The sequence below is a fragment of the Leucoraja erinacea genome, chromosome 13 (assembly GCF_028641065.1).
Source record: "Leucoraja erinacea ecotype New England chromosome 13, Leri_hhj_1, whole genome shotgun sequence".
NCBI lineage: Eukaryota > Metazoa > Chordata > Chondrichthyes > Rajiformes > Rajidae > Leucoraja > Leucoraja erinaceus.
In genome coordinates this window covers 45,349,140-45,620,403 of record NC_073389.1, presented here as the reverse complement: position 1 = coordinate 45,620,403, position 271,264 = coordinate 45,349,140, and the positions used below count along the sequence as shown (strand labels likewise).

General features: G+C 45.3%; 4 protein-coding genes across 4 annotated transcripts; 3 read left to right on the top strand and 1 right to left on the bottom strand.

Moving 5' to 3' along the window:
• Positions 1-3,128: 3,128 nt before the first annotated feature.
• On the top strand, positions 3,129-23,685 carry LOC129702990 (interferon-induced GTP-binding protein Mx3-like). Its single transcript, XM_055645126.1, has 8 exons — positions 3,129-3,352; positions 4,103-4,181; positions 9,263-9,385; positions 10,533-10,677; positions 12,407-12,565; positions 13,523-13,599; positions 19,201-19,401; positions 21,413-23,685. The coding sequence occupies exons 1-8, from the start codon at positions 3,213-3,215 to the stop codon at positions 21,638-21,640; spliced, it is 1,152 nt and encodes a 383-aa protein (XP_055501101.1). The 5' UTR covers positions 3,129-3,212; the 3' UTR covers positions 21,641-23,685.
• A 19,192-nt stretch (positions 23,686-42,877) lies between these two features.
• On the top strand, positions 42,878-151,182 carry LOC129702988 (interferon-induced GTP-binding protein Mx3-like). Its single transcript, XM_055645121.1, has 16 exons — positions 42,878-42,904; positions 61,427-61,513; positions 73,459-73,555; positions 75,728-75,888; positions 80,287-80,479; positions 85,213-85,350; positions 92,005-92,159; positions 96,133-96,271; positions 99,901-100,099; positions 100,811-100,889; positions 101,816-101,938; positions 106,710-106,854; positions 121,351-121,509; positions 122,265-122,341; positions 123,869-124,069; positions 145,623-151,182. Exons 2-16 carry the CDS (start codon positions 61,439-61,441, stop codon positions 145,848-145,850), a joined length of 2,169 nt encoding a protein of 722 aa, XP_055501096.1. The 5' UTR covers positions 42,878-42,904; positions 61,427-61,438; the 3' UTR covers positions 145,851-151,182.
• Positions 151,183-163,745: 12,563 nt separating this feature from the next.
• Positions 163,746-199,474, top strand: LOC129702986 (interferon-induced GTP-binding protein Mx3-like). Its single transcript, XM_055645117.1, has 16 exons — positions 163,746-164,004; positions 168,452-168,550; positions 174,687-174,839; positions 177,132-177,324; positions 178,185-178,322; positions 179,474-179,628; positions 180,780-180,918; positions 183,561-183,759; positions 184,513-184,591; positions 186,047-186,169; positions 187,573-187,717; positions 189,278-189,279; positions 189,434-189,593; positions 190,518-190,594; positions 191,237-191,437; positions 198,052-199,474. The coding sequence occupies exons 2-16, from the start codon at positions 168,464-168,466 to the stop codon at positions 198,277-198,279; spliced, it is 2,079 nt and encodes a 692-aa protein (XP_055501092.1). The 5' UTR covers positions 163,746-164,004; positions 168,452-168,463; the 3' UTR covers positions 198,280-199,474.
• A 3,968-nt stretch (positions 199,475-203,442) lies between these two features.
• LOC129702493 (transmembrane protease serine 2-like) lies at positions 203,443-248,698 on the bottom strand. Its single transcript, XM_055644220.1, has 14 exons — positions 248,249-248,698; positions 246,419-246,507; positions 245,498-245,657; positions 241,522-241,608; positions 238,738-238,845; positions 235,341-235,467; positions 231,839-231,952; positions 230,805-230,848; positions 229,678-229,887; positions 222,961-223,140; positions 216,101-216,196; positions 211,031-211,167; positions 208,553-208,705; positions 203,443-205,178 (listed from the first exon to the last, which is right to left on the bottom strand). Exons 2-14 carry the CDS (start codon positions 246,437-246,439, stop codon positions 205,167-205,169), a joined length of 1,449 nt encoding a protein of 482 aa, XP_055500195.1. The 5' UTR covers positions 246,440-246,507; positions 248,249-248,698; the 3' UTR covers positions 203,443-205,166.
• Positions 248,699-271,264: the final 22,566 nt, after the last annotated feature.

Sequence of the window (271,264 nt, the reverse complement as noted above, 5' to 3'; positions counted from 1 at the left end):
TCTATCTCTGCTTTTAAAAAATCCCTTGCATTTGCTATAAGCCGTTGTATAATTCAAGGATTAAATAAAATAAAGGCTTCTACTTCTTTCTCTTGTGTATTCATCTAACTTCTCCTTCAACTTGTATGTCAACCACAAACCACCTTGTGATAGTTGCTTCAAACGTTTTCTCTCCATTCCTGCTCTCCTCAAAGTTAATCTTTGGACCCTGTTGCAGCAGGGAATTTTGTGTTGTTCCCGTACCCTGAATCTGGCTTTACTTGGGGCCCAGCTGAGAAATATGAGGTGCTGTTCCTCCAATTTGTGCTGGGTAGTCTTTTCAAATGAGGCAGAGGTTCACTTCCACTGCCTCCAACCTCATCTACTGTATCTGCTGTTCCAGGTGTGGACTCCTATATATCGGTGAGACCAAGCACAGGCTTGGCATTTGCTTCCTGAACACATCCGCTAAGTTTGCCTAAACCTACCTGATCTCCCGGTTGCTAACACTTTTACTCCCCCTCCCATTCCCAATCCGACCTTTCTGTCCTGGGCCTCCTCATTGTCGGAGTGAGGCCCAGCACAAATTGGGGGATCAAAGCCTCATATTTCACTTGGGCAGCTTTCACCCCAGCAGTATGAATTTTGACTTCACTAACTTTAAGTCACCCTTCCTTTCCCTCTCTATCCTTCCCTCCCCCTTCCCAGTTCTCTGACCAGTCTGACGGTCCCTCTGAATACTTTGTGTCTCTATTTGTTTTGTTGTCACCTTCACGTAGGTAACAACGATCTTTCAACATTTCCCTTGATCTGCATCTCTTTTGATCTTTTACACTTCCTTATCTCTGTAACTCCCACTCCCCTGACTCTGAAGAAGGGTCTCGAGCTGAAACGTCATTCCTTCTCTCCAGAGATGCTGCCTGTCCTGCTGAGTTACTCAAGTATTTGTGTCTATCTTCGGTGTAAACCAGCATCTGCAGTTCTCCTACACAACCCTATTTCCTGAGCAATTTTATTGCCCTCAACTTAGCGTACAACCCCCCCAATGTTTATTTTAACTAAACTAGCTATGTTGTGGAACCTAAACACCATGATGAATCTATTTACTGCCTCACTAACATCCTTGGGTACCATGCGTTGGCCATTTTTACCATCATACTTCCTCCGTCTGTAAGCTCGATGGTTCAACACATTACAAACTATTCATTTTCTCCGATAATGTCTCAGTGTACTACAGCTATATACTTGTACCCGATATGCTCATCTAAAATGTATCTTTTAAGATTAGAGATACAGCGCAGAAACAGACCCTTCGGCCCACCAAGCCCACGCCGAACAGCGATCCCCGCGCGTTAACACTATTCACGCACATTAACACGGCATGTTTGTGATCTGGAACCAGTTAAAGACTGCGCTAGAAAATGCAGCATAGTCTGAAAAAGGGTTCCGATCCGAAACGTCACCCATCCATTTTCTCCAGAGATAGAAACATAGAAACGAAGAAAATAGGTGCAGGAGTAGGCCATTCGGCCCTTCGAGCCTGCACCGCCATTCAATATGATCTTGGCTGATCATCCAACTCAGTATCCCGTACCTGCCTTCTCTCCATACCCCCTGATCCCTTTAGCCACAAGGGCCACATCTAACTTCCTCTTAAATATAGCCAATGAACTGGCCTCAACTACCTTCTGTGGCAGAGAGTTCCAGAGATTCACAACTCTCTGTGTGAAAAATCTTTTCCCATCTCGGTCCTAAAGGATTTCCCCTCTATCCTTAAGCTGTGACCCCTTGTCCTGGACTTCCCCAACATCGGGAACAATCTTCCTGCATCTAGCCTGTCCAACCCCTTAAGAATTTTGTAAGTTTCTATAAATTCCCCCCTCAATATCCTAAATTCTAGCGAATACAAGCCGAGTCTATCCAGTCTTTCTTGTGAAAGTCCTGACATCCTCAGATTTGGAGACCAAACCTGTACGCAATACTCCAGGTGTTCTCACCAAGACCCTGTACAACTGCAGTAGAACCTCGCTGCTCCTATACTCAAATCCTTTTGCTATGAATGATAACATACCATTAGCTTTCTGACCCACTGCCTAACCCATTGAGTTACTTGATCCCACCACTTGCCACATCTTCCCATCTCCTCCCCTGTCTGCTTTCCGCAGAGACTGCTCCCTCCGTAACTCCCTAGTCAATTCGTCCCTTTCCACCCGAACCACCCCCTCTCCTGGCACTTCATCTTGCAACCGCAGGAAATGCTACACTTGTCGCTTTACCTTCTCCCTCAAGGACCCAAGCAGTCTTTCCAGGTGCGGCAGAGGTTCACCTGCACCTCCTCCAACCTCATCTATTGCATCCTCTGCTCTAGATGTCAGCTGCTCTACATCGGTGAGATCAAGCGTAGGCTTGGCGATAGCTACGCCCACCACTTCCGCTCAGTTTGCAATAACAACCTGATCTCCCGGTGGCTCAGAACTTCAACTCCCCCTCCCATTCCGAATCCGACCTTTCTGTTCTCGGCCTCCTCCATGGCCAGATTGAGGACCGCTATAAATTGGAGAAGCAGCACCTCATATTTCGCTTGGGAAGTTTGCGCCCCAGCAGTATGAACATTGACTTCTATAATTTTAGGTAGTCCCTACTTTCTCCTCCCCTGCGCAGCTCTCCCAGCCCACTGTCTCCACCTCTTCCTTTCTTCTTCCTGCCGCCCCCACCCTCACATCAGTCTGAAAAGGGTCTCGACCCGAAACATTGCCCATTTCCTTTGCTCCATAGATGCATTTCGTTGTCTCTGTACTGTACACTGACAATGACAATTAAAATTGAATCTAAAAAAAAGAAACTAAAATGCTGCCTCACCCGCTGAGTTACTCCAGCATTTTTTGTCTACCACTGTGTTACCCCACACTTTGTGCCTATGTCTGGTAGTCACTATCAAACCCAGATCTCTGGTGCTGTAAGACAGCAACTCTACCCCTGTGCCACCATGACATCCTATTAAAGTGCTTATGTTGTACTGAACTGGATACAAAAAAATGAATTTCACTGTACTTCGGTACATGTGACAAATATAGTTCCATACCATCATCCTTCAAAATTTCCGGCACCACCACCACTAATCACTGGCAGCAAATTAATCCCATCATCTTTCCCTTTTTTCTTTTAAATTTGAAGGTATTTTGACCAAACCTGACCTGGTGGACAAAGGAACAGAGAAAGACGTAGTTGACATTATGAAGAACCTGACAGTAGAGCTGACGAAGGGATACATGATCGTTAAGTGTCGTGGCCAGCACGACATTGATGAAAAGATACCACTGGTGGATGCAATCGCCAAGGAAAAAGCATTTTTTGAAGACCACGAACAATTTGGGTAAATGGTGAAGACTTGCTTTCCATTAAGCGAAGTGTAGATGGCAGATCGTGTAGACGGTAGACACCTGACATACTTAGCACCTCCCAGTTACATGTGCAAACAACCTTCACATCAAGCTGCACCAAATAGTCACCTTGCCGACCCAGGACAACATGCACCATTGAGTCAAACTTCACACCCAAGTTTGGTTTAGTGAGGGATACAGCGAGGAAAAAGGCCCTTCGGCCCACCGTGTCAGCACTGACCAGCAATCCCTGCAAATTAACACTGCCCTGCACACGAGGGACAATCTACATTTATATCAAGCCAATTAACCTGCAAACCTGTATGTCTTTGGAGTGTGGGAGGAAACCCATGCCGGTCACGGGGAGAACGTACAAACTCCGTACAGAAAAGCACCTGTAGTCGGGGTTGAACCTGGGTCTCATAAGGTCATAAGTGATCGGAGCAGAAATGGGCCATTCGGCCCATCAAGTCTACTCCGCCATTCAATCATGGCTGATCTATCTCTCTCCTAACCTGATTCTCCTGCTTTTTCTCCATAATCCCTGACACCCGGCGGGTCTCTGGCGCTGCAAGGCAACAACTCTATCGCTGCACCACAGTGCCGTCCTCGGAAGTTCGCTTTGCATCAACTTTGCATCACATTGTTTTCCGTGTAAAATTGTTTGATTGTTATTTTGTCAATATCATGTAATGTTTCAGCCTTGACCAAGGTATTCTCTTTTTCACTATTTCAATAACTAGGCCACTTTTGGAGGAAGGAAAGGCAGGCATCCCAAATTTGGCTGTTCGGCTTACAAAGGAACTGGTCAACCACATTAATGTAAGTTTTACTTTAAAAAAACAACCTCCATTTTCATTGATGTCAGGGTTGTGCTGATCAGCTGCATTTTAAAGTAATTCAGCAATGTTCGTCTTGAGGCCTCTCAGTAACATTTGGATATATACAAATACAAGGTGTGGTTATGGGAGCGCGCATGCAGGGCTCTCGCGTAACTTTTTTTCTCTGTTGCCAGCCGGGCAACCTTGGCAGCTTTTTAGGTTGCCAAAAGACAGTTTAGGTGGTCATTTAAGACGGCTTGCGTGACTCGTGCGATAATGTGCTCGGACGAAGTGCGTAGTTACCAGTCGGAATTATACTCAATGAAGCATTCACATATTATTTCTGCTTCAAATAAAGTCACAAACTAAACATTCACCAATCAAGACATGATATATCCCACAATGACATGCAGCAAAATTATAAGATAGTATCTCAACTCTTTTTACACATTGCAGTTAATGCAATTTCTATTAGTTCTTTCCACTTCCAAACAAAAATGTGGTTGGATTATTCAGCGTATGATCAACCTGTATCAATAAATTCTGGACCATGGTAACATATATGCATACGTACAGTTGTGATTGTTGCTCATTGAATAACAGTACTGATACTCTATATTAAGAGCATTGATTTGCCGTTAAAATGGATTCTGTAATACCGTGTCAACGGTAGCAGTGACAATTAAACACTGCGGTTTTAATGTTTCACGTGTTCACAATATAATGAATCCATCTTTATGGATTAAAACAAATAATAACATTGGGAATTAAAACACATTTGATTGCATTCCGTTATCAAACATAGTCAATGTTCGCTCTGAAGACATTTCCAGGACAATAGGGTCAGGGAGGGGTGTGTGTGTGAATCAGTGCGGGGTGGATAGATGGCGGGGGGTGGGGGGGGGGATTAGAAGGCAGTCGGTGTAGAATGGATGGATTGAGGAAGGTGAATTAGTACGTGTTGGTTGAGTAGGTAAAATTGTGAGGGGAGAGCACGGGGGATGTCAGTGGTGTTGAATGGGGGGGGGGGGTTCAGTACGGGATGGATGGGGGTAGACAAAAATGCTGGAGAAACCTAGCGGGTGAGGCAGCATCTATTAGCAATGTCACAAAATTTTGAGATTTTAAAAATCAAGTCTGCAATTTATCCTATCAGATAAAGCATAAAAATACGTTTAATTTGACACCTAATTCACTTTCATATCTCAAGTATTTAAAAAGTTATGGCCATTTTCATACTTGGAAATTAGCATCTTGTTCCCTATTGATTTTCTATGGAGATAACAAAAAAGCTGTGATCGTGGACAGTCAAAAGCCCATAACCTTCTTAAAAATTAAGAGAACTGAATGAAATTTTCAGTTATCATAGATTGAAGCATGCTGAAACAAATATAAAATAATCTTACTTGGATGACCTGAAATTAAAGCATATAATTAGTTAGTTACCTAATTGTAACTAATTACAAACTTCAATTACTAGATCTAAACATCTATCCATTTCTTAATAAATGATTAACATTTTTAAATAGCCTAAGTGTCCAAATAATATTCACAAATAATTCACAATAAAACATGATTTTTAAATCTCATTTACATTAATTTATAGGCCAAATGGAAGGAATTTAGTGTTCAATTGCTGTAAATTAATGTCCATTTAAATCAGCTTTCTAGTGGGTTCCTGTGAACGAGCTGGTTTAGAACGTTCACATTGCGGTAGATTTGTGACCTCAAATGCCCAGAAAAATACTGCGGGATATAATGGGGCTAATAACACAGTGGTAGACAAAACTAATAATAGCTCAAGCGAGGGAATCTTCCAGCGATTTTTCGTTAATAATTAACTAGGCTGAAAAACCACGATTTGAACAGCCTAGGGAAAATCGCGTTTTAAACCCGCCCCCCTCTAAACGGCACCAAAATTGCGCACACGGGCTGGGACAGATTTTCAGCGACGCTTCAGGTAGGCCTTGCAACATACCTACATCTATGGAGCGAAGGAAATAGGCAACTTCTTCAGACTATTCCCCCCATTCTTCTTGAATGGGAGGATCAGTACAGGATGGGGGGGGGGGGGGGGGGTATCAGCGCAGGATGAATGGGAGGGGGTCAGTACAGTGTGGATCGGAGGGTCTGTGCAGGATGAATGGGGGATCACTACAGGATGAATGAGGGGAAGGTGCAGGGTAAATGGAGGGTGGGTCAGTACGGGATGAATGCATGGATTAGTACAGGATGGATGGGGGAATCAGTGTAGGATGGATGGAAGAAGTGCAGGATGGATGGGAAAGGGGTAAGTACAGGATGAATTGGGGAACCAGTGTAGGATGGATGGTGGGGGGGCGGGGTAGCAAGAGAATTAATGCGAGGTGGATAGGGTGATCAGCGCAGGATGAATAGATTGGGGCGGGGGGGGGGGGGGAAGATGGGGAGGGGAGCAAGGGATGTCAGTGAGGACTGAATAGAGGCGGGAATGGGGATCAGTGTGGGATGGAGAGGAGGGGTCCCAGGATAAGGGGGGGGGTGGAGGGGTAGGGAAAGATACTAGGTTGCGACCCTTCCTCACCCCGCACCTAGTATCTTTCCCATGCAATACAGCCATCACCGCCGACACAAAACATCGCGTTCCTTTTCTCCAGAGATGCTGCCTGACCTGCAGAGTTACTCCAGTTTTTTGTGTCTATCTTCGGTACAAACCAGTATCTGGTTGCCAAGCCGGGCAAAATGGCTCGGTGTTTAGGTTGCCCGGCGGCGCTTTGAGTAGTCTGTATGGCACCCCCGGGCAACCATTAATTTCGAGCCCTGGCATGGGCCCTAGCTATGCATGCCTCTTTGTAGGGTACGTCGAAGAATCCTTGTTCGAGATGTACCGTGTCCCTATCCCCGAACTCTACCTCCGCTACATTGACTGCATTAGTGCTACCTCCTGCACCCACACACAACTCACTGACTTCATCCATTTCACCACTAACTTCCATTCAGCACTCAAATACACCTGGACCATTTCCAACATTTCCCTACCATTTCTTGACCTCAGTCTCTCCATCGTAGGTGATAGACTCCTGACCGACATCCACTATAAACCCACTGACTCCCTTGGCTATCTGGACTACACTTGCACCCTGCTTCCTGTAAGGACCATCCCCTACTCCCAATTCGTCCGTCTAGGCCGCATCTGCACCCAGGAGGAGGTGTTCCACACCAGGGCATCGGAGATGACCTCATTCTTCAGGGAACGGAGGTTCCCCTCTTCTACCATAGATGAGGTTCTCACCAGGGGTCTCTTCTATACTCCGTGACTCTACTCTCACTCTCCATTGCCCCCACTCGTAGCAAGGGCAGAGTCCCCCTTATTTACACCTCTAATTTCAGGTAGTCCTTAAGGGCCTGTCCCACTTACGTGTCCTTGGCACGCAATTTAGCGACCTTGTGGTTGCGTTGAGGTATATGGGCATCGTATGGCTTCGTGGTGTCGGTCCCACTGAGAAGCGGGGAGGGGTATGGAGTTGTGCGCGACATCGCGCGGGACTCCAAAATTTTTGTATTGAAGGAAATCTTCGCCCGCCAACGGCCTGTCGCGTAACTGACGGCCAAATTGGGACAGGACCCTGTCGCGATACAACGTTTCACCTTCAACAGAGGCAGAAGCAGGCAAACGATTGCCGAGCTGACGGGACTCACGGCTGTTGCAGTCCGGATCCGCCCCCAATTCTACTCCCAGGGCGAGGCTAAGAAAATTGAAGATAGACACAATATGCTGGAGTAACTCAGCGGGACTGGCAGCATCTCTGGATGGAAGCAATGGGTGACGTTTCGGGTCAAGACCCTTCTTTCAGACTGAAGAAGTCTCGACACGAAACGTCACCCATTACTTCTCTCCAGAGATGCTGCCGGTCCCGCTGAGTTACTCCAGCATTTTCCGTCCATCTTCAAATGACGTCAAGCGCTCCAGATGGCTGTGCGGTCGAATGAAGTCCCGCGCGACCTTCGCTGGACCGTCACGCCTCAACATGACCACGACGTCCGTAATTAGCATGCCAAGGGCACATAAATGGGACAGGTCCTTCACTTTCTCATCCTCTTCTCAGCTCTCCCTCAGCTCCTCCTCTTCCTTTATTCTTAAAGTCCCCGTCCCAGTTCTTAAAGTCCCCGTCCCAGTACTCCAGTTTCATCCCACATCCCAAAGACGGGCATGTTTATAGATTAATCAGTCTCAGGAAATTGCCCCCAGTGTGGGGAGTGGATGAGAAAGTGAGATAACGTGGAAGTAGTGTGGACGGGCGGTCGATGGTCGGCATAGACTCGGTGGGCCAAAGGGCCTGTTGCCATGCTGTATCGCTAAACTCAACTAAACATAGTTCCTTAGCACTGAGATATTGTTGCAGTCCAAAGATGCCATCTTTCAAATGAGATCTTAAAACAAGTGGACAGGTTCATAGGTGAGTTACAGTAAGTATTACTCTCCAAAGTTGAGTTTCATTTCATGATACAGCACGGAAACCGGCCCCTTGGCCCACTGAGTCTGCACCAACCAGCGATCCCCCCAAATTTACACTCATACACATACACTGGGAAAATGTTTAATTTATACCAAGCAAATTAACCTACAAACCTTCACGTCTTTGGAGTGTGGGAGGAAACCGAAGATGTGGGAGAAAAACCCACGCAGATCGTAGGGAGAATGTACAAACTCCGTACAGACAGCACCCACAGTCAGGTTCGACCCTGGGCCTCTGGTGCTGTAAGGCAGCAACTCTACCGCTACGCCACCGTGGTGCCCTAAGTTCTAGACAGCATTTATCCCTCAGTTCCAATAGATTGCTGACGTGCGATAATTGTTGTTTTGTTTCTTCTGAATTTTTGTTTTGTTTTGAATCTTTGTTCAAATGTACTGCATTGACATTTAAAACTTTCTGGGTTAGCTCTTGACCGTGGAAGGCTCTGTAATAGATACGTAGGTATTGGTCTTCCTTCAGAGGAAAGGAATGGTGGTATAAGCTGCGAAGTAAATTGCAGTGTTGAGCACCGGAATCGGCAGACATTCAAAATAGTGACCCTGATGATGACTTAATCTGTCTTTTCAAGAAATCGTTGCCTCACTTGCGAAATGAAATAGAAACCAAGTTGAACCAGTCGTTGCAATCCCTCAAGAAGTACAGCCACGCAGTCCCCGCTTCTTACTCAGAGCAAATAACATTCTTAATCGAGGTAAGGCCCTCTCTGTGTTTAGTCTGTTTTGTTCCACAGCAACAGGGGGTAAGCAAGGCTGGAACCGTGTACAGCCTGCCATTTCATTCCCCTGCATCGAAGGGCAGGTTCGCTGCCAAAAGTTACATTTCAGGTCTAATTTCAAATCACTGGAATGACCAAAGGATGGGAATGAACAGAATTCAAAGTGGGTTTCAATGAGATTTCCCCCACCTTCCCTCCCTCAGACATCTAAACTCCAGCGAGTACAGGCCCAGAGCCATCAAACGCTAACATTTGGTTACACATCGAAAGTATGTCAAAACGGTGTCACGTTGAAAGTGGCCCCGTTTCTGGTGATTTTCCCCCCTGGGTGTAGTTCAACATTCTGCCCCTGCATGTGGTCCAAGCTGTTATTGAAAATACTGAAAATACAGCCCTGCGCCTTCCCGTCTTGATCTCCCTCAGATTCCGGGAGTGGAAATACTGACCACCATCACCTACTCCAGCACAATGTTCCAGGTTCATAAGCTATCAAGAGTGCTTTATTGCCACATGTCCCAGATAGGACAATGAAATTCTTACTTGCAGCAGCACAACAGAAAATGTGAACATAATAATAAATGAGAAGAAAAATGTTCAGTGCGTGTATACACACATATAAAAAAACAAATAAATAATAATGGTAATAGTTATAGCAGCAAAATTAGGCCATTCGGCCCATCAAGTCTACTCCAACATTCAATCATGGCTCATCTCTCTCTTCTAACTAATCCCATTCTCCTGCCCTCTCCCCATAACCCCCTCATCCTTCTTAACTCCAGTGCATACAGACCCAGTGCCTGGAAAACATGGATAGGTGATGTTTTTGGGTCGGGACCCAGGGGAAGACACAAAATGCTGGAGTAACTCAACGGGTCGGACAGCATCCCTGGAGAACGTGGATAAATGATGTTCCAGGTTGAGACGAAAGGGTCCCAACCCGAAGATTCACCTATCCACGTTCTCCACAGATGCTGACTGACCTGCTGAGTTAGTCCAGCACTTTGTGTCTTTCCTCGGTAAAACAGCATCTGCAGTTCCTTGTTTCTTCATTGGTTTTTATTGGTTAATGTTTTTCTACATGCATGTGCTGATAACTTCACAAAACCTGTGATTTAATTGCCAGAAAATTAACAGCTTCTGCAGCCACATAAAAAATCTGACCATGGGGGAGGAACCTCAGGACATGGTAGATGGCGTGCGGTACATCACCGTAGTACGAAATGAGTTTGATGAATGGAACACATTCCTGAACAAATGTGTGTCAAAATGTGAGCATAAATATATATTGATTGACTAATGCTTTATTGTCACATGTACTTGGTACAGTGAGATTCTTCGTTTACGTACGGTGGAAGTATGCAAGAGTCGCCACGTAAAGGGGGCGCCAACAATGTTGCAGAAGTATTCAATATGTCCCTCTTCCATGTCCCCCCTTCCCCCCCACCCAGTCCCTCTGTTCTCAGCGGTACTGACCCACTCCGGGTCCCTCTTTGTTCTTGCCCCCCCTCCCCCACACTAGTTCCTCTTCGATTTGGCAGCCTTCCCCCCATGCCGTGTCCCTCGTTGTTTTTTGGTGCCCCCCCCCCCCCCAAGCTGGGTCCCTCTTTGTTTAGTTCAGAGATACAGCGCAGAAACAGGCCCCACCGAGTCGGCGAGGCCCAGTGATTCTCGGGCATCAACGCTGTCCTACGCATACACTAGGTACAATTTACACCTGTGCCAAGCCAATTAACCTCCAAACCTGCACGCCTTTGGAGTGTGGGAGGAAACCGGAGGTCTCGGAGAAAATCCACGCAGGTCATGGGGAGAACATACAAAACCCGGTACAGACAACACCCATAGTCGCGATTCATCCCGGGTCTCCGATGCTGCGTCCGCTAAAAGGCAGCAACTCTACAATTGCGCCAATATGCTGCCCGAGAACCGTTATTTCTCTGCAGCCCCCCCCCCCCCCCCCCCCCACCCACCCACCCGCCAGGTCCCTCTTTGTTCTCAGCAGCATATCTTCCACCGACAGGTGGCACTCGTACGGGCAACGGCTTTCTGACGGACCCTCACTCTCTCCAACGCCCCTCTCACTCGTCAACATCACTCCTCGATCTGCTGGCAGTTGGGCCCGTCTTAATAACCATTTCTAGCGACACCTGGTGGTGGATCCATGTAATCGAACCCTCGCGATTGGCTGGAGAAGTCACATGAGCGCGATAATTTTATTTGCGGGCTTTTTGCTGCAACGAGCATTCTAGCGCCACGCGTGTGGAATCAACATCGTGTATTTGGCTGTCTTTAGCGACTCGGGTAACTTCGTTATTTTCGTTCTCAAAATAAAACTTTTATTTACCCACCGTCTTGACTCGCCAAACCATCTTATGTATTGTTGTTCCTTCCAGGCTTGGCATGTCTCATTGTGCTCTTGAGGTCTGTGTTAACCAGTACAGCTTGTTCCATGCGTGGAAAGGATCGGTAGATGCTGGTTTCCACCAGACATGGGCACAAAGTGCTGGAGTAACTCATTGGGTCAGGCAGTATCTCTGGAGAAAATGGATGGGTGTCGTTTCGGATCGGAACACTTCTTCAGACTATGCTGCATTATCTAGCGCAGTCTTTAACTGATCCCAGATCACAAACATGCTGTGGTGAATGGTAGGGTTTTGGGGAGTGTTGTGGAACAGTGGGAGCTAGGAGTGCACGTGTGTAGTTCCCTGAAAGTGGCAACACTGGTAGATAGGATTTTCAAGAAGGCTTTCGGTACATTGGCCTTTATCAGTCAGGGTATTAAGCATAGAAATTGGGATATTATGTTGCAGTGGTATGATGTCTGGGTGAGGGTGCAGTTGTAGTATTGGATTCAGTCTCGGTCACCTTACCATAAGAAGGATTTTGTTCAGCTGGAAAGAGTGCAGAGAGTGCCTGACTATGGCATTGCCATCAAATGCATGATTGGAAAAGAATAGATTTTATTAAGTTATACTTTTTTCTTTTCTTTTGCTCTATCAGTTAAAAATCACATGAAACTTGTAGTTCTCCAATATGAAAGCTCATACCGTGGAAGAGAGCTGCCGGGGTTTGTCAACTACAATACCTTTGAATCCTTCATTAAGGAAGAGGTCTCTACACTGGAAGAACCAGCAATTACGAAACTGAAGACAATCACAGGTATGTGGCTGCTATGCGTAAGGTGTACTTCTTTGAATTGCAAGAACTCTGGGCACCCAAGCAGGAACATTCATTCAAGGTAATGGATACTTCAGGCTTAAGCCTGTGACAATGAGTGTATTGTAATTCATCACCATATCCACAGCAAAAAGCCTAAATGATTGTCTTGTTAAACTAAAGATAGACATAAATGTTGGAGTAACTCAGTGAGACAGGTAGCATCTCTGGATAGAAGGAATGCATAGGACAGGTTTGGAGGGATATGGACCAAGAGCAGGGAGGTGTGACTAGTGTAGCTGGGACACGTTCAATGGTGTGGGCAAGTTGGTCTGAAGGGCCTGTTTCCACACTGTAACATTCTATGACTATGAATAGGTGACATTTCAGGTCGTTAAACTATCCTTGTATGAAACATTCGCAAAAAAGTGAAAAGCTTTTTTTGTTCCGTGTTATCCAGTCATTAAAAAGACAACGCATGATTACAATCATGCCATCCACAGTGTGTAGATAGAGGGTAAAGGGTATAACGATGAGTGCAAGGTAAAGTCCAGTAAAGTACAATTAAAGATATTTTTACGGTCTGTATCGGGGATAGATGGGAGCACAGGACCACTCTATTTGGTGGGAGATTGGTTCGATAGCTTGATAACAGCTGGGAACAAACTGCCCCTGAATCTGGAGGTGTGCGTTTTCAAACTTCTGTACATCTTGCTCGATGGGAAAGGGGAGAAGAGGGAGTGACTGTGGTTGGATACTTTGTCACTTGTGTAGGAAAGAATTGCAGATGCTGGATTAGACCGAAGATAGAATTTGTTCTCACCGCACCCTAATTCCCCCCCCCCCCCCCCCCCCCCCCCCCCCCCCCCCCCCCCCATTTCCCCACCCTCACTGTGGTTCCCCACATTGTCTTAACTTGGTTCTAGTTGCATGTGCGATATCGTCTTTTTACTATTGCAGATATCACAAGGGATATTTTTATGGTCGTTGCCGAGCAACATTTCAGTGCCTTTAGTAACCTGTTCAAAGCTGCCAAGGTACAGTACACGAACCTTCTGCCTTTCGGTAATGGTGTTTTGGGGTTTATAGACAATAGGTGCAGGAGTAGGCCATTCAGCCCTTCGAGTCAGCACTGCCATTCAATGTGTTTATGGCTGATCATCCACAATCAGTACCCCGTTCCTGCATTCTCCCCATATCCTGTGACTACGCTATCTTTAAGAGCTCTATCTAACACTCTCTTGAAAGCATCCAGAGAACCAGCCTCCACTGCCTTCTGAGGTTCACAACTCTCTGTGTGAAAACGTTTTTCCTTATCTCGTTTGTAATGGCTTACCCCTTATTCTAAAAATGTGGACCCAACATCGGGATCATGTTTCATGGCTCCAAACACTTAATAATCTTTTATGTTTCAAAAAGATATCCTCTCGTCCTAAATTCCAGAGTACACAAGCCCAGCCACTCCATTCTATCAACATATAACAGTCCTGCCATCCCGGAAATTAACCTGGTGAACCTACGCTGCACTCCCTCAATAGCAAGATTGTTCTTCCTCAAATTTGGAGACCAAAACTGCACACAATACTCCAGCTGTGGTCTCACGGGGGCCATGTACAACTGCAGAAGGTCCTCTTTGCTCCTATACTCGACTCCTCGTGTTATAAAGACCAACATGCCATTAGTATTCTTCACTGCCTGCTGTACCTGCATGCTTACTTTCAGAGACAGATTAACAAGGACCCCCAGATCCCGTTGTACTTCCCTTTTTCCCAATTTAACACCATTTCAACATTAATCTGCCTTCCTGTTTTTGCCAACAAAGTGGATAACCTCACATTTATCCACATTGAACTGCATCTGCCGACTCACCCAACCTATCCAAGTCCAAGTCGCCCTGCATCATCATAGCATCCTCTTCACAGTTCATACTGCCACCCAATTTTTTGTCATCTGCAAATTGGCTAATGTTACTTTTGATCCCTTCATCTAGATCATTAATGTATATGGTAAATAGCTGTGGTCCTTGTGGTACCCCACTAGTCACTGCCTGCCATTCTGAAAGGGACCCGTTAATTCCTATGCTTTGTTTCCTGTCTGCCAACCAATTTTCTATCCATGTCAGCACTCTACTCCCAATACCATGTGCTCTAATTTTGCCCACTAATCTCCTATGTGGGACCTTATCAAATGCTTTTTGAAAGTCCAGGTACACTACATCCACCGGCTCTCCCTTGTCCATTTTCTTAGTTGCATCCTCAAAAAATTCCAAAAGATTAGTTAAGCATGATATCCCCTTTGTAAATCCATGCTGACTCGGACCGATCGCACGACTGCTATCCAAATGTGCTGCTATTTCATCTTTTATAATTGACTCCAGCATCTTCCCCACCACTGATGCCATGCTAACTGGTCTATAATTCCCTGTTTTTCTCCTCTGCCTTACTTAAAAAGTGGGATAACATTAGCTACCCTCCAATCCATAGGAACTGATCCAAAATCTATAGAACATTGGAAAATGATCACGAATGCGTCCACAATTTCCAGCGCCATCTCCTTAAGTACCCTTAGGTTTAATATTGTCAGGTGAAAGATGTAACCTTTGGCTTGCAAGTTATCCAAACAGATCTGATATACATAAATACAATCAAGTCTCATTCAAGTAAGACTTCAGGAAGGTGAATCCACACCACCAAGTCAGGATGGTGTGTGACACTAATATAAAATCTGCAGGCAAGGATGAACTCCTATACCTATTGGTCATGTCCTTTTTAGTTTAGTTTAGAGTGGAAAAAGGCATTTTGACCCACCGAGTCCGCACCGACAAACAATCCCCGCACATTAACACTACCCTACACACACTAGGGACAATTTTACATGTATACCAAAGCAATTAACCTACAAACCTGTACGCCTTTGGATTGTGGGAGGAAACCGAAGATCTCGGAGAAAACCACACAGTTTTCTCGGGGAGAACATACAAACTCCGTACAGACAGCGCCCATAGTCAGGATCGAACCCAGGTCTCTGGCGCTGTAAGGCAGTAGCTCTACTGCTATGCCACCGTGCCACTTTAAACCTAAGGTTTTTGTGGCAGGTTGTGGGATTGGGAGGTGCTGTTAGAATTGCCTGGGCAAGTAACTAGCACATTTTGTAGGTGGTAGTTTGGTAGTTTCATGGAGCCCAAAGCCATTTTGGACTCTAAACTTGCCCACCAGAATAAGAGTATAGATGTTATAGCTGTAGAAGATGCTGATGAAGCCAAAGTTGGAGTACTGTGTTCTGTGTTGTTAAGCCGGAAACAGTGCAGAACAGTATGAGGATGGTGCCAGGACTTGAGGGCCTGAACTGTAGGGAGAGTTTGGACGGGCTAGGGCTGTATTCCTTGGGAGTGTAGGTCAATGCGAGGTGATCTTAAAGAGGTGTATGGGATCATTGGGGGAATACAGCTACTACTCAACTTATGTTGGGGGTTACGTTCCGATGAACTCAGAGTAAATCAAAAATAACGGATGTCGAAAACGCATTTAGTACAATTTGACCACGTGACTAGAAGTGAGGTTCGGCTCGCTGCCGTTGGCAGCGTTTACACCATCGTAAAGTTGAAATATCGTAAGTCGAAGCCTCGTAAATCAGGCAGCATCTGTAGATGGAGCACATGCACAGAGCCTTTTACACTGAGTGGGGAAAGAAAAAGCAGGACATAGGTTTAAGGTGCTGGGGGGAAGATTTAATGGGAATATGAAGGGCAACTTCAGCCACCACCATGCAATTGTGCAGTGAGTAATTCCTAACCATACTTATTTCTCAGACACTCATAGATGTTTTTCTGACACAAAGGGTGGTGGGTAATTGACGTGAGCTGCCAGAAGACTTAGTTGATGTAGAAACATAGAAAATAAGTGCAGGAGGAGGCCATTCGGCCCTTAGAGCCTGCACCGCCATTTAATATGGCTGAACAACCATCTCAGTATCCTGTACCTGCCTTCTCTCCATACCCCCTGATCCCTTTAGCCACAAGGGCCACATCAAACTCCTTCTTAAATATAGCCAATGAACTGGCCTTAACTACAATTCTGTGGCAGAAAAATCCACAGATTCACCACTCTCTGTGTGAAAACATTTTTCTCATCTCTGTACTAAAAGACTTCCCCCTTATCCTTAAACTGTGACCCCTTGTTCTGGACTTCCCCAACATCGGAAACAATCTTCCTAAATCTAGACTGTCTAACCCTTTAAGAATTTGGTAAGTTTCTATAAGATCCCCCCTCAATCTTCTAAATTCTAGCGAGTACAAGCAGAGTCTATCCAGTCTTTCTTCATATGAAAGTCCTGCCATCACAGGAATCAGTCTGGTCAACCTTCTCTGTACTTCCTCTATGACAATAATGTCTTTCCTCAAATTAGGAGACCAAAACTGTACACATTACTCCAGGTGTGGTCTCACCAAGACCCTGTACAACTGCAGTAGAACCTCCCTGCTCCTATACTCAAATCTTTTTGCTATGAATGCTAACTAACCATTCGCCTTCTTCACTGCCTGCTGCACCTGCATGCCTACTTTTAATGACTGGTGTACCATGACACCCAGGTCACGTTGCATCTCCCCTTTTCCTAATCGGCCATCTCAGATAATAGTCAACTTTCCTGTTCTTGCCACCAAAGTGGATAACCTCACATTTGTCCTCATTATATTGCATCTGCCATGCATTTGCCCACTCACCCAGCCTATTCAAGACACTTTGCAGCCTCCTGGCATCCTCCTCACAGCTAACTGCCCCCCAGCTTCGTGTCATCCACAAACGTGGAGATGTTGCATACAATTCCCTTGTCCAAATTATTAATATATATTGTAAATAGTTGGGGTCCCAGCACTGAGCCTTGCGGTACCCCACTAGTCACTGCCTGCCATTCTGAAAAGGACCCGTTTACACCTACTCTTTGCTTCCTGTCTGCCAGCCAGTTCTCCATCCACATCAATACTGAACCCCCAATACCATGTGCTTTAAGTTTTCATACCATCTTATGTGGGACCTTGTCGAAAGCCTTCTGAAAGTCCAGATATAACACATCCACTGGTTCTCCCTTATCCACTCTACTAGTTCCATCCTCGAAAAATTCTATAAGATTCGTCGGACATGATTTACCTTTCGTAAATCCATGCTGACTTTGTCCAATGATTTCACCACTTTCCAAATGTGCTGCTATCCCATCTTTAATAATTGACTTAGCATTTCCCCCATTACCAATGTTAAACTAACTGGTCTGTAATTCCCATTTTATCTCTCCCTCCCTTTTTAAAAAGTGGGGTTACATTAGCTACCCTCCAATCCTCAGGAACTGCTCCAGAATCTAAAGAGTTTTGAAAAAATGATCACTAATGCATCAACTATTTCTGGGGCTACTTCCTTAAGTACTCCGGGATGCAGCTATATAACCCTGGGGATTTATCGGCCTTTAATCCATTCAATTCACCTAACACCACTTCCCGACTAACCTGGATTTCACTCAGCTTCTCCATCTCATTTGACCCCCGGTCCCCTGCTATTTCCGGCAAATTATTTGTGTCTTCCTTAGTGAAGACAGAACCAAAGTAGTTATTCAATTGGTCTGCCATGTCCTTGTTCCCCATGATCACCTGTTTCTGACTGCAAGGGACCTACATTTGTTTTAACTATTTTTTTTCTCTTCACATATCTATAAAAGATTTTGCAGTCAGTTTTAATGTTCCCTGCCAGTTTTCTTTCATAATCTATTTTCCCTTTCCTAGTTAAGCCCTTTGTCCTCCTCAGCTGGACTCTGAATTTTTCCCAGTACTCTGGTAGGCTGCTTTTTTCTGGCTAATTTTTATGCTTCATCTTTTGTTTTGATACTATCCCTGATTTTCCTTGTTATCCACAGATGCACTACCTTCCCTGATTTGTTATTTTGCTAAACTGGGATGAACAATTGTTGTAGTTCATCCATGTGGTCTTTAATGCCTTCCATTGCATATCCACCGTCAACCCTTTAAGAATCAATTGCCAGTCTATGTTGGCCAATTCACGTCTCATACCCTCAAAGTTACCTTTCTTTAAGTTCAGAGCCCTTGTTTCTGAATTAACTATGTCACTCTCCATCCTAATGAAGAACTCAACCATATTATGGTCACTCTTGCCCAAGGGGCCACGCACAACAAGACTGCTAACTAACCCTTCCTCATTACTGAATACCAAGTCTAGAAAAGCCTGCTCTCTCGTTGGTTCCTCTACTTGTTGGTTTAGAAAACTATCCCGCATACATTCCAAGAAATCCTCTTCCTCAGCACCCTGCCATTTGATTTACCCAATCTATATGTAGATTGAAGTCACCCATTATAACTGTTTTACCTTTGTTGCACAAATTTCTAATTTCCTGTTTGATGCCATCCTCAACTCCACTGCTACTGTTAGGTGGCCTGTACACAACTCCCACTAGCATGTTCTGCCCCATAGGAATCAGGTAGAAACTATAACAACATTTAAGACGTTTGGACAGGTACATGGATAGGAAAATTTTAGAGGGATATGGGCCAAGCTCGGGCAGATGGTGTTGGTGTAGATGGGGCACCTTGGTTGGAATGCTCCATGACATATTTGCTCATTTTGTCTTTGTGTGTGCAGGTCAAAATCGGAATTATGAGCAACATGCAAGAAACGGAAGCAGAAAAGTTTCTGCAGGCCCAGATTAAGGTTGAGAGTGTAGTGTATTCTCAAGACCGTCTGTACAGTGACAGCCTTTCTAAAGCAAAAAGCAATTTACCACAAGCTTTTGCAAATGGCAGCATCCAAGAAATGTCGTATCATCTCGAAGCATATTACAAGGTAAATATACTGTGTGTGACACAGCAGCGTATTAATTAGCCACTGCGTGCCGATCATTGGTGGACTGTTCCCTCCTTCCTCCTACTGGGATGATTGATGGAAGAGCGAGAACCAACATGAAGAAACATTGAGCAAAAAGCACAAAGTGACGGAAGAACTCTGTGGATCAGGCAGAATCTGTGGAGGACATGGATAGGTAACGATTCAGGTCAGCGCCTTATTTCAGACTCGAATGAGGAAACATTTGCAGGGGTACGTGGGAAAAGATGGACATGGCGTTCACTCGGAGTGCCCCCCAAAAAAGAGTGGGGCACCAGCAAAGGCTGGATTTGCTTTCTCTGGGATGGAAGTGGCTGAGGAGGGATCTGATAGAGGTATTCAAAATTGTGTAGAAAGTAGGAAACGTTTCTCCATAGCAGAGGTGTCTGCAACTGGAGAACGTGGAGGATGGTCAGATCAAGGAGACCTGCGTTGATATTTTGGGGCATGGTGATATCAGGAGATGTTGGTGTTGGATCTTTTGAATAAGGTGGATAAGTCCCCAGGGTCAGCTGGGACCCAGTCTAGATTATCAAAGGAGGCAAGAGAGGAAATTGCTGGGACCTTCACAGAGAACTTTGTATAACAATAGCTACAGTCAAGGGCCCAGAGGACGGAAGAATAGCCAATGTTGTTCCTTGGTTTAAGATGATCAATATGGGTGATCTAGGGAAAATATAGCCCCGTGCACCTTGCATCAGTGGTAAGGAACTCGTAGGTGAAAATTTGTTGGGATAAGATTTACTCACATTTGTAAAAGCACAAACTTATTGGGAATAGTTAGCATAGCTTTGTGTAGGATAGGTCATGTCTTACAAACCTGATTTGAGCCTTTTGAGGACATGATGAAAATGACTGAGGGCTGGGAGATTGGCATGGATAAAGCATTTGACATGGTCCCTTACAGTAGGAGATTAAGGCTGAGTGGATCCACAGAAATATGGTGGATTCGATCCGATGTTGGCTTGGCTGGAGATGGCATGAGGGTAAACATAGAAAATAGGTGCAGGAGGAGGCCATTCGGCCCTTGGAGCCAGCACTGCCATTCATTGTGATTATGGCTGATCGACCTCTATCAATAACCCGTGCCTGCCTTCCCCTCATATCCCTTGACTCCACTAGCCCCTAGAGTTCTATCTAACTCTCTCGTAAATCCATCCAGTGACTTGGCCTCCACTGCCCTCTGTGGCAGGGAATTCCATAAATACACAATTCTCCAGGTGAAAACGTTTTTTCTCACCTCAGTCTTAAATTTATTCCCCTTTATTCTAAGACTGTGGCCCCTGGTTCTGGACTCGCCCCACATTGGGAAAATGTTTCCTGCTTGTCCAGTCCTTATTTAATTTTATATGTTTCTATAAGAATTCCCCCTCATCCTTCTAAACTCCAGTGAATACAAGCCTAGTCTTTTAAATCTTTCCTCATATGACAGTCCCGCCATCCCAGTAGTGGTGGAGGGATATTATTCTGACTGGAGGTCGATCGCCAGTGGTGTTCCACAGGGGTCGGTACTGTGATCTCTGCGGTGGCGGGCTGATTAATAAGTTTGCAGTTGACACGAAAGTTGGGGGTGCCGCAGATGGAGAGAAGTTGTCAAGGATTGCAGCCGGATATGGATCAGCTGAAAATATGGGCGGGGAAATGAGAGATGGAGTTTAATCCAGGCAGGTGTGATGTGTTGCTCTTTGGGAGATGGAATTTAAGACGAGTGTTCAGTAACAATAAAAGGCAGAACCCTTAGGAGCAATGATGGATTTGACGGCACCAGGCCTGTAAACGCTGGAGTTTAGAAGGATGAATAGTGAAAGGCTTGGATTGAGTGGATGTGGAGAGGATGTTTCCACTAGTGGGAATTAAAGGAGGTTCCTTTAGGAGATGAGGAAGAATGTCTTTAAACAGAGTGTGGTGAATCTGGAATTAATTTTGCTTCCCGTTTCATTATCTTCCTTAATTTTCTGTTCTCAACTCCTAGATTGTCTCTAATCGACTGGCTGACCAGATCCCCATGGTCATACGCTGCTACATTTTAAACGAATTTGCTGACAAACTACGGATAGAGATGCTTCAACTCATCCAAGACAAGGATCACGTCAACGTTTATCTAATGGAAGATGAAGCCACAAAGAGGAAGAGAGATGACCTCAAAAGCAAAATAGACCGATTGAGACAAGCCCAGAGGAAATTGCTTGAATTTGGTTAAATGAGCGTTGAACGAAGGTCACTGAAAACTGTAAAGATATGTTTATATTTTGTTTGCTAATTTTCATATTTCTTGCTAACTTCCGCTCTTGAAGGGATTGAATCCTTACTACAGTTTAGTCTCGGAGTTCACAATCAAATACCAGCGGCCTTTATTCCTGTCTAATTGCGGAATGACAACCTATCCATGGACAGGTACATGGATAGGATAGACTTAGAAGAATATGGACCAAACACAGGCAGGTGGAACTGGTGCAGATGGGACTTGCGGGTCAGCATGGGCAAGTTGGGCCTTTTTCCACATTCTTTGACTATATATTTGCGTTAGAGGAACTTAGGGTATCTCCTCACCCAATTTCCATATTTGTGATCTTCCTCCTGGCTCATGTCCTCTTTCCAGTCAAGGGAATACTTGTTCCCATCCCATCCTGACTGAGATTGGCTAACTCTGGAAAACATGGATTGATTTTAAATTGAAGGAAGGCACAAAATGCTGGAGTAACTCATAGATTCATAGATAATAGGTGCAGGAGTAGGCCATTCGGCCCTTCGAGCCTGCACAGCCATTCAATATGATCATGGCTGATCATCCAACTCAGTATCCTGTACATGCCTTCTCTCCATACCCCATGATCCCTTTAGCCACAAGGGCCACATCTAACTCCCTCTTAAATATAGCCCATGAACTGGCGTCAACTACCTTCTGTGGCAGAGTTCCAGAGATTCACCGGCTAGGCAGCGGCTAGGAAGCATCTCTGGAGTGAAGGAACAGGTGACGAGACCCTCCACCTGAGTGACTGAGTTACTCCAGCATTTTGTGTCCTATTTTTGGTGTAAAACAGTATTTGCAATTCCTTCCTAGATATATTGATCTTAAATTGTCTGGATATTGAGCAGCCTGGTGTGAACTAGTTGAAGCTGCCAAGGAACCTTTAATTGTTTTTTGGTGTATCTTATGTGGAATCTCTTTGCTTAATGGACACACAAGAGATTGATTTTGCACAAAGCTCCTGGCCCGAAACATCTTCTGCTCTTTTCCACAGATGCTGCCTGACCCGCTGGTTTTATTTTTACACTTAGCTAATGTACCCCGGGAATTACATTCCGTATAATTTTTTGAATGTGAGAATGGAATTTAAAGTGTGATTAAATTTAAATTAATTCTAATCACACTATAAAAATGTAATCAAGTTTTAAAACAAATTTGGATTTGACTTGGAAGGAAGTAGATAATTATCAGGTATAGCATTCACAAGGATGCAGAATGGTGGAATTTAGTGTTTGATATGTTTTCTTTGTTACACTGGTAGTTTTTCCTCTGGTGTTGGTTGTTCACATTGCTGAGAGAATGTTTGTTTAAAATATTATTCAACGTAGCTCATAAGGCATTGTAATCTTGCTAAGTTATTTCTAATATATATTGGTTCAGTCGTAGGATAATTGGTAATACATCCATTAGTCCGGTATCAAAAAGAAGCAAACATATTGCTATTATGATTTATTTTGTTTTAAATCCTGCATGGGGGGGAGGGGGGATGCCTTTAACCATGTAGATCTGCTCCACTTGTATGTTAACCAATACTAACGCACAAATGTTACACACCACTATTGTCTATAAACCTGTCCGGGTTTTCATCACACAGACACCTTTAAACTAACGGCACCTGACACAAGCTGCCAGTTGTGATGCAGACACAGTGATGCCGACTTGCTGTGTATCTTTATTATATACCAATAAACCTGTTGGATCTTTACTTTGAGTATGTGCCAGTTGATCTACAAACCACTAGTTGTAAATGCCTAGAGAAAGCTGACCAAGTGATAATAATCCATTTTTAATTATGGGCCTTTGACTCTCAAGGACACCTTACAGATTAAAACAAGCAAATTACAAACATATAAACAAAATGAAACAAAAACAAGAAGTAGTAGGGACAGCAACAACACACAATTCGAAGAGAGAGCAGCGGCAGCTAGTCGCGCCAGTGTTCACTCTCACGTCGGGCAGCCATCTTAGAAACAGAACAATCAAAAACACATTTTAACATGGACATCCACCACAGTGACTCCTACACACTCCTCACTGTGGTGGAAGGCAAAATAAAGTTCAAGTCTTTCCCCTAGCTTTTTCTCGGTCATGAGCCTCGAGACCCCGTTGACGAGACGATCTTGACTCCCGTAGCCGGCGGCGTTCGGGCCCTCCGCGTTGGGGCTGGTCAGGCCCCCCGCATCGGGGGGGATGTCAGCTCCCCTGCACCGGGCGATCAAACCTCGCATCGGGGCTGGTCGAACGCAACGTTGGAGCTCCCGACTCGGCCTCACCCGAAGATTGCGAGCCCCTGGTGTTGGTTCCGCGGTGGGAGCGATCCCAGGCAATGAATCAGCTCCGATGTTAAGTCCACACCCAGCGGTGGGGCTCACGACAGTCCGAGAAGGCCACCAGCTCCATCGATGGTAGGCCGCAGAGCCTGGAGAATGTGATCCGAAAAATAATCACATCTCCAGCAAGGTAGGAACTTGAAAAAAGTTTCCCCCGATCCCCTTCCCCCTCCCCCCACATAAAACAAACCGAAGAACATTAAAACAAAACTTCTAACAAATTTAAAATGCCAAAAATAGTGAAGACAAACAGATTGCTGGCAGGGCTGCTATCTCCCCGCGGCCATGCTTACTCGCTTTTGTTTACTGTAGGCATACAGCATTGAACCAGGCCCTTCGGCCCACGGAGTCCACTCCAACCAGCGACCATCCTATTGTGTCCTGGAATCACCACTAGAGGGCTCTGCCTCGAGATGAATGTTTCCTCCGGGAGGTGTCCCTGGGTGATCTGCAGAGGTTTTGCAGCAGCCATGTTTGGCTTGTAATAAACACACTTCGGGTCCTGTACACCAAGTGCAGATTGTAAATTATTTAGCCCTCAAACTCAACATCTGGCGACAAGGATGGCTGCTTTAACCCTCGCTGCCCCATCTCCATTCTTGGAAACTCCAGGATAGCCTCCGGAACTGTGGATATCCTGATATGAAAGTTTCAAGACTTACCTGATCGCAAGTGACCTGGACGGCGCTGCCATTTCGGACTTTTGCCGCCAAGTGATTCTGCTGCATTGCTTCGGAACGGAGGGACAGCGAAAGGACAGGGCTGACCAGAATGTTCGGTCAACAGGGACTTTCAAAGACTACATGGTAGAGATCGCTGGGACCTCGGTATCGCTTCTAAAAGATGTGGGGGCGAAGGTTTCAATTTTGAGTGTCGACCTCTACAAAAGGTACTTTTCGAACTACCCGCTTGCTCCCCCGAGGGACACTCTTCACGCTTATGATGGTTCAACCATACCCACAAGAGGGCTAATGACCGTTCCTGTCTGCTACAAAGGAGTTAAGCTCGATAGCTTCACATTCTACGTCGCAGAAGGAAAGAGTCTGATGGGAGTCAATTTGTTTGATCAACTAGGGTTCAAGATTCAGGACTCAAACGGCATGAACATCAATGTGATTAGAGACGCGGACTATAGGCATGAGTACTCCTCCCTTTTCTCAGGTTTTGGGATAGTTAAAGGGTATTGCCACGCACCTCGTGTAGACACATCAGTCTGGCGGTTTTACAACGCCTACGGCGTCTACCATTTTCCATTCACGTGGAAGTCTCAACGGAACTGAAATGACTCAAAAAGGGTGGTATTATTGAGCGCTTCGATTCATCCCCTTAGATATCGAATCTGGTATATTGGGCGACGCAAGAATGGTGAACTCAGGCTGTGCATCGATCTCTAAGTGGTCGCCAAAGCCATCATTCCGGACAAATACCCTCTGCCAACAATACAAGAGCTAGCTGCGTCATTCCACGGTTCAACGGTGTTCACAAAACTGGACATGCGCCGAAGCTACCTTCAGGTACCACTAGCAGAACACAGTCGGCATTTGTCAGCATTCATCACACATGAAGGATTACTGTATGATGCCATATGGACTGTGCTCAGCACCCAGCGCTTTTCAAAAAATCGTGGCGTCGATTCTGACAGGCATTGACGGAGCACTCAATCTCCTCGATGATGTTGTGGTCCATGGAAGGGACAAGGAGGAACACGATCGACAACTGCACGCAGTGTTAGCTTGTCTCGCACAACACAACTTGACGTTCATCGCAGCAAAGTGCACATTTACAGCATCCGAGATTAACTTTCTCGGGTACAGAGTGACAGCGTCTGGAGTTGAGCCTACTCAGGACAATGTACAAGCCATCAACGCGATCCCAGCCCCAACTAACGTGAAAGAGCTAGCGTCATTTCTGGGCACCACCAACTACTACCGCAAGTTTGTGTGGCAGTACGTGCAGATCGCAGAACCGCTACAGAAGCTGCTACGGAAAGACACACAGTGGGAATGGACGGATGAGCAGGACTTTGCGTTCAACACGCTGAAAGACAAAATAGCATCTCCGCCTGTTCTCGCACACTTCGATCCAAGCGCGGAAATGTACGTCACAACAGATGCTTCCGGTATAGCGATCGGAGCAGTGTTCTCGCAGAGTATCGATGAAAGCGAACGACCGATCGCATTCACGTCCTGTCCCTTGACTGGCACAAAACGCAAGTATTCCACCGTTAAACACGAAGCATTAGCATGCATCTACGCGTGTGAACACTGGCACTTATACCTATACGGGAGACCATTCACTCTCCGTACAGATCACCAAGCGCTAACTATGTTGTTGGACACGTCAGGCTCAGGACACCGTCCGCTCAGGATCTACAGATGGTCCGATCGCCTTCATCAGTACAACTTCAAAGTAGAATACCTCGCAGGTTCATGCAATCGCATCTCAAACATGCTCAGTCACGTCCCAACGGTGGCACACCACACGCGATAGTGACGTTTCAAGCGACATCGACAAATACATTCTCGCGGTAATTTTGCAAGCGATGGCGAATCTTGTGACGCGGGAAGAGCTGAAAGCAGAGTCAACAGCTGACGGCACACTGCAAACTGTCTGGCAGTATCTCAGGACAGACTGGCCCAAGGAGATAACAGACGACTTGGTTCCATACCACCGGGTATGCCACAAACTGGCTGTGGTTGACGATACATGTGTAATGCGCGGAACTCGAGTGGTTATACCCAAATCACTGCAACACCGCGCGTTACAAATGGCACACGAAGGACAGCCGGGCATTGTTAAGATGAAACAACGGTGTCGCGAAGCAGTGTGGTGGCCAGCAATAGTTCGTCTGGTAGAAGATTTTGTTAAAAATTGTATAACAATTAGTGAGAATGCAACACAACCATGTCCTACCCCTCTTCAGCCAATCCCATGGCCGGACAAATCATGGAGGCACTTGCAACATCTTCGACATCTTCGGAGAGGTGCAAGCTGCGCCAAGAAGCCAGCGGTGTCTACCTGTAGTACACGATCTCCACAGCAAGTGGCCTGAGATCGCAACTACTTTCTCAGTCACGACAAGCTCAATCATCACGATTCTCAACAAGCTGTTCACTAAGTGTGGACTTCCGGAGGTCATAACGACGGACAATGGCCCTCGGTTCATATCTGAACAGTTCTCCACTTTCCTCGCGAGTTATGACATTCAACATCAGCGGACGTCGAGATACAACCCCCAATCGAACGGCAGGGTTGAACGATTCAATCGCTTGATCAAGGAAAGCACAAAAGCGAACATATCGGAGGGGAAAACGTTCAAACAGTCAATCCATATTCTCCTCCTATCCTGCAGATCCACACCACACACGTTGACTGGGAAAACGCCAGCAGAGCTGATGATAGGGTGAAACCTGCGAACAAAATTGAATGCTCTTCAACCATCATCGCACCCAAATCCAGACACAAGAGCGAGGGCGGAAATAATAGCACACAGACAAGCAAAGGGGAAAGCATACTGTGATGCTAAACACAGAGTACAAGGTTGGCGACTGGGTATGAATCAGCCGCCCAAAAAGACAGCATAAGCTTGCAAGCGCACTCTCCAAGCCGATACAGATTAACGGAGATTCGGCAAGAACGCGCACCTCCTCCAAGATGACACCAGATGGAACATGAGGCGTCTAATTGCAAGTAGACAGAGACAAGAAGAAGATGAATTGGACACTTTTCCTTTCCCAATATCCAATCAAGACAGTGATTGTGGTCAGCATACAGCAGAGCAGCCTATTCCCGCTCGACACTCTCAGCAACAGAAGAGGAGACCTCAGTATCTGCAGGATTATCAGCTGTGAAGCCTAAAACGTTATGTTCACCGAGCTGTTATGTTGGACTGATTGCATATGGACATATTTGGGTGGATAATGGGGCTGCTTAAATGTATGGCAGCAGCACCTTTGGAAGAGCTGCATAATGTCTCCCTCATGGAAGAGGTGAGTTTACGGGGCATTTCTGACCCTGAAGTGTGGGCCTGTTGGACAGGACGCACCAGCAGCGCCTTGTAGTAGGGCTGCTTAATGTCTCCCTTATGGAAGAGGAGAACATGCTGCATCAGTGTAAATCTGATGCCGAGGCTGAAAGTATAGCATGGAGCATACCTCAAGGGATGAAGGGCACATGTCAGAGGTACGATTTCTGGCAGCAAGGTTGTCGTCCCAACACAATGCAGTGAACACCGCTATCAGGGGATGTTAGAGCTACCCGCCGAATCTTCTATTCAGGTAAGACCTATTCCACAGGCAAAACCTGAAGGACGAAGCATAAGCTGTTGGCCAACGACGAGCAAGGATTCATAGTTTAGGGGACAATGCACCCCACGGCTTCATCGGCAGGAAGCGGTTCACTGAAGCTGGTAGCAGCATTAAAGCTGACCAGAGTTACTCTACAACTAAGTGACCATCAATTGGTTGTACAATACACAAATGGTTGAGACATTGTCATCTACTCAGAGGCATTTTAACTAGGTAAACTGGACATTACTAGTATTCCAAGAAGGTTGGAATTTGGCCAGAAGAGTGTTGAGCCAAGTCCAGTATTTTAGCCAGGATTGCCTTCGAGACAGGCTCGGAGATATGGGGAATTGTCTTTCAAGGCAAGGTCAGAATTATGGCAAGAGTTGTCTTGGGACATGTGAGAATTATCGGAACCGGGCCAGAGTTGCCGTTCAGGACAGACACGAAATGATGGCAGGCATGGCCTGTTCATTATGAAAGAAGGGTGATCAAACTGATTTCATAAGGTTTCCATGTACAATGATCATCAGAGATATTTGAAGGCATTGCTATGATGAGGCAATTTAACAGTATGATGACAATAAATCATTCAAAGGACTACTCAGAGTTCAAAAACACTTGTGATGGATTGTTTGGATTATATTTTGACGCTGTATTTGGCTAAAATCCAATGTTTCAGTCTCAAGCTACTTGAGAAATTGTTCTCCCCTATCCAGTTAAATTAAGTTGTTATCAAATGGATAGTTGGCCTGTGACTCCGCCCTGGGCAACAGATTGGAGTCAATAGAAACCTGGAACAGCCTTGTTGTTATAAAGCAGTTTCTATTCATTGGACTAACTGGCAATGTAATAGATGTGATGCAGCTGTGCAAGTGGGAGAACTGACAGCATGCTTAATGGCAAACTATAGGGCCATGAAGGTTGTTGATAAACACTGAAGCTACTAAAGTCCCTTTGCTATTACCAGCTGAAGATCTACTATGTCATTAAAGTCATTAAGATGGGAAAACAAACAGTATTCAGCATTGCTTCAGTGGCATTTTGTGGGTTAAAGAGTGATTGAGCGAATATGTATTAGCGTGTGTAAAGATGTGTAAAGAGTGATTGAGCGAACATGCTCAACTTCATGTGGATACACTATGATGTGGCATATGATAAGCACGAATGTGCAGTCAAGTAAAAGATCCTGTAATAGGTACATAATCTAATTTGCCACTGGAGTATCATTAAGTACAGATCAATGACAACACAGAATGGGTGTTGGACCACACAGTATTTATGAAATTCTGATTCAATGCAACACTGAATATAGATATGTTGTTTCATGCTAATTCAAAGGTTGCAAAAATGTGTGGCATAACAGTGGCATACATTCTCGCTACAAGCATGAGGAATGGTCTTTTATGTCTTCCTCCATTTTGCTTTATGAGTCAGGTCTTGAAATAAAGTCATCAAGATCCCGTTTTAGGTTCCAGCTGTGGAATTGGCCTATGCAGTTTGATTCCCAATTTGTCGGGAATAATAATAATGCAACCTTATATGGTTATTTTAAACGTAACTTGCTGGTTCAGCCTGTGGCTCGGGAAATCAGCCGTTGCATGATAAAATCAATTTATGTTCTACAGATTCTCAATAGACTGCTTATGGCTTGGGTTGTCACACCTATTTTCGTATGTATTCACAGTGCTGGAATGGTACCAAAAAGCAGTACTTTGCTGCTTCAGGAGATGGGAAGCGTTTGTTAAATGCTCATGTTACATTTAAAATGGTACAGATTCTGAGCTATTGCAGTTCATTTAAATGGTTTTTGACAATATTGAGTTATAGGGTCATTAACTGTGCCAAGGGGCTTTCCATCAGACTTACTGCAGATAACGAGGTCCACTTTGTTGGGTTCACCTCGGATATCGAGTTAATAAAGGATATCTGTTACACAAGTTTTCCCAGGACAAGTACAATGCAGTAGGGGAGGTTGACATTGTGTTAACACTATTTCACCAGGGGATTTCAGCTACATTATTAGCTTTGATCGGACCTCATTAGGTAGTTATCCTCCTGGCACTGGTTAGCGCCACAGGTCACTCGCTACATTATTGTGACAGGAGAGGATGATTACATTGCAAATATATGCATAATATTTTATGCTATAATTAATTTAAGCAGAGCAGTAGGGATGTCAGGTCTCAAAATAGTTCAAGACATACCCAGGGACCTTTCGTTATGTGGGGACATATACAACAATACGTCATGGTCACCAAGAGCCTTTGAGACTCTGAGCTAACTATGTTTGTTAGTTACAAAAAAACGTTATAAAACGTATCTGCTCAGATCTTGCCAGGTGTTAAAACGGAGTTGAGTTATGCAGGTGTAGATACTGAACCGGATCTCAATCGACCAGGGCTGCTGTAGCAGCATCAGCAAGGGTTAATGACGTTCCGCTGGGCCACATCCTAATAGCTGTAGCATGGTCAAATGAATGAGTTTCAAACATGGTATAATAACCTGTTGCCAGACCAGGGTTATTTCTCAACTTTATTTATGTTCTGTTATAGGTTCCATCCGGATAAGAGATGTGACTATCATTATTACTTATTTAATAGCATCAGCGTGTTTAAATCTATGTCATCATTGTATGCATTATGAATGTTTTTCATGATTTGTCAATGGGGCAGTTGTGCTTGTGTAGACTTGTTTCTCACGGCATGAAATCACAGAGCTTTCAAATCTTCACGAAGTCACTCGCGTGACTCCGAAGGAAAATAGTAAGATTAAACGAAAACTTACCAGTTTGAAGTTTGATCGTTATTTTATGATGAGTTACAATGAGGGATTACGTGCCCTCCACTCCCAACCCTCGATTATACAGGTCAACTGGGAGTCTTAGTTCTCCTTGTCATCTTACTACGTTTACTTAAAATACTGATTATCTGTGATTTCACACCGCTGCTTTGAAGAATGACACGCATGCGTCCTGGCGGGCTTCTTCACGTAATCCCTCATCGCAACTCCTCATAAAATAAAGATCAAACTTCAAACTGGTAAGTTCTCGTTTAATCTTACTATTTTGCTTAATTTAGTTTAGAGATGCAGCACAGAAAAACAAGACCTTTGGCCACCTAGTCTGCTCTGACCAGCGATCCCAGACATGAACACTATCAAAACATCCTAGGGACAATCTTTTGTAATTTTAATACCAAACCAATTAACCTACCAACCTGTACATCTTTGGAGTGCGGGAGGTAACCAGAACACCTGAAGAAAACCCACGCAGATCACGGGGAGAACATACAATCTCAGTACAGACAGCACCCGTAGTCAGGATTGAACCCGAGTCTCTGATGCTCAGGGCAGCAAACTCTGGCCGTGCCATTGTGCCACAGCTGAAATGTTCCTAAGAACGGAACATGTTGATTGCAAACCATTTGAGTGAATTTCGTGATGTGGTGACAAGGTTGTGGCAATTTTGTTTTCCTCTTAAATTACAGTTCAATTGGCGAGATCGGATTTTGTACTTTACGGCTGGAGACCAGTGTGCCTTGAGGGCACCAACGATGCAAAACAAGCTGTAGGAAGATGGGGGACGCTAACCAAAATGGGTGTGTTTCTGGTGCATTTCCTCAAAGGGAATAATTTACTGATGACCTTTCTCAATTAATGTAGGGTCGAGGGCCTGAGCTATAGGGGGTGAGCAAGCGAACACTTGATGGAATGTAGGTGGATGAGGGGTGAATTATCTGTGAGCTGTTAAATTGTTGCAAGATGATGGTGTCATGACAACTGGTTCAAAGCATTCAGTGAAGATAGCAACAACTAAAGTAGGGCAGTGCGAAACATCGGCAGCGACAACCCAAAAACCAAAGATGATATTTGCCAGGAACTGTCATCACAAGTGGGAGGGACCTGAATTCTAAACTCAGAGAAGACCACAGAATGAACCTGGCCAATTCATTCATACGGGTAATATCTGAGTCCAAGTCATGAGTTTTGTGTTTTTGTTTAAGAAATGATAAGTTGGAACAGTAAAGCAAATGAAAAGTTATTAGAAGTTAATGGGTTGCATTCATGCTTAAGTAACTCAGTTCAGTTTAGTTTATTGTCGCGTGTACCGAGATACAGTGAAAAGCTTTTTGTCGCGTGCTATCCAGTCATCAGAAAGAAAAACATGATTACAATCAATTAACAGTGTATAGATACATGATAAGGGAATAACGTTTAGTGCAAGGTAAAACCAGCAAAGTCCAGTCAAGGATAATCCGAGGGTCATCAAAGAGGTAGATAGTAGTTCAGGACTGCTCTCTGGTTGTGGTAGGTTGATGCAGTTGTCTGATATCAACTGGGAAGAAACTGTTCCTGAATCTGGAGGTGTGCGTTTGCACATTTCTATACCTTTTGCCTGATGGCAGAGGGGAGAAGAGGGAGTGGCCAGGGTGTGAATCGTCCTTGATTATGCTGCTGGCCTTGCCGAGACAGCGTGAGGTATGAATGGAATCAATAGAAACTCGAGCATTAATAAAGATAAAGTTGTACGAGATCGTGGTTCAGATTCTTTTGTTGATTGACATGTCAGTTGATACCTTGTACAAGTAATAGTTTCAACAATCCTTTAAGACGCTCCTCACAATTTACCTCGTTGATCAAGTTTATGGTCATCTACTCTAGAATCTTCTTCTGATCTTATTATAATTTTGTGTTTTCGCATACTCTGATGCACTCCCATAAATATTACTTCACCTCCAACAAACCTAGAACTGAAACAATGTCTTACTGACTAACTAATTTTCTCCACAACAATGCTTATTTTATTTCATGAGGTCATAAGTGATAGGAACAGAATTAGGCCATTCGGCCCATCATGGCTGATCTGTCTCTTCCTCCGAACCCCATTCCCCTGTCTTTCCCCCATAACCCGACACCCATACTAATCAAGATATTATCTATGCTTTAAAAATATCCATTGTCTTAGCCTCCACAGCCTTCTGCGGCAAAGAATTCCACAGATTCACCACCCTCTGACTGAAGAAATTCCTCCTCGTCTCCTTCCTCAAGGAATATCCTTTAATTCTGAGGCTATGACCTCTAGCGTAGACTCTCCCACTAGTGGAAACATCCTCTCCACATCCACTCTATCTAAGCCTTTCACTATTTGGTACGTTTCAATGAAGTCCCCCCTCATTCTTCTAAACTCCAGCGAGTACAGGCCCAGTGCCATCAAACGCGCATCATATGTTAACCCACTCATTTCTTGTTTTGCTCCTATGATTATCTCACATTAATCAAATTTATTTTTGACTAATTCATGTACAAGCACTTCCGTGTTCTTAATGTCTGACTTTTACGCAAAATTATGCTGCAAAGAAAAGTGTAAGAAAAATACAGATCCTGGACAGTTAATCATCTCAAATCTCCAGTGATAGGTTCCATTGTTTACTGGGTTTGTTGTTAATATGTTTAACATATTACCTTATTTATACATATTAAATTTGATTTGCTTTGGCAACGCTCTATGCAAATACTCCCACTCCCTCCTATTGTGCGGTTTAACCTGGGCAGGTCGGACCAGTTTAACATGCAGGGCCAACTTCTCTTTCCCTTTAAACCAATCGTAAATGGTCTTGTGTACAATCTCTAACCTTCATCGATGTATTGTCACATCTATTGTGAGCAATTTTGAATTGAATAATTTAATTTAACTGAATACATTTTATTAGCCAAATATGTATACATGCAAGGAATTTGCCTTGGTACTTTGCTGGCAAGTAAGAACACGATACAGCAGACAATTAAAAATAAAACATAATTTAAACATGAAGAATGACATAAAATACTAGAGCACAAGGAGGCTACAGACTTTTACTTTTGAATAGAGCTACTGCTCGTGGGGAAAAAAAGCTGTTTTTATGTCTGGCGGTGGCGGCTTTGACAGTTCGGAACCGCCTTCCAGAGGGAAGTGTTTCAAAGAGTTTGTGGCCAGGGTGAGAGGGATCAGAGATGTTCTTACCCATCTCTTCCTGGCCCTTGCAGTGTACAGTTTATCGATGGGGGGGGGGGAAGGTTGCAGGCAACAATCTTCTCGGCTGATCGAATGATGCTGTGGATGTAATGCTTGCTGGCTGGGCCAAACTAGACCATGATGGAGAAGGTGAGGACAGACGCTGTCGTTGCAGTATAAAACTGGACCATCATTGCCTGTGGCAGATTGTGTTCTCTCAGCTGCTGCAGAAAGTACATCTTCCGTTGGGCCTTTTTGACTGTGGAGTCGATGGTGGCCTCCCATTTAAGGTTCCTGGAGGCGATGGCTCCAAGGAACTTAAATGATTCCACAGATGTGACTGTGGTGTTGTTGATGGTTAGTGTGGTGAGGGGAGGGAGAGCTCTCTTACCGTCTCCAATCAATTCTACCATTTTAAGAGCATTGAGCTCCAGGTTGGAGTGATAGAACCAGGACGCCAGCTGTGTCGATTCCTGTCTGTAGGCTGATTCCTCCCCAACCTGGCGCAGTCTGATCAGGGTTCTGTCATCCGCAAACTTGAGAAGCTTGACAGAGGAGTCCGTGGAATGCGGTCATTGGAGTAGAGAGAATAAAGGAGAGAGGAGAATACGCAACCTTGCGGTACTCCTTGTTAGTTTGAACAAAATTAAATATCTTGCAGTCACAACAGAGAATAAAGTAACAGAACACACAATGAACACAGTTTAACATCCACCACAGTGAGTCTACCAGGCACCTCCTCACTGTGATGGAAGGCAAAAGTCTTAAAGTCCTTGTCTCTTCCTTCCATGTTCTCCCTCTGCGTTGAGGCCATCCAGGCTTTCGATGTTGGGGCCCCCCGCCCAGTGGCTGTTCCACTGGGTCTTCCCCATTCCCCACAAACCATGTGACCCCAGCTCTTCCCTGCCCACACTACAGTCCTTATACCCCCCCCCCTACCCCTTGACCACACACCACCCCCCCCCCCCACCAGGCATCGCCTCGGCCTCAGTCCACTCACCTGCCTTCCTCCGACCCCAACCCCCATCCCTGCCGTGTGTTCACCATCCCCCCCTGACCTCCCCTTCCCAGATACCTTCTGTCCCCCTTTTTCCCCCTCCGTCCCCACCTCAATGAGTTCCGCGCCCGCCGCAATTTGGAGCTCTTCTTCCGTCACCTCCGCCTCACACCATTCTTCCATGGGAAGGAGCACTCTCTGTCTCATATCATATTTGATCTTTATCAAATAATATACAAGGAAACAATTCAGATGGCCTTCCCGAATGTGGAAGCAATCTTGCGGCTGTTTCTTAGCTTAATGGTCACCAACTGCTCGGGAGAGGTCTTTTTCAAGACTCAAAAGAATTAAAAATGAATTAAGGTCCACAATGTCTCAAGAGAGGTTGTCTGCACTGAGCATTCTGTGCATTGAGAGTGACAAACTTGGTGAAGTTGGTGATGATCTTAGTGAACTTCTGGATGATTTTGCTATGAAGAAGGCGAGAAAAAATAAGTTTTGCTCTTAGTGTATTTGTAGTTTCTTTATTTCTTAATATTCAATATTCAATTCAAGAGACACTTATTGTCACATGCACCAATTGGTGAAATGAAATTTGGGGTTCACCATCCGGCGGCTTTGACTTCCGAATCGGCCACTTCCTACCGGGGTCTGCGGCTCCCGAAGTCCACAGGCTGAGCTGGGCGGAGATTCATGCTGGCGGACCTCGGCAAAGTGATGTTGAAATCAGCGCCGCCCAAGGCTGGGAGCTCCGCAAACGACAGCTCCATGATGTTGAAGCAGCAGGCCAAACACTCCGGAGCTTCAAACGACGATCCAGTAAGGCATCGCCCGCTCCGCGGTGAATCCAATATGTATTTTAAAACCAACTGTTTAATGACAACATACAGTAGGATCTAAAAGTGTCACACTGTCACTGTCGGGTAGTCATGTTCCTCTAGTCATGGGGGGTGGGGGATTGGAAGGTGGGGGGGGGGCCTCACAAGTGAAATAGCTTAGGGCCTCTCTTCATCTAAATCCGGCCCTGGACAATACCGTGGTATCGCTGAACCAGCCCTGGTTGGTATTTGAAACATATTCCACCGCCTCTTGATACCCCCGCTGCCTCCGTTTCCGGCACCATATCTGAGGAAGGATGTTGTGCTGGCTCGAGGGGGTGCAGAGGAGGTTTGCAAGAATGATCCCAGGAATTAGTAGGTTAACCTATGATGAGCATTAGTCAGCACAGGGCCTGTACTCGCTGGAGTTCAGAAGAATGAGGGGGGACCTCATTGAAACATACAGAATAGTGAAAGGCTTGGATAGACTGGATGTGGAGAGGATGTTTCCACTAGTGGGAGAGTCTAGGACTAGAGGTCATAGCCTCAGAATTAAAGTACGTTATTTTAGGAGGGAGGTGAGGATAAATTTATTTGGTCAGTGGAAGGTGAATCTGTGGATTTCTTTGCCAAAAAAAGGCTGTGGAGGCCAAGTCAGTGGATATTTTTAAGGCAGAGATAGATTCTTGATTAGTACAGGTGTCAGTTCATGGGGAGAATGCAGGGAAAAGGGGTTAGGAGGGTGAGAGAGACCAGCCATGATTGAATGGAATAGATTTGTTGGGCCAAATGGCCTAATTCTACTCCAATCACATTACCTCATATCCATATGACATACTATTTTGGTTCTGAGTGAGGTCCTCATGCGTTGAACAAGTTGCCACTGCTTCTAAAGATTAGCTCAACTCCTGGCGGAGGTTTGTTGGAGGTGAAGTTCAGCATCATGGAAAAGAAGATATGAATAAGTACAGACAGCACACTTGTGCCTTACAGCGCCAGAGACTCGGGCTCAATTCTGACCACGGGTGGTTCTTCTTGGTTCTTGGTCCTCCAAAATATTCCAAATGGAATTCAAACTGGAGGTGGTGAAGGGAGGGCTTAAGCCAGAAAGGGTTATTGGGAAGAAAGAGCTACTTTAAATTTAGTTGCATCTGGTTGGGTAACTATAGTTGGGTGGAGATTATTCCATGCTTCTATAGTTACCCAACCAGGTGCTGACTGTATGCAGTGTATGCAATGCTGACTGTATGCAGTGTGTACATTCCACCCGTGACCTGCGTGGGTTTATTCCGGGTGCTCCAGTTTCCTCTCACATTCCAAAGACGCCCAGGTGCGTAGATTATTTGGCTTCTCTGAATTGCAAACGAGTGTATAGGATGCAAAACTCGGATAACAGAACTAGTGTATGAGTGATCACTAGTCAGCACAGAATCGTTGTGCCAAAGGGCCTGTTTCCACGTTTTATCTCCAGACTAAACGACACTAAAAGAGATTGATATAAATATTGAGGCAAGGCCTAGCGAGTAATGGATTTAGATGCCACATCTTCAGCAGGAGAATGATCACATTGACTATATCTCCATGAGGAAAGATGCATTGTGGAAAGCAGGAGGAAGCTTAAAGATAAAAGTGAATGATTCACACATGTTCAGCATTACTTCTCCAAGTTATGTTACCATATATTGGAAAGTAAAAATGTTTGTTTTTTAATTACTCTGGTTAAAAACCAGTGGCTGAATTTCATGCCCTTATTCTAATTGCATTGCTCCATTATAAAGCATGGAGTTAAGAAGCCAATTTTTGTTTCATCAGCTAATGACACTCTTTATTAAATTAAATAGGGGCGCGACACGAAACGTCACCCATTCCTTCTCTCCAGAGATGCTGCCTGTCCCGCTGAGTTACTCCAGCTTTTTATGTCTAACTTTAGTTTAAACCAGCATCTGCAGTTCCTTCCTACACTTTCTTTATTAATGTAGCCATAAATTTGCCCTTTGAACCTCATTACAGGTTTAAAATTGATTTGGTTGTGGCTTATTTTGCATTTTAGGGGGGGGGGGGGGGGGGGGGGGGGGGGGGGGGGGGGGGGGGGGGGGGGCATGTCCTCTCCGTGTTTTTCAGAGGGTGGGGGACGATCCTCCCATGTTTTGTGAAACATGTATTTCGCAATCAGTTCCCATCCAACCGTGCGTTTTAGAATCGCGGCCGCATGCATGGTCAGCTAGCTCAGACTTTGAAAAGAATTAGACACTGAAAAGAAAAGACTCTGAAAAATGTCTTCCTGTGTTAATGATAAACGCTCATCCATTCCATGTTCATTACAAGCTTTCTAAAGTGTTTAAGAAGGAACTACAGATACTGGGAAAATCGAAGGTAGACAAAAATGCTGGAGAAAGTCAGCAGGCATGGCCATCCGAAGGGTATGGCGAACGGACCCCCCCCTTTTTTTCCCCTAGAGTAATAAAAAAAATCGCGCCGCCACCCTCCACCGCCGTTCAGGCCGGCCCGCACCCCCCCCCCCCCCCCCCCCCCCGCTCAGCTCCGCCGTTCAGCAATAAGTTATTGATTGGCAGCTGCAATCTTGTAAGCGGGTCGGCGATCATCCTCGCAAGGGCTGATCCATTAGTGGAGTTCACCTGATACAGACCCACAAACTCTTCCTTAACGTCAAATACATGAACAATAACACCGTGGAATGTTGATTGAATGTCTTTACAAATGCTTCTGAGTATATGATAAGTTGAAGAATCTTATTTTGGCATGCTCCTGAAATATAGTTTGTTTTCTGCTGCAGCCATGTCGTAAGGTCCATGTCACGAGATGAGAAGAGTTGAAGCAATGTTGTAATGTTGCCATCACAGTCATCTTTCCCACATAACGACCTTGCTGGGTCAGATACTGCAGCGTTTCAATTATCTGCAGTAGGGATCTCTGGGCCAGTACCTGTCCTTGGCATCATTGTTTGCTCAGCTGGGCATTAATATCACAAGCCTTTTTGCAGTTAAGCAAGTTTGCACTGGCAATTTTGTGGCATTCAGTCTTTTGATGAACTTGGAATTTTTCAATGCCTCTTTTCCAGTTCTTAAAACCACTTGAGATAAAAGTTTGCTCCTTGAATTTTGAAATTTTCATCAAGTCTTGTACTATGCCACTGCACAGGTTTGGCACAATACATCATCCACATTTGGTTCAATATGGAACCATAGAAACTCTTTAAATCAATTTGCCTGAAACTTAAGAGATCTACATTTCAAATTCTTTATTGGCAACCATAGAAACATAGAAAATAGGTGCAGGAGTAGGCCATTCGGCCCTTCGAGCCTGCACCACCATTCAATATGATCATGGCTGATCATCCAACTCAGTATCCTGTACCTGCCTTCTCTCCATACCCCACTGATCCCTTTAGCCATAAGGGCCATATCTAACTCCCTCTTAAATATAGCCAATTAACTGGCCTCAACTTCCTTCTGTGGCAGAGAATTCCAGAGATCCAAAGAAGAAATGTCTCTAGGGTGGTTGGGTTTCTTTGGCAACAAAAGTGGCAGTGGAGCTCCTGCAGAGGAAGATGTCAAAGAAGTCCGTATATATATGGAACAAGGTGGTTCATCATTCCTGTATGACGAGGACAAAGAATTATCAGCTGGGGAAACTGCATTTCCACATGGACTACCACTGGTTAACACTGGAGTGTCTGGTCTGGTAACTGATGGTCTGGTAGATGAAGATGACAAAATGGGACTACTTGGTGGTGCAGTAGCCGAAGATGTCATGGCTGGATTTCCTGGTCTGGTAGTTGTCATGAATGGACTTTCTCGTCTCGGTGGCGATGACATGCCTGGACTTCCTGATCTGATTGGAGATGTCTTGACTGGACTAGTAGCAGATGTAGTAACCGGACTTTCTGGTCTGTTTGTAGTTGTCATGACTGCACTGGTAGCATAGGATGACAAGTCCGTACTGTCTGGACTGTGAGTGGAAGGAGATAAACAATAATTGATATAAAAAATTCAGTCATTCAAGATAATAAACCACTCTCATCAAAGGTGATTTAAACTGCAGTTTGGCATGAATATCACTGACCTTGTTGTAGTAAATCAATTTGCACGAACTTTGGTCTTTCATACTTCTGATAGCCTTAAGATGTTTATATCACCTTCTTCCAATAGAGTATTTCATTAAGTTCAGATAAACATTAGATACTGCAAAATCTTGCTATGACAATATGATGTCGGATCTCGTGATTAGCTAGCTAGATCTAGAATGAGGTGAAATTGATGAAAATGTGACTGAATCTTACTGAATCTAACCTAAACAAGTACAAGTCCCAGGTAAAGTATATGATTAAGTAACATTATTTCATGATATCACTGAATAAGAACGGGCTGCTTGGTAGATTTTCTGCAGTTTCTCCCATGCAATAATATTCATACAAAATATAAAAAAGTGAAATGAGAAAAGATAGGTAGTTGATCAGCACTTAAAATATACATTTTGGAAAGTGGCATCCGCCCGAAAAATTTAATGTAGTGTTCTTCATTTCTCCTTTTGAAATGAAGTATTGTCTGGATGCTTTCTCTTCAAACATCTCCGCATTGCACCGTCATATATTTCGAAGTTCACAAAGGGTTTGAAGAAGGGTCTCGACCCGAAACGTCGGCTATTCCTTCTCTACGTAAATCCCGCCTCACGCGCTGAGTTCCTCCAGCATTTTTGTCTATCTCCATGAACTTTACTTCTTCAGGAAACAGTTCCCATGGTCAACTATTGAGGAGTAGAGGCAGCTTTTCAAAGGGGTGTCTCCAGAAATACGACAGAAGTTTCCTCAAGTTGAGACATTATTAAGACTTATTCTGACATCTCCCGCCAGTTAATGCGAGGCAAAACAATAGTTCAGTGCACTACGCCGCATTAAAACATGGCTTTGCAACATCATGACAGAAGAGGTTGAACAATCTCATGATCTGCAACGTGCACAAGGAGAGGCGATCAAAATTGGATTCCCGCATCATAGCTGAGGAATTTGTAAACAATAATTCAGATTCCAGACGTAATCCTTCCAGTATTTGGAAGGTTTCACTTGGCATTAATATAACAATGTTGTCAGTGAATGGAGTAATTAAGGGTTACATAATGGGTGGAACTAAACATCAGCTAAATACCAATTCTTGTGAATCAAACTTTCATTGCAACCCTTTTAACAAATATCTAACATTTTATGAGGGCAATGAAACCCTAGAATTTGAATTCGTAAGAACTACTTATCTAATTTTTTTATTAAAGAAATCTATACATTTTATTTTTTTACCTGTCTCATTTATCTTAATGAATGGTATAATCAGATAAAGGCGTTACATGAAGGAACTGACAAAAACAGTACAATATGAATTCAGTTTGTGTCTTGAAGTTATGAATGTATGATTTCCATCATGAATCATTTCCAAATAGAGGGAGGGAATCTCCACTTATAGATTAAATTGAATTGAATTTCCTTTATTGTTATTCAAACAAGTTTGAACAAATTTTGTGCATGATACTAACAAAAGCAACAAAACACACAATGAACACTATTTAACACAAACATCCATCACAGTGAATCTTCTCCAGACACCTCCTCACTGTGATGGATGTTTGTGTTAAATCGTGTTAATTGTGTGTTTTGTTGCTTTTGTTAGTATCATGCACTGTGATGGTCTCATCTCTTCACTGCTTCTTTTCCCACTTTCAGGCAGTCAAACTGTTGCGTCAAGGCGATCGAGGCTCTTGATGTTGAAGCCCCCGCCAAGCGATGGTAGATGTTGCCTCTCCCTTCATATTACAGAGGCCAAATGCTTTCTTCAGATTATAAAGACATTTTATTAACCAATTCACACCCTCTATTTTCACAGCTGGCAATTGGGGAAAAAATGTTTAATACACCCAAGAATGTAAAGTTTTAGGTTGCATATAATGCAGATCATTTATATATTGCTTGGTTTCCATACTACAGCTTGAAAGTGCCCTGTCCTATATTATGTTGTCCAGCATGGTGTCCAGTTTTTTAAAATCCGTGGTACAGACCTGCACTAGTTAACTCATTCTAACGGCCCCATAGTAGAAGCGTCGATGTCACGAGGCTGGAAACTGGAAGAATCCTGAGCGAATTACCGTCCAAGGGCCCACGGCTGAAGCGCGGCCGCCAAGAAATCGTGTCCCCCGGTACCCCCCATGTTTTGATAACGATTTCCGTGCCTCGTGGAAGTCAATGCTTTCACAGCCGCTTCACTCCGAGGGTCATTGGAAACAAAGCTGATACTCCAGCTTGGAGACAAAACTGGAAATCAGCAGGTGGAAAAGTATTAAAGTGCTGGAGTAACTTGTGGGCATTGCAGGTGATAGAGTGCCTCTTCGACAGGAATAGTCATGTTTTTACTTTTTCTAAATACTCTGCTGGAAAGTGTTTTCTCATTGCATTTGTGGAACTAAGCCTCTTTATTTTTACAAAACAAAAGGCAGTTTCTTCCTGAAGCAAAAACAAAGGAACAAAATGCTAGATGAACTCGGGGTGGGCCAAGCAGGTGTTGTCCAGCTTCTGTCTTTCGTTTCCTGAAACCAGAAAACCCTGGTTAACTTTCGTTTTCCTTAAAATCGCAAACATGTCTAGGCAAATTTAGTTTCGCATCCAGAGTTGATCTCCGTTGCTCATTGGCTCATTCTTGTTTTGAAAGCGACCAGCAAGAGTATTTAAAAACCTGTTGTGTTCCGAACGCTTTAAAAAAATGTAAAGGTGTCCGTTCGGCTTGATCACATACAGGTAAGTGCTTGTAACAACTGCGCAGATTCTTTTTTTTTTTTTTTTTTTTTGTTTATTTTATTAGAAGTTAATACAGCACAAAACAGTACAGTGGCAACTAATTTTAGGTGCCAACTATGTAATACCGTAATCCATTCTATGTACAACCTCTAGTTTTATGTTATAAGAAGGAAGTAAGCAGGACAAGAAAAAGAAAACAATAGAAAGGGGAAAAAGTGGAAAAATAGATGGTAGAGAGTAGAAAAACGTGAAGTGTGTATATAAAAAATAAAAAAAGGAAGAGAGAAAGTGGAAAGTAGAAATAGAAGAGAAGGCCCCTTAAAAGAGAATTTTTCAAATCTGTATTCGGAGATGTAGCTCTATCCGCGTCATGAACTGAAATCAGCAATCCTTACGGTACCGCTGCATCACATGATTCCAAAAAGTCGATGAAAGGAGACCAACTCCTTAAGAATTGGTCATATTTATCTATTAGTCGGAGTCTCATTTCTTCAAGGCGTGCTATGTCCATCATATTCCTAATCCACATTTTAACAGTTGGTGTGGTTGTATTTTTCCAAAATTTAAGTATCAATTTCTTTCCAATTATTAACCCATAATTAAAAAAAAACATTTTGATCTTTATTTAAATTGGTATCTTCTCCTATTATTCCAAATATAATCCATTCCGTTTTGGGTTCTATTCTTGACTTGAAAATCTTTGTAAATATATCAAATATATCACTCCAAAATTTATTCAACTTTGTACATCCAACAAATGAGTGTGTTATATTAGCGTTTTGAAACAAACATTTATCGCATCTGGGAGAGACGTTTGGATAAAATTTATTCAACCTCGTTTTTGAATAATATAGTCTATGTAATAATTTGAATTGAATTAAATTATGTCTTGCATTAATAGAACAGTTATGTGTATTCATCAAATACTTTTCCCATCGCAGATTCTACAGGATATATATATATGTACAGCAAATTCATAATCTTTTGTCATAACCTTTGCCATCTCGCTATATATATATATTTAATTGTGATTTATTAATACATATTATATAATATATATTAATAAATTACTATTAATTTAATTGTATTTATAAATATATATATATGTAAATATTCTTCTTCTTCCCATTCCTTCCCTCCAGAGATGCTGCCTGTACCACTGAGTTACTCCAGCATTTTGTGTTTACCTTCAATTTAAACCAGCATCGGCAGTTCTTTCCTACCAACATATGAATATATTTATATGTCTTTTTATTGTTATATATTTGGGAAGGGGTGGGCGTCTTGGGGTCGCGGAGATTGTAACACAGAAATGTTTTTACAAACCATTCTCTGATCTCTCTGATAACCACTTGGAGTTCAAGCTGGAGATGCTGCCTGTCATGTCCCGCTGAGTTACTAAGTCTGATGTAAAGCAAGTGAGTGTTGCCTGCTAAAAGTTAACATGGATAACCCTCTCTGCTTGCTGTTATTTCATAACAGAAGGGCTGAAACTTTCATGACGCCATGAAATTGTTGACCTCTGGTACTAAAATCAATTGTCGCGATATCTTCTTCCTCTTTTTGGAAATTATTATTGCATATTTCTATCATTCCATGTGTGAAGTGTTTTTGTTAACATCCTTCCTGCATGACTTGGAAACCTTTTTAAGATGTGTCTCCTTGTACTCATTTGCCAAGATAAGAAAAAAGTTCTTAAATGAAGATCACTCTCCACCTTTCTTTACATGGGTTTATTTTAGTTTAGTTACCTGAAGAAGGGTCTCAACCTAAAATGTCATCCATTAGTTCTCTCCAGAAATGCTTCCTGACCCGCAGAGTTTCTCCAGCATTTTGTGTCTATCTTCAGTGTAACCCAGTAGGTATGTTACAAAACTTACCTTCAGCGGCGCTGCAATTCTGCCACTGGCTGTGTGCGCGACTCTGGCACCTTTGAGAGGGGGGCGGGATTAAAATGCTGTTTTCTCCTGCCAGTCGAAGTCGATTTTCTCAAGCTGTTTAGCTGCTGAAGAATAATCCATCTGACGTGTTCTATCAAGTTTTTTTAAAAACATGGCTAGATTATTTGATTGCTGGAGTAAAATTAAAATCTTGTAACACCGTCAATGGGACAGATCTCCCGTACGGGACAGATAAAGGCAAGCCGTTTAATTTACATAAAAACGTGTTTAGGATTACTTTAATCCAAATTTTACATTGCGAAAAGGTGATTTAGGTCCCATACGATCCGACAGTATTTTTCCTGCCGATATGGGGTTTAAATTCACTGTAAACTAGCAATGTTATAAAATAATGCCTTAGTTTTGATGAAATGCAGTGAGCAAACGCGATAATTCCCGATATTTTCGATCTCTATATCTGCACGGCCAACAACTGTTGTTTTCCCTTCAGCGCTCTCTTCTATTTACCTTCGTTTTTCTTTATCTTCTGGACTCTAAAGTAAGATAACTGTGCCTCGCGGTCACCCCGACTGGCACAGTAATTTACAGCTCAAAAAGGGGCCGTTTTCGCGGTTTTCAACAGGTTTGAAAGTGTGCGTTTTCAGCATCAATAACATGTACTGGAAGTGACGTTTGTACCCCAGTTGGATTTTGCGGTCACGTGGGTGAGGATCTATGATCCAGTGACCTTTCGTGAAATCACCCTATTGATTTTCTATGGACATAACAAAAAAGCTGTGATCGTGGACAGTCAAAAGCACATAACTTTCTTAACATTTAAGAGAACTGAATGAAATTTTCAGTTATCATAGATTGAAGCATTCTGAAACAAATATAAAATAATCTTACTTGGATGACCTGAAATTAAAGCATATAATTAGTTACTTACCCAATGATAGCTAATTTCAAACTTCAATTACTAGATCTAAACATCTATCCATTTCTTAATAAACGATTAACATTTTTAAATAGCCTAAGTGTCCAAATAATATTCACAAAGAATTCACAATGAAACAGGATTTTGAAATCTCATTTACATTAATTTATAGGCCAAATGGAAGGAATTTAGTGTTCAATTGCTGTAAATTAAAGTCCATTTAAATCTGCTTTCTAGTGGGATCCTGTGAACGCGCTGGTTTAGAATGTTCACATTGCGGTAGATTCGTGCCCTCAAATGCCCAGAAAAATACTGCGGGATATAATGGGGCCCAAATTAGCTACTCGCAACATTAAACTTTGTATAAAGGGATCTTAAGAAACCCTTTTTAACGTAAAAGTAAACAGCCTACCTTCCGTTTTCCCCGGTATGAGATCCGACCCGTTGTCGGCGGTCGCGGGTTTAGAGGTTAATTTTTAACCTACTATAACAAGTAAATAAAGACCTTAAAACTAAAAATAGCTCCAGCTACGGAATCTTCCAGCGATTTTCGTTAATAATGAACTAGGCTGAAAAACCTCGATTTGATCAGCCTAGGGAAAATCGTGTTTTAAACCCGCCCCCCTCTAATCGGCGCCAAAATCGCGCACACGGGCTGGGACAGATCTTCAGGTAGGCTTTGCAACATACCTATGTAAACCGCAACGTTCCAATTGATCCCATTCCACAAAATCCCACTCGCAAGATGATTAAATGGCCATTAATTTACAGGAATTAAACACTAAATTCCTTCCATTTGGCCTATAAATTCATGACAATGAGATTTTAAAATCATGTTATATTGTGAATTCTTGTGTGAATGTTATTTGGACACTTAGGCTATTTAAAAATGTTAACCTTTTCTTAAGAAACGGATAGATGTTTAGATCTAGTAATTGAATTTTGTAATTAGGTAACTAACTAATTATATGCTTTAACTTCAGGTCATCCAAGTTAGATTGTTTCATATTTGTTTCAGAATACTTCAATCTATAATTACTGAAAATGTCATTCAGTTCTAAATTTTATTTTTAAAGTTATGGGCTTTTAACTGTCCTTGATCACAGCTTTTGAATTAAGTCAATGGAAAAACAATAGGAAACAAGATGCTAATTTCCGAGTATGAAAATTGTCATAACTTTTTTAATACTGAAGATATGAAAGCGAATTAGGTGTCAAATTAAACTTCTTTTTATGCGTTATCTGATGGGGAAAAATGCAGACTTGATTTTTATAATCTCTAAATTTTGTAACATTGCTAAAACCAGCATCTGCAGTTCCTGCCGACACACCAAGTAGGTATGTTACAAAACCTACCTGAATCGTGGCTGAGCATTTGCCCTACCCCGTGTGTGTGATTTTGGCGCTGTTTAGAGGGGGCGGGTTTAAAACGCGATTTTTACTAGGCTGTTCCAATCGAAAATGTTCAGCCTAGTAAATCATTAACGGAAAATCGCTGAAAGACCCCGTCGCAAAAGGTATTATTAGTTTTTATGGCCTTGTATAATATTTATAGTAGTTTAAAAATCACTCTCTCACTCCGCAACCTCTCGCAGCCCCAGGGTTTTATAAAGCAAACAATTAAAGGTATGTACCTTATTTTTACATTAAATGGGGCTTGTATATAACCCTGTGTATAAAGTTTTCTATAGCCAGTAGTTCATTTTGGGCTCTTTATATCCCGCAGTATTTTTCTGGGCACTTGAGGGCACAAATCCAGCGCAATATGAACGTTCTAAACCAGCGCGTTCACAGGAACCCACTAGAAAGCCGATTTAAATTGACTTTAATTTACAGCAAATGAACACTAAATTCCTTCCATTTGGCCTATAAATTGATGTAAATGAGATTTAAAAATCATGTTTTATTGTGAATTATTTGTGAATATTATTTGGACACTTGGGCTATTTAAAAATGTTAATCATTTATTAAGAAATGGATAAATGTTTAGATCTAGTAATTGAAGTTCGAAATTAGCTACAATTGGGTAACTAACTAATTATATGCTTTAATTTCAGGTCATCCAAGTAAGATTATTTTATATTTGTTTCATAATGCTTCAATCTATGATAACTGAAAATTTCATTCAGTTCTCTTAATTTTTAAGACGGTTATGGGCTTTTGACTGTCCACGATCACAGCTTTTTTGTTATGTCCATAGAAAATCAATAGGGAACAAGATGCTAATTTCCGAGTAGGAAAATGGCCATAACTTTTTTATTACTTGAGATATGAAAGTGAATTAGGTGTCAAATTAAACTTATTGTTATGCTTTATCTGATGGGATAAATTGCAGACTTGATTTTTTAAATCTCAAAATTTTGTAACATTGCTACACCAAGCACCCCATCCTTTGTTTTTGCCTCAGGAAGAAACTGCCTTTTGTTTTGTAAAAACAAAAGAGGTTTAGTTCCACATATGCAATGAGAAAACAATTTTCAGCACAGTAGTTAGAGAAGAGTATTTAGCACTCCGTCACCTGCACTGCCCACTGGTCCTAGCCCAGGGGGTCAAACTACCGGGCCGTACCCGGCCCGCGAAGTGTCCAATCCGACCAGCGGGATGTTATTGGGGGGGGGGGGGGGTAAAAAGTATATGCATGACCATATATTATGTATCTGTACACCGAAGATAATCGCAAAATTTCTGGAGCAGCTCAGCGGGACAGGTGGCATATGGACATTTAACTATGAATTAAACCGTTCACTTACTTGATGCGGGCGGCGGCGCCTCGAGCGGTCCCCGGGTCGCGCTCCCGCGGGCGACAACCGCTGCGCGTGCGCGACGGCAGGCGAGGACTACTGCGCGTGCGCGCGGCTGGAGGGGGGAGCGTCGCAGCCGCCGTTTGAATCGCGCTGGCGGTGGGTGCCCCCCACACCCCCGAGATCAGACACCCCTTCCCCCCCAGACCAGACACCCCTTCCCCAGATCAGACACTCTTCCCCTCAGACCAGACACCCCCCTCCCTCGACCAGACACCTCCTCCCCCAGACTAGATACCCCCCCCCCCCCCAGACCAGACACCCCTTCCCCCCCAGACCAGACACCCCTTCCCCCCCCCCAGACCAGACACCCCCTCCCCCCAGACCAGATGCTGCTCTCCGACCAAACACACTCCCCCAGACCAGCCACCCCTTTCCCTAGACCAGACACCCCCTCAGACCAGACATCCCCCAGACCAGACACCATCGCCGTCGGCAGCTGCCTCATATCAGTGTTAATGGTGCCGCACCCGACCATCAAGGCGGAGGGCAGTGGCACTCTGGGCACCGCCTGCTGGCAGGTGAGGACCTCCGGACACCGCCTGGGTTTGGTGACCACCCAACGCGTCCCCAGACCAGACACCACCTCCCGCCAGGCACCCCCTCTCTCGACCAGACACCCTCCCCCAGACCAGAACACCACCACCCCCCCAGACCAGGTACCCCCTCCCCCCAGACCAGAAACCCCTCCCTCCAGACTAGACACCCTCCCCACAGACCAGACCCCCCCCCCCCCCCACACACCCAGACCAGACACTCTCCTCCCCCCAGACCATATACCTCAGACTAGACATTCCCCTCCCCCCCAGACCAGGCACCCGCCAGACCACACACCCCCTTCCCCCCAGACCAGACACCCCCTCCCCCCAGACCACACCCACCACATTCTGCCCAGGCCAGGTACAACCCCCCAGACCAGACCCCTCCCCACCAGACCAGACACCCCCTCCCCCCAGACCGGTCACCCCCGACCAGACACCCCCTGCCCCCCCCCAGATCAGCCACCCCCTTCCCGCCAGACCAGGCAACCCCCCCAGAGCAGACACCCCCCCAGACCAGACACCCCCTCCCCCCAGACCAGCCAACACATTCCCCCAGATACCCCCCTCCCCCCCCCAAACCAACCACCGTTTTCCCCCAGACCAGACACCCCCTCCCCTCCAGATCAGACATCCCCTCCCCCAGATCAGACATCCCCCAGACCAGGCACCCCCCACAGACCAGGCACCCGCCAGATCAGGCACCCCCCCAGAGCAGACAACCCCCCAGACCTAGACACCCATATCCCCAGACCAGACCAGACACCCCCGCTCTCTCCCCAGACCAGACACACCCTCTCCCCAGACCAGAGACCCCCCCCTCCCCCCAGACCAGATACCCCATTCCCCACAGGCCAGGTACACCCCCCAGACCAAACACCCCCCTCTCCCCAGACCAGACACACCCTCTCCCCAGACCAGGACACCCCCTGCCCCCAGACATCACCTCCCCAGACCAGACACCCCTCCCCCCCCAAACCAATTACCCTTTTCCCCCAGGCCAGACACCCCCTTCCCCAGACCAGGCACCCCCTCCACCCGACCAGACACCCCCCCAGATCAGCCACCAACCCCAGTCCAGCCACCCTCCCCAGTCCAGACACCCTCCCCAGACCAGACACCACCCAGACCAGACACCGCCGAGACCAGACACCACCCAGACCAGACACCCATCCCCCAGATTAGACACCCTTTCCCCCCAGAGAGAGAGACACCCCCTTCCCCGACACCCCCCCAGACCAGCCACCCCCTCCCCCAGACCAGACACCACCTCCCCCAGACCAGATGCTGTCCCCAGCCAAACCCCCCCCAGATCAGTAACCCCCCCAAGACCAAACACCCCTTTCCCCCAGACGAAACACCCCCACCCCATCCACCCCAGACCAGACACCCCCTCCCCTACATTCAGACCAGCCGCCCCCAGACCAGACACCTCCCCAGACCAGCCACCCCTTTCCCTAGACCAGACACCCCCTCAGACCAGACACCATCGCCGTCGGCAGCTGCCTCATATCAGCGTTAATGGTGCCGCACCCGACCATCAAGGCGGAGGGCAGTGGCACTCTGGGCACCGCCTGCTGGCAGGTAAGGACCTCCGGACACCGCCTGGGTTTTGGTGACCACCCAACGCGTCCCCAGACCAGACACCACCTCCCGCCAGGCACCCCCTCTCTCGACCAGACACCCTCCCCCAGACCAGACACCACCTCCCCCAAACCAGGTACCCCCCCCTCCCCCAGACCAGACACCCCTCCTTCCAGACTAGACACCCTCCCCACAGACCAGACCCCCCACCCCCCCCCCCCCCCCCCCCCCCCCCACCACCCAGACCAGAACACTCTCCTCCCCCCCAGACCAGATACCTCAGACTAGACATCCCCCCTCCCCCCAGACCAGGCACCCCCCTTCCCCCCAGACCAGACACCCCCTCCCCCCAGACCACCCCCACCACATTCTGCCCAGGCCGGGTACAACCCCCCAGACCAGACCCCTCCCCACCAGACCAGACACCCCCTCCCCCCAGACCGGTCACCCCCGACCAGACACCCCCCCCCCCCCCCCCCCCAGATCCAGCCACCCCCTTCCCGCCAGACCAGGCACCCCCCCAGAGCAGACAACCCCCAGACCAGACACCCCCTCCCCCCAGACCAGCCAACACATTCCCCCAGATACCCCCCCTCCCCCCCCAAACCAATCACCGTTTTCCCCCAGACCAGACACCCCCTCCCCTCCAGATCAGAGATCCCCTCCCCCAGATCAGACATCCCCCAGGCCAGGCACCCCCCCACAGACCAGGCACCCGCCAGATTAGGCACCCCCCAGAGCAGACAACCCCCCAGACCTAGACACCCATATCCCCAGACCAGACAGACACCCCCGCTCTCCCCAGACCAGACACACCCTCTCCCCAGACCAGAGACCCCCCTCCCCCCAGACCAGATACCCCATTCCCCACAGGCCAGGTACACCACCCCCCAGACCAGACACCCCCCCTTCTCCCCAGACCAGACACACCCCTCTCCCCAGACCAGACACCCCCCTGCCCCCAGACATCACCTCGCCAGACCAGACACCCCCTCCCCCCCAAACCAATCACCCTTTTATTTTTTTACCTGAGTCTCATTTATCTTAATGAATGTTATAATCAGATAAAGGCATTACATGAAAGAACTGACAAAAACTGAGTACAATGTGAATTCAATTTGTGTCTTGAAGTTATGAATGTATGCTTTCCATTATGAATCATTTCCAAATAGAGGGAGGGAATCTCCACTTGTAGATTGAATTGAATTTCCTTTATTGTTATTCAAACAAGTTTGAACAAAATTTTGTGCATGATACTAACAAAAGCAACAAAACACACAATTAACACGATTTAACACAAACATCCATCACAGTGAATCTTCTCCAGACACCTCCTCACTGTGATGGATGTTTGCGTTAAATAGTGTTAATTGTGTGTTTTGTTGCTTTTGTTAGTATCGTGCACTGTGCTGGTCTCATCTCTTCACTGCTTCTTTTCCCGCGGTCAGGCAGTCAAACTGTTGTGCCGAGGCGATCGAGGCTCTTGATGTTGATGCCCCCGCCAAGCGATGGTAGATGTTGCCTCTCCCTTCATATTACAGAGGCCAAATGCTTTCTTCAGATTATAAAGACATTTATTAACCAATTCACACCCTCTATTTTTACAGCCGGCAATTGGGGAAAAAATGTTTAATACACCCAAGAATGTAAAGTTTTAGGTTGCATATAATGCAGATAATTTACTGTATACATTGCTTGGGTTCCATACTACAGCTTGAGAGTGCCCTGTCCTATATTATGTTGTCCAGCATGGTGTCCAGTTTTTTAAAATCTGTGGTACAGACATGCACTAGTTAACTAATTCTAACGACCCCATAAGGGTTGGTGGCTGAAGCACGCGCGGCCGCCAAGAAATCGTGTCCCCTGGTACGTTTTGATAGCCATTTCCGTGCCTGGTGAAAGTCAATGCTTTCACAGCTGCTTCACTCCGAGGGTCATTGGAAACCAAGCTGATACTCCAGCTTGGAGACAAAACTGGAAATCAGCAGGTGGAAAAGTATTAAAGTGCTGGAGTAACTTGTGGGCATTGCAGGTGATAGAGTGCCTCTTCGACAGGAATAGTCATGTTTTTACTTTTTCTAAATACTCTGCTGGAAAGTGTTTTCTCATTGCATTTGTGGAACTAAGCCTCTTTATTTTTACAAAACAAAAGGCAGTTTCTTCCTGAAGCAAAAACAAAGGAACAAAATGCTAGATGAACTCAGGGTGGGCCAAGCAGGTGTTGTCCAGCTCCTGTCTTTCGTTTCCTGAAACTCTGGTTAACTTTCGATTTCCTTAAAATCGCGAACAGTGCAAACATGTCTAGGCAAATTTAGTTTCGCATCCAGTTGATCTCCGTTGCTCATTGGCTCATTCTTGTTTCGAAAGCGACCAGCAAGAGTATTTAAAAACGTGTTGTGTTCCGAACGCTTTAAAAAAATGTAAAGGTGTCCGTTTGACTTGATCACATACAGGTACGTACAAACACCCCTTTCCCCCAGACCAAACATCCCCACCCCATCCACCCCAGACCAGACACCCCCTCCCCTACATTCAGACCAGCCGCCCCTAGACCAGACACCTCCCCAGACCAGACATGCCCTCCCTCCAGACCAGACACCCCCTTCCCCCAAGACCAGATACTCCTCCCCCCAGACCAGACACCTCCCCCCCAGACAAGACGCAGTTACAGACCAGGCACCCCTCCCCCCAGACCAGACACCCTCCCCCCCATACCAGACACCCTCCCCCCCATACCAGACACCCCCTTCTCTCCAGACCAGAAACCCCGTTCCCCCCAGACCAGACACTCCTCCCCCCAGGCCAGACACCCCCCAGACCAGACACCCCCCCCCCCCACACCAGATACCCCACCAGACCAGACAACTCCTCAGACTAGATACCGCCCTCCCTCCAAACTAGACACCTCCCCCCCCAGACCTGACATCCCCCCACACCCAGACCAGACACCCCCTCCCCCAAACTGGAAATCGCCTTCCCCCCTAGACCAGGCACCTCCCCAGACCAGACATTCCCCTCCCCCACAGACTAGACAACCCCAGACCAGACATCTGACACCCCCCCCAGGCCAAGCACCCCCTTCACCCCAGACCAGCCACCCCTCCTCCCAGACCAGGCACCCCCCAGACCAGACACCCCTCCCCCCAGATCAGACATCCCTTCCCCCAGACCAGACACCCACCACAGACCAGACACCCCTCCCCCCAGACCAGACACCGCTCCCCCCAGACCATACACCCCTCCCCCCCAGACCAGACACCCCTCCCCAGACCAGACACACCCCCCCCAGACCAGACACCCCTCCCCCTCAGACCAGACACCCCTTCCCCCCAGACCAGACACCCCCTTCCCCCCAGACCAGACACCCCTTCCCCCCCAGACCAGACACCCCTTCCCCCCAGACCAGACACCCCTCCCCTAGACCAGACACCCCTCCCCCCAGACCAGACATCCCCTCCCCCACACCAGACACCCCCCCCCCCCCAGACCCAGACACACTCCCAGACCAGGCATCCCTTCCCAATGACCAGACACACCCCCACCAGACCAGACACCCCTCCTCCCCCAGACCAGACACACTCCCAGACCAGGCATCCCTTCCCATGACCAGACACCCCCACCAGACCAGACACCCCTCCTCCCCCAGACCAGACACCCCTTCCCCACTTAGACCAGAACCCCTCCCCCCCAGACCAGACACCCCTTCCCTCCAGACCAGACACCCCTTTTCCCACAGACCAGACATCTCCTCCCCTAGACCAGACGCCCACCAGACCAGACATCCCCCTCCCACCAATCTAGACATCCCCACCCCCCACAGACTAGACAACCCCAGCCTCCTCATAGGCTCCAAAGCCACACTCAGCAAAATCAATAACCCCGCTCTCACCATCGACGGCACCACTGTCTCCTCATCTCCCCAGGCCCGCAACCTTGGCGTGATCTTTGATTCCACCCTCTCCCTTGAGCCTCACATCCGCCATGTCTTTAAAACCTCCTTCTTTCATCTCCGCAACATCGCCAAACTCAGACCCTCTCTCACACCTCACGCTGCTGAAAGACTCATCCATGCCTTCATCTCCTCCCGATTGGACTATTGCAACTCACTTCTCCTTGGCATCAGCTCCACCTACATTAACCAACTACAACTGGTCCAGAACGCAGCCACCCGACTCATCACCCACACCAAATCCTGGCATCACATCACTCCAGTCCTCAAACAACTTCACTGGCTTCCCAGCTCCCACCGGATCACCTACAAAATCCTGATCCTCACCTACAAAGCCCTCCACCATCTGCCCCCCCCCATATCTCACTGACCTCCTCTCCCCCTACCAACCCTCACGGTCCCTCAGATCCACATCAGCCGGTCTCCTCTCCATCCACAAGTCCAACCTCCGCAGTTTTGGGGACAGAGCCTTCTCCAGGGCAGCCTCCCCAAACTGATTAGATTAGATTAGATTAGATTCGTTTATTGTCATTCAGACCTTTCGGTCTGAACGAAATTTCGTTTCCCTGCAGTCATACATATAATAAAAAATGAAAAAAACACACAATCAACACAAATTTAACATCCACCACAGTGAGTTCACCAAATACCTCCTCACTGTGGTGGAAGGCAAAATCTTAAAGTCTCTGTCTCTTCCCTCTTTGTTTCTCCCTCTGCGCCGAGGTGATCCAGGCTCCAGATGTTGTGACCCCCACCGGGTGATGGTAAACCCCGCGGGTCAACCGTGCTCCGTGAACGGGCCGGTTCAAACTCAGCGGGTGGTCGCTGCCGCCGCCACAACTCCGGGGCCAGTCGGGTCTCCGCTGCCGCTGCTGCCGCCGCCACGGTTCCGGGGCCGAGTCGGGTCTCCGCTGCCACCGCCGCCGCCACAGCTCCGGGGCCAGTCGGGTCTCTGCTGCCGCCGCCACGGTTCCGGGGCCGAGTCGGGTCTCCGTTGCCACTGCTACAGCTCCGTGGCCGAGTCGGGTCTCCGCTGCCGCTGCTACAGCTCCGGGGCTGAGTCGGGTCTCCGCTACTGCTGCCACTGCTACAGCTCCGAGGCCGCCAACTCCGCCATTAGGCCTCGGCGAAGAGGGAGATGGGGACGGGGAATACGACAGAAAAAAAAGTCACATCCCCCGAAGGAAGAGACCAAAACATGTTTCTCCCACCCCACCCACCCACATACACAACTTAATAAAACAAAATTGACTAAAACATGACAAAGGAACAAAAAGAAAGAAAAAAAACAGAACGGACTGCAGGTGGGCCGCAGCTGTTAAGCCAGCGCCGCCAAATTCCGTGTCCCTCACCATCTTGCAGTCCCGCCTCAAGACCCATCTCTTCACCTCTACCTATCCTTAGCCCCACGTCCCCCTCCATTTTCATCTGTGCATTAATTGACTCATATTGTGTTTTGAATTGAATTCTGTCTTTACTTTGTGTACTAGTCATGTCTCTACTATTTATTTCATTCCCCTTACATGTTTTTCCTCTACCTGCTAAATTTTTGTAAGGTGTCCTTGAGACTCTTGAAAGGCGCCAATAAATAAAATGTATTATTATTATTATTATTATAAAACACCTCACCCCCCTCACCAGGCCAGGCACCCCCTTCCCCCCTGACTAGACACTCCCTCCCCCAGACCAGACACCAGCTCCCTCAGACCAGATGCTGTCTCCGGCCAAACACGCCCCCCCCCAGATCAGTAGCCCCCCCCCCCCCAGGCCAGACACCCCTTTCCCCCAGACCAAACACTCCCACCCCCATCCAGACCAGACACCACCCTCCCTCCAACCTAGACAACCACCCCCCCCCAAACGGGCCACCCTCCACCCCCAGTCCAGACACCCATCCCCCCAGACCAGACACACTCCCAGACCAGGCACCCCTCCCCCAGAATAGGCACCCCCACCAGACCAGACACCCCTGCCCCACATACCAGACACCCTTCCCTCCTGACCAGAAACCTCTTTCCTCCCAGACCAGACACTCCTCTCCCCAGGCCAGACATCCCCCAGACCAGCCACCCCCCTCCCCCCACACCAGACACCCCCCAGACCAGACAACTCCCCAGACCAGATACCCCCCTCCCTCCAGACTAGACACCTCCTCCCCCCAGACCTGACATCCCCCCCACACCCAGACCAGATGATCTCCATCCCCGACCAGACACCCCCTCCCCCAAACTAGAAATAGACTTCCCCCCCTAGACCAGGCACCTCCCCAGACCAGACATCCCCCTCCCACCACGCTAGACATCCCCTACCGCACTAACTAGACAACCCCAGACCAGACGCCTGATTCCCCCCTCCTCAGGCCAGACACCCCCTTCCCCAGACCAGACACCCCCCTCACCCCTCCCAGACCAGGCACTCTCCTCCAAACTGGACACACCCTCTCCCCAGATCAGACACCCCCACCCCCAGACCAGACACCCCTCCCCCAGACCAGACACCGCTCCCCCCCAGACCAGACACCCCTCCCCCCCCAGACCAGACACTCCTCCCCCCCAGACCAGACACACCCTCCCCCCCCAAAACTAGACACCTCCCCAGATCAGACACCCCCTCCCCCAAACCAGACACCTCCCCAGACCAGACATCCCCTCCCCCAAACCAGACACCACCTCCCCCCATTGCAACAAATCACGTGTGTTTGGGCGTGCACAAATAATGAGGCCCACATGGTCGTTCAGTATTCCAAAAAACACAAGGAATCATGAGATTTGTCAATGGTCACTCACTATAAAGAAAAGGCTAACAAAGCTGGCTGCACAAACTGTATAAAAACTTTTCTTTATTCATGATTATATTTAACCTGAGGAACGGAGGTGCGAGTCAGCGGGAGAGCGGGATGTAACCGCGAGAGAGGGGTCAGATGCGAATGGGAGACGGAGGGAAATTGGGCCGGCGTAGAGACATTCTTGGTAGCTGCAAGCACGCAGACCCTCGCTTCATCTGCAGCCAAGATCAAACCAGTTGCTGAACCACCACTGGACCATCCCTGTCCCCACTCCCGTGTCTCCCCTACCCCCCGAATGTCCCATCCCTGCCCAGGGGGCGGCCGGGAAAAAGTGCCAACCCGTTCAAATCAACCTACCCCGCCCGGCTTACCGACAGCACCGGATTTACGGGACGGCGGCCCGGAGCAACGGCGGCCCACAGTCAGCGCGGAGAAGAAACGCCAACTCCAACTCCAACCCAACCTTGCTCCAACTTCTGAGGAACCCCCTCCCCGATCGGCTGGGGACCACCAGCTGCACTCCCTGCCCCACCCAGCCGGCCAACCCCCCAAGCACCGGCGCAAGCCAAGCACCAGCCATCAACGGACACATACACAAAACGCTGCAGCAACAGTGGGACATGCAGCACCCCCGGAGAAAAGGAATGGGTGACGTTTCGGGTCGAGACCTATCTCCAGAGATGTTGCCTGACCCTCCGAGCCACCGCAGCACGTCATGTGCATTCCTGCTGATGACCGGCGCTCAGCCCCCGCCGGCACAAAGAGAGCCAACCGACAGCCAATAGACATGGTGACAGGCAAAGATCCTCTGCTCTAAGATCTTTGGTGACAGGCGCAACCGCCTGCACACAACGCAGCCCCACAGTTGCTGAGAATGTTTACAATTGAGTGATCTGGGCATGGGCAGTCGGAATACCGAACTCGCTTGTCGGGCTCGTGATCTAAAATGAGTTTGACACCCCCGTCCTAGATGGCCTGAAAAAGGGTCTCGACCCAAAGCATCACACATTCATCACCAGAGATGCTGCCTGTCCCGCTGAGTTACTCCAGCATTTTGTGCCTACCTTTGGTGTAAATCAGCATCTGCAGTTCCTTCCTACACATTTAGTTTAGTTTATTGTCACTTGTACCAGGGTACAGTGAAAAGATTTATTGTTACTTGCTATCCAGCCAGTGGAAAGACAATCCAGGTTAAATACCGATTTTCCGGTACTCCAGACCAAAGATCTTAGAGCTCTGCTATAAGATCTTTGCTCCAGACAAAATAAAGAGAGCTCAGTTGAAATTCCCTGGGCGGCCACAGGTGCCGTTGCCTGTGGTGAGCGTTCTATCCTGTTGTGTCCCTCCATCAGGAAAGTTATTTATCTACATCTAAACATTAAATCCTTGACCTTGTCTAATTCTATTTCTGCTGGCTCAATGTTTAAAGTTTTTCATGTTTGCGCAACTCTGCCTGACCTTTGCGCACCATCCCTAACCCTTCCTCCCACCATTCAGTTCAATTTTCCCTCTTACCCTCGAATTTGTTTAATTTACTGCGCTCCTTTTAAAAGGCTGCTCCCCAAAACCCCTTGTCAACTGTGTTCTTGATCCTCACTCCGAACTGTTTCGCAAAGGCAATATAGTAAACCCTCATTTTAACGCACCCACATATAACTAATTTCGGATATGACGGATTTGCATTCGGTTTCATATTTGTTTTATTTAAGTTACTGGCACTCCATGGTGCTTTGGAGACGACGGGAGCGGTGTTGTTAGTGGGCCAGAGGTGTATTTTTGTTTGTTATCTTGAAAGCGTGATCGGGGAAAAAATGGATAATCCAAACTGAAACGAAGGTTGCCGGAAAATCAGTGGTAAACCTATACAAGATTACAATCGAGGTGTCCACAGTATACAGATGCAAGATAAAGGGGATAAAGGGAATAACCTATAATGCAATGTTAATTCCAGTAAAGTCTGATGAAAGATAGTCCAAGGGTCTCATAGAATCATTGAAGACTAGGTGCAGGTGTAGGCTCGGCCCCTCGATCCAGCGCTGCCGTTCAATATGATTGTTGCTGATCCTCTAAAATCAATACCCCGTTACTGCTTTTTCCCCATATCTCTTGATTCTGTTAGCCGTAAGAGCTAAATCTAACTCTTGAATGAATTGACCTCCACTGCCTTCTGTGGCAGAGAATGTTTGAAATGGTGAAAATGCTTTTTCTCATACTCTGCGTTTAAAAACCATCTTAATATCGGGAACACTTTTCCTGCATCTACCCTGTCCAATCCTTTCAAATGTTTATATGTTACTACAAGATCCCCTCTCATCCATTCACTAAATTCCAGTAAATTACTCAGTTGACCCCCCTCCCCCGGGGCTTAAACCTACGTTGCTCTCCCTCAAAAGCAATAATATCCTTCCTCAAATAAGGGACCACAAGGAGTAGGACCTCCGTGCTCTTAAACTCAAATCCTCTCACAAGGAAGGCCAACATGCCATCAGCTTTCTTCACGGCCTGCTATACCTGCATGCTTATTTTCTGTGACTGATGTACAAGTACACAAGTTCTCGTTGCATCTCCCCTTTTCCTAATCTGACACCATTCAGATAATAATCTGCATTCCTGTTCTTGTCACCAGTGGATAACCTCACATTTATCCACATTATACTGCATGTGCCATCATCTGGCCACTAACCCAACCTACCCTGCAGGCTCATAGCATCCTGGTCGCAGCTCACACTGCCACCCAGCTTAGTGTCATCTGCAAATTTGGAGATGTCACATTAAATTCCCTCGTCTAAATCATTAATATATATTGTAAATAACTGGTTCCAGCACCAGGCCTTGCGGCACCCCACTAGTCACTGCTTGCCATTCTGAAAAGGACCCGTTAATTCCTACTCTTTGCTTCCTGTCTGCCAACCAGATCTCTATCCATGTCAATACCCTAGCCCCAATACAATGTGCTCTAATTTCTTTCTATAATCTCTTGTGTAGTCAAGCATGATTTCCCCTTCATAAATCCATGCTGACTTTGACTGATCCTATCATTGCTTTCCAAATGCGCTGAAATAATATATTTAACAATCGACTCAAGCATCTTCCCCACTACCGATGCACCGCACCCGTCTGACTCTCGACCTCTCTGGCCACCCGTGGCGGGGGGGGGGGGGCAGCGCCAGAGAGCCGGGATAGATCCTGGCTGCGGATGAGGCAAAGGTCTGTGCCATGTCTCCCTCCTCCAATGATCGCGCTGAATCATCATGTCCCGCCCCCATTGCCTGCTGACCGACGTCTCTCTCGTCCAATCGGCGCCGTCGATCAGTAGTCTCACCTCTGTCTCGTGGAAAGCGGAGATTTCACCGGTTTTAAAATCTGGATTACAAAATCTTGGGGATGTCTGCCTTCTCTCAAATCAGAGGGGGGACGTGTACCCCCTATCCCCCTCCCGGGATTTCCACCCCTGAGTCGGTATAAGGTAAACGATGTACCTAACACCGTTTCCTGACTAATGTGGATTCCCTTCCATTCCTCCCTCCCACAAGATGACCGGTCCCCTAATATTTCTGGGAGATTGTTTGTGTCTTCCTTAGTGAAGACAGAACCAAAGTACTTGTTTATCTGCTCTACCATTTGTTTCCCATTATAAATTCACTTGTCTGATTTGCCTTTTTACACAAGCTTTGAGTCAGTTTTTATATTCCCTCGCAAGCTTTCTTTCATGCTCTTTTTTCACCCTCATAATTAACCCCTTTGTCCTCCTCTGTTGAGTTATAAAATCCTCCCAGTCCATCGGTTTGCAGCTTCCTCTGGCCAATTTATATGCCTTTTCTGGATTTAACATTAACCTTGATTTGCCTTATTCGCCACGTTTGGAGTTCATCCATGCGGTCTTTAAATGAGGTAGGTGGTTGCTCTGGACTGCTCTCTAGTTGTGGATGGGATGGTTCAGTTGCCTGATAACAGCTGGGAAGAAACTCCCTGAATCTGGAGGTGTGCGTTTGTTAACAAAAATGCGTTGTTGACAAAAATAAAACAAAAAACTAATAATTTCCACAGATTAACTGCAAAATGACTACAAAGAAAGGACAGCATCACGGATCAGGAAATCCCTATTCATCCAGAGGAAATCGTGCAGAGTTCCAGGTAGCTACATGTCCAATATACTCAAAGTACATCACATTTTGCACCTCTTCTCTCCTTCTCCTGCAGCTTTTTGTCTGCTGTTCCTCTCTGGCCTTTGTCCAATCTTGTGCCAATCAAAACTCCCCTCATCTCACCTCTAGCCATCTATCACTTGTCTGAAGAAGTGCCTTGATGCAAAATGTCACTTATTCCTTCCATCCTCAGTTGCTGCCAGTCCCACTGAGCTGCTCCAACATTTTGTCCTCTCTTCCTGCAGTTACACCGCTACTACTACAATCCATCTGTAGAAGGGTCCCAACCCGAAACATGGCCCAATTGTGCTCCCCCAGAGATGCAGCCTGACCCACTGAGTTACTCCAGCACTTAGCATCTGTCTTTTGCAGAGTAATGTCACTTTGTGTCCTTCACCCAAGTTCCCTTGCACAATCTTTAATCAATCCAAGCCTATCCCTAAGAATTCCCTTCAATAACCTTCCAACCACTGACATCAGGCCCTTCCCCAGATTGTCCTCTTAAATAACATGCTATGTTAGGCATCCTTCAATCTTCAGGAATTTAACTGTGGCTAAAGATGTATCTCTGCAAGGGCCTCTGCAAAGTCTTCCCGAGCATCCCACAAGTTCTGAGGATGCTTTCTCTACCAGTTAACGCCTTGGATACCTTTCCACCAGTTGTAAAGTCTCCAGGGATGGTCTGGAATACTCTTCACTTGCCTGGATAAGCACTGATCCAACAACACTTAACATAGAAAATAGGTGCAGGAGTAGGCCATTTGGCCCTTCATGCCAGCTGATCGTCCAGAATTAGTATTTGCTTTCTCCCCATATCCCTCGATTCCGTTAGCCCTAAAAGCTATATCAATTGAATGTATTGAATACATCAAGAAGCTCAACATCATTGTTGTAGGTTAATAGGCCTCAATAAACTGTCCCTGGTGTGTAGGGAGTGGATGCGAAAGTTGGGAAACGTAGAACAAGTGCGAATGGGTGATTGATGATTAGCATGGGCTTGGAAGGGCGAAGGGTCTGTTTCCATGTTATATCTTTCAATCAATGACAATCTCAATCAGCCTCAATCGATCATACAGAACAAGGAACACAATTGATAATTTTCTTACTCCATACATCAAAATATATTGTTCCACCATTTTCATATTGTGCCATCTACAAAATACACTGTTGTAATTTTTGTATTTATTTGATTTATTTAATTCTTTATTTCGAACAGAATAAAATAATAAAAAGCAAGTGTGAAACAGCATACAAAAAACAAAAAACAAAACAAGAATATTTATTAAGTGTCATAAACAATATCTATAAATAAATGAAATTGTATGTGTTTGAAAAGGAGCAGGAAGAAGCCAAACCTTATTAATTCCCACCCCTTAGTCAACTGCTTATAATTATCTTATACAAATTCAGCAGCTATATATATGTACACCATACGTACACCAACAGCTATATGTACACCAAATTATTTATATTTATACACTAATTAAATATTTACAAAGCCTTACACAAAAGAGAGAAAAAAAGAAAAAAGAAAAGAAAAAACCCTCATATACTATACCGTATATCTTAGTCATACATACAACCCATCACTCTATAATCACAATTCATTCTAGCTATGCAAAAAGCACCTCATAAACTCTGCCACCAAGAATGTCAATGACAAAAAGTGCACCACCATTTTGAAGGTTCCCCTCCAAACCATCACGATCCTGACTTGCAAATGCTTCACCACTCCTTCACCAAATTCTGCTTTCAAATCCTAAAGAACTCCCGTGTCAACCTCATTGTGGCTGGACATTCCCCATGTCCAAGGAAGTGTACATACTGCACAGATCCAAGGATTTGGCTCCCAATCAACTGCAAGGGTATTGGGGTGGCACACTGTTCGAAAACGCTGCTTTACAGCTCCAGAGACCTGGGTTTGTTCCTGACCACGGGTGCCGTTTGTACGTTCTGTGTAACTGCGTGAGTTTTCTCCAGGTTCTCTGATTTCATCCCGCACTCCAAAGACACACAGGTTTGTAGGTTAATTGGCTTTGGTAAAAATTGTAAATTGTGTATCGGATAGTATTGGTATTATGGGACAGTACCTGGGGAATTCACTTGGACCATCTCCGATGTCTCCCTACCGTTTCTAGATCTCACCGTATTCATCACAGGAGACAGACTATTGACTGACAGCTCTTACAAACTCTCCTTGTCCTCACCCTCCACCCCGTCAGCCGTCGCATATAGCGTATAATCCTGTGATATTTTCACCACAAAATCCAACATGATCCCACTACTGGCCACGTCTACCTATCCAGCCCTTTCTGCTTTCTGCAGAAACCATTCCCTCCGAAACTCCCTGGTCAACTCGTCCTTTCCCACCCAAACCATCCCCTCCCCAGGTACTTTCCTGTGCAACCGCAAGAGATGCTACATCTGTCCCTTTACCTCCCTGTTCGACTCCATCGAACGACTCGACAGTCTTTTCAGGTGAGGTAGAGGTTCATCTGCACCTCCTCCAACCTCATCTATTCTATCTGCTGTTCCAGGTGTCAATTCCTATATATCGGCGAGACCAAACACTGGCTCGGCAATTGTTTCACTGAGCACCTCTGCTCAGTCCGCATGCTCAGCATTTTATCTCCCATCCCATTCCCAATCTATCTTTTCTGTCCTGGGCCTTCTCCATTATTAAAGTGAGGCCAAGCGCAAATTGCAGGAACAGCTCCTCATATTTCGCTTGGGCAGCTCACACCCAAGTGGTATAAACATTGACTTCTCTAACTTCAAATAGCCCTTGCTTTCCCTCTCTCTACATCCCCTTCCCCTTCCCAGCTCTGCCACCAGTCTTACTGTCTCAGAAGACATTCTATCGCTGTCTGGCCCATTCCCCTGACATCAGTCTGAAGAAAGGTCACGACTTGAAACGTCACCCATTCCTTGTCTCCAGAGATGCAGTCTGTCCTGCTGAGTTAATCCATCATTTTGTGTCACTCTCCAAATGTCTGCAGTTAGTTTGGTATGGGCATTTAATGCTGGTTTTGCCAGAGATAGAATAGAATAGTTTCTTTATTGTCATTGTAACATGAACCATGTACAACAAAATTTAAAATGTCAGCCAGTCAGTGCAGCATTTAAACATTTCTAAAAGCTAACGATACATACAAGGTAAAATATTAAAGATAAACAACTAAATAAATATCACAGACAAAGCACGCATACACACCCAACCCTCCATCCTTCTGTCGATTCCACAGTTACCACAGTCCCTTAGTCTGTATCGCCCCTGCGTTCCTTGGCGGCTACATTTAGTGCTTTTATAGCAGTGGGGTAAAAACTGTTTTTTAGTCTATTTGTCCTTGTCCTTGTAGATCTGTACCGTCTGCCTGACGGCAACAGTTCAAACAGGGAGTGTCCGGGGTGGGAAATGTCCTTTATGATATTCTGGGATTTTTTGGTGCAGCGGGAACTGTGTAAGTCCTCCAAGGTAAGGAGAGGGCAGCCGACAATCCTCTGAGCGTTGTTAATGGCCCTCTGGAGCGCTTTCCTCTGAGCCACTGTGCAGCTGGTGTACCACACGCATACACAGTATGTTAGTATGCTCTCAATGGAGCACCGATAAAAGGACAGCAGCAGTCTCTGAGTGATGTTATTCTTCCTGAGCACCCTCAGGAAGTGCAGGAATGGCTTCATCATTACAAATGGGGGAATGAAATGTGGACTAGACTGTTGCTTGAAGGTCGGTCAACATCAGCGACTATGGATGCAGAGCTATGAATTTGCTTTTTTTATCTTAGGGAATGGGAATTCCACATGAGGCACAGGCAAATCATCTTCCCAAGGGGAATTTTGCCAATGGTCCTCGCGAAGTTCCGGCCTTTCATGGAGGCTTTTCTAACCTCTCAAGGTCAGTCTTTCAGGATGGCCTGTTGCCTTCGTACTCTCTGCGCAGGAGCAAAAATAATACTTTTGGCGAAGGTAAGTGACTTTATTTTCAGAAAATTACAATGAGATCAAGTTTCAGTTGAGTTTATTGTCACGTGCACTGAGGTACAGTGAAAATCTTTTCGTTGCATGCTAACCAATCAACACAAAGACAATGCATAATTGCAATTGAGTCAAGGGTATTGGGGTGGTGCACTGTTAGAATAGCTGCTTTCCAGCGCCGGAGACCCGGGTTCGATCCCGACCATGGTGCTGTTTGTACATTCTCCCTGTGCTGCGTGGGTTTTCTCCGGGAGCTCCAGTTTCCTCCCACACTCCAAATAAACACAGGTCAGTACATTAATTGGCTTTGGAGAAAATTGTAAATTGTGTGTCAGGTAGTGTTGATGTGTGGGACAGTAATGGGAATACACTTGAACCGACTGTCTCCATCACAGGAGACTGACTATTGACTGACATTTATTACAAACCCACTAACTCCCATAGATATCTAGACCACACTTCTTCCCACCCTGCTTCCTGTAACGAGTCTATCCCCTACACCCATTCCTCCGTCTATGCCGCATCTCACTGGGGTCTCCTCGATATCCCACAGCTCCGCTCTTGCTCTGCTTCCTCCCCCATTCATAACAAGGACAGAGTCCCCCTAGTCCACACCTTCTACCCCATCAGCCATCGCATACAGCGTATAATCCTCCAACATTTTTGCTGTAAAATCCAACGGGATCCCACAACTGGCCACATCTACCCATCTCCACCCCTTCCTGCTTTCCGCAGAGACCGTTTCCTCCACATCTCCCTGGTCAACCCGTCCCTTCCCACCCAAACCACCCCCTCTCCAGGAACATTCCTCTGTAACCACAGGAGATGCAACACCTGTCCCTTTACCTCCCCGCCCGACTCCAACCAAGGATCCCCACAGTCTTTTCAGGTGAGGCAGAGGTTCACTTGATCCTCCAACCTCATCTGCTGTTCCTCGTGTCAATTGTATATCAGCGAGACCAAGCACAAGCTCGGCGATCGTTTCGCTGAACACCTCCGCTCAGTCCGCTTGCTCAACACTTTAACTCACCCTCCCATTCCCAATCAGTCCTTTCTGGTCAGGGCTTCCTCCATTGTCAAAGTGACGCCCAGTGCAAATTGGAGGAACAGAACCTCATATTTCACTTGGGTAGCAACACCTCAGTGGTATGAACATGACTTTTCTGACTTCAAATAGCCCTTGCTTTCCTTCTCTCTCCATTCTCCCCCCCCCCCCTTCTCAGTTCTCCCACCAGTCTTACTGTCTCCAACTACATATCTCTCCCGCCCACTCACCTGACATCAGTCTGAAGAAGAGTCTTGTCCCAAAACATCAGAGATGCTGCCTGTCCCACTGAGTTACTCCAGCATCTTGTGTCTATCTTCGAAAGTCTGCAGGTAGTTAGGGATGGGCATTGAAAGCTGGTCTTGCCAGAGATAGAAACATAGAAACATAGAAAATAGGTGCAGGATTAGGCCATTCGGCCCTTCCAGCCTGCTCCGCCATTCAATATGATCATGGCTGATCATCCAACTCAGTATCCTGTTCCTGCCTTCTCTCCATACCCCCTGATCCCTTTAGCCACAAGGGCCACATCTAACTCCCTCTTAAATATAGCCAATGAACTGGCCTCAACTACCTTCTGCGGCAGAGAATTCCAGAGATTCACCACTCTCTGTGTGAAAAAAGTTTTCCTCATCTCGGTCCTAAAAGATTTTCCCCTTATCCTTAAACTGTGACCCCTTGTTCTGGACTTCCCCAACATCGGGAACAATCTTTCTGCATCTAGCCTGTCCAACCCCTTAATAATTTTGTAAGTTTCTATAAGATCCCCCCTCAATCTTCTAAATTCTAACGAGTACAAACCAAGTCTATCCAGTCTTTCTTCATATGAAAGTCCTGACATCCCAGGAATCAGTCTGGTCAACCTTCTCTGTACTCCCTCTATGGCAAGAATTTCTTTCATCATTGTAAAATGGGGGAATGATATGTGGATTAGACAGTTGCTTGATGGTCGGTCAACATCAGCGACTGGATGTAGAGCTATGAAGTTGCTTTTTAAAATATTTTTAATCCATATTTGGCACAGGCACATCACCTTCACCAGCGAAAGTAGCCAATGACCCGCGCAAATTTCCGACCGATAAAGGAAACTCTGCTAACTCTACAGTGACTGGCATTGAGAAGCATTTCTGGACACCTGCATTTGGCATGCCAGCAGCACAACAAGCACAGAAAGAACAAGTGAAGGCAAGTGACTTTATTTTCTGAAAACTACAATGAGATCATGTATCCAATTCAGTTTCAGTTCTGTTTATTGTCACGTGCATGGAGCTACAGTGAAGAGCTTTTTGTTTCATGCTAACCAATCAGCACAAAGACAATGCGTGATTGCAATCGAGTCATGCAGTGTATAGATACATGGTAAGTGCATTTAGTGCAAGGTAAAGCCAGCCAAGTCCAATCAAGGATTGTCCGAGGGTCACCAATGAGTTGGATGGTAGATTTGCTCAGAAGCCTCCACAAAATTGTAAGCCCATGTTTTAGTCTTTTTGCTGAGCCACATTAGGTTCATTGGTAGGTACACAAAAATGCTGGAGAAACTCAGCGGGCGCAGCAACATCTAAGGAGTGAAGGAAATAGGCAACGTTTCAGGTCGAAACCCTTCTTCAGAAGAAGCCGTCTGAAGAAGGGTTTTGGCCCGAAACGTTGCATATTTTCTTCCATTACAGAAGGTAGTTGAGGCCAGTACAGAAGGTAGCTGAGGCCAGTTCGAAGGGCCAAATGGCCTACTCCTGCACCTATTTTCTATGTTTCTAAATTTGTGTGCTGCCCTCCTAGTCATAGAGTACTACAGTGTCGGCCCAACTCGCCCACACCGACCAAAAATGTCCCAGCTACCCTCATCCCACTTGCCTGTGCATGGTCTATAATCCTCTTAACCTGTCCTATCCATGTACCTGTGCAACTGTTTCTTACATGATGGAATAGTCCCAGTCTCAACTACCTCCTCTGGCAGCTTGTTCCATACACCCAGCACCCTCTGTGTGAAAAAGATACCCCTATGATTCCTATTAAATCTTTTCCACTTCACCTTGAAACTCTGTCATCTGGTCCTCGATTCCCCTACTCTGGGTAAAAGACTCTGTGCATCTACCCAATCTATTCCTCTCATGATTTTGTATACTTCTATAAGATCTCCCCTTGTTCTCCTATGCTCCATTCAGCTATGTCTCCATGGGTCCCATCAACAAAAAGGTTGATGAAGGCTGTAGATGTGTTCATGGACTTTAGTATGGCATTCGACAAGGTGCCACATGGTAGGTTGCTCTGGAAAGTTAGAAACATAGACATAGAAAATAGGTGCAGGAGCAGGCCATTCGGCCCTTCGAGCCTGCACCACCATTCATAATGATCATGGCTGATCATCCAACTCAGTTTCCTGTACCTGCCTTCTTTCCATACCCCCTGATTCCTGTGGCCCTCGTGTCAACTGCTTATCATTATCTTATACAAATTTAGCAGCTATATGTACACCATATGTACACCAGCATTTTGTAGATGGCACAATATGAAAATGGTGGAACAGTATATTTTGATGTATGGAGTAAGAAAATTATCAATTGTGTTCCTTGTTCTGTATGATCGATTGGGGCTGATTGAGATTGTCATTGATTGAAAGATATAACATGGAAACAGACCCTTCGCCCTTCCAAGCCCATGCTAATCATCAATCACCCATTCGCACTTGTTCTACGTTTCCCAACTTTCGCATCCACTCCCTACAGACCAGGGACAGTTTATTGAGGCCTATTAACCTACAACAATGATGTTGAGCTTCTTGATGTATTCAATACATTCAATTGATATAGCTTTTAGGGCTAACGGAATCGAGGGATATGGGGAGAAGCAAATACTAATTCTGGACGATCAGCTGGTATGAAGGGCCAAATGGCCTACTCCTGCACCTAATTTCTATGTTAAGTGTTGTTGGATCAGTGCTTATCCAGGCAAGTGAAGAGTATTCCAGACCATCCCTGGAGACTTTACAACTGGTGGAAAGGTATCCAAGGTGTTAACTGGTAGAGAAAGCATTCTCAGAACTTGTGGGATGCTCGGGAAGACTTTGCAGAGGCCCTTGCAGAGACAGTGTTCAAGAAGGAACTGCAGATGCTGGAAGATCGAAGGTACGCAAAAATGCTAAAGAAACTCAGCGGGTGCAGCAGCATCTATGGAGCGAAGGAAATAGGCGACGTTTCGGGCCGAAACCCTTCTTCAGTCTGAAGAAGGGTTTCGGCCCAAAACGTGGCCTATTTCCTTCGCTCCATAGATGCTGCTGCACTCCAGCATTTTTGTATACACTTGCAGAGATAAATCTTTAGCCACAGGTAAAATTCCTGAAGATTGAAGGATGCCTAACATAGCATGTTATTTAAGAGGACAATCTGGGGAAGGGCCTGATGTCTGTGGTTGGATGGTTATTGAAGGGAATTCTTACGGATATGCTTGGATTGATTAAAGATTGTGCAAGGCAATTTGGGTGAAGGACACAAAGTGACATTACTCTGCAAAGAAAGATGCTAAGTGCTGGAGTAACTCAGTGGGTCAGGCTGCATCTCTGGGGGAGCACAATTGGGCCATGTTTCTGGTTGAGAACCTTCTACAGATGGATTGTAGTTGCGGTGTAACAGCAGGAAGAGAGGACAAAGTTAGGCAAGTAACATAGGAAGGAGCTGCAGATGCTGGTTTAAACCAAAGACACACAAAATGTTGGAGCAGCTCAGTGGGACTGGCAGCAACTCAGGATGGAAGGAATAAGTGATGTTTTGCGTCAAGGCACTTCTTCATAGAAACATAGAAATTAGGTGCAGGAGTAGGCCATTCGGCCCTTCGAGCCTGCACCGCCATTCAATATGATCATGGCTGATCATCCAACTCAGTATCCCGTACCTGCCTTCTCTCTATACCCTCTGATCCCCTTAGCCACAAGGGCCACATCTAACTCCCTCTTAAATATAGCCAATGACCTGGCCTCGACTACCCTCTGTGGCAGAGAGTTCCAGAGATTCACCACTCAGACAAGTGATAGATGGCTAGAGGTGAGATGAGGAGAGTTTTGATTGGCACAAGATTGGACAAAGGCCAGAGATGAACAGCAGACAAAAAGCTGCAGAAGAAGGAGAGAAGAGGTGCAAAATGTGATGTACTTTGAGTATATTGGACATGTAGCTACCTGGAACTCTGCACGATTTCCTCTGGATGAATAGGGATTTCCTGATCCGTGATGCTTTCCTTTCTTTGTGGTCATTTTGCAGTTAATCTGTGGAAATTATTAGTTTTTTTGTTTTATTTTTGTTAACAACGCATTTTTGTTAACAAACGCACACCTCCAGGTTCAGGGAGTTTCTTCCCAGCTGTTATCAGGCAACTGAACCATCCCATCCACAACTAGAGAGGAGTCCAGAGCAACCACCTACCTCATTTAAGGACCGCATGGATGAACTCCAAACGTGGCGAATAAGGCAAATCAAGGTTAATGTTAAATCCAGAAAAGGCATATAAATTGGCCAGAGGAAGCAGCAAACCGGTGGACTGGGAGGATTTTATAACTCAACAGAGGAGGACAAAGGGGTTAATTATGAATAATAAACAAGTACTTTGGTTCTGTCTTCACTAAGGAAGACACAAACAATCTCCCAGAAATATTAGGGGACCGATCATCTTGTGGGAGGGAGGAATGGAAGGGAATCCACATTAGTCAGGAAACGGTGTTAGGTACATCGTTTACCTTACACCGACTCAGGGGTGGAAATCCCGGGAGGGGGATAGGGGGGACACGTCCCCCCTCTGATTTTAGAGAAGGGGGACTTCCCCAAGATTTTGTAATCCAGATTTTAAAACCGGTGAAATCTCCGCTTTCCACGAGACAGTGAGGTGAGACTACTGATCGACGGCGCCGATTGGATGAGAGAGACGTCGGTCAGCAGGCAATGGGGGCGGGACATGATGATTCAGCGCGATCATTGGAGGAGGGAGACATGGCACAGACCTTTGCCTCATCCGCAGCCAGGATTTATCCCGGCTCTCTGGCGCTGCCCCCCCCCCCCCTGCCCCCCCCCCCCCCCCCCCCCCCCCCCCCCCCCCCCACGGGTGGCCAGAGAGGTCGAGAGTCAGACGGGTGCGGTGCCCACAGCCAGCGCAGAGAAGCAGCGCAAAACCCAGCTCAACTCTGCCTGTCCTGCCAGGTTAACCTACTTGCGGGGACTATGGCCAGCGTGGAGAAGCAGCACTGGTGTCCCGTCAGTCCAGGCAGAGCTGTAGGTTAACCCGGCGAGACTGGCAGACTTGAGCTGCGTTTAGCGCTGGATTGAGCCTCCGAAGCCTTACGCGTGCATGTGTGAGTGTGAGCATACGCGCGCGGCCGCCAAAAAATTGTGTCCCTCCCTGTTGCCTCCATATTTTGATAGCGATTTCTGTGCCTGGAACTGTTGGGACTGAATGCGGCTAAATCCCCAGGGCCTGATGGTCTGCATCCTAGAGTACTCACGGAGGTGGCTGTAGAAATTGTGGATGCATTGGTGATCATTTTCCAATATTCTCTCGACTATGGTTCAGTTCCGGTGGACTGGAGGGTAGACAATGTAATCCCATTTTTTAAGAAAGGAGGGATGGTGATAAAATGGTATTATAGACCAGTTCGCCTTACATCGGTAGTGGGGAAGATGCTTGAGTCGATTGCTAAATATATTATTTCAGTGTATTTGGAAAGCAATGATAGGATCAGTCAAAGTCAGCATGGATTTATGAAGGGGAAATTATGCTTGACTACACAAGAGATTATAGAAAGAAATTAGAGCACATTGTATTGGGGCTAGGGTATTGACATGGATAGAGATCTGGTTGGCAAACAGGAAGCAAAGAGTAGGAATTAACGGGTCCTTTTCAGAATGGCAAGCAGTGACTAGTGGGGTGCCGCAAGGCTTGGTGCTGGAACCTGTTATTTACAATATATATTAATGATTTAGACGAGGGAATTAAATGTGACATCTCCAAGTTTGCAGATGACATTAAGCTGGGTGGCAGTGTGAGCTGCGACCAGGATGCTATGAGCCTGCAGGGTAGGTTGGGTGAGTGGCCAGATGATGGCACGTGCAGTATAAGGTGGATAAACTCCCTGGTCAACTCGTCCCTTCCCACCCAAACCATCCCCTCCCCAGGTACTTTCCTGTGCAACCGCAAGAGATGCTACATCTGTCCCTTTACCTACCTGCTTGACTCCATCGAAGGACTCGACAGTCTTTTCAGGTGAAGTAGAGGTTCATCTGCACCTCCTCCAACCTAATCTATTCTATCTGCTGTTCCAGGTGTCAACACCTATATATCAGCGAGACCAAACACTGGCTCGGCAATTGTTTCACTGAGCACCTCTGCTCAGTCCGCATGCTCAGCATTTTAACTCCCATCCCATTCCCAATCTATCTTTTCTGTCCTGGGCCTTCTCCGTTATCAGAGTGAGGCCAAGCGCAAATTGCAGGAACAGCTCCTCATATTTCGCTTGGGCAGCTCACACCCAAGTGGTATAAACATTGACTTCTCTAACTTCAAATAGCCCTTGCTTTCCCTCTCTCTACATCCCCTTCCCCTTCCCAGCTCTGCCACCAGTCTTACTGTCTCAGACGACATTCTATCGCTGCCTGGCCCACTCCCCTGACATCAGTCTGAAGAAGAGTCTCGACTTGAAACGTCACCCATTCTTTGTCCCCAGAGATGCAGTCTGGCCTGCTGAGTTACTCCATCATTTTGTGTCACTCTCCAAATGCCTGCAGTTAGTTTGGGATGGGCATTTAATGCTGGTTTTGCCAGAGATGGCTTCATCATTACAAATGGGGGAATGAAATGTGGACTAGACTGTTGCTTGAAGGTCGGTCAACATCAGCGACTATGGATGCAGAGCTATGAAGTTGCTTTTTTTATCTTAGGGAACGGGAATTCCACATGAGGCACAGGCAAATCATCTTCCCATGGACTTCCCGTCGTACTCTCTGGGCAGGAGCAAAAATAATTCTTTTGGCGAAGGTAAGTGACTTTATTTTCTGAAAATTACAATGAGATCAAGCTTCAGTTGAGTTTATTGTCACGTGCACTGAGGTACAGTGAAAATCTTTTTGTTGCATGTTAACCAGTCAGCACAAAGACAATGCATAATTGCAATTGAGTCAAGGGTATTGGGGTGGTGCACTGTTAGAATAGCTGCTTTACTAGCCTGAGGCCCGGGGTTCGATCCCGACCATGGTACTGTTTCTCCCTGTGCTGTGTGGGTTTTCTCCGGGAGCTCCAGTTTCCTCCCACACTCCAAATAAACACAGGTTAGTACATTAATTGGCTTTGGAGAAAATTGTACATTGTGTGTCGGGTAGTGTTGATGTATGGGACAGTAATGGGAATACACTTGAACCGACTGTCTCCATCACAGGAAACAGACTATTGACTGACATTTATTACAAACCCACTAACTCCCATAGCTATCTAGACTACACTTCTTCCCACCCTGCTTCCTGTAAAGACTCTCTCCCTTACTCCCATTCCTCCGTCTACGCTGCATCTGTGCCCAGGATGAGATTTCCCATACCAGGTCATCGGAGATGTCCTCCTTATTTAGAGAATGGGGATTCCCCCCTTCCATTATAGATGAGGCTCGCACTGGGGTCTCCTCGATATCGCACAGCCCCGCTCTTGCTCTGCTTCCTCCCCCATTCATAACAAGGACAGTCCCCCTAGTCCACACCTTCTACCCCATCAGCCGTCGCATACAGCATATAATCCTCCAACATTTTTGCCGTAAAATGCAACGGGATCCCACAACTGGCCACATCTACCCATCTCCACCCCTTCCTGCTGTCCGCAGAGACCATTCCCTCCACATCTCCCTGGTCAACCCGTCCCTTCCCACCCAAACCACCCCCTCTCCAGGAACGATCCTCTGTAACCACAGGAGATACAACACCTGTCCCTTTACCTCCCCGCCCGACTCCAACCAAGGACCCCCACAGTCTTTTCAGGTGAGGCAGAGGTTCACTTGATCCTCCAACCTCATCTGCTGTTCCTCGTGTCAATTGTATATCAGCGAGACCAAGCACAAGCTCGGCGATCGTTTCGCTGAACACCTCCGCTCAGTCCGCATGCTCAACACTTTAACTCACCCTCCCATTCCCAATCAGTCCTTTCTGGTCAGGGCTTCATCCATTGTCAAAGTGAGGCCCAGCGCAAATTGAAGGAACAGCACCTCATATTTCACTTGGGTAGCAACACCTCAGTGGTATGAACATGACTTCTCTGACTTCAAATAGCCCTTGCTTTCCTTCTCTCTCCATCCCCTCCCCCTTCTCAGTTCTCCCACCAGTCTTACTGTCTCCGACTACATATCTCTCCCGCCCACTCCCCTGACATCAGTCTGAAGAGAGTCTTGTCCCAAAACATCAGGCATTCCTTCTCTCCAGAGATGCTGCCTGTCCCACTGAGTTACTCCAGCATCTTGTGTCTATCTTCGAAAGTCTGCAGGTAGTTGGGGATGGGCATTGAAAGCTGGTCTTGCCAGAGATAGAAACATAAAAACATAGAAAATAAGTGCAGGATTAGGCCATTTGGCCCTTCGAGCCTGCACCGCCATGCAATATGATCATGGCTGATCATCCAACTCAGTATCCTGTTCCTGCCTTCCCTCCATACCCCCTGATCCCTTTAGCCACAAGGGCCACATCTAACTCCCTCTTAAATATAGCCAATGAACTGGCCTCAACTACCTTCTGCGACAGAGAATTCCAGAGATTCACCACTCTCTGTGTGAAAAAGTTTTCCTCATCTCGGTCCTAAAAGATTTCCCCCTTATCCTTAAACTGTGACCCCTTGTTCTGGACTTCCCCAACATCGGGAACAATCTTTCTGCATCTAGCCTGTCCAACCCCTTAATAATTTTGTAAGTTTCTATAAGATCCCCCTCAATCTTCTAAATTCTAACGAGTACAAACCGAGTCTATCCAGTCTTTCTTCATATGAAAGTCCTGACATCCCAGGAATCAGTCTGGTGAACCTTCTCTGTACTCCCTCTATGGCAAGAATGTCTTTCATCATTGTAAAATGGGGGAATGATATGTGGATTAGACAGTTGCTTGATGGTCGGTCAACATCAGCGACTGGATGTAGAGCTATGAAGTTGCTTTTTAAAATATTTTTAATCCATATTTGGCACAGGCACATCACCTTCACCAGCGGTAGTAGCCAATGACCCGCGCAAATTTCCGACCGATAAAGGAAACTCTGCTAACTCTACAGTGACTGGCATTGAGAAGGATTTCTGGACACCTGCATTTGGCATGCCAGGAGCACAACAAGCACAGAAAGAACAAGTGAAGGCAAGTGACTTTATTTTCTGAAAACTACAATGAGATCATGTATCCAATTCAGTTCCAGTTCTGTTTATTGTCACGTGCATGGAGCTACAGTGAAGAGCTTTTTGTTTCATGCTAACCAATCAGCACAAAGACAATGCATGATTGCAATCGAGTCATTCAGTGTATAGATACATGGTAAGTGCATTTAGTGCAAGGTAAAGCCAGCCAAGTCCAATCAAGGATTGTCCGAGGGTCACCAATGAGTTGGATGGTAGATTTGCTCAGAAGCCTCCACAAAATTGTAAGCCCATGTTTTAGTCTTTTTGCTGAGCCACATTAGGTTCATTGGTAGGTACACAAAAATGCTGGAGAAACTCAGCGGGCGCAGCAACATCTAAGGAGTGAAGGAAATAGGCAACGTTTCAGGCCGAAACCCTTCTTCAGAAGAAGCCGTCTGAAGAAGGGTTTTGGCCCGAAACATTGCATATTTTCTTCCATTACAGAAGGTAGTTGAGACCAGTACAGAAGGTAGTTGAGGCCAGTTTGTTGGCTATATTTAAGAGGGAGTTAGATGTTGCCCTTGTGGCTAAAGGGGTCAGGGGGTATGGAGAGAAGGCAGGTACAGGATACTGTTGGATGATCAGCCATGATCATATTGAATGGTGGTGCAGGCTCGAAGGGCCGAATAGCCTACTCCTGCACCTTTTTTCTATGTTTCTATGTTTCTAAATTTGTGTGCTGCCCTCCTAGTCATAGAGTAATACAGTGTCGGCCCAACTCGCCCACACCGGCCAAAAATGTCCCAGCTACCCTCATCCCACTTGCCTGCGCATGGTCTATAATCCTCTTAACCTGTCCCATCCATGTACCTGTGCAACTGTTTCTTAAATGATGGAATAGTCCCAGTCTCAACTACCTCCTCTGGCAGCTTGTTCCATACACCCAGCACCCTCTGTGTGAAAAAGATACCCCTATGATTCCTATTAAATCTTTTCCACTTCACCTTGAAACTCTGTCGTCTGGTCCTCGATTCCCCTACTCTGGGTAAAAGACTCTGTGCATCTACTCAATCTATTCCTCTCATGATTTTGTATACTTCTATAAGATCTCCCCTTGTTCTCCTATGCTCCATGGAATAGAGACCCAGCCTACTCAACATAGCAGAATGCTGAGAGGTGCCTGGGTTTGAGACAAAAAGCAAAAGGTTGTCAGCATATAGTGAGACCTTATGCTGTGTACTGCCCCTCCAAATACCGGCCTTGTCCTCACAGCTGCGAAAGGCCATGGCAAGTGGTTTGATGGCCAAGTCAAAAAGCATGGGGCTCAGAGGACACCCCTGGCGGGTTCCACGATGCAAGTCGAACGGCTTGAACAACTGGGAATTAGTCCGAACTGAGGCTGTGGGATGAGAGTATAGTAACCTGATCCATGAAATAAAGTTTGTTCCAAAACCAAATTTGTCCAGAACAGCCCATAGATAGACCCACTCAACGCGATCAAATGCTTTTTCTGCATCAATAGATACGACACACTCATGGACATCCTCAGAAGCAGATTAGACAATATCTAATAATCAATGTATGTTAAAGAAAGAATGTCTGCTCTTAATAAAGCCGGTTTGGCCCTCAGATATAACCGTAGAGAGGGCATTCTCTAGTCTACGTGCTAGAACCTTACCTAAAATTTTAGCATCCGTGTTTAGAAGGGAGATGGGTCTGTAGGAGGCGCATTCAGTTGGATCTTTAGCTTTTTTGGCGATAAGAGTAATACAGGCTTCGGCAAAGGATGGAGGAAGAGAGCCTTGTCTGTAGGATTCAGATAGAACGGAACACAACCGTGGGGAAAGGAGTAGAGAGAACTTTTTTTAAAAACTCTGCCGGGAAGCCATCAGGATCCCGACATTTGCCTGATTGCAATGAGGAAATGGCTGAAGCTATTTCTGCCTGTGATATAGGCTCATCCAATCTTTCCCTAAAAACTATTGAGAGTTTGGGAATATTTAGACTGCTCAGGAAGTCATGCATTACCTTATGATCCGGTTGAGATTCTGAAGTATAAAGCTGGGAATAAAAGTCTCTGAAAGCGTCATTAATTTGCAAGTGATCCGAAGTGGACTGCCCATTAGGCATGCGAATTTTAGAAATATTCTGTCTCGCTTTAGCACCTTTAAGTTGATTTGCAAGTAATTTGTCAGTTTATCTCCATATGTATAAAACATGGCTTTATTTTTTTAAAGTATGTGTTCAATTGAGTGAGTAGTGAGTAGGTCAAATTTGGTTTTGAGTTCCAATCGTCTTTTATAAAGAGTTGGATTTTGAGTTTGCGCATATTGCTTGTCAATTTCTCCAATTTGATGAGCCAGATCTTTATTGGATATTCCTTATCTTGTGGATGTAAAGAGCGCCACACCTCGCAGACACCGTACTAGGAGAGAAAGGCTTGGATGAAACAAGCTGATTTACTTACTGTACTGGGGTTAGTAGAGGAACGGTCTAAAAGATGATCTAAACAACAATTGAAATCACCACCGAATTTATGTGTTCAGCTCTGGAAGCAATGAAAATAGCTGCGTGAAAAAACCTACATCGTCTACATTAGGGGCATACACGTTGACATATACTACTAGTGTATTATATAATTTTCCAGTCACAATTACATACCAACCAAACTTGTCAGAGATCACATTAATGGACTCTGAGTAAGAAGGCCAAAACTCAAAAGATATATTCTGGCTGATAAGGATTGAAACTCCTCTGGCTTTAGCCTGAAAGGACGAGTGGAACCCCTGCTCCATCCAACCTGACAAGAGACGGCCATTGTCTGAGCAACGGATACGAGTTTCTTGAACGAAGGCTATTTCTGTTTTGAGTTGTTTAAGATGCGAAAAAAACTTTCTTCTTTTAACTGGATGGTTTAAACCTTTGACATTCCAGCTTACTAGCTTTATGTGACTATCCATGTATAATAAAGAAAAAAATTGTTATAATGTAAATACAATGAACCAAATGATCGGCTGAATACAAAGCAATGAGTCAGTGCAGGTTGAAAATGACTAGTGTGTAATGATGTGTTTATATGAATTGCTAAAATGTTACTGACAGTGACATAACCCCCCTCCCCCCACAAGAAAGCTGCTAAAGAAAGAAGCAGTAAGCTCTTCCAAACAAACATTTTACAAATAGAATCTTCCTGTCTAATGTCAAACTATTTCTCCAGTATAGTGGACTAGAAAATACATTCAAGCACCTCTATAATAACATTTTGGCTTATCTAAATAGCCCGAAAAAGAATATGGCTATGAAGACTGAATATCAACTTTGGAATAACTGAACAGTGCAAACCCACAACTGTGTCAACAGTAAACTAAACGGTTAAATGTAACCGAAAATTCACATGGGTTAACATGTCCTTGAAAATATGATTGCAGCTTGAAAGTTACTTACTGGCCAGTTAAACAGTAATAATTCTTTTATTTTTCATCGATGGGAAAAATCCTCGTAACCTAATGAGCAGAGGGGGACTCTGAGTAAGAAGGCCAAAAATCACAGCCGTACGTGGTAGCATTTTTTCTAAAATCAATATAATACGCAAACAGGAAGTGGTCAAAATTAGACTTTTAATTATATAGATGGCAAGTCAGATCTAATTAGGCAAGGCAGCTCTAATTGGGCATGGCAGCTTTAATTGGGCAAGGCAGCTTTAATTGGGCAAGGCAGCTTTAATTGGGCAAGGCAGCTTTAATTGGGCAAGGAAGCTTTAATTGGGCAAGGCAGCATTAATTGGTCAAGGCAGGTCACTTTAGCACTTTCAAAACCAAAGGCAACGCAGCTTGCTTTAGCACTTTCAAAACCAAAGGCAACGCTGCTTGCTTTAGCACTTTCAAAACCAAAGACAACACAGCTTGCTTTAGCACTTTCAAACCAAAACACACTAAGGGCATTGACAGGTCAGTAAAACCACTCACAGTATAGAAGACATGTGTTCGGTGTTATTCACAACTCAGACTGAAAATTGCGACCTCTTGCTCACACATCTTGCAGAGAACTGAGGGACACTTCCTGATTTTATAGTCACCTCCGGAAGGGGCGTGGCCTTCAGTAGAGTGCATCTCAACATTTTTTTAACACTAATAACTCTTATTTTTCATCGATGGGAAAAATCCTCTTGTCCTGCGCAGCGGAGGGGGACTCTGAGTAAGATAGCCAAAAATCACAGCCGTAAGTGGCAGCGTTTTTACTAAAATCAATATACAGACCAACAGGAAGTGGTCAAGATCAGACTTTTAGAATATAGATTTCTCTCTTGTTAAAACAAATTCCTGTCTTGTTAAAAGAAAGCAAAATGCATGCTTATATTTTAATTTTGGGAATAGTTCTGAAGATGTCCTATCTCTCTCTCTCTCTCTCGTTCTCTCTCCAGGCAATGGATGCCCCATTGTCCATTCATTACGAGCACGAGGTACGACCATACATTGATCTCATTGATTCTCTGAGAGGATTTGGTGTGGATAAGGATCTCGGACTTCCAGCCATTGCAGTGATTGGTGACCAGAGCTCTGGGAAGAGCTCAGTGTTGGAGGCGCTCTCAGGAGTGGCCTTTCCCAGAGGGAGTGGTAAGATACTGTTGGAGTCAATAATAAATTGTTTTGGAATTTATATCCCTTTGTGTTCAAAGGTAACACTGCAAAGGCACACAGAAAGTCTCTCATCAAAACAGGCTTGGGCACCACAAGGTGGGAACGGTTATAAGCCATCTTAATTAAATTAGACATCCAACAGGCCTACAATTTTGATGCAACCCAAATCACCTGGCTTTTTACTATCATTTTGTTATCTTTCCAAATATGTATGGTGATTTTCTTACACTACAAGCTAAACCCATCCAATATGTTTTTAAAATTTCCTTTAATATACTGTGGAAGTGTCTTAATCACTTAATCAAGATATTGGAGACCAGATTTAGTTTAGCTTAGGGATACAGCACGGAAACTGGTCCTTTGGCCTACTGAGTCCTGACCGACCAATGATCCCCGAACGTTAACACTATCCTACACACACTAAGAAAAAGTTTACGTTCATACCAAGTCAAGTAAGATTCAAACCTGTATATCTTTGGAAACCAAAGATCTCTGAGAAAACCCACACAGGTCATGGGGAGAACATGTAAACTCCGTCTAGACATACACCTGTAGTCAGTTCGAACTCGGGTCTGTGGCACTGTAAGGCAGTAGCTCTACTGCTACGCCACCGTGCCACCCTTAATTAAATGGAAACTAAATCTTATTTCTATCTGATGGTTTGAACACTGTTTATAGGAAAAAACTCCCTGAAAAAAATCACCCATTGTTTTCTGTGGAATCTTGTATCCAAATTATTTGCTGAATTTCCTCCACTACAAGTCAAATCTCTAGAACAATTATTTTTAATTGCCTCTGAAGAACATGACCAGTTCCACAGTTCACAATGGTGTATCCCTGTTGGGATCACATCGACTCTAGCCAACAATTAGTCTATTGGGGAAACTCCCTCACTGAGATGATCTGTTTTGTTGGCACTGATTTGTCCTGGTCTTTCCTTGCTTCCAATTCTCTCTCCCTCCCCCCAACAATCAGTCTGAAAAAGAGTCCCAGCCCAAAACATCACCTTCCCATTTTCTCCAGAGATACTGCCTTTCCTGCTGAGATACTCCAGCATTTTGTAATAGGCCAGCTTCTTATCATTATTTTCACCATCTAACAGGGGTCAAGAATATTTAATTGTCATATATACTGGCAAGAGAACAATGAAATTGTTGAGTCTGAAGAAGGGTATCGACCCAAAACATCACCCATTCCTTCTATCCAGAGATGTGGCCTGTCCTGGAGTTACTCCAACACATTATCTGCGGTGTAAACTAGCATCTACAGCTCTTTCCTACACAATTAAATTCTTACCTTGCTGCAGCTTAATAGGCCCATTATTTCAGTAGCACACAAATAAATATACAATAAATCATATTACAATTGTACAAGTACCACTATTTCCTATCATCCCAATTAACTTATTGTTAAGATGGTCTTTTAACGCAGAGAGTATGAGGAAAAACCTTTTCACACAGAGTTATGTCTCAATGCAAGGAGCATTCGTAACAAGGTGGATGAGTTGAATGTGCAGATAGTTATTAATGAACATGATATAGTTGAGATCACAGAGATCACAGAGACATGGCTCCAGGGTGACCAAGGCTGGGAGCTGAACATCCAGGGATATTCAATATTCAGGAGGGATAGACAGAAAGAAAAAGGAGGTGGGGTAGCGTTGCTGGTTAGAGAGGAGATTAACGTAATAGAAAGAAAGGACATTAGCTTGGAGGATGTGGAATCGATATGGGTAAAACTGCGAAACACTAAGGGGCAGAAAACGCTAGTGGGAGTTGTGTACAGGCCACCTAACAGAAGTAGTGGATTTCGGGATGGCATCAAACAGGAAATTAGAAATGCGTGCAACAAAGGTTAAACAGTTATAATGGGTGACTTCAATCTACATATAGATTGGGTGAATCAAATGGGCAGGGGTGCTGAGGAAGAGGATTTCCTGGAATGTATGCGGGATAGTTTTCTAAACCAACGTAGAGGAACTAACGAGAGAGCAGGCTATTCTAGACTGGGTATTGAGTAATGAGGAAGGGGTAGTTAGCAGTCTTTTTGTGCGTGGGCCCTTGGGCAAGAATGACCATAATATGGTTGAGTTCTTCATTAGGGTGGAGAGTGACATAATTAATTCAGAAACAAGAGTTCTGAACTTAAAGAAAGGTAACTTTGAGGGTATGAGATGTGAATTGGCCAAGATTGACTGGCAATTGATTCTTAAAGGGTTCACGGTGGATAGGTAATGAAAGGCTTTAAAAGACTGCATGGATGAATTACAACAATTGTTCATCCCAGTTTGGCAAAAGAATAAATCAGGGAAGGTAGCGCATCCGTGGATAACAAGGGAAATCAGGGATAGTATCAAAACAAAAAATGAACCATACAAATTAGCCAGAAAAAGCAGCTTACCAGAGGACTGAGAGAAATTTAGTTCAGCAGAGGAGGACAAAGAGCTTAATTAGGAAAGGGAAAATAGATTATGAAAGAAAACTGGCAGGGAACATAAAATCTGACTGCAAAAGTTTTTATAGATATGTGAAGAGAAAAAGATTAGTTAAAACAAATGTAGGTCCCTTGCAGTCAGAAACAGGTGAATTGATCATGGGGAACAAAGACATGGTAGACCAATTGAATAACTACTTTGATTTTGTCTTCACTAAGGAAGACATAAATAATCTGCTGGAAATAGCAGGGGACTGGGGGGTCAAATGAGAATGAGGAACTGAGTGAAATCCAGGTTAGCCGGGAAGAGGTGTTAGGTAAATTGAATGGATTAATGGCCGATAAATCCCCAGGGTTATATAGGCTGCATCCCAGAGTACTTAAGGAAGTAGCCCCAGAAATAGTGGATGCATTAGTGATCATTTTTCAAAACTCTTTAGATTCTGGAGTAGTTCCTGAGAATTGGAGGGTAGCTAATGTAACCCCACTTTTTTAAAAAGGGAGGAAGAGAGAAAACGGGGAATTACAGACCAGTTAGTCTAACTTCGGTAGTGGGGAAACTGCTAGAATCAGTTATTAAAGATGGGATAGCAGCACATTTGGAAAGTGGTGAATTCATTGGACAAAGTCAGCATGGATTTATGAAAGGTAAATCATGTCTGACAAATCTTATAGAATTTTTCGAGGATGTAACTAGTAGAGTGGATAAGGGAGAACCAGTGGATGTGTTATATCTGGACTTTCAGAAGACTTTCGACAAGGCTAGACTTAGCAAGACTTTCCCATATAAGAGATTAGTATGCAAACTTAAAGCACACGGTATTGGAGGTTCAGTATTGATGTGGATAGAGAACTGGCTGACAGACAGGAAGCAAAGAGTAGGAGTAAACGGGTCCTTTTCAGGATGGCAGGCAGTGACTAGTGGGGTACCGCAAGGCTCGGTGCTGGGACCCCAGCTATTTACAATATATGTTAATGATTTGGACGAGGGAATTGATTGCAACATCTCCAAGTTTGCGGATGACATAAAGCTGGGGAGCAGTGTTAGCTGTGAAGAGGATGCTAGGAGGCTGCAAGGTGACTTGGATAGGTTGGGTGAGTGGGCAAATGCATGGCAGATGCAGTATAATGTGGATAAATGTGAGGTTATCCACTTTGGTGGCAAAAACAGAGAATTATCTGAATGGTGGCCGATTAGGAAAAGGGGAGATGCAACGAGACCTGGGTGTCATGGTACACCAGTCATTGAAAGTAGGCATGCAGATGCAGCAGGCTGTAAAGAAAGTGAATGGTATGTTAGCATTTATAGCAAAAGGATTTGAGTATAGGAGCAGGGAGGTTCTACTGCAGTTGTACAGAGTCTTGGTGAGACCACATCTGGAGTATTGCGTACGGTTTTGGTCTCCTAATCTGAGGAAAGACATTATTGCCATAGAGGGAGTACAGAGAAGGTTCATCAGACTGATTCCTGGGATATCAGGACTTTCATATGAAGAAAGACTGGATAGACTCGGCTTGTACTCGCTAGAATTTAGAAGATTGAGGGGGGATCTTATAGAAACTTACAAAATTCTTAAGGGGTTGGACAGGCTAGATGCAGGAAGAATGTTCCCGATGTTGGGGAAGTCCAGAACAAGGGGTCACAGTTTATGGATAAGAGGGAAGTCTTTTAGGACCTAGATGAGAAAAACATTTTTCACACAGAGAGTGGTGAATCTCTGGAATTCTCTGCCACAGAAGGTAGTTGAGGCCAGTTCTTTGGCTATATTTAAGAGGGAGTTAGATGTGGTCCTTGTGGCTAAGGGGATCAAGGGGTCTGGAGAGAAGGCAGGTACGGGATACTGAGTTAGATGATCAGGCATGATCATATTGAATACTCCTGCACCTATTTTCTATGTTATCAACCTGTGGAGTTCTCTGCCACAGAAGGCAGTGGAGTACAATTCACTGGATGTTTTCAAGAGAGAGTTAAATATAGCTCTTAGGGCTAATGGAATCAAGGAATATGGGGAGAAAGCGTACTGATTGTGGATGATCAGCCATGATCATATTGAATGGCGGTGCTGGCTCGAAGGGCCGAATGGCCTATTCCTGCACCTATTTTCTATGTTTCTATGAATAGGTTGAATTCTGATTATTATTATTATTATTATTATTATTATTATTATTATTATTATTATTATTATTATTATTAGCTGCACTGTTTCTTCTGACAACATCTCTCAAAAACATTCTCTTCTATAATGACATATCTGGTATCGTTTTTATTGCGACAGGAATTGTAACAAGATGCCCACTTGAATTGAAGTTAAAAAATGTCAAAAAAGCAAATGTTTGGCAGGGGAAAATCAGCTACAGGGGTTATTCGAACTACCTCAGTAGTGCAGCTGAGGTGGAACAAGAAATTCTCAAAGGTATGTTCCAAAGCATTGCTGTGTAAGACAGGTTGTGGATTGATGATGAATGATGAATTGTGATTCAAATATGACACTGCAAACATTAGTTTTGAAAGATTGCTGACAATTTCATGCATTAAATGTAATCGCAACCGACTACTAACCATACATCAAAGTTGCTTTTTTTAATACTCATTTATCTAAATTAAGAAAATGTAAGCATTCAACAATTTGAACAATCATAATTTTGTTTTGGTTTATTAAAATAATCAGGAAGAATAAGAGTTGGGGCCTTGATGAGCCCCTTGGGGATGCAAGTCATTCCATCAAATGCATCTTCTTGCGACCAATTTACACTTCGATTGTACTTGTAATCAAATAGTTAATATTAAACAACGGTTACAAAGAGCATATTTGACGCACCTTATTGTGATTTTGATCCTACACTCAGCCCAATAAGTTTGGTTTAAATAAAACACCCAACCTAACACAATTAGGCTTATCACTAGAAGTGTACAGAAACATTTGATTTTGCCGTACTGTCCTGCAGCTTATCACTGGCGCTCTCTGCCTGTTGAAGGTCACATTGTGAGCAATTTTGGGCACCATATCTGAGCAAGGATGTGCTGGCCTTAGAGAGGGTCCAGATGAGGTTTACAAGAATGATCCCAGGAATGAGTGGGTTAACTTCTTATGATGAACGTTTGATGGCACTGCGCCTGTACTCGCAGGATTTTAGACGAATAAGGGGGCACACTTCACTGAAACGGACCGATTAGTGAAAGACTTGGGTTGAGTGGATGTGGAGAGGATGTTTCCACTAGTGGGAGAGTCTAGGACTAGATGGAATAGCATCAGAATTAAAGGACGTTCCTTGAGGAAGGAGATGAGCAGGAATTTAATTAGGCAAAGGGTGGTGAATCTGGAATTCTTTGCCACAGAAGGCTTTGGAGACCAAATCAATGGATATTTATAAAGCAGAGATAGATAAGCTTCTTGATTAGAACAGGTGTTGGTTTATGGGGAGAAGGCAAGAGAAATGGAGAGATAGATCAGCCATGATTGAATGGTGGAGTAGACTTGATGGCCGAATGGCATAATTCTGCTCCTATCACTTATGACCTTATGATCCTGTCGGGCTGTTTACATCGATAAACCTGTATGAATTCATTCACACAAAAGAACTGGAACACAGTATCCCAGTAGAAGTCAATCACCCCCTTCAAGCTGGTTACCAAACTCTCAGAATTGGGTCTCTGCGCATCCCTCTGCAATTGGATCCTCAACATCCTCATTCACAGACCACAGTCTGTCCGTATTGGTGGAAATGTGTCAGCCTTGGTAACAATCAGCATGGGAGCACCTCAAAGCGTGCTCAGCCCCCTGCTGCACTCACTCTATACTCATGATTGCGTAGCCGGTCATAGTGCGAACTCCATCATCAAGTTCGCTGATGACACCACTGTTGTGGGACGTATCACTGATGAAGACGAGTCAGAGTATATAAGTGAGATCGACTGTTCGACCAAATGGTGCCGGCACAATAACCTGGCTCTCAACACCAGCAAAACCAAGGAACTGATTGCGGACTTTGGAAGGGGTAGTATGTGGACTCATAGTCCCGTTTATATCAATGGGTAGATGGTGGAAAGAGTCAAGAGCTTCAAAATCCTGGGCATGCATATCTCTGAAGATCTCTCCTGGTCCGAGAACACGGATGCAATTATAAAGAAAGCACATCAGCGCCTCTACTTCCTGAGAAGATTACGGAGAGTCAGTATGTCAAGGAGGTCTCTCTCAAACTTCTACAGGTGCACAGTAGAGAGCATGCTGACTGGTTGCATCGTGGCTTGGTTCGGCAACTTGAGCGCCCAGGAGCGTAAAAGACTACAAAAATTGTAAACACTGCCCAGTCCATCATCGGTTCTGACCTCCCTACCATCGAGGGGATCTATCGCAGTCGTTGCCACAGAAAGGCTGCCATCATCAAAGACCCATACCATCCTGGCCACTCACTCATCTCCCCACTGCTTTCAGGTAGAAGGTGTAAAGGAAACTAGATGTTGTCCATAGTCCTTTAACTAAGTCTTTATTCAAACACTAATAACACACGTTCCAGTACTAACCACAACTGGTCTACACACGTACTGGAACCTAACAGGGAGGGAACATGCAGACACTACAGTTATACTATAGAATGTGGGAGGGACGATATGCTAATGAGGTAGTTACATATATGGTTGCATGCATAACCATCTACATGCCTTCCCGTAAGATAAGCAGCAGCAGCAGGCAATTATACAGACCTGCACATAATAACAATAATGGTCAGTGAACATCTCAAACTAAGCATAATCACCATACCGATCAGGGGCCCGCACAACTCTGCCAGAGCGGGTCCGTACACCACCCTCACTCCCCTCTCCCAAAGGCAAAGGCAGCGAAGATCGGGGGGACGGAACAGGCAGTAACGCAGGTCGGGGACTAGAAACCGGCGAGGCAAAAGACGAACTAGAAGGGGAGGACGAAGAAGGAGAACTGACAGGAGAGAACCGTGGGGAAAGAACAGGAGAGCCGAAATCAGGTTTCACAGGAGCAGGGGCACATGGGATAGCCCGAGGGGGAGAAACAGGTAAAGGAGTGGATGTGGACGGTAAAGGGATCGGTGGAGGAGGCTCACGGACAGCACGCAAATGCTGGCGACTGCGACGATATACAGTGCCCTCGTAATCCACCAAATAGGAGCGAGGGGAGTCAGCCAGCCCTATAACAGTAGCAAGCTTGGAAAAACCGGTAGGAGTCTGCATGCGAACCACCTGGCCCGCGGAGAGGGAAGGCAGAGGACGACAAGACTTGTCATGAGACCGACGCTGGATCTCATGGCGATGAGAGATGCGGCGGTGGACCGCCTCAGGGGAACGAACCACAGGAGTCAGCAATTGTTGAGAAATAGGCATAGGAGGACGGAGGACGCGAGACATGAGCCGTTGGGCAGGAGAACCCAAAACCCCATCGCGAGAAACATTACGCAAATTCAAAAGTCCTTGGTAAAAATCACAATTTGATAAACGAGACTGCTCCAACAAAGTCTTAGCACTGCGCACAGCACGTTCTGCCAGCCCGTTGCTCTGAGGGAATTCCGGGCTGCTAGTGTAATGGGCAAAGTTCCACTTAGTCGCAAAGGCAGCGAATTCAGCACTAGTGAACTGCCGGCCGTTGTCAGTTTGAAGCTTCACTGGAGAGCCAAAAGTGGCAAAGTGACGTCGCAGCTTACTGATGACCATCTCCGAGGTGATGGTGGGAAGAAGGTCTACATCAAACCAAGATGAATATGAGTCAACAAGTACCAGATAATTCTTCCCACGCCATTCAAAGATATCGGCGGCCAGCGAAGACCAGGGCATTTCAGGTGCCGGCTGTTGTAGCAGGGGCTGTCGTTGATGGTGAGGGGCCGTGGAGTTGCAAGCAGCACACGCAGCAACCCGAGCCTTGATGTACTTGGCCATAGCAGGCCAATAGTATTGCCCTTGGGCATGGGCCACGGTGGCGTCTGCACCCGGGTGCCCGGAGTGTGCAGCAGTATAGTAGGCGTCATACAACGAGGCAGGAATAACCACTTTGTGACCCTTAATGACAATACCATCCCGAAGTACAAGCTTGTCCCGAACAAGGAAGAACGGCCTCACGGCAGCAGGCAGGGAGTGTGGCTTGCAGGGCCAACCACGCAGAATAACAGCAGACAGCTGCTGCAAATCAGAGTCCGCAGCGGTGTGCTCAATCAGTGTCTGTAACTGCTTCGACGGGACGAAATTCACGTTGAGGACATGCAGATCAGATTGTTCATATGGATGCTGTACACAGGAGGACAAAGGCGCCCGCGACAGGGCATCAGCAACATGCATTTCCGTGCCCTTCTTGTACACTATGTCAAACTCAAAACGTTGCAGCTGTAACATCATCCGCTGCAAACGGGCCGGGGCAGCATGAATGGGCTTATTAAGTATGGTAACCAGCGGCTGGTGGTCCGTTTCGAATGTGAACTGCACACCGTAAAGAAAATCCCTAAACTTCGAACAGGCAAACACCACAGCCAGGAGCTCCTTCTCGATTTGAGCATACCTCTGCTCCGTGTCAGTCATGGTGCGAGAAGCAAACGAAACAGGCAGCAGCGAATCACCTTCGCAGAGCTGCATGCAGGCAGCACCGAGGCCAAAACGGGAAGCATCACAGGTCACGACAATCGGCAGCTTGAGGTCAAAGAATCGCAGTACTGGAATGTCAATCAGCTGCTTTTTTAAAGCGTCAAAAGACAGTTGGTGCTGTGGGCTCCAAGACCAGGCAACGTCCTTCTTGGTCAGAAGGCGCAGCGGCGCACTTAGTTCACTGAGGCGCGGGATAAACTTGCCCAAATGATTCACCATCCCGAGAAACCTTTGCAGACCTGCAACATCAACAGGGGCAGGAAACTCTGAAATAGCCATAGTCTTAGCAGGGTCGGGCTTCAGACCCCGAGAGGTGAAAATGTGTCCGACGTAAGAGACCTCAGACAGCCGGAACCGGCACTTGGAGGGATTCAGCTTGAGGTTTATCTGACGAGCACGGTCGAGGACCCGGCGGAGATTACGGTCATGCTCCTCGACATCCCGGCCGTACACAAGGATGTCATCTACAATGATGGCACATGGGAGCCCGGCAAACAACTGCTCCATGGAGCGCTGGAAAACCTCGCTGGCGGAGCTAATCCCGAAAGGCATTCTGAGGAACTTGTACCTCCCAAAAGGCGTGGCGAAAGTAGTGAGGTCGGACGACTTGCTGTGCAGAGGAATCTGCCAGAAGGAGCTTCTGGCATCAAGAACAGAAAACACGGTGGCTTGGCCCACCTGGGCAGCTACATCCTCGACAGTCCGCATAGGGTAGTGTGGTCTCTTGATGGCAGTATTCAAGTCCTTCGGGTTGATGCAGACCCGAATCTCGTTCTTGCCCTTCTTCATGGTTGCGACCATGGTGGACACCCAGCTTGTGGGCTCGCTGACAGCTTCCAGGACCCCCAGGTTCACCATTTTGTCTAGCATAGCTTTAACCTTGTCCTTCATTGCAAACGAAACCCTATGAGACGGACGGCACACTGGGGTGACAGATGAGTCAATGGCAATCTTGTATACGAGAGGTAGCTTCCCCAACTTGTCATCAAAAAGATCGGGGTATTCGGACACGGGGTCTAACTTTACCCTCACCTCATGGACAGTACTGTCAAATGCGACCAGGCCCAGATACTGGCAAGCCTGATTACTTAGCAGGCACACAATCACAGTCCAAAACAAAAAACGATAAATCACGAGATGTCTTCTGTAGCTTGCAGTGGAAAGTTACCCTCCCCACAGGAGTCAGCTCCTCCCCACCGTAGGCTCTCAGCACCGATCGATCAGCAGACAGTTGACCGGAGTAACGACCTCAGCTAGCCGGCAGGCATGCACAGCTTCATATAACGTGAGGTCAGGTTTCCGCATTAAATCAGTTCGCAGCTTTTGATCAAGCATTCCATTAACCAGTATGTCCCGCGTGAGCTCGTCACGTAACTCACCAAAACGACAGCGCTGCGACAGGTGGCGGAGGTCAGCAATGAAACACTCCACCGGCTCCCCAGGCTGCTGCTTGCGGGAGAACAAACGTGTTCGCTCCAAGATTCGATTTGAAGGCAGGTCACAGATCTCCGTAAACTTTCTCAGTAGACAGGCAGGGTCGTTAGGAGATTCAGCAGGCTCAACAACCTGGTCAGCCGCATCCATGACTGCTGGACGGTATTCAAACGAGTTAGCTCTCCTCATGGCATCCGGACCAGCGAGATTCAGCAGCAAGGATGCTCTGAGCGCAGGAGAGTCATTGTGGTGTGCGATGTTCACATAATGATTGTAGTCCATTACAAACGTCTCCCATCGCTCCGCGATGTCAGCATCAAAAACTAACGGGGAAGGCTTGCGACACGACGAAGCCATCCTTGCACACACTTACACGATAAATGAATTTAAAAAAACCCGATAAACAGAGGCGCAGATTTACAGGGTCTGACACCATGTAAAGGAAACTAGACGTTGTCCATAGTCCTTTAACTAAGTCTTTATTCAAACACTAATAACACACATTCCAGTACTAACCACAACTGGTCTACACACGTACTGGAACCTAACAGGGAGGGAACATGCAGACACTACAGTTATACTATAGAATGTGGGAGGGACGATATGCTAATGAGGTAGTTACATATATGGTTGCATGCATAACCATCTACAGATGGTACAGGAGCCTGAAATCTGCAACATCCATAGCTCTTCCCCACAGCCATCAGGCTAATAAACTCAACTGAAACAAACTCTGATCATTAAATAGCCCATTGCACTTTATCTGTTATTTATGTGTGTATATATGTATTCAATGATATATGGTCACACTGATCTGTTCTGTTCTGTATTTATTTATGCCAACGATATTCTGTTGTGCTGAAGCAAAGCAAGAATTTCATTGTCCTATCTGGGACACATGACAATAAATTCTCTTGAATCTTGAAGACTTCACCAGGGACCCTGGAACAAGCGAGTCTTCTGCTTGACCCTGCTGTGAACTCGAGGACGACAGAACATCTGACTTCATATGTTTTCACTTATTTCCTGTTTCCAGCCCAGGACAGTATTGCAGGTAAGGGAGTGGGAATCAGCCATGAACTAATCAGCCTCGAAGTTGAATCCACCAATGTCCCTGACCTGACTCTGATAGACCTGCCGGGTATCGCACGAGTCGCCGTTGGTAACCAGCCCCAAGATATCGGAGACCAGGTAAGGGGATCGTATTTCTATATGATGGCTTGAATTCACAATTTCTTGGGAAAACATCCCTGGGAGAATTACCCCATTGTTGTTTGTGGAATCTTCAATCCAAAATATATGCTAAATCTCCTACGCGACACGTCTAATATCTTCAGAATTTTTTTATTGAAAGGTATTTTCGAAGTGTCTTAAGGTTATGCAATATTGGACCTCCTCTCTTCTCTTTACATTTTGCGCACTCGCTGATCAACTTATCACACTGATTTTGTTATTCCTAATCAATTTACTAATATATTGACATTAGTTTTTTTAAGTTTTAGAGATAGAGTGGAAACAGACCCTTCGCCCCACCGTGTCCGCACCAAGCAGCGATCCCCGCACATTAACATCTATGCAGGGCCGTATAAGCTAGACAAGCTTAAGTTTAGCGCCTCGAGATTTAGGGGGGCCTCGTCCCGCTCCACAAAGGTGTATAAAACTTTTGACATAGTGGCATTGTTACAAACCCTACCATCAGTGGCGCTGTGCGATAGTGGCATTGTTACAAAATGTACCATCGGTTGCGCTGTACTTGCGATTCCGGAAGCTTTGGTGGTGTGGGGGGGAGTGAGGGGGTGGGGGATTAAAGTGCAAGTGAGGTTTATATTCTTTGTGGAGTGGACCTCCTACTCTTTGCCCGCCGACCCTGGCCACTACACTGCCCTCCAGCAGCCCGCAGCCGTCGCCTTACCTGCAGCTTGGACTCAGCACCGGGCCTGAAGTTGCCATGCTGCAGACTCTAACTCCCCTGAGTTTGACTGCGCTGAGTCCTAGTGCTAGTCCCCCTAACCCTGGTAACCTCAATGGCTGTTCCGCTCGGTCTTCCCCATTCCCCTCAAACCATGTGACCTCAGCTCTTCCCCACCCACACGACAGTCCTCATACCCCCTGACCACCCACCACCCCACCACCAAACATCGCCTCGGCCTCAGTCCACTCACCTGCCTTCCTCTGGCCCCAACCCCCATCTCTGCCATGTGTTCACCATCCCCCCTGACCGCCCCCTCTCAGATACCGAATGGTCGGTCCTCTGCAGAAGCCTCACCTTTGTCCCCCTCCGTCCCCACCTCAATGAGTTCCACTCCCGCCGCGATTTGGAGCTCTTCTTCCGTCGCCTTCGCCTCACACCGTTCTTCCATGCGAAGTAGTCATCGCTCCCATTGATGATCCCTTTTCCCGTCTCCAACGGACCCCCTCCGGTTGGACCCCCCCTCATGGTCATTGGTACAATGAAATTTGGGGGTCACCATCCGACGTCGGAACGGGAGAACATTCTCCGCGGCTTGGACTTCTGAATCGGTCACTTCCTACCGGAGATCGCGGCTCCCGAAGTCCAGACTGAGCTAGGCAGAAATTCACGCTGGCGGCCCTCGGCAAAGGGATCCCAGGGCTCCACAATACTGAAATCAGCGCGGCCCGAGACTGGGAGCTCTGCAAACCACAGCTCCATGATATTGAAGCAGCAGGCCCAACACTCCAGAGCTTCAAACAGCAATCCAGGTTAGGCATCGCCCGCTCCGCGATGAATCCAATATGTATTTTAGACCAACTGTTTAATTACAACATACAGTAGGATCTAAAAGTGTCACACTGTCACTGTCGGGTAGTCATGGTCCACAGATAGAGCAGCAGGACACCAGATACCTGTGGCAGGGGCTACGGACTGTAACCACCTACCAGAGCAGCCCCCTCCCCCCTCAACCCGAAGTGCTGGCACCTCTCTAGCTGATGACCTGAACTCCTTCTACGCTCGTTTCGAGACGGGCAACATCACCCCAGGTTTGCCGGCTAACGAAAATACCACCAGCGTGCTGGCTAACGAAGCTGAAGGGAGGTCCATCGCTGGGGATGTGCACACATTCTCATTGTCCGATCATGACGTGAGGAGGGCCCTGACACGGGTGAACACGAGGAAAACTGTAGGCCCAGATGGCATCCCGGGGCGAGTCTTGTGCTACGCCGCTAGCTCCGGTGCTCACGACAATATTCAACCTCTCCCTGGCCTAGTCCAGAGACCCTGCCTGCTTCAAAAGATCCATCATTGTACCTGTACCAAAAAATGCCTCCCCAGCTTGTCTGAATGACTACCGTCCAGTGGCCCTCACCTCGGTAGTCATGAAATGCTTTGAGAGGCTGGTCAAGAAACACATCTGTGCCTTCCTCCCTCACAACATGGACCCACTACAATTCGCATACCGTCCAAACAGATCCATGGATGATGCGGTCTCCAAGGTTCTGCACACCGCTCTCTCTCACCTTGAGAGCCAGAAGGGGGGCTATGTGAGGATGCTGTTCATAGACTTCAGTTCAGCCTTCAACACGATAGTCCCCACCAGACTTGCTGAGAAGCTGCTGGAATTGGGGCTCAACACCCCCCTGTGTGCCTGGGCCCTGGACTTTCTCACCGCCAGGCCCCAGGTAGTCAAGATGGGAGGGAATCCATCACCCTCACCCTTAGCACAGAATCCCCCCAGGGTTGCGTCCTCAGCCCCCTATTGTACTCCATGTACACACATTACTGTGTGGCTAGGTTCAGCTCCAACTCTATAATCAAGTTTTCTGATGACACTGTGGTGGTGGGCCTGATCTCCGATAACAATGAGAAGGAGGAGGTGGCTGATCTGGCACTCTGGTAGCAGGACAACAGCCTCCTCTTGAATGTCAAAGAAACTAAGGAGCTGATCGTGAACTTTAGGAGGGCACAACACCCGAGGACGTACACACCATTGAAGATAAATGGGGATACTGTGGATAGGGTGAGCTGTTTTAAATATTTGGGAGTCCACATCTCAGAGGATATGACATGGACATCACACTCTGCTGCAGTGGTGAGTAAGGCAAAGCAGCGCCTTTACCACCTCAGGCAATTGAGGAAATTCAGGGTGTCTCTGAGGATCCTCCAGTGCTTCTACTCAGCGGCTGTGGAAAGCATCTTGTCCGTAAACATCATAATTTGGTTTGGGAACGGCTCCAACCAGGACAAGAAGGTTCTGCAGAGAGTAGTGCATTCGGCCGAACGCATTATGGGAACTTCACTCACCGCTGCACGAACCATACATCAGAAGGTACAAATCCAGGGCCAACAAAGATCATGGGGGACCCCTTCCACCCCAGCAACAGACTGTTCCAGCTGCTACGGTCAGGCAAACTCCTCCTTTGCCATGCTGTGAAAATGGAGAGGATGAGAAGGAGCTTCTTCCCACAGGCCATTAGGACTGTAAACGCCTATCTCACCAGGGACTAACTTACTGTACCAATTTACTGTTGTGCGGTGTCGTTTTAAAATTGCTGTTGTTTTCTCTTTTTTCCTCCCACAAATATGTAATATGTGAATATGTGATTCTGTTCCAGTGTAGGGGGTTTTTTTTGCACAATCCGCAAGCATTACCACTTTTCATTTCATTGCACATCTCGTATGCGTATGTGATGAATAAACTTGACTTGTCTAGTCGTGGAGGTAGGGGATTGGGAGGGGGGTGGGGGGGGGCTCACAAGTGAAATAGCTTAGGGCCTCACTTCATCTAAATCCAGCCCTGCATCTATGCTACACACACTAGGAACAACTTACACATTAACCAAGCCAATTAATCTACATTTCTGTACGTCTTTGGAGTGTGGGAGGAAATCGAGGATCTCGGAGAAAACCCACATGGTCACTGGGAGAACGTACAAACAGCACCCGTAGTCTGGATCAAACCCGGGTCTCTGGTGCTGTAAGTCAGCATTTCTACCGCAGCGCCACCATGCCGCTTGTTCTAGCTGTTATCATTGGGCAGGAGGTACAAATAGTGCACTACTAAGTTCAGGAAATGTAATTCTCTGGAAATGCAAAATGACAATTATTTTGTTGTCCATTGCCCTTGTGCCTGAAGTAGTTGTGCCTTTACAATATGTAGATGTCAACCTCTTCATGGTTCTATAACTGTGGTCTGCTTTATTCTAGACTAAGAGACTCATTACATCGTTTATTATGAAACAAGAGACAATTAACCTTGTGGTCGTGCCTTGTAACGTCGACATAGCAACCACAGAAGCACTGAAAATGGCCCAGGAAGTGGACCCTTCTGGAGACAGAACTTTGGGTAATTGCATACACTTCCTCACTCCACTCCCCCTTTACCCAGGTACCCAACACAGGCACAATGGCCTGGAGTAGGCTTCGTATTTTGAGTAGGCCTCAGCGGCATCTCCCTTGCACTGCCTGTAAAGTGCCATGGAATGTCACATAAGGTCATAAGTGATACATAGAAAATAGGTGCAGGATTAGGCCAGCTACACCAGTCAATATAATCCCCCTCCTTTGTCAGAGTGAGACCCAGTGCAAATTTCGCTTGGCCAGCTTACACCCCAGTGGTATGAATTATGTCTTCTCTATGTAACCCTTGCTGTCCCTCTCTCTTCCCTCCCCCTTCCCATTCACTGACCAGTCTGACTGTCCCTCTGATTAGGTTTTGTCCCTAGTTACTTCGGAACTAGCTAACAATGGTGTATTCTACATTTTACTTAGAAACATAGAAAATAGGTGCAGGAGGAGGCAATTCGGCCCTTCGAGCCAGCACCGCCATTCATTGTGATCATGGTTGATCGTCCCCTATCAATAACCCATGCTTGCCTTCTCCCCATATCCCTTGACTCCACTAGCCCCTAGAGCGCTATCTAACTCTATTTAAGAGAAATCCATTCAGAGACCTGGCCTCCACTGCCCTCAGTGGTAGGGAATTCCATAAATTCACAACTCTCTGGGTGAAAAAGTGTTTTCTCACCTCAGTCTTAAATGACCTCCCCTTTATTCTAAGACGGTGGCCCCTGGTTCTGGACTCACCCAACATTGGGAACATTTTTCCTGCATCTAGCTTGTCCAGTCCTTTTCTAATTTTATATGTTTCTATAAGAAACCCCCTCATCCTTCTAAACTCTAGTGAATACAAGCTTAGTCTTTTCAATCTTACCTCATATGACAGTCCCAGGGATCAACCTCGTGAACCTACGCTGCACTGCCTCAATCACAAGGATGTCCTTCCTCAAATTAGGAGACCAAAACTGTACACAATACTCCAGATGCTCCACTTGATCTGCCTCTTTTGATCTCTTACACTCGCTTATTTCTGTAACTCTCTCTCCCTAACAAAGGGTCTTGTGCCGAAACGTCATTCCTTCTCTCCAGAGATGCTGCCTGTCCCACTGAGTTACTCCAATATTTGTGTCTATCTTCGGTATAATCCAGCATCTGCAGTTCTCCAACACAACTCTATTTCCTGAGCAGTTTTATTGCCCACAACTTGCTGTACAACACCCAATGTTTATTTTAATTAAACTAGCTGTACTGTGGAAACTAAACTAACATCCTTGGGTATCGTACATTGGCCATTTTTACCATCATACTTACACGTCTGTATGCTCTAGGGGAAAACACGTTACAAACTATTCATTTTCTACGATACTGTCTCAGTGTACTACAGTTTTACACTTGTATGGTATCTGATATGCTTATCTAAAATGTATCTTTCAAGTTTAGAGATTTATTTAACGAATGCAAAGTCCTTTAGCCAAGCAGTTGCCTCTTGATCTGCTGTATGAAGGGTGACAAATCCTCCTTTGAGTCTTTGTTGAGGGCATGCTTCAATGAAGTGTTGCATTGTTTGCTGCTCTCCACAAGCACACCGTGGGGTTGGACTGCTGCCCCATTTGTGAAGGCTGGCCAAGCAGGGGCCATGTCCAGTCCTGAATCTATTCAGCGTCGTCCACTGCTTCCTTGGGAGATTGGTGCCAGGGACCGGTAGGGTGGGGTCTGACACCAGATGTTTATTTGGGACATCCTTGGACTCCCATTCCTTTTTCCAAGCTGATTGAATGGTGAAATTAGCTGGTGGTGGGTTCTTCCAAATTGGTCGTCTAGATGGAAGTCGAGCAGTGGGTGGGTTGAAGATGTCCATGTGAATTGCAGGTGAGGAGAGTTTTGGTCTTTTGGAGCATCCTTTGAGTGGGCCTGAGGATAGAGTGCAGTGATTGGAGGAGGGAGACGTGGCACAAACCTGCGCTTTAACCGCAGCCAGGATCGATCCCGGCTGGCTCCCCGGCGCTGTCACGAGTGCCCCCCCCCCCCCACGGGTGGCCAGAGAGGTCGGGAGTCAGACATGAGCGGTACCCAGCCCCAGGCCCACAGTCAGCGCAGAGAAGCAGCGCTAAACCAGGTCAACCCTGCCTGTCCCGCCAGGTGAGCCTATAGCCCTTCCTGGACTTGTGGGAAATATGGCCAGCGCGGAGAAGCAGCGCTGGTGTCCCGTCAGTCCAGGCAGGGCTGTAATTAACCCGGTGAGACAGGCAGAGTTGAGATGCATTTAGCGCTGGATTGAGCCTCTGAAGCCTCATGCGCGCGTGGCCTCCAAAAAGTTGTGTCCCTCGTCTCTTCCATGTTTTGATAGCGAGTACCGCTCTTGCCATGCATTAACACTACCCTACACACACTAGGGACAATTTACATTTATACAAAGCCAATTAATCTACAAACCTGTACATCCTTGGGGTGTGGGAGGATACCGAAGATCTCGGAGAAAACCCACGTGGTCACAGTGAGAACGTACAAACTCCATACTGACAGCATCTGAAAGCGAATGGTATGTTGGCCTTCATAACAAGAGGAGTTGAGCAAAGAGGTCCTTCTGCAGTTGTATGGGGCCCTAGTGAGACCATACCTGGAGTATTGTGTGCAGTTTTGGTCTCCTAATTTGAGGAAGGACATTCTTGCTATTGAGGGAGTGCAACATTGGTTTACAAGGTTAATTCCCGGGATGACGGGACTGTCATATGCTGAGAGAATGGAGCGACTGGGCTTGTATAGTCGAGTTTAGAAGGATGAGAGGGTATCTTATTGAAACATATAAGATTACTAAGGGTTTTGACACGCTAGAGGTAGGAAACATGTTCCCGATGTTGGGGGAGTCCAGAAACAGGGGCCACAGTTTAAGAATAAGGGGTAAGCCATTTAGAAACATAGAAAATAGGTTCAGGAGGAGGCCATTCGGCCCTTCGAGTCAGCACCACCATTCATTGTGATCATGGCTGATCGTCCCCTATCAATAACCCGTGCCTGCCTTCTCCCCATATCCCTTAACTCCACTAGTCCCTAGCGCTTTATCTAACTCTCTCTTAATGCCATCCAGTGATTTGGCCTCTATTGCCCTCTGTGGCAGGGAATTCCATAAATTCACAAGTCTGGGTGAAAACGTTTTTTCTCACCTCAGTCCTAAATTTAGAATGGGGAGGAGGAAACAGTACTTCACACAGAGAGTTGTGAGTCCGTGGAATTCTCTGCCTCAGAGAGTGGTGGAGGCCTGTCCTCTGGATACTTCCAAGAGAGAGCTAGATAGGGCTCTTAAAGATAGCAGAGTCAGGCGATATGGGGAGAAGGCAGCAAAGGAGTTCTGATTAGGAATGATCAGCCATGATCACATTGAATGTGCTGGCTCGAAGGGCCGAATGGCCTACTCCTGCGCCCATTGTCTATTGTCTATCAAATCCAGATCTCTGGTGCTGTAAGGCAGCAACTCAACCGCTGTGCCACCGTGCCGCCATTTCACTGTACCTCGGTACAGGTGACAAATATAGTTCCATATCATCTTATTATTTTCAAAATATCCGGCACCACCACCACTAATTAGTAGCAGCAAATTAATTCCATCATCTTTCCCTTTATTTTCTTTTAAATTTGAAGGTATTTTGACCAAACCTGACCTGGTGGACAAAGGAACAGAGAATAACGTAGTTGACATTGTGTACAACCTGACAGTAGAGCTGGCGAAGGGGTACATGATCGTTAAGTGTCGTGGCCAGAACGACATCAATGAAAATATATCACTGGTGGATGCAATCGCCAAGGAAAAAGCATTTTTTGAAAACCACGAACAATTTGGGTAAATGGTGAAGACTTGTTTTCCATTAAGTGAAGTGTAGATGGCAGATTGTGTTGACGGTAGACACCTAACATGCTTAGCACTTCCCAGTTACATGTGCAAACGGCCTTCACATCAACCTGCACCAAATAGTCACCTTGCAGTCCCAGGACAACATGCGCCATTGAGTCAAATTTCACATTGTTTAGTTAAGAGATACAGCGAGGAAAAAGGCCCTTCGGCCCACTGTGTCTGCACTGACCAGCGATCCCTGCATGTTAACGCTATCCTACACACACTAGGGATGATCTTTGGAGTGTGGGAGAAAACCAATGAAGGTCACTGGGAGAACGTACAAACCCCATACAGAAACGCACCCATAGTCGGGGTCAAGCCTGGATCTCATAAGGACATAAATGATAGGAGCAGAATTGGGCCATTCTCCCATCAAGTCTACTCCGCCATTCAATCATGGCTGATCTAGCTCTTTCTTCTATCCTGATTCTTCTGCTTTTTTCCCATAATCCCTGATACCCAGCGGGTCTCTGGCGCTGCAAGGCAGCAACTTTAACGCTGCGCCATAGTGCCGTCCTTCGAAGTTTGCTTTGTATCAACTGAGTTTTGTTTTCCATCTGCAAGCAATGTAAAATTGTTTGATTGTTAGTTTGCCATTATCCCGCAATGTTTCAACCTTGACCAAGGTATTCTTTTTTCCCCAATTTTAATAACTAGGCCACTTTTGGACGACGGAAAGGCAGGCATCAAAAATTTGGCCGTGCGACTTACAAAGGAACTTGTCAACCACATTATTGTAAGTTTTACTTTGTAAAAACAATCAGGGTTGTGCTGATCAGCTGCATTTTAAAGTAATTCAGCAATGTTCGTCTTGAAGCCTGTCAGTAACTTTGGGATATATAAAATTGGTTTTATTTAACTCCAGCGCTCTTGGAAAATTCTGCGGGATAAACAACGGTCTTATTTTTGGTGTTGTGATGTGGAAACCTGATATCCCAACCTCAGGTGCTGACTGAATGGAGTTAACATCTTCCTGTGACCTTGTGGGTTTCCTCCGGCTACTCCAGTTTCCTCCCACATCCCAAAAACAGGCACGTTTATTGGTCAATTGGTCTAAGGAAGTTGCCCCCAGTGTGTGGGGAGTGGATGAGAAAGTGAGATAACGTGGTAGTGTGGACGGGTGGTCGATGGTTGGCATAGACTCGGTGGGCCAAAGGGCCTGTTGCCGTGCTGTATCTCTAAACTCAAATAAACATTGTTCCTTGGTCAGCATTGAGATATTGTTGCAGTCCAAATATGCTATCTTTCAAATGAGATATTAAAACAAGTGGACAGGTTCACAGGTGAGTTACAGTAACTCTTACTCTCCAAAGTTTAGTTTCATTTAGAGGTACAGCACGGATCGACGCTGTAAGGCAGCAACTCTACCACTGTGCCGCCCTGAATTCTAGACAGCATTTATCCCTCAGTTCCAACAGATTGCTGATGTGCGATAATGGTTGTATTGTTTCTTCTGAATTTTTGTTTTGTTTTCAATCTTTGCTCAAAAGTACTGCATTGACATTTAAAACTCTCTGGGTTTCCTTGTGACCGTGGAAGGCTCTGTAAAAGGTACGTAGGCACATGTGATCGTGGAATAAGCTGGGAAGTAAACTGCAGGGGTGATCACAAGAATAGACAGACTTTCAAAATAGTGACCCTTGCTTAATCTGTCTTTTCAAGAAATCATTGCCTCAGTTGCGAAATGAAATAGAAACGAAGCTGAACCAGTCGTTGCAATCCCTCAAGAAGTACGGCATCGCAGCCCCCACTTCTTCCTCCGAGCAAATAACATTCTTAATCGAGGTAAGGCCCTCTCTGTTTCATGGCTGTGTTTAGTCTGCTTTGTTCCACAGCAGCATACTGAGTAAGCAAGGCTGGAACCTAGCAATTATAGACCTGTTAGTTTGACGTCAGTGGTGGGCAAATTAGTGGAAAGAGATAATATATATAATCATCTGGATAAACTGGGTCTGATTAGGAACAGTCTACATGGATTTGTGCCTGGAAGGTCATGTTTGACTAATCTTCTTGAATTTTTTGAAGAGGTTACTAGGGAAATTGATGAGGGTAAAGCAGTGGATGTTGTCTATATGGACTTCAGTAAGGCCTTTGACAAGGTTCCACATGGAGGGTTGGTTAAGAAGGTTCAATTGTTGGGTATTAATGGTGGAGTAGCAAGATGGATTCAACAGTGGCTGAATGGGAGGCACCAGAGAGTTATGCTGGATAACTGTTTGTCAGGTTGGAGGCCGGTGACTAGTGGGGTGCCTCAGGGATCTGTTGGGTCCACTATTGTTTGTCATATACATCAATGATCTGGATGATGATATGATAAATTGGATTATTAAGTAAGCAGATGATACTAAGATAGGCGGTGTTGTGGTTAATGAGGTAGATTTTCAAAGTCTAGAGAGAGATTTAGGCCATTTGGAAGAGTGGGCATAAGTGTGAGGTGCTACATTTTGGCAGGACAAATCAAAATAGGACTTACATGGTAAATGGTTGCGAATTTGCAGTTGAACAGAGGGATCTAGGAATAACTGTGCATAGTTCCCTGAAGGTGGAATCTCATGTAGGTAGGGTGGTAAAGAAAGCTTTTGGCGTGCTGGCCTTTATAAATCAGAGCATTGAGTATAGAAGTTGGGATGTAATGTTAAAATTGTACAATGCATTGGTGAGGCCAATTCTGGAATATAGTGTACAATTTTGGTCGCCAAATTATTGGAACGATGTCAACAAAATAGAGAGTACAGAGGAGATTTACTAGAATGTTGCCTGGGTTTCAGCACCTAAGTTACAGAGAAAGGTAGAACAAGATAGGTCTTTAGTCTTTGGCGTGCGGAAGGTTAAGGGGGGACTTGATAGAGGTCTTTAAAATGATGAGGGGGATAGACGGAGTTGATGTGGATAAGCTTTTATAAGATCCATTGAGAGTAAAATAGAAACATAGAAATTAGGTGTAGGAGGCCATTCGGCCCTTCAAGCCAGCATCGCCATTCATTGTGATCATGGCCGATCGTCCCCTATCAATAACCCGTGCTTGCCTTCTCCCCAAATCCCTTGACTCCACTAGCCCCTAGAGCTCTATCTAGCTCTATTTAAGAGAAATCCATTCAGAGACCTGGCCTCCATTGCCCTCAGTGGCAGGGAATTCTATAAATTCACAACTCTCTGGGTGAAAATGGTTTTTCTCACCTCAGTCTTAAATGACCTCCCCTTTATTCTAAGACTGCGGCCCCTGGTTCTGGACTCGCCCAACATTGGGACTATTTTTCCTGCATCTAGCTTGTCCAGTCCTTTTATAATTTTATATGTTTCTATAAAAGACCTCCTCATCCTTCTAAACTCCAGTGAATATAAGCCTAGTCTTTTCAATCTTTCCTCATACGACAGTCTCGCCATCCCAGGGATCAATCTCGTGAACCTACGCTGCACTGCTTCAATCACAAGGGTGTCCTTCCTCAAATTAGGAGACCAAAACTGTACACAATACTCCAGATGTGGTCTCACCAGAGCCCTATACAACTGAAGAACCTCTTTACTCCTATACTGTAATCCTCTTGTTATGAAGGCCATTAGCTTTCTTCACTGTTATACCTGTAAGCCAACTTTCAGTGACCGATGTACAAGGACGCCCAGGTCTCGCTGCACCTCCCCCTTACCTAACCTAACCCCATTGAGATAATAATCTGCCCCCTTGTTTTTGCCGCCAAAGTGGATAACCTCACATTTATCTATATTATACTGCATCTGCCAGGCCTCTGCCCACTCATTCAACCTGTCCAGGTGAAGGTGGTGGAGGCAGGTTCGTTTTTATCATTTAAAAATAAATTGGATAGTTATATGGACGGGAAGGGAATGGAGGGTTATGGTCTGAGCGCAGGTATATGGGACTAGAGGAGATTATGTGTTCGGCACGGACTGGAAGGATCGAGATGGCCTGTTTCCGTGCTGTAATTGTTATATGGTTATATGGTTATATGGTCAACCTGCGACCTCCTAACATCCTCTTCACAGCTCACACTGCCACCCAGCTTTGTGTCATCTGCAAACTTGCTAGTGTTGCTCCTAATTCCCTCTTCCAAATTATTAATATATATGGTAAACAGTTGCGGCCCCAACACTGAGCCTTGCGGCACTCCGCTCGCCACTGCCTGCTATTCTGAAAAGGACCCGTTCACTCCTACTCTTTGCTTCCAGTCTGCCAACCAATTTTCTATCCATGTCAACACTCTACCCCCAATACCATGTGCTCTAATTTTAGTCACCAGTCTCCCGTGCGGGACCTTATCAAAGGCTTTCTGAAAGTCTAGATACACTACATCCACTAGCACCCCTTCATTTTACTTGTCACATCCTTAAAAAATTCCAGAAGATTAGTCAAGCATGATTTCCCTTTCATAAATCCATGTTGACTTGGACTAATCATTTTACTGCTATCCAAATGTCCCATTATTACCTCTTTAATTATTGACTCCAGCATCTTTCCCACCACCGAAATCAGGCTAACTGGTCTGTAATTCCCTGTTTTCTCTCTCGCTCTTTTCTTGAAATGTGGGATAACATTAACTATCCTCCAATCCACAGGAACTGATCCTGAACCTATTGAACATTGGAAAATGATCACCAATGCGTCCCCTATTTCCAGAGCCACCTCCCTGAGGACCCTGGGATGCAGACCATCAGGTCCAGGGGATTTATCATCCTTCAGTCCCATTAGCCTACCCAATACTACTTCTCGCCTAATGAAAATTCCTTTAGATCCTCTGTCCCATTAGAGCCTCTGTCCTCCAGTATATCTGGGAGATTGTTTGTGTCTTCCTTAGTGAAGACAGATCCGAAGAGTCTATTCAACTCTTCTGCCATTTCCTTGTTGCCCATAATAATTTCACCCGTGTCTGCCTTCAATGGACCCACATTTGACTTTGCTACTCTTTTTCCCTTAACATATCTAAAGAAGCTTTTACTGTCCTTCTTTATATTCCTGTCCAGCTTCCCTTCGTACTTCAACTTTTCAGCCCGTATTGCCCGTTTTGTTTCCTTTTGTTGTCCTATGTAAGTTTCCCACTCCTCTGGCTTCCGGCTACTCTTTGCTGTGTTATACATCTTTTATTTTAGTTTTATTCTATGCCTAACTTCTCTTGTCAGCCACAGTTGCCTCCTACTCCCCTTAGAATCTTTCTTCCTTTTTGGAATGAAATGATCCTGCGTCTTCCAATTATGCCCAGAAATTCCTGCCATTGCTGTTCCATCGCCATTCCTGCTAGGATTCCTTTCCAGTCTACCTTGGCCAGCTCCCCTCTCATGCCTTCATAGTCCCCATTGTTCAACTGCATCACTGACATTTCCGATTTAACGTTCTCCTTCTCAAATTGCAGATTAAAACAAATCATATTATGATCACTACCTCCAAGCGGTTCCTTTACCTTGAGCTCTTATCATATCTGGTTCATTGGACAACACTAAATCCAGAAATGCCTTTTATCTGGTCTGCTCCATTACAAGCTGCTCTAAGAATCCATCTCGGAGGCATTCTACAAACTCTCTTTCTTCGGGTCCTGAACCAACCTGATTTTACCAGTTTACTTGCATATTGAAATCCCACATCACCACAGTGGCATTACCTTTGTTACATGCCAGTCTTAACTCCTGCTGCAACTTACACCCTACATCCGGGCTACTATTTGGGGGTCTGTAGATAACACCAATTAGTGTCTTCTTGCCTTTACAATTTCTCAACTCAATCCACAGTGACTCTACCTCTTCAGTCCCTATGTCTTCCCTTTGCAAGGGACTGAATTCCATCCCTCACCAGCAGAGCTACCCCCCTCCTCTGCCCACCTGCCTGTCCTTTCAAGATTCAAACGAGAGGACATGATTTGAGAATTAAGGGGCAAAAGTTTAGGGGTAACATGAGGGGGAACTTCTTTACTCATAGAGTGATAGCTGTGTGGAATGAACTTACAGTGGAAGTGGTGGAGGCAGGTTCGATTTTATAATTTATAGATAAATTGGATAGGTATATGGATGGGAAAGGAATGGAGGGTTATGGTCTGAGTGCAGGTAGATGGGACTAGACTGAAAGTGGCACCCTGTTTCTGGGCATTCCCGTCCCAAGACTCTCCCACCAGTGGAAGCATCCTTTCCATATCCACTCTATCCAAGCCTTTCACTATTCGGTAAGTTTCAATGAGGTGGCCCCTCATCCTTCTAAACTCCAGCAAGTACAGGCCCAGTGCCTGGAAAACATGGATAGGTGATGTTTTGGATCAGAACCCAAGGGGAGAAAGTGCTGAGTAACTCACTCACTGGTCAGACAGCATCCCTGGAGAACGTGGATAAATGATGTTTTGTGTTGAGTCCCAAGGGTCCTAATCCAAAGCGTCACCTGTCCACATTCTCCACAGGTGCTGCCTGACCCGCTGAGTTACTCCATCACTTTGTGTCTTTCCATGGTAAAACAGCATCTGCAGTTCCTTGTTTCTGCAAAAGGGTTTCGGCCCGTTTTTATTGGTTAACGCTTTTCTACATGCTTGTGCTGATAACTTCACAAAATTTGTGATTTAATTGCCAGAAAATCAACAACTTCTGCAGCCACATAAAAAATCTGACCATGGGGGAGGAACCTCAGGACAAGGTAGATGGCGTGAGGTACATCACCAAAGTACGAAATGAGTTTGGTGATTGGAACACATACCTGAATAAACGTGTAGCAAAATGTGAGCATAAATATATATTCATTGACTAATGCTTTATTGTTGCATGTACTTGGTACAGTGAGATTCTTCGTTTACGTACGGTGGAAGTATGCAAGAGTCGCCACGTAAAGGGGGCGCCAACAATGTTGCAGAAGTATTCAATATGTCCCTCTTCCATCTCCCCCCTACCCACCCAGTCCATCTGTTCTCAGCTGCCCCCCACCCCCACCCCACGCTGGGTACCTCTTTGTTCTTGGCGGCTATCCCACGCCGGGTCCCTTGTTGTTTTTGGTCCCCCTCCCCCACACCGTGTCCCTCTTTGTTCTCTGTAGCCTCCTACGCTGAGTCCCTCTTTGTTCTCAGCGGCGCCTCCTCCACCGACCGCTGGCACTCATGCGGGCAACGGCTTTCCGACGGACCCTCACTCTCTCCAACGACCCCTCTCGCTCTCCGACGGTGTCTCTCACTCGTCAACGTCACTCCCCGATTTGCTGGCGGTCGGGCCTGGCCCTGGTTGGCTCTGCGCCCTGGCCTCACGGCCCATTCCAGCGATTATATGGTAATATATTGTAATATGTAATTAACACTTAAGATCATGCAAGAAAGTTTTTTTTAAATGAAGACTGCAAAAAAAACTGATGCAAAATGCAATTATGAAAAAAAAAGTCCAAGTTCTGTTATGTTCTGTTGTCAAGGTAGGATTAGAGTAGTGGTTGGTGCCTGATAGTTACAGGAATGTAGCTGTTCCTGAACATAGTAGTGCGCCATTTAGACAATAGACAATAGTAGGATTAGGCCCTTCGAGCCAGCACCGCCATTCACCGTGATCATGGTTGATCATCCACACTCAGTCCCCATTCTTGCCTTTTCACCATATCCCCTGACCTCTATCTGTAAGAGCTCTATCCAACTCTCTTTTGAAAGCATATGGAGAATTAGCCTACTTCCCCTTTTCCCAGCTTGACACCATTCAGATAGTAATCTTCCTTCCTGTTTTTGGCAAGAAAGTGGATAATCTCACATTTATCCACATTAAGCTGCATCTGCCATCCAACCTTTCCAAGTCACCCTGCATTCTTATAGCATCCTCCTCACAGTTCACACTGCTACCCAGCTTTGTGTCATCTGCAAATTTGCTAATGTTACTCTTGAACCCTTCATCTAAATCATTAATATATATTTGCAGTCCTAGCACTGAGCTTTGCGATACCCCACTAGTCACTGGCGGCCATTCTGAAAGAGACCCGTTTATCCCTACTCTTTGTTTCCTGTCTGCCAACCAATTTTAGGGTATGTCAGTACCCTACCCCCCATACCATGTGCTCTAATTTTGCCCACTAATTTCCTATATTATCAAATGCTTTCTGAAAGTCTAGGTACACTACATCCACTGGTTCTCCCTTGTCCATTTTTCTAGTAAATCCATGCCGACTCGGACCGATCATGTTACTGTTATCCAAATGTACCACTGTTTCATTGACTCCAGCATCTTCCCCACCACCGACGTCAGCTAACTGGTCTATAATTCCCTGTTTTATTTTGAAGTCACGTGAGTGACTACGTGAAGAAGCCCACCAGACCGCATGCGCATCATTACGTCTAGCGCATGGCACTAGTCAGAGCCGTTCTCGCGCTGCCCTGCAAGATAAGTCAGTTTTCTTCGGGCCGTTCTAGAGCAAGCGGCTCAAGTTAGAGGGTTTCATGTGGCTGTTGCCGTTAGTCTGCACGGCAGGGGATGGCTCAGTTCAGAGCCGACTGGCTCGTTTAAAACTGGGTTTACGGCTGTAGCCGTTACAGTCTTCAGCAGATGGCCCTAATTATAGAGGCTGCCGACATCACAGCTCCACTCGGGAGCAGGCAGCCAGAGTTACAAATTCAGCAAACTTACATTCATAAATTGCGGGTGTTACTACAGGTTAGTTTTTAAATATCGCTTGGGTAAGTTCAGCCTGCTGTAGCATCAATCAAATTTATCTGAGTTGCTGCTACAGACATGTTATAGCACATTTAGTATATTATTTTAATGTATGGCTATAATAAAGTTGGCATTTATAATAGTTGGCACAGGGTCACGTTTTTGATCATAGCCAATACATTCTATGAGCTGCAAACTCCACACAGATATATCTGTGGTCAGGATCGAAGCCTGGTCTGGTGCTGTAAGCCCAGGTCTCTGGCATCAGCTCTACTAGCTGCACCATTGTGCTGGTATCCTCTGATTTATAATATCAGTTCAGGTTTTAATTCTTGGCAATATCATAAATATGTTTATCATGCCAATTTAGTTTATGTTTTAAAAGAGAAAAATTACAAGGAACATTTATTATCACTTACACCAATAAAAAGGCATAGTGGAATTGGACCTGCCATGGCAGTCCAGAGCCCCTGGCTTGGGAAGCCTGGTTGAGCTGTGACTATCAGGCACCTGTGGGAGCCACACCTGGTGGTGTCATGGTAATTTCTGCTAATTAGAGGGGACTGTGGAAGATTCCTTTCCAAAAGATGCCAACTTTATGCATATCAATAAAGTGATCAAGTCTCTGATTTAATTGGGATAGGGTTTTCAGTCATGTAAACGTCATTGCCTATGACAAACACCAGGCAGGTTTCCAGCATTTCTCCCACACTGTCTGGCGTATGGGGGCCAGAGGCGCTCCAGTCCTTCCCTGTATACTGCGTTGGCACCGGAAGGGAGCAGGACTAAGAGTCACTAGCACGTGCAGCCTGTTTGGGAAATGAAGATACCAACAGAGCATCGATCTGCACAGCTAGTCCTAGCGGCTGCTGAAGGGAAACCCCAACCTGACAACCCCAAGTCGGAGCAAAGTGCCAAGTCTTGGGACATCTATGTCAAACAAGATTGGGGTTTGTTTCAATCACAAACATCTGATGAATCAAATTATAACACAAGAAATCCTCTGTCTTAAGGCATGCCAGGCAAGCAGCTCCTGGTTCATGGTTACAAATTTCTTCCCACTCAAATGAACGTAGTGATGGAGATGGTGCTAAAGTATATGCACATATGCCTGAAGCAACGCCTGGTTCAGGGTTGCAATTTCCTCCCCCTCGGTTGAACGTAGTGATGGAGATGGTGCTAAAGTATATGCACATATGCCTGAGGCAGCTCCTGGTTCAGGTTTGCATAAGTCCTCCCATTTGGATGTATGAAGTATGAAGATGGAGCCATGTATATTATGCCCCATATTACAGAAGCATACACAGGCAGTTCAAGTCATATGCCTGCAGCTGCCTTGGTTTCAAGGTTCGCATTTTTCCTCCCACCCGAAAGACTATCGGAGATGGTGTCTCAAAATATGCTCGGTTTAGAAGCATGCACAGACAGTTCGAGGCATACGGATGGTAACACCTGGTTCAAGGTGCAATTTTCCCACTCTAAGAGAGGAGCCCGAACATGACCATCTGCCGGGCTCCCATGCTTTAATGCGTGATATTTTACTCCCACTCTAAAAGAGTGTCAAAGGTCAGTACGGACTAACTCCAAACATGACCCCGAATATGACTATGTGCCAGGATCCCATGCTTTAATGCATGATGTACAACAATCGCATGAGGAAAAGCAGTATGCTTTTTCCTCAAAAATTGATGCTACAAGAGAAGTTGGCCAGCAGCATCAGCTATCCACAGAAATGACAAACATGATGGACAGAGTCTGCAAATGGAACTTCGCTGATGCTCCAACAAAGGTAACCGACTTAGGGTTAGAGACGCTGGTAAGTAGGTCTCATCATTAATGTCTGTAAACTCCGAAATGGAACAGTCTGTCGGCCCAGCTTAAGGTTTATTACCAGCATGGGCTGTCTAGTCGGTTTTTCACTGTCTCTGGGATAACATCAGGTTGATATAGAGACATTGGCAAGGTGCCTTACACAGTAATCTCTGTAAGTTCCAAGTAGGAACACTTTGGTTACCCTGGATCAGGGTAGACCATCATGAAACTGGCTGACTATACGAGCCATAGTGACCAGAGAAGCACTGCTTCATCAGCTATGAAAGGTATCAGACTGGGCAATAGAATTAAGTAGTTGAAGTTTTTCTCAACATATGGTTTATTCTCCTTATTTACCAGAGTCACTGGTTCATTGGAATCTTCATTGCCATTTTCTCTGGGACAGATAGTTACCAGCAGAAAGCTCGTCAGCAATATATTATAACTTTTCTGACCTACAGGTCATGTTGTCAATCAAGAATGTATTTATAATAATCCATAGGTTCTCAATACCACTATTCCTGATTGAGTGGTGCATCCAACAAATTGTGTTATGCACCCTGGAGAAGTAGACATGCAGTCTCAGTCAAAGGTCTGCAAGGTAATTCTTGGTTCAGCTTTGCATTATACTAATCTCCACTCTGAAGGGAAACGCTACGTATTCATCGTGTCTCTAATAGTCAAGAGTTGACAGGGAACTAGTTTTCTCACAATTAAGGGAAACTGTGGTTCAGCTCTAGTCATTAGCTGCTGATTATATTATCAACGATATGTATGAATAGCTAGATATGCATCTTCTGAGGGTAGCGAATCCCCACAAAAATTCTGTCCGTAGGATCTATGGAGGAACAGCGGTTCCAAGTACATTCAGTGACAACTCATCCGAGGATATATGGTCTGACCAAGGACTAGAGGGGTATATTTCTCAAGATTACAGAAATATGGTGCAGGCCGTTTCAGGATACCATTAGGCTAATCAAATTGTGGGTTCACTTACCAAGTTTAAGATGGATGATTGGGTATCTACAATTTAACTAACTCAGAGAATCGATGTTGCAGTTATATACTCTGTTATATCCAGTGTCTGCTGTTTATAACAAAGCTAGTGGTGAAAGCCTATGCTGCCCTTCTCAGATTAAGGGCAATATGTCACCGAATTGTGGGTATTATGCAAAATTGCAAATGATCAATCTTATACATTGTCGGTAGATATTTTGTCAATATTACATTTAAGGCAACATGGAATTTAACAGTACCAGTTTGCCTATTCAGTCACGCCATAGTAGACGGCTGAAGCTACTCTTATTTACTCCTTCACATGTGACGGCTGGGACAGCCTGTCTGCTCGGCCAACTAGCTCTGCACAATTGTATGAGAAGCTTGTGAACAACATGTGTGAGTCAATTCTATACAGAAGTAACAAGGTTGTGTGGCTTCCAGTTTGAGCCTAGAGAAACTTTATGGGACAGCACAATTGGCAGTTTCCTGTGCTGCTTTATCATGTCTGCTATACCATAAGTGGGACATAAATGATTAGTTCTTCACACACTATTCTCTAACGTTATGCAGGGTGTCCTTTATTTCACCACCCTAATAGCCAACACTCATTGTAGTGTGCGATGTATATCAGTATTTGTTGTGCAAATATTCATCAACATTTCGCTATTGGGACCAGTATCTTAAAATGATTATGCTTTCAGCAGCTGATCTCAGCATTAAGAACACATCCTTGCTCAATCTCTGGCCTAGTCTCTATGTCATACTGACATTAGGGTAGCTTGTTATAGAAATAATCTCATAAGCAAATGAGCAGGATTGTGTGCATTTGAGGTTGACAGCATACCCACCGCGGCAGAGATCAGGGATGTCATTAGGCATACCAGTCCACTCAGTTGCTAGTGCCTATGATATGGAATATAATTATTTTCTTTCTATACTCTCAAGATATTGCTGATGGCTCACTAGCAGCCAATACAATGGGTTTCACTTTCATCATGCAGCATGAGGTTTACATAATGCAGCTTAACAAATTATAAATTTGGTGGAATATGTCTGGATGTTTGCAGATAGAATTATGCACTTTCTTACATACGTTATTGTCTCAACAACTTCCGCCCAGTTGCACTTACTCCCATCATCACCAAGTGCTTCGAGAGGCTGGTCCTGGCACACCTCAAAGTCTGCCAACCCGCCACATTGAATCCCTATCAGTTCGCCTCCCGCAAGAACAGGAGAATGGAGGATGCCATCTCAACGTACATGGTACTAACACCATCATCAAGTATGCAGATGATACAACGGTGATTGGCCTCATCAGCAACAATGATGAGTTGGCCTATAGGGAGGAGGTCCAGCTCCTAGCAGCATGGTGTAGGTATGTTACAAAACCTACCTGAATCGTGGCTGAGCATCTGCCCTACCCCGTGTGCGCGATTTTGGCGCTGTTTAGAGGGGCGGGTTTAAAACGCGATTTTTACTAGGCTGTTGCAATCGAAAATGTTCAGCCTAGTAAATCATTAACGGAAAATCGCTGAAAGACCCCGTCGCAAAAGGTATTATTAGTTTTTATGGCCTTGTATAATAGTTATAGTAGTTTGAAAATCACTCTCTCAACCCGCAACCTCTCGCAGTCCCAGGGTTTTATAAAGCAAACAATTAAAGGTATGTACTGTAGTGCGTGGGTCTCAGAATGAGGCAAGTAGTCCGCAGTTTAAGAAGCACTATACTTTATTTCCTCCCGGTTCAGGGGAAGACGAAACCAGGGGAAGATGGCACCCAAACCCTGCCTTTTATACCCTCCGGCTAAGGACCGCCTCCGGACTGCACCACTCCTGTGCCGAGGGGTTCGGCAGTATAATGGGACGACCCTTAGGAGCCGCCACAGGACCCCCCCCCAGAACCAGAGGCACAAAACGCACCGGCGGGCGCACGACCCGGCCGGCCCGCGTGCGGAAGTCAGCAGATCCCGGGGCTTGCGGGGGCGTAGGTGGAGGGACAGGTCGAGGGGCCGGCGGGAGGACAGGTGGAGTGACAGGTGGAGGGAGTCGTGAGGGGGGACGCCCTCGGGGCCGAGGTTGAGCAACCAGCACCGGCTGGTCAATGTCCAGGTGCGCCGGCTTCAAACGGTCAATCGACACGGCCTCCGGCCGGCCCCCCATGTCCAGGACAAAAGTCGACTGCCCGTGTTCCAGCACCCGGAACGGGCCCTCGTACGGCCTCTGAAGTGGCGTCCGGTGGGCATCACGGCGCAGGAAGACGTATGGGCAGACCGTGAGGGCCATTGGCACGTGTGGTCGAAATGTCCCATGGCGGGATTTCGGGACGGGTGCGAGCCTGCCAACTCGCTCGCGAAGGCGTTGAAGGGCGGAGGAGGGCGTTTCCTGATGCTCCGGCGCCGACGGCACGAACTCCCCGGGCACTGTGAGTGTTGACCCGTACACCAGCTCCGCCGATGATGAGGCCAAGTCCTCTTTGGGAGCGGTCCGGATGCCCAGCATGACCCACGGCAACTCGTCCATCCAGTCCGGGCCGGTGAGCCGTGCCTTCAATGCCGCCTTCAGCTGCCGGTGGAACCTCTCCACCAGACCGTTAGCCTGCGGGGTGGTAAGCCGTGGTGTGGTGCAGCTGCACCCCCAGCAAGCGAGCCATGGCTGACCACAGCTCGGAGGTGAACTGTGGCCCCCGGTCGGAGGAGATGTGCGCCGGCACCCCGAAGCGAGCAATCCAGTGCGCGGACAACGCACGAGCACACGTAGCCGATGAGGTGTCAGCCAATGGAATGGCCTCCGGCCACCGCGTGAAGCGGTCCACCATGGTCAAAAGGTGGGTGATGCCCCGGGACGGTGGAAGGGGCCCCACAATGTCCACGTGGAGATGGTCGAACCGCCGGTGAGGTAGACCGAACTCCTGGAGAGGTGCGTGGACATGGCGCTGGATCTTTGCTGTCTGGCACGAGATGCAGGTGCGAGCCCAATGGGCAACTTGCTTGCGCAGACCGTGCCACATGAAGCGAGCTGCCACCAGTGCCGTTGTCGCCCGGATTGATGGGTGAGCCAGTCCGTGGATGACCTCGAACACTCTCCGGCGCCAGGTGGCAGGGACGATGGGGCGCGGCTGACCGGACGACACATCGCACAGGATTGTCATACCCCCAGGACCGAGAGGGACATCCTCAAGACGGAGTCCGGAGATGGCAGTCCGGTAGGTGGGCACCTCGTCGTCCGTGAGCTGTGCCGCCGCCAGAGCAGAATAGTCCAATCCGGGCGCCACCTCGAACACGGCATTTATAGCAGGGCGGGACAATGCGTCGGCCACCCGGTTCTCTTTCCCCTTGACGTAGCGGATGGCTGTGGTGTACTCGGAGATGTAAGCCAACTGCCGCTGCTGACGTGCGGACCAGGGGTCGGAAACCTTCTGCAGGGCGAAAGTGAGCGGCTTATGGTCGGTGTAGGCGGTGAACGGGCGGCCCTCCAGGAAGTAACGAAAATGGCGCACAGCCAGGTACAGAGCCAGGAGCTCACGATCGAACGCACTGTACTTGGTCTGCGCGCGGTTGAGGTGCCTGACTGAAGAAGGCCAGAGGCCGCCAAACTCCGCCCGTCAGCTGCTCCAGTACAGCACCAACTGCCGACTCCGAGGCATCCACAGTGAGAGCAGTCGGGGCATCTTCCCGCGGGTGCACCAGCAGCACGGCCCGAGCAAGGGCCTCCTTCGCGCCGTCGAAAGCTGCCTCCGCCTCGTGGGTCCACTCAACGCTCTTCTGCTGCCCACCCGCCAGAAGTTGATACAGGGGCCGCATGATGTGGGCCGCGGATGGCACGAAACGATGGTAGAATGCCACCATGCCGACAAATTCCTGCAGGCCGCGCGCCGTGCGTGGGCGGGGAAACCGACAGACTGCGTCAACCCTGTCAGGTAGGGGAACTGCGCCTAGCGCAGTCACGCGGTGGCCGAGAAAGTCAATTTTGTTGACCCCAAAACGGCACTTGTCCAGGTTGATGGCCAAACCATGCTCGCTGAGCCGCTGACAGAGCTGTTGAAGGTGAGCGCAGTGTTCCTGCTGCGAGCGGCTGGCCACCAGGAGGTCGGCGAGGTACACGAACACGAATTCGAGGGCCCGACAAACCCCGTCCATGAGGCGCTGAAAGGCCTGTGCAGCGTTCTTGAGGCCGAACGGCATCCGAGTAAACTCGTAAAGCCCGAATGGCGTGATGATAGCCGTCTTGGGTACGTCATCCGGGTGAACCGGGATCTGGTTATAACCCCGCACCAGATCCACTTTAGAAAAAAATGTGGCCCCAGCCAAATGGGCCGTGAAGTCCTGGATGTGGGGTACGGGGTATCGATCCGCTGTTGTTGCAGCGTTCAGCCGTCGGTAATCCCCACAAGGTCGCCAGCCCCCGCTTGACTTAGGGACCATGTGGAGTGGGGACGCCCAAGGGCTGCTCGAAGGGCGGACGATCCCCAAGGCCTCCATCGTGCGGAATTCCCGCCGTGCCAGACGCAGTTTATCTGGTGGCAGTCGTCGTGCTCGTGCATGGAGGGGTGGGCCGGTAGTCGGGATATAATGTACAACTCCGTGGCTGAGGGTTGCTGAATGAAATTGCGGAGTGAGAATGTCCGGGAACGCAGCCAAGATTCGTGCGTATCGGGAGTCCACGGACGCCAGTGGCCGCCCCACCGATTGACCCAAGCGCAATGTGATCGGCTCCATTGTAGTGGCGTTGACCAAACGCTGACGCCCGACGTCCACCATGAGGGAATGCGTCCGGAGAAAATCGGCCCCGAGCAATGGTTGGGAGACGTCGGCAACGGTAAAGTTCCATGAAAAATGGCGGGAGCCGAGCACGATGGGAACCATGCGCAGTCCATATGTGCGGATGGGGCTGCCGTTCGCCGCGGTGAGGACGGGCCCCCGCTTACCGGAACGAATGTCGGCCAGCGAAGGGGGCAAGACGCTGAGCTCCGCACCTGTATCCACGAGGAAGCGAGTCCCGGAGCGCCGATCCCAAGCGAAAAGGCGGTGAATTTGGCCGGCCACCGCGGGGACTATTGGCAGCCGGCCCAGGCGTTTCCTGGGAACGTGCATGGCTGGCGGCATTGTCATGCTGCAGCACCCCAGCGCTGATGGAAATAGCACCAGCTCCTTGTGTTCGTGCTATTTTGAGCTTGCCTGCCCCTGCTGGTGGTGCCTGCAGCTTGCTGGCGCTGGACTGCAGGTGCAGTACCCCTCACTGCCGCTGGGGGTAATCGAACGGGCCGTCGGGCTGGAGCTGTCACTCCTTCCACAGCTCCCCCGCCCCACCGGAGGAAATCGGGAGCTGCTGGGCTGACGTCATCGGTGTGCCTGCCGACGGCCAGCGCGTTGACGTCACCGGCGTGCCTGCCGACGGCCAGCGCGTTGACGTCATCCGGGCGCGTCGACCTCAGCGCGACCTCGTCTCTGCTGACGCCCAGCGCGCTGACGTCATCAGGGCGCGCCATCCACATGGCGTCGGCGCGCCTCCCGAGGGCCCGAAGATCAGCAAACGAGGCGTCGGTGAGTTGCAATCGAATGTAGGCCGGCAGCAGATGCAGGTAAGTATATTCAAACAACAGGCATGGCGTGTGCCCGTCTAATAACGCCACCATTTCCTTTAGGAGGGTAGATGGCCGCCGGTCGCCCAGGCCCCCCATATGCAGGATCCTACCTGCCCGCTCCATCCTACTTAGTCCATAAATTTGGAGCAGGAGCTGTTTCAGGCCGAGGTATTTGTCATTGTCCGGGGGGGCTGCGAGGAAGTCCGATACTTCTTCCACCGCATCCTGGTCGAGGGCTCCCACCAGGTAATAGAAGCGGGTGGCATCGACCGTGATGCCCCGCAGGTTGAACTGGGCCTCCGCCTGCTGGAACCAGATGAGCGGCCGTGTGGTCCAGAAGCTGGGCAGTTTTACGGAGACCGCGTCCAGAGACAGGGTCGGGCTGGCGTGTGAGGAGGTAGGGCTTTGTTCTGTCTCCATCATGATGCCAATGGAGCGTCGGGGGTCACCAATGTAGTGCGTGGGTCTCAGAATGAGGCAAGTAGTCCGCAGTTTGAGAAGCACTATACTTTATTTCCTCCCGGTTCAGGGGAAGACGAAACCAGGGGAAGATGGCACCCAAACCCTGCCTTTTATACCCTCCGGCTAAGGACCGCCTCCGGACTGCACCACTCCTGTGCCGAGGGGTTCGGCAGTATAATGGGACGACCCTTAGGAGCCGCCACAGTTTTTACATTAAATGGGGCTTGTTTATAACCCTGTAAATAAAGTTTTCTATAGCGAGTAGTTCATTTTGGGCTCTTTATATCCCGCAGTATTTTTCTGGGCATTTGAGGGCACAAATCCAGCGCAATGTGAACGTTCTAAACCAACGCGTTCACAGGAACCCACTAGAAAGCCGATTTAAATTGACTTTAATTTACTGCAATTGAACACTAAATTCCTTCCATTTGGCCTATAAATTGATGTGAATGAGATTTAAAAATCATGTTTTATTGTGAATTATTTGTGAATATTATTTGGACACTTGGGCATGTTGACATGTTGACTGTTCCTAATCAGACCCTGTTTATCTAGATGTTTATAATATATAATGTATAATATATAATATATAATATAATATATAATATATATAGTATAGATAATGCTACGGTTGTTATGGGAGATTTCAACATGCAGGTAGACTGGGAAAATTAGGTTGGTACTGGAGCCCAAGAAAAGGACTTTGTAGAGCGCCTTCATGATGGATTCTTAGATCCGCTTGTACTGGAGCCTACCAGGGAGAAGGCGATTCTGGATTAAGTGTTGTGTAATGAACAGGTTTGACAAGCAAACTCGTGCTAAAGGAGCTATTAGGAGGTAGTTACCATAATATGATTTAATCAACAATTAGAGCGGGAGATGGGGAAATCGGAATTATCAGCATTACAGTGGAACAAAGGAGGGAGGAGCCACCAAAGTTAGATACATAAATAGAAACATAGAAAATAGGTGCAGGAGGAGGCCATTCAGCCCTTCGAGCCATTCATTGTGATCATGGCTGATTGTCCCCAATCAATAACCCGTGCCTGCCTTCCCCCAATACCCCCTGACTCCACTAGCCCCTAGAGCTCTATCTGACTCTCTCTTAAATCCATCCAGTGACTTGGCCTCCACTGCCCTCTGTGGCGGGGAATTCCACAAATTCACAACTCTCTGGGTGAAAAAGATTTTTCTCATCTCAGTCTTAAATGACCTCCCCTTTATTCTAAGACTGTGGCCCCTGGTTCTGGACTCGCCCAACATTGGGAACATTTTTCCTGCATCTAGCTTGTCCAGTCCTTTTATAATTTTATATGATTCTACAATAAACCCCCTCATCCTTCTAAACTCCAGTGAATACAAGCCTAGTCTTTTCAATCTTTCCTCATATGACAGTCCCGCCATCCTAGGGATCAATCTCGTGAACCTACGCTGCACTGCCGCAATCACAAGGATGGCCTTCCTCAAATTCGGAGACCAAAACTGGACACAATACCCCAGATGTGGTCTCACCAGAGCCATATACAACTACAGAAGAACCTCTTTACTCCTATACTGAAATCCTCTTCTTATGAAGGCCAACATACCATTAGCTTTCTTCACTGCCTGCTGTACCTGCACGCCAACTTTCAGTGACTGGTGTACGTCCAGGTCTCACTGCACCTCCTCCTTGACTAACCTAAGCACATTGAGATAATAACCTGTCTCCTTGTTTTTGCCACCAAAGTGGATAACCTCACAGGGTCCTCGGCCTTTCCAGTCACGTCTCATCACCACTAGGATTGGAGCCATCGACCTGTTCGCCGCTTTGACTGGAAGCATTGTCTCCCCCGACACAAAAGAGTGTACCTGTTTTCATTCGGCACAGCCACTGGGGTCTCCTGCACTCCACGGTTACTCCCCTTTCTCAGTCACCCACCTTCGCTCTTCCTGTATTCTTGGCGTGAGAACCTCACTGTAGGTCCTGCCATGAAACTCTTGTTTTCCCGGATGGCCCTGAGGTCATCCAGCTGCTTCCCCAGTTCTCTAACACGTTCATTCAGGAGCTGCAACTGGACACAATTTCTGCAGGTGTAGTTTCCAGAAGCACCAGCAGTGTCCCTGACTTCCCACATCCTGCAGGTAACACACTGCACCATCATGCCTGCCATTTCTTCGGAAGACAGAAATGACAAATTTCCAACAAGTGTAGCCTCCTCGCCAAAGACTCTTGAGCCAAAGACTCGCACTTTTCTCACAAGGCCGCTCCCCGACTGCCCGCTCCCTGAGAGCAACCTTGCTTATATTGGCTGATAACTTGCCTAATTCACCAATTTACCTATTTGTGAATTAAATTCCTCAGTCAATCCCAACTCTCCTTCACCTGCTGCCGCTCCTCCTCCTTCAACCTCCTTGAAACGTCCTGCCCGATGGTAACAGCTAGAAGACGCAAGGAGTGGCACGGTGGTGCAGCGATAGGGTTGCTGCCTTACAGCACTTGCAGCGGCAGAGAGCCAGGCTCGATCCTGACTACACGTGCTGTCTGTACTGAGTTTGTACATTCTCCCCTGTGACCACGAGGGTTCTTCTCCGAGATCTTCGGTTTCCGCCTAAAAAGATGTAAAGGTTTGTAGGCTTGCTATAAATGTAAATTGTCCCTAGTGTGTGTAGGATAGTGTTAATGTATAGGGATCGCTGGTCGGTGCGAACTCAGTGGGCCACAGGGCCTGTTTCCACGCTGTATCTCTAAACTAAACTAAAAGAGGCGAGGACAATAAGGTGGGGACCCTTGATGGTAGATGCCGGGGATGAACACTGGAAGAAATAGGGAACCATCTTATTTAATGTTATTCCTTCCAGGCTTGGCCTGTCTCTTTGTGCTCTCAAGGCCTGTGTTAACCAGTACCAGCTTGTTCTATGCTTGGAAAGGAACTGCAGATGCTGGTTTCTACCAGACATAGCACAAAGTGTTGGAGTAACTCAGTGGGTCAGGCAGCATCTGGAGAAATGGGTGACGTTTCGGATCAGAATCCTTCTTCAGAAAATGCTGCATTATTTGGCGCAGTCTTTACCCGATCCCAGATCACAAACTTGCCTTTGTGAATGATAGGGCCCTGGGTAGTGTTGTTGACCAGTGGGAGGTAGGAGTGCAGGTGTGTCATTCATTCATTCATCATCGTTGAAAACATTAGTGACGCAGTGGTCACTCCAACGCGAACAGTGACGGATGCACCACACATCTATGACTTCCAGTTCCTGTGGACATCCGCCGCTGGAAGTACAGGATTTTGGTGTATGTGCTTTATCATCATTCCTTACAATGCTATGTACGACAGTGATCGCAACTTCTACTGAAGCGTGGATGACCATTGGCTCGCTAGAAGCTCATCTGCCTTTTAACAGGTTTTGTTGGGGGTCCACAGCCCCCTCCTCACCTAGCAAACCAGGTGGGGGAGACAGTTTAGTCACCGACTACCCAACCATGGAGCAGGTAGCACGGGATTACATGGTGCCCTTGGCGGGAGGAACTCGCCCTGACCTGAAAGTGGAATATTATGTTGCAGAAATTGGAATATTATGTTGTAGTTGTAAGATGTATGGGTGAGGGTGCAGTTGTAGTATTGGATTCAGTCTTGGTCACCTTACCATAGGAAGGATTTTGTTCAGCTGGAAAGTGCAGAGAGTGCCTGACTATGATATTGCCACCAAATGCATGATTGGAAAATAATAGATTTTATCGTTATACTTCTTTTTTTTTTTTGCACTATCAGTCCAAAATCACATGCAACATTTAGTTCCCCAATATGAAAACTCATACCGTGGAAGAGAGCTGCCAGGGTTTGTCAACTACAGTACCTTTGAAGCCTTCATTAAGAAAGAGGTCTCTACATTGAAAGATCCAGCAATTACGAAACTGAAGACAATCACAGGTATGTGACTGCTCTGCGTAAGATGTACTTCTTTGAATTGCAAGAACTCTGGGCACCCAAGCAGGAACATGCATCAAAGGTAATGAATACTTCAGTCTTAAGCCTGTAACAAGGAACACACTGCAATTCATCACCATATCCACAACAACAAGCCTAAATGATTGTCTTGTTAAACTAAAGATAGACACAAAATGTTGGAGTAACTCAGTGGGACAGGCAGCATTTCTGGATAGAAGGAATGGATAGGACAGGTTTGGAGGGATATGGACCAAGAGCAGTGAGGTGGGACTAGTGTAGCTGGCACACGTTCAATGCTGGGGGCAAGTTGGGTTGAAGGGCCTGTTTCCACACTGTATCACTCTATGACTCAATGGTGACATTTCAGGATGTTAAACTATCCTTGCGAGAAACATTCGGATTTATGGCAGCACAGTTCAAAAAAAAGTGAAAAGCTTTTTTGATCAGGGTTATCTAGTCATTAAAAAGACAATGCATGATTACTAACAAGCCATCCACAGTGTGCAGATAGAGGGTAAAGGGTATAACGATGAGTGCAGGGTAAAGTCCAGTCAAGTACGATTATAGATATTTTTACAGTCTGCATCAGGGATGAATGGGACCACAGGACTACTCTAGTAGGTGGGGGGATGGTTCGATAGCTTGATAACAGCTGGGAAGAAACTGTCCCTGAATCTGGAGGTGTGCGTTCTCACCCCACTCTTTGCATGTGTGATATTGTCTTTTTCCTATTGCAGATATCACAAGGGATATTTTTATGGTTGTTGCCGAGCAACATTTCAGTGCCTTTAGTAACCTGTCCAAAGCTGCCAAGGTACAGTGCACAAACCTTCTGCCTTTCGGTAATGGAGTTTCAGGGTTTAGGTTTAATATTGTCATGTGAAAGGAGTAACCTTTGTCTTGCAAGTTATCCAAACAGATCTGATATACATAAATACGATCAAGTCTCATTCAAGTAGAAATTCGGGATGGTGAATACATACCACCAAGTCAGGATGATGTGTGACACTAATTGTAAACCTGCAGGCAGGGGTGAACTCCCATACCTATTGGCAAAGTCATTTTTAGTTTAGTTTAGAAATACAGCATAGAAAAAGGTCCTTCGTCCCACCGAGTCTGCACCGACAAACAATCCCTGCACACTAACATTACACTACACACACTGTGGACAATTTTACATTTATACCAAGGCAATTAACCTACAAACTGTATGACTGGAGTGTGGGAGGAAACCAAAGATCTCGGAGAAAACCCACACAGTTTTCTTGGGGAGAACGTACAAATTCCATATAGACAGCACCCGTAGTCGGGAACGAACCCGGGTCTCTGGCGCTGTAAGGCAGTAGCTCTACTGCTGTGCCACCTGAAACCTAAGGTTTTAGTGGGAGTGTGTGGGATTGGGAGGTGCTGTTGGAATCGTCTGGGCAAGTAACTGTAGCACATTTTGTAGGTGGTAGTTTACTAGTTTCATAGAGCCCAAAGCCATTTTGGATTCTTAACTCCCACCAGAAAAAGAGCCTGGATCTGACCACATATGAAGTTGAGATGTTGGGTTACATCCATTCAAGTAGATGAAGCCACAGTTGGAGTACTGTGTTCAGTTTTTGCTCACCCTGTTATAGAAAATATGCTGTTAAGGTGGAAAGAGTGCAGAGAAGATACGAGGTTGGTGCCAGATCTTGAGGGCCTGAGCTGTAGGGGGAGGATGGATGGGCTAGGGCTGTATTCCTTGGGATCGTAGGAGGATGAAAGGTGATCTTACAGAGGTGTATGAGATCATTGGGGGAAATAGATAGAGCAGAATCAGGGTGCCCTGATTTTACACTGAGTAGGGAAAGAAAAAAAAACAGAGGTCATAGGTTTAAGGTGCGAGGGGAAATATTTAATGGGAATATGAAGGGCAACTTCAGCCACCACCATGTAATGGTGCAGTGAGTAATTCCTAACCATACTTACACAAGATACATGTATTTGTCACATGTGCCAGATGGCACAGTGAAATGAGATTACCATACAGCCATACAATAAATATAAAGAACACAACACATGATAGAATTCAACATAAAAACATCCCCACACAGCAGTACTTATTTCTCAGACAATAGTCATAGATGTTTTTCTGACACCGGTGGCATGAGCTGCCATGAGACTTAGTTGAGGCAGAAATCATAACAACATTTAAGACATTTGGACAGGTACCTGGATAGGAAAGATTTAGAGGGATATGGGCCAAGCACAGGCAAATGGTGATGGTGTAGATAATGGGCACCTTGGTCAGAATGGACAAGCAGGGCCAAAGGGCTCCATAACATACTTGCTTATTTTGTCTTTGTGTGTGCAGGCCATAATTGCAAATATGAGCCAAAAGCAAGTAGCGGAAGCAGAAAAGCTGCTGCAGGCCCAGATTAAGGTTGAGGGTGTGGTGTATTGTCAAGACGGTCTCTACAATAACAGCCTTTTTGAAGCAAAAGGCAATTTGTTACCACATTTGGCATTTACCAGCGTCCAAGAACTGTCGGATCATCTCCACGCATATTACAAGGTAAATATACTGTGTGTAACACAGCAGCGGATTTGATTGCCATTGTGTGCCGATCATTGGTGGACTGTTCCCTCCTTCCTCCCACTGGGATGATTGGTGGAAGAGCCAACATGAGGAAACATTGAGCAAAAAGCACAAAGTGACAAAAATATGGGTGGAGAAATGAGAGACGCAGTTTAATCTGGGCAGATGTGATGTGTTGCTTTTTGGGAGATGGAATTTAAGACGAGAGCGTACAGTAACAGTGAAAGGCAGAACCCCAAGGAGCAATGATGGATTTGACGTCACCAGGCCTGTACTCGCTGGAGTTTAGAAGGATAATGGACCTCATTGAAACTTAACTAATAGTGAAAGGATTGGATGTAGAGAGGATGTTTCCATTAGTGGGAGAGTCTAGGACCAGAGGTCATAGCCTCAGAATGAAGGGACGTTCCTTTAGGAGATGAGGAAGAATTTATTTAATCAGCGTGTGGTGAATCTGGAATTTTGTGACACATGAGTGACTACATGAAGAAGACCCCGTCCAGGCGCACATGCGTCATATCATCAGACGCATAGCGACTGCGACCGTGTTGGGAGGAGCAGAGCCCCCCCAAGCGGTGAGTGAAAGAAAACCTGAAGGTATGTACTTTTACTTTCAGGCCATTTTTCTTCCGTGGAGACTGTGTGCTGAGAAACAGGCAAGTCTAAATATGGAGAAAAGTGGGAAAAGTAAAGGGAAGCACACCGCAGCTAAAACTGATGAGGACAGAGTGTCTGAGAGTAGCGGGCTTCCCGTTAAAAAGTCTGCTGTAGAAAAACCAGCGACTACAGAAACAGAAAAAGAAAAAAAAGTGCCGTTGTAATACCTATACCAAGCGCCTATACCAATACCTACACCAAACACTAAGGCCCAAAAGAAAACAAACAGGCCAGTACACTCGGATGAGTCGGACCCGGAGGTCATGTCAGATCGGGTCGCACAATTGGAATTCCTCATGGGGAAAATGATTTACAAAGGCACACTCCAGATGGAGTATAGTTACCGCGAGCCTACAGGAGAGCCAGCGTATGGAACACCCAGGAGAGGTCCTGAGAAACGTTGGCCTACAAGTGAGCCAGCGCCAGAAATGCCTTATGAAAAAGAATATATGTGGTGGCCTAGCAGAGAGCCAGCACCAGAAATGTCTGAAGAAAGACAATACAGGTGTTGGTCTACAGGAGAAACAGCGTTAGCAGCAACCAAAAAAGGGCTGCCAGGGTATGGTTCTATGGAAGAGCCAGTGAGAGGAATATCCGAAAAAGGGTTTACTAAGCGTAGGCTTATAAGAGAACCAGCGCACAAAACACCTGAAGAAGAAGTACCAGGTCAACCCCACTATGAGGAGGAATATCCAGAAGATTCTGATAATGAATCATATGAGGACCAGAGCCCAATAATAGAGCTCAAAGTACCAGGTCTGGCCCAAAGATTATCAAGTCCCAGACTGAAGGGGCAACCATTGGCAGAAGAATAGCAGCAACTATAAATGACCTGCTTTCCCATCACTTAGAAGAACTAACGATGGATGAGACTATCAATAAATATGAAATCGCACAGAATTGCACACTGCTAGCAGTCCCAGCAGTAAACAGTGTAATAAGGGGCTATTTGGGCACCGCAGTACGCGCACAAGAAATGAGGTTACAGCGGGTGCTGAGATTAATGGGCTCAAGTATTACGGCGTTTGCCAGAGACCTGGAAGAAGGACATGTGACAACGTCACAACAGGATGTTTTGGCACTAATGTGTAATGTAATAATTGGGCAGTAAATATTAAAAATATGATTCACCTGCTGGACAACTCTGCCCAGTGGGTGGATTGGATTGTAATGGAGAGAGAGGACTGCGCTCCGTGTAATACAGGAGCGACTCTCCTCTCACCAATGAATTTGAATAACAAAAATTATAATAAAAATCCAATGATACATAGTACAATTAGAACTTGGAAACAAATAAAACAGAACTTAAAATTAAGAAATCTATCTCTTTTAATGCCAATAGTCAATAACCCTTCGTTTAAACCCTCAATTATAGATAAATCATTTACACAATGGGAAAGAACGGGAATCAAAACGCTCGGAGACTTGTATGAATTAGGAAAATTATTATCATTTCAACAATTACAACTGAAATATAATTTGAAAAATAATCAATATTTCAAATATCTTCAAATCCGTGACTATCTGAAAAAATACACAAAAGACTATCATAACATGCCCCCAGACTTATTGGATGAAGCCATGAAGATAAAGGCTGAATCAGCAAATCTAATATCATACTTATATAATATTATTTTGAATATAGAAATACCTACAACCGATAGTATTAGAAGAGACTGGGAACAAGAACTAGCTATAAAAATTTCAAAAGAGAGCTGGGATAAACACTTACTATATGTGCATAAATGCTCGATCAACGTACGACATACTCTAATCCAATATAAAACATTACATAGACTATATTATTCAAAAACTAAAATAAATAAACTTTTCCCCAATGTCTCACCCATTTGTGATAAATGTCAGTCACAAGAAGCTAACGTAGCGCACCCTTTTGTCTTTTTGTATAAAAATTAAAAAATTCTGGAACGAAATATTTGAAATCTTCACAAAATTATTTAAAATAAAACTGGTACCAAAGCAGAATGGATCATTTTTTGAATATCGGAAGGTAACCCCGAATTAAATATGTTTCAAAAGAACTTACTTAATTATGGGCTAATAATGGGAAAAAAGCTTATACTCAAATTTTGGAAAAATGCGCCAATACCAACAATAAAAATGTGGATTTCAAACATGTTCGAAACCCTACACTAGGAAGAGATGAGACTCATCCTAGCAGGCAAAGCAGATCACTTCCAAAAGATGTGGTCTGCATTTACGGAACTATTACAAGCATAAGGTGCAATAGTAAGTTAAAATATAAAGGGTACCAGGATTTGGTAACGGGGGGTATAAAATAAATTTTTAATTAAAATACGGTTGGTATATCCTTTTTTGCGGAGTTTTGTGTTATACTAGAGCGATTGTTTTTCCTTTCCTCTTTTTGTCTTTTCTTTCTAGGGTCTTATTTCCTTTCTTTACTTCCTTCTCTAATTCATTCCCTAAGGGGCTTTCTTCTCCCAACACTCTCCTGCACCTTCACGATTCTTGCTTACTTTCCTTACTTCTTTTATTTCTATCTTTTTTAAAGCTCAAAAAATGAAGTGGTACAACATAATGTAATAAGATATATGTGATGTATTATTGTGATTTACTGTACTACCAATAAAATATAAATAAATAAATAAATAAATAAATAGATAAAATAAAATTTTAAAAAAAGGATGTTTTGGCACTAATGGGTAATGCACACTTCGAAAGAAACTGTATTCGTAAAAGTGCTATAAGACCTAACATACATCCTAAGTTTGCAGGGCTCTGTAAACCATCAAATATACAAATGCCGAACTTACTCTTTGGAGAAGATCTAGCCAAAAGGGTGAAAGTCCTGAATGGAGAAGCATAAACCGTGGGGATGATTAAACCACCGATGTTTGGCAGATCAGTTCGAAGGCAATATCCATACCGAAGGGGGGCTGGAGCTGGTGAAGGAACTAGTCGTTCGTACCCGTATACGCGTTATTGGCGCACTGCTCCAGGACGTGGAGGACATAGCATTCCTACTAGGGGCAAGGTACACCATGTGGCACCGGCAAACCCTAAGGTAGGTAGGTCTGGTTCTGAAAGAAGCATATTAGATGTTTCACATTTGCAAATTGGGGGAAGGTTACAATTCTTCCTAAAAGAATGGTGGAAAATAACATCTGATGCATTTATACTGTGCAGTATTATGGGGTTCAGAATTGAATTCTACCCACCTTTGAATCCTCCTACTCAACATGTTCCAAAGGGAATGCATGTTTTCTCTAAAGAAGAAAATAGAAACATTCAAGCAGAACTTGTCATATTAAGTAGGAAAGGTGTTGTTGAAAAAAAGTTTATCAAAACCACCAATTTATATCTGGTATTTATTCTAGAGCAAAAAAGGATGGTGGTTGTAGAATCATCCTTGATCTAACAAGTCTTAACCCTTTTGTGCAGCATAAACATTTCAAAATGGAGACATTTACTAATGCTATGCAGCTAATTTCAAGAGAGTGCTATATGGCCAACATAGATCTGCAAGTTGCATATTACTCTGTGGCTGTGCATGGTAATGACCAAAGATATTTGAAATTTAACTGGATGAATCAATAATGGCAGTTCAAAGCATTGCCTAATGATTTAACCTCAGCCCCTAGACTGTTTACAAAAGTATTAAAATCAGTCCTAGCATTGCTAAGAGCACAGGGCCATTTGGTAATGGCTTATTTGGATGATATTTTAATTGTGGGTGATACTGAAGCTACAACAGAAGCATCAGTATCAGAAGTCAAGCTCACATTTCAAAGGCTGGGTTTATTAATACATCCAGATAAATCTAGATTGCCTCCAAACAAAACAATTGATTAATTGGGGTTCACTATTAATTCAGAACACATGAAAGTGACTTTACCCAAGGACAAAAAGCTGCAGTTAATTGAGGGTTGTAACAAACTCATTACAGAGCATCAACCATCAATAAGCCAAGTGACAAGCTTACTTGGCAAACTTATCGCTTCATTTCCAGCTGTGCAGTTCAGTCCACTGCATTATCAGCAACTGCAGTGAGCAAAGGTACAAGCATTAAAAAGACATTCGGAGCATTTTGATAGGTTCATGGGCTTAAAGCTTATTGCTCTAATGTGCAAAATCTGCATGTGCAGGTTCAGATTGACAACACTACGGCAGTAGCACATGTCAATCATATGGGTGGAATCAAGTCAAAAGCCTGTGACAGATTGGCAAACGTTATTCAGATTCAGATTCAGATTATTTAATGACCACACAGTCAAGCTGGTGGAATTCAGGTTCAGTACAGGATGTTGGGTGGGAGGGATCAGAAATGATTTTCTTCACCCTTGACACGGACCGTTTGAGATTGAGTGATTCTATTGATGGGAGGGGAGTGCTGATGATTTTGGATGCTTTGTTGACAATGCGCTGTAGTTTATTACGGGAGTGAGTGTCTAAACTGCTGTACCAGACTGTTATTGATGAAGTGAGCATGCTTTGGATGATGCCTGTGTAAAATCGGATTGGGAGATGTTTCCTCACTCTGAACTTCTTGAGCTGGCGGAGAAAGTAAAGTCTTTGGTTGGCTTTTTTTATAAATGTGATCTGAATTGATTTTCCATTTGAGGTTATTGCTTATATGAGTGCCAAGAAATTTGAATGAGTCAGTGGTGGATATGGGTTCGCCTGAGATGAGTAGGGGGCTCTTGGGTTGTGCCTTACATCTGAGATCAATGATGTTCGTGTGTTTTTGATGTGTTGAGTAGGAGGTTATTATCTGTGCACCAAGTGACTGCTTTGTGTGTTTGAGTGCGGTATTCTGTTTCGTTGTTGTTCGAGATGAGACCTATGATGGTTGTGTCATCTGCGTATTTATATATTTTAACTGAACTATACTGGGATGTGAGTTGATTTGTGTAGAGTGAGAATAACCAGGGTGACAAGACGCAGCCCTGAGGGGCTCCTGTACTGAGGTGCAGAGGGTGAGATATGGTGTTATGTATCTTCACCCTCTGTTGTCTGTTCCAAAGGAAGCTATAGATCCAGTGACAGATGCAGGGGTCAATGTTCATGTCCGTTAATTTATGGAAGAGTTTGACCGGGTTGATGGAGTTGAATGCCGAACTAAATTCCATGAACAGGATGTGGGCGTACGTGTTGGCGGTTTCCAGGTGTTGCAGAGTGTGATGGATGGCCAGGTTGACTGTGTCTTCTACTGACCTGTTGGCTCCATATGCGAATTGATGTGGGTCCATGTTGGAGGAAGTGCTGATTTTGAGGTGAGCGAGAATAATGCGCTCAAATGACTTCATGGCACTGGTGTATTATTCGAAACATGTGGCTTTCGACGATTTACCTACCAGGTAAATTCAATATATTTGCAGACACCACGTCACGAAAATCTAATGATAATACAGAATGGATGTTAAATTGTGACATTTTTTATAACATTGTTAAAAGATCTGGAAGGCCAGAAATTAACTTGTTTAGACTGAACCAACAATTGCCTCAATATGTTTCATGGGAACCAGATCCAGGTGAAACAGTGGTGGATGCATTCTTGCTAAATTGGGGAGGAATGTTTTGTTTTTTTTTTGTTTTTTTGGGGTTTTTTTTTAGATAGTAAAGGATAGAAAGATGTGAAATATATAGTGTGTGAAGAAAGAAAACGAGTAAATGAAGAAAGTTGAGAGAGAAAATAGAGAAAAGAAAATAAAATAAAAAAGAAAAGGAGATCATTATTTATAATCTTGACCAACCCTCGTCCAGTCCTGAAACAGTTATTTTTTACAATTGTGTTGCACCATATGATTCCAAAAAAACAACGAATGGAGACCAACTCGTTATGAATTGGTCTGATTTATCCATTAGGAGGAATCGCATTTCCTCAAGATGAGCGGTTGTCCAACATACTTGCAATCCACATTATAAGCGTTGGTATTGATGTACCTTTCCAAAATTTAAGTATTAATTTTTTTGCTATTATTAAACCATAGTTAAGGAATAGATTTTGAGATGTGTTCAATTTATTCCCATCTTCCATTACACCAAATATAATCATTTCAGTATTAGGTTCCATTCTTGTCTTGAATAATTTTGTAAATATTTCAAAAATATCATTCCAAAATCTATAATGTTTTATGCAGGAAACTAAGGAGTGTGTTATAGTTGCCTTTTGGGCTAGACATTTATCACAAGTGGTGGATATATTTGGATAAAATTTGTTCAAACTTGTTTTTGAATAATATAATCTATGTGCAATTTTAAATTGAATTAGATTATGTTTTACATTAATTGAACATTTGTGAATATATATCAGGTATTTTTCCCATTTAACCTTCGTAATTTTTATCATTAGTTCCAATTCCCACTCTTCTCCAAGTACCTCTGTCGATGGTAGGTCTATATTTAGAATACTATTATATAATTATTAATATAATTATATATGATATTAATTTTTGTGAGTCAGCTTCAATATTCATTGCTTCTTCCAATAAGTCAGGAGTTACTTTTTGATATCCTTGTATATATTTTTTCACGTAATCGTAAATCTGAAGATATTTAAAATATTGGTTGTTTTTCAATTTAAATTTTAATTGTAGTTGTTGGAATTATAGTAGGTTTCCCATTTCGTACATATCCCCGATCCTTCTAATTCCGAGACTTTCCCATTGGTTATATGTCTTATCAATAAGAGATGGTTTAAATAAAGGGTTATTCGCTATTGGCATTAACAGTGATAGATTTCTTAATTTTAAAGATAATTTTATTTGTTTCCAAATTCTTATTGTACCATATATAATTGGGTTCTTCTTATATATTGTGTTATTCAGTTTTTTGGGGGAGAAGAGGATCGTTCCTATATTACAAGGATGGCAAACCTCCATCTCCATTTTTATCCATTCTGTCTGTTGGGTAGAACTATCCAACCAATAAATCATATTCTTAATATGCACTGCCCAGTAATAATACATAAAATTCAGAAGTGAAAGTCCCCCGACCTCTTTTGGTTTACATAAGTGTTTTTTTGTGATTCTATTTGATCTATAGTCCCAAATATAATAGTAAGATTAAACGAGTACTTACCAGTACGAAGTTTGATCTGTATTTTATGAGGAGTTACGATGAGGGATTACGTGAAGAACCCACCCAGCGCGCAGGCGCGGCATACTTCCAAGCAGCGGTGTGGAATCACAGATAGACACTAGTTGAAGTAAAGATAGTAAAGACGAACGAGACATCAGTCCGAATTTGATCTATATAATGAGGGTGGGAGCGGAGGGCACGTAATCCCTCATCGTAACTCCTCATAAAATACAGATCAAACTTCGTACTGGTAAGTACTCGTTTAATCTTACTATTTTACTTCGGAGTCACGTGAGTGACTACGTGAAGACTTCAAAGGTCTGTGATTTCAAACCGTGTAACAGTTATATCACTCACTGCCGAAAGATCATCGAGGGAGGAAGTGGTATCTAAAGACCAACAAGTTTGTTTAGTTATAAAAGAAATGTTTATTAACTACAACAAAAATAGCTCCCCTGGGCTTTTAAATCATAACTTTGCGGTTTCTAAAATGCTTTCCGCAAAGACGTCCTGTTCCATCAGCGGTTTCCTGTAGAATTTTTGGAATGTCGATTCCCTTGACCATCCCGCTGCTCTGAGGATGTGGTCTAGGGGAACCTGCATCCTATCCGCCGCTGAGGTGGACGCTGCCCTGGTTGAATGGGATTTAAAAACATCTGTGTTAATCCCTGCCATGTTAAGGACCTGTTTCAACCATCTGGATAAAGTCTGGCTGGTAACCCGTCCAAAAGGCTTTTTGTGGCTAACCCATAAGGCTTTTTCTCTCCCTCTAAGAGTTTGGGTAGTGTCTAAATAATGATGAAGGTGGGTCACCACACACAGCCTAGGTTCTGGAGGGTATGCCCGGAAGATCAACGGGGAGTTGGATGTACCTGGTCTGCTTTGTTTTACCAACCCCGGCATGGTGAAAGTAATGGTATCTGGGGTGGTCACCATGTGGTTCAGATTTAGCTGATGCAGCGACTGAACCCTCTGAGCTGAGACAAGCGCCATGAGCATAAGGGTCTTATAAGTGGACTGTTCCAGGCTCAGGGATCCCACCGGAGGCCAACCTCGAAGGTGTGTCAGAACTACACTCACATCCCACATATGGGTGTATCTAGGTGTAGGGGGTTTGGTGTTAAAGATCCCCTTAAGGAGTTTGATGACCAGAGGGTGGGATCCCACACTATGCTGTCCTATGGGCATGAGGTATGCGGACAGGGCGCTCCGAGCTGTATTGATGGCACTGTAGCTCATCTTGAGGTCATGGTGCAGGTGGGCCAGGAACTCCAGCACATCCGAGATCGAAGCCGTCTTGTAGGATGTCCCTGCTTCCAGACAGTACTGTTCCCATTTCCTGATGTAGGTCAGGTACTGTTTTTTGGTGGAAACTCGCAGGGATGCTGACATGGTGGTGATTGTTCTCTCTGATAACCCCAATCCCCGGTAAGGTCTGTTCAAAATCTGGAAACCAGGAGGTTCAATTTTTGGTGGCATGGATGGCTAATGCCAGTTACCGGGTGAGTCAATAATTGGGGGTGGTTATGAAGGACCATAGGTGTCTCTACCACCATGTCGTGGAACATTGGGAACCATGGTTGGGTAGGCCAGTCGGGCACGACCAGAATGCCAGAGGCTGAGTCTGCCTGAATTTTCTGGAGTACCCGACTGATGAGGCAGAAGGGAGGGAAAGCATAGAAAAAGAAATTTCCCCAATCCAGCGTGAAGGCATCTACCGCTGCTGCCTCTGGGTCTGGTTCCCAAGCCACATACATGGGTAGTTGGTGATTTAATCTAGACGCAAACAAATCTATATCTGGCGTACCATATTGCTTGACAATTTTAGCAAATAATTTTGGGTCCAACATCCATTCGATGTTGTCATTGAATTTTCGTGACCTGGTGTCCGCCACTAAATTTAGCTTACCTGGTAAATAGGCAGCTGATAGCCAAATATGTCTCTCGACACACCATTGCCAGATTATAGCAGTTAATTTGTCGCATGATACTGATTTTATGCCACCCATGTGCTGGATATAAGATACCGCCGTAGTGTTGTCGATCATAATCCTAACATGCACGTGCCGCATATCAGATGCATATGCTTTTAGCCCATAAAAGGCGGCGAGCATTTCCAAGAAGTTAATGCCCAGTGATTGTAGTAGCGATGCCTCTGAGTTAGTCCATCTGCCACCCGTGCTGTCTATGGAGTTAGTAGCTCCCCAGCCTAAAGCACTGGCATCCGTTGTAATGGTTATGTTAGGATTGGTTACGGCGATAGGACTGTGACTGTGCCAAATATTATCAACCCACCACTGAAGTTCTGATTTGGCTTCAGTGGGTAATTCCATTTTGCGGTCATAATGCCCCCTATTAAGACGTAATGCATGAGTCCTTGCTCTTTGTAAATTTTGATAATGCAAGGGCCCATGTTGGGCAGCCGGGAATGCTGCTACTATAGAGCCAATAACTCTGGCTACATGCCGTATCCTAGGTTGCGGTGTAGCAATTAAATGGTTACAAGCTTCAATGAGTGAAACTTTTTTGTCTCTGGGCAGAGTGACAGTCATATGAATAGTGTCAATAGTGAAGCCTAGGTAATCCATGTTAGTAGTAGGCTCCAATATTGATTTATCTGGGTGAAGGATGAATCCCAAAGTTTCAAGGAGTTGTTTAGTGGCTAAAACTCCTGCGACAGCTTGTTCCCTCAATTTTTTCATGGCCACTTTGAGAATTTTTGTAAATAATCTGGGAGCTGTCGTTAAACCATTGGGCAAGGCTCGGTACTGCCATAGCTGGCCCATCCAGATAAATTTCAGATATTTATAATAATCTTTATGAATGGGTACCAAATAGTAAGCATCTTTGATATCTATGCTTGCCATGTAGTATCCCTTGGAGATCAGTTGTCTGGCAGTGACAAATGTCTCCATTTTGAAATGTTGATACTCAACAGACTGATTAAGTGACGTCAGATCAATAATAATGCGACATCCACCATCTTTTTTGGATTTGAGAAAAATATTTGATACAAATTCTTGCGGCTCGTGTGTGGTCATTTCTATGATGCCTTTAGCCACGAGCCGATCAAGTTCAGCTTGTCCTTCTACCTTCTCAACTGCTGAGGGAAGGAATACCCTTTGGGGCATGTGCTGAACTGGCGGTTCTATGCCTGGTTTGAATTCAATTTTGTATCCACTAATACTGTTGAGTATAAACTTATTGTTAGTAAGGGAGCACCAAACATGCTTGAAGAACCTCAAACGTCCTCCTGTTAATACAACACCCTTTGTCTGTGTATGTTGACAGGAACCAGACCCACCTACCTCCATGTTTATTTGTGGGGCCGTTTTCGGTAGGTTTGGCCCAAGGTTGTCCGTGTTGGTGCTGCGGTGGGGCGGCGCATCTTCCCATGGCTCCGCCCTGGGCCCCGCTCTAAAAAAGAGCTCTGGGGGTAGTGGGAGGCGGTCACCAGGCTTTCACCAGCTCGGTACCTGCTGGTGGCTGCTGAGGCGTGCTGCCAACTGGGTGTCTTCACCCTGCTCGGTCCTGGCCCTGCCCTCATGAGGCCTACTGGTTTGGCCGCCTCTTCCAACTCCTTCAGTTTTTTGGCCAGATCTGCACCAAATAGCAGCGCCTCTCGTTCGGGCGCTGGAGCTTTGCAGAGGCCTGCATATGTTGGGTTGAGGGCAGGCCTGATGTTGTCCCGCCGTAGGCTATTGAGCTCATAGGTGGTGCTGCACATCAGTGCGAGAGCATCCTGCTGGGGTATGGTTAGGTCTTCATTCCCAACGGACCGAGCAAAGGCGGTGATGGCTGCTGAGTGGAGCTTCAGGACTCGCTGCATCTTAACTTCGTGAGCCCTGATCTGCTGCCCCAGCTGGTTCCATATCTGCCCATTGACCGTTTTGACCCTCAGCGCCTCGCAATTCTCTGGCGCTGTGTACGTGTCAAGGGCCTGCTGGACGGCCTTGTCCTGCAGCGGGTTGTTGGACAGCCTGTTTATGCTGGCCGCCATTCTGGGTGGCAATACCATCCCAGTCGTTGGGGGCGCTGCGTATCGGCCCACTACACCCAGTAGCTCTTCTTCTAGCACGCCCGGCATGCTGATGGTATCCTCCGCCTGCCCTTGGGATAGGCCAGCCCAGTCCTGGCCTCCCTTACTGCCCTCGAACATAGAGGGTACAGAAGGGTGTGGAGAGGAGGAGGCCAAAGCCCGTCCTCCTGGGAGATGCCTAGCCTGCATCTCCTCATCAATCATGCGCTCTAGGAGCTGCCTCATGCAGCTGATCCGAGCGTCTCCCCTTTTCGGTGGTGGAGAGCGTTCCCGTTCCTCCGATGAATCGGAGGACACCGGCCGGTCGGTCTTATGAGTAGCTTTCCTCCCTGTGCGGGGCGTCGATATCTGCAGCACTGGGGGCGGCTCGGTGTCGGGTGAGCGGGAGCGTTGAAAAGGCTCCTCCGCTGCGAGAGGCTGCCGCCCAGCTATGGACCCCTCCTCGGGTGGAGTTGGGCAGGCAGTCCTCCTGGCTGGTCGCTTTCGAGAGGCCATAATTCTCCCTGGAGCGACTCTGTAACACAAAAAAGGCACTTACCTGAGGTCTTGTCTTTATGCTGCAGCTGGAGAGCCTGGCTCCAGCTGCTGCCGCTGTTGCACTGCTGACGTAATGCCGCGCCTGCGCGCTGGGTGGGTTCTTCACGTAGTCACTCACGTGACTCCGAAGTAAAATTTGTAATGTTAGAGTCTAATTTAAAAAATATATATTTTGGTATATATATTGGTATAGACTGAAATAGGTATAGTAATTGTGGTAGGAAGATCATTTTTATTGCATTTATTCTACTTAATAATGATAAGGGAAGTGTTTTCCAAAATTTAATCAGCGTATTAAGTTTATTTAATAAAGGTATGAAATTAGCGTTGAATAATGCTTTATATTTTCTAGTAATCTGAATACCCAAATATTTAAATTTTTCTGTTGCGATTTTAAAGAGGAACTTCAATAAGTGTGTAGGTTCTTGAGGTTTTAATGTCTGATTTCACTTTTGTTCCAGTTTATTCTATATCCAGAAAAAGACCCAAATTCCTCTATTAAGTTTAATAAATTTGGTATGCTCGTTTGTGACTTTGTAATATATAAAAGTATATCGTCTGCATATAATGAGATTTTATTCTTTGAGTCCCTGGTATTATAGCCCTGAATATTCGGATTAATTCTTACACTTTCAGCCAGGGGTTCTATCATAAGGGCAAATAGCAGGGGTGATAGTGCACATCCCTGCCTATTACCCCTTGATAGTTGAAATTTTTGAGATAACATGTTATTAGTTAAAATTCTTGCCATCGGTTTATCATATGATAATTTTACCCATGTTATAAAATTCTCTCCCATATTAAATTTTTGTAGTACTTTATATAAGTATTGCCACTCTACCTGTTCAGGGAGGAATGTTTTTATATGCATTTCCTCCCTTTTGTCTTATTAGTAGGTGTCTACAAAAGATCGAGCAGGATAATGCTTCAGGATTGTTGGTGGTCCTAGATTGGCCTACACAACCATCGCACCCACTGGTGCTAAAAATGGTTACAGAACCTCTTATGCATATTCCAAGACAAGAAAACCTACTTGTGCACCCTGTAACTGGTGATTTTCATCCTTTACATGATCGTATTGATTTGTTGATTTGCAGATTCTAAAAAGGCCATATCTCGGAAGAGGACTATCGGATCGCACTATGGATGTAATTGCAGGAGCCTGGAGGGATAGTACCCAGAAGCAGTACATTTCTTACAAAGTTTTAATCTCTAGAGACATTTAATACTGAATTCAAAACAGTACCACCAAATACACCAGGATCTGCAATTTCTTTATGATAATACTTGTGCAACATCCTTCCATTTTCCCAACCTGCGGCCGCAAGGATATGGTCTATTGGAACGTCCAAATCATTGGCCGCCAATGTTGCCGCCACCCTGGTGGAATGAGATTTAAATTTGTCAGTATAACCATATAACCATATAACAATTACAGCACGGAAACAGGCTATCTCGGCCCTTCTAGTCCGTGCCGAACACGTATTCTCCCCTAGTCCCATCTACCTGCACTCATACCATAACCCTCCATTCCTTTCCCGTCCATATAACTATCCAATTTATTTTTAAATGATAAAATCGAACCTGCCTCCACCACCTTCACTGGAAGCTCATTCCACACAGCTACCACTCTCTGAGTAAAGATGTTCCCCCTCATGTTACCTCTAAACTTCTGTTCCTTAATTCTCAAGTCATGTCCTCTTGTTTGAATCTTCCCTACTTTCAGTGGGAAAAGCTTATCCACATCAACCCTGTCTATCCCTCTCATCATTTTAAAGACCTCTATCAAGTCCCCCCTTAGCTTTCTGCGCTCCAAAGAATAAAGACCTAACTTGTTCAACCTTTCTCTGTAAATTAGTTGCTGAAACCCAGGCAACATTCTAGTAAATCTCCTCTGTACACTCTCTATATTGTTGACATCCTTCCTATAATTAGGCGACCAAAATTGTACACCATACTCCAGAATTGGCCTCCCCAAGCCTTGTACAATTTTAACATTACATCCCAACTTTTATACTCAATGCTCTGATTTATAAAGGCCAGCACACCAAAAGCTTTCTTTACCACCCTATCTACATGAGATTCCACATTTAGGGAACTGTGCACAGTTATTCCCAGATCCCTCTGTTCAACTGCATTCTTCAATTCCCTGCCATTTACCATGTAAGTCCTATTTTGATTTGTCCTGCCAAGATGTAGCACCTCACACTTATCAGCATTAAACTCCACCTGCCATCTTTCAACCCACTCTTTCAACTGGCATAAATCTCTCTGTAGACTGAAAATCTACTTCATTATCCACAACACCACCTATCTTAGTATCATCTGCATACTTACTAATCCAATTTACCACATCATCATCCAGATCATTGATGTACATGACAAGCAACAGTGAACCCAACACAGATCCCTGTGGCACCCCACTAGTCACTGGCCTCCAACCTGACAGCCATCCACCATTACTCTCTGGCATTTCCCATTCAGCCACTGTTGAATCCATCTTGTTACTCCACCATTAATACCCAACAATTGAACCTTCTTAACCAACCTTCCATGAGGAACCTTGTCAAAGGCCTTACTGAAGTCCATATATACAACATCCACTGCTTTACCCTCATCAATTTCCCTAGTAACCTCTTCAAAAAATTCAAGAAGATTAGTCAATCATGACCTTCCAGGCACAAATCCATGTTGACTGTTCCTAATCCGGCCCTGTTTATCCAGATGTTTATATATATTATCTCTAAGTATCCTTTCCATTAATTTGCCAACCACTGATGTCAAACTAACAGGTCTATAATTGCTAGGTTTACTCTTAGAACTCTTTTTAAACAATGGAACAACATGCGCAGTACGCCAATCCTCCGGCAGTATTCCCGTTTCTAACGACATTTGAAATATTTCTGTCATAGCCCCTGCTATTTCTATACTAACTTCCCTCAATGTCCTAGGGAATATCCTGTCCGGACCTGGAGACTTATCCACTTTTATATTTTTCAAAAGTGTCATTACTTCCTCTTCTTTGAATCTCATAGTTTCCATAGCTACTGTACTTGTTTCCCTTACCTCACATAATTCAATATCCTTCTCCTTGGTGAATACCAAAGAAAATAAATTGTTCAATATCTCCCCCATCTCTTTTGGCTCTGCAGATAGCTGTCCACTCTGACTCTCTAATGGACCAATTTTATCCCTCGTATCCTTTTGCTATTAATATAGCTGTAGAAGCCCTTTGGATTTACTTTCACCTTACTTGCCAAAGCAACCTCATATCTTCTTTTAGCTTTTCTAATTTATTTCTTAAGATTCTTTTTACATTCTTTATACTCCTCAAGCACCTCATTTACTCCATGCTGCCTATAATTATTGTAGATCTCTCTCTTTTTCCGAACCAAGTGTCCAATTTCCCTTGAAAACCATGGCTCTTTCCAATTTTTACTATTTCCTTTCAACCGAACAGGGACATAAAGATTCTGTACTCTTAAAATTTCACCTTTAAATGTTCTCCATTTCCCTTCCACATCTTTCCCATAAAACAAAATGTCCCAATTCACTCCTTTTAAATCATTTTGCATCTCCTCAAAGTTAGCCTTTCTCCAATCAAAAATCTCAACCCTAGGTCCAGTTCTGACCCTCTCCATAATTATATTGAGACTAATGGTATTGTGATCACTGGACCTGAACTGTTCCCCAACGCATACCTCTGCCACCTGACCCGTCTCATTTCCTAACAGGAGGTCCAACACCGCCCCTTCTCTAGTAGGTACCTCTATGTATTGCTGCAAAAAACTATCCTGCACACATGTTAGAAACTCCAAACCTTCCAGCCCATTTACAGAATGTGTTTCCCAGTCTATGTGTGGAAAATTGAAATCTCCCACAATCACTACCTTGTGCTTACTACTAATATCTGCGATCTCCTTACATATTTGCTCTTCCAATTCTCGCTCCCCATTTGGCGGTCTATAATACACCCCTATAAGTGTTACTACCCCTTTCCCATTTTTCAGTTTTACCCAAATAGCTTCCCTAGACGAGCCCTCTAATCTATCCTTCCAAAGCACTGCTGTAATATCTTCCCGGACAAGCAATGCAACACCTCCACCTCTTGCCCCTCCAATTCTATCACACCTGAAGCAACAAAATCCTGGAATATTTAGTTTCCAATCACAGCCCTCCTGCAACCATGTTTCACTGATCGCCACAACATCATACTTCCAGGTGTCAATCCAGGCTCTAAGTTCATCCACCTTTCTTACAATGCTCCTAGCATTAAAATATATACATTTAAGAAACCCACCCTCTCTTATTCTCTGTTTATTGTCTTTTTCTTCTTTCTCCCCAACATTTTGGGTCAGAGTACTACCCTTCTCTGCCTCCTGCCTCACACACTGACTGCTAGCTTTCCCTATTTGAATCCCTCCCCCCAACCGTTCTAGTTTAAAGTCTCCCCAGTAGCCTTTGCAAATCTCCCCACCAGGATATTGGTCCCCCTCAAGTTCTAGTGCAACCCGTCCTTTCTGTACAGGTCGCACCTTCCGCAAAAGAGGTCCCAATGATCCAGAAACTTGAATCCATACCCTCTGCACCAGTCCCTCGACCACGCATTTATCCTCCACCTCGCTCCATTCCTACTCTCACTGTCGCGTGGCACAGGCAGTAATCCTGAGATTGTTACCTTTGCAGTCCTTCTCCTTAACTCTCTTCCTAACTCCCTAAATTCTCCTTTATGTACCTCTTCTCTTTTTCTACCTATGTCGTTGGTACCTATATGTACCACAACCTCGGGCTCCTCTCCCTCCCATTTCAGGATATCTTGGACACGTTCAGACACATCCCTGACCCTGGCACCATGTTAGGAACTTGGAGCAGCACCTCGATGACCTCTGTCTGGTCAGGGAGAGCGAGGAGGTCAAACTACCATCCGGGTCTCCTGACTGCATCCACCGAATCGCCTATCCGACTCCCTGACTATAGAGCCCCCCATTACTATTGTCCTCCTCTTCTTTTCCTTACCCTTCTGAGCAACAGGACCGGTCTTTGTGCCGGAGGCCCGGCCGCTGTCGCTACCCCCAGGTAGGCTGTTCCCCCAACTGTACTTAAACACGAGTACTTATTTTCAAGGTGTACCACCACCGGGGTACTCACCAGTCCCTGCCTCTGCCCATTGCCCTTCCTAACTGTGACCCAGTTGTCTGCCTCCCGTGGTCTTGGAGTGACCACCTCTCTGTAACTCCTTTCTATGACCTCCTCGCTCTCCCTGACCAGACAGAGGTCATCGAGCTGCTGCTCCAAGTTCCTAACATGGTCCCTTAGGAGCCCCATCTCGATGCACCTGGCGCAGATGTGGACGTCTGGAGGGCACTCAGACTCCATGACCTCCCACATCTGACATCCCGAACAGTAAACTGCCCTGGCCCTCATTCCCCCCTTATCCTGAATACAATACAAAGCCTTACCCGGGATACAAGCCAATCAGCTGCTTCCTCTAGTCCGTTCGACCAATCAGCGGCTTCCTCGAGCCCACTTAATTTGAAGTGTGCTTTTGAGAATGGAACGTTGGAGATTTTGGCAGTCCTCCCTCACCAACGGCTCCTGGGCCTCTGCTGAAACAAACCCCCCGCTGGGTTTTTGAACTCACCGCTCGGACGTCGCTCCTCCTTCACCAACAGCTCCTGGGCCTCGAGGGCCTGAGTCCTGGGCCTGAGTATCAATTGCTGCATCCAATAGCACCTTCTTCAGCCATCTTGAAATTGTTTGTATTGTCACTTTTTTGTGTGGCTTCATGGCTGATGAATAATCCAGATTCTACACCTTTAAGATGTTTGGTAGTCTCAATGTAGTATTTTAAATATGTAACTACACAAAGTCTTTGATCTGCAGGTTATACTGAAAATCAATTCACACCCTGAGACTCATGGTCTGCTTTGTTTTAGCAGGTCATAGACATAGAATGTAATTTCCTCTGTTTGCATTCCCATTCTGTCTATCCTTAACTTGTGTAATGTTTGTATTCTTTGACCTGATACTAAAGCCATTTACATGACGACTTTCATCATAATTATGTCCAACGACAAATTTGAGATGGGATCCCAATCCCTAAGTAGTGATAGTACATCCCTCATATTCCAGATTTCCGTATATCTTGGTCTGGTAGGTTTAGCATAAAGATGCCCTTCATGTATCCACAAATCAAAGGGAGTGATCCTAGAACTTGATGTTCCGATGGTCTCGATAAATATGCCGACAAAGCATTCCTTGCTGTGTTGATCGCACTATAGCTTAAATTATCATCAAAATGTAATTTTGACAAATTTCTACAACATCTGAAGCATCTGCAGCGTGGTAAGAAATATTTTGTGTTGAGGAAACTGTTCCCATTTCTTAATGTAAGAAATGTACTGCTTCTAGGTACTTTTTAGAATCTGCAAATCAATAATTCAATATGATCATGTAAAGGATGAAATTCACCAGTAACAGGGTGCACAAATAGGTTTTCTTGTCGAAAAGACATCCGTAATGGGTTCAGTCACCATTTTTAACCCTAATGGATACCATGTTTGTGTGGGCCAATCTGGAACCACCAACAATCCTGCAGCATAATCTTGTTTGATCTTCTGTAGACCTATTGATGAGACAAAAGGGAGAAAATGCATACAAACATTCCACCCCAATTTAACGTAAACTCATCTACTCAATTTCTCAAATTTATTCACAATTTTGTGGAAAATGTCACGATTTAACATCCATTCTGTGTTGTCATTGAAATTTCTTGACCTAGTATCTGCAATTATGTTGAATTTACCTGATAGGTAAATTGCAGAAAGCCAAATATCTTTCTCAATGCACCAGTGCCTAATCATGTTTGCCAATCTGTCACATGCTTCTGACTTGATTCCACCCATGTGATTGACATGTGCCACTGCCGTAGTGTTGTCAATCTGAACCTGCACATGCAAATTTAGTACCTTTCGGCAAAGGGCTTCCAACCCATGCAATACACTTAGTAATTAAAGATAATTAATGCCATGTGTCTTGAGCAAAGGCTCTACATCTGCATTCCATCTACCTCCACAGCTTGAGATGGCATCCGCAGTTCCCCATCCCAGTGCACTTGCATCTGTTTGTAAAATGGTAGCTGGTGATTCAATCAAAATGTTCCTGTAAGCGTAATCCACATTTTTAATCCACCATTTTATATCCTCAATTGCTGTGTTACTTGGCTGCATTGATTCATCAAAATGTCCAGCATGTCTTTCCAATACTGATATATATGCTTACTGCAGCTGCTGATAATGCAGTAGTCCAAACTGAACAGGTGGAAATGAAGCAATTAACTTGCCAATTAGACTTGCGACTTGGTTGATTGATGGTTGTTTGCCTGCAATTAGCTCCTTACAACCCTTAATCACTTGCAGCTTTTTGTCCTTGGGTAAGCTCACTGTCTTGTGTTCTGAATTAATAGTGAACCCCAAGTAATTAATTATTATGTTGTGTGTCAGTCTGGATTTCTCTCTGTGAATCACAAAGCCCAGTTATTGAAATGTAAATTTAACTTTTAAAACTGACCCTTGTTGCCATGTCTTCAGTGTCTCCCACAATAACATGTCATCCAAATAAGCCATTATCAAATGGCCTTGAGCTTTTAACAATGCTAAGATTGTTTACAAAACTGCTGAAACCAATGTAGGAGCTGAAGTTAAACCATTAAGCAATGCTTTGAACTGCCACCATTGACTCATCCAGACAAATTTGACATATCTACGATCTTTAACATGCACGGCCACAGAGTAATATGCATCTTGGAGATGTATGCTTGCCATATAGCATTCTGTTGAAATTAACTGCAACGCATTAGTAAAATCTCCATTTTGAAATGTTTATACTGTACAAAAGGTTTGGGGTTTGTAAAGTCCAAAATGATCCTACTACCCCCATCCTTTTCTGGTCCAGAGAAAATACTAGATATAAACCGATTGTTTTTATAAATTGTTTTCTCTATTACCCCTTTTTTACTCAAAATATCCATTTCTATTTGAATTTTTCTAATCTCTTGTTTAGAGAAAATTTAATACTTTTTTGGAATATGTTGAGTAGGGGATTTACTGCACAGTATATATGCATCAGATGTTATTAGCTTCCATTCTTTTAAAAAGAATTGTAACCTACCCCCAACTTATAAGTAGGACACATCTGATCTGTTTCTTTCAGAACCAGAACCACCTGCCTCAGGGTTTACCAGTGTCACTTTTTGTACCTTGCCCCTTGTGGGAATACCATGTTCTCCACGTCCTGGGGTTGTATTCAGTTCCCCTTCGGTATAGATATTGCCTTCTAGCTGTGCTGCCAAACATCAGTGGCTTCATCATCCCGATGGTTATTGATTCTTCGTTGAGAACCTTCAGTTTTTTGGCAAGCACCACTCCAAAGAGTAAGTGTGGCAATTGTATATTAGATGGTTTACAAAGCCCTGCAAACTTAGGATGTATGTTAGGTCTTATCACAGATTTACTCCAAAATGTGTATTACACATCATTCCCATCACATCCTGTTGTGACGTTGTCACATTTCCTTCTTCCAGATCTCTGGCAAATGCCGTAATGCTTGACCCCATTAATTTTAATACCCGCTGTAGTCTCATTTCTTGAGCTTTTACTGCAGTGCCCATATAATTCCACACTTCTTTATTAACAGCTGGAACTATTAACCGAGCACAGTTCTGCAGGATTTTATATTTGTTCACAATTTCATCCATCATTTGTCTTCCAAATGATGGGAAAGCAGGTAATTTATACTCTCTGCTATTTCCTCTGATAGAGGTTGTCCCTTGTTTCTGGGACTAGAGAACTTTTGGGCCAGCCCTGGCACTTTTCTTTTTTGCATTGGCTCTGATCCTCAACTTATTCGTTATCAGGATATTCTGGATATTCCTCCTCATAATGGATTTCACCTGGATTTTCAGATCAGGTATACATGCGATGGCTCTATGATAGGCCTACACTTTTTTGTCCCTCTTTGGGGTACATCAAGCTCTTCCATTGAGCTGTATATTGGCAGCCCACTTTTGGGTGCTGCTCCATATTTTGGGTCTCCTGTAGACCAACGTCTGTGTTATCTTTCAGACATTTCTGGTGCTGCCTCCGTGTCAGGTCAGCCCATATATTCATTTTTATCATCAGACAGTTTTGCTTCCTGTTTCATTATCTTCCTTTATTTTCTGTTCTCGACTTCTAGATTGTCTCTCATCGACTGGCTAACCAGATCCCCATGGTCATACGCTGCTACATTTTAGACGAATTTGCTGACAACCTCCGGACAGAGATGCTTCAACTCACCCATCACAAGGATCGCATAAATGATTATCTAATGGAAGATGAAGACACACAGAGGAAGAGAGATGACCTCAAACGCAAAATAGACCGATTGACAAAAGCCCAGGAGAAATTGTTTGAATTTGTTTAAATGAGCGTTGAACGAAGGTCACTGAATACTGTAAAGATATGTTTAAATTTTGTTTGATAATTTTTATATTTCTTGCCAACTTCTGCTCTTGAAGGGATTGAATCCTTACTACTGTTTAGTCTCTGAGTTCACAATCATTCTTTGATACCAGCGACCTTTATTCCTGTTTAATTGCATGATGACAACCTATCAATGGATAGGATAGACTTAGAAGAATATGTGCCAAATCCAGGCAGGTGGAACTAATGCAGATGGAACTTGTGGGTCAGCATGGGCAAGTTGGGTTTGTTTCCACATTCTTTGACTATTTTTGAGTTAGAGGAACTTACGGTACCTCCTCACCCAATTCCCATATTTGTTATCTTCGTCCTGGCTAATGTCCTCTTTCCAATCAAGGGATATAAGTCTGAAGAAGGGTCTCGACCCGAAACGTCGCCTATTCCTTCTCTCCATAGATACTGCCTCACCCGCCGAGTTCATCCAGCATTTTTTGTCTACAAGGGTCATACTTGCTCCCATCCCATCCTGACTAAAATTGGCTAACTCTGGAAAACATGGACTGATTTTAAATTGAAGGTAGACACAAAATGCTAGAGTAATTCAGCGGGACAGGCAGCATCTCTGGAGAAAAGGAGTGGGAGACGAGACCCTTCGCCCGAGTTATTACAGTATTTTGTGTCTTATCATTGAAATCAGCATTTGCAATTCCTTCCTGGTGAACTTCTACCGCGCTGCACCATCGAGAGCATCCTTACCAACTGCATCACAGTATGGTATGGCAACTGCTCTGTCTCCGACCGGAAGGCATTGCAGAGGGTGGTGAAAATTGCCCAACGCATCACCGGTTCCACGCTCCCCTCCATTGAGTCTGTCCAAAGCAAGCGCTGTCTGCGGAGGGCGCTCAGCATCGCCAAGGACTGCTCTCACCCCAACCATGGACTGTTTACCCTCCTACCATCCGGGAGGCGCTACAGGTCTCTCCGTTGCCGAACCAGCAGGTCGAGGAACAGCTTCTTTCCGGCGGCTGTCACTCTACTAAACAACGTACCTCGGTGACTGCCAATCACCCCCCCCGGACACTTATTATTATTTTTTTTTAATTCAAATCGTTTGCTATGTCGCTCTTCAAGGGAGATGCTAAATGCATTTTGTTGTCTCTGTACTGTACACTGACAATGACAATTAAAATTGAATCTGAATCGGATTGAATCTGAATCTGAATCTTCCTACACATATTGATTTTAAATTGTCTGTATATTGAGCAGCTCGCTGTAAACTTGTTTAAGCTGTCAAGGAACCTTTAATTGTCTTTTGATGCATTTTACGTGGAACCTCTTTGCTTAATGGATTGGGTTCAGTAACAAGAGATTGTATTTACACAAAGCTCCTGGCCCAAAACATCTTCTGCCTTTTTCCACAGATGCTGCCTGACCTGCTGAGTTCCACCTGCACTTTGTTTTTACACTTAGCTAATGTTCCCCGGCAATTACATTACGTATCATGTTTTGGATGTGAAATTGCAATTTAAAGTGTGATTAGATTTAAATTAATTCTAATCACACTTTGACATTTTTATCATGTTTTAAAACAAGTTTGAATTCGACTTGAAGCAAATAGATAATCCAGTACAGCATTCACAAGGATACAGAGTGGAGTGGAATTTAGAGTTTGATACGAGTCATTTTACAATACTGGAGAGATTTTGAGGAACAAGATTATTATTCACTTTTTTACACCAATACACTGTTCTTAACTAAACCTACCCATCATATGAAACCTTATAAATAACAGATATAAATTAGATAACTTCAAGACCGAAAGTCAAACATTTTTTCATGACAGACAAATTTTCATCGTTTACCACCAATTTGGACACCAAAAATGTGACACTAGAAATTCTGCCACATTTAGTCATGAATATTTCATTCATAAATAAACTTCATATGGCCCCTCATACATACATGTTTTGATAATGATCTAGGGAAATATCTTCATCAGTACCAGGAGAAAAATACAGTAACATGTCTGGTATTCCGCCGAGCAAAGATCTGGTAACGGCCATTGTGCTTGGTGTCCATTGTCACAATGACGGTTATCGGGGTCGGTACCTCCGTAAGTTAAACCATGGAGGCTCCAAACTCTACTCAATAATCAAAAATCTGTTGCCTTTTTGCTCTGGTATTTTTTTTAATTCACATGTTTAATCGATAACGTTTTATGTGTCATTCTTAATTGTCATTTTATGTCATGTTGTCATTTGTGAGCAGAGCACCAAAGCAAATTCCTTGTATGTGAACATACCTGGCCAATAAACTTATTCATTCATTCATTCATGGTTGTGTAGAGACTCGGTCCTAGAGAAACACCATTAGACCTCCTCGGTCACTGAATTTAAGGAAGTGAGTGTTCTAGGCTTGGAAACAAGGCAGCACTAACAATTCACCAAAATCGTTAATATGCCAGAAGAACTCGTACCTCACAGCTCCAGCGACCTATGTTCAATCCTGACTTATCTCTGGCATTTGCACAATTCCAGTCTGACTGCATGGTTTATCCGATTACCTCGCGCTGTAAACAGCAATGAGATAAATGGACAAAGATTTAATTTTAGATACACAGTGGAAACAGGCCCTTCGGCCCATCGAGTCCACATCGACGAACAATCACCCGTACACTAGTTGCATCCGACACACTGGGGACAATTTACAGAAGCTGAATAATTGTACTTGGAGGGGTGTGTCTACTTCGGTGGAGACTAGCGCAGACTCATAGATTGGGAGTTTCAGTTTACATTGAGGATTGATGAGAATGACTGTTTTTTACCACGGTAACGACCGCACGGTCACGACTGCATTTTATGAAGAAGAAACAGTTAAGAGCGAAAAGTTATGAATTATTTCTTTGCTTTGTAATACTTTTATAAAAGACCAATTAATCAAGAAACAACATTTGGAAGATTAATTTTTACGATCTTACGAGTGCGGAGAGTGTGTAAACTATATCTCCACCACATCCCCGAGTAGTAATGGCTATCAAAGTTGGACAATGAGAAAGTTATAGAAACTGCCATTACACGAAAAGATGTAAACTTAAGATCAAAGGTCAGGAATAATTAACATTGGTTCACAGGATGTCATTTACCTGGCCATTGACATACAGTATTAATTTGCAACCAGCCAACACTTCCTACAGACAGATAAAGAAACTTAATCAGCCAGCCACAATTTAGACCACAGGGTACTCCATATTTTAAGCTTAGATTCTACCTTGTTCATTCCCATGCACTTTGAGTTGTGCACTTTGAACCATATGCACTATAGTTTCAGAATATGAAAGGGAAGCACTCATTTTGGAAAGGGGTAATGTTAGACCACAGTGGAGCAGTGGTAGAGATGCTGCTTTACAGCGCCAGAGTCCTGGGTTCAATCCTGACTACGGGTGCTGTCTGTACGGAATTTGTACGTTCTCCCCGTGACCGTGTGGGTTTTCCCCGGGCGCTCTGGTTTCCTCCAACATTCCAAAGACGTACAGGTCTGTAGGTTAATTGTCTTCAGTAAAAATTGTCAATTGTTCGCAGTGCGTAGGATAATGCTAGTATACGGGGATCGCTGGTCAGCATAGACTCCGTGGGCCGAAGGGCCTGTTTCCACGCTGTGTCTCTTACCTAACCTAAACTAAAACAGAAAATCCTTGATAAACACAGCAAATGGAGCAGCGACTGGGAATGCTTAACAGAGCAGACCAGTTCTGATGAAAAATCAGTGACTTTAAAAATTAAAGCTGATTCTCTCAGTACAGAAGTTACATGATCTGCTGAGAATTTTTTAAGCATTTACTGATTTTATTCCAGATTTCCTAAATCCACATCATTTTGCTTTTCAGTTCAGTTTAGTTTATTGTCACATGTACCAAGATACAGTGAAAAGCTTTTGTTGCATGCTAACCAGTCAGCAGAAATCCAATACATGAATACAATCGATCCATTTACAGTGTATACGTACATGATAAGGGAATAACGTTTAGTGCAAGGTAAAGGCAGTAAAGTTAAGGAGATCAAGGATAGTCTCAAGGTCACCATTTGCAATGTTTTCAGACTTTGTAAAAACAAGAGTGGCATTTGAGGGGCTTTTGGATTGGCACACAAATTATGGAGGGATATGGATCATGTGCAGGCAAAAGGGATTAGTTTAATCTGACATGATGTTCTGCACATGGGCTGAAGGGCCAGGATGGAACTCAGGTCTCTAGCGCTGCAAGGCAGCAACTCTACTGCTGCACCACAGCGCCTCCCGTAGGACGGATGTTGTTAAGCCAGAGAGTGCGGAGAAGTTTCACAAGGATGTTGGCAGGACTAGATGGATTCAGCTGTAGGAAGAGGTTGGGCAGCTAGGACTTTGTTCCTTGTAGTGCAGGAGAATGAGGCTTGATCTTATAGAGGTGTTTAAGATCATGAGCGGATTAGACAGAGTGAATGCACAGAGTTTTTCCACCCAGAGTAGGAGAATCAAGAACCTACGGACATAGGTTTAAGGACATAGGGGTGATAGAATAGGAACCCGAGGGGCAACTTTGGTACACAAAGAGTGGTGGGTGATGGACGGTAGTTGAGACAGCTACTATGACATTGTTTAAGAAACATTTACACAGATACATGGATTTAGAGGGATATGGGCCAAATTCAGGCAGGTGGGACTAGTGTAGATGGGGCAAATTGGGCTGAAGGGCCTGTTACCAAACTATATGACTGTGTGTCTGTGAGGTGCCCTCTATGTCAATACACAATGTCTGAAGGCGTTTCCTCCATGATCAGTACATACACATTCTCAACATCCTCGCCCTCGTCTGTTATCCAATCAAATCCAGTCTCTTCTGCCACCTGGAAGTTTGGGTGTCCCAGTGGCCGACTGTCCTCATAGAAGTCCCCCTCCCCCTTTACAGCGGAAACCCAGGGTAGGAAGTGTGGCACGGACCAGTGCCAAGCAATAGTGGTGGCATGGTGGCGCGGCAGTAGAGTTGCTGACTTATAGCGCCAGAGACCCGGATTAGATCCTGACTACGGGTGCTCTGTACAAAGTTTGTACGTTCTCCCTGTGACCCCATGTGGGCTTTGATTTGGTCATGGCTTCCTCATGCACAAATCATCTTTTTTTTTTCTCAGCCTGGCCTGGTCCTCCTTTTTAACTTTGAACATACAAAATATTGCCATTTGGAAGGAGCTCCAGAAAATCCTGCACCCACTCAAGCCATCCTCAGCCCCCCTCCACCGCCGGGCTGGCCTTAGGAGGTGCGGGGCCCAATTTGGAACAATTTTGGTGAGCCCCAGGTTCTTAGCCAAGGTCCAGAAAATCCTGCACCCACTCAAGCCATCCTCAAAAAACATTTGATAAAGTCCCACATAGGTGATTAGTTGGCAAAATTAGGGCACATGGTATTGGGGGTAGAGTGCTGATATGGATAGAGAAGTGGTTGGCAGACAGGAAACAAAGAGTAGGGATTAACGGGTCCCTTTCAGAATTGTAAAATTAAACGAGAACTTATCAGTTTGAATTTTGATCTTTATTTTATGAGGAGTTACGATGAGCGATTACGTGAAGAGCCCGCCAGCACGTCAAGCTTCAAAGCAGCAGCGTGAAGTCACAGACAAGGAAACATTGACCTGAGAATCGAAAGATTCGAGAAACGAGAGTTACCAGCTGAGTTTTATGAGGAGGGGTTGGGAGCGGGGGGCACGTAATCCCTCATCGTAACTCCTCATAAAATCAAGATCAAACTTCAAACTGGTAAGTTCTCGTTTAATCTTACTATTTTACTTCGGAGTGACGTGAGTCACTACGTGAAGATTTTAAAGCTCTGTGACTTCATGCCGTGGAACGAGTCCATGCGTCACACACTACATCAATTGACCAAGGATGAGTAAACATAATCATGCATTCAGACATGTCATAGATGTAGACATGCTGATGCTCTTCTATGAACCAATAATCACAATAGTAACCCCTGTCATCCAGGAGGAACTATAGACCGAACTAAATGAGTTGGCAAATACCCCCGGTCTGGCAATGGGTTTGTACAATGTATAGAAAGATCGTTCATTTAGCCACCCTGAAGACACTAGGATGTGGTACAGTAGATCGTCCATACCCCTACCGCTGAACTGTTACAGCCGTGGTGGAGTGAGATTCTAAAGTCAGTCACTCCTGCATAAGCCAGAACCCGTTTAACCTGGAGATGGTCTATACTGATACCTTCTATGAGGTTTATGTAACTGACAACATTGCTAGATCCGTGCCCCTAAGGCTCTAAGTGACCTAATGTATAGTAGTAGATGACCACACATAACCGAAGGTCCATGCCCAAACTAGTTACAGACCTGATGCGCCTGGTCTACTCTGCTTGACTAAGCCACAACATAAATAGTTATTTGGCTGCAGCTGTAACCATGCTGACCAGTCATGCTATGCAATGACTGGACCCTATGCGCTGAACCAGTGCCATGAGCATAACCATTTTAAGTGAGTTAGGCCAAGGACACTGGGGCCCACTGGCAAGCGGCGTCACAATGTTAACATTCCATATCTCCGAGTGTCTAAGCCTGGGAGGTTTGAGTTGAAGATACCCTTCATGAATCTGGACATCAGAGGGTGAGACCCAACAGGGTGTGTCCTGCTTCTAGCAGAATATGATCAGAAGGCACATTTGACACAGATAATGGTACTATAACTAATTATGTCAAAAACCCATTCGAAAATGAACTCCCAGTTGTAATATCCATGCCGTATACATGTCTCTGAATTAATTATCATGCATAGGACGGTTTCCCCAGTCACGGCTGAGCCAGGTTCTTATACGATTCCCAACATTAGCGGGAACCATGGCTGCATATATCTATAAAATATATATCTACTGATGATAGAGCCTGGATGCATCATCTCGATCTAGTGTTCCATAAGTCATCAAGTCATTAAAATACTAGTGATCCTTCATCTCTTCTGATTTTGACATTGAATTAACATGATGCCACTCGTGCCAAAAGTGGTTAGATCAAACATTCCTGGCTACCTAGACTTGATTGCACCCAAGTGATTAACCTATGGCGCCACCAAAGCGTACGAGTTTGGACTTGAACATGCTGATTATGCATATAAGCACAACCCTTAACCCATAGCATGCACCTAGTGTCTAAAGGTAGCTGATACCATAGAACTGAATAGGTATTTCATGCAAATCCCATCACCTCCGTGAGTAGAGATGGTATTAGTAATTTCACATCTTTAAGCCCTCGCTTCTGTTTGTAATATAACTGAAGATTAGCTGACAAAAAATTAAGTGGAGCAATGCTGAATACTGTTTGTCCACCATAGTGACTTTCATGGAGGTAAATAACGAGACCTACTTACCAGCGTCTCTAACTCCAGGTCCCTTACCTTACTGGAGTTCTAGCGAAATTTAATTTGCAGACTCTGTCCATGTTGTCATTCCCATTAGATTGCTGATGCTGCTGGCCAAATTCTCTTCTAGAGTTATTCCATCACCGACGGAGTAGCAATTGTAGAGGCAAAGCACCATTTTCTCTCATGTTACCATCGTGCATTATGCATTAAGCATGGGACCCCGGCCCAGTTATATTCCGTTCCTGTTTGGAGTCAATCCATACTAACCTTAGGCACCCTTTTAGAGTGGAAGTAATGTCACCATTCGTCTCCTCAACTTGTCTGTGCATGGCTCTATTCGCACCATGTTTTGCGACTCCATCTCCCATGGTCTTATAATATATATGGCTCCATCTTCATCCTTTATACATCCGATTAGGAGGACTTATGCGGTGAACCAGGTGTGCCTCAGGCATGTGTGCATGTATTTTAGCACCATCTCCATCACGGCTCTCAACCCAGTGGGAGGAATAGCAACCCTGAACCAGGCGTTGCTTCAGGCACATGTGCATACTCCTGTAGCACTCTCTCTAGCACTCTGTCCTTTGAGTGGGAGGAACTTCCAACCCTGAACCAGTAGCTGCTGCCTGACATACCTTTAGATGGAGCGTTCTTTGACTGCAACGAATCCCAATCTCGCTTGATATAGATGACCAAGCCTTGGCACTCACTCCGAGTTGGGTTTGTCTGGTTGCTTACTTCAGCAGCTGCCAGGACTAGCTGTGCAAAACGATGCGTTGTTGGTATCCTCATTCCCCAAACAGGCTGCACGTGCTAGTGACTCCAAATCCTGCTCCTTTCCAAGTCAACTTTATCAAGTCAAGTTTATTCGTCACATACACATACGAGATGTGCAATGAAATGAAAGATGCTAGTCGCTCCCGTGGCCCAAATTAAAACACTCGGGAGTCGCTCCCGTGGATCGATGCTAACGCAATATACAGAGAAGGACTGTAGTGCCTCTGGCCCCCGTACGTCAGACACAGTGGGAGAAATGCTGGACACAAACCTGCCAGTTCTTCTTCTTCTTTGGAGTTTTACAGCAGCCGGCATCCGCAATGTTGCATTGCTGCCACTGAAAAAGTTACTTATCTTAACTACTAAACCAGGTTCGCTTCTTAATAAACAGACACCACACAAACAGTTTGGTAGACCAGTTCAAAACTTTACTTAACATCGGCCGATGGAAGTTAAGTAAAGTTTTGCACTGGTCTACTTAAGATAAGTGCACTGGTCTACCAGTTCAGACACCACACAAACTGTTTGGTAGACCAGTTCAAAACTTTACTTAACATCGGCCGATGGAAGGGAGGGAGAACTCCAGTCAAGTGACCAACACAGACACTTGACTGTGCTCAGTCACCTTCTCTGAACAACAGAATTACATTGCTTTAAATAGGTTTTTTTGTCCCCTTATCACATTCCACAGACATTAGTCATGGTCAGAAGTACTGGAAAAGGTTTCCACAGAATGCATCACATCAAACCTTTTTTTTTACATGGTACAAGATATACTAAAAACATTGTCCATTTGTTTTATCTCCAAATAGACCACCCTAGCTCTCTTCGCTGCTTCCTCTGTCATTTGGTCCCTCATAAACATAGGTCATTTGTTTACAAAGATGTGACTGTTTATTTCTCTCTTCCTTTATTGCCTCCTCCCCCATAAACATTGGTTATTTGGTTTATGGCATCTTACTTTCAAAGATATCTCTCTAGCTCCTTCACTTGGGAGACAATGTTATCTCACACACCCCGCAACCTGAGGAAAGCCTAATTTGACACTAAATATAAGCTGTAAGCTAGCCCAGAAACCAATTTAATATCTTCTTATATTTTTAACTAAAACTCGGCTTCATCATTCCATCCTTTTATCAAAATTTTGATAACAACTACAGTCCTTCCTGAGTACATACGAAAGACCATAAGCATCTCATCAGACAAATTAATAGTACACTAGTAACCCAATCAATTCATAGTGGACAATCGTTTCACAAGTCCCTCCAAACATTTTAAATGGCCACCAACCTCCCCCGGACGTGACACTAATATACTACCATAGGACAGGAAAAGGATCATAAAAATTGCTCAGCCTTTATTCGGCTTCATTTGGAATTCCCTGTGTGCTGGTGTAACTGGTTCATGCTTCTCTTGTGTGGCACTGCATTTGCAACATAACAATGCCCTGTCACAAATATACTGTTTCCTTAAAATACACCAGTGCCTTGGTTGTGGCAAAAACTGGCCTTTGCAGACCTCTTACTGTCTGTAGTCAGGGTATCTTTGCTGCGCTTGTCATGTTTGACTTCAATCTTGTTTAAAAGGAGGTGTGTACCATCCTTTAAATGTGGGTTAGTCCGCAAGTTTGCCATTCTGAAGAAAGTTCAGTCCATGTGGGCTGGGCCACCCCAGAATAAAGGGAGCATCAATAGCCCATCGTCCTTGTTTCCACAAACTGTTCACAGTCAATCAAATGTATCCAGCGATGATGATCTTCAATCTTTACAGCAGTTCATGTTGTTAGCAACACTTGGTTGTTTCTTTCAACACAGTTTCAATTTCTTCTTGTCCCAGCACCCCCGTCATCGTATAGCTTTTATGGCTCCCAGCAAAGCTCCTCCAACCTGGGAATGTAGATCTGGCAAGACATGGGTTAATTGCCGACCATACATAATTAGTTAATTGCCCAGGGCCTGTAAGTGGCTTCCCCCCACTCTCCAGGGGCAATAAAAAGTTGTAAATCTTGTTCACCAGCTTAGTTTCACCAGCACTTTTGTCTACTTTTGATCCTTCATGTTCCTTCCTAACACTTCCTTGTGAATTTATTCTTTAATCCGATTATATCCGAAGAGGCTCTCCCCACCTAAATATTCAATTCTCCAAATATGTTCTCTTCCCCAATCTACTTTATCTTCTCACCTTTTGTCCCTCATTGTGAGTTCCCTCAAACCTCCTTTTGTAAGTCATAAGACAATTTTTCATCTACCTTCATTTCACTCACACAGCACATGCTTCAACATCTTTTTGTTTGCTTAAAAACAGTAATCTTGCTTCATTTGCATTTTAAAAGACAACCTCTGTTATCATATCAAAACAAACTTTCCCAAAAGAACTCATTCAGAATCAGTAATCAATAATACATTTACTTTTCTCTGTAATTTTGACATTTCCAATCTCATTTAACACTTTAATCGGGATGAGTCTTTTTTAAACTTAGTTCAAAAGATTTATAATCAAACAACACATTTTATCCATCGAGTATAGCTCCACCCCCCATTCATGCCTGTTTCTTAACAGACACACCATAAACTTTGTAGATTTGCATTTTAAAGGACAACTTCTTAAAAAGTGACACACAACTTTGCTCATTGCTTCGAATTTCACACATTCCACATACAAAAAACATTGTTTTACAAGCAGTACATATACAAAAACATTGTTTTACCAGCAGTATATAATATTTCATTTTTAAAGACATCTCTTTGTAATTTACTTTCCCTTTTTCTGACAAGACTTCTGTTTACCAAAATCCTGGTTACCTAACCCTAATTGGACATTGATCCAGATCATGATTAGTCAGACTCCCCTTGACTTTTCAGTCTCCCTATCCTATCCTCATTTCTCCATTGAATTTTCCTTCATCCCCAATTTTTATAACATAGTTGCTTGTCAGAAAAAGGATTTACCTCCTGGGTAATTTTGTTTTGCAATCCCCATTGACTCTTTCCACCATCCCAGATGCCTGTGGGTGGTGTACACAGTGAATTGCTGTCAGATATTAAAATGTGCACATTTTTCCTTATTAATAGTGGTTGGTAGAGCTTCACTCCACCTACTAAATAAATCTAAAATTACTACGCAATATTTATAACACTGGGCCCTTGGCATTTCAATAAAACCAATCTGTATGCATTCAAACGATCGTGATGGCATTGGCGTCACCCCTGAGGGTATCCTAATTGGTTTGCCTGGATTATTTCGTTGGCAAATTTTACATTCAGAGGCCTGCTTCAGTGCCTCATCAAATTTTCGGGTGCCACCACATTTCCTTTGTTATCCTATCATTCCCTCCTTACCAGCATGGGTAAGACGGGTAAAAATGTATCGTATACACCAACTTGTCCAAGCGGGGTGTGCTGAATCAATGGCACAGCCCTCTTGTTTCCATAGTTATTATTATATACAAGAGGCGTCCCTCTGTAATGTACATACCTCCCTCATGTTTGGCAGGACCGTTCTATTTGCTAGTATCTGTTTACCAGATGTCACCACGCATTTGGATGTACAGGCTGCTTGTTTGGATACACTATCAGCAACCTATTACCTTTTGCTATAGGGTCCCCAGCACCAGTGTGTGCAGTACATTTAATAATGATCAGCTGTTCTGGTAGCATCAATGCCTTAACAAATTACACACAGAAAGGCATTCCCCTGCTCTCACTCTTGGAGAGCTTTGTAAGGTCAGAACTTCAAGTTATAGGGATGTTACTGATGGAACTGTCCCAGGTAAAGATGCCATTACTACTGGTAGGGCATAGGGAGGTGGACATCTCACAAGATTATCTAACTCCTCCTCATTTTCATTACCAAATAGGGTCGTCGTGCCAGACATGAAGTTTCCTCCAGAGGATTTACCAGTACTGGGTTTATTTTTTACCAACCATCACCTGTTTCTCACCTCCTGTCTGTCTTTTAATTCTATTCTCTTGTTCCTCTGCCCACTGGCATTCTAGTTGCAATAATTTCCATCCTTTCCTAGTGCTATCCTAGTTTCTTAACTCTATCTAGCAAAGTTACAAAATTGTGAGATTTAAAAAAAATCAAATCTGCAATTTACCCCATCAGATAAAGCATAACAATAAGTTTAATTTGACACCTAATTCACTTTCATATCTCAAGTAATAAAAAAGTTATGGCCATTTTCATACTCGGAAATTAGCATCTTGTTCCCTATTGATTTTCTATGGACATAACAAAAAAACTGTGATCATGGACCGTCAAAAGCCCATAACCTTCTTAAAAATTAAGAGAACTGAATGAAATTTTCAGTTATCATAGATTGAACCATTCTGACACAAATATAAAATAATCTTACTTGGATGACCTGAAATAAAAGCATATAATTAGTTAGTTACCCAATTGTAGCTAATTTCAAACTTCAATTCCTAGATCAAAACATCTATCCATTTCTTAATAAATGATTAACATTTTTAAATAGCCTAAGTGTCCAAATTATATTCACAAATAATTCACAATAAAACATGATTTTTAAATCTCATTTACATCAATTTATAGGCCAAATGGAAGGAATTTAGTGTTCAATTGCTGTAAATTAAAGTCTATTTTAAATCGGCTTTCTAGTGGGTTCCTGTCTTCCTTTCCCATATCAACACCTCTGCTTATTTAATTGTCTCAACATTCCATGTGCCCCCTACAGGCCAGGCTTCATCCCCAACCATTTGGTCAATCTGTAACTTAACATTCTAAATTTCTTATTATACTTAGGATTCAAATAACACATATATAGGACCGGTATCCAGAGCATTCCCCATAGATAGATAGAAAGAGAGAGAGAAAAAAAACAGACTTCTTAATTCCGAATCGTTCCAAATATATCAACCAGGCCGACCCACTAAATGAGACCCCAGTTTCTCAATTTGGCTGACTTTTTAATTCCTTAATATACGACCCAAGTGTCTCAACGAAGCAGACCCGCTAACCGAGACCCCAGTTTCTTTTCAACTTGGCAGACTTCTTAATACTGTAATATACAACGCCACTTATTTCTCAATCCGACAACGCTTCGGATGTCTCAATAAGCCAGACACACACCTCAACCCCCGTATCTCAACCCGACAAATCACGGATATCTCAACAAGGCCGATGAGCCCTTAGTAGAGAGAGAAAAAGAAAACAAAGAGAGATAGACAGAGAGAGGAACCACTCGCGTCCTTCTTAACAATATACATAAGACCTTTCTTAAAAATACATGCACAATTCTGTCTTAAAAATACATACACAATCCCTTCTTAAAAAAAACATATAAAGCCCAACTGGTCTTACCTTAGTCTGTTTCTAAGAACCTCGGCAGGGAACCAATTCAACCTCTGATGAAGGATCACAGATGTTCCCGGGAGTTTCTAGGGAGTCGGTCTTACAAGGGGGCCGATAGAGCTCAGTTATCTCCCTTCCAATCCCGGCAACCTCCGCAACCTCTTGCACAGTCAGCCGTTGATGTGGTCCCAGCGAGGCCTGCATAACTACCGCCAATGAAAAAGCTACTTATCTTAACTACTAAACCAGGTTCGCTTCTTAATAAACAGACACCACACAAACTGTTTGGTAGACCAGTTCAAAACTTTACTTAACATCGGCCGATGGAAGGGAGGGAGAACTCCAGTCAAGTGACCAACACAGACACTTGACTGTGCTCAGTCACCTTCTCTGAACAACAGAATTACATTGCTTTAAATAGGTTTTTTTGTCCCCTTATCACATTCCACAGACATTAGTCATGGTCAGAAGTACTGGAAAAGGTTTCCACAGAATGCATCACATCAAACCTTTTTTTTTACATGGTACAAGATATACTAAAAACATTGTCCATTTGTTATCTCCAAATAGACCACCCTAGCTCTCTTCACTGCTTCCTCTGTCATTTGGTCCCTCATAAACATAGGTCATTTGTTTACAAAGATGTGACTGTTTATTTCTCTCTTCCTTTATTGCCTCCTCCCCCATAAACATTGGTTATTTGGTTTATGGCATCTTACTTTCAAAGATATCTCTCTAGCTCCTTCACTTGGGAGACAATGTTATCTCACACACCCCGCAACCTGAGGAAAGCCTAATTTGACACTAAATATAAGCTGTAAGCTAGCCCAGAAACCAATTTAATATCTTCTTATATTTTCACCACCTTCTGGCTTCATTCCACAGTACTCGTGTCTTTACATTATATCCTTTTTATAAGGCCAGAGGCCCTCAAGAAATCAAACACCTTTATTCCTTTTCCTTTCCCTCCACACTCCAGAATGTGCTTCACTGATATTTCTGTCACTCCAATTTTCTTCATTTCACTGGTCATAATTCCTCTTTCTGTCTCATATCTCCTACATGCAATTAGGGCATGCTGAACTGTTTCCGGCTGATGGCATTCCTCACACAGCCCAGTAGGGTGTTTTCCCAATATTTTTAATGTGCTATTCAAGTGGGTGTGTCCTATCCTCAATCTTGCTACCTGTTCCCTCCTGTTCCCCCCTCTTCTTGCTGTAATGCCCACTCTGTTTTGTAGCGAATAGAGGTGTCTTCCCTTTGTCTCCTGTTCCCAGTATAGTTGCCATTCCTGATTTATTTTCTTCCACACAATGTGTTTTCCTTCAGATTTGGATAATTGTAAGTTTACCTCTATGTTTCTTTTTTTTAAAGCCTCCTTTGCTAATTTATCCACTTTTTCATTTCCTAGAACACCAATGTGTGCTGGGACCCACAACAAAGTCACGTCACTGCCCCTCCTTGTCACTTGGCTTAATAGTAGTAGGATTTCATACACTAGGTCAGGTCGCCTATGGGATGCACCAGACCCAATACTCTGGATTGCAGATAATGAGTTGCTACATATTAATACTTTGCATGGTTGCACCTGTTCCATCCACCGAACTGCCATCAAAATAGCGTACAGTTCCACTGTATATACTATCAAATAGTTATTTGTTCTTTTGCAAAGCTCAACATTCATCCCCTGGACTACCAAACCTGCCAGTTATTTGTCATGGGTGAAGATATTTACCTGAATGAAGACGCCCCTCCCAGTTAACGAGAGATTTGATTACTTAATTATTATTGGCAATTTGGGGAAAATCTTCCACAGTCCCTTAATGAGCGGATTAACCATGGCGCCACCATGTATAGCTCGCACAGGTAACTGATAATTAAAGCTCAACAAGGCTTTCCAACCAGTGATTAAGACTGCTATGGCAGGTGCAATTCTATTACCCAATTTGTTGGTGTAACAATAATCCTCTCTTGGTATAATAGTGACGACGTGACCTAGTGGCAACTAAATAAATGCCCACCCTGATAGCCATACTTAAGAAGAATACACTATAACTAGACCACACAACCCATGTTACGGAACCCAGACTCACGTACCTGCGTGTATACCGGTGGTCTTGAGGCAAACCCAAAGGTCCCTGATGTAGGTCTCATTCCCATCCTTGATTTGGAGGGTTCAAGAGAGAGCTAGATAGGGCTCTTACAAATAGCGGATAAGGGGAGAAGGCAGGAATGGGGTACTAATTGGGGATGATCAGCCATGGTCACATTGAATGGAGGGCCGAATGGCCTACTTCTGCACCTATTGTCTATTACTAAGCCCAGTCGATCCATTATAAGCCCAGTCGATCCATTGTATCATCCAACATCTGCACTCACTTACTTCTACAACCTACTAACAGCGTGGCTTCTGCACCCAGGCGATGCTCTCTCACATGTTAGAATGATGAAAAAAAATTAACTAGATCCTGGAAACCAATAACTATTGGCAAAAAACCAGTCCAGGCATTCAATTTTGGACCAGCCCCATCCTACCCTTTGGGCTTCTATCCCATTCTAACTTGGGGGGGGGGGGGGGGGGGGGGGGGGGGGGGGGGGGGGGGGGGTGTGTGGTGTGTGTGTGTGTGAAGGAAGGAGAAAAGGGAGGAAGGAGAGAAGTAGAGAAAGAAGGGAGGGAGAGAAGGAAGGAGAGAAAGAAGGGAGGGAGGGAAGGAGAAAAGGGAAAGAGAGAGAGGAAGGAGAGAAGAGGGGAGGGAGGGAAGGCGAGAAGGGGAAGAGAGAGAGGAATGCGGGAGGGAGGGAGAGATGGGAGCGAGGGAAGATGGGAATGGGGAGATAGAAGGGGAGGAGAGAAGGGAAGGAGAGGGCCGGTGGCAGGAGCGGATGCCGGGGTCCGGGCAAACGGGTATGAGCTGAGGCCGAGGTTTGTAAACTTTGCTGCTCCAACCCCTGGCCCGGCCCTCCCTGTATTGTTCACCGCCTCTCCCCGGGGAGGGAGGGGGGGGGGGAGCCGGGGCTGTGTGCTCGAAGCATGGCGACTGGAGGGACAGGAGCGCTGCCCTGGGACTGCGAGAGAACGAGCAACCTCCCCCGCTCCCCCTTCTCCAATCCCGCTCACACCCACTTCCTCGTCTAGCCCTTTCTTCCCCCTCCACCCCTCTCTCCCCCCTCTACCCGGGGGTAGATCTACCCCAGCTGAGAGTAGATTACTCTAGCACGGGCCCCCCTTACTATAAAGGCCAGCCCCCCCCCCCCCCCCCCCCCCACTTCCCTCCGGCACGGCCACGGAGCGACCGCCGCCCCCCTTTTTTTTGTTACACATCAATTTCCTACGGGTGTTCTTTTTTTTCCCCCCTTACCATTACCGTACTTTTTTGATAGCTGCCATGACCCGTTTGATGTCATTCTTCTCACTGCTCCTGGTCTTAGCCCGCAGCATCCTGCTGGACGTGCTGTGTGTGTGTTTGGAGGAGTCTGAGGGGAGTTCCGCCGACACCAAGAGAGATCGAACGAGCGGACAGACGGATGAAAACCACGTTCATGGAGCGGAATAGGTGACATTTCGGGTCGAGACCCTTCTTCAGACTGATAGTAAAGGGGAACGGGAGATATAGGCATATCTTCCATTCATTTGTCTATATCTCTTGTTCCTCTTTCCCGTGACTCAGTCTGAAGAAGGGTCTCGACACGAAACTTGACATGACACTATTACGCTCTATCAACGTTGCGTTCGCCCGTCTGTCCGCTCGTTCGCTCGCCCTTGGATTAAGGAGCGCAGGATAAAGCTGCGAATTCATGCACAGGATGGAAACTGAAAACTAGGGGAACACCGTCCCCCTGTGTACCCCCCCCCCCCCCCCCCCCCCCCGATTTCCATCACTGGTTCAAATGACCTTTAGGCATCTGTTGTAGAAAGAAAGTGAGAGGGGTGGGAGTCAGTTCAGTCAGGGCAAAGTTCTATTTACCCTCTCATGGTCAAACACATCCCTCTCTTCTGAGGGTTTATGCCCAGGAAATCCTCGAGAGGGGGTGTTTGGTGTGTAGGAAAGAACTGCAGATGCTGGTTTGCACCGAAGATGCTGGAGTAACTCAGCGGGACAGGCAGCATCTCTGGAGAGGAGGAATGGGTGACGGTTTGGGTCGAGACCCTTCTTCAGACCGTCTCGGACCAGTGGGCAGTGCAGGTGGTGGAGTGCATCTTGGACAGGAAGAGTCATGTTTTAATTTTACTTTTCTAAATTCTCTGCTGGAAATTGTTTTCTCATTGCATGTGTGGAACTAAACCTCTTTTTTTTTTAACAAAACAAAAGGCAGTTTCTTCTAGCAAAAACAAAGGAACAACATGCTGGATGAATTCAGGGGGCTCAGGCAGGTCTTGTAAAGTCTAGAAGGGTGGTCTATGTTTCAGGCCCTGCCTGCCCGTTTCTTCAGATTCCAGCTTCTGACTTGCGTTTCCTGAAATCAGAAAAGCATGGTTAACTTTCGTTTATCGCGAACAGTGCAAAGAGGGGGCTGCAACTTTAGTTTCAGTTTCCTTAGTTTGTCTCCATCACTCGGCGCCGAATTCATTGGCTCAGTCTCGTTACGAAAGCGGTCCGCAAGAGTATTTAAGCTGGGTTCCGAGCGCCTTAAAAAACATTAAAGTGGCCGTTTGGCTTGATCACATACAGGTACGTGCTTATAGCAACTGCGTAGATTCTATAGGATATATATATGTGTGTGTATTGCAAATTCATAACCTTTTGTCATAATCTTTGCTATCGCGCTATACACGTATAAATATGATTTCCTTCTCCTTGCCATTCCTTCTCTCCAGAGATGTTGCCTGTCCCGCTGAGCCACTCCACTTTGTGTCTCCCTTCGATTTAAACCAGCAACTGCTGTTCTTTCCTATATATAGATATATATATATAGCCTACCAGAAAATGAATATATTTATATATCTTTTTATTTGTAATTTTTTGGGAAGGGCTGGGCGTCTTGAGGTCGCTGAGACTGTTACACGGACATGTTTTTCACAAACTGGAGATGCTGCCTGTCATGTCCCGCTGAGTTATTCCAACATTTTGTGTCTTTCTCGGGCGAGATGTTAAGCAAGTGAGTCTGATGTTCAGCAACTGAGTGTCGCCTGCTAAATGTTCATATGGATGGATAAATAATTTAGCCCTCTCTGTTTGCTGTTTCATAACAGGAGGGCGGAAACTTTGTTGATCTCTGGTACTGAAATCATTTGTCGCGATGCCTATTAACTCTTTCTGGAAATTATTATTGCACATTTCTTTCATCCACGTGTGAAGTGTTTTTTTTAAACATCCTTCCTGCCCTCTAAAATCAGTACCCCGTTCCTGCTCCCCCCCATAACCCCTCCTACCCTCGAATTTGTCTAATTTACTGCACACATTTTAAAAGGCTGCTCCCCAAAACCCCTTGTCAACTATGCTCTCGATCCTCACTCCGAACTGTTTCGCGAAAGCAATAAAGTAAACCCTCATTTTAACGCACCCACATATAACCAATTTCGGATATAGCAGTTTCGCTTTCCGTTTACTTTTCATATTTGTTTTATTTAAGTTACTGGCACTCCACGGTGCTTTGGAGACCACGAGAGGGGGGTGTAGTTTTGTTATCACATGACCGCGTGATTGGGAAAACTGGATAATCCAGAAAGACTGAAACCAAGTGTGCCGTAAAATCAGTGGTAAACCTATACAAGATTACAATCGAGGTGTCCAGAGTGTACAGATACAAGATAAAGGGGATAACTTATAGTGCAATGTAAATTCCGGTAAAGTCTGATGACAGATAGTTCAATGGTCTCATAGAAACATTTAAAAATAGGAATAGGCCATTCGGCCCTTCGAGTCAGGACCGCCATTCAATATGATTATGGCTGATCCTCTAAAACAGGGGCCTCCAAACTTTTCAGTAGGAAGCCCAAATTACATATTTGGCATTGAGAGAGACAAAGAGAGAGACAAAGAGAGAGACAGAGAGAGAGACATAGATGGATAGAGAGAGACAGAGAGAGACAGAGGGGGAGGGAGGGGAAGAGATATGGGGGGGAGAGAGAAAGAGGGGGGGGGGGGGGAGAGAGAAAGAGGGGGAGACAGGGCTCTCACTTAACTTTTTTCCTTGTTGCTAGCCGGGCAACCTAGGCAGCTTTTTAGGTTGCCAAATAACAGTTTAGGTGGTCATTTAAGACGGCTTGCATGACGCGTGCGATAATGTGCTCGGACGAAGTGCGTAGTTACCAGTCGGAATTATGCTCAATGAAGCATTCACATATCATTTCTGCTTCAAATAAAGTCACAAACTAAACATATTCACCAATCAAGACATGATATATACCACAATGATATGCAGCAAAATTATAATACAGTATCTCAACTCTTTTTACGTTGCAATTAATGCAATTTCTATTATTTCTTTCCACTTCCAAACAAAAATGTGGTTGGATTATTCAGCGTATGATCAACCTGTGTGAATAAATCCTGGACCATGGTAACACATATGCTTAACCATGCACACTACAGATTGATGCAAGCATGTTCTCTGTGAATTATAGAAACTTATAGAAACTTACAAAATTCTTAAGGGGTTGGACAGGCTAGATGCAGGAAGATTGTTCCCAATGTTAGGGAAGTCCAGGACAAGGGGTCACAGCTTAAGGATAAAGGGGAAATCCTTTAAAACCGAGATGAGAAGAACTTTTTTTCACGCAGAGAGTGGTGAATCTCTCTGGAACTCTCTGCCACAGAGGGTAGTTGAGGCCAGTTCATTGGCTATATTTAAGAGGGAGTTAGATGTGGCCCTTGTGGCTAAGGGGATCAGGGGGTATGGAGAGAAGGCAGGTACGGGATACTGAGTTGGATGATCAGCCATGATCATATTGAATGGCGGTGCAGGCTCGAAGGGCCGAATGGCCTACTCCTGCACCTAATTTCTATGTCTATGTTTCTATGTGAAGGACCGAAAATTATCATGACATGGCCATAGCATGGGTCGTTATTGCTATTGGTACAGAAACACTCACTTCCCACATAATTTATCCACAACAAAATATACAGGTTGCAAGGAAATATCAAAAGTACATTTTATGATAATAGCTGTTAAAACCGACTATAGCCATCTGACAGGTTAAACATCACACTAACTGACAAGAGATGGTCAAAGGACATAACTGCAGCAAATGTTCTTTTGGTAATATGTTTAAATGCATCAAAACGCCACATTACCGGACATTCAGATTAGGTGTATGTGTTATGAACAGCAATGAAGATACCCAGTTTGTACGCACCAGATTTAAAAAAAGTTATTTATAAACGTTGTTTCCATCATTCCCACTTCAGAATTAATGTTAACATTTTAACTGAAATATCTCCTATGATGTATTTGACTGACTGTAATAGTAAAAAATGTTGATAAATCCAACGTATAGTTGTGAATGTTTTCATTAAATAACTATTGTACTGATACTCCATATTAAAAGCATTGATTTGCCAGTGAAATGAATTCTGTTATAACGTGTCAACGGTAGCAGTGACAATCGAACACTGCGGTTTTAATGTTTCACGTGTTCACAATTTTATTAATCCATCTTTATGGATTACTCCAGTTAATCCAGTAACTCCAGTTTTTTTACTGAGTTACTCCAGTTTTTTGTGTCTATCTTTGGTATAAACCAGTATCTGCAGTGCCAAGCCGGGCAAAATTATTCGGCGTTTAGGTTGCCCGGCGGCACTTTGGGTGGTCAGTGGCACCCGGGCAACCACTAATTTCGAGTCCTGGGAGAAGGACAGAGGGAGAGGGAGAGGGACAGACAGATAGGGAGCGGGACATACAGATAGGGAGCGGGACAGACAGGGAGAGAGTGACAGACGGGGAGAGGGAGACAGAGGAGGTGGGGAGGAAGGAAGGTCAGCGCTCCTCAGACAACACCAGCATCATTGCCCCACTGCCTTTCCTTTCCTGTCCACCGCCAACTGCCGCCGCCAAAGGGGGAGGCACATGGAATCTCCGCTGTCCCTGCTGCTGTGCGAGGCCCGTCATTCTTTCCGATTCTCCGTCACCCGGCACCTAGGATCTTTGACCCGCACTACAGCTGTTGCCGTCGTTGAAACGAAACGTCACGTTCCTTTTCTCCAGAGATGCTGCCTGACCCGTTGAGTTACTCCAGTTTTGTATGTCTATCTTTGGTATAAACCAGCATCTGCAGTGCCAAGCCGGGCAAAATGACTCGGCATTTAGGTTGCCTGGTGGCACTTTAGGTGGTCATTGGCACCTGGGCAACCGCTAATGTCGAGCCCTGATTGTGACATAGAAATATGTCATTTGGTCCATCAGATTCACACTGGCCCCAGCAGTCCAATTCCATTAGTTCCATTCTCCAATAATAATTTCTCTAAAATGCCCATTGACCCCTTATAGTCTTTCGTCACTTGCATATTCTAGAGGAATTTGCAGCAGCCAAGTAATGTACGTTGAGCTAATGTACAATGAATCTTTGGGACGGATGAGGAAACCCATGCACACACTGCAACTCGCACAGTCAAGGCAAAACTATGCAAACTCCACATCGACAACACCAGAGGTCAGGATCGAACCCAGATCCCTGATGTTTTGAATCTGCTGCAATAACTGCTGCGCTCCCACACCACGCAATAACATGATATTACAACATGGCATACAACACAACATTGTGTGTTCTTCAAAGATAGACACAAAGTGCTGGAGTAACTCAGTGGATCAGGCAGCATCTCTGACATCAACAGAGAAGCTGCCTAACACATTGAGTTTTTAAAAAATGTGATAGGATCAGAATTGGGCCGTTTGGCCCATCTTGTCTACTCTGCCATCAATCATGGCTGATCCATCTTTCCCTCTTAACCCTATTATCCTGCCTTCTCCCAATAACCCCTGACACGAGCACTTTGTGTCCATCTGCAGTTCCTCTCTACTCTATGCGTTCTTCATCAGTGACAACCTTTTAAACTTTGAAATAATCGGTTTATATTTAATCTATTGACTTTGATTGTTGCAATAACTCCAACTCATAATCACATGATCATATCTTTGTAATTGAAAAAGATTGAAACCAAAAACTAATAATTTCCACAGATTAACTGCAAAATGACCACGAACTCCGTAAAAAAGAAAGTAAAGCAACACCGAAAGGGAAAACCTAATTCATCCAGAGGAATTTGTGCAGAGTTCCAGGTACAGGTGCACAACCTTTTATCCGGTGTTCTGGAAACCGAAAAACTCCGTAAACCGGCCATTTTTTCCAGGATGTCGTCTGCACATCAAAGCTCGCGTTTGGCACCAAACTTGACCCGAAACGACCCACGGTCAACCCAGGTCTGTACTACTGTAGCGGCTGCCTCCTCCCCGGAGAGACACTTAAACATCTGTAAATCATTGCTTAAATGTTAGTCAGTTAGTTTGGAGGGCTTTTATATGAAGAGGGAGGGGTGAAGGGGTAAACTTTAATTCTTTGTCCCCTACCTGGTCGGAGAGGCGGGGAGCGGTCAATGCCTTACCGGGTCACCGTGCAGTAAGCTCCGCAGCGCTGTGGCCGCCGACTCCCAGCTTGGGCTGCGGGCGTCCGGCCGCGGGCGGCGCTGGTTGTAGCTCCGACCCCGGCAACTCTACCCCTGGCTGCGAGGCGCTCCAAATCCACCACCGCCCGCGGCCGGACGCCCGCAGCCCCAGCTCTGCGAATGTTGGGAGTCGGTGGCGTCGCAGTGCTGGGATACCAGCGGGGAGAGGGCAATGCCTTACCGGGTCGCCGTGCGGTAAGCTCCGGAGCGCTGTGGCCGCCGACTCCCAACATTCGCGGAGCTGGGGCTGCGGGCGTCCGGCTGCGGGCGGCGCTAGATTTGGAGCGCCTCGCAGCCAGGGATAGAGCTGCCGGGGTCGGAGCTCCAACCGGCGCCGCCCACGGCAGGACGGAGCCCCCAGCTCCGCGATGTTGGGAGTCGCCGACCAGGTAGGGGACTAAGAATTAAAGTTTCCCCCTTCGCCCCCCACCACCACCACATAAAATCCCTCCAAACTAACTGACTAACATTTATGCAATGATTTACAATGATTCCCCGGTCTCCGGGGAGGAGGCAGCCGCTCCAGACTTTTCAAGCCGCCTGCGCTACCTACCTAATCTACGCTAAAAATCTTTCATTCGGAAATCCGAAAATGTCCGAAATCCGACAAGTGTCTGGTCCCAAGGCATTCGGATAAAAGGTTGTGCACCTGTACTTTCATGTCCAATAATCACAAAGGACATAAATGTGGCACCTCTTCTCTCCTCCTCCTGCAGTTATTTATCTCCTATTCATCTCTGGCCTTTGTCCAATCTTGTGCCAATCAAACCACCCCCCCCCCCCCCCCTCATCTCCATCGCTTGTCTGAAGGTTGAAGAAGGGTCTCAACCCAAAACGTCATCCATTCCTTCTATCCTGTGTTGTTCCCTGTCCCACTGAGTTCCTCCAGCATTTTGTGTGTCTTTGGTTTAAACCAGCATCTGCAGTTCCTTCCTATATCACTTGCCTGACGTTGTCCTCTCTACCTGCTGTTACACCGCTACTACAATCCATCTGTAGAAGGGTCCCAACCCGAAACATGGCCCATTAATGCCGTCCAGTGATGCAGCCTGATCCGCTGAGTTACTCCAGCACTTTGCATCTTTCTTTTCCAGAGTAAAGTCATTTTGTCTCCTTTCACCTCCTCCTGCGTCCTGAACTTGGAAGGTGAAAGATGAAAAACTGGGAAACAAATGTGAGATGTGTGTTCATAAGGTCACACATGATAGGAGCAGAATTAGGCCATTCGGCCCATCAAGTCCAGTCTGCCATTCAACCATGGCTGATCTATCCCTCCTAACGCCATTCTCCTGCCTTCTCCCCATAACCCCTGATACCCGTGCTAATCAAGTATTCTGAACACTAACAAATGCTTTCAAATTGTAGCGTCAGGGTAACGCCCGGTTCAGAAGTGACCGCACCGACACTCGCAGTTGGGTGAACTCACGTGATATGTTTTACGTTAAGTGACCAGAAAGTCTATGGGGAAAAAAAGCCCTTTGGCCCAATGTGTCCATGCTAACCAAGTTGGCATTCTGGGTTAGTCTCATTTACCACCATTTGGCCCTTATACCTCAAAACCCTTCCTTTTCATGAATCTGTTCAAATGTCTTGAAAGTTGTTAATGTATCTGCCTCTTGCTTTCTCTGACAGCTCATTCGGTCTAGGGGGCGCCGTCCTGTATGTATGGCTGCTCAGCCTGCAGCTGTCCGTCTTTTCATCTCTTTTTTTTATTTTTAGTTAAAGTGTTTTTGTTCTGGAGTTCTAGTCTTTTTTATGTGCAGGGGAGGGGGGAAGGGGGAAACGGAACCGTCAACCCGTCCTTGCGGCCTACCAGCGGGCCTGGAGCGGCGTTTTCCAGAGGGGACCGCCCAGAACCTCGGCATCGACGGCGGCACAGCGCTGGAGCGCTATCACGGAGCAGGCGATGCCTTGCCCGGGTCGCCGCGTTGGAGCTCCGGTGAGCTGAAGACCGCCGAGTAAAACATCGCGGAGCTGCGGGTCTGCGGAGCGGCCAGCGGCGCTGAACTTTTCATCGGTAGTCTGGGATCTCGCGACGAGAACGTCAGTAGTGGAGCTCCATCCGGCGCGGCCTTGTTGGCTTCGGAAGCCGCGGTCTCGAGTAAGGAGGCGGCCGTTCCAGGTGTCCCATCCCGACGCCGGAGCACCATCACCATGACGAGAACGGCCTGGAACATCGGGCCTCCGTAGTGGCGACTGCAGAGGTCTCAATAGGCCTGACTATGGGTGGACATGGGGATGGGACTGGACTTAGTGACTACCCTCATAATGGAAACCATTGTGGGGGGGGATGTTTTTTATTCTATAGTTCTTTATTATTGTCATGTTTGTATTTTGTTTTATGTGCTGCATTGACAACAAGAATTTCACTACACCTAGGTGTATGTGACTAATAAAGAAACCTTTGAACCTTTGATTCCTAATACAGGCTACCAACCAAGTGAAAATGTTGCCCCTGAGGTCACTGCCTCCTAAATCTCTTCCCTCCCTTCTTATGCTTATGCCCTCTAATTTTAGAATCCTCTACAGTTTCAAGACATTCAATAAGGTCACCCTTCGGCACCTTATGTTCCAAAACAATGTCCAGTCTATCAAGCCTCTCACTATAACGGGGGTAATTTCATGGTAAATTCTTTCTGCACCCATTTCAACTTAACAACATCCTTACTACAGTCGAGTGACCAGAACTGGGCACCGACCATCACACAAACCAACGTCCCTTTCATTGATTCCATTTACACCTCATGCTGCCTTGGCAAGGCCAGCAGCATAATCAAGGAACGATTCGCACTCAGGCAAAATGTATAGAAGTGTGAAAACGTACATCTCAGATTCAGGAACAGTTTCTTCCCAGCTATTGTCAGGCAACTGAATCATCCTACCACAACTAATGAGCAGTCCTGAACTACCATCTACCTCATTGATGACCCTCGGACTATCTTTGATCAGACTTTACTGTTTTACCTTGCACTAAACGCAATTCCCTTATTATGTATCTGTCCACAATAAATGGCTCGATTGTGATCTTGTATCGTCTTTGGTTAGCACGCAACAAAAGCTTTTCACTATACTTCAGTACATGTGACAATAAACTGAACTGTACCACCCTGTCCACTTGATCCGCCACTTATAGATATTTGAAATTTAACTGGATGAATCAATTAATGTCAATCAATCAATGCAGTGAGACGCCTGGATTGAATCTACGGCATGAAATCACAGAAGCTTTAAAATCTTCACATAGTCACTGACGTGACTCCAAAGTAAAATAGTAAGATTAAACGAGAACTTACCAGTTTGAAGTTTGATCTTTATTTTACGTTGAGTTACGTTGAGGGACTACGTGCCCTCCGTTCCCACCCTCATAAAGATCAACTAAGTTATGTTTGTCTCACGTAGCTTACTATTATGCTTCGGTAATTATCATCTGTGATTTCACACCGCTGCTTTGAAAATTGACGAGTGTGCGCCTGGACAGGGTCTTCTTCACGCAGTCCCTCAACGCAACTCCTCATAAAATAAAGATCAAACTTCAAACTGGTAAGTTCTCGTTTAATCTTCCTATTATCTTCTACAACACTCTCCAGGGTTCTGCTATTCAATGTGCAAGCCCTGCCCTTGTTTGACTTTCTAAAGTGCAATGCCTCGCTGTTGCCAGTGTTAAATTAAATCTGCCATTCCTTGATCTACCATCGCAACTGATCTTCATCCTGTTGTAAACGTAGACATCCTTCCTCACTGTCTGATAATCCTCCAATGTTGGTGTCATCTGCAAATCACCTAGCAATGTTAACTACATTGTCATCCAAATTGGTAATGGGGATAACAGACCAGGGTGGGCTCAGCGCGGATCCCAATGACATTCCACTGATCACAGGCTTCCAATCAATAAAACAATCCTCCACAAATGCGCTATGACTCCTTCTTCCAAATCCATTTTGAAACCAATTGGCGAGTTCACCTTGGATTCCATGTGATCTAACCAGCCAGATTAGCCTACCATGCAGGGCCTTAATATGGTCTATATCAGGGGTTGGCAACCTTGTTCTGCATATGGGTCAGGACTCATGTCTGTGAGCGGATGACAGGGCACATCTATCACATGTATACATGGATCCTGTCCCGGATGCGGGCTGCGGATGCCACCACTAGTTACGGGCACTGGCCACTAGTTACGGGCACTTACGAACAGCGCACCTACCAACCATTGCCTTGGCTCTGTCCTGAAGGCGGTGGCTCAAATATCATACTCACTCGCCCCCGGCCTATTGACAACCCCGATCCCGACAGTGAAGCCCAGACACAGAAGGTGCGCGGCTGTGCTGGCGGCTTTGCTCAGGATGCGGTACAGCCAGAACTCGGTGCTTGGCTCCAACATTGCAGCCGCCAGCGCAGGCCCCCTTGCATCCTTGTGTCACTGCGCCTCCGGAGGAGGGCGTCTTTTTCAGCACGCATCTGTGCCCAGGATGAGGTTTTCCATACTAGGTCATCGGAGATGTCCTCATTCTTTAGGGAACGGGGGTTCCCCCCCTTCCATTTTAGATGAGGCTCTCAGCATCTCCTCGATATCCCACAGCTCCACTCTTGCTCCCCCTCTCCCCATTCATAACAAGGGCAGAGTCCCCCTTGTCCTCACGTTCCACCCCATCAGCATCGCATGCATCTTCAGAAAATCCTCTGACATTTTCGCCACAAAATCCAATGGGATCCCTCTCCTGGCCCCATCTCCCCATCTCCACCCCTTTCTGCTTTCCGTAGAGCCAGTTCACTCCACAACTCCCTGGTCAACTCGTCCCTTCACACCCATACCACCCCCTCCCCAGGTACTTTCCCCTGCAACCACAGGAGATGCAACACCTGGCCCTTTACCTCCCCGCTCGATTCCATCCAAGGACCCCAACAGTCTTTTCAGGTGAGGCAGAGGTTCACTTGCACCTCCTCTAACCTCATCTACTGTATCCACTGTTGCAGGTGTCAACTCCTGTACATCGGGGAGACCAAACATAGGCTCGGTGATTGTTTCGCTAAACACCTCCGCTCAGTCCGCCTTAACCTACCTGATCTCCTGGTTCCTCAGCACTTTAACTCCCCCTCCCATTCCTAATCTGACTCTTCTGTCCTGGGCCTCCTCCATTGTCAGAGTGAGGCCCAGCGCAAATTGGAGGAACAGCACCTCATATTTTGCTTGGGTAGCTCACACACCAGCCGTATGAACCTTGACTTGTCTATCTTCAAATAGTCCTTGCTTTCCCTCCCAGTTCTCCTACCAGTCTTACTGTCTCCGACTACATTCTATCTCTGTCCCGCCCACTCCTCTGTCATCAGGGTCAAGGAAAGAGCGTTCACGTCACGGCCCTGTTTTCACCAACCTTTCCACCACCACGAGAAGCGCAAGACAGACACCGTTGTATGCAGATGCCGAGGTGGACTTCTTATCGAGTCCACACACAAGAATAGGCTGAACAACTTGTGTGTGGACTCGATAAGAATAAATGTGACAAAGGATCTCAACCCACAACGTCACCCATTCCTTCTCTCCAGAGATGCTGCCTGTACTGCTGACTTACTCCAGGGTTTTGTGTCTGTCTTCGAAAGTCTGCAGCTAGTTAGGGATGGGCATTAAATGCTGGTCTTGCCATAGATGTCTTCATCATTAAAAATGGGGGAATGAAATGTGGACTAGACTTGCTTGATGGTCGGTCAACATCAGCGACTGGATGTAAAGCTATGAAGTTGCTTTTTTTAAATCTTAGGAGAGAGAGAAAATTGCATATTTGGCACAGGCAAATCATCTTCGCATGGAGGAATTTTTACCAGCAAAAGTAGCCAATGGTCCTCGTGACATTCCGGTCTATAATGGAGACTGTACTAGCCCCACAAAGACTGGCTTGCAGAAGGACACCGAGGTACAGTGAAAATCTTTTTGTTGCATGCTAACCAGTCAGCACAAAGACAATGCATAATTGCAATCGAGTCATTCACAGCATATAGATACATGATTGGGCGTTTAGTGCAAGGTAAAGCCAGCCAAGTCCGATCAAGGATTGTCCAAGGTTCACCAATGACTTAGATGGTAGATTTGCTCAGTTCTGGAAGAAAGGACAGGCAGGTGGGCAGAGGAGGGGGGGGGGGGGGGGGGTAGCTCTGCTGGTGAGGGATGTAATTCAGTCCCTTGCGAAGGAAGACATAGGGACTGACAAGGTAGAGTCACTGTGGATTTGAGGAATTGTAAAGGCAAGAAGACACTAATTGGTGTTATGTATAGACCCCCAAATAGTAGCCCGGATGTAGGGTGTAAGTTGCAGCAGGAGTTAAAACTGGCATGTTACAAAGGTAATGCCACTGTGGTGATGGGAGATCTCAATATGCAGGTAGACTGGGAAAATCAGGTTGGTTCAGGACCCCAAGAAAGAGAGTTTGTAGAATGCCTTAGAGATGGATTCTTAGAGCAGCTTGTAATGGAGCTGACCAGAGAAAGGGCAATTCTGGATTTAGTGTTGTCCAATGAACCTGATATGATAAGAGAACTCGAGGTAAAGGAACCACTTGGAGGTAGTGATCATAATATGACTAGTTTTAATCTGCAATTTGAGAAGGAGAACGTTAAATCGGAAGTGTCAGTGATGCAGTTGAACAATGGGGACTATGAAGGCATGAGAGGGGAGCTGCCCAAGGTAGACTGGAATGGGATCCTAGCAGGAATGATGGTGGAACAGCAATGGCAGGAATTTCTGTGCATAAACCAGAAGACACAGGACCATTTAATTCCAAAAAGGAAGAAAGATTCTAAAGGGAGTAGGAGGCAACAGTGGCTGACAAGAGAAGTTAGGCATAGAATAAAATTAAAAGAAAAGATGTATAACACAGCAAAGAAGGAAGGAAACAAAATGGGCAATACGGGCTGAAAAGATGAAGTATGAAGGGAAGCTGGCCAGGAATATAAAGAAGGACAGTAAAAGCTTCTTTAGATATGTTAAGGGAAAGGGAGTTACAAAGTCAAATATGGGTCCCTTGATGGCAGACACGGGTGAAATTATTATGGGCAAAAAGGAAATGGCAGAAGAGTTGAATAGGTACTTTGGATCTGTCTTCATGAAGGAAGACACAAACAACCTCCCAGATGTACAGGAGGACAGAGGATCTAAGGGGGTAGAGGAACTGAAATACATTTTCATTAGATGAGAAATAGTATTGGGAAGGCTAATCGGACTGAAGGACGATAAATCTCCTGGACTTTAGAACTTTAGGACTAGAGGTGGCTCTAGAAAGGTGGACGCATTGGAGATCATTTTCCAGTGTTCAATAGATTCAGGATCAGTTCCTGTGGATTGGAGGATAGCTAATGTTATCCCACTTTTTAAGAAAGGAGCGAGAGAGAAAACGGAATTACAGACCATTTAGCCTGACTTCGGTGGTGGGAAAGATGCTGGAGTCAATGATTAAAGAGGTAATAATGGGGCATTTGGATAGCAATAAAAGGATTAGTCCAAGTCAACATGGATTTATGAAAGGGAAATCATGCTCGACTCATCTGGAATTTTTTGAGGATGTGACAAGTAAAATGGATGAAGGGGTGCCAGTGGATGTATCGTATCTAGACTTTCAGAAAGCCTTTGATAAGGTCCCGCGCGGGAGCCTGGTGACAAAAATTAGAGCACATAGTATTGGGGGTAGGGTGTTGAAATGGATAGAAAATTGGTTGGCAGACCAGAAGAAAAGAATAGGAGTGAATGGGTCTTTTTCAGAATGGCAGGCAGTGGCGAATGCAGTGCCGCAAGGCTCGGTGTTGGGGCCACAACTTTTTTTACCATATATATTAATGATTTGGAAGAGGGAATTTGGAGCAACACTAGCAAGTTTGCGGATGACATAAAGCTGGGTGGCAGTGTGAACTGTGAAGAGGATGTTAGGAGGTTGCAGGGTGACCTGGACAGGTTGAGTGAGTGGGCAGATGCGTGGCAGATGCAGTATAATATAGATAAATGTGAGGTTATCCACTTTGGTGGCAAAAACAAGGGGACAGACTATTATCTCAAATGGGGTTAGGTTAGGTAAGGGGGAGGTGCAGCGAGACCTGGGCATCCTTGTACACCGGTCACTGAAAGTTGGCTTACAGGTACAGCAGGCAGTGAAGAAAGCTAATGGAATTTTGGCCTTCATGTTCTATGTTTCTATGTCCTATCTCTCTCTCTCTCCAGGCAATGGATACCCCATTGTCCATTCAATATGAGCGGGAGGTACGACCATGCATTGATCTCATTGATTCTCTGAGAGGATTTGGTGTGGATAAGGATCTCGGACTTCCAGCAATTGCAGTGATTGGTGACCAGAGCTCTGGGAAGAGCTCAGTGTTGGAGGCGCTCTCAGGAGTGGCCTTTCCCAGAGGGAGTGGTAAGAGACTGTTGGAGTCAATAATAAATTGTTTAAGAATTTATATCCCTTTGTGTTCAAAGGTAACACTGCAAAGGCACACAGAAAGTCTACCTCATCAAAACAGGCTTGGGCACCACAAGGTGGGAATGGTTATAAGCCATCTTAATTAAATTAGACACTAACAGTTTAGCTTACGGATACAGCATGGAAACAGGCCCTTTGGCCCACTAAGTCCGGACCGACCAACGATCCCCGCATGTTAACACTATCCTACACACACTCGGGGGAAGTTTACGTTTATACCAAGTCAAGAAAAATGCAAACCTGTATATCTTTGGAAACCAAAGATCTCTGAGAAAACCCACACAGGTCATGGGAGAACATGTAAACTCCGTCTGGAGAAGCACTCCGTCTACACATACGGCCTGTCCTGCAGTTACTCCAACATATTTTGTCTATCTGCGGTGTAAACCAGCATCTGCACCTTCCTACACAGTGAAATTCTTAACTTGCTGCAGCTTAAGAGGTCCATTATTTCAGTAGCACACAAATAATTATACAATAAATGATAATACAATTGTACAAGTACCATTATTTTCTATCATTGGATTAACTTATTGTTCTGTTAAGATGGTCTTTTAACGCAGATAGTATGAGGAAAAACATTTTCACCCAGAGAGTTGTGAACCTGTGGAATTCTCTGCCACAGAAGGCAGTGGAGTCCAATTCACTGGCCTATTCTTGCATCTATTTTCTATGTTTCTATGAATAGATTAAAATCTGATTATTATTATTGGTTGAACTGGTTTGTTCTGACAATATCTCTCAAAATATTCTCTTCTAAACTGACATATCTGGTAACATTTTTATTGCGACAGGAATTGTAACAAGATGCCCACTTGAATTGAAGTTAAAAAATGTCAAAAAAGCAAATGTTTGGAAGGGGAAAATCAGCTACAAGGATAAAAATATAACACTCAGTAGTGCAGCTGAGGTGGAACAAGCAATTCTCAAAGGTATGTTCCAAAGTATTGCTGTGTAAGACAGGTTGTGGATTGATGATGAATGATGAATTGGGATTTAAATATAACGCTGCAAAGATTAGTTTTGAAAGATTGCTAACAATTTCTTGCACTAAATGTAATCGCAACCAACTACTAACCATACATCAAAGTTGCTTTTTGTTTTAATACACATTTTCCTAAATGAAGAAAATTTAAACCTTTAACCATTTGAAAATTCATAATTGTGCCATATTGTGATTTTGATCCTAAACTCGGCAAATAAGTTTAATTCAAATAAAACATCTAACCAAACACAATTAGGCTTATCACTAGAAGTGTACTAAAACATTTTATTTTGTAAGACAGTCCTGCAGCATATCACTGGTGCTCCCTGCTTGTTGAAGTCACATTGTGAGCAATTTTGGTCACCATATCTGAGCAAGTATATGCTGGCCTTGGAGACAGTCCAGATGAGGTTTACAAGAATGATCCCTGGAATGAGTGGATTAACTTCTTATGATGAACGTTTGATGGCCTTGTGGCCGTACTCGCAGGAGTTTAGAAGGATTAACTTATTGTTCCCTAGTTCAGGGACACCTCACTGAAACATACCAATTACTGAGGCTTGGGTAGAGTGGATTTGGAGAGGATGTTTCCACTAGTGGGAGTCTAGGACTAGATGGAAGAGCCTCAGAATTAAAGGACGTTCCTTGAGGAAGGAGATGAGGAGGAATTTATTTAGTCAGAGGTTGGTGAATCTGGAATTCTTTGCCACAGAAGGCTGTGGAGGCCAAGTCAATGGATGTTTGTAAATCAGAGATAGATCAGATTCTTGAATAGAGCGGGTGTCAGGTTATGGGGAGAAGGCAGGAGAATGAGGTTCAGAGGGAGAGATAGATCAGCCATGATTGAATGGCAGAGTAGACTTGATGGGCCGAATGGCCTAATTCTGCTCCTATCAGTTATAATCTTATCCGGTCGGGCTGTTTACATCGGTAAACCCTTAGCGAATTCATCCACACCAAAGAACTGGAACACAGTATCCCAGTAGAAGCCTGCTCCAGGGACCCTGGAACAAATGAGTCTTCTGCTTGACCCTGCTGTCAACTTGAAGACGACAGAACATCTGACTTCATATGTTTTCACTTCTTTCCCGTTTCCAGCCCAGGACAGTATTGCAGGGACGGGAGTGGGAATCAGCCATGAACTAATCAGCCTCGAAGTTGAATCGTCAAATGTCCCTGACCTGACTCTGATAGACCTGCCGGGTATCGCCCGAGTCGCCGTTGGTAACCAGCCCCAAGATATCGGAGACCAGGTAAGGGGATCGTATTTTTATATAATGGCTTGAATTCACAATTGCTTGGGAAAACATCCCTGGAAGAGTTACCCCATTGTTGTTTGTGGAATCTTCTATCCAAAATATATGCTAAACGTCCTGTGCGACAAGTCTAATCTCTAAGTCTAAGAGGTGCCAGAGTGTCTGGAGCTTAGATACAATTTGCAAGCAAAGAATGGGAAGCTCTGCAAACCCTGTCAATCTGGTGCAAAGTGCATAGAATGGATTGGATAGCTGTAAATCAGATATACACCTTGTGTATGTAAATAATGTTACAAAGTATGACTTTGCCAAGTGTTGATTGGATGAGGTGTTGAGCCTTGTCTGGGTTTTCTTTAAATCAGGGTAAATATTTTCACGTTGACTTCCTCTCGAAGTCCATTGTGAATACAATGTATTGGGTTAGGGAAATGCCTATTAAGTATGGGGTTAATCAATATCTGTAATTGGGTTATTGAGAGACCACCCCCATGTTATTCGGCCCCTCGAGGTCCCGGGACTTATAAAAGTCCGCGACCATGAGGCTCAGCATCGATCTTCTGGAAGAGCACTCGGGACTGCGTGAACTTCTGTGGTGCCTCTGTCTGAGCGAGGCCTAGAGGGCTTGAACAGGCAGACGCGAGGATTGAACCCGCAGTGGGATAGGTGCAGTGTGTGATCTGTGACGCGCTTTTGGTAAAATAAAATGTAGTTGTTTCAAGTGCTCGATTCAATGTTTTTATTGAAACTAGACTGGGGGGGAAGCTTAGAAACGAGCAATTATCATGGGAAGAAACCAAATATCTCGGAGAAAACCCACATGGTCATGGGGAGAACGTACAAACTCCATACAAACAGCACCCGTAGTCTGGATCGAACCCGGGTCTCCGGCACTGCAAGAGCTGCACCTCTATCGCTGTGCCACCGTGGCCGCACTATACATCTGATTATACATCCGTATAAATACATCAAGCAGCATTAAAGCTGCCACTGCATTGAGTTTGGCAAAAGTTAAATGTAATGCTCTGTAAAAGCAAAATGACAATTGTTTTGTTGTCCATTGCACTTGTGCCTGAAGTACTTGTGCCTTTACAATGTGTAGATGTCAACCTCTTCATGGTTCTATAACTGTGTGGTCTGCTTTATTCCAGATTAAGAGACTCATTAAAACGTTTATTAAGAAACAAGAGACAGTTAACCTTGTTGTCGTGCCTTGTAACGTTGACATAGCAACCACAGAAGCACTGAAAATGGCCCAGGAAGTGGACCCTGATGGAGAAAGAACTTTGGGTAATTGCATACCCTTCCTCACTCCACTCCCCCTTCACCCGGGTACCCAACACAGGCACAATGGCCTGGAGTAGGTTTTGTATTTTGAGTAGGCCTCAGCGGCATCTCCCGTGCACTATCCCTAAAGTGCCATGGAATGTCACTTATAAGGTCATAAGTGATACATAGAAAATAGGTGCAGGATTAGGCCATTTGGCCCTTCAAGCCAGCTCCGCCATTCAATATGATCATGGCTGATCATCCAAAATCAGTACCCCATTCCCGCTTTCTCCCCATACCCCTTGATGCTGTTCTGATAGGAGCAGCATTATGCCATTCGGCCCATCAAGTCTACTCTGCCATTCAATCGTGGCTGATCTATCTCTCCCTCCTAACCCCATTTTTCTGCCTTCTCCCCATAATCCTTAACACCCGTACTAATCAAGAATCTATCTCTGCTTTAAAAAAATCCCTTGCATTTGCTATAAGCCGTTGGATAATTCAAGGATTAAATAAAATAAAGGCTTCTACTTCTTTCTCTTGTGTATTCATCTAACTTCTCCTTCAACTTGTATGTCAACCACAAACCACCTTGTGATAGTTGCTTCAAACTTTTTCTCTCAATTCCTGCTCTCCCTAAAGTCAATCTTTGGACCCTGTTGTAGGAGGGAATTTTGTGTTGTTCCCGTACCCTGAATCTGGCTTTACTTGGGGCCCAGCTGAGAAATATGAGGTGCTGTTCCTCCAATTTGTGCTGGTTAGTCTTTTCAAGTGAGGCAGAGGTTTACTTCCACCACCTCCAACCTCATCTACTGTATCTGCTGTTCCAGGTGTGGACTCCTATATATCGGTGAGACCGAGCACAAGCTTGGCATTTGTTTCCTGAACACATCCGCTCAGTCTGCCTAAACCTACCTGATCTCCCGGTTGCTAACACTTTTACTCCCCCCCCCCCCCCCCCTCCTCCCATTCCCAATCCGACCTTTCTGTTCTGGGCCTCCTCCATTGTCAGACTGAGGCCCAGCACAAATTGGAGGATCAAACCCTCATATTTCACTTGGGCAGCTTTCACCCCAGCAGTATGAATTTTGACTTCACTAACTTTAAGTCACCCTTCCTTTCCCTCTCTCTCCTTCTCTCCCCCTTCCCAGTTCTCTGACCAGTCTGACGGTCCCTCTGAATACTTTGTGTCTCTATTTGTTTTGTTGTCACCTTCACGTAGGTAACAACGATCTTTCAACATTTCCCTTGATCTGCATCTCTTTTGATCTTTTACACTTCCTTATCTCTGTAACTCCCTCTCCCCTGACTCTGAAGAAGGGTCTCGAGCCGAAACATCATTCCTTCTCTCCACAGATGCTGCCTGTCCCGCTGAGTTACTCAAGTATTTGTGTCTATCTTCGGTGTGAATCTGCAGTTCTCCTACCCAACCCTATTTCCTGAGCAGTTTTATTGCCCTCAATGTAGCGTACAACCCCCCCAATGTTTATTTTTGATTGCATCCGCTGCTCTAGATGTCAGCTGCTCTACATCGGTGAGATCAAGCGTAGGCTTAGCGATGGCTTCGCCCACCACCTCCGCTCAAATTGCAATAACCAACCTGATCTCCCGGTAGCTCAGAACTTCAACTCCCCCTCCCATTCCGAATCCCACCTTTCTGTTCTGGACCTCCTCCATGGCCAGAGTGAGGACCACTGTGAATTGGAGGAGCAGCACCTCATATTTCGCTTGGGAAGTTTGCACCCCTGTGGTATGAACATTGACTTCTCTTATATCAGGTAGTCCCTACTTTCTCCTCCCCTTCTCAGCTCTCCCTCAGCCCACCGTCTCCACCTCTTCCTTTCTTCTTCCCACCGCCCCCCACCCTCACATCAGTCTGAAATGTTGACCCGAAATGTTGCCTATTTCCTTCGCTCCATAGATGCTGCCTCACCTGCAGAGTTATTCCAACATTTTTGTCTACCAATGTGTTACTCCAGCACTTTGTGCCTATGTCTGGTAAAAACCAGCATCTGCAGTTCCTTTCCACGCATGGAACAAGCTGTACTGTTTAACACAGACCTTGAGAGTACAATGAGACAGGCCTCGCCTGGAAGGAACAACATTAAAGAAGATGGTTCCCTATTTCTCCCAGTGTTCATCCCCAGCATCTACCATCATTGACCCCCACTATGTTGTCCTTGGCTCTTTTAATTTAGTTTAGAGGTACAGCATGGAAATAGGCCCTGCACTGAGTCCGTACTGACCAGCGATCCCTGCGCAATGACACTATCCTACACACACTAGGGACAATTTACATTTATAGTAAGCCAATTAGCCTACAAACCTGTGTGTCTTTGGGGTGTGGGGAGAAACCGAAGGTCTCTGAGAAAATCCACGCGGTCACGGGGAGAACATTAAAAACTTCATACCAATAGCATCCGTAGTCACTATCAAACCCAGATTTCTGGTGCTGTAAGGCAGCAACTGTGCCACCATGCCACCCTGCTTATGTTGTACTGAACTGTATACAAAAAATAAATTTCACTGTATCTCAGTACATGTGGCAAATATAGTTCCATACCATCGTCCTTATAATTTTCAAAATTTCTGGCACCACCACTACCAATCATTGGCAGCAAATTAATTCCATCATCTTTCCCTTTTTACTTTTAAATTTGAAGGTATTTTGACCAAACCTGACCTGGTGGACAAAGGAACAGAGAAGAACGTAGTTGACATTGTGAAGAACCTGACAGTAGAGCTGGCGAAGGGGTACATGATCGTTAAGTGTCGTGGCCAGCACGACATCAATGAAAATATATCACTGGTGGATGCAATCAGCAAGGAAAGGGAATTTTTTCAAGATCACGAACAATTTGGGTAAATTATGAAAACTTATTTTCCATTAAATGAAGTGTAGATGGCAGATTGTGAAGATGGTAGACACCTAACATGCTTAGCACTTCCCAGTTACATGTGCAAACAACCTTCATATCAACCTGCACCAAATAGTCACCTTGCAGTCTCAGGACAACATGCGCCATTGAGTCAAATTTCACACCCAAGTTTGGTTTAGTTAAGGGATACAGCGAGGAAAAAGGCCCTTCGGCCCACCGTGTCAGCACTGACCGCTGATACCATGTTACCACTGTCCTACACACACTAGGGACAATTTACATTTATACCAAGCCAATTAGCCTACAAACCTGTACGTCTTTGGAGTGTGGGAGGAAACCCATGCTAGTCACGGGGAGAACGTACAAACTCGGTACAGAAAAGCGCCTGTAGTCGTGGTCGAACTTGGGTCTCATAAGGTCAGAAGTGATAGGAGTAGAATTGGGCCATTCGGCCCATCAAGTCTACTCCGCCATTCAATCATGGCTGATCTATCTCTTTCTCCTAACCCGATTCTACTGCTGTTTCCCCATAATCCCTGACGCCCAGCGGGTCTCTGGCGCTGCAAGGCAGCAACTCTATCGCAGCGCCACAGTGCCGCCCTTGGAAGTTCGCTTTGCATCAACTTTGCATCGCGTTGTTTTCCATGTAAAATTGTTTGATTATTATTTTGCCAATATCACGCAATGTTTCAACCTTGACCAAGGTATTCTCTTTTTTCACAATTTTAATAACTAGGCCACTTTTGGAGGACGGAAAGGCAGGCATCCCAAATTTGGCCGTTCGGCTTACAAAGGAACTGGTCCACCACATTAATGTAAGTTTTACTTTATAAAAACAACCTCCATTTTCATTGACATCAGGGTTGTGCTGATCAGCTGCATTTTAAAGTAATTCAGCAATGTTCGTCTTGAGGCCTGTCAGTAACTTTGGGATATATACAAATATAAGGCGTAGCTATGGGAGCGCCCATGGGCACGTCGAACAATCCTTGTTCGAGACGTACCGTGTCCCTATCACCAAACTCTACCTCCGCTACATTGACAACTGCATTGGTGTTACCTCCTGCACCCACACACAACTTACTGACTTCATCCATTTCACCACTAACTTCCATCCAGCACTCAAATACACCTAGACCATTTCCGACATTTCCCTACCATTTCTTGACCTCACTATCCATCGCAGGTTTTTGTCTACCTTGGTTATATATAAAATTGGTTTTATTTAACTCCATCGCTCTTGGGAAATTCTCCGGGATAAACTGCAGACATATTTTTGGTGTTGTGACCTGGAAACCTGAAATCCCAAGCTCAGGTGCTGTCTGAATGGAGTTTACATCTTCTCCCTGTGACCTCGTGGGTTTCCTCCGGCTGCTCCAGTTTCCTCCCACATCCCAAAGATGGGCACGTATGGGTTAATCTGTCTCTGGAAATTGCCCCCAGTGTGTGGGGAGTGGATGAGAAAGTGAGATAACGTGGAAGTAGTGTGGACGGGCGGTCGATGGAGGGCGTAGACTCGGTGGGCCAAAGGGCCTGTTGCTGTGCTGTATCTCTAAACTCAACTAAACATAGTTCCTTGGTCAGCACTGAGATATTGTTGCAGTCCAAAGATGCCATCTTTCAAATAAGATCTTAAACCAAGTGGACAGGTTCACAGGTGAGTTACAGTAAGTATTACGCTCCAAAGTTTAGTTTCATTTAGTGATACAGCACGGAAACCGGCCCCTTGGCCCACCGAGTCCGCACCAACCAGCGATCCCCCCAAATTAACACTCGTACACACAGACTGGGGAAAATGTACATTTATACCAAACCATTCAACCTACAAACCTTTACGTCTTTGGATTGTGGGAGGAAACCAAAGATGTCGGAGAAAAACCCAGGCAGATCGCAGGGAGAACGTACAAACTCTGTACAGACAGCACCCACAGTCAGGATCGACCCTGGTCCCCGGCGCTGTAAGGCAGCAACTCTACCGCTACGCCACCATGGTGCCCTAAGTTCTGGACAGCATTTATCCCTCAGTTCCAATAGATTGCTGACGTGCGATAATGGTTGTTTTGTTTCTTCTGAATTTTTGTTTTGTTTTCAATCTTTGTTCAAAAGTACTGCATTGACATTTAAAACTCTCTGGGTTTGCTCTTGGAAGGCTCTGTAATAGGTACGTAGGATCATGGGATTGTGGAATAAGCTGGGAAGTAAACTGCAATGGTGATCACTAGAATAGACACTTTCAAAATAATAACCCTTGCTTAATCTGTCTTTTCAAGAAATCATTGCCTCAGTTGCGAAATGAAATAGAAACCATGCTGAAACAGTCATTGCAAACCCTCAAGAAGTACAACCAAGCAGCCCCCACTTCTTACTCCGAGCAGATAACATTCTTAATCGAGGTAAGGCCCTCTCTGTTTCATGGCTGTGTTTAGTCTGCTTTGTTCCACAGCAACAGGGGGTAAGCGAGGCTGGAACCGTGTACAACCTGCCATTTCATTCCCCTGTGTCGAAGGGCAGGGTCGCTGCCAAAAGTTACATTTCAGGTCAAATTTCAAATCTGAGTCACTGGAATGACCAAAGGATGGGAGTGAAATGAATTCAAAGTGGGTTTCAATGAGATTTCCCCCACCTTCCTTCCCTCAGCCTTCTAAACTCCAGCAAGTACAGGCCCTGAACCTTCAAACGCTAACATTTGGTCACACATAGAAAGTATGTCAAAACGGTGCCAATCTGAAAGTGGGCATTTCCCCCCAAGGTGTATTTCAACATTCTGCCCCTGCATGTGGTCCAAGCTGTTATTGATGATGACATAGGCTCTGAAAATACACCTTCCCGTCTTGATCTCCCTCCGATTTTGGGAGTGGAAATACTGACCACCACCACCTACTCCAGGACAATGTTCCGTGTTCATATGCCAACAAGAGTCAAGAGTGTTTTATTGCCACATGTCCCAGATAGGACAATGAAATTCTTACAGCAGCACAACAGATTATGAAAAACGTTCAGTGCGTATATACACACACACATTTATATAAAAATCAAATAAATAATAATGGTAATAGTCATAGCAGCAGAATTAAGCCATTCGGCCCATCAAGTCTACTCCACCATTCAACCATGGATCATCTATCTCTTCCAACTAATCCCATTCTTCTGCCCTCTCCCCATAACCGCGGACACCCTTCCTAATCAAGAATCTAACTCTGCCTTAAAAATATCCATTGACTTGGCCTCCCACAGCCTTCTGTGGCAAAGAATTCAACAGATTCACCACTCTGATTTTTTTCCACATCTCCTTCCTAAAAGAATGTCATTTTAATTCTGAGGTTATTACCTCTAGTCCAAGACTCTCCCACCAGTGGAAGCATCCTCTCCACATCCACTCTATCCAAGCCTTTCACTATTCGGTCAGTTTCAATGAGGCGACCCCTCATCCTTCTTAACTCCAGCGAGTACAGACCCAGAGCCTGGAGAACATGGATAGGTGATGTTTTGGGTCAGGACCCAGGGAAGACACAAAGTGCTGTAGTAACTCAACGGGTCGGGCAGCATCCCTGGAGAACGTGGATAAATGATGTTCCATGTTGAGACACACGGGTCCCAACCCGAAGAGTCACCTATCCACAATCTCCACAGATGCTGTCTGACCTGCTGAGTTACTCCAACACTTTGTGTCTTTCCATGGTAAAACAGCATCTGCAGTTCCTTGTTTCTGCAAAAGGTGACTTTTTATTGGTTAATGTTTTCTGTTTTCTACATGCGTGTGCTGGTACCTTCACAAAACTTGTGATTTAATTGCCAGAAAATCAACATCTTCTGCAGCCACATAAAAAATCTGACCATGGGGGAGGAACCTCAGAGCCAGGTAGATGGTGTGAGGTACATCACCAAAGTACGAAATGAGTTTGATGAATGGAACACATTCCTGAACGAACGTATATATAAATGTAAGCATAAATATATATTGATTGACTGATGCTTTATTGTTGCATGTACTTGGTACAGTGAGATTCTTCGTTTACGTACGGTGGAAGTATGCAAGAGTCGCCACGTAAAGGGGGCGCCAACAACGTTGCAGAAGTATTCAATATGTCCCTCTTCCTTCCCCCCACCCAGTCCCTCTGTTCTCAGCGACCCCCACCCACGCTGGGTCCCTCTTTGTTTTCGGCGGCCCCCCCCCCCACACACTATGTCCCTCTTCGATTTGGCCGCCCTCCCCCCCCTTGCCGTGTCCCTCGTTGTTTTTTTGGTGCCATCCCCCCCCCCCAAAGCTGGGTCCCCCTTTTGTTTAGTTTAGAGATACAGCGCGGAAACAGGCCCTTTTGACCCACCAGGTCCGCACCGACCAGCGATCCCCGCATATTAACACAATCCTACACATGCTAGGGACAATTTTTTTTATTTTTTTTTACATTTACCAAGCCTATTAATCTACCAACCTGTACGTCTTTGAAGTATGGGAGGAAACCGAAGGTGTCGGAGAAAGCCCACGCAGGACACGGGGAGAACATAAAACTTCGTACAGACAGCACCCATAGTCGCGATTGATCACGGGTCTCCGGCACTGCATTCGCTGCAAGGCAGTAGCTATACCGCTGCGCCAACATGCAGCCCGAGAACCGTTATTCTCTGCAGCCCCCCCCCCACCCCCCCTCATGCCAGGTCCCTCTTTGTTCTCAGCAGCATATCTTCCACCGACAGGTGGCACTCGTGTGGGCAACGGCTTTTTGGCGGACCCTCACTCTCTCCGACGCCCCTCTCACTCGTCAACATCACTCCCCGATCTGGTGCCGGTCGGGCCCGTCTTAATAACCATTTCTAGCGACACCTGGTGGTGGATCCATGTAATAGAACCCTCGCGATTGGCTGGAGAAGTCACACGAGCGCGATAATTTTATTCGCGGGCTTTTTGCTGCAACGAGCATGCTAGCTCCACGCGTGTGGAATCAACATCGTGTATTTGGCTGTCATTAGTGACTCGGGTAACTTCGTTATTTTCGTTCTCAAAATAAAACTATTCTACTTACCCACCGTCTCGACTCGCCAAACCATCTTATTTAATGTTGTTCCTTCCCGGCTTGGCCTGTCTCATTGTGCTCTCAAGGTCTGTGTTAACCAGTACAGCTTGCTCCATGCGTGGAATGGAACGGCAGATGCTGGTTTCCACCAGACATAGGCACAAAGTGCTGGAGTAACTCAGTGTGTCAGGCAGCATCTGTGGAGAAAATGGATGGGTGACGTTTCTGATCAGACTATGCTGCATTATCTAGCGCAGTCTTTAACTGATCCCAGATCACAAACATGCCGTGGTGAATGGTAGTGCTCTGGGGAGTGTTGTGGTACAGTGGGAGCTAGGAGTGCACGTGTGTAGTTCCCTGAAAGTGGCGTCGCAGGTAGATACAATGGTCAAGAAAGCTTTCGGTACATTGGCCTTCATCAGTCAGGGTATTAAGCATGGAAATTGGGATATTATGTTGCAGCGGTATGATGTATGGGTGAGGGTGCAGTTGTAGTATTGGATTCAGTCTTGGTTACCTTACCAGAGGAAAGATTTTGTTCAGATGGAAAGAGTGCAGAGAGTGCCTGACTATGACATTGCGATCAAATGCATGATTGGAAAAGAATAGATTTTATAAAGTTATACTTTTTTTTTACACTATCAGTCACAAACTCGCATGCAAAATGTAGTTCTCGAATATGAAAACTCATACCGTGGAAGAGAGCTGCCGGGGTTTGTCAACTACAATACCTTTGAATCCTTCATTAAGGAAGAGATCTCTGCACTGGAAGATCCAGCGATTACGAAACTGAAGACAATCACAGGTATGTGACTGCTATGCGTAAGATGTACTTCTTTGAATTGCAAGAACTCTGGGCACCCAAGCAGGAACATTCATCAAAGGTAATGGTTACTTCAGTCTTAAGTCTGTAACAAGCAACACACTGGAATGCATTACCCTATCCACACTAAAAAGCCTAAATGATTTTCTTGTTAAACTAAAGATAGACACAAAATGTTGGAGTAACTCAGCGGGACCGGCAGCACCTCTGGATAGAAGGAATGGATAGGGCAGGTTTGGAGGGATATGGACCAAGCGTACCTGGGAGGTGGGACTAGTGTACCTGGGACACGTTCAATGGTGTGGGCAAGTTGGGCTGAAGGGTCTGTTTCCACACTGTATCACTCCATGACTATGAATGGGTGACATTTCAGATCGTTAAACTATCCTTGTATGAAACATTTGCAAAAAAGTGAAAAGCTTTTTTGTTCCGAGTTATCCAGTCATTAAAAAGACAACGCATGATTACTATCAAGCCATCCACAGTGTGTAGATAGAGGGTAAAGGGTATAACGATGAGTGCAAGGTAAAGTCCAGTAAAGTATGATTAAAGATATTTTTACGGTCTGCATCGGGGATAAATGGGAGCACAAGACCACTCTAGTTGGTGGGAGATTGGTTCGATAGCTGGACAACAGCTGGGAACAAACTGAATCTGGAGGTGTGCGTTTTCAAACTTCTGTACATCTTGCTCGATGAGAAAGGGGAGAAGAGGGAGTAACTGTGGTTGGATACTTTGTAACTTGTGTAGGAAAGAACTGCAGATGCTGGATTAAACCAAAGATAGAATTTGTTCTCACCCCACTCTTCTCCCCCCCACCCCCTTCCCCTCCCTCACGGCGGTTCCCCACATTGTCTTATCTTGGTTATCAGTTGCATGTGTGATATTGTCTTTTTACTATTGCAGATATCACAAGGGGTATTTTTATGGTCATTGCCGAGCAACATTTCATTGCCTTTAGTAACCTGTTCAAAGCTGCCAAGGTACAGTACACAAATCTTCTGCCTTTCGGTAATAGAGTTTTGGGGTTTTTAGACAATAGGTGCAGGAGTAAGCCATTTGGCCCTTCAAGTCAGCACTGCCATTCAATGTGACCATGGCTGATCATCCACAATCAGTACCCCATTCCTGCATTCTCCCCATATCCCCTGACTCCGCTATCTTTAAAAGCTCTATCTAACGCTCTCTTGAAAGCATCCAGAGAACCAGCCTCCACCGCCTTCTGAGGCAGAGAATTCCACAGATTCACAACTCTCTGTGTGAAAAAGTTTTTCCTCATCTCCGTTCTAAATGGCTTACCCCTTATTCTTAAAATGTGGCCCCAACATCGGGATCATGTTTCCTGCCTCTAGCGTGTCCAAACACTTCATGATCTTTTATGTTTCAATAAGATGCCCTCTCATCCTTCTAAATTCCAGAGTGCACAAGCCCAACTGCTCCATTCAATCAACATATGACAGTCCTGCTATCCTGGGAATTAACCTGGTGAAGCTACGCTGCACTCCCTCAATAGCAAGAATGTTCTTCCTCAGATGTGTAGATGGGGCACCTTGGTTGGAATGGGCAAGCAGGGCCAAAAAGGGCTCCATGACATATTTGCTCATTTTGTCTTTGTGTGTGTGTAGGTCAAAATCGCAATTATGAGCAACAAGCAAGAAACGGAAGCAGAAAAGCTGCTACAGGCCCAGATTAAGGTTGAGTGTGTGGTGTATTCTCAAGACAGTCTCTACAGTGACTGCCTTTCTAAAGCAAAAAGCAATTCGTCAAAAGATGCTACACATGGCAGCATCCAAGAAATGTCGTATCATCTCCGAGCATATTACAAGGTAAATATACTGTGTGTGACACAGCAATGTATTAGATAGCCATTGACTGTCGATCATTGGTGGACTGTTCCCTCCTTCCTCCCACTGGGATGATTGGTGGAAGAGCGAGAGCCAACATGAGGAAACATTGAGCAAAAAGCACAAAGTGACGGAAGAACTCTGTGGATCAGGCAGAATCTGTGGAGGGCATGGATAGGTAACGATTCAGGTCGGGGCCCTTGTTCAGACTCGAATGAGGAGACATTTGCAGGTGTATGTGGTAAAAGCTGGAAATAGCGTTCACTTAGATTGCCCCCCCAAAAAGAGTGGGGCACCAGCAATGGCTGGATTTTTTTTCTCTGGGATGGAAGTGGCTGAGGAGGGATCTGAAAGAGGTAAACAAAATTCTGTAGAAAGTAGGAAACGTTTCTCCATAGCAGAGGTGACTGCAACTGGAGGACAGGTAGGATGGTCAGATCAAGGAGATCTGCGTTGATATTTTGGGGCATGTTAATATCAGGAGATGTTGGTGTTGGATATTTTGAATAAGGTGGATAAGTCCCCAGGGTCAGCTGGGACCCAGTCCAGGTTATCAAAGGCGGCAAGAGAGGAAATTGCTGGAACGTTCACTTAGATCTTTGTATAAAAATAGCTACAGTCAAGGGCCCAAAGGATAGAAGAATAGCCAATGTTGTTCCTTGGTTTAAGATGATCAATATGGGTAATCTAGGGAAAATATAGCCCCGTACGCCTTGCATCAGTGGTAAGGAACTCGTAGGTGAAAATTTGTAGGGATAGGATTTGCTCACATTAGTAAAAGCACAAATCTATTGGGAATAGTTAGCATAGTTTTGTGTAGGGAAGGTCATGTCTTACAAACCTGATTTGAGTCTTTTGAGGACAAGATGAAAATGACTGAGGGCAGGTAGATTTGCATGGAATTTAATAAAGCATTTGACATGGTCCCTTACAGTAGTAGATTAAGGCAGAGCAGATCCACATAAATTTGGTAGATTCAATCCAGTATTGGCTTGACTGGAGACAGCAAGAGGGTAGTGATGGAGGGATATTATTCTGACTGGAGGTCGATCGTCAGTGGTGTTCCACAGGGGTCGGTACTGTGATCTCTGTCATGGTGGGCTGATTAATAAGTTTGCAGTTCACATGAAAGTTGGGGGTGCCGAGGATGGTGAGAAGTTGTCAAGGAATGCAGCAGGATATGGATCAGTTGAAAATATGAGCAGAGAAATGAGAGATGGTAATTAATAGTAAGATTAAACGAGAACTTACCCGCTTGAAGTTTGATCTTTATTTTATGAGGAGTTACGATGAGGGATTACGTGAAGAAGCTCCGCCAGTCTGCATGCGCGTCAATCTTCAAAGCAGCGGTGTGAAATCACAGGTAACAGTAATTGAAGTAACATAGTAAGATCAGAAACCTAGAACTACCAGATGACCTTCTGGAGAGAGGTTGGGGAGTGGAGGGCACGTAATCCCTCATCGTAACTCCTCATAAAATAAAGATCAAACTTCAAACTAGTAAATTCTCATTTAATCTTACTATTTTTCTTCGGAGTCACGTTAGTTACTTCGGAGGCCAGTTCATTGGCTATATTTAAGTGGGAGTTAGATGTGGCCCTTGCGGCTAAAGGGATCAGGGGGTATGGAGAGAAGGCAGGTACAGGATACCGAATTGGATGATCAGCCATGATCATATTGAATGGCGGCGCGGGCTCGAAGGGCCGAATGGCCTACTCCTGCACCTATTTTCTATGTTTCTAAGATTTCAAAGCTCTGTGATTTCATGCCGTGAGAAGTGAGTCTACACAACCACAACTGCTTCATTGACAGATGAGGGAAACATTCATATTGCATAAGGGTATGACATAGATTTAAAACATGCTCATGCTGTTTAATGAACAAGTAATAATAATAGTAACCCCTCAACTGGAGGGAAACTATAAATAGAACCAAAATAGAGTTGGCAAATACCCCTAGTCTGGCAATGGGTTATTATAAAATGTTTGGAAAGTTTGTTCGTTTGACCATGCTGCAGCAGTTAGGATGTGGTGCAGCGGAACATAAATAACCCTTGCTGTTGATGTTGTAGCAGCCCTGGTGGAGTGAGATTTGAAAATCAATATCTACTCCTGAATAAATTAAACCCCGTTTTATCACCTGGAGATGGTCTGAATGGATACCTTCTATAAAGTACACAAAAAAGCTGGAGAAACTCAGCAGGTGCAGCAGCTTCTATGGAGCGAAGGAAAAAGGCAACGTTTTGGGCCGAAACCCTTCTTCAGACTGATCGGAGGTGGGGGGCCGGGGAGAAGAAAGGAAAAAGGAGGAGGAGCTTGAAGGCTGGGAGGAGACAGCAGGAGGGCTGAGGAAGGGGAGGAGACAGCAAGTACTAACAAAATTGGGAGAATTCAATGTTCAAGCCCCCAGGATGCAGACTCCCAAAGCGGAATACGAGGTGGTTTTCCTCCAATTTCCGGTGTTGCTCGCTCTGGCCATGGAGGAGACCCAGGACAGAGAGGTCGGATACGGAGTGGGAGGGGGAGTTGAAGTGTTGAGCCATAAGGAGGAAGAAGGGTTTCGGCCTGAAACGATGCCTTTTTCCTTCGCTCTATAGATGCTGCTGCACCCGCTGAGTTTCAACAGCTTTTTTGTGTTCCTTCTTAAACCCGTCTTATAAAGTGTTTTGTAACTAACAAGCATTACTAGTTCAGGGCCTCGAAGGTTCTTGGTGACCTTGACGTATTGTTGTATATGTGTGCCCTCACATAACCGAAGGTCCCTGGATATGCCATGGAACGAGTTTGAGACCTGACGCCCCTTCTGCTCTGCTTAATTAAATCATAACATAAAATATTATAAATATTACTTACATATGTAATCATCCTGTCCAGGCGCAATTATGTAGTGACTGAACCCGTTGTGCTGAAACCAGCGCCATGAGGATAACTACATTATGAGAGCCGACCAAAGCTAAGGATGTAGCTGGAGCCCCCTGGTGAAGTAGTAGTTAACACAATGTCAATATCCCATACTGCCCCGTAATTGTCCTGGGAGAACTTGTGCTAAAGATATCCTTTACAAACACGATATCCGGGGATGATACACGACAGAGTGTTGCAGCAAATATGTTGGGAAGGCACCTTGGGCACAGTTAATGGCCCTATAACTCAATTATTGTCAAAAGCCCATTTAAAATGAACCCCAAGACATCAGTAATCTGTACCGTATTAAATATAACATTAGCATTAAACAAAAAGCTTCCCATCTCCTGAAGAACTATAGTGCTTTTTTGGTTCTATCTCTGCACTCTGTACTGAGCACATACATGGATTGGTATGACAACCCGATCCATAGGAGCAGTCTACTCAGAATCTGCAAGTCAATAAATTGATTTTATCATGCAGAAGCTGGTTTCCCGAGCCTTGGGCTGAACCAGCAAAGTTTTACATTTAGTATAACCGTATACGGTTATGTTATTATTCCTGACAAAAGCGAGAATCATGGCTACATAGGCCAGACAAACAGTACGAAAACGTATAACGGGATCTTGCTGACTTTATTTCAAGACCTGACTGATGAGGCAAAATGGAGGAAGACATAAAATAAACATTCCTCCTCCTTGTAGCGAGAATGTGTTTCTCGCCATTGTTATGCCACGTAATTTTGCAACCAGTGAATAAGCATGAAAGTAACATACCGATATTCGCCGTTTCATCGAACCATAATTTCATAAATATTTTGTGATCGAACACCCATTCTGTGTTGTCATTGATCTGAACTTGATGATACACCAGCGGCAAATGAGATTAGGTAAATTATTACGGGATACTTTTACTTGATTGCACCCATGTGCCTAACATATGCCACCACTATAGTGTATCAACTTGAAGTTGAGCATGCAGATTATGTATATTCATTCAATAACCTTTTAACCCATAGAATGCACCTAGTGTCTATAGATAGTTGATACCAATAACTGAAGAATTGGCGACTCGTGCAAATCTTCTCCACCTCCGAACTAGAGATGACATTCGTAATTTTCCACGTTAGAGCCCTTAGCATCAGTTTGTAATATAACTGAAATTTTACTGACCAAACTACTGGAGCAATGCTGAATACTGTTTGTCCATCATTGTGACTTTGGTAGCTTCAGCTGATAATAGCATAGGTCTGTTAACAATGACCTACATGGCACTTGTGAAGTTGCTACTTTGCACAATGTCAGTTCCCCCACTTAGCTGAATCACAGCTACTATGTTGCCAATTACTCTTGATGAATAGAAGGCTGCTTTATAACAACAAGGTTGTTACAGGTTTCTATTAACTCCAATCTCTTGCTCCAGGGCGGAGTCATGGGTTAATTAATAGTTAAAGGTAAATCCCAATGACCAACAAGTTTATTTGGTAACAACTTAAATTCACTGGATGGATGTCCATTTTCACAAATATAGTTTGAGGCTGAAACAGTTGATTTTAGCAAAATACAACGTTAGAATATCATCCAGACAAGACATAACAAGTGTTTTGAATTCAGAGTTGTGCAAACACTGATATTAATAATTTGATAAATACCCTGCGTAAATAACTTAGCCCATTTTGCAATGCTTTACTGTTATCACAGTTATCATTGCCATCCTCCTGATAATTTCAAATGTCTCTGGTAATCCCTGTAAATGGGAACTGCATAGAATGTATCTTTGAGATCCTTATGAAAATCAGTTGTTCGTCAGTAACGAAGTTTCCTATTCGGAAAAGTTTATACTGCACATGCGAGTTAAACGACATTCTCCATCTTTCCCAATGAACAGGCCACGCCTGCCATCATTCCATGCCTGCCTCGAATGACAACTCTGGCCCGATTTCCCAGCCTGTCTTAAAAGACAATCCTGGCCATAATACGGAGCCTGCATCAAAAGACAATTCTGGCCCCAATTCCAAACCTGCTTGGAATGCTAGTACTGTGCAGTTTTACATGATTAGATGCCGCTAAGTAGATGACAATGCCTTAACCATTTGTGTGCTGTACAGACGTTTTATATATTACCAACTTGTAAGTGGTCCACTTACCCCATGTTTCGGAAGTGACCCACCTACCTGCCTGGTTACCTTGGTTGTAGAGTAGGACTGGTAGGGTGCGTGGAACCTCTGTCCAGCTTTCACGCTGCCATCAGTTTCAGTGAACCGCTTACTGCCAATGGAGGCATGGAGTGTGTTGCCGCCGAATTGATGATGCTTTGCTCGTCGTTGGTACCATGATTGGTCCGACAGCTATTGCTTCCTCAACCTGGTTTTGCCTGTTGAATAGGTCTTATCTAAATAGAAGATTCGGCGGCTGGCTCTAATGTCCCCCCGATAGAGCTGTTCTCTGCCGGCACTTGTAGCGTATGGGGAACTCTGGGATCTTCCGGGTATTCTGCCAACGGCTGGTAACCAACTCTTCTGGCAGCAACACCTTTGTTTGCAAGGATTCCTTTGAAGCCATACGCATGTGCTCCAGTAAGTTCCATGGACATACTTTAGAATTCGAGGTCAATTACATATTGACCCCCCCACACTCCCCTCCACAGAGAGGGAGATTCGTAAGCAGCCCTGAAACAGGTGCTGCTGGCGTGGGATCTTCCATAGGCCGGCGCTGACACAAGTACTCCTGTTGGAGTGCATCTTGATGGAGCATCCTCTCCATTAGGAGGTCCAACCGTGCAAAAAACAGTATCCATTCCAGAGGGGAACCCTCCCGGCCCGACTCGTTCCAGTCCATAGGCCTGTCCGACTTATTGTTGGTTTTACCCCATGTCCTGGGGACCACAGCGGTCTGGGAGTTGCTGACCACACTGTCGGCGACTCTGGTGGTGATACTGCCTTCCTCCTGGATTTACCCCTCCACGGGAACCACTGCAGTCCGGAAGCCGCTGACCGCCATGTCAGCGACTGGAGTAGCGAACCTGACGTCCGCCAGCTACCCGCATTCCAGACCGGCGTCTCCCCACAGACAAAGCCAGTTTCCCCGCGGCTCGTCCGGACTTCGTTACAATATCCAGCAGGACACCTCTGTAAGAAAAGGTTCCTGCAAGAAAAACACAACCTGGTAAGAAATACAAAACTTACCTGTAGGTAAGTCCTTACCACTGGCAGGAGCTTACCGCCTGCCAGTCTGGTGCTTCGCCATGCGAGCGACGTAATGACGCGCATGCGGACTGGCGGGGCTTCTTCAAGGAATCACTCACGTGATTCCAAAGTAAAATCTGGGCAAGTGTGATGTGTTGCTCTTTGGGAGATGGAATTTAAGACGAAAGCGTACAGTAACAGTAAAAGGCAGAACCCTTAGGAGCAATGATGGATTTAACGGCACCAGGCCTGTACTCGCTGGAGTTTAGAAGGATGACGGGGGGGGACCTCATTGAAACTTAGCGAATAGTGAAAGGCTTGATTGAGTGGATGTGGAGAGGATGTTTCCATTAGTGGGAGAGTCTTGGACCAGAGGTCATAGCCTCAGAATTAAAGGAGGTTCCTTTAGGAGATGAGGAAGAATTTCTTTAATCAAGGTGTGGTGAATCCGGAATTCATTTTGCTTCCCATTTCATTATCTTCCTTTATTTTCTGTTCTCGACTCCTAGATTGTCTCTCATCGACTGGCTGACCAGATCCCCATGGTCATACGCTGCTACATTTTAAACGAATTTGCTGACAAACTCCGGACAGAGATGCTTAAACTCATCGAAGACAAGGATCGCATCAGTGTTTATCTAATGGAAGATGAAGACACACAGAGGAAGAGAGATGACCTCAATTGCAAAATAGAACGATTGAGAAAAGCGCAGAAGACATTGCTTGAATTTGGTTAAATGAAAATTGAACGAAGGTCACTGAATACTGTAAAGATGTGTTTATATTTTGCTTGCTAATTTTTATATTTCTTGCTAACTTCCGCTCTTGAAGGGATTGAATCCTTACTACTGTTTAGTCTCAGAGTTCACAATCATTCTTTGGTACCCGCGGCCTTTATTCCTGCCTATTTGCAGAATGACAATCTATCCATCGACAGGAACATGGATAGGATAGACTTAGAAGAATATGTGCCAAACACAGGCAGGTGGAACTGGTGCAGATGGGACTTGCGGGTCACCATGGGCAAGTTGAGCCCATTTCCACATTCTTTGACTATATATTTGCGTTAGAGGAACTTAGGGTCCTCCTCACCCAATTTCCATATTTGTTATCTTCCTCCTGGCTAATGTCCTCTTTCCAATCAAGGGATATACTTGCTCCCATCCCATCCCATCCTGGCTGAGATTGATTAACTCTGGAAAACATGGATTGATTTTAAATTGAAGGAAGACACAAAATGCTGGAGTAACTCAGCGGGCAGGCAGCATCTCTGGAGTGAAGGAACGTGTGACAAGACCCTTCACCCTTCCCCAGCATTTTGCGTCTCATCTTTGGTGTAAACTAGCATTTGCAATTCCTTCCTACACATATTGATCTTAAATTGTCTGTATATTGAGCAGCTCGGTGTAAACTTGTTGAAGCTGTCAAGGAACCTTTAATTGTCTTTTGATGCATCTTATGTGGAATCCCTTTGCTTAATGGACACACAAGAGATTGAGTTTGCCCGAAACGTCTTGTGCCCTTTTCCACAGATGCTGCCTGACCCGCTGAATTCCTCCTGCACTTTGTTTTTACACCTAGCTAATGTTCCCCGGCAATTACATTCCGTATAATGTTTTGGATGTGAGATTGGAATTTAAAGTGTGATTAAATTTAAATTAATTCTAATCACAGTTTAAAATTGTAATCAAGTTTTAAAAAAATTTGGATTCGACTTGGAAGCAAATAGATAATTATCAGGTATAGCATTCACAAGGATACAGAATGGTGGAATTTACTGTCTGATAGGTTTTCTTTTTTACACTGGCAATTTTTCCTCAGGTGTTGATTGTTCACATTGCTGAGAGAATGTTTGTTTAAAATGTTATTCAACGTAGCACATAAGGCATTGTAGTCTTGCTAAGCTATTTCTAATATACATATACTTCCCTACCATTCCTTGACCTCACTATCTCCATCGCAGGTGATGATCGACATCCACTATAAACCCACTGACTCCCATGGCTATCTTGATTACACTTCCTCGCACCCTGCTTCCTGTAAGGACTCCATCCCCTATTCCCAATTCCTCCGTCTATGCCGCATCTGCTCCCAGGATGAGGTGTTCCACACCAGGGCATCACAACTGTCCTCATTCTTCAGGGAACGGGGGTTCCCCTCCCTACTATAGATGAGGCTCACACCAGGGTCTCCTCCATACCCCGTAACACTGCTCTCTCCCCATCCCCCCCACTCGCAACAAGGGCAGAGTCCACCTGGTCCTCACCTTTCACCCCACTAGCCGACACATACAACAAATAGTCCTCCGTCAGTTTTGCCACCTCCAACATGACCCCACCACTCACCCCTCTCCCCCCCCCAGTTCACCTGCACCTCCTCCAACCTCGTCTATTGCATCGGCTGTTCTAGATGTCAGCTGATCTGTATCGGTGAGACCAAACGTAGGCTGGGCGATCGTTTCGCCGAACACCTCCGCTCGGTCCGCACTAACCAACCTGACCTCCCGGTGGGTCAGCACTTCAACTCCCCCTCCCATTCCGTATCTGACCTCTCTGTCCTGGGCCACCTCCACGGCCAGAGTGAGCAACACCGGAAATTGGAGAAACAGCACCTCATATTCCGCTTGGGGAGTCTGCATCCTGGTGGCATGAACATTGAACTCTCACAATTCTGTTAACCCTTGCTGTGTCCTCCCCTTCCTACAACAGCCCTCGGGCTCCTCCTTTTTCCTTTCTTCTCCCCGCCTCCCCCCACCCCCTAAATGTCTGAAGAAGGGTTTCGGCCTGAAATGTTGCCTATCTCCTTCGCTCCATAGTTGCTGCTGCACCCGCATGTTTCTCCAGCATTTTTGTGTACCTTCTAATATACATTGGTTCAGTCGTAGGATAATTGGTAATAAATCCATTAGTCCTGTATCAAAAGAAGCAAACGTATTGCTATTATGATTTATTTTGTTTTAAATCCTGCATGGGGGGGGGAAATGCCTTTAACCCTGTAGATCTGCTCCACTCATATGTTAAGCAATACTAACATACAAATGCTACACACCACTATTATCTATAATCCAGTCCGGGATTTTCATCACACAGGCACCTTTATACTAACGGTTCCTGACACAAGCCGCCAGTCGTGATGCAGACACAGTGATGCCGACATGCTATGTAACTTTATTATATACCACTAGTTGTAAATGCTTGGAGAGAGCTGACCGAGCTATAATAATCCATTTTTAATTATGGGCCTTTGACTCTCAAGGACACCTTACAGATTAAAACAAGCAAATTACAAACATATAAACAAAATGAAACAAAAACAAGAAGTAGTAGGGACAGCAACAATACACAACTCGAAGAGAGAGCAACGGCAGCTAGTCGCGCCAGTGTTCACTCTCACCTCTGGCAGCCATCTTAGAAACAGAACAATCAAAAACACATTTTAACATGAACATCCACCACAGTGACTCCTACACACTCCTCACTGTGGTGGAAGGCAAAATAAAGTACAAGTCCTTCCCCTAGCTCATCCTCGGTCATGGGCCTCGAGCCCTCGTTGACGGGACGATCTTGACTCCCGTAGCCGGCGGCGTTCGGGCCCTCCGCGTCGAGGCGATCAGCTCCCGCATCGGGGGGGATGTCAGCTCCCCTGCACCGGGCGATCGAACCTCGCGTCGGGGCTGGTCGAACATTCCGCGACGTTGGAGCTCCCGACTCGGCCTCACCTGAAGATTGCGAGCCCCTGGTGTTGGTTCCGCGGTGGGAGCGATCCCAGGCAAGGGATCAGCTCCAATGTTAAGTCCACGCCCTGCGGTGGGGCTCACGACAGTCCGAGGAGGCTTCCAGCTCCAGCGATGGAAGGCCGCAGAGCCTGGAGAATGTGATCCAAAAAATAATCACATCTCCGGCAACGTAGGAACTTGAAAAAAGATTCCCCCGATTTTCTTCCCCGTCCCCCCCACATAAACCAAACATTAAAACAAAACTAACAAACTAAAAAATGACAAAAAGAGTGAAAAGACAAACAGGAGTGCCATCTCCCCGCGGCCACGCTTACTCGCTTTTGTTTACTGTCGGCATATGCATTGAACCAGGCCCTTCGGCCAACCGAGTCCACTCCAACCAGCGACCACATCCCATACACTAGCAGCATACTACACACTCTGAACAAATTTGCAATTTACAGAACCCAATGTGTACAATCCTGCATGTCTTTTGAGCGTGGGAGGAAACCACTGCACCCGGAGAAAACCCACACAGTCACAGGGAGAACATACAAATTCTGTGCAGACTAGCACCCGTAGTCAGGATCGAACCTGGATCTCTGGCGCTGTAAGGCAGCAGCTATGCCTCCCCTGCACATTCCACACAAATGCACATTCATTTAATTGTGGAAAGTGATTATACCCAAGGGCAGATGCACTTGCACCACATTTGGTGACCAAAGATATACATTTCACCCTTCGAGTTCTAACTCGTGACAATTGATCTGACGCAAGAGAAAGCTGAAGAACATTTGTGTTATAATTTTTGAATAAAGTAAAATTCACCTTATCAAGTTCTCATCATCCTTGTTCTTCCCCGAGGTCTCAAATTTCTTTAGGCGGCTCTGTTCATGCTTCATCTTTAGAGTTGATGACTCAAGATTCCGAACAGCCACTGACCCTTCGTTTTGTCCACATCTTGGGTCTTTTTCTGTGGGCCCATATAAAAGATCAAGCGCAGTTTTGCATTGTATTTCAATTCCTTCAAGTTCAAGAATGAGGAAGGGGTGCCACAATTGTGTAGAGACTCAATCCTAGAGAAGCACCATTAGACCTCCTCGGTCACTGAATGCATTCAGGTTTGGTCACTGTATTTAAGGAAGAGAGTGCTCTAGACGTGGAAATAAGGCTGCACTAATGATTCACCAAACTTAAAGATGAGACCAGAAGAACTGGTACCTCACAGCTCCAGCGGCCAAGGTTCAATCCTGACCTATCTCTGTGGCATTTGCACAATTCCGCTCTGACTGCTTGGTTTATCCGATTACCTCGCGCTGTAAACAGCAATGAGATAAATGGCCTAAGATTTAATTTTAGAGATACACAGTGGAAACAGGCCCTTCGGCCCATCGAGTCCACGTCGACCAATAATCACCCGTACACTAGTTACATCCAACACACTGGGGACAATTTACAGAAGCTGAATAATTGTAATTAATCTTTTAGCCAAGTATGTAAGAACATACAAAGAATTTGATTTGCCACAGTCATACCAAAGTAGTAACAAGACACACAACAACATAAAAACTGATATAAGCATTCCCCACAGCGTACTGTGATGGAAGACAATAACATTATTTTCTTCCCTCCTTTTCTCCCGTGGTCGGGGCAGTCAAACTATCCACAGTCTGGGCAGTCGTAGCTCCTGCAGTTGGAGCTCCTGAAGTCGATCCCTGACAAAGGGACCGCCAGCTCCACGATGTTAGGCCGCAGTGCGGACAGAGTTACGATACCGAAAAAAGTCACATCTCTGTCGAGGAAAGAGATTAAATAAGTCCCCCCCCCCCCCCCCCCCCCCCCCCCCCCCCCCCCCCCCCCCCCCCCCCCCCCCTACACATAATACAAAACTAAAGATACACTAAACATACATTTAACAACAGGCAAAGAACAACAAAAGAAGAAAAGGATGAGACAGACTCAGCGACGCTGCCATCGTATGTGCCACAGGGTGGTATTATAATTAATATATAAACCTGCATGTCTTTGGAATGTGGGAGGGAACCAAGTTCAATTTCAAATGAATTTATTGTCATGTGTCCTTGTATAGGACAATGAAATTATTGCTTTGCTTCAGCACACAGAACATAGTAGCCATTTACTACAAAACAGATAAATGTGTCCATATACCATAATATAAATATATACACACATGAATAAATAAACTGATAAAGTGCAAATAACAGAAAATGGGTTATTAATAATCAGAGTTTTGTCCGAGCCAGGTTTAATAGCCTGATGGATGTGAGGAAGTAGCTATTCCTGAACCTGGTTGTTGCAATCTTCAGGCTCCTGTACCTTCTCCCTGAAGGTAGCAGGGAGATGAGTGTGTGGCCAGGATGGTGTGGCTCTTTAATGATACTGCCAGCCTTTTTGAGGCAACGACTGCGATAAATCCCCTCGATGGAAGGAAGGTCAGAGCCGAAGATGGACTGGGCAATGGTTACTACTTTTTGTAGTCTTTTTCTCTCCAGGGAGCTCAAATTGCCGAACCAAGCCATGATGCAACCGGTCAGCATGCTCTCTACTGTGCACCTGTAGAAGTTAGAGAGAGTCTTCCTTGACAAACCGACTCTCCGTAATCTTCTCAGGAAGTAGAGGAGCTGATGGTCACTGGGAGTACGTCCAAAGTCAGTACAAACAGCACCCGAGGTCAGGGTTGAACCCGGGTCTCTGGCACTGTAAGACAGCAACACTAGCATTGTGCCACTGTGATTCTGTGAAGTGAGTTTTGAGGTAAATTTCAGTTGGAACAACAGGATATTGCCCCTTTTATTTCATTTAAAATTGTGTTCTGGGATGCCAATCTGAGAGATAAAATGGGATAGACACTAAATGCTGGAAGTCTGTAAAAAGGTCTCAACCCGAAATGTCACCCATTCCTTCTCTCCAGAGATGCTGCCTGGCCCGCTGAGTTACTCCAGCATTTTTGTCTTATCTTAGGTTTAAACCACCACCTGCAGTTCCTTCGTACACAGATCAAATGAGATGTTAGTTCAACATCAAAAAGGTGCCAAGTATAACATTGCTACAACATGGTTTTCAGGCATCTAATAGGATTTGAAATTACAGATGATTGATTCAGAAGTGAATGTCTTACCAGTTGGACTGCCTGTAAGACCAGCTTTCTCTGGCAATAGAAAGCACAGAGGCGGCAGCAATATGAAGAAAACCTCCAGTGCATCCACCATCAAAAGGAAAGTAAATGGGCAGCAGATTTCCCCAAAGGCCTTCACATTTAAAATGTTCCATGGATTTTCTTAAAAGTCACGGGTTTGTTTAAAATTTGTAAATTTCATCAGGGCAATCGTTTTGCACCAGGTAACGAAAAATACACGAAGGATAGAAGTAAACTTAAGAACAAAAGTCAAGAATAATTAACATTGGTTCACAGGACGTCATTTACCTGGTCATTGACATACAGTATTATTTTGCAACCAGCCAACACTTCCTACAGACAGATAAAGAAACTTAATCAGACAGCAACAATTTAGACCACAGGGCACTCCATATTTCAAGCTTTGTTTCTTCCTTGTTCAATCCCATGCACTTTGAGTTTGACCTAAGACTTATTAGACTAAACTAGCCACTGAATGGTCATGAGGCATTGCAAGATGCACACTATCACTTTAAACAGATGAATGTCATTGATTCTCTCAGCATGGCACGCCACTTGGAATTTGATCGTCTCGGGTAAATGTGAAGATTCTGGTTTACTCTTAGGAAAATCCTCCAGCTTGGCACTGCAATTTGGCTTGTGTTTGGTGAATCTGCCCAACCACTGACAGAAGAGCGTGTGTCATGAGGGAAGCGGGGGGGATTTGTTGCGTGCCTTGCATGTCCGAGATATGTCCCCAAAAATCCCCGTCGTCATCGTTGCTTCTGGAATTAGATAATCACATGAAAAGCTCAATGAATGCAGGCACTATAAAGACATGAAAATCAACACTTCTATCGACCCATGTGCACTATAGTTTCAGAATATGGAAGGGAAGCACGCTCATTTTGGAAAAGAGTCATGTTAGATCATGGTGGAGCAGCAGACGCGGTCCCAGGTTCGATCCTGACTACGGGTGCTGTCTGTACGGAGTTTGTACCGTTCTCCCCGTGACCGCGTGGGTTTTCCCCGGGTGCTCTGGTTCCCTCCAGCATTCCAAAGTAGGTTAATTGGCTTCAATAAAACTTGTAAATTGTTCCCAATGTGTAGGATAGTACTAGCATACGGGGATCGCTGGTCAGCGCAGGCTCCGTGGGCCGAAGGGCCTGTTTCCACGCTGTGTCTCTAAACTAAACTAGACTAAAACAGAAAATCCATGATAAACACAGCAAATGGGGCAGCGACTGGGAATGCTTAACAGAACTGGCCAGTTCTGATGAAAAATTATTGATTTTAATAAATTAAAGCCGATTCTCTCACTATAGAAGTTACAAGATCTGCTGCGACTGAGCGGTAACGTTTTCACATAGAAGGTTATGGGTATATGGAACGAGCTCCGAGATGTCTGACGAAGGGTCTCGACCCAAAACGTCACCCATTCCTTCTCTCCAGAGATGCTGCCTGTCCCGCTGAGTTACTCCACCATTGTGTGTCGAGCTCCCAGAGGAGGCAGGTACCATAACAACATTTAAAATACATTAGATACAAAATGCTGGAGTAACTCTGGGACAGGCTTCTGGAGAGAAGGAATGGGTCACGTTTTGAGTCGAGGCCCTTCTTCAGACTGAGAGTCAGGGGAAAGGGAGACATAGAGATATGAAAGGATAAGGTGTGAAAATGAGAGATCAAAAGGAGCGGAGTTCAAGGAAAATGTAGAATGGATCATTGTTAGCTGAGGAGAAGTTGACAACGAGGCATACAATCATTAAATTATAATCAGGAGGGCAGTGAAGCTAGTTGGAGAACTAGGATGGGGAGGGATGGAGAGAGAGGGAAAGCAAAGGTTACTTGAAGTTAGAGAAGTCAATATTCATACCGCTGGGTTGTAAGCTGCCGAAGCATTCAGCAGGTACATGGATCGGAGAGGTTGAGAGGAAGATGGGCTAAATATGGGCAGACAGGATGAATGTAGATGGGCATCTTGATTGGCAAGAGCAAGTGAGCCGAAAGGCCTGTATGACTCTGACTATCTAGGACCGAATACTCCAGAATTGCACGCAATGATGTTTTGGTGCAGTTAAATGGAACTGCAGTCCAATTTCCATATAGTCAATTCTCAACATATCTCAGGGAAGTAGCGTTTCATCCCAAACACCCCAACTCTATTGCCGACCTGAGGTCAAATCACCATCTCTACCAAAGCAATTGTGCTCAGCTTTTGTTTTCTGGATTTTGAACATTGTGGGGCTTGGCATTAGGACAGATTTGTAAAATGCTCTCTTCCCACTTTCCACTTCCCACTTTCACACGTCATCGTGTCAAATATGCTGGCATCATTCAATGCCTGCTCTCAAAAGTAATCGGAAGAATGGAGATGATACCCATGGAGCTACATCGTTGTTCGAGGAGCTTTTTCATTTAGTTTCGTGACCCAATTCACAGAACTACCTGAATTTTTAACATATTGTGTAAAAATATAATATAAATCATACCTGAAACTCGTCAAGAACAAAACCCTGCACATTTTAAAGAAATATGAGAAAAACCTCAAATTTTCGGAGTAGTAATTGCCCAATCAATACGTTTGACATTGAGGTCAGACGCAAATTGACCAATTCCGCGGCTTGTTTTATGGTCGCTAGGCAGCGAGGACGCTGGGATCATGGCTGCCTCCTCATTACATCAATAGCAATAGCAAGGTTTCCAAAGAATAAAGGTAATGCTAACCTTGCTGATCATTTTGTTTTTCATTTGATTTATCTTTATAATGTTATAATGTGTACTAGTAAATAAAAATAATAAATAACAAATGTAGAGCTAGGGTTAGGATTAGTGTCAGTCCGTCAGTCGGTCGGGCTGTCGGGTCGTCGGGTCGCCAGTCGGTGGGTAGCGTTGGGCCGTCGGGAGGCAAGCCTTGGGCCGAGCCTCCGCCGGGTGGTGAGCGTTGGGCCGTGACTCTGGTGAGTGCGCAAGGGGTCGGTCAGGCTGTCGGCCGGTGTTGCAGCAAGCGAGCGGGCGGTCTGACGGAGCCGGCACTATGGTGGTGCTGAAGGCAGCCCAGGCGGCATGCAAGGCAGTGATGCTCCCCACCATCACCACCAGAAGGGCAAGATGGCCAAGGTGGACGTGCTGCGGGGCCACACGTACAGAGCCCGCAGCCGGTCCCAAAGCTGCTCCAGCTCCAGCCGTGGGCAGCTCTGGAGGGGGGGGTGAGTTAGGGTTAGGGTTTGGCATTTTCCTGGTTTAGGATTAGACATTTTCCTGCCTTAGCCTCCCCCAGCCTGGCACTGCCCCAGTCCCACTATGGCCGTGACCCTCACTCTGTACACAGGCAGTCAGTGGGGTTCAATAAACGGGGGAACCCACAGGAACTGCCCTGACCTATTGATTAGGCTGGTTCAGGAGGACTTCTGCGGCAGTCTCATTAAAAAAAAAGGCACTGACGATTTATGACTTCCTTCTCAATTATATTTTATCTAAATCTGTGCAAAATTTCATGTAGTTCTGAGACATGGGTCACGAAAGTTGATTTCTAAACACATTTTTGATGCTCGGCCCACAGCCTATCACCATGTTATAGAAAAGATGTTGTCTAGCTGGAAAAGGTGCAGAGTTGGTTTACGGTGTTGTTGCCAGGACTCAAAGGCCTGAGCTGGAGGAGAGGTTGAGCAAGCTAACACTCTATTCCTTTGAGCACAGGAGGATGTGGGGTGACCTTATATAGGTGTACAAAATCATGCATGGAATAGAACAGGTAGACACACAGAGTATCTTGCCCAGAGCAGGGGAACCGAGAACCAGAGGAGGTGATGAGGAAAACATTTAATAGGAATCTGAGGGGCATCTTTTTCACACAAAGGATGGTGAGTGTATAGAACGAGCTGCTGAAGGACATGGATAGGACACGTTTAGAGGGATATGGACCAAACGCAGGTAAGTGGGACTAGTGTAGATGGACACAAAACGCTGGAGTAACTCAGTGGGACAGGCAGCATCTCTGGAGAGAAGGAATGGGTGACGTTTCGTGTCAAGACCCTCCTTCACGCGGATGGGACATGGTGACCATTGTGGGCAAGTTGGGCCGAAGGGCCTGTTTCCACACTGTAAGACTCTATGACTCTAAAACAAACCTGTCCCAAATTGGCTGTTGTGCACTTGCCTTCATCTGCAGGTAAATCCAGTCGGCCATCAGTGACATTTTGGTGTATACCCCTGGTTTCCCAGCTCTTCCACATCCGTAGCCCCAGCTTGTAGTACCTACTAACCACCAGAGGGAGTTCTGGTTGACAGCTAGGGGCCCACCACTGTCACCCTGTTGCAAACAAACAAAGACAAATGCTTAGGAAGGAACTACAGATGCTGGTTTAAACCGAGGATAGGCACAAAAAGCTGGAGTATCTCAGTGGGTCAGACCCTTCGAGCCAGCTCCGCCGTTGACTGTGATCATGGCTATTCACCCACATTCCTGCCTTCTCACCATATCTCCTGACTCTGCTATCTTTAAGAGCTCTATCTGCTGCTCGAACCAAAACGCCAACTATTCCTTTTCTCTAGAGATGCTGCCTGACCCGCTGAGTTGCTCCAGCTTTTTGTGTCCATTTTCATAGACAAAAGGTTGCTGACTTTGGAATAGATTAATTCAGTTGCTAACAGCTGTGCTTTATGTTCTCAATACCAACCTCAACTACAGTATATCAGGCAATCAGCATTCCATGTATTGACTTCACTTTGATAACTGGTCAGCATTTACATACCCATATAACATATAACAATTACAGCACAGAAACAGGCCATCTCGACCCTTCTAGTCCGTGCCGAACACATAATCTCCCCTAGTCCCATATACCTGCGCTCAGACCATAACCCTCCATTCCCTTCCCATCCATATAACTATCCAATTTATTTTTAAATGATAAAAACTAACCTGCCTCCACCACCTTCACTGGAAGCTCATTCCACACAGCTACCACTCTCTGAGTAAAGAAGTTCCCCCTCATGTTACCCCTAAACTTCAGTCCCTTAATTCTCATGTCATGTCCCCTTGTTTGAATCTTCCCTACTCTCAGTGGGAAAAGCTTTTCCACGTCAACTCTGTCTATCCCTCTCATCATTTTAAAAACCTCTATCAAGTCCCCCCTTAACCTTTTGCGCTCCAAAGAATAAAGCCCTAACTTGTTCAACCTTTCTCTGTAACTTAGTTGCTGAAACCCAGGCAACATTCTAGTAAATCTCCTCTGTACTCTCTCTATTTTGTTGACATCCTTCCTATAATTAGGCGACCAAAATTGTACACCATACTCCAGAATTGGCCTCCCCATCAACCTATCCCCACCCTTAAACCACCCTGTATACTCAAGAGTCAAGACTGTTTAATTGTCATATGAACCAAGAACAGAACGATGAAATTCTTACTTGCTGGAGCTTTACAAGCATATAAAAATATATTATTAAAAATAATCGGTTATCCCGTTTTGTCACATAATCTCTTCGCTCCCTCCCACCCACCCCACCCCCCCTTTCTCCTACTCTTATAACTTATTCCTACTTTTGCCCAGGTTTGATGAGATGTCAACTGATTTTTTTCTCTCCACTGACTTTGACTGACCCGACCAGCATTTCCCATTCCTATTTCATATTTCTCGCAGCTGCGGTATTTTTGGTTTTGTTTAACGGAGTAATAACTGAAGGGATAAAACCACTTGCTGTTCCCAAAACGGGTGAAGCCTGTTAAGGTGGACACATCCCTCTGCTTCATCCCAAAGAAACGGTTGTTAGGTTCGACAGCAAAGACTGGCAGCTCTGGCCGTGCGGCTGTGAAACTTTACATTCTCACATCCGGCCTCTTTGAGCATCCTGAGCTGAAAACGACAGCTCATGATTTATACCTCACGCAAGGCCAGCGGCATAATCAAGGATGAGTCGCACCCTGGCCACTTCCCCTTCTCCCCTCTCCCATCAGGCAAAAGATATAGAAATGTGAAAACGCACACCACCAGATTCAGGGATAGTTTCTTCCCAGCTGTTATCAGGCAACTGAATCATCCTTCCACAACTAGAGAGCAGTTCTGATCTGCTATCTACCTCATTGGAGACCCTCGGACTATCTTTGATTGGAATTTACTGGCTTTACCTTGCACTAATATTATTCCCTCATCATGTATCTGTACACTGTGAATGGATCAATAGTAATCATGTATTGTCTTTCCGCTGACTGATTAACACGCAACAAATGCTTTTCACTGTACCTCGATACATGTGACAATAAACTAGACTAAACTATATGTGGGAAGGAACTGCTGGTTTACACCAAAGAGACACAAAAAAAAAAACCTAAAGAAGGGTCTCGATCCAAACCATCACCCATTCCTTCTATCCAAAGATGCTGCTTGTCCCGCTGAGTTACTCCATCATTTTGTGTCTATCTAAACTAAACTATGATGGGTTGTGTTCCCTCTGGTGGTTTGGAGAACCAGGAATTAGAAATGTCTGAAGAAGGGTTTTGGCCCGAAACGTTACCCAATTCCTTCGCTCCATAGATGCTGCTGCACCCGCTGAGTTTCTCCGGCATTTTTGTGTACCTATGAGAAATGACCTGCTTGTTTGCAAATTACAACTTTCCAATTTTTTATTCCAATACCTGACACGCATCAAATCCACCTTCATGGAAACCAGCACAGATCATACGGGGGAAGAGTTCCGAATAGTAATGGTTGCGACATATTTGGGTGTCAATCAGTGGCATCGCGACCTTCCGTAAAACTTCAGATATCTTACCTGAGGAAATAAAAATAGCGACATAAAAGTCCAATCAATTGTCTGTACGGAGTTTGTACGTTCTCCCCGTGACTTGCGTGGGTTTTCTCCGAGATCTTCGGTTTCCTCCCACACTCCAAAGACGTACAGGTTTGCAGGTCAGTAAATGTAAAATTGTCCCTGCTGTGTGTGTGGGATAGCCTTAGTGTGCAGGGAACGTTGGTCGGCGCGGACACGGTGGGCCAAAGGGCCTGTTTCCGCGCTGTATCTCTAAACTAAACTGTTCCATTTATGGAATTAAAAAGTCATAAGGGTCCTGTCTTGGCCAGCGCTATCCCATCAATCTCAAGCTTCCTGCTCCTCTACCCCATTACACAGCAAAAAACAAACATTCTTGCAAGATAGCAACACGTTAAACAGCTAGACACAAGATGGTCAGCGGGCAGAGGAGATTGTGCAAGGGGGAGTTGTCTTCCTTTACTTCCAATGGTGCTCTTTTACCTGGTGGTGGTTTTACTTTATGCTTTGGTCACCATGTTATAGGAAAGATGTTGTCAAGCAGAAAAAGGTGCAGAGAAGATTTATGAAGATGTTGCCAGGACTCGAAGGCCTGAGCTACAGGGAGAGGTTGAGCAGGCTAGGACTTTATTCCTTCGAGCGCAGGAGGATGAAGGGTGATTATATAGAGGTGTACAAAATCATGAGAGGAATAGATCGGGTAGATACACAGAGTCTCTTGCCCAGAGTAGGTGAATCGAGGACCAGAGGACATAGGTTTAAGGGGAAGGGGAATCTGAGGGGTAACTTATTCACACAAGGGTTGGTGGGTGTATGGAAAAAGCTGCCAGAGGAGGTAGTTGAGGCTGGAACTATCCCATCGTTTAAGAAACGGTTAGACGGGTACATCGATAGGACAGGTTTGGAGTGATATAGGCCAAACGGAGGTAGGTGGGACTAGTGTAGATGCGACATGTTGGTCGACATCGGCAAGTTGGGCCGAAGTGCCTGTTTCCACCCTGTATCACTCTATGAGTCTAGGACGAAAGAGGAAGGAAGCCGAGCATGGACTCTGAAGAGCAGAGAACACAAAGGAAAATATGTTCCAAATTATGAGATGAATGGCTAGTGTAAGTGGGAAGTGACTCTCCAGGAGAAGGAGAGCAGGAATCCAGATAGAAGATAATTGAGCAGTCTATAGTGAGCAATTTTAAGCACCATATCCGAGGAAGGATGTGCTGGCTCTGGAGAGGGTCCAGAGGAGGTTTACAAGAATGATTCCAGGAATGGGTAGATTAACCTATGATGAGCGTTTGTCGGCACGGGGCCTGTACTCGCTCGAGTTTAGAAGAATGAGGGGGGATCCTCATTGAAACATACAGAATAGTGAAAGGCTTGGATAGAGTGGATGTGGAGAGGATGTTTCCACTAGTGGGAGAGTGGAGGATTAGATGTCATAGCCTCAGAATTAAAGGATGTTCCTTTAGGAAGGAGATGAGGAGGAATTTCTTTAGTCGGTGGTAAATCTGTGGAATTCTTTGCCACAGAAGGCTGTAGAGGCCAAATCAATGGATATTTTTAAGGCAGAGATAGATTCTCGATTAGGGTGTCAGGGGTTATGGGAGCAAGGCAGGAGAATGGGGTTAGTAGACAAGATAGATGAGCATTGATTGATTGATGGGCTGAATGGCCTAATTCTGCTCCTACCACGTGAACTTATGAAAGGACAAAGACCAGAAAAGATAAAATAAAAAAAGTTAAAGCTTCACTTTTAAAGAGAGGTGTTTTTTATTTAGAAAGTAATATCAAATTTATTGTCATATGCACAAGTCTGATGAGGTACATGAATAATGGAAATCTTGCTTGCAGCAGCATCACAGGCACGGAGACTCAGACAAACACAAAGAGAGAATTCCTGAATTGTTCAAAAGAACGCTGGAGGATGTAACTTTACTAGAAATGTTAGAAATATGGGAAAATGTGCAGAAGGGGTGAGTGAACTGGATGTTCTTTCAAATAGCTGGTACAGGAATAATGGGATGAAGGCCTTGTTTCTGTGCATGATGATATATATATATACGATTCCTTCTGGGGATCTACAAAATAACGTGAAATACTGATCAACAAAGAGCGCTATCCTTTCATTTACCAATAACTTATAAAAACATAGAAAATAGGTGCAGGAGTAGGCCATTCAGCCCTTCGAGACAGCACCACCATTTAATATGATCATGGCTGATCATCCAAAGTCAGTACCCCGTTCCTGCTTTCTCCCCATACCCCATGATTCTGTTAACCCTAAGAGCTATATCCAAATCTCTCTTGAATACATCCAGTGAATTGGCCTCCACTGCCTTCTGTGGCAGAGAATTCAACAGATTCACAACTCTCTGGGTGAAAATGATTTTCCTCATCTCAGTCCTAAATGGCCTACCCCTTATTCTTAAAACTGTGATCCGCTGGTTCTGGACACCCCCAGAACATCGGGACCATTTTTCCTGCATTTAGCCTGTCATTCCCTTAAGAATTTGATATGTTTCTATAAAATTCCCTCTCATCCTTTCATAAGTTGCAATGCCTCAAGGTGCCACACCGCAATGCGAGCATCTGGAATAACAGAAGGGTTTCGGCCCGAAACGTTGCCTATTTCCTTTGCTCCACAGATGCTGCTGCACCCGCTGAGTTTCTCCAGCTTTTTTGTGTACATGGAATAACAGAAGACTTTTTTTAATCACCCTCTGCTTTTGGTGAAGGCGAATCGTTAGTACACTGCGAGATGTTTTCTTCGTGCAGTAAGAGGATTGGCTTGTTGGCAAGTAAAAATCATAATGCAAGCAGTACTTTACAAAAATCTGCACAACTCATCTAGCAGAGTTCCGTGGGTTTCATCACTTCAATGGGTCTACAAGGGGTTGGCAGAGTCAGGGCCGAACAGCCTCCTTCTGTGCTACAATAATTTTAACTTTGGTCAGAGATTGGAACGTCAAGAGAAGTAACCTATAGACCAAGGGTTCCCAACCTGGGGTAAATTTACCCCCAGGGGTAATTTTCACCTACCCAGGGGATATATTTTACCTACCCTGGGGGTAAATTTGTTGATTCTGGATCTGTACATATTTTTTCTCATTGACTGACTGTGTTTGGTTCTGGTATACTGGTATCTGTTCATCGTTAGTTGTTCATAAATAAGTGAAGTAAATTGTTATGTGCTATTAAAGTTGCCTAGGGTAAACGGGACAAAAAAAAGGTTGGGAACCCCCGCTATAGACAATATGCAGGTCATGTCATGGTTTTGATCAGCTGGCTGGAGTCATAGAGTCATGCAGCGTGGAAACAGGCCCTTCTGCCCAACTTGCTCAGACTGACCAACACTGTGAGTAGAAGGGAACTGCAGATGCTGGTTTAAACCGAAGAGAGACACAAAAAGGTGGAGCAGCTCAGCGGGACAGGCATTATCTCTGGAGAGAAGGAATGGGCGATGTTTCAGGGCGAGACCCTTCTTCAGACTGGTTAGGGATAAGGGATACGAGAGATATAGACGATGATGTGGAGCGATAAAGAACAATGAATGAAAGATATGCTAAAAAGTAATGTTGATAAAGGTATGCAAAAACATGCTTCCTTTATCATCGTTATCATCTTGTATATCTTTTATTTATTTATTTACTTATTATTTAAATGCTGTGATTGAAAATTATTAAATATTAAAAATGTATATTAAAAATATATAAATATAATGCGTAAATTAAAGAAAAGTAATAATAATTCTAAATAAACATTTTACTTGAGCAGTTACCACTGCATGATGTGGACTAGGAACGTTACAATTATTCACTGTATGATGTGGACTAGGAAGGTAGCAATAATAAAGCATGAAAGTGCCCCATCTCCTGGGTGAAGTTCAGAACATAGCTTAGAATTCAGGGCAGTTTCTATATAATTGTCACTGGACGATGCATTACAGTGGTGCAGCGGTAGAGTTGCTGCCTTACAGTGCCAGAGACGCGGGTTCCATCCCGACTACGGGTGCTGTCTGTACGGAGCTTGGATATCTGATGAAGGGTCTCGACATACTATACGAGAGAGTCCTGCAACATCAAATGTGATATATTATCACTGGAGACATTAAACCGAGGTGTGACCTGACTAAGATGTCCAAAGTAACTCAGTGTTATCACAAAGCCCCCTGCCCCATAAGGGCAGCACGGTGGCACAGCGATGGTGTTGCTGCCTTACAGCGCCAGAGACCAGGGTTCAATCCTGGTTTCGGGTGCTTGTCTGTCCGGAGTTTGTACATTCTCCCTGTGACCACGTGGGTTTTCTCCAGGTACCTTGTCTTGTGCGTAGGGTGGAACTAGGTTAAATGGTAAAAAGAGTAGATTGTCCCTAGTGTGTGTGGGATAGTGCTCGTGTACGGGGATTGCTGGTCGGCGTGGACTCGGTGGGCCAAAGGGCCCGTATCCACGCTGTAGCTCTAAACTAAACCAAACTAATACACCCTAGGAAATAATGCTTATAACCATATAACAATTACAGCCCGGAAACAGGCCATCTCGGCCCTACAAGTCCGTGCCGAACAACTTTTTTTTCCCTTAGTCCCACCTGCCTGCACTCATACCATAACCCTCCATTCCCTTCTCATCCATATGCCTATCCAATTTATTTTTAAATGATACCAATGAACCTGCCTCCACCACTTCCACTGGAAGCTCATTCCACACCGCTACCACTCTCTGAGTAAAGAAGTTCCCCCTCATATTACCCCAAAACTTCTGTCCCTTAATTCTGAAGTCATGTCCTCTTGTTCGTGGCATTATGTGGCTTATGTGGCATTCTCCAAGCTAAACTGACAATGAATTGGATGGGGAACATTGTCCCCTCTACAATTACAGAAGTGATCTAGCCAGCCATAGGGATCAAGTCGTGGTAATAAAAGGTGATAAAAATTATTTCTTACCTCCTTCCTTTGTGTCTCCCCAGCCAGAAACCCAGCTATAAGTACCCGAACTAAACACTTGGCGATGATTCGGCAAACAGATTGGGTTTATTGTTTCTAACATCAGAACAAAAGAAGACAACAGTTACATATCCTAAATATAATTTACACAAGTCTTTGTTGTATAACAGTGTTTTAACTATGTCCAATACATTTCTCAGTTACAGTTCAGTTTCAGCGACAGTTTCAGTTGAGTTTATTGTCACTGTGTCTACTGAGGTAGAGTGAAAAGCATTTGTTGTGTGCTAACCAGTCAGCAGAAAGGCAATGGTTACCATTGATCCATTTACAGTGTATATACATGATAAGGGAATAACATAGAAACATAACATAGAAACATAGAAATTAGGTGCAGGAGTGGGCCATTCGGCCCTTCGAGCCTGCACCGCCATTCAATATGATCATGGCTGATCATCCAACTCAGTATCCCGTACCTGCCTTCTCTCCATACCCTCTGATCCCCTTAGCCACAAGGGCCACATCTAACTCCCTCTTAAATATAGCCAATTAACTGGCCTCGACTACCCTCTGTGGCAGAGAGTTCCAGAGATTCACCACTCTCTGTGTGAAAAACGTTCTTCTCATCTCGGTTTTAAAGGATTTCCCCCTTATCCTTAAGCTGTGACCCCTTGTCCTGGACTTCCCCCAACATCGGGAGCAATCTTCCTGCATCTAGCCTGTCCAACCCCTTAAGAATTTTGTAAGTTTCTATAAGATCCCCTCTCAATCTCCTAAATTCCAGAGAGTATAAACCAAGTCTATCCAGTCTTTCTTCATAAGACAGTCCTGACATCCCAGAAATCAGTCTGGTGGACCTTCTCTGCACTCCCTCTATGGCAATAATGTCCTTCCTCAGATTTGGAGACCAAAACTGTACGCAATACTCCACGTGTGGTCTCACCAAGACCCTGTACAACTGCAGTAGAACCTCTCTGCTCCTATACTCAAATCCTTTTGCTATGAAAGCTAACATACCATTCGCTTTCTTCACTGCCTGCTGCACCTGCATGCCTACTTTCAATGACTGGTGTACCATGACACCCAGGTCTCGCTGCATCGGCCCTTTTCCTAGTCGGCCACCATTTAGATAATAGTCTGCTTTCCTGTTTTTGCCACCAAAATGGATAACCTCACATTTATCCACATTATACTGCATCTGCCAAACATTTGCCCACTCACCCAGCCTATCCAAGTCACCTTGCAGTTTCCTAGCATCCTCCTCACAGCTAACACTGCCCCCCCAGCTTAGTGTCATCCGCAAACTTGGAGATATTGCCTTCAATTCCCTCATCCAGATCATTAATATACATTGTAAATAGCTGGGGTCCCAGCACGGAGCCTTGCGGTACCCCACTAGTCACTGCCTGCCATTGTGAAAATAACCCCTTTACTCCTACTCTTTGCTTCCTGTTTGCCAGCCAGTTCTCTATCCACATCAATACTGAACCCCCAATGCCGTGTGCTTTAAGTTTGTATACTAATCTCTTATGTGGGACCTTGTCGAAAGCCTTCTGAAAGTCCAGATATAACACACCCACTGGTTCTCCCCTATCCACGCTACTAGTTACATCCTCGAAAAATTCTATAAGATTCGTCAGACATGATTTACCTTTTGTAAATCCATGCTGACTTTGTCCAATGATTTCACCACTTTCCAAATGTGCTGCTATCCCATCTTTAATAACTGACTCTAGCAGTTTCCCCACTACCGATGTTAGACTAACTGGTCTGTAATTCCCCGTTTCTCTCTCCCTCCCTTCTTAAAAAGTGGGGTTACGTTTGCTACCCACCAATCCTCAGGAACTACTCCAGAATCTAAAGAGTTTTGAAAGATTATTACTAATGCATTCACTATTTCTGGAGCTACTTCCTTAAGTACTCTGGGATGCAGCCTATCTGGCCCTGGGGATTTATCGGCCTTTAATCCATTCAATTTACCCAACACCACTTCCCAGCTAATCTGGATTTCACTCAATTCCTCCAACTCCTTTGACCCGCAATCCTCTGCTATTTCCGGCAGATTATTTAAGTCTTCCTTAGTGAAGACGGAACCAAAGTAGTTATTCAATTGGTCTGCCATATCCTTGTTCCCCATGATCAACTCACCTGTTTCTGACTGCAAGGGACCTACATTTGTTTTAACTAATCTCTTTCTTTTCACATATCTATAAAAACTTTTGCAGTCAGTTTTTATGTTCCCTGCCAGTTTTCTTTCATAATCTATTTTTCCTTTCCTAATTAAGCCTTTTGTCCTCCTCTGCTGGTCTCTGAATTTCTCCCAGTCCTCCGGTATGCTGCTTTTTCTGGCTAATTTGTACGCATGATCCTTCGCTTTGATACTATCCCCGATTTCCCTTGTTATCCACGGATGTACTACCTTCCCTGATTTATTCTTTTGCCAAACTGGGATGAACAATTTTTGTAGTTCATCCATGCAGTCTTTAAATGTCTTCCATTGCATATCCACCGTCAACCCTTTTAGAATTAATTGCCAGTCAATCTTGGCCAATTCACGTCTCATACCCACAAAGTTTCCTTTCTTTAAGTTCAGAACCATTGTTTCTGAATTAACAATGTCACTCTCCATCCTAATGAAGAACTCAACCGTATTATGGTCACTCTTGCCCAAGGGGGCACGTACAACAAGACTGCTAACTAACCCTTCCTCATTATTCAATACCCAGTCTGAAATAGCCTGCTCTCTCGTTGGTTCCTCTACATGTTGATTTAGATAACTATCCCGCATACATGCCAAGAAATCCTCTTCCTCAGCACCCCTGCCAATTTGATTCACCCAATCTATATGTAGATTGAAGTCACCCATTATAACTGTTTTGCCTTTGTCGCACGCATTTCTAATTTCCTGTTTGATACCATCTCCAACTTCACTACTACTGTTAGGTGGCCTGTACACAACACCCACCAGCGTTTTCTGCCCCTTAGAGCGTTTCGCAGCTCTACCCATACCGATTCCACATCCTCCAAACTAATGTCCTTCCTTTCCATTGCGTTAATCTCCTCTCTAATCAGCAACGCTACCCCACCTCCTTTTCCTTTCTCTCTATCCCTCCTGAATATTGAATATCCCTGGATGTTCAGCTCCCAGCCTTGTCTCCGTGATCCCAACTATATCATAGTCATTAATAGCTATCTGCACATTCAACTCATCCACCTTATTACGAATGCTCCTTGCATTGAGACACAAAGCCTTCAGGCTTGTTTTTACAACACTCTTATTTGTCTGCCTGCCACTTTTACTTTTCACCTTGCTACCTATTGCTTCTACCCTCATTTTACACCCCTCTGTCTCTACGCTCACACATTTAAGAAACCCTTTCCCTTTAACTCCATCCTCCACTATCCCATTCGACACCCCACCCCCCTTATTCAGTTTAAAACCACCCGTGTAGAAGTGGCAAACCTGCCTGCCAGAATGCTGGTCCCACACCTGTTAAGATGCAATCCGTCCCTTTTGTACAGTTGCCCCTTACCCCAAAACAGATCCCAGTGATCTAAGAATCTAAATCCCTGCCCCGCGCACCAGTTCCTCAGCCACACGTTCAGGTCCCGTATCTCCCTGTTCCTGCTCTCGCCAGCACAAGGAACTGGAAGCAAACCGGAGATAACAACCCTGGAGGTCCTGCTTTTCAGCATTTTTCCGAGCTCTCTAAAGTCAAGCTGCAGAATATTCATCCCCTTCTTTCCGACATCGTTTGTGCCGACATGCACTACCACTTCCGGATGTTCACCTTCGCCCTTGAGGATTTTCTGCACTCTGTCCGTGACATCCTGGATCCTGGCACCAGGAAGGCAGCACACCATCCTCGCATCCCGTCTGTTGCCGCAGAAACCCCTGTCCGTACCTCTCACAATGGAGTCTCCCACTACAATGGCGTTGCCTGCCTTAGGCCTTTTTGGTTTTGGCTCAACAGCCCTATTCACATCGCAAGCCAGTCCGCCGCTCAGTGTAAACACGTCTTCTGTCCCAACAGCTTCTAAGTGGGTGAACCTGTTCACAAGAGGTACAACACCCGGGGACATTGGCATTCCATGCTTCCCTCCCTTTCTCACTGTCTCCCACCTTCTCTCTTCCAGTACCTTAGGTGTAACAATCGTACTGTAGGACTTGTCGAGGAACGACTCCGTTTCTCGGACGACCCGGAGGTCATCCACTTGCTTCTCCAGTTCCCCAACACGGCCCTTCAGGAGCTCTACCTGGATGCACTTCTCGCATTTGTAGCAGCCAGAGGCACCAGCGGTGTCCTTGACCTCCCACATACTGCAAGTATCGCACTGAATCAGCTTGCCTGACATCCCCTTCTTTCATCTCTACCTCTCAAGCGTATTGCGTGGTGTCCTCTCCGAAGACTCTCGAGCCAAAGACTCACACTTTTCTCACAAGGCCGCTCACTCACTGCCACTCCCTAAGAGCAGTCTTGCTTAAATTGACTGATAAATTGCCTGATTTACCAATTTACACTTCTCTCCTCCCACTTGGGCTAGAGCCAATCAGTCATATCTCTTGCTAATCTCCTGCTGCTGTGGCTCCCAAATCTACAGCAGTTCTGAGTAAAGTCTGCCTGTGCTTGGCCTCTACTTTTCAACTGTTTTCACCCCTCTGACTCACTTCTCTCCTCCCACTTGGGCTAGAGCCAATCAGTCGTATCTCTACCATGCGGGTCACGGGGAGAACGTACAAACTCCATACAGACAGCGCTTGCAGTCAGGATGGAACCCGGGTCACTGGCGCTGTAAGGCTGCAACTCTACCGCTGTGCCACTGTGCCGCCCTAAAGCTTGTTGTGTACAAACTGACAGCTGCTTGAATTGGCTACAGCAGTCCCTTCACTTCATCAGCAATTGTCTGCAAAACACTTTGGCATCCAGAAAAGAACAGAAATATAGGTTTAGAGTGGGAGATGCGGTATCTAGTTTCCTGACAGCTCAAGCCCAATATCGGACGTTCCTGCTCCACCCAGTAGGCCCGGCTCACCCAGCGCAAACCAAGGACCCTCGCTGTAGACTGGGATCATTGAAAATAGGTGCAGGAGTAGGCCATTCGGCCCTTCAAGCCAGCACCACCATTCAAAATGATCGTGGCTGATCATTCAAAATCAGTACCGTGGTCCTGATTTCTCCCCATATCCCTTGGTTCTGTTAAAAGGATGAGAGGGGATCTATAAGATTGTTAAGGGTTTGGACACGCTAGAGGCAGAAAACATGTTCCTGATGTTGGGGGAGTCCAGAACCACGGGCCACAGTTTAAGAATAAGGAGTAAGCCATTTAGAACAGAGACGAGGAAAATCTTTTTCTCAGAGAGTGGTGAGTCTGTGGAATTCTCTGCCTCAGAGGGCGGTGGAGGCAGGTTCTCAGGATGCTTTCAAGAGAGAGCTAGATAGGGCTCTTAAAATAACGGAGTCAGGGGATAAGGGAAGAAGGCAAGAACGGGGTACTGATTGGGGATGATCAGCCATGATCACATTGAATGGCGGTGCTGGCTCAAAGGGCTGAATGGCCTACTCCTATTGTCTATTACTAAGCCCAGTCAATCCATTATAAGCCCAGTCGATCCATTGTATCAACCAGCATCTGCACTCGCCTGCTTCTACAACCTTATAACAGCGTGGCTTCTGCACCCAGGCGATGCTCTCTCACATGTTAGAACAATGGAGGTGCCTACTCTACAGATTGATGTCGAAGTCTCCTGGAATTAAATTCCCGGGAAGAGCTGAGAATATTTCAGCAAAAGCAAATTAGGAGGGACATGGGAAAAATGGTTTTATTACATTATCTGCCAATCCAGTTATTAGTTATAAAAACATGAACGTAGAGAAAATTTCAAGATTCAAGATTCAATTTAATTGTCATTTTGACCCCTTGAGGTCCAAACGAAATGCCGTTTCTGCAGCCATACATTACAAACAAATAGACCCAAGACACAACATAATTTACATAAACATCCATCACATCGCTGTGATGGAAGGCCAAAAAAACTTATCTCTCCACTGCACTCCCCCCCCCCCCCCCCCCCCGATGTCAGAATCAAAGTCAAAGCCCCCGGCTGGTGATGGCGATTGTCCCGCGGCCATTAAAGCCACGCCGGGTGGTGCGAGGTCGCACACCGGGTCTTGGTGTTAGAGCTCCCGGCGGGCGCTCGCAGAGTCCCGCGGCCATTCCAAGCTGCGCGGGGCGGTGATGTCAGGCCCTGCTCCAGGAGCTCTTCAACCCCGCAACTCGGGCGGGAGAAGTCGCCGTTGCAGGAGCCCTGAAAAACGGTCTCCCTCCAGGGACCCGCGGGCTCCCGGTGCCGCCGTCCGCCAGACCCGCAGTTGCAGCCTCCGAATCTCCGGAGGTCGGGCCGCAGCAGCAGCAGCGCTCCACCACCGCTCCACCCGCTCCGGACTCGGCCAGCTCCGCGACGGTGAGGTGAGTCGTCGGCACCAGAGTCCCCGGTCTTCTCCTGTTGGAGGCCGCTCCTCGTTGCAGCCCCAACGACAACGGAGACCCGACAAGAAAAGGTCGGGTCTCCCGTGCAGTGAGAGATTTAAAAGTTACTCCCTCCCTCCCACCCCACCCCCACCCCCCCCCCCCCCCCCACACACACACACCCCAACAAAAAATAACAAAAACTACATAGTAACAGAGCCAAAAAATAATAAAAACGTGGACGGGCTGCAGAGGCCGCTGCTGACGAGAGTCCCGCCGCCTACCGGAGACAGTTTATGCTTGGCCGGGGAGGAGAAATGGGACAAAATATTCACCAACATAACAACACGTATTGGACGCACTTCAATATCCTCACAAAATATACTGGAAGTTACCTGAAAATTCTAAAGGAGATATAAGCTTCATGAGGGCTACATCAAAATCTTTGGTCTCCGAGTTAAATAGTTCATGTTTGATAAATTTGTCTATCTTGTGTACAGTTAGTGCGGCTCCCTCTCTTAAATATAAATGGCCAACCATTACACGCCAGTGGACTGGAGAACTGATCCTGCAGAGGGAAAACAAGAAATATTATCAGAGACATATCCACCTCAAAAATCAAGAAAGATCCACATATGTCTAGTTATGGCAATTTCAATACACTAATAAAAGCTGCATTTAGGTTAGCATCCCATCTAGGACCTCATGGGGTATCACAAAATTAGGTGATCTTTAACTTTAAAAAGTGTTTAGCTTTGTTATCACCATGATTGCTGCTTTAATCAAGGGTCACAGTTTAAGGATAAGGGGGAAATCTTTTACGACCGAGATGAGAAAAACATTTTTCACACAGAGAGTGGTGAATCTCTGGAATTCTCTGCCACAGAAGGTAGTTGAGGCCAGTTCATTGGCTATATTTAAGAGGGAGTTAGATGTGGCCCTTGTGGCTAACGGGATCAGGGGGTATGGAGAGAAGGCAGGTACAGGATACTGAGTTGGATGATCAGCCATGATCATATTGAATGGCGGTGCAGACTCAAAGGGCCGAATGGCCTACTCCTGCACCTAATTTCTATGTTTCTATGTTTAAAAGATGATCTACAGTTTCCAACACGACACAATGGCACAGTGGTAGAGTTACTGCCTTACAGCGTTAGAGACCCGGGTTCGATCCCGACTACGGGTGCTTGTCTGTACGAAGTTTGTATGTTTTCCCCATGACTTGCATGGGTTTTGAAGTAGGGTTCTGACCTAAAACATCACCTGTGTACGAAGGAACTGCAGATGCTGGTTTACACCGAAGATAGAAACAAAATGGTGGGGTAACTCAGCGGGACAGGCAGTATCTCGGGAGAGAAGGAATGGGTGATGTTTTGGATCGAGACCCTTCCTCAGCCAATCTGCCTTTCCCTCTCACACATTCCTTCTCTACAGTGATGGTGCCTGTCCTGCAGAGTTGCTCCACCATTTTGTGTCTGGAACATCACCTATTCCTTTCCTCCATGGTAGCCACAGTATGAATGGCTGCCATGGAAATGTGGTAAAGGAGGTGCAGAAGAACCAATGTCTGTTGCATGTGGCTGTATCACCTTCCTTGCAATTGGGACTGCAGATCAGTTCAGTTTGGTTTAGTGTCACGTGTACCGAGGTATAGCGAAAACCTTTTTTGTTGGGTGCTATCCAGTCAGCGGAAAGACAATACATGTTCAAGACCCCTTGTATGAATAGCAGCCAAACCAGTGCAAAGTAATAGTTCATCGCACTGCAGTAATCACAGCTTGTATAGCAGCAATACTGCGATGAGACCCAGCAATAATGTGTGAAGTATGCGGAACACTTGTAACACTGGCACAAGTCTGATGCACGCAGTTGCACTTTGTTTTCATATTGAGAGCCTTTTAAATACCTTTTAATTTAGTCTATATTTAATTCAGAGATACGGCGTGGAAACACACCCTTGGGCCACCGAGTCCGCGCCGACCAGCGATCCCCGTACACGAACACTATCCTACACACACCAGGGACAATTTACAATTATACCAAGCCAATTAACTAACAAACTTGAATGTCTTTGGAGTGTGTGTGAGGAAACTGGATATCCTGGAGAAAACCCATGCAGTCACGGGGAGAACGTGCAAACTCCGTACAGGCAAGCACCCGTAGTCAGGATTGAAACCGTGTCTCTGGCAGTGAGGGCAGCAACTCCACCACTGCGCCACCGTGCCTTACCAATATCATAGGATTTGAATCCCCTTTCATTGGGTATTAAGTTCAAGTTCAAGTGAGTTTATTGGTATGTGTCCCTGATAGGACAATGAAATTCTTGCTTTGCTTCAGCACACAGAACATAGTAGGCATTTACTACAAAACAGATCAATGTGTCCATATACTATAATTTGAATATATACACACATGAATAAATAAAATGGTAAAGTGCAAATAACAGATAATTGGTTATTAATAATCAGAGTTTTGTCCAAGCCAGGTTTAATAGCCTGATGGCTGTGGGGAAGTAGCTATTCCTGAACCTGGTTTTTGCAGTCTTCAGGCTCCTGTACCTTCTACCTGAAGGTAGCAGGGAGATGAGTGTGTGGCCAGGATGCTGTGGGTCTTTGATGATACTGCCAGCCTTTTTGAGGCAGTGATTGCGATAAATCCCCTCGATGGAAGGAAGGTCAGAGCCGATGATGGACTGGGCAGTGTTTACTACTTTTTGTAGTCTTTTCTTTTCCGGGGCGCTCAAGTTGCCAAACCAAGCCACGATTAAAACAAAACATTGATGTTACATTCCATGCTTGCTCCACCTTGACCTACCCAATCTCCCAGTTGCCAAACATTTTAACCCCCCTTCCCATTCCCATACTGACCTTTCGTACCTGGGCCTCCTCCACTGTCAGAGTCAGGCAGATCCCCTCTTCTAATGTAGATGAAGCTCCCACCAGGGTCTCCTCTATATCCCTCAGCTCCGCTCTTCCTCCCCATCCCCCTACTCGTAACAAGGGCAGGGTCCGCCTTGTCCTCAACTTCCACCCCATCAGCCGTCGCATACAACATATAATCCTCTGACATATTCGTCACCTCCAACGGGATCCTACCACTGGCCACATCTTCCCATTTCCTCCCCTTTCTGCTTTCCGCAGCGACCGCTCCCTCCGTTACTCCCTGGTCAATTTGTCCCTTCCCACCCAAACCACCGCCTCCCCAGCTGGCACTCAGGGTAGGCAGCCAGTCGGCTTTTAAAAAAACCTTAAACCAGGCATGCGCAGATTGATCTCTCCGTAAGCTGTCAGTCGACTTTTATAAAGTCTTCAAAAGCCATATCTCTTAATAAAGTACCGTATTTCCCGACAATAAAGACGCACCCCCTTTTTGAGTTGCTAAATTTTGAAAGAAGGCTGGCGGGACATAGAATTTCTCACGCTCAAAAAAATTAATAAATAAATAAATAAAGTAACAATTCAATTTCCCCAAGGCTTCCAAATCGCCTTCATTCTGAATTACTGAATGGTTGGGGGGTGGAGGGTGACGGCAGGTGGAGAGATGGTGGGAAAAACGGGAGCACACCGGGACAAGTTGAATCAGTTGTGATCTTATTGAATGACAATACTAGGTCAAAGGACCAATTGGGGGGAGAGTTTCTTTCACAGCGTGTGGGGAGTCTGGCCTGGGGTAAAGTTGCGGGGAGGGCGGGAGCGTTGAGAAGGAGGGGGTCAGGGATCATGCCAGTAAGCCACTCACTCACTCACCGTTGCCGCGGCGCTCCGGTCACTAAGCCACTGCATTGTGGCCAGGGAGGGAAGTAGCTCGGGTGGCTGCGAGCGGCTACCGGGACCTCAGCGGCTTCTGCCGGCCCGCTCACCTCTGGCAGTGCTCTCTGTCTGAACAGTGAGAGGACCAGCTCAAGAGCATAGATCATAGAGCACAGCGGGTCAGCGGGCGATGGATAACAGGACAGCGGGCGGTGGAGCTTACTCCTGTGTCAGTGCGAACAAGGGACCAATTGAGGTTACTCACGTTGGCACAGGAGTAAGATCCACCGCCCGCTGTCCTTTTATTCATCGCCCGCTGACCTGCTCTTGAGCTGGTTGCTGGCATGATCCCCGACCCCCTTCTTCTCAACGCTCCTGCCCTTCCGCAACTTTACCCCTGGCCAGACTCCCCACACCATGTGAAAGAAACTGCCCCCCCCCTCAGCAGCGCTGTCCTTTTACAACCGCTTCCCACTTTACAGCCGCTTCCCATCAGCTGCTAGCAATGAGGGATAGACTTGGCTATACCTCAGTACAGCAACATCGTTCTTGATGCTGCTGTACTGAGGGATTGCGAAGTCTATCTTTCTTGGCTAACAACCTAACCTTCGGCCTCCAAGACGCATGCAGATTTTCGTGCCTTATTTTGGGGTAAAAAATAGGGTATTCATTGCCGGGAAATATGGTATTTAAAAACATATAGCTCAAAGAAATCTACTTACCACATTATTTGTACACAAACTCCATTCTTCTCTCTTTGTTTCTTAAGATACTCACACAATCCATGTTTGAAAAACCCGCCAAGAAACATGCACAGTACGCAGTCCACGCGGCAAAGGCAGAATTTCAGCTGCCTTCAGCTCCACTTGTCATTGACGGCTTGAAGCAGCGTTGACGGCACGTCACCTGCACAGACTTTCGCGTATTACATGTACAGTGCATGAAAGGCACGGAGAATTATGGCTACCTAAGAGATCGATCTCTTCGGCAGGCATAATTCTCCCTAGGCTCTCCCACTAGTGGAAACATCATCTCCACATCCACTCTATCCAAGCCTTTCACTGTTCTGTATGTTTCAATGAGCCCCCCCCCCCCCCAGTCTTCTAAACTCCAATGAGTACAGGACCCGTGTCATCAAACATAGAAACACAGAAACATAAAAAATAGGTGCAGGAATAGGTAATTCGGCCCTTTGAGCCTGCACCGCCATTCAATATGATCATGGCTGATCATCCAACTCAGTATCCTATACCTGCCTTCTCTCCATACCCCCAAATCCCTTTAGCCACAAGGGCCACATCTAACTCCATCTCTTAAATATAACGCTCATCATATGTTAACCCACTCATCCCTGGGATCATTTGTGTAAACCTCCTCTGGACCCACTCCAGAGCCAGCACATAATTTCTCAGGCATGGTGCTCAAAATTGCTCACAATATTCCAAATGCAACGTGACCAGCACCTTATGGAGCCTCAGCCTCAGCAAATTCCACTTGCAAGGAGAGATAATTGACCTTTCCAACAGTCATCAGTAGCAACATTAGCCTCTTTGTTTCCCCAATATGTAGGCATACATAGATAACACCATTGCTTGTAATCTCGATAGTCATAGTCAATAATCAGATTTATTCCTCACATACACAATAAATTGCAGTGAAATTAACTTGCCAGCAGCGGTACAATAAAAAAGAACACACAATACACAATAAAAATTCAACACAAACATCCACCACAGCATTAGATTTTGCTTACAACCCTGTGTAAGATGCACGGCTGCAGCACTGGTAATCTATCCTGCACAAAGAACATGCCTCTTGTTCAGTTGTTTTGTTTAGTTTAGTTTAGTTTACCGAGGTACAGCAAAAAACTTGTGTTGCCTGCGAACCAGTCAACAGAAAGACAATGCAACATAAGAATAAGGGGTAGGCCATTTAGGACTGAGATGAGGAAAAACGTTTTCATCCAGAGAGTGGTGAATCTGTGGAAATCTCTGCCACAGAAGGCAGTGGAGGCCAATTTACTGGATGTTTTCATGAGAGAGTTAGATATAGTTCTTAGGGCTAACGGTATCAAGGGATATGGGGCGAAAGCAGGAATGGGGTATTTCTTCTTTCATGTCCATCTTCCATGTTTCAAATGACAATCAGCCATGATCATGTGTTTCTATGATTGCAATTGAGGCATCCATAGTGTTCAGATACATGACAAAGGGGGTTAACACGAATAACGTTCCGTGGAAGGTAATGTCCAATAAAGTCTGTTCAAGGTTACTCCAAGCTATCTATCTGAGAGGAGATTAAGAAGAGCATAGTTAAAGTGAGAAATCTTGCTGGCAAAGCATAGATTTAAAAGAGTGAAGTGATTGTAATGCGTGATTGCAGATGCACCTCTGTGGCTAGCACACAAAGAGTGTGTTAAGTTCAACTCTGCCCATGGCTTGTTGTGGGCAGATCCTTTGGTGCTTGGTTCCTGACAATGCTGAAGAACTCAACCATGGTGGCGCAGCGGTAGAGATGCTGGCTTACCGCGCGTGCAGCGCCAGAGACCTGGGTTCAATCCCGACTACGGGTGCTGTCTGCACGGAGTTTGTATATTCTGCCCCTGTCCGCTTGGGTTTTCTCCGAGATCTTCGGTTTTCTCCTACACTCCAAATACGCACAGGTTTATAGGTTAATTGGCTTGGTGTATGTATAAATTTTCTTCTAGTGTGTGTATGATAGTGTTAATGTGCAGGGATTGGTGGTCAGAGCGGACTCGGTGGGCCGAAGAGCCTGTTTCCACACTGTATCTCTAAACTAAACTAAACTACACTCGGGAATGTTATAGGTGTCCCCAGGTTGCTCAGTTACCCATCCATCATTTTTCCTCTGTTCACAGGTTTTCTGCTGGATGTTTTCCTTTACGTTCCTGTGGAGCTCTTTTCCTTTGAGGAACGGCAAAGCTTTCAATACAGGAGTCCCTTACAAACGCAATTAACAGCTGTAGAGACAGGAACTGCAAATGCAAGAGAAGAAAAGAATGCACAAAGTGCTGGAGTGACCAACATGTCCAATCAATGTTCATACCACTCAGTTGTAAGCAACCCAATCAAAATATGACATGCATGGGTGATCGATGGTCTGCATGGACTCGGTGGGCCAAAGGGCTTGTTTCTAGGTTGTTTAGTTTAGTTTAGTTTAGTTTATTGTCATGTGTACTGAGGTAGAGAGGTACAGAGAAAAGCTTTTGTTGCCTGCTAGCCAGTCAGCAGAAAGACAATACATGATTACTCGGTTGGTGCAGACTTGGTGGGCCGAAGGGCCTTTTTCAGTGCTGTACCTCTAAAGTAAACTAAGCTAAACAAGATTAATAAATGTTAGCACATGGCTTGCGAAGGGAAGGTGGTGACTTGACTTGCCTTTCTCCACAGTGAGCTGCTGTAACGACCCAGTTGGGCGTGATGATGGAGCCACCACAAAGGTGCTTGCCCCTCACTTGGAGGCTGACCTGCCATGGGAACTCGCCTTCAAGTGCTGGATTCCCTCCGACTATTCGTCCCGTGGCGTTTGGAAAGGGCTGGCGGATTCCGCAAGCTGCGTTTGAGGAGGAGAAGAAATGCAACAGTTAATTCCCAAACAATGGGAAAAGGCTTTTGACGGTGCTGGCTCGAAGAGCCGAATGGCCTCCTCCTGCACCTATTTTCTATGTTTCTATGATTGTTGCAACAAGGAGTTCCCTGGCATGAAATGATCTCAATAAGATCATGGCTGATGATTATACTTAGTCCATCAGTGCGTAATCATAAGTTCATAAGTTTTAGGAACATAATTAGGCCATTCGGCCCATCAAGCCTACTCCGCAATTCAATCATGGATGATCTATGCCTCCTGCCTTCTCCCCGTAACTCCTGACACCCTTACTAATCAAGGATCTGCCTTATAAATCCGCCTTAAAAATATCCATAAATTGGCCTCCACAGCCGTCTGTGGCAATGAATATCACAGATTCACCATCCTCTGACATGAAATTCCTCCTTATCTCCTTTCTAAAGGTACTTCCTTTTATTCTGTGGCTATGGCCTCTGGTCCTAGACTCCCCCACTAGTGGAAACATCCTCTCCACATCCACTCTATCACTAATCGGTAAACTCCAATGAGGTCCCCCCTCATCCTTGTAAACTCCAGCGCGTGCAGACCCAGTGTCGTTGAACGCTCATCAATCTAACAGCCCACTCCAATCCTGGGATCATTCCCGTAAACCTCCTCTGGACCCTCTCCAACGCCAGCACATCCTTCCTCAGATATGGGGCCCAAAACTGCTCAAAATATTCCAAATGGGACCTGAGAAAGCCTCAGCATTACATCCCTGTTTTATATTCTAGTCCTCTCGAAATAAATGCGAGCATTGCATTTGCCTTCCTTACTGCCGATTCGACATTACTACCGATTTGTGAAATAGATTCAGAGACAAACGTTTGAAAAGGGTTTTGTAATAATAAATCAATGCCTACCTATACAGCGTAATGTGACCACCGATCCAGATTCACAAATCTTGCTGCAAATGAGAAACGTATTTCTAAGCAGGGCATTAAAATGGTGCAGAGCAATGTTCAATTCAGTTTGGTTTATCGTCATGTGTGCCGAGGTACAGTGAAAAGCTTTTGAAGGTAGACACAAAATGCTGGAATAACTCAGCGGGATAGGCAACATCTCCAGGGAGAAGGTATGGGTGACGTTTCGGGTCGAGACCCTTCTTCAGACTGAGAGTCGGGGGAGGGAGGCACTGAGATGAAGAAAGTAAGGTGTGAAAACGAGACATCAAAGGGGCCGAAAGTCATGGAAAATGTAGAATAGAGTTGTGAATCTGTCGAATTCTCTGCCACAGAAGGCAGTGGAGGCCAATTCACTGGATGATTTCAAGAGAGAGTTAGATTTAGCTCTTAGGGGTAACGGAATCAAACAATATGGGGAACAGGCAGGAAATGGGTACTGATTTTGAATGATCAGCCATGATCATATTGAATGTCGGTGCTGGCTCAAAGAGCCGAATGGCCTACTCCTGCACCTATTTTCTATATTTCTATGTTTCTGGATCATTATTAGCTAGGGGAAGATAATGACAAAGCATACAATGATAAAAATGTAATCAAGGGGACAGTCAGACTGGTTGGAGAACTAGGATGGGGGGGGGGGGGGGAGAGAGAGAGTGAAAGCAAGGGTTACGTGAAGTTAGAGAAGGCGATATTCATACCGCTGGGTTGTAGCTGCCCAAGCTAAATATGAGGTGCTGTTCCTCCAATTTGCGCCAATGGGCCTCACTCTGACAGTGGAGGAGGCACAGGACAGAAACGTCAGTGTGGGAATGGGAGGGGAAGTTAAACGTGTTTAGCAACCGGGAGATCGGGTAGGTTTAGGCGGACTGAAAAGCTTTTGTAGCGTGCTAACCAGTCAGCAGAAAGACAATAAGCGATCACAATCAGTTCAGTGTATAAATACATGACAAGGGAATAACTTGAAATGTGAAGAATACTCTGCAATGCCTGACCTGATGGTTAATTTATGGTGGATGTTTCGTTTTTTAATAGTCTCATTCAGAATCAAGAAATCAGTATCCTTGATTGTGTTCGCCGAGGCTGATCCATAGTTTGAATACGTCTTTCTGTGGAACAGATGGAGAAGCAAAAATTAATACACGTAACCAGGGAAGTTGTTCATTCTGATAGATTGGATGAAAGATACAGCATGGAAACAGGCCCTTCGGCCCGCCCAGTCCAGGCCGACCTCGAACACCCGTTCAAATCAGTTCTGTGTTATCCCACTCTCTCTCCCTACGCACTAGGGGCAGTTTACATTAACCTGCAAACCTGCACGTCCTTGGGATGTGGAAGCAAAACCAGGGCACCCGTTAAAAAGCCCACAAGGTCGCAGAGAGAACGTGCAACCTCCGTAAAGACAGCACCCGAGGTCGGGATCGAACCGGAGTATCAGGCGCCGTGAGGCAGCAGCTCCACCAGCTGTGCCACTGTGCACCCCCTATCTGGGATTTTTTTTTAAAGCCTAGTAAGAGATAGAAGATTTTAGATTCTGCCTAGGGGTAAGAGCCTTGAAAACACAGTGTTGAAACAGGCCCTTCAGCCAACCTGCCCACACCGGCCAACATGTCCCAGCTACATTAGTCCCACCTGCCCACCTTTGGATCATATCCCACCATACTTGTCCTATCCATGTACCTGTCTAACTGTTTCTTAAACGTTTGGATAGTTTCAGCCTCAATCTCCTCCTCTGGCAGCTTGTTCCATATACCCACCACCCATCGTGTGGAAATGTTACCCCTCAGATTCCTATTAAATCTTTTCCCTTTCACCTTAAACCTATGTCCTCTGTTCCTCGATTCACCTACTCTGGGCAAGAGACTCTGTGCATCTACCCGCTCTATTAATCTCATGATTTTATATATGTTGAGGATAACAATAATAAAATACAAATTCTTGATGCCTTTTCACATGCATTTTATTTTGTGTCTGCTTCTATCTTATAAGGCACTGGTCAGACCGCATTTTATCTTGCAGTCTTTGATAGACTTCAAGAAAGTAACCGTAAGATTTAAAGTAGTGATGGACAATTTTATTCCAAATTATTTTATCATGAAGGGAAGGAGAGTGCAGGAGAACTTACTGAAGTCTCCAAAGGTAATAGGACAAAATGTAATAGGACAAGAGAGTAAGGCCGGGTAAAATCGGGGCCGATGTGAGAAGCGGCGTGGTGAATACCGTACTAAAGGTGTTATATTTGAATGCACATTGTATACGGAACAAAGTGGAGAGCTTATAGAGCAGTTAGAAGTTAGTAGGTACGACGTTGTGGGCATTGTGGAGACGTGGCCAAAAGAATATTGGAGCTGGGAGCTGAATATCCAGGGTTACACGTCCTAATGAAAAGACAAACATGTGGGCAGAGGGATGTGGTCGCTACACTGGTAAGAAAATAAATGTGGTCCTTAACAAGAGGGGGTTATGGGTCTAAGGCAGGAGAATTGTGTTGAGAGGGAAAGATAGATCAGCCATGGTTGAGTGCAGAGTAGGCTTGATGGGCTGAATGGCCTAATTCTGCTCCTACAACTTAGGAGCAACTTGCAGACCTATCATGAAAAATGTTTGCCGAAAATAGCAATCAGTATCTCCTTCCATCGTCCATGCAGTTGCCAAACCCAACATTAATGCAGTTCTTGGCTATTTATAACAAATTATCTCTATGGATTCAGGTGCACTATCGACTCCAAAACAGGACAGGGAAAACCTCGGTGATGGTTTGCTTTGGGATCCAGAGCTTCAATGGGTTTTTTTCTTCTCCTCCAGTAGCTGATTTTAGTGCATTAGGCATTAGTTCAACATCAAATATAAATGAGTAAAGAGCATATGGAACAATGAATCGGTGCACCAAATTTAACGTGTCAACTTTGAGGAGAAGGACGTTAGGAAAGAATGCTAAGGTGGACAGTATTGGACTGAATGTGATGGAAGCAAGGAAAGACACAAAGTGCTGGAGGAACTCAACGGGTCAGGCAGCATCTCTGGAGAACTTGAATACATAATGTTGTAGGAGGCAATGTGTTAGGCGTTCTTTGACTCGTATTAAGTGGAGAATTTGAAATACAACGACACAGACATTTGTAACATTAATAATGTAAAGGGTGGCTCAGTGGTGAAGCGGGTAGAGCTGCTGTCTCACAGTGCCATACAACCCAGGTTCAATCCTGACTATGGGAGCAATTGTGTAGACTTTGTACATTCTCCCTGTGGCAGGCAGGTTTATGGGTTAGCTGACATAGAAACATTAAAAATAGTTGCAGGAGTTGGGCCATTCGACCAATCGAGCCAGAACCGCCATTCAATATGATCATGGCTGATCGTCCAAAATCAGTACCCCATTCCTGCTTTCACCCCATATCCCTTGATTCCGTTAACCCTAAGAGCTACTGTATATCTAACTCTCTCTTGAATACATCCAGTGAATTGGCCTCCATTGCCTTCTGTGGCAGGGAATTCCACAGATTCATAACACTCTGGGCTAAAATGTTTTTCCACATCTCAGTCCTAAATGGCCTACCCCTTATGCTTAAACTGTGACCCCTAGTTCTGGATTCCCCCAACATCAGGAAAAAAAATCCTGCATCTGGCCTATCCAATCCCTTAAGAATTTTACGTTTCTATAAGATCCTCTCATCTTAAATTCCAGTGAATACAAGCCCATTGGATCCATCCTTTCATCATATGTCAATCCCGCCATCCCGGGAATTAACCTGGCAAATCTACACTGCACTCCCTCAATAGCAAGAATGTCCTTCCTCAAATTAGGACAACAAACAGCACACAATTCAAATTAGGAGACCAAAACTGCAAACAATTACTTCTGTAGATGTGTGTAAGTAGTCTAGCATAGAACTAGTGTACGAGTGGTCAGCTTGGACTCAGTGGGCCAAATGCCCTGTTTCCATCTTGCGTTACTAGCTCATTGTATCTTACAGCTTGGAAACAGGCCCTTCAGCCCAACTTGCCCATGCTGACTTACATGCCCCAACCACACCAGTCCCACCTGACTGTGTTTGGCCCATTACTTCTAAACCTATGTTTGGCCCATATCCTTCTAAACCATGTACCTTTCCAAATGTTTCTTATTCATTGTGATAGTACCTGCCTCAACAACCTCCTCCGGCAGCTCGTTCCATATACCCACCACTCTTTGTGTGAACAAATTATCCCTTAGGTTCCTATTAAATCTTTCCTCCTTCACCTTAAACCTATGGTGCTCAATTCCCCTACCCTAGTGAAAAAACTTGACCCGATCTATTCCTCTCCTGATTTTGTACACCTTTGTAAGATCACCCTTCATCCTCCTACGCTCCAAGAATTCAAGTCCTAGCCTGCTTAACCTCTCCCTATAGCTCGAACCCTGGCAACATAATCGTTAAACATGTGAAAGATCATGATCAGGTAAATTATTCTTTTTAAGGGAATGCACCAGAAATGCACCATTTTGTTTAGCCTTACCTGGGGAATCCCATCTTCCTGCAGACTTGTTTTGCATCTTTGGTGCTCCAGTTATCAAGGCACACTGGTTTCCAGCCGTAATCTATATGGTTGGCGTAAAGCACAAAATCCGATCTCGCAAAGTGAACTGTAATTTAAGAGGAAAACAAAATTGCCACAAATCTTGTCACCACATCACAAATTTCACTCAACTGGTTTGCAACTAGCATGTTCCGTTCTCAGACACATTTTCAGCTGCGGCACGATGGCGCAGCGGCAGAGTTGCTGCCCTACAGCACCAGAGACCCTGGTTCAATCCTGACTACGGATGCTGTTTGTACGAAGTTTGTACATTCTCCCTGTGACCTGTGTGGGTTTCCTCCGGTTGCTCCAGTTTCCTCCCACACTCCAAAGATGTACAGGTCTATCGGGTAATTGACTTGGTATAATTGTAAATCATCCCTAGTGTGTGTAGGGTAGTGTTCGCGTGCAGGGATCACTTTTCGGCGTGGAATAGGTGAGCCGAATGGCTTGTTTCTGTGCTGTATCTCTAAAACTGAAACTAAAAAGAACTAAGGCAGGATGTTCTAAAGCAAAGGCCTGTGTGCAAGTTGATGATTGGGTTCCTGTAGCTTAAAATCAGGAACACTTGATATTTACTTATTTCACTTGTAGCTGACAGAACTGTGAAAGACAGATGCAATTCTGACATCCTGTTGAATGCAGGTCATGCAAAGTTCCAATGAATCATGTTGTGTAATATTCAGCCATCCAGAACAGAATGTGCCCGGTTTGAAGTACTGTGTATACTGCAGGATATGAAAGCCATAAACAGGATCCAGGCAGGATTTACTTAAATGGTTCCAAGGGTAAGGGATTTAGTTTACAGGAAACTGGAGATTCTGGTGACACAAAGAGACCGCAGATGCTGGAATCTTGTGGAATAATAATTAACTGCTGGTGAAATTCAGTGGGTCAGACAGCATCTGTGGACAGGTGACGTGTTGTGTCAGGGCCCTTCATCGGTCTGACGAAGGGTCCCGAACCGAAATGCCGATTGTCCATTTCCCTGCAAAGATGCTGCCTGGCCTGTTGAATTCCTCCAGCACTTTGTTTATTTACTTTGATGTGTTCAAGAGAGCGTTAGATATAGCTCTTGAGGCTAACGGAATCAAGGGATATGGGGAGAAAGCAGGAATAGGGTACTGATTTTGGATGATCAGCCATGATCATATTGAATGACGGTGCTGGCTCGGAGGGCCAAATAGCCTACCCCTGCACCTATTTTCTATGTTTTTATGTTTTGGTCATAAGGTCATATGGAATACGAGTAGAATTAGGCCATTCGGCCCATCAAGCCTACTCCGCCATTCAATCATGGCTAATCGATCTCTTTCTCCTAACCCCATTCTCCTGCCTTCTCCCCATAACCTCTGACCACCTGTACTAATCAAGAATCTATCTACCTCTGCCTTAAAAATATCCACTGACTTTGCCTCCACAGCCTTCTGTGGCAAAGAATGACACAGATTTGCCACCCTCTGACTAAAGAAATTTCCCCTCATCTCCTTCCTAAAAGTAAGTTCTTTAATTCTGAGGCTATGACCTATGACCACTAGACTCTCCCACTGGTGGAAACATCCTCTCCACATCCACTCTACCCAGCCCTTTCACTATTTTGTCCATTTCAATGAAGCCCCTCCCATTCTTCTAAACTCCAGCGAGTACCAGCCCAGTGCCGACCAATGCTCATCATAGGTTAACCAACTAATTCCTGGGATCATTTTTTAGCAGAGGTTCTAGTGCAGTGTTTCTTGAAGGAGAGCAATTAATCAGTCAAGCATTTTTTGAAGCAATAAAGGATAAGGCATGTCTTTGTTTATCTGGCAAGTGTGTTGTGCAATAACATGAATCATACCTAGGTCCTCTTGTTTGGAATGGCTCAGTGTTACACAATATGTGGGGCTAACACCCAGAATACCTTCAATGAAAGGTTTATATGTGTGGATGTTGAGAGAGCACTTGTTATGATTTGGATTGAGAATGATTTTGACTTGAACTGCCTTCTATCTCATAGAGATGAAGCTAGCATCAGTCTGAGGAAGGGTCTCGGCCCAAAACGTCACCTATTCCTTCTCCCCAGAGATGTTGCCTGTCTCACTGAGTTACTCCAGCTTTTTGTGTCTGTTGTTGGTTTAAACTAATATCTGCAGTTCCTCCGGCACGGTGGCGTAGCGATGGAGCTGCTGCCTTACAGCGCCAGAGACCCGGGTTCGATCCTGACTACAGGTGCTGTCTATACGGAGTTTGTACATTCTCCCTGTGACCTGCGTGGGCTTTCTTCGGGTGCTCTGGTTTGCTCCCACACTCCATAGACATACAGGTTTGTAGGTTAATTGGATTGATAAAATTGAAAATTGTCCCTAGTGTGCATAGGATAGTGTTAGTGTGCAGGGATTGCTGGTCGGTGTGGACTCAGTGGGCTGGAGGGCCTGTTTCCACACTGAGTCTCTAAACTAAACTAAACACTGCTGGCTTCCACACAAAACTTCAGTGAGTGTTTAATAGTCATATGCAACGAAATGGAACTATGATATTTGTACTTATAGACACAAAATACTGGAGAAACTCAGCGGGTCAGGAAGAATCTGGAGAAAAGGAATAGGCGACATTTTAGGTCGAGACCCTTCTTCAGAGAAGTACTTAGGTCACCCGGGGCAGGAACCAGTGGGGTCCCAGGAACCAGTAGGGTGCTATTGAACTTGGTGCCTTTGAGAACCACCTGCACTTTTTATGAGGTAGTCATAACAGGAAGTGGAGGTGAGCTTCTGGTCATGCCATTCAACAAGGAAGTGAATCGTTCCTGTCAGGGTTGGAGAAGCACGTCTTACACCCAGCAGCAGCTGTGGAAGTACTGAATGGTGTTCTCACTCCTCCACCCGATCCACAATGTGGTTAACCTCACCAGATTCATCATTCAAACATCGCATCATTAAATGTTTAGAAACACGTTATATCACGGTGGTGCAGGGATAGAGTTGCTGCCTTAAAGTGCCAGAGTCCCAGGTTCGATCCTGACTACGGGTGCGGTATGCCCGGAGTTTGTATGTTCTCCCCGTGACCCGCATGGGTTTTCTCCCAGATCTTTGGTATCCTCCCACACTCCATAGACGTGCAGGTTTGTGGGTTTAATTGGCTCGGTATAAATGTAAATTGTCCCCAGTGCGTGTAGGGTAGTGTAAGTGGACGCCGGACGGTGCGGATCGCCGGACGGTTGATCGCCGGACGGTGCGGACTCAGTGACCAGAAGGGCCTGTTTCCGCGTTGTATATCTAAAGCTAAACTAAATCAGAACCAGCAAAAGAGATTCAAAATGGAAAGCCAGCACAAGACAATGACATTGTAAAATCTTTCTTACAGCAGTCTTCATCCTCGCCATTTTGACACTGAGGTATCCCATCGCACCACTGTGATGGGCTTACACATCCACTCGAAGTTCCACAGGGTATACAGTTTTTGGTCGAAACTGCAAGCAAGAACATCAGTAAGATTCAATGGAGATACAAGAGACTGCAGATGCAGAGGGGACCTCATTGAAACATACAGAATAGTGAAAGGCCTTGGATAGAGTGGATGTGGAGAGGATGTTTCCACTTGTGGGGGAGTCTAGGAATAGAGGTCACAGCCTCAGAATTAAAGGACGTTCTTTTAGGAAAGAGATGAGGAGAAATTTCTGTAGTCAGAGGTGGTGAATCTGTGGAATTCTTTGCCACTGTGGAGGCAAAGTCAGTGAATATATTTAAGGCAGAGATAGATAGATTCTTGTTTAAGAAGGAACTGCAGATGCTGGAAAATCGAAGGTAAACAAAAAATGCTGGAGAAACTCAGCAGGTGAGGCAGCATCTACGGAGCGAAGGAAATAGGCAATGTTTCGGGCCGAAACCCTTCTTCAGATGTTCCGCATCCATTTCTGTAAAAGGGTTTCAGCACGAAACGCTGCCTATTTCCTTCCCTCCATAGATGCTGCATCATCCGCTGAGTTTCTCCAGCATTTTTGTCTATTTTAGATATATTCTTGATTAATACGGGTGCCAGAGGTTATGGGGAGAAGGCAGGAGAATGGGGTGAGCAGGGAAAGGCTGCCTGAAGTGAGAGAAATCAATATTCATACCACTGGGCGAAAGATGAGATGCTGTTCTGCCAAATCTGCATTTAGCCTCACTGACAATGGAGGAGACCTAGGACAGGAAGGTCTGTGTAGGAATGGGAAGGAGAATTAAAGTGTCCGGCAACCGGGAGATCAGGTAGGTTCAGGTGGGCTGAATGAAGGTGCTCCGCAAGCATTGGCTTCTTCAGTTTCAGGCAACCTGCTACCCCTCTCTTCCTTTGTATAAGAAAGAACTGCAGATGCTGCTTTACACCAAGGATAGACACAAAAAACTGAAGTAACTCAGCGGGTCAGGCAGCATCGCTGGAGAAAAGGAATAGGTGATATTTCTGGTCGCGACCCTTCATCAGACCCAAATCGTCACTTATTCCTTTTCCCCAGAGATGATGCCTGTCCTGCTGAGTTACCCCAGCATTTTGTGTCTATCTTCAGTGTAAACCAGCACCTGCAGTCCCTTCCTACACATAGAATATTTAGTGTTGTCAATTGGTGATGAAACTCCACACATTTCTGTGTTGTATACAAGACATCTCCCTGGCAAGTACACTGGTTCGCCGCTTACCCTCAATAATTCATGGAGGAGATGCAAGAGAGAAAATGCTTTGCTGCCTAAGGGCAAAATTTCTTGTTGATCATGTAGGCGGCACAGTGGCGCAGCGGCAGAGTTGCTGCCTTGCAGCGCTTGCAGCATGGGAGACCTGGGTTCGATCTCCACTGCGAGTGCTTGTCTGTATGGTGTTTGCACGTTCTCCCCGTGACCTGCCGAGGTTTTTTCCAAGATAATAGACAATAGACAATAGGTGCAGGAGTAGGCTATTCGGCCCTTTGAGCCAACACCATGACTGGGGATGGAAGATCATCCCCAATCAGTACCCCGTTCCTACCTTCTCCCCATATCTCCTGACTCCGCTATTTTTAAGAGCCCTATCTAGCGCTCTCTTGAAAGCATCCAGAGAACCGGCCTCCACTCTGAGGCAGAATTCAGACTGTGATGAGAAAATGTGTTTCCTCAACTACGTTCTAAATGGCTTACTCCTTATTTTTAAACTGTGGCCCCTGGTTCTGGACTCCCCAACATCGGGAACATGTTTCCTGTCTCTAGCGTGTCCAAACCCTTAACAATCTTATATGTTTCAATGAGATCCCCTCACATCCTTCTAAACTCCAGAGTGTACAAGCCCAGCTGTTCCATTGTCTCAGCATATGACAGTCCCGCCATCCCGGGAATTAACCTTATAAACCTACGCTGCACTCCCTCAATAGCAGGAATGTCCTTCCTTAAATTAGGGAACCAAAACTGCACACAATACTCCAGGTATGGTCTCACTAGGGCTCTGTACAAGGACCTCTTTGCTCCTATATTTTATTCCTCTTGTTATAAAGGCCAACATGCCATTCGCTTTCTTCAGCCTGCTGTACCTGCATGCTTTCTTTCATGGACTGATGAACAAGGACCCCCAGATCCCGTTGTACTTCCCCTTTTCCCAACTTGATGCCATTTAGACAGAAATCTGCCTTCCTGTTTTTGTTACCTCACATTTGCTACCTCACATTTATCTGCATTAAACTTCATCTGCCATGCATCTGCCCACTCCCCCAACCTGTCCAAGTCACCCTGCGTTCTCATAGCATCCTCCTCACAGTTCACACTGCCACCCAGCTTTGTGTCATTGCTAATGTTAGTTTGAATCCCTTCATCCAATTCATTGATGTATATTGTTAATAGCTGCGGTCCCAGCACCGAGCCTTGTGGTACCCGACTAGTCACTGCCTGCCATTCTGAAAGGGACCCATTAATCCCTACTCTGTTTCCTGTCTTTGGTTTCCTCCCACACGCCAAAGACCTATGGGTTTGTAGGTTAATTGACTTGGTATATTTGTAAATTGTCCCTAGTGTGTACAAGATAGTGTTAGTGTGCAGGAATTGCTGGTCGGTGTGGACTCGGTCGACCGAAGGGCCTCTTTCCGCGCTGTATCTCTAAACTAAACTAGAAAATGTGGCGGTAGGGAAACACAAGAATATTAAGTACTCACTGAAGTACCAAACAGTGGCCGCCAGGATTCCAAAGAAGAAGAGAGCTCCAGCAACCGCTAAACCAATGAGGATGTTCTTCTTCTTAGCTGCAACACCAGAGAGAAGGTATCAGAGGCAAATTCTGTGACATTGGCACAATGTTTGAAGAAAAACCTCCATTTAACATGGAATTACAGTAGATGGGATTCATTATCAGGAAGGAAGCATCTTTTACAATCTGTGCAACAAGTCTATTCTATTGATTCGGAAGGAACTGCAGATGCTGGTTTACACCGAAGATAGACACAAAACACTGGAGTAGCTCAGAGAGAAGGGTCTTGACCCAAAACATCACCCATTCCTTCTCTCCAGAGATGCTGCCTGTCCTGCTGAGTTATTCCAGCGTTTTCTCTCTCTTGTATTGTTAATTGCTAATGCTCGACATTGCTGCATTTTCATCTCTATCACCATTACACTTTCATTCTATTCCCTCCCATGTACTTGAATATCTTGGAAGCGACTAGAGTATGAAGGACCTCCAGAAGCTAGTTTACACCGAAAATGACACAAAATGCTGGAGTATTCCTTTTCCCCAGAGATGCTGCCTGACCCCGCTGAGTTACGCCAGCATTTCGTACCTATGTGACTAGACTGCTTGGATTTAACAGTAAGTTACATATTCCAACCACCCTCTGAATTCCTTCTTGGAGTTATAGAGATTGCTTTAGCTTATTAAATGCAGTTTATTATTGTCACATGCACCCAGGTACAGTGTAAAGCTTTTGTTTGCATTCTATCCTGTCAGAGAAGAGACTTCACATGAATATAATCAAGCTGTTCACAGTGCATAGATAATGGATAAAGGTTAAAATATTTAGTGCAAGATGTAACATTGAAGTCCGAGTTCAAAGGTCTCCAAGGAGATCCATCTCCCTTCAACCAAACAACCTTTCTCTACTGTCTAGGAAGGAACTGCAGATGCTGGTATACACGGAAAATAGACACAAAAAGCTGGTGTAACACAGCGGGTCAAGCAGCATTCTGGAGAAAAGGGATAGGTGACGTTTCGGTTCGAAACACCTTTCCAGACTCCTTCTCTCCAGAGATGCTGCCTGACCGATTGAGTTGCTCCAGCATTTTGTGTTTAATCTTTCTCTACTATTGTCTGTTCCTTGTTGTGTACCCCAAGAACCCTCATCATCCTAAATGACTGCCAGTTTACCAGAGTTTCATTTATTTGTAAACCTATCTAGGTTTCAAACTCACATTTGAAATGTAAACTGCTCATGCCATTTACCATTTTAAATGTCATAGAAACATAGAAACATAGAAATTAGGTGCAGGAGTAGGCCATTCGGCCCTTCGAGCCTGCACCGCCATTCAATATGATCATGGCTGATCATCCAACTCAGTATCCCGTACCTGCCTTCTCTCCATACCCCCTGATCCCCTTAGCCACAAGGGCCACATCTAACTCCCTCTTAAATATAGCCAATGAACTGGCCTCAACTACCCTCTGTGGCAGAGAGTTCCAGAGATTCACCACTCTCTGTGTGAAAAAAGTTCTTCTCATCGCGGTTTTAAAGGATTTCCCCCTTATCCTTAAGCTGTGACCCCTTGTCCTGGACTTCCCTAATATCGGGAACAATCTTCCTGCATCTAGCCTGTCCAACCCCTTAAGAAATTTGTAAGTTTCTATAAGATCCCCTCTCAATCTTCTAATTTCTAAATTCTATGTCAATTTCGTTTGCCAATTTAAACAGTGATCTTGCATATCAATATGCAATGAGTTGTAGCCCATTTCCAGAAAGCACACCCTTGAGAATGCCTTGATAACGATAGACACAAAATGCTGGAATAACTCAGCCGGAGAGGCAGCATCACCGGAGAGAAGGAAGGGGTGACGTTTCGGGTCTAGACCCTTCTTCACACTCAATTGCGATCGGAATCATGACCCATTCCTTCTCTCCAGAGATACTGCCTGTCCCGCCCAGTTACTGCAGCATTTTGTGTCTATCTTCGATTTATACAACAGACAATAGACAATAGACAATAGACAATAGCTGCAGGAGTAGGCCATTTGGCCCTTCGAGCCAGCACCGCCATTCACTGTGATCATGGCTGATCATCCACAATCAGTACCCTGTTCCTGCCTTCTCCCCATATCCCCTGACTTCGCTATCTTTAAGAGCCCTATCTTGCTCTCTCTTGAAAGTATCCAGAGAACCGGACTCGACCGCCTTCTGAAGCAGAGAATTCCACAGACTCACAACTCTTTGTGTGTAAAAGTGTTTCCTCATCTCCGTTCTAAATGGCTTACCCCTTATTCTTAAACTGTGACCCCTGGTTCTGGACTCCCCCAACATCGGGAACATGTTTCCTGCCTCTAGTGTGTCCAAACCCTTAATAATCTTATATGTTTCAATAAGATATCCTCTCATCCTTCTATTTTCCAGAGTATTCAAGCCCAGCCATTCCATTCTCTCAGCATATGACAGTCCCGCCATCCTGGGAATTAACCTTGTGAACCTACGCTGCACTCCCTCAATAGCAAGAATAAATGTAAAACAGCATATGCAGTTCCTTCCTACACAATGCATTGATAAACATGGATTCCTCACTTCAAGTCATAAGGAAACACAGGCTATAAAAGTACAAATTCTAGATATCAGGGTCCAAAATAAGCATAGTTCAACAATTCAATAGTGCTTTATTGTCACATGTGCAAAGTGCTAACTCGGTGAAATTATCTTCATGCAAACAGCCCAATAGAATATTGCCAAACCCCTGTGATCCTCGATGAGAAAGTGTACAGAAAGAGTCTACTGAGCTTGCATGCAAGAGGCGCCATGATTTGGCACCATTTTCAAATTCCACGCTCTAGTTCTTATGGGCTGTAATTGTTCCAGGGAAGTCCCAGGCTGTTGTGGGCCTCCGGCCATCTACTTCCTGGGATGCCACATTCCTCTCCTCGCCCGTCCACCTTTGTTCCCCAGGGGTGCCTCCCGGAGCCGACCAGAAGCACAGAAAGTGCTGGGAACACTCGGCAGATAATGCAGCATTGGTGGAAGGAGAAATGGAGCTAATGTTTCAGGCTGAAGTTCTGATGAAGGCTCTTTGACCTGTAACATCAACTCTGTTTCTCTTTCCACCAATGTTCTCGGCCTGGCTGAGGGTTTCCAACAGGAAAATCACTCTTCAGCTTCTCAGTCTTGTCCCACCCTAAATCCATCTTTTGTAAGAAATGTTAAATCGAAGGCCCATTTTTTTAAGGGAGTTCGGGAAATAAATTTTACTTTTATAAAACCTACAGGGAAAACTTACAAACTCCATACAGACAGCACCCGTGGTCAGGATTGAACCCGGGTCTCTGGTGCTGTAAGGCAGCAACTCTACCGCTGTGCCACCATGCCGCCCCTATTGGTCAATAATTTTCTTTAGAGATACAGCGCGGAAACAAGCCCTTCGGCCCACCGGATCTGTGCCGACCGCCAATCCCTGCACATTAACACTATCCTACGCACTGTTTTGACAATTTTTACATTTTACCAAGCCAATTTACCTACAAACCTGTACGTCTTTGGAGTGTGGGAGGAAACCGAAGATCCTGGCGAAAACCCACGCGGTCACTGGGAGAACGTACAAACTCCGTACAGACAGCACCCGTAGTGGGGATTAAACCTGGGTCTCCGGCACTGCAAGTGCTGTAAGGCAGCAACTCTACCGCTGTGCCACCGTGCCGCCCCTGCAGTGGGAGACAGGGGGAGTTCTATGCTCTCCTTTGCGATACCACTGAGCTACCTTTTACATTTTAGTCAGGTCAAGGCTCAGTTTGATGTCTCTAGTGATAAATATCACGTTTCATAGTGCAGGGCTCTCCCGTAGAGGATGCATGCACCAGCCGCGATTATAAACTGGGTTTCATGATTTGTTTACATTCTATAGCCACTGTCAGACACAAGCAAATGGTTCCGTAAGAAGATGGAAGTGCTTTACCTGTCACTGCAACAAAACTGTTCTTATTGAATGTCTGGCTTCCGTAAACCGGAGGAGCGTGAGTACGAGACACAGGTGGGATATATAGAACAGACGTGTTGGGCTGAAATAGACGTTGAGTACTGCGTGTAACATGCAGTCCTGCAAGTGGGTTACCTGCCTGCAAAAGAAAAGGTGAAAGCTTAGTTTAGTATAGTTTAGAGATACAACGCGGAAACGGACCCTTCGGCCCACTGAATCTGTACTGACCGGTGATCCCCATACACTAACACTACCCTACACACATGCGCCAGGGACAACGTGCACTTATACCGAGCCAATTCATCTACAAACTTGTATGGCTTTGGAGTGCCACCGTGCTGTCGGCTAGATTACTATGCATAAAACCATCCCCACAGAATGTATAGACTAACACCAAGAATATATTAAGCGTTGCATTGTTTACTTCTGTAATTTTTTTAAGAATAGCATTTATTTTTGAAATTAAAAAATGTGGAAGCCACTGATTAAGTAAAAGTGATTGTGATCCCATGTCAAAAAATGTCGCTGCTTCGACACTTGAACAAATAGGGCTTTAACCCCTTCAGTCACAAGTTTAAAGGATTTCTAATCAATTTTAGCTTCCACGAATGATGTATTTCTCCTCCACAAACTGCTTTGTGTCTGCACAGTGAGGTTTATTTCCGGCACCCTGACTTTCACACCAGTATCACGAAGGGAAAGAGGGATGGGGAGGAAATTCATCCTAAAATACCTTCTGAAAAATATACTGTAAACTATAGTCTGAAGAAGGGCTTCGGCCCGAAACGTTGCCTATTTCCTTCGCTTCATAGATGCTGCCTCGCCCGCTGAGTTCCTCCAGCATTTTTGTCTACCTGCAAACTATAGTGTTGTTTCTAGTTTGTAAATTCTTCCACTCACCGTGTAGGTGTAGAAGGACATACTGGCACTAACTCAATGCCTTGTGAAGCACAGTCATGAAACTCAAACCTTTGGGTATCGAATTGAATCTTAAATGAAACAGAACAAAGTCATGCGTGACAAACATTGGCTACGAGAGTGAACAAGAACCAGTAAATTAACCGAGCTCAAATAAAATTAACATTATAAAACTTCCACTGAGATTTTCCATTTCTGCTTCAAGTCAAGTCAACTTTATTTGTCACATGCACATACAAGAAATGAAAGTGGCAAATGCCTACGGATTGTGCAAAAACAACAGAGGATAGAACCAGTATTTACAGTTTAGAAAAAAATAAATTAAAAAAACGACACAACACAACAGTAAATTAGTCGCTGGTGAGATAAGAGTTTACAGTCCTGATGGCCTGTGGGAAGAAACTCCGTCTCGTCCTCTCTGTTTTCACAGCGTGACAGCGGAGGCGCTTGCCTGACCGTAGCAGCTGGAACAGTCCGTTGCTGGGGTGGTAGGGGTCCCTCATTATGTTGCTGGCTCTGGATCTGCACCACCTGGTGTATAGGTCCTGCAGGGGGGTGAGTGATGTTCCCATAGTGCGTTTGGCCGAGCGCTCTACTCTCTGCAGATCTGTCCTGGGCAGAGCTGTTCCCAAACCAGATTGAAATGTTGCCGGACAAGATGCTTTCTACAGCCCCAGAGTAGAAGCACTGAAGGATCCTCAGAGAGACTCTGAATTTCCTCAGCTGGCTGAGGTAGTGAAGGCGTTGCCTTGCCTTACTCACCAGTGCGGCAGAGTGTGTTGTCCATGTCAGATCCTCTGTGAGTGGACTCCCAGGTATGTAAAGCTGCTCACCCTATCCACAGTAGTCCCATTTATCTCCAGTGGCGTGTACGTCCAGCTTCGGGAGATTGGTTAGTTTAAATAGACACAAAATGCTGGGGTAACTCAGCACGTTAGGCAGCACGTTAGGCAGCATTTGTGGATAAAAGGAACAGGTGACTTCATCGTGTCCCGACGCAAAACGTCACCTATTCCTTTTCTCCAGAGATGCTGCCTGACCCGCTGAGTTACTCCAGCATTTTTGTGTCCATCTTTGGTATAAATTAACATCTGCAGTTCCTTCTAACACATTGTTTAGTTTAGTTTAGTTTAGTTTAGTTTAGTTTAATTTGGAGATACAATGTGGAAACAAGCCTTTCCGCCTACTCAGTCCACGCTGACCAATGATCAACCATTCACACATCCAAAAGTGCTGGGATCGCTGGTCGGTGTGGACTCAGTGGGCTGAAGGGCCTGTTTCCGTGCTGAATCTCTAAAACTATTTTTTTTAAACTAAAAGATGGGACATGTAGGTCCGCATGGGCAAGTAGATCCGATGAGCCTGTTTCCACACTATGAGGGTCAGGAAGACTGCAGAGTTAGCAGGGTGGGAGTGGTTGCAACCGTGGCCAGTGTCTCCACTGCTGGGGTATGAGTATGGCACTTGGATGGCAATGGCAAGTTGATCTGAAGAACCATTTTCCATGTTGTGCCTTTTCTATGCCTCTAACTGGTTTTAACTTTCTGTCACAGAAATATTGTCATCAAATCATGAAGGCATTTTCCATGTCACTGAACTAAACCCTTTGGGTACCAAACTGAATCTCAAATAAAACAGAGAAGAAAGTCATACATGACAAACATGTCTATGAGAGTGAACAAGAAACATTTTCCAGAGTCCCTTCTGTAGCTGAATTGGAAGGTCAGCCATTTCCTCATGAGAAGGGGATACAAGTGAAGGGCCTGTTTCCATGCTGCATGATTCTATGACACATACTGGTAATTAACTTACAGTCTTCCAAAACGTTGTCATCAAATCATGAAGGTATTTTCCATCTGTTCTTCATTGGGTCTTGTCTACATCAGTTACGTCTGTCTCAGCCCGGCTCATTGTTAATCTCATTTCTGATGTGTTCTGCCAAAGTCAATGTGATGTGAATCTCAGTCTCTCTGCCCCTCAGTACTGGAACTCCACTGTGCCCAAAGCTCGCAGCTATTGAAAGAAAATACAAATTAGCAAGTAAACCATGGTATATTACAGCCCAGACGTGCGGCACGGTGGCGCAGCGGTAGAGTTGCTGCCTTATAATGAATGCAGCGCCAGAGACCCGGGTTCGATCCAGACTATGGGTGCTGTCTGCACGGAGTTTGTATGTTCTCCCCATGACCTGCGTGGGTTTTCCCCGAGATCTTCAGTTTCCTCCCACACTCCAAAGGCGTACAGGTATGTAGGATAATTGGCTTGGTAAAATATATATGTTTTAAAAATTGTCCCTAGTGTGTGCAGGATAGTATTAATATGCGGGGATCGCCGGTGGGTGCGGACCCGGTGGGCCGAAGGGCCTGTTTCTGCACTTTATCTCTAAAACTAAATCTAAAACTAAAGACAGTTACTCATCACAGATATCCGACTGGGTCGTGGATAAATCACTTCAATGATTCCACTCACCCACACTTTACGCAAAACCATACATTCTCTTTTTCACCAGCGTCTCTGCTTTCTTAGAAATATAAAGACATTCAACACATCACCGAATACTCCAGCCAACTTCTACATTATGCCTAGGAAGGAGCTGCAGATGTTGGTTTAAACCAAAGATAGACACAAAAAGCTGGGCAGCTTACAACCCAACAGTATGAGTATTGATTTCTCTAACTTCAAGTAACCGCTTGCATCCACTCTCTCTCTGTCTCTTTCCCACCCTAGTCATCGTAATGTTTTCACTGTCGTGCTGTTGAGTTTCACTGTCTGTATAACTCGTTATCACCTAACCTACAGCCAACAATGGACCATTGTGGGCTCCACCTTTCCTTGATCATCGTTACTTTTTACATATCTCTATATATCTCTCCACATCGCCGTCTATATCTCGCGTTTCCCTTTCCCCTGACTTGCAGTCTGAAGAAGGGTCTTGACCCAAAACGTCAGAGATGGTGCCTGCCCCACTGAGTTACTCCAGCTTTTTTGTATCTATCTTCTACATTTGGGCCACAGAAAGTATCCTGATTGCCAAAGCACAGGAATGCACAGGTTGCAGAGAGTGGTGGACTCAGCCCAGCGCATCGTAGGCACAATCCTCCTCTTAAGGTCCAACGCCTCTACATGGCCGTCACCTCAAGGGGGCAGCATCTATCATCAAGGATCACCATATTTTGCTGATTGTTTAGTCTGCAATGGCACAGCGGTGCAGTGAGGGGATCTGCTGCCTCACAGAGCCAGTGATCAGGGTTCAATCATATAACGTTGGTGCTGTCTCTGCAGAGTTTACAGGTTCTCTCTCGAGTTTCCTTTGGATGCTCCAATTTCCTCACACAGACCAAAGGCGTGCATGTTGGCAACTCAATTGGCTGCTGTAAATTGGCCCTGGTGTATAACTGAGTGGTAGAATTAAAGAGAAGCTAATGGAAATGCAAGATAATAAAAAACATGGGTTTAGTGAAAAGTGGGTGGTTGATAATCTGTGTGGATTTGGTGGGCTGAAGGGCCTGTTTACACATTGTGACTCTCTCCATGACCCTATGACACCATTTTTTAATTCATGTGTGGTTATTGACTAGCAACTGAGCTGAAATGAACTCAAACACTTTCCTGGATGAGAACTCTCAAAACGTATATATTTTTGGATCATATCAGATGAGTGGCCGTTTGGGTAGGGTAATCAAGGGTTTCTCTATAAATTGTGGAATCCTTTGCAAACTAAGAACAATATGCATCTATATAGAGCCATTTACAAGCTTTGGATGTGTGGAAAGGAACTGCAGATATACAGAGAAAGCTGGAGTAACTCGGTGGGTCAGGCAGCATCTCTGGAGAAAAGGAATTGGTTGATGATTCGGGTCAAGACCCTTCTTTAAACTGAGAGTCAGGGAAAAGGGGAACCTCTCAGTCTGAAGGGTCTTGACCCAAAATGGCAATTGATTCCTTTTCTCCAGAGATGCTGCCTGACCCGCTGAGTTGCTCCAGCTTTTTACTGTCCATCTTCGGTTAAAACCAGTACCTGCAGTTCCTTCCAACACAAGGAATTGCAGATGCTGGTTTATACCAAAGATGGACACAAAGTGCTGGAGTAACTCAGTGGGTCAGGCACCATCTCTGGAGAAGGATGGGTGACGTTTTTGGTCGGAACCCTTCTTCAGACTGAGAGTAAAGGGGAGGGAAGTGGAGGGAGGGAAAGGCCAGAACAAATCATGGCCAGCTACTGATGACAGGTGTTGCTATCTCCAATTCCCTCCCCTTTATTTCCTGACTGAAGAAGGGTTCTGACCCGAAATGTCACCCATCCTTTTTCTCCATAGACATTGCCTGACCCAGCATGTTGCGTTTATCCCAAGGTTCGGATGTTCCTTATACCTTAGACAAAGAAGTCACCTATTTTTGACTCTTATAAAGTAGGAATAAGAAACTCCCAATTTGTACAGAGCAAGCACCCACAAGCTGCTATTTGATAATGACCAGATAATCATGCTTAGGGTTTTAACAGAAGGATAAATACGAGGCCCCAGGAAGCACTTAGAGTCAGAGGAAGCACTTAGACAGAGGAAGCTTATCCTTTGACCTGGTCTTGCAGAGTGACTTAGTCATAGAGTCATTCACCATGGAAACAGGCCCTTCAGCCCAACTTGCCCACACCGACCAATGTGCCCCATCTACACTAGTCCCACTTACCTGCGTTTGGCCCATATCCCGCTAAACCTGCCTTATCCATGTGGCTGACCAAATGTTTCTTAAACATTGCAATAGTACTTGCCTCAACTACCTCCTCCGGCAGCTTGTTCCATACACCCACCACCCTTTGTGTAAAAAAGCTACCCCTCAGGTCCCTATTAAATCCTTACCCCCTTCCTTGCTGATCTGATAAAGTGGAAACCGATGGGTATTTGAATCTACCTGACAATTCCTCAGATTGCCGTCAAGGCAGCACATGCAACAGTGCAAAGTCCCTTCAGACTTTACTAGATTTCTCCTCTCAAGCCTCTTGGAATGAGAAGCCAATCCACAGCCCCTCCACATAAAGTTAAGCATTCTGTACAAAAGGGCCACGGCTGCCACAACATAGCAAGCAGATAAACGAGGGGAGCACAACGAAAAGTGAAAGGGGGAGAGGTTTTAAACTCTGGGTCGGGCTATAAATGAGGACAATGATGAGAAAGAACCCAGCCTAGATGGGACAGGGTGGCATGAGGTGTGGGTTACGAAGAATGAGAATGAAATGGCAAGTTACACCAAGATGGCACCAAGGGAAGCATCGATACTTACCCAGTAAATGACTGGTTCCTTACACATGTTGTAATTTCCGGCTGGAAATTGACATTTGCATTAACTAATCCTTTATGATCTAAGGCAGCAGGTGTATGTCACAATGGGAAATTGAGGTCAGGTGGCCAGTGCAACCTTCAATCCCCACTCGCTGCTTCAACTCAAGCGTGAGTCCTGTCAATGTAACTAGGCTGAGGTCACGAGGTCTTAGTTCAGAGGTGATAGGAGCAGAATTAGGCCATTCGGCCCATTGTCTATTCTGCCATTCACTCACGGCTGATCTATCTCTCCCTCCTAACCCAATTCTCCTGCCTTGTTCCCATAAACCCTGACAAGAATCTATCTATCTCTGCCTTAAAAATATCCACTGACTTGGCCTCCACAGCCTTCATTAATAGCACATTAATGCCAGCAACTTTCAATGATAACATCTCCCGAGGCACAGTGCCCACCTGGAAGGCTCGGCAGCCAACGGGACCTCACCTGAAGGCTCATCGGTCGATGGGATGGGATGGGAGGGAGCTGGAGAGATGGCACTAGGATTGCGCCAGCAGGCAAGGTGAACCTGGCTAATGCCCACCAGCGCCTTCAAGGCCGGCTGCAGGAGGTGCCCCCGGGCCACAAAGATGGCCGGACAAAGCGAGTTGAGGGACGTTTGTTCGCAGGAACTGCTCCCGTACATCGAGCGCGCGGGCTGATCGGACTTTGGACTTTGAATAACGGGAGTGCCAGCTTATGTTTTATATATGCAAAATGAATTCCACTGTGTAGTTGCATCTGTGACAAATAAAGCGCCATTGAACCATTAAACTGACTAAGCTTTAAAAAATCCATCTACAGAATGGTTGTTGCAACACCCCAGAGTAGTGTAGTTACTCTACCTTGCACCAGGGCTGCTCCTTTGCCTAACACCTCACACCTCCTACTGGCGTTGAAAGCACATACCACCAGATTCAAGAACAGCTTCTTCCCTGCTGTTCTATTTCAGTTTGGTTTATTGTCACGTGTACCGAGGTCCAGTGCCTGCTAACCAGTCAGCAGAAAGACAATGCATGATTCCAATCGATCCATTGTCAGTGTATGGATACAGGATAAGGGAATATATGTTTAGTGCAAGGATGGTCCAAGGGTCATCGAAGAGGTAGATAGTAGTGCAGGACTGCTTTCTGGTTGTGGGAGGATGATCCAGTTGCCTGAAGAAACTGTCCCTGAATCTGGTGCTGTGCGTTTTCACACTTCTATAGCTTTTGCCCGGTGACAGAGGGGAGAAGAGGAAGCGGCCAGGGTGCGACTTGTCCTTGATTATGCTGTTATCAGACTCTTGAATGGATCTAGCATAAACTAAGTCTTGATCTCCCAATCTACTTTATTGTGGCCTTTACATTCTTTTACACCTGCACTTTCTCCATGGCTGTAACACTATATTCTGCATTCTTTTTCCATTCTGATTTTGCGCTACTTGTTTACAGAAATCTGATTTTGAAAACCAAGTTCTTGTTAGATGAAAGTGCAGACACAAATCAAAAGACCAGGTAAATGTACCAGCATTGTTTTGCAGTTTCCCAAGTAACACTAAACCTATTTGTGATAGCACTTCCAAATAGGCCAAAACATTTGGAATGTGCGCAGACTTCTCAAAATAGCTGATCACACCTTTTATAATTCACAATGCAGGTTGCCTAATATCCTATGATGGTGTGCCATCTACGCCAAAGACTGAATAAAACACTGAGCAGGTACACAAAAATGCTGGAGTAACTCAGCGGGTGCAGCAGCATATATGGAGCGAAGGAAATAGGCAACGTTTCGGGCCGAAACCCTTCTTCAGACTGAAACCCTTCTTCATCAGGCTTCAGACTGAAGAAGGGTTTCGGCCCGAAACGTTGCCTATTTTCTTCGCTCCATAGATGCTGCTGCACCCGCTGAGTTTCTCCAGCATTTTTGTGTACCTTCGATTTTCCAGCATCTGCAGTTCCTTCTTAAACAAAACACTGAGCAGGTTATCTTGCGTGTGTGTGAAAGAGAGTGTGTGTGTGTGTGTGTGTGTGTGTGTGTGTGTGTGTGTGTGTGTGTGTGTGTGTGTGTGTGTGTGTGTGTGTGTGTGTGTGTGTGTGTGTGTGTGTGTGTGTGTGTGTGTGTGTGTGTGTGTGTGTGTGTGTGTGTGTGTGCGCAGTGAGTGAGTGAGTGAGTGAGTGAGTGAGTGAGTGAGTGAGCTGAACTACTCAACGAGGCATCATATTAATAGTTCCTACTGCAACTAAAGACAGGTCATGACCTACCATTTACCTTATTGGAGACCCTCAGACTATCTTTAATCAGACAATACTGAACTTTATCTTGCACTAAATGTTATTCCCTTTATCCTGTATCTGTACACAGTGGAAGGCTTGATGGTAATCATGTACAGTCTTTCCGCTGACTGAATAGCACGCAACAAGAAAGCTTTTCATTGTACCCCATTACACATGACAATGAAAAATAAAATAATCTATGATTTTTTTCTTCGTTATCTGTGAAAACCAAGGAATATCAGGAGTATTTTGAAAAAAAAGAGGAAATTATTTTCCACCCATTCTAATTTCCAACCGACTGTCAGCATTAACTAGGTTTTATATAAATGGGGTGATTTATATAGAAGATAGACACAAAAGGCTGGAGTAACTCTTGCAGCATCTCTGGAGATAAGGAATGGGTGATGTTTCAGGTTGAGACCCTTCTTCTGACTAGTTAGGAGAAAGGGAAACAAGAGATATAGACAGTGATGTAGAGAGATATAGAACAAACAAATGTAAAACATGGTAGTAGAGTCGGAGAGCAGGAGGAATCACAGAGGGGGAGCAGTGAGAGAGGATGTTGCAGAACTCTCATCGGAGAGAGGAGGAGAACTTCTTCAAAGTAGGCATACCTTGACGAGATTTCGCAGTGGAGCAGACAACATTTGTAGGAAGGAACTGCAGATGCTGGCTTAAACCGAAAATGTATGTCCTTTACGATCCCAAGGTACATTAAAGTGCTTTGCTACCAAAGAGCTTTTGAAATGCAACTAAGCAGCAGGCAATTTACAAACAACAAGCTGCCACAAACAGCAATGAGATGATAGGATAATTGCTTGGAAATGCAATTACATAATCCAGTCTTTTTGGAATTGGAGGTAGACACAAAATACTGGAGTAACTCAGCAGCATCTCTGGAGAGAAGGAATGGGTGACGTTTCGGGTCGAGACCCTTCTTTGGTACTGGTTTATCATTACCACGGCTACAGAGATACAATAAAACACTTTGTTTTGCATGCTGTTCAGGTAAATCATACAATACATGAACACAATGAAACTATGTATGAGTACAATATCAGAAAGGAACAAGAGTTCAAATTATAGTGGTACTGCTGTAGAGAAAGTGCAGGTATAAAAGAAAGTAAAGGCTGACAATGAGGTATATTGGAAGATGCTTAGTTTATGAGAGGTCCATTCAAGTGTCTGATAACAGCAGGGATGAAGTCGTTCTTGAATCTGGTGGTGCGTGCTTTCAAGCATTAGTATCTTCTACCCAACCAGAGAGGAGGAGAAGAGGGAACGGCCAGGGTGTGACTGGTCCGTGATTATGCTGGCTGCTTACCCGAAGCAGTGTGAAGTGTAGATGGAGTCGCTGTGGGGAGGGGGAGGAAGTGGTTCGTGTGATGGACCGGGCTACATCCACAACCTTCTGCAGTTTCTTCAAAGCAGACAAACCATTGAGGAGATTTCGCAGTGGAGAATTCCGCAGTTTCTTGTGGTCCTTGGACAGAGCAGCTGCCAAACCAAGCTGTGATGCCTCAGAATGAAAGGATGTTCCTTTAAGAAGGAGATGAGAATTATTTTTTTTAATCAGATGGTGGTGAATCTGTGGAATTCTTTGCCATGGAAGGCTGTGGGGGCCAGGTCAATGGATATTTTTAAAGCAGAGAAAGATAGATTCTTGATTTGTATGGGTGTCAGAGGTTATGGGGAGAATGGGGTTAGGAGGGAGAGATGGATTAGCCATGGTTGAATGGTGGAGTAGACTTGATGGGCAGATTGGCCTAACTCTGCTCTTCTCATTTATGACCTTATGATCCCGATAAGATGTTTGTCATGGTGCTTCTTAAGGCATTGGTAAGAATTATTGGAAACATGCTGAATTTCCGTAGCCTTCTGAGAAAGTAGTATACTTCTGAGAATCGGTAAACTTCCGTAGCTTTCTGAGAATCGGTATACTTTCTTAACCAGAGCATCAATGTACTGGGAGATATTTACTCCTCGGAACTTGACGCTTTCAACCATCTCCACTTCAGCACCATTGTTTCTGTGTTATGTAATTGAGAGAAATACAACAGCAAACATTCCCAGATTATTCTGCTTCACTTGAAATGTATTTGACTATTTCTATGAATTAGTTCATAAATTCGTAAGTTCATAAATTATAGGAGAAGAATTAGGCATTCGGCCCATCAAGTCTACTCCGCCAGTTAATCATGGCTGTTCTATCTTTCCCTTTTAATCCCATTCCCCTGCCTTTTCCCCATAAACCCACCAGGGGGCGCCACACGATAGCAGTCTCACCAACAGTCTGTCTATCTTTTTGTCTTTTTTTGGTTAATTTTAACGTGTTTTAAAAGTTTGTGTTAATGTTCTCTGGTTTGTTTTATGTGGGGGGTGCGGGAGGGGGAAACTTTTTTCAATCTCTTACCTTGCCGAAGATGCGATTGTTTTCCGGATCGTATCTCCGGTCTCTCTGCGGCCTAACATCAAGGAGCTGGAGGCCATGCTCGGGACTGACTTTGAGCCCCATCACAGGGACGTGGACTTACCATCGGTGCCTGTGATCCCTTGCCTGGGATCGACGCTCCAACCGCGGCCCGCGGATTTCACCATCGAGGAGCTCGCAGTCTCGGGTAGAGACCGATGTCGGGAAGTTCCAAACAACGCAGAAGGTTTTGACCAGCCCCGACTTGGGGTCAGATCACCCAGCTAGGGGGAGCTGAGATTCCCCCCCAATGCAGGAGCATGATCGCCCTGACGCGAGGGCCCAAACGCTGTCAGCTACACGAACCAAGATCATCCTGTCAACGGAAGACTCGGCGCCCCTGACCGCGGGAGAACAAAGAAGGGAAAAGATTTAACTTTTTTTTCACCTTCCATCACAGTGAGGAATGTGGGAGAGTCACTGTGGTGGATGTTTATGTTGAAATGTATTTTGTGCGTTCTGGTGCCTTTTTATTGGTATGAAGAATGGTGGAGTAGACTTGATGGGCACATATGAAGAAATTATATAAAAACACTCGCTGGGAGCAAGTTTGGATCAGAAATATTGCTTTCTGCTTTGAATTTCCTGCTATTGAATTGTGCACGCCCATCAAATTAAAAATGAGTTGTTTTGTTGTGTTATTTTAGCGGCCACACCTTTCGATAATATACCCGATGGTGTTCCAGTGTCCTGAGAAACTAGTTCTATTGGAATATATTTAACAATGAGACATTGTCTGGACATGTTGAAGTAGGCTCGGCGTAATTAGAAGGGAGATTTCAGTGTGATTGCATTGCTGCCAGTGACATTTTACATTGCAAAGTACAGCACAACTTGCTCCAACTAATCCTTGCATGAACTAAATTGGGTGAAGCGTCGACACTGTGTTTATTTTTGGCGTTGTTAATCTCTCCCCTTGTTACCATTCCCATTTCCCTGGAGACTGCAAACTCACACTGACTGACGAAATAGACACAAATAGTACTGGAGTATTTTGTGTCTTTGGATGGATGGCATTTCGGGAGGGAACCTTTCTTTAGACTTTGGACTTGACAAGTAACGTAAGTCTGAAGAAGGGTTCCGACCGGAAAAGTCGCCCATCCTTTTTCTCCAGAGATGCTTCCTAACCCACTCCGATGATTAGTCTCTCTCTGGACTGGGTTACTCCAGCACTTTGTCTCTATCTTCAGTGCAAACCAGCAGTTCCCTCCTACGCAAACTGTAGTAAAAAACCATCCAACGTAGTTCACTAATACCCTTTTGCAGAGCAGATCTAATGTCTTGTCACAATTTAGTCCACAAATGTAGCCAAGTTGTTGACTCTTAATTGCCCTTCAACAATTTAGTTAAGTTTAGTTTATTGTCATATGTACCGAGGTACGGTGAAAAGTTTTTGTTGCGTGCTAACCAGTCAGCGGAAAGACAATACATGATTACAATTGAGCCATTTACAGCGTGTAGAGACAAGATAGGGGAAGAATGTTTAGTGCAAGGTAAAGCCAGCAAAGTCTGATCTTGGATAGTCCAAGGGTCACCAGTGAAGTAGATTGAAGTTCAGGACTGCTCTCCGGTTGTGGTAGGATGATTCAGTTGCCTGTTAACAGCTGGGAAGAAACTGTACCAGAATCTGGAGGTGTGCTTTTCACACTTCTATACATTTTGCCTGATGGGAGAGGGGGGAAGAGGGAGTGACTTTGATGTGATTTGACTTTGATTATGCTGCTAGCCTTGCCGAGGCAGCGTGAGGTATAAATTGAGTCAATAGAAGGGAGGTTGGTTTGTGTGACAGTCTGGGCTACGTCCACAATTTGCTGCAATTTCTTGGATGGAAGTGTTCCCAAACCAAGCTGTGATGTATCCTGTAAAATACTTTCTATGGTGCATCTGTAGAAGTTGCTGAGAGTTGTAGGAGATAGCCTTCTTGCTGAAGGCTCGCGATGCCGCTTTCAGATCTGGTGACGCTGAGGGATACAGCTCATCCAGGGCCAACCTGAAAAAGGGAATCAGGAGCGCAAAACACAAACACAAGCTGCAGATCGAGGAGCATTTTCAAAATAACTCCGACCCCAGACGCATGTGGCAAGGCATCAAGTCCATCACGGACTACAACAAAGTTACCACACCCCCCCCCCCAGCCAACGACGCCTCCCTTCCTGACGAGCTAAGCTACTTCTATGCTCGTTTTGACCGGGACAATAAAACACCAGCCAACAAAGCTGCCCCACCCCCGAATGAACAGCCCCTCAGTCTCTCCACCTCTGCTGTACAAGGCACACTGAGCAAAGTGAATAAGCACAAAGCTGCCGGCCCCAACGGCATCCCCGGGCGTGTGCTCAGGGCATGTGCTGGACAACTATCCCTGGTCTTCACCGACATTTTCAATCTGTCACTGGCCCAGGGTGTCGTCCCTACATGACTCAAGACCACAACCATCGTGCCAGTGCCCAAACAGTCAGCTTCAGGGAGTCTCAACGACTTCCGCCCAGTGGCACTCACCCCCATCATCGCAAAGTGCTTCGAGAGACTGATCCTGGCTCACCTCAAATCCAGCCTCCCTCCCACACTGGACCCCCATAAGTTTGCCTATCGGCCCAACAGGTCAACAGAGGATGCCATATCAGCGGCTCTTCACTCTGCCCTGACCCACCTGGACAGTAACAACTCCTACATCAGGTTGTTATTCATTGACTTCAGCTCTGCATTTAATACTGTCATCCCCGTCAGTCTGATCACCAAACTCAGCGGCCTTGGCATCAACACCTCCCTCTGCAACTGGACACTGGATTTCCTCACTAACAGACCCCAGTCTGTTAGGATTAACAACCTCACCTCCTCCACTCTGACACTGAACACCGGCGTGCCACAGGGCTGTGTGCTCAGCCCTCTCCTCTACTCCCTCTTCACCCACGACTGCATCCCTATGCATGGCTCCAACGCCATCATAAAATTCGCTGACGACACTACAGTGGTAGGACTGATCAGTGACAACAACAAATGAGTCTACAGGGAGGAGGTCCAGCACCTGGCAGCCTGGTGTACCAACAAAAACCTTGTCCTCAACACACAGAAGACGAAGGAAATCATTGTGGACTGCCGGAAGACCAGAGGCGGCAGATATACCCCTATCCACATAAACGAGACTGAGGTGGAGCGCGTCTCCAACTTCAAATTCCTCGGGGTACACATCTCTGAGGATCTATCCTGGTCCCTCAATACCACCAAACTGATTAAAAAGGCGCAGCAGCACCTCTACTTTCTGTGGAGGCGTAAGAAAGCTCACCTGTCCCCCCAGATCTTGTCCAACTTCTACCGCTGTACCATAGAAAGCATCCTGACCACCTGCTTCACGGTGTGGTACAGCAGTTGCACCACAGCTGACAGGAAGGCACTGCAACGGGTGGTGAAAACCGCCCATCACATCACATCAGAGGTGCCCCGCTCCCTGCCATGGCTGCCCTTCACTGCACACGGTGTCTGAGACAGGCCGGGAAAATCATTAAGGACCCCTCACACCCCAATCATGGACTGTTTGCCTTCCTCCCATCAGGGAGGCGGTACAGGAGCCTCAGGTCTCGCACCAGCAGGCTAAGGAACAGCTTCTTCCCCAACACCATTACCCTGCTGAACTCACAGGCCCGGCGCTAGCCCCCCCCTTCTCATCAATATTATTTATAGTTTATATCATTTATAGTTAAGCTCTTATTCACCAGAATATAGCACATGCCAATCTTTTGCCCCTTAACAACTATCTGTATATATGCATATGCCTATGTACATACACCAATATATCCTCATTTGTATATTTATTGTCTTAATCAACACTTTACTACTTTGCACCCCGGTTAGATGCAAAACTGTATTTTGTTGTACTGTACTTGTACTATGTGCAATGACAATAAAGTTGAATCTATTCTAATCTAAAAAAATAAGCCGAACCAAACATTGACCTCAAAAGATAACTAGGGTTGACCATTGAAGCTTGCTAGTGAATAAGTGAAAAATAACTTGACTTCTGATGTTAGGTTAATCCAAATGTTTTAACCTAACTTTATGTTTCAGTTGAATGACTAACCCATTGTGTGTTTACGGTATGGTGCACTGCTGATTTCCAGTATTTGCAAATTTATCATTTATCTTTGCAAATTTATCAGATCAGATTGTGAAACCAGATATAAACCATAACACATCTGAACACCTTGATGCCCACGGTGTTATGCTTGCAACTGATAGTGAGGATTTAGACAAACTTGTCATCGCATACATACTATGGATGCTGCAAATTTGAAATAAAAACAGAAAGTGGCTAAGATCATCAGACAGCAGGTTAGGTTAGTATATAGTCACAGAGTAGATCTCCCAAACATTTTAACTCTCCTTTTCATTCCCACACTGACCTCTCTGTCCTGGGCCTCCTCCACTCTAAAACGAAAATAGAAAATGCTGAAAATACTCAGCATGTCAGGCCGCATCCATGAGAAGAGAAACATATCAATATTTGTCAGAATTGACATAAAGTGGAATTAGATTGCTGCATCGTAGGGAGAGATCAGGCTCTCGAGGTTAAAGAAAGGGGAGATCAAGCAGAGATTTGGAGACACAAGGAAAGAAAGTTGCAGGAATCTTGAGGAAAACACAAAGTACTGGAGTATCTGAGCGCGTCAGTCAGCATCTATGGAGGGAATGGACAGGCGACGTTTCAGGTTGGGATCCTTCTTCAGACTGATTGGAGGATGAGCGGAACGCTGGAAAAGAGGAACAGGGGAGTCAAAGCCTGGCGAGTTTAGGGAAACAGGTCCTTTGGCCTGCCGAGTCCACGCCAACCATCGATCACCCGTTCACGCTAGTTCCATGTAAATCCACTCGCATCCATTCCCTGCACACTTAGGTCTACATACAGAGGCCAATGAACCTACATACCTGCATGTCTCTGGGATGTGGGAGGAAACCAGAGCACCCGGAGAACATGAAAACTCCACAAATACAGCACTCAAGGTCAGGAGCGAACCCAGGCCTCTACCATGTGCATGAAAGAACTGCAGACGCTGGTTTAAATCGAAGATAGACACAAAATGCTGGACCGGCAGCATCTCTGGAGAGAAGGAATGGGCAACGTTTTGGGTCAAGACCTTCCTTCAGTCTGGTCTCGACACGAAAGGGTCTGACTAAGGGTCTCGACACGACGCGTCAAAGAGTAGGAGTAAACGGGTCCTTTTCACAATGGCAGGCAGTGACTAGTGGGGTACCGCAAGGCTCAGTGCTGGGACCCCAGCTATTTACAATATATATTAATGATCTGGATGAGGGAATTGAAGGCAATATCTCCAAGTTTGCGGATGACACTAAGCTGGGGGGCAGTGTTAGCTGTGAGGAGGATGCTAGGAGACTGCAAGGTGACTTGGATAGGCTGGGTGAGTGGGCAAATGTTTGGCAGATGCAGTATAATGTGGATAAATGTGAGGTTATCCATTTTGGTGGCAAAAACGGGGAAAGCTGACTATTATCTAAATGGTGGCCGATTGGGAAAGGGGGAGATGCAGCGAGACCTGGGTGTCATGGTACACCAGTCATTGAAGGTAGGCATTCAGGTGCAGCAGGCAGTAAAGAAAGCGAATGGTATGTTGGCTTTCATAGCAAAAGGATTTGAGTATAGGAGCAGGGAGATTCTACTGCAGTTGTTGTAGAGGGTCTTGGTGAGACCACACCTGGAGTACCCGGTAAGGCATTGACCACTCCCCGCCTCTCCGACCAGTTAGGGGACTAAGAATTAAAGTTTACCCCTTACCCCCCTTCACATAAAAGCCCTCCAAACTAACTGACAACATCAATGATTTACAGATGTTTAAGTGTCTCTCCCGTCCCTCCGGGGAGGAGCAGCCGCTACAGTTGTAGACTCCGACCGTGGGTCGTTTCGGGTCTGGCTTGCGTACAGTTTTGGTCTCCAAATCTGAGGAAGGACATTATTGCCATAGAGGGAGTGCAGAGAAGGTTCACCAGACTGATTCCTGGGATGTCAGGACTGTCTTATGAAGAAAGACTGGATAGACTTGGCTTTATACTCTCTAGAATTTAGGAGATTGAGAGGGGATCTTATAGAAACTTACAAAATTCTTAAGGGGTTGGACAGGCTAGATGCAGGAAGATTGCTCCCGATGTTGGGGGAAGTCCAGGACAAGGGATCACAGCTTAAGGATAAGGGGGAAATCCTTTAAAACCGAGATGAGAAGAACTTTTTTCACACAGAGAGTGGTGAATCTCTGGAACTCTCTGCCACAGAGGGTAATTGAGGCCAGTTCATTGGTTATATTTAAGAGGGAGTTAGATGTGGCCCTTGTGGCTAAGGGAATCAGAGGGTAAGGAGAGAAGGCAGGTACAGGATACTGAGTTGGATGATCAGCCATGATCATATTGAATGGCGGCGCAGGCTAGAAGGGCCGAATGGCCTACTCGTGCACCTAATTTCTATGTTTCTATGTTTCTATGTCACCCATTCCTTCTCTCCAGAGATGCTGCCTGTCCCCTCCTGCCTGACCTGCCTGAAGCTAGAGAGAGAGACAGAGACAGAGACTGAGACAGAGAAGACTCCTCCATAACTGCTTGGTTCACTCACCCTTTCCCACCCAAACCACCCCCTCCTCAGGTACCTTCACACCTGTACCTACACCTCCTCTCTCACACCCATCCAGGCACCTGAGCAGCTCTTCCAGGTAAGTCCAACGTTTCCCGAGCATCTCCTCTAACCTCATCTACGGCATTGTGCTTCGCTGCTGATGTAAGTTAATGTTATAGTGTCATTGTCATACATCAGGGAAACAGGCCACCTTCAGACACAAAAGTGCTGGAGTAACTCAATGGACCAAGTAGCTTCTCTGGAGAATGTGGATAGGCAACATTTCAGGTTGAGACCCTGCTCAGACTGCCCCATCTAAGATAGCGCTATTTGCCCACTTTTGGCCCATTTCCCTCTAAATCTTTCATATCCATGTTAATGACAGAGCCCTGTTCATTTATGTTTCACAATCATTTAACTCATTTACTACATCAACAAAGGTGCATATATAAAATGGATGAGGATGGATGTGTATGTATTGTGCTCCCAGTTTGGCAAGCAGGGACAAGTCATTCTCTTTTTCTGTGTGTGTGTGTGTGTGTTGTGACAGTTGCTACAGCGCTGACGACACATTCTTGATGGGGAGATGTGCGGAGGACAAAAAGCTCTTGTCAGTGGGTGGACCTGCCACCTGAACACACAGTCGCACATGTGTGCTGCTCGACACGCCCTTTGGCTATTCCGCCTGGGTTCAGTAAGTGCACTCTGCAACTGAAGTGCAGTGATCATCAAAGAGGATTACTTTCAGAAACAGGCAAACTCTTTGCTTCAGTGGTGCCAAATCCAGGGTCTCTGTTGATGTGTGTAGGAAGGAACTGTAGATGCTGGTTTACACCAAAGATGGACACATAATGCTGGAGTAACTCAGCAGGTCAGGCAGCATCTCTGGAGAAAAGGAATCGGTGACGTTTCGGGTCAAAATCCTTTTTCCTTTTACCCGAAACATTGCCTATTCCTTTTCTCCAGAGGAAGAAGGAATTCGACTCGAAACATCACCTATTCCTTTTGACGTGTTTGAATCAGGTTAAAAAAAATGGAACAAGGAGTTTGTATTTTACATAATGAAGCCAAGTGTGTTTCTTACACATTCATAAGTAATTATCACATTACATTAAAGACTTAAGATTCTTAAAGCTGTTGGATAGTGTTAGCGTGCGGAGATTACTTGTCGAGACGGACTCGGTGGGGTCGAAGGGCCCATTTCTGCGCTGTATCTCTAAACTAAACTAAAACTAATAAGTCTTTGCCTTTCATCACAGCGAGGAGGAGATGCGCTGTGATGGATGTTTGTGTAAATTGTGTTGTGTCTTGGTTCTTTCATGTGTGTATGACTGCAGAAACAACATTTCGTTTGAACCTCAATGGGGTTCAAATGACAAATAAATTGTATTGTATTGTATTGTATTGTATATTGTATTGTATTGTGTTGTATTGTATACTAAACATGGATGAACTTGGTGAAGGCAGTTGATTGATTTATTCAGCCAAAATTGAACGACAAAAGGCTTTTATCAGTATGATTCTTGCTCCAGGATATGAGCTGCAAATGAGTGTGATGGTATCACTCATTGTCCCAGGGCTTTCCATCTCCTTCAACCACATTTTACACAGAGACACAATGAATAGAGTCCACTATAGGGCCTCATACCCATCTTGAGGAGATCAAATGTGGTTTTATTGGCCAAAAGGATGTCTTTGCTATTTAAATCGGGCATTGCTGTTGGGGTGGGCACGGTGGCGCCTCACAGTGCCAGAGACCTGGGTTCAATCCTGACTACGGATGTTGTATGTATGGAGTTTTTACATTCTCCCCACGACCGTGTGGGTTTCCTCCGGGTGCTCCGGTTTCCTCCCACACTCCGAAGACACACAGGTTTGTAGGTTGGTTGACTATGGTAAGTTGTAAAATTGTGTGTGTAGCTGCATGTATGGGGTGGTCGCTGGTCGGCACGGACTCGGTAGGCCAAAGAGTCTGTTTCTGCGCCATATCACGGAAGTCTAAAGAATAGCAAAGCCACTATCCGCCAATGAAATTCCCCACCTAGTTGGCCTTTTATTTTGTTTGTACGCTTAAGGACTTTTAGTTCTACAGACTTAATGACAGCATGTACAGTAATAAGTACTTAGCATGCAGTAGACAAAAAGAAAACTGGACTGTCAACTTTCTACAAAAGATTGAACCGATTGATACGATCAGCTGGAGCCACGATTGAAAACTTTGCTGAAACAAAGCTCTATTCAAATCTCATTGCAAAGGATTTGATTACCCTGAAGGCATCATGCTAAAAATAGGGTATTGGCTTTAACATTGTACTACAACAATAAGATTCATGATGTACAATTTGCAATGTAGAGCTTGTGGTGCAGAAATTCTTATTCACATTTTCCTCAACATTCATTAATGAAAAAAAAAATTAGATGTCATCATTGCCTGTCAAGTTGTAAAAAATTTTTGTTGGGACCTGAGACGATGGATGCTGGATTTACTTCAGTTTAGTTTAGAGATTCAGCGCAGAAACAGGCCCTTTGGCCCACCAAGTCTGGGCCGACCAGCGATCCCCGCACATTAACACTATCCTACACCCACTAGGGCCAATTTTTACATTTACCAAGCCAATTTACCTACAAACCTGTACGTCTTTGGAGTGTGGGAAGATCTCGGAGAAAACACACGCAGGTCACGGGGAGAACGTACAAATTCCGTACAGACAGCACCCGTAGTCGGGATCGAACCCGGGTGTCCGACGCTGCATTTGCTGTAAGGCTGCAACTCTACCGCTACGCCATCATGACCACCGGATGCTGGCAAAAAAAAAAACTGTTGGTGGAACTCGGGTCGGGCAGCATCCGTGGTGGGAATGATCAGACTTTATTGGCTCTACCTTGAACTAAACGTTATTCCCTTAAGAAGATAGACACAAAATGCTGGAGTAACTCAGCATGACAGGCAGCACATCTGGAGAGAAGGAATGGGTGACATTACAGATCAAGATCCATTTTCAGACCTGAGAAGGGTTTCAACCCAAATCTATGGAGAGAAGACAGGTACAGGATACTGAGTTGGATGATCAGCCATGATCATATTGAATGGCAGTGCAGGCTCGAAGGGCCAAATGGCCTACTCCTGCACCTAATTTCTATGTTTCTATGTTTCTATTACCCATTCCTTCTCTCCAGAGATGCTGCCTGGCCCGCTGAGTTACTCCAGCTTTTTGTGTCTATCTTCAGTTTAAACCAGCATCTGCAGTTCCTTCCTAACACCTTCCTTTAACATGTATCTATACAATGTAAATGGCTCGATTGTAATCATGTATCATCTTTCCACTGACTGGTTAGCATAGAACAAAAGCTTGTCAGTGTACCTCGGCTCACAATAAACTAAACTGAAAGGCATTGTCGACCATTCCCTGAGCTATAGATCACAATCACCTTTATATAAATGGAAAATGGTGACATTAACAATGCACAATAGATAATAGACAATAGGTGCAGGAGTAGACCATTCGGCCCTTCGAGCCAGCACTTTGCAATTCAATGTGATCATGGCTGATCATCCCCAATCAGTACCCCGTTCCTGCCTTCTCCCCATATCCCCTGACTCCACTGATTATTCCCTGAATCTCTGCCATATCCCCTGACTCCCTGATTATCCTAGATATGCAGCAGGAGGCAGATAACCTGGAACTTCAAAACACATAACATAAAACACGTGCGAACGGGTGATCAATGGTTGGTGTGGACTTGGTGGGTTGAAGGTCCTGTATCCATGCTGTATCACTAAAACTAAACTAATTTGCTGACATGCAATGTTTCACTACTCATGGAGAGAATGTAATCATTTGGAGCCAACTCTAGCAGAACAATGAGCTGCTAGTTTGCATTGATAGACACAAAGTGCTGGAGTAACTCAGCAGGTCAGGCCACATCACTGGAGGAAATGGATGGGTGACGTTTCGGGTTGGGACCCTTCTTCAGACTGAGAATAGGAGGTTGGTGGGGATGTTGGGGTGAAGAGGACAAATGTTGAGTTACTCCAGCACTTTGTGTCTATCTTTAATCGAACATGAACCGCAGTTAGTAATTACCTGCTAACTTTCCTGGATTCTTTCATTATTTTGTGTTCCTTGATTCTTTCATTATTTTGCGTTCTTTGATTCTTTAATTTTTCACTTTGGAGATTATCTTTCTAATACTCTGATATGTGAGGTCTGGAACTGCAGCAAACTGTGTATTAACTAGAAGATAGACACAAAATGTTGGAATAACTTTTGGTAGGCCAGGCAACATCTCTGGAGAAAAGGAATAGCTGACGTTTTGGGTCGAGACCCTTCTTCAGACTGAGAGTCAGGTGAGAGGGAAACGAGGGACATGGAAAGGTACAAAGAAGAAATGAATGAAAGATATGCAAAAAGACAAATCAAAGCCAGTAATAATGAGACTCAGTTCAATTCTTTCAGTGACACATTAGCCTACAAAAGAAATTAGTGTGAACATGTGGAAATGAGTTGTGGCCCTGAATTCATTGGAACATGTTATATTTCTGGTCAGAGTTTGCCTAACCTTGTACAAATACTTTTCTCGCACCTTGTCGGGGGCTAGAGGCCGTCTCATACCAGAGACAAGGACACAGAGCCTTCTGACTCACAGGTGGGATAAAACCTTGATCCTCGACTTCCTCATTGACAGACCTCAATCAGTGTGGGCCATTGACAGCATCTCAAGTCATTGGCCACCAATGTGGGCGCACCTCAGTCATCCCCTGCTCAACTCTCTTTATACCCATGTCTGTGTGGCTTGCCACAGCTCCAATACCATCTAGAAATTTGCAGACCACCCCTCTGGGGTTTTAGTTTTTGATTTTTTAATTTTAAGGGATACAGCGAAGAAACAAGCCATGCGGCCCAGAGTCCGCACCGACCAGCAATCCCCATACACTAACACTATCCTGCACACTAGGGACAATTTACAATTCTTACCCAAGCCAATTAACTTTGGAATGTGGGAGGAAAACGGAGAAAACTCACGCGGTCATGGGGAGAATGTACAAACTCGGTACAGACAGCGCCCGTGGTCGGGATTGAACCCGGGTCTCTGGCGCTGTAACTCTAGCACTGCAAAAGGCAGCAATCTCTGGCGCTGCAAAAGGCTTCGCCACCGTGCTGCCCGATGGTGATGAGTCAGCATCCAGGTGATAGATACAACATCTAGTTGAGTAGTGCTGCAACAATAGTCCCTCGCTCACTGCCAACAAGCCAAGGAAACCGTTTGTTAACTTTGCGAGTGGCAAGGTGGCGCAGCGGTAGAGTTGCTGCCTGACAGAGCCAGAGACGCAAGTCCGATCCTGACTACAGGTGCTGCCTGTACCGAATTTGCATATTCTCCCTGTGACCACTTGAGTTTTCTCCGGCGCTCCGGTTTTCCTCCCACAGTCCAAAGACGTACAGGTTTGTAGGTTAATTGACTACCGTAAAATTGTCCCTAGTGATAGTGTTAGTGTATTGCTGATCAACGTGGACTCAATGGGCCAAAGGGCCCTGTTTACATGCTGTATCTCTAACATCTAAAGTCTAAAGAAAGGGAAATTGGAAGAACATGTTTTTATAGGTGGGATGGGTGCGTGGAGAGAGTTAACAGCTGCAAATATCTAGGCGTTGCATCTCAGGTGACGTGCCTGGACCCAGCACAGTGATGCAATCACAAAGAAGGCAACTGTACACTCATAGAATTTTAAAGAGATTTGGCATGGCTCTGAATACACAACCAACATTTACAGGCATACTGTTGAAGGTACCCTGACTGGGGTGATTTTACACAACAATGCAAGGGCCTGCAGAGTGATAAACAAAGCCCGGTCTATCATGGGCACAGCCCTCCCCTCCATCAACATGTTGAGATAGAGAGATATCTCAGCTTCTCCCAGCGCAGAGGGAGAAGAGGAGGGAAGAGACTGCAGACCTAAGACTTTTGCCTCCATCACAGTGAGGAGATGCTGGGTGGACTCACTGTGGTGGATGTTAAGATGTGTTTATTGTTGTTTTATTGTATTGTATTATATGTATGACTGCTGCAATTTCGTTCAGACTTCGGTCTAAATGACAATAAACGGCTATCTATCTATCTATCTATCTATATGGGCCAAATGCAGGCAGGTGGAACTAGTGTAGATGGGGCTTGTTGGTCGGTGGGTCAAGTTGGACCGAAGGGCCTGTTTCCATGCTTTATGACTGTGTCAAGATAGAAAACGTAGATAAAAAAGCCATGGAATTTTTGATTATGATTCCAGTGACAATCGTTTCCATGCATTGTGAAACCAAACTCAGGTTTTCATCTCTGTCCGGGCCTGGATAGAGTGAATATGGGGAGAGTCTAGGACCAGATGTCATAGCGTCAGAATTAAAGGACATTCCTTTAGCAAGGAGATAAGGAGAAATTTCTTTAGTCAGAGGGTGGTGAATCTGTGGAGTTTATTGTCAATGGATAGTTTAAAGAGAGATATATAGATTCTTGATTAGTATGGGTATCAGGGGTTAATGGGGAGAAGGAAGGAGAATGGGGTTAAGAGGGAGAGATTGATCAGCCGTGATTGAATGGCAGGGTAGACGATGGGCCGAATGGCCTAATTCTGCTCCTATCGCGAATGACCTTATGAACATCTGATCTAACATCCAGATCTGAGAAAACCAGAGAGTAAATCTACAGCCCAGCATCCCAGTGAGCATTGCTGACCATTTATTTAAGGTACAACTCAGCCTTCTTGGGCTGTCTTCCTAGAATCTATATGAAAATTGAGTAGCCTTAGAATTTTTTCCAAATTGGAAATTCTGGTTCAGTGATCCACGAGCCTTTTCAATTATACAATTAACTAACAGATTCCCTTTCTCAAGACGAATTACTTAATTTCAGAATTAAAAGTTTCCAGAGAAAAATATGCAAATACACTGTTGAAAAAAACAGCATGAACATGTCAGTTAATGTCAATATATTCCCTCACTGCAGTTGTTTTCATCTCAGCACAGTGAAGGCACTGTACTTCAGAAAATAAAAAGAAACTTAATGGGCTATTCCTTCTACAAAGTCACAGATAATACAACATCAATTCACTGTATAGATTCCCATTGGGAATCCTAGTGGGAGAGTCTAGGAGCAGAGATCATAGCTGCAGAATTAAAGGGCGCTCTTTTAGAAATGAGGTGAGGAGGAACTTCTTTAGTCAGAGTGTAGTTAATCTGTGGCACTCATTGCCCCAGAGGGCTATGGAGGCCAAGTCAGTGGATATTTTTAAGGCAGAGATAGACAAATCTTGATTAGAACGGGCGTCAAGGGTCATGGGGAGAAGGCAGGAAAATGGGATTAAGAGGCGGAGATCAGCCACGATTGAATGTCGGAGTGGACTAGATGGGCAGAATGGCCTAATTGTACTATACTTGCGAACTATTCATTTTAAGATCAGTATTTCTTTGTGACCGAGGCACATTTGATCTTTGTGCACAGCAACATATTAAAGATCGGCACTTTGAAGGGAGGCAAATATATTCAAATGCTGATGTAAAACAGCATGTGTTTATGTACAATGTTGAACAAGAAAGTAGATACAAACCAGTGTGGCACAGCGCACATTTACTGCAGTTGCCGCCTCACAGCTCCACCAATCAACATACACTGCTAACCTCCACTGTTGCCCGTGTGGAGTTTGCACGTTCTTGCTGTCACCACATAGGTTTCCTCTGGGTGCTTCGGTTTCATCCCACATTTAAAGAACGTGAAAGTTGATACATTAATAGGCCACTGCAAATTGCCCTCAGTGTGTAAGTGAGTAAAACAACCTGGAAGGAGTTGCTGGGAATATTTTTAGTTGAGTTTCGAGATACAGCGCGGAAACAGGCCCTTCGCCCCCACCGAGTCCACGCCGACCAGCGATCCCCGCACATTTACACTGTCCTACACTAGGGACAACACTATTGTCCCACACTAGGGACAATTTACTATGATATCAAGCCAATTAACCTGTGTGGGAGGAAACCGGAGATCCCGGGGAAAACCTACGCAGGTCACGGGAAGAACGTACAAACATCTGTGGGGAGGATAACATGTGATTAGTGTAGGAAGGAGCTGCAGATGCTGGTTGAAACCAAAGATATACACTCTTCTTCTGGATAAGGGTCGTGACCCGAAACGTCACCTAT

Excerpts from the sequence above, each read along its gene's own strand:
- LOC129702493 (XM_055644220.1), bottom strand. The coding sequence starts at position 246,439 with ATGTCCTTCTACACCTACACG. Across the intron at positions 229,888-230,804 it reads GGTCACATTACGCTGTATAG|CTTGCGGAATCCGCCAGCCC; the intron begins GTAGGCATTGAT and ends CCTCAAACGCAG. Across the intron at positions 208,706-211,030 it reads GTGGATTTGATGCGTGTCAG|GGTGACAGTGGTGGGCCCCT; the intron begins GTATTGGAATAA and ends TGTTTGCAACAG.
- LOC129702986 (XM_055645117.1), top strand. The coding sequence starts at position 168,464 with ATGACCACGAACTCCGTAAAAAAGAAAGTAAAGCAACACCGAAAGGGA. Across the intron at positions 179,629-180,779 it reads CCCAAGATATCGGAGACCAG|ATTAAGAGACTCATTAAAAC; the intron begins GTAAGGGGATCG and ends GCTTTATTCCAG. Across the intron at positions 184,592-186,046 it reads AACTGGTCCACCACATTAAT|AAATCATTGCCTCAGTTGCG; the intron begins GTAAGTTTTACT and ends TGTCTTTTCAAG.
- LOC129702990 (XM_055645126.1), top strand. The coding sequence starts at position 3,213 with ATGAAGAACCTGACAGTAGAGCTGACGAAGGGATACATGATCGTTAAG. Across the intron at positions 9,386-10,532 it reads AAATAACATTCTTAATCGAG|AAAATTAACAGCTTCTGCAG; the intron begins GTAAGGCCCTCT and ends TTTAATTGCCAG. Across the intron at positions 13,600-19,200 it reads ACCTGTTCAAAGCTGCCAAG|GTCAAAATCGGAATTATGAG; the intron begins GTACAGTACACG and ends TTGTGTGTGCAG.
- LOC129702988 (XM_055645121.1), top strand. The coding sequence starts at position 61,439 with ATGACTACAAAGAAAGGACAGCATCACGGATCAGGAAATCCCTATTCA. Across the intron at positions 121,510-122,264 it reads GAAACTGAAGACAATCACAG|ATATCACAAGGGATATTTTT; the intron begins GTATGTGACTGC and ends TTCCTATTGCAG. Across the intron at positions 124,070-145,622 it reads ATCTCCACGCATATTACAAG|ATTGTCTCTCATCGACTGGC; the intron begins GTAAATATACTG and ends CTCGACTTCTAG.